The sequence below is a fragment of the Microcebus murinus genome, chromosome 15 (assembly GCF_040939455.1).
Source record: "Microcebus murinus isolate Inina chromosome 15, M.murinus_Inina_mat1.0, whole genome shotgun sequence".
NCBI classification, from domain to species: domain Eukaryota; kingdom Metazoa; phylum Chordata; class Mammalia; order Primates; family Cheirogaleidae; genus Microcebus; species Microcebus murinus.
In genome coordinates this window covers 22494281-22757939 of record NC_134118.1, presented here as the reverse complement: position 1 = coordinate 22757939, position 263659 = coordinate 22494281, and the positions used below count along the sequence as shown (strand labels likewise).

Sequence of the window (263659 nt, the reverse complement as noted above, 5' to 3'; positions counted from 1 at the left end):
TGGTTTCTTGTTCCAGATTGTTGCAAAAGTTATTGATTCATCTTTTTTTTATGGCTGAGTAGTACTCCATGGTATACATATATCACATTTTATTAAACCCCACTCATGAATTGATGGACACTTGAGTTGATTTCACATCTTTGCAATTGTGAATTGTGCTGCTATAAACATTCACGTGTAGGTGTCTTTTTGATGAAAAGTTTTCTTTTCTTTCTTTTTTTTTTTTTTTTGAGACAGACTCTCGCTTTGTTGTCCAGGCTAGATTGAGTGCCGTGGCATTAGCCTAGCTCACAGCAACCTCAAACTCCTGGGCTCAAGCAATCCTGCTGCCTCAGCCTCCCGAGTAGCAGGGACTACAGGCACACGTCACCATGCCCGGCTGACTTTTTCTATATATATTAGTTGGCCAATTAATTTCTTTGTATTTATAGTAGAGACAGGGTCTCGCTCTTGCTCAGGCTGGTTTTGAACTCCTGTCCTCGAGCAATCCACCCGCCTCTGCCTCCCAGAATGCTAGGATTACAGGCATGAGCCACCGTACCTGGTCAAGTTTTCTTTTCTTTTGGGTAAATATCCAATAGTGGGATTGCTGGGTTGAATAGTAGGTCTACTTTTAGTTTTTTGAGGAATCTCCATATTTTTGTTATTGTTTGGTTTTGGTTTTTTCTGAGACAGAGACTTACTCTGTCACCCTGGCTAGCATGCAGTGGCATCATCATAGTTTACTGCACCTCAAACTTTTGGGCTCAAGTGATCCTCCTGCCTCAGCCTCCCAAGTACCTGGGACTATAGGTGCACCTCACCATACTTGGCTAATTTTTTAAAATTTTTAGCAGAGATGGGGTCTTGCTCTTGTTTAGGCTGGTCTTGAATTCCACAACTTTTAGTTACTGTAGTATAGTTTGAAGTCTGATAATGTGATGACTCTAGATTTGTTCTTTTTGCTTTAAGTTTCTTTGGCTATTTGGGCTCTTTTCTGGTTCCAAACGAAGTGTAGAGTTTATTTTTTCTAAATTTGTGAAGTATGACTTTGGTATTAATAGTTTGACGGGGTTTGCATTGAATTTGTGAATCACTTTGGGTAGTGTGATCATTTTAACAATGTTGAGTCTACTTATCCATGAGCATGATATGTTTTTTCCTTTGTATCTTCTGCAATTTCTTTCCTCAGAGCTTCATAGTTCTCCTTGTACAAATCTTTCACCTCCGTGGTTAAGCATATTCCTAGGTATTTTATTTTCTTTGTAGCTATTATGAATGGTATTTAGTCTTTGATTTGACTCTCAGCTTGACTGTTATTAGTATATAGAAATGCTACTGATTTATGTTCGTTGATTTTGTATGCTGAGTCTTTGCTGAATTTATTTATCAATTCTAGGAGACTTTTGGTGGAATCATTGGGGTTTTCCAGATACAAGATCATATGGTCAAGGAAGAGTAATAGTTTGACCTCCTCTTTCCCAATTTTTTCTTTTTTTTTTTTTTTTTTGAGGACTATTCATTGCAATCTTTCCCAATTTTAATATTTTTAATATTCTTCTCTTGCCTGATTTCTCTGGCTAGGATTTCCAGCACTACATTCAAGAGAAATGGTGACAGTGGGCAGCCTTGTCTTGTTCCAATATTTTAGGGGGAACACGTTCAACTTTTCCCTATTTGGTATGATGTTGGCTGTGGGTTTGTCATATATGGCTTTTATAATTCTGAGATAGCTTCCTTCTATGCCTAGTTTGTTGAGGGTTTTTATCATAAAAGGGTGCTGTATTTTGTTGAAAGCTTTTTCTGTGTCCATTGAGATGATCAGATGGTCTTTGTTTTTGCTTGTGTTTATGTGATGAATCACATTTATTGATTTATGTATATCGAATCATCTTTACATCCTTGGGATGAAGTCCACTTGGTCATAGTGGATTCTTTTTTTGATGTGCTGTTGAATTCAGTTTGCTACTATTTTATCCAGTATTTTTGCTCTATATTCATAAGAGATATTGGTCTATAGTTTGTGTCTGTGTGTGTGTTATGTCTTTTCCTGGCTTCGGTATCAAGGTGATAATGGCTTTATAGAATGAATTGGGGAGTATTTCCTCACTCTCAATAATTATGGAATGATTTCTGTATTATGGGTCCCAGGTTTTCTTTGTAGGTCTGATAGAATTCAGCTGTGAATCCATCTGGTCCAAGGCTTTTTTTAGGGGTTGGGGAGTGGAGTTTTACTACTGTTTTGATCCCATTGTTCATTCTTGGACTGCTTAGCAATTCTATTTCTTCTTGTTTGAGTCTTAGAAGGTTGTGTGTTTCCAGGAACTTGTTCATTTTCTCTCTGTTCTCTAATTTATGTGCGTAGAGATTTACATAGTATTCATGGATGATATTTTGTATTTCTGTAGTATTGGTTGTAATGTCACCTTTTTCATTTTTTTTTTCTGTTTCTTTCTCTTTTTTTTTTTTTTTTTGTCTTAGAAAACTGATGCATATCTTTCTTTTTTTTGAGACAAGATCTCACTTGGTTGCCTGGGGTAGAGTGCAGTGTCGTCATCATAGCTCACCACAACTTCACACTCTTGGGCTCAAGTGAACCTGCTGGCTCAGTCTCCCATGTAGCTGGGATTACAGGCATGCATCATCACACCCAGCTAATTTCTCTATTTTTTTGTAGAGATGGGGTCTTGCTCATGCTCAGGATGACCTTTTTCATTTCTGATTTAGTTTATTTGAGTCCTTTCTCTTCTATTTTTGGTTAATCTAGCAAGAGGTCTATCGATTTTGTTTATCTTTTCAAAGAATCAACTTTTTTTGTTGTTAATCTTTTGTATTTTTTTTCCACGTCATTTAGTTCCACCCTGACCTTCGTGATTTCTTTTTTTCTGCTGGCTTTGGTTTTGGTTTGTTCTTCCTTTTCTAGTTCCCTGAGGTGTGACATTAGGTTGTTAATTTATGATCTTTCTGCTCTTTTGATGTAGGCAATGATTAACTTTTAATACGTGCTTGTCAGAGAGTTAAATGATACAAAAATTCCTATCTAAAAATCAGAAAGACAACTAGATTATACATCAATAATCTGACTATATCATCATTTTTATAATCTAAGCTCATGCTACCTGCCACTGCATTTCTTTCTCTTTTTTTTTCTTTTTTCTTTTCTTTTCTTTTTTTTATTTGGTCACCCTACAAGAACTTTGACTAATGCATTTCTTTTTTCTTTTCTCTGTTATAATTTTGGAAATCAGTAGTGTAAGCACCTGGAGATGAAAGATTGCTGCATCACAGAGCTGTTTTAAAGAATTTCTCAGAATAAACATGTTAAAACTAACATCTTCTACTGTGAAGAAAACACATGATGTATGGTGACAGATGATAATTGGTGCAGCCTCTATATTTATATAGTATAGACAGGTATATTGAGACGATGTTAAATATAGGGCAGCATTTTTTAAAATAAGGATTTAACATCTGTCAAAATGTTTTGACATTTTGGCTTGGGAAGATAGCAGACTTTAACAAGTGTACATCTGTATGCTTTAAAAAATAAATGTAGCTGGGTATCGTGGTACATGCCTATAATCCCAGAACTTTGGGAGGCCAAGACAAAAGGATTGCTTGAGCCCAGGGCAACATAGCAAGACCCTGTCTTTACAAAAAGTTTAAAATTAGCTGGGTGTGGTGGCACATACCTGTAGTCCTAGCTACTCAGGAAGCTGATGCAGAAGGATGGCTTGAGCCCAGGAGTTACAGATTGCAGTGAGCTATAATCATGCACTGCAGTCTTTTTTTTAATAAAAAATTTGACTAAATAATATACCTTATTTATCATTTTTTTTTAACCCAAGACTTCTGTTTCGACTAGATATACTGCAGTCTTACCTGGGCAACAGAGGAAACTTGTCTCAAAAATAAATAAGTAAGTAAATAAATAAAAATTTAGATGCACTTCATACTGTAATATGCTTGAACTGGCTATAGATAACAGCCAAGAATGATACACCAAAGTCGATGACAAATGACCTTAAAGTAATTTAGATTGAAGAGATAGAGTTAAGTACAGAAAAACTTTGTATGTTACGGTGTACCATTTGTTAAATTGCACCATTTATTCATTTAGAAACTCAGTTCATCATAGGATCCACTGGTGTACTTTCTATTCCCTCTGCCTATACAGTGTGAAGTCAAGTTCTGATATGTCTTACCTAAGATTATGTGAGAAGAATTTAATTTTACTTTTCTAGAAAGGTTGGAAATGGTTCTGGACTTACCTAGTTTACCAGAAATGGCAGTGAAGTTTTTAAACTGATAGAGATGTATCTGTACATGTAATATAACTCTAATGCCTATGAAAAAGTATCATAGTGTCCAAATATCAATATTGGATGGGAGAACTTAAGCTAACCAGAAAATGCAAGAAATGTGTCTCAGATTTAGCTGATGGACAGTTAGCCCGATCCCATGTTTGCTGCTACCTTTTTTATTGGGAATGTTTCTAAACTGTATTATTCTTTTCTGCAACAGTAAACAGTTTATTTTTGCCATCTGAGCTGTTTCTAAATGTAATTTCTTATTGGTTAATACCTAGAACTAGTTCTTATACCAGGTATACTTACTTTTAGTTTCCATATCTTATATTTTCCTGGTTAGAGCTGGAACCCATACTACTAAGTGAAGTATCCCAAGAATGGAAAAACAAGCACCACATATACTCATCAGCAAACTGGTATTAACTGAGCAGCACCTAAGTGGACACATAGGTGCTACAGTAATAGGGTATTGGGCAGGTGGGAGGGGGAGGGAGGTGGGTATATACATACATAATGAGTGAGATGTGCACCATCTAGGGGATGGTCATGCTGGAAACTCAGATTTGTGGGGGAGGGGGGAAAGGGCATTTATTGAAACCTTAAAATCTGTACCCCCATAATATGCCGAAATAAAAAAAAATCTAAAAAAAAAAATTGACTGATATGAGGCCAGTCCCCAACTTACAATGGTTCAACTTAACAATTTCTCCACTTTACAATGGTGTGAAAGCCATATGTATCCAGTGGAAACCATACCATACTTCAAGTACCCATACAACCATTCTGTTTTTTACTTTCAGTACAGTATTCAATAAGTTATATGAGATATTCAACATTTTATTATAGAATAAGATGTGTGTTAGATGATTTTGCCCAACTGTAGGCTAGTGCAAGTATTCTGAGCATGTTTAAGGTAGGCTAGGCTAAACTCTGATGTTTGGTAGGTTAGATATATTCAATGCATTTTCAACTTATGACATTTTCAATTTGCGATGGGTTATTGGGACGTAACCTTATCATATGTTGAAAAGCATCTGTAAAGGAAGATGAGTGGATCCTGAGAAGGCAGCCGGCAGCTTTGCTTCCTCCTCTACTGGGAAATTTAGTCATTTCAGAAGTTAGGAAATGACGATGGCAACTAGGGCATAGGCTAATCAGGGAAGACCTAATGGTGGCAGACTCCACTCGTACACATACAACTGTAGGAGAGATTCGTGAGTACTTACTCTGCAGACTGGAATGACACTACTACTTACAATCTAACATGCCTGTGATTACAAGATGTGCCATTACTTTATGTGTCCCCAACAAAGTAAAAAAATTTCCAATTAAATGATGACATAATGCTTTCTTATCACATGGATTTTCAATAATTTTCTGCTTACTGAAATCTTTCCTTCCTTTCTCTCTTTCTCTCTCTCTCCCTCTCTCTCTCTTTTCTTTCTTTTCTTTCTTTCTTTCTTTCTTTCTTTCTTTCTTTCTTTCTTTCTTTCTTTCTTTCTTTCTTTCTTTCTTTCTTTCTCTCTCTCTCTTTCTCTCTCTCTTTCTTTCTTTCTTTCTTTCTTTCTTTCTTTCTTTCTTTCTTTCTTTCTTTCTTTCTTTCTTTCTTTCTTTCTTTCTTTCTTTCTTTCTTTCTTTCTTTCTTTCTTTCAACAGGGTCTTGCTCTGCCACCTCAGCTAGAGTGCAGTGGTGTCATCATAGCTCATCATAGCTCACCTCAAACTCCTGGGCTCAAGCATCTTCCTGCCTCAGCCTCCTGAGTAGCTGGGACTACAGGCACACACCTGTAGTGTATGCCCTGCTAATGTTTCCATTTTTTTGTAGAGATTGTGTCTCTCTATGTTGCTCAGGCTTGTCTTGAACTCCCTGGCCTCAAGCAAGGCCTTCCTGCCTTGGCTTCCCAAAGTGCTGGGATTGCAGTCATGGGCCACTATGCCCAGCCTGAAAGCATTCTTTTAGACTTGCTCAGATATAGATTTTTTAAAATCATATAACATTCTTATACATTACTGAGAAAATGTAAGCAAAATATTGGTTAAGGTATTCCTAAAACTTCTTGTTTCAATACTAATCATGGTGTAAGCTTAAAGAAATTCATTTTAAAGTCAATTACACATAACATATGAGGTACTAACCATGCACATATCTCAGCAAAAGTGGTGACAATGTGAACAATGTGACCAAGTTCTCACATGCTCATGTGATACAACTGTTCCATGACTATCACTTGGCCAAGACAATTAATTGTAAGACTTCATTGCCTGTAAGGCACATTCTGGTTTCAGAGGTTTACAGATGTGAAAAAAATGTGCATCTTGGAATAAATGAAATGTGGTGACTTGTTTCTTCCTTCCTCTTCTCCTCCTTATGGTTTGAATAAATTCCTAACATTAATTTACTTTGCCATTTTTCTCTCTCAGATTAAAATTGAGTTAATCATGGTTAAAAATCAGTTAGGTGGGGTTCAGGGTGTCCTGAGTTTTTATTAGGTAAGATTTGGCTGCATTTTTTTTTTTTTGAGACAGAGTCTCGCTTTCTTGCCTAGGCTAGAGTGAGTGCCATGGCGTCAGCCTAGCTCACTGCAACCTCAAACTCCTGGGCTCAAGCGATCCTCCTGCCTCAGCCTCCCGAGTAGCTGGGACTACAGGCATGAGCCACCATGCCCGGCTGATTTTTATATTATATATATTAGTTGGCCAATTAATTTCTTTCTATTTTTATGGTAGAGACGGGGTCTCGCTCAGGCTGGTTTTGAACTCCTGACCTTGAGCAATCCGCCCACCTGGGCCTCCCAGAGTGCTAGGATTACAGGCGTGAGCCACCGCGCCTGGCCTGATTTGGCTGCATTTTAACTTAAGTGTTCTTAAAACCTTTTTATTTATTCACATAGATGCTTTAAAATGTGCTTTTCTTTCTTTCTTTCTTTTTTTTATTAAATGCATCTTGGTATGCTATAAAATGTGCTTTTCAAGTCTGCAACCAGTACGGTCTTACTGCATTCTCTGAAAATGTCATTGAGAAATGATCAAAAAGGTTATAAAAGTGAAGAGTTGAAAATGGTATATTGTACAATCACTAAAACTTCTGTAGTTAGTTTATAATTAAGGTAGAGCTCAATCTATGAGAGTAGAAAATATTAGGGTGCCTCCTCTGCTGGTCATGATCTTATTGACTGACATAAATCTCTTAAATTAGAATTTTCGAACCTGAATGATACCAGAATATCATAGTTCATTAAAGCAACCCTTTCCATTAATTCCAGAAACTGGACTCCAGTTAACTAATAACTTCTGTATCAGTGACATAATTTCCTGCTAAATTGTTATTTTGTAATGGTTAACTTTTGCTCTTAGTTGTTCACAGCAGGGGATAGTTTTCTTTCATCAGTCTGCTATTCATTATAATTCACTGTGACTTCAGACATTTTACCCTATAATAAAATAAAAAACCTTCCGGATACTAAGAGATAGTACTGTTTCACCTCAGTAATTGTCAGTGAACTAAGAAAAATCCTTGAAAGTTACTAACTAAAAAAGGGATAGTCCAAACTGGACTGTCCCAGTAGCAGTCTTTTGATAATGATAGAGTCAGACTCACGGCCATCTAAGCACAATTGTTGGTGTTAAAGGACAGAGAGAGTCTTTTGAAATTAAACAACGAAAAGAACATTATGATCTGAGGTTGAGTAGAATTAAGGTCAGTGGAAAAAGTTAGACTGTTGGTAGGGTGAAAATATGAAAGAAGCCCTTGGAATATTTGAGGTGGGGCTAATCCAGTTTCATTTCATTATGCTATTGTTCAAAACCTGAATTATTAGCATAGTTTATCACAGTTAACAACAATAATAAAAAAATCAGCAAACTCAGGTATGATTACTATAATTTTCACTTTTAAAAAATTTATTTATTTTTTAAAAACCCTATCTAGAACACAATTTTACTTTAAACAAATACAATAATTTGGATAGGCAGCAAGCCAAATCATAGACCTACAGTATCTTGAATTCTTTAGAGGAATAAAAGACATTGACTGCTTGATATACTTTGGCTTTATGTTTTTAAACACCACTTCTGACTAACATAAGTGAGATATCTATACCTGTTTACATAATGATTATGCATATATATAATTGAGAGCTAAGAGATAGAAAAACTTAGTTGGATGCAGCAACTAGTACCTAATATCACTCCTGATATATTTACTGGAGTTTGTAGGGTCAAGCAGAATAAGAAGAGTAACAATCTTATTCATTCCTAATCTAAGAGAGCCTTGCTCCTGTTAAGAGTGACAATGATAATTTAATTGTAAGTGAAGGGAATGGAGAATTGCCTGAAGTGTTGAAAGGATTTTGGACTTAGATTGCCTAGTTTCCTGAAAGTTTTTTCTCCCTGTGGCTGGACTGCTAAAATCATCATGGGGCCTGGAGTGGTGGCTCACGCCTGTAATCCTAGCACTCTGGGAGGCCAAGGCAGGCGGATCACTCAAGGTCAGGAGTTCAAAACCAGCCTGAGCGAGACCCCGTCTCTACCATAAAAATAGAAAGAAATTAATTGGCCAACTAATATATATAATATAAAAATCAGCCGGGCATGGTGGCTCATGCCTGTAGTCCCAGCTACTCGGGAGGCTGAGGCAGGAGGATCGCTTGAGCCCAGGAGTTTGAGATTGCAGTGAGCTAGGCTGACGCCATGGCACTCTAGCCCATGCAACATAGTGAGACTCTGTCTCAAAAAAAAAAAAAAAAAAAAAAAAAAAAAAATTACCATGGAAGAGAAATCACTTTGTTTAAATAGCATCTCTGAATATCAAAGTACCACAACAAACTCCTGGTGAGATTAGAGTATATTATGCCACAAGTAGAATTGCTCAAAGAAAAGTTTTAATATTGCATCTACTTCTGCAGGCATAAAAAGTCAGCAGAGCAGTGTCTTCTACCTCCTATTGAGGCAGACATCATTTAAAAAGCCAATCTCTTTTTTAGATTTCACATATAAGTGAGTTCATACAGTATTTGTCTGTGTCTGGCTTTTGCAGTGATCAGATGAATAAGTTCTGGGGATCTAACGCATTGCAGGGTGACTATAGTTAATACTGCATGTTAGACTTGACATTTGCTAAGAGAATAGATTTTTTTTTTTTTTTTTTTTTTTTTTTTGAGACAGAGTCTCACTTTGTTGCCTAGGCTAGAGTGAGTGCCGTGGCGTCAGCCTAGCTCACAGCAACCTCAGACTCCTGGGCTCAAGCGATCCTTCTGTCTCAGCCTCCCAAGTAGCTGGGACTACAGGCATGCGCCACCATGCCCGGCTAATTTTTTCTATATATATTAGTTGGCCAATTAGTTTCTTTCTATTTATAGTAGAGACGGGGTCTCGCTCTTGCTCAGGCTGGTTTTGAACTCCCGACCTCGAGCAATCCGCCTGCCTCGGCCTCCCAGAGAGCTAGGATTACAGGCGTGAGCCACCACGCCCGGCCAGAGAATAGATTTTAAGGGTTCTCGCCACACAAAGGATGGTAACTATGTGAGGTGCTGGATGTGTTAATTAATTTGATTGTGCAAATTATTTCACAATGAATGTGTGTATCAGATCATCCCATTGTATACCTTAAATGTATACATTTTTTATTTGTCAGTTCTACCTCAGTAAAGCTGAGGCTGTGGGGGACGAACAAGCCAAAGCCAAATTCTTTGCTCTGGTCCTCGCCATAATGGCTCAGCTTTCATGGGGTTCTGGTTTTCTGCAACTATAGTGTACACTTTATTCTTCAGTTTCCAGAAACTGGGGTGTATGGGAACAAATTTGTGATACACATTGTGTACACTGCTAACACATACACTGAAACATATCAGAGTGAATGGACTGATGACCACTCTAGTCCCGCCTCCTGCCACATCCCGCTCTGGTAGGTAGCTCAAGTGACTGACTCTCCCCCAGAGGCTCCTTGAGACATCTGATGTTAGACATTTCTTCCTTCACCACAGGCTCGAAACGCATCTTTAGTCCATTTAAAACCTGTAGGTCTCCCCACTTCCACAGAAAAGAAGTAAATGAGAATAACGAATAATGCTCTCTAGAACAAAATGTGTGAAATAAAGAGGGGGGGGTGATTGGCTAGAATTGGCACTTCCAGAATTACAAATAATGAATGTTATAGGTCATTAGAGTATGTGTGGAATCTAAAAGAAAGATTGGGTTTTTAAATGATTTCTGCCTCAGTGGGAGGTATTAGAAGCTGAGATATTTAATATTTAATTTTTGGTCGCATTCACATGCTATATGTTGCAGGAGAAGGAGCAATCCTACCAAGAGTAAAGTTCTGTTCCTGACTGGCCTGTGGCAGCTACATGGTCCATCTGACATGTTTATTGACTCCAGTGAATTTGATTGTGGTTGAAAACCTCAGGCAATTTTTTCTTTCTTGCTGTGAAATAATTGTCTAGAGACAGGAAAATCCTCCAGGTGGCTAGTTAAATGACTCCAGAAGGCCTGGGGCACTGATGAATCCCTCGGAGAATTTCTGTAGTTTACGCAGTGGCCTTATTGGTCAATGAATCTCATTAATCAGATCCCTCAGAATGGCTTCTCCAAAGTGGCGTGTTTGTGAAGGGAATTGTAAAGTAGATGTATTGCTCCCCCTCAGCTTTTCTGGGTGAAACTCTCTAGTGCAGAGAGTTTCTCATCTTTAAAAAAATCATATTAATATTTAAAATAGTTTCTAACTTGCATTATTAGGATTTATTAATTTTTTTGTATGTACCTCCCTCCCTCTCTCTCACATCTCAAACTCCTATATTTTCAGGCTGGGGTAAAATGGGTCAGAATCAGTAAGCACAGCTTGCTTCCACATGAAAGGTACACATGTATCCCATACTCTCCCCCAAAGCTCCTCCAGCTATTTCTAGAAGTTCCCAGGGAACCGGCTCTTAAGACTGCATAGCTTCTACATGTTCCTTATTCTCTGCTCTAGCTCCTTTTGGTGCTATTTCCGACTGAGGCCTCTGCTGCTTGTGCAGCCAGGTGCCGGCTCCCGAACACCTTTACTGCTGTGGGGTGAGGCTGTCTCCTGCTGGAGAAACCACCGCCATGATTCCATGCTAGAGTCCTCAGGGCCCTGGGCCCTGCCAAGGCCACTCTGCTCCCCACATCAGAATGCCTCTCACCTTCTCCCTCCCGCTTCCACGTTATATTTTACACACAGGACAAAAGAAGGGCTGTTTGTGCTCAGTGCTTTACAGAATTTATTTTGAATGCTTATTTTGGGTTTTCCTCATAGCCACATCCAATCCTCCATGAGTTAAAGGAGATCGGAAGCTGATAAAAATGATGCTTCATTTAAGATGGCCCTTGCATGGTCTAGGCTCTGTACCTGAGACCAGTTTTATTCTCTTACTTCTTTTTACTTCAGGATGAGTGTTTTTTCAGGAGATGCCTTACTTTCTCATAAAAATATTCCTGTTAGGTCCATGTAACAGTCTGTCAGACATGCTCAGACACGAGTCTCATACAGCTGAGACTCACGCGAGGACCCACCCTCCCTCCCTTTCTTCTTTTCTTCCCTCTTTCTCCCTCACTTCCTCTCTCCTACTCCCCTTCATCTCTCTCCTTTTACACACACACACACACACACACACACACACACACACACACACACACACACGGTATTCATTCACTTACTGAGCACCACCCACCCGCCAAGCACTGCTCTGAGCACTTCAGACAGAGCAGTGACACGATAGAAACTTCCCACTTTGCTGGACATTGCCAGCAGGAGTCCTCAAACTTTTTAAACAGGGGGCCAGTTCACTGTCCCTCAGACTGTTGGAGGGCCAGACTATAGTTAAAAAAAAAAAACTATGAACAAATTCCCATGCACACTGCACGTATCTTATTTTGAAGTAAAAAAACAAACGGGCAAAAACACCTGCATGTGGCCCTCGGGCCGTAGTTTGAGGACGCCTGTGTAGAGAGGGATAAATGCTGGGACCAGGACATACAGCAGGGTGCTGTGACAGACGGTGACCAGGGGCTGATTTATGTGGGTGATGAGGGAAGGCCTTTCTGATGAGGAAACATTCAGCTGAGAGATGATTGACAAGAAAGATTCCATTGCATAAAAACCTGGCATTTGGGTCTCCCATGCAGAGCAAATAGAAGTATTTATATCTTTATTTATATTATATGTCATAATCTACCTCTGAGAGCTTCCTTTGCCCTAAAGATGTAGGCAGTGGGGTTTTACACAGAACCCACTCCTGACTGGCTTGTTCTCCCCACCCAGAGGTGGCACTGGAGCCCATGTGAGCAGGACCCCATCTGAGGGACCCTGTCGCACAGGCTCTCAGCTGCAGGGATCCCCTGCAGACCCCTCTCGGGGCACAGCCACATCCCCAAGTCACCTCATACTCTAATGGGGCCTCTGGGCATATGGTTTTCAGGGTTTCTCGCTTCACTCCACAGGGAGGGGAGCTTCAGGGAAATCCCAGGCCAGGTGCAGAGTCACGGCTGAGAAGAGGGTGGTGGGAAGCTCACATTCCCTTCACTCCCAGGGAATTCCAGACCCCACATAACTACGCTCCAGAAGACGAAGAGTAGGGACTTCTCTGGTCACCACAGGACCTCTCTGCTGGAGCAGGCGTGTGAAACCTGTCCCTCACCATGGGGGCCACAGTCACAGCCACAGGCCTCCTCGCTGTCTCCTGGGTCAGAGATCACTCTTTGCCTCTGGGATCCTCCCAGGACTGTCCCTCCATATTGTCTTTGCCCATCTTCTGTCTCTCACTAAGACTCCTTTGATTTCCTCTCCATCTCTTCTCTCTCTGACACTCAGTCAATACTTAAGGCCCTTCTCAAGACCCGCCTCCTTGGGATGGCCCTCCCTGGTTGCTATCACTGCCATTAATCTCTTCTTTGCCAAATGCCAATGAGCATCCAGAATCCCACTTATTCACTCCCTTTCTCTTATTCACTCCCTTCTCTTATTCACTCCCTCTTCTTCTCCCCCTTTCTTCCTCCTTCTCCTTTTCTTCCTTCTAAATTAGAACTAGCTTGTTCATCCTAACCCTTTTTGGAAAAAAAAGGAATTGTTACTAAATTTTGAATATAACAGTAATACAAAGACTTGTACCACCTCCCAGCTCAAGAGCAAGATATCACCATTTCCCCACAATATCCCAGTGTGCTCTTGCCAGACCCCTTGCCTGTATTCCCCCAACACTGTCCCAATGGGTCACCGCTATCCTGAACGTGTGTGTCTATCACTCTCCCTTACTTACCACTTTGGATCCTTAAACCTCTTTTTTTTAGTTCTGCATGCATTTGAATTTATACTAGTGCTGATATACTATGTGAACTTTTCTGTGTCTTGCTTTCTTGACTCAACATTTTGTTCGTAAGACTCTTCCATGCTGATGCGTGCTGCTGAGTTGATTTTCACTGCTGTATGGTGTCCCATTGCATGAGTGCATCCGTTATTTATTTATCCATTGTACAGAGGTGTTACATTAGGATTATTTTCCCCATTATGAGAAATACTTCTACAAGTATTCTTGTAGATGTCTCCTGAGGCACGTGCACTAGGATACGTTACAAAGTGGAATAAATGCTTTGGACTGAGGGTGCACACATATTCAGCTTCATGGGAAAGGCTAGATAATTTCCAATGTGGTTGTGCTAGTTTATAGTCCCACCAGTGGTGGATGAGACTTCCTCTTTCTCTACATTCTAGATAAGCTTGGCTTGTCATTTCTTAATTTTTGCATTTCTGTGGCAAAATCTTAGAGGTTTTAGTTTGAATTTCTCTGATTTCTAATGAAGTGAAACATCTTTTCATATGTTTATTAGTGAATCAGATTTCTTGTTTTGTTAAGAACCTGTTTACATCTTTTGCCCATTTAAAAAACTGACTTGTTAGGTCCCTCTTGTTATGACAGGGGTCCATTTGTCCTCTGTAGCAAACGTTATCTTGCTCTTACTCTGTAAACCTATATTTTGCTTCTGCTTTGTAAAATTATCTTGCCCTTACTCAATAAACTTAGTTTCATGCTTGCCTTGCTTTTAGTGTGTCTGGTCATTCTTCAGCTAAGAGCACACCAAGAATAGAGAACAAAGCCAAAAAAGAAATAAAATAAAATAAATTAAAAAAAAATTCGAGTTGTTGGTTTTTTTTTTCCTTTCTATTTTTGGATGTAGAATAGTTCTTTATTATTCTCAGTAGTCATGCTTGATTGGTTATATATTTTGCTAATATCACCTCCTAATTTTTGAGGATTTTTCCTCTTATATGTATGGCTTCTTTCTTGGAACAGAAGTTCTTAATTTTAATTAAATCAGAAGTACAAACCTTTCACTTTCTGTTTTCTGCTTTTTCATCTATTATTTAAGAAAGCCTACCTTAAAGTCTTAAATCATTGTACAAAAGCTTTAAAGTTTTGCTTTCTGTATTTAGGTTTAATTTACCATGAATTGATTTTTGTGTATGTTGTGAAAGATAAAATTTCATTTTGTCCATACTAACAACCAATTATCTTGGCATCATTTACTATATTGTTATCTGGCTATGTATCAAGCATCCAAATGTAGGTAGATCTGTTTCTCTGCTTTCTATTTGGTTCCATTGGTCCGATAGTCTAGGCCTCCAACAAATCTATGCTATTTTAAGTATTTTGGTCTTATAATAAGTTCTTATATGTTGTGAGACATGGCCTACAACATTTTTCTTCTTTTTAAAGGATATCTGGACTATTTTGGTTTTTGGTTTTCCCATCATAAAAAAGAGAGTTGGACTTAAATCAGAAATGTAAAAAAGGAAATAACTGAAGATGCTTCAGATATTAAAAAGAAAATAACATTTTGAAAGGTTATTACAGAAAATTAAAAAAAAGAAAAAGAAAATAGAGGATGTTATGTATATTATACCAATATATTTAAAAATCAATAAAATAAGAACTTCTCTAAATATATAACTCAATTTGATTCAGGAAGTGATGTCTCTTCGGAAGTCAATTTTCTGTTTATTGTTAATAATGTATACAGATGTGCTAGCTCTTTGTATTCATTTTATGTACAGAAATATTATAAACTCTCTTATTAATTCTAATAATTCATCTGTATATTTTTTTGGATTTTCTATATATACGTTCAGACTATTAGGGAACAGGAAAATTTTGTTTCTTTTTTACAACCATATACATTTTATTTCTTTTTTTTTTGAGACAGAGTCTCACTCCCTTGCCCTGGCTAGAGTGCCATAGCGTCAGCCTAGCTCACAGCAACCTCAAACTCCTGGGCTCAAGCAATCCTTCTGCCTCAGCCTCCCAAGTAGCTGGGACTACAGGCACGTGCCACTGTGCCCAGCTAATTTTTTCTATTTGTTTTTTTAGTTATTTGGCTAATTTCTTTCCTTCCTTCCTTCCTTCCTTCCTTCCTTCCTTCCTTCCTTCCTTCCTTCCTTCCTTCCTTCCTTCCTTCCTTCCTTCCTTCCTTCCTTTCTTTTTTTGAGACAGAGTCTCACTTTGTTGCCCAGGCTAGAGTGAGTGCCGTGGCATCAGCCTAGCTCACAGCAACCTCAATCCCCTGGGCTCAAGCGATCCTACTGCCTCAGCCTCCTGAGTAGCTGGGACTACAGGCATGCGCCACCATGCTCGGCTAATTTTTTGTATATATATTTTTAGTTGGTCAATTAATTTCTTTCTATTTTTAGTAGAGATAGGGTCTTGCTCAGGCTGGTTTTGAACTCCTGACCTTGAGCAATCCGCCCATCTCGGCATCCCAGAGTGCTAGGATTACAGGCGTGAGCCACCACACCCGGCCTCCATTTTATTCTTGTTCTTTGCCTTGCTGCACTGGCTAGGAGCCCCAGCACAATTTTGAAGAGAAGTGGCAGGAAACTTCATCTTGTTCTCCATCTCAAAAAGAATGCCTTTAATGTTTCATCATTAGGTAATATTTGTGGTAGCTTCTTTTTTTGCTAGATACCCTTTCTTTGTCAAGATAATTCTATTCTATTGCTAGTTTGCTAAGACATTTTATCCTAAATGGATAGTGAATTTGATTTTCAACTTTTTTTTTTTGAAACAGAGTCTCACTATGTTGCCCGGGCTAAAGTGCTGTGGCGTCAGCCTAGCTCACAGCAACCTCAAACTCCTAGGGTTAAGCAATCCTTCTGCCTCAGCCTCCCAAGTAGCTAGGACTACAGGCATGCACCACCATGCTTGGCTAATTTTTTCTATATATTTTTAGTTGGCCAATTAATTTCTTCTATTTTTAGTAGAGACGGGGTCTTGCTCTTGCTCAGGCTGGTTTCAAACTCCTGACCTTGTGCCATCCTCCCACGTTGGTATTTATAACTTTTGAAATGATCATTTGATTTTTCTCCTATAACATGGAAAATTAAATTAATTGATTTTTCTAACATCAAACCAACTTTGAATTCCTGGCATAAATCCAACTAAGTTATACTATGTCATCTTGGATTTTGTTTGTTAATATTTAGTTTAGAATTTCTCCATTTATGTAACTTTCTTTTCTTTTGTTGTTCTTTCAGGATTGTGGTATAAAAGCTATACTAGCTTCTGGTTAATTTATTGCCTTCCATTCCTCAAAACAGGTATTCTGTCTTACTTACCTGGTAGCACATTTTTATAGATATTTTGTCCACCCATCCCTCAATCTGTATATTCTCCACAACCAGCTTACAACATTTCCTTCCTCTATTAGGTCATTAAATATGAAATGTCTGATTTTGAATCAAAAGTTTAATTTATTGTATCTCAAACAAAAAGCAGTACAATTAATCCAAGTATGTGTCGAAACTATCTCCACAGTTTTGACATCTTAACGGTAGCTTGTTTATGCCAGCAGCAAAGAAACCTGGAGAGCAAGTGACAATGAAATTGCAAAAAGGTGTTTTTCACAGCTTGTTGAGAATTGAATGTTTTTTTCTTATAAGAAGTGGTCCAAAGGCTGGAAGAAGTGATAGTCAGTTGGTGTAAGGTCTGGTGAATATGGTGGGTGACAGAGAATTTCCAAGTCCAGTCTCTGTAGTTTGAGCAGCATTGTTTGTGCAACATGTGGTAGAGCATTGTCTTGCAAGAATTGGTCTGTCTCTATTGACCAATCTTGGCTGCTTAATCACAAGTATCCTCATCATTTTGTCCAACTGTTGCAGAAGGCATCCGCTGTAATAGATTGACCAGGTTTCATGAACCTGTAGTGGATAATACCAGCGCAGGACCACCAAACAAACACTATTAGCTTTTTCTTTTTTTGATATATATTTGATTTGGGACTGTGTTTCAGCACTTTATCCAGTTATTGTGCTGAATGCTTGTGATTGTCAAAAAGAATTTATTTCTTTATCACACGTAACAATATGGTGTAGAAATGGGTTTGCCTTTATGTCCTGACAGCAAAGAAAGGCAAACTTCGAGAGATTTCTCTTTAGATGTTTGTTTAATTTATGTAGTACCCATCTATCCAGCTTCTTTACATTGTCGATTTGTTTTAAATGGTCTAATATTGTTGGAATAGTAATGTCAAACCTTGTTGTCAATTTATGCGTAGGTTGAGATGAATTTGCTTCCCCTACGGTTTTCAGTTTATCATTACCCACCTTGGTCTCGGGTTGTCCAGGTGGCTCATTATCAAGATTAAAATGACCAGAACAGAACTTTTAAAATGATCGGTGTACTGTGTGTTCATTAGCCACATCCTTTCCAAACACTTTGTTGATATTTTGATCTGTCTGTGTTGTACTGGGTTTATGATGGAACTCATATTTAAAAATAATACAAATTTTTGACCTATCTATGGTTGTACAAAAACTGTTCTAAAAAATTTGAAAGATAATCACAAGTCAAAACGTGTGTTTGAAAGAATGAGGATGTGCCTTTACAATAAAAATAAAACAAGAGGCCGGGGGCGATGGGTCATGCCTGTAATCCTAGCACTCTGGGAGGCCGAGGCGGGCGGATTGCTCCAGGTCAGGAGTTCGAAACCAGCCTGAGCAAGAGGAGATCCCGTCTCTACTACAAATAGAAAGAAATCAATTGGCTAACTCATATATATATATATATATATATATATATATATATATATATATAAAATTTGCCGGGCATGGGGGTACATGCCTGTAGTCCCAGCTACTCTGCAGGCTGAGGCAGGAGGATCGCTTGAGCCCAGGAGTTTGAGATTGCTGTGAGCTAGGCTGACGCCAAGGCACTCACTCTAGCCTGGGCAACAAAGCGAGACTCTGTCTTAAAAAAATAAATAAATAAAATAAATAAAATAAAATAAAACAAGAAATGTCAAAGTGAAATGTCACAGTTTTTTTTATGCTAAGTATTTTATTGTATGCAGCCACCAGTGTATATAAAACAATTACCCTTGTGAAGCAGAAGTTCATGAAAATTCAGAGAGGTAGATGTTAAGTACTGACAAAAGTAGAAGTTTGCATATTATGGCACACATATTGTTATAACTCTAAGCTTTTGTACAGGCTTCACATTTAGTTGTTTCTTGAATATTCACCAGTTCATAAGAAGTGGTTTGGGAAACCTTTGAAAGATTCATTTTTCCTACAAAAAGGAACAGACTTTCTGGGGTCTGAAGGGATTTGTAATTGAAGATACTCCAGTCAGCAGAGGATGATGTTGAGCATTCTGCAGACAGAATAGTTTCCAGTCTGCAGCTGCCGGGGAAACTTTAACACGGTTGAGCCCGGCTTTCACCCGGAGCTGTTGAACCACTTTCTTCATAGTGTTGACGCTGGAGGAACCAGACATGGCGCACGCCGAAGCCAGGCCAATTCGGGAGTTGGGGGTGGCAGCTCGGGGCCAGAAGACCGAAATGTCACAGATATTAACCGCCAAACTTAGTACTTAAGGAAATCAGACAAGTACTTAATAACCCAATATTTTTTTCTCCTTGCATTGTTCTCTTCTCCTTGGTCTTCTTTGGAAAACTGTTAACTTTCAAGGCAGTAATGTATCATGTGACTTCGGTCAAAATGTTTCTGCCTAGACTGCAATGCCCCACACCTTACCTTTCATGTTGTTTATGACATAGTGGTTAAGGTGGTTCTGGAATAAGACAGCACTGGGTTTAAACTCTTGTGTGTGATCTGAAGAACTTTCTTTGGTTTCTCTACACTTCAGTTTCCTCACCTGAGCAAAGAATGTTTACCTCTGAAGGTTATTGTGAGCATTAAGTCTGGTAATCTACATAAAGTGCCTAACACAATGCCTGGTACACGCTTATACGTGTTTAATTAGTGGTAGCTATTATTTTTATTCGTACATGGTAAAGTATGAATTCCTAGGCACCCAGGGATGAAATTTGGACATGACACATAGTTGGAAGGTCTTTGGAGGAATAAAGGGCACACTGGCAGAGATAAACTGCAAGATTTCAACTTTTTAGAGAATTCTCCCAGTCCCCACAATATGTATGTTCAACACTGGGTTGGACAAAGCAACCTCTTTACTGAGGTTCTTAATATTCTCCTCTCCCCTATCTTGCCTCATAGACTGGGCTAATAATCTACACAAATGGCCTGGATGTGGGCTCTTGGACGCAGCCAGCCAGTTAGCCATTCACCCCGCGCAAAGCTAGGTTATCTTCTTCGCTGCCGTAGCCTCAACTCCTAGCATAGCGCCTGGCACACAGTAGGCGTCCATTTATTGAACGACCGCGTGATAATACCACCCGGGCTTCCCCTTCAGCCCGCAAGCCCCTCACTCCTTCCGCGCCTCTGCGCGAGTAGGCCGGCAAGGCCCCGGGGAGCCCGGCGCGCGCCCGGCCTAGTTCGAGGACTCGGCTGGCTGCGCGAGGCTGCGGTTGCTACGGAAACGGTGGGAAATAACAACTCGGTCCCCCACGGGGGAGGGAGGCCCGCGGAGGTAACGGCAGCGGGAGGAACGGCGCTAGCGCCGCGCTGCCGCCGCCCCGCCCCGCGCCTGCCCCGCCCGCCGGCGCCCGAGCCGCCACTGCCCCCGCCGGCCCGCGGGTGTCGGTAGGTACGACAGCGGCGGGCGCCTCCCCGGGGACCCCGCGACTGCCGGGATCCCCCGGGACTGTGTTGCGCGCCGCTGCCGGGTGTGGTCAGATGGTGCCCACCCGAGCTTCGCCACCTGGCGGCGCCGGCCATCGGGGAGGGGGCGAGGGGTCCTGGACACCCAACTCCAGCCGGGAACTTCATTGCTTTTAATTTGGGAGCAAGCAGGAGATTGAGGGGTAAGGGTGCAAGAAGACAGAAAATAAAATAAAGCTGTTTGGAAAGAGTAGCGCAGGTGGGATGTTAGAAATTGGGTTTCACCATATTTAGAGTGTGAGTGTGTGAGTGTGTGAGTGTGAGTGTGTTCTCCCGTCTCTCTCCCTTCTCCCTCACTCAGTTTGCCTCGCGCGGTGGTGCACTTGGATTTTGCGGGTGGCGGGTGAAGCAGGTGTCGCGCGCGCACTGCGAGCGCTGATTGGTTGCGCGGACCGCGGTGAAGTACTTGAACCTCTGCCGTGAGTCCTGCCCCCTGTAGTGTCTCCGCGGGGTGGACGCCGAGCGCACGGCCGGCCGTTCCTTCTCTTCTACCAGTGGGTCTGTTAGCTTCTCATTCGTTTCAGGAGGCGACCCGGCGCGGTGCGTGCGGTGAGGCCGCTGGGGTAGCGGAGGTGCCTCCCCCAGAGAAGCCAGCTGGGGCAGCGTCCCGCGGGGAAGATGAGCGGCACCAGCGCCAGGTCCAACCACCTGTCGCAGCCGGTCGTCAAGAGCGTGCTGGTGTACCGCAACGGGGACCCCTTCTTCGCTGGGCGCCGCGTCGTCTTCCAGGAGAAGAAGGTGTCCAGCTTCGACGTCTTCCTGAAGGAGGTGACAGGCGGCGTTCAGGCGCCCTTTGGGGCGGTCAGGAACATCTACACTCCCAGGACTGGCCACCGCATCCGGAAGCTAGACCAGATCCAGAGCGGGGGCAACTACGTGGCGGGAGGCCAGGAAGCCTTCAAGAAACTCAAGTGAGTGGGTCTGCCCCCTGCGCCCGTCACGCCAGGGCGCACTGCGGCGCGTGGTTGCTGTGAGGAAATTCAGGACCCCTGGCCTACCCACGTCTCGGTGGGCCGAGGGGCTGTGACTTGGAGGTGTGATGCCTCTCAAACTCCGGTTGCACTTGGGAACAGAGGTTGACACTGTGACTGGAGAAGGAATTTCACCTGGGTAACAGTAGGAACAAACTCAAAATTTGCGTGTAAACAACAGAAATCTTTTTAAAAGTATCCTTGCAAGGTTAGTGGCCAAACCGATACTTTTGCATTTTCTGTTTGGCTTTTTTTTTTCTTTCCTCTCCGCTCCCCCTCCTGCCCACCCTTTACTTTTTTCTTGGAAACTCATCCTTTTAGTTTAAATGAGGATTTCTTAAAAATCACTTCCAAGTTTTGAACACCATATTGTCACCAGAGGGGAAATTGGCCCTGCGTTCCCCTGTCCCGCCACTGTTAAATTTCTTTCAATCTTTCATTCCAAGTGAATTGACAGCACCCATTTTTGCAACCCTCCTTCCACCCCCTGCATGTTTATGCTATTAGCATAATGCTTGGAGAAGTTTATTGGCTGCCTGTATTTGTCTACATGACTGTCGCCAGCAACATGATGGTTAGACCTTCAAGGACAGGGGTCCTTAACCCCAGCTCCTGGAGCCCAGCCTACTCACAGTAGATGTTCCATGACCTAGCAAACTGGGCTTAGGTCTGTGAAGAGAACAAAGATGAACAAGACATGATCCTTGTCTTTAGGATCTTCCAATCTAACAGGAGAAAGACTATGTGAACATCAATAATCTTAAGACAAAGTACAAAGGGATATGTGCAATTAGAGACATAATCAAAGTTATGTGGGAGGTGAGTGTTTGTGGGGGTGGACATTATATGACAGGTAGAACTTTATATTCCATAGTTGTTTTTTTTTTACAACTTTATTGAGATACATTTCACATAACATCAATTCTACCCATTTTTAATGATTTTCAATATATTCACAGAATTGTGCAGGCATCACCACAAACTGATTTCAGAACATTTCCGTCACCCCCCCCCCAAATCCTGTACCTCCCAGTTTCCCCTTCCCTTATCATCTGGTAACCACTAATCTATTGTCTCTATGAATTTGTTTATTCTGGACATTTCATATAAATGGAATCATACAATTTGTGGCTTTTTGTCTTAGGGTTATTTCACTTACTGTTGTGTTTTCAAGGTTCATCCAAGTAGCATGCGTCAGTGCTTCATTCTTTTTATTATCGAATAATATTCCATGATATACCACATTTTGCTTATCCATTAACAGTTGATGAATATTTGGGTTGTTTACCTTTTTGGCTATTATGAATAATGCTTCTATGAATATTTGTGTTCAAGTTTTCATTTCTCTTGGGTATATACTTAGGAGTGAAATTGCTGCATTATATATTCCATAGTTTAATAGAACATTTTAATTGAAATTCTTCTTGGTCTCCACGATAGCAAAAAAAAAAAATCTTTACCATAATCTAAGCTTGTGAATTCACAAGCATAATTGAATTATTAATAATTTAAATTCAAACCAGCTTTTAACTGTGCAGAAGTAATTTTCAAAGTTATCATTAAAGTTCTTTAACATCATCCTTCTTCTCCTAAGTGTGTTTAAATTGAGTTTTGGGTGTTCTGCTTTTTGTTATGTCCCTTCTATGGAAGGTGAGGGATACATTTGGATTTGTTTTTCCCTTCCCTGAAACCTTCCTTATGTATGTTTTGTTTAACTTCATAGAAAAGAGCTAAATGAAACTCTGTTCAAAAGAAATTTAGAACTTAAAACCAGCAGATGATTTGAGCCGTTTATAAGTTCTGTGTCTTTGGGCAATTTACTTGACTCACCTAGTCAGTTTCCTAATATAGAACCATTCCTACCTCGCAGGGTTTTTGTAAAATGTAAATGCTTATAGATGTGAATGTGTAAACACCAAAGTGTTACATAAATATAAGGCATTTCTACAACCAGTTTCTTTTATTATATAATTTGTTTATTTTTTGTTAAGTAATTTCTACATATTATAAAAGAATTTCATAGGAATGAAAATCTGGTTCAGAATCTGTGTGGAGCTGAAAACTATAGACTCACTTTAGTAATGCATGTTCTCTTTTGTTTATTTGGCCCTACCAACTCACAAGATAAAAAAAGATACAGTTGCAAACCAAATAGAAAGTGCACTTCAAGTCACTCTTTATAAATAAGGGATTTGCATGGTTATTTTTGCTTTTAATTCATACACGAAAAAACCCCTGAGTTTGTTATTACAGTGTCCATGGTTAGTTTTTCATGTTGACAAATGACTAAATTATTTTATTTGTGTCAAAGTAGTAGTACCTATGGTTATAATGATAGAAACCAAGAATATTTAAATGCTGAATATATTTGCAGCTAAGGGCTTGTAAGTTTCTATAACAAATGAAGCAACTCACAGAACAAAAGAAAGCACAAAAGGTATTGAAGATAATTCATGGGCTTTCACTTAGAACCTAAATGATGTTGGGAAAGATAGCAAAATATTTTTCAAATGGAACTGATAAGATTCCTGCTTGAATTGCTTTCACTTAGATTTTTCTAATATGTTTGAATTGATAACTAAACTGCAGGTAACTATTAAACCTTAATTTTATAGCAGAGAATTCTGGAGATTATTTTACCCCCAAACTTTCCCTGTGCATTTTTGGATGTTGACTCTACTACATTAATATTGTAAATCTGAAATCACTTTCTTGCACATGACAGTTACAATATTTTGGTATTAAGTAAAAAATCAGATTCCTGCAGATTCACAGAAAACCCTTTCTTACTAAGACAGAGGGAGTGTTTGCATTATCTTATGTAACTACGGTTTATATAGGGGAAATACATGATAATTTCCAAAAGTATCAATTAACTAAAGTATTCTATAAAAAAACAACAATAAAAACATTTCAATAGCCAAAATTAACTGTAATGTCAACTTTTTTTTTTTTTTTTGCAACTTAGCAATTATAGTAGTTGAGGTAAAGGATCTATCTATTATCATAAATTAAATGCTAAGTTTTTACTTTTTTATACTAAAATGTTTATCTAGCACCTTCTATGTATGAAGCACAGTTTAGGGATCACTTAAAACTGTAACCAAATCACAGTGATGGACTTATAACCTGAAGTTGACAAAGGTATAAAGTTTTCAGGTTATGCTTATGCAACAGCTAAAGAATGATCATTGCTAGTTAATATCTATAGCAAATACTAATGGAATGATAGGCATCTCCAGAGGTTAACTAATCCACCCATCTGTCTATTAGCTGAACCAATACCTAAACCATCCCACATGGCTGAGCATTTCTGTATCATTCAAGTGCTCTCTTAGAGAAAATGATTTCCTAGCTTTTCCCACTTGTTATTCTACTGCCAATACTTCCTTTACTCTAAAGTCTGTGATGCATGGAACTCTTAAGAAGTAACCACTCTTTTAATCAAATTCATATAAGAATTAGAAATACAACATAGAAAGTAAGTAGCTAACTATTAAGAAGAGAAATTAATTTCCTAATAAAAATACCTATTTCTAAGACTTCTGTTCCCTTAAAGTTTAGGGTAGATAGGTGTCAGCTCTGGTTGACACCACTGCAAACAGTTCTTGCTACTATCATTGCTTTTAATTGGTAGCTATTGATTTTTTGCTTTCAAATTAAGTATTTCCTTTGACTTGCTTTACTTTTTAATAATCTTTAAAAAGGAATTTGCTAACTTAAAACCTGTAAAAGCAATCCTTATTGGTTTTTTTTTTTTTTTTCTTCAGTTACTTGGACATAGGAGAAATCAAGAAAAGACCAATGGACGTTGTTAATACAGAGGTAATGCAAATACTAGTTTGAAGGTTCAAATAAATAACAGTGCGCTTTTTTTTGTTTGTTTGTTTCTTATGATGTGTCTTAGAGATTTGGGCAGCATTTTACTTATAACGGATGAATTCTCTAATGTATATAAATAGGACATTATATGTTTTAAGGCAAAGATAATCCTTTCTTTGGATCATTGTCAGAAATGAAGAGACTGAGTCCTCCCCACTCCCACCACCTGTGGAAAAATTGTCTTCCATGAAAGTTAGGAATGGGGTGGTAGGCGAGTGAGCAAAGCTTCATCTGTGTTTGTAGCCGCTCCCCTCACTCGCATAACCACCTGAGTTCCATCCGCTGGGAAAAATTGTCTTCCATGAAACCGGTCCCTGGTGCCAAAAAGGTTGGAAACTGCTGTCTAAGATATGTAGGATTAGACACAACATGTTCTTATTTTCTCATTTTCTAGCTACACGTTCTTTGGTTGAAATCCATGAGAATGTTCCCTGTCGGCTTAGAAGAATCTGATCATTGTTATATAAATCTTTACCAAAACTATACCCTCCATCCTCATTTGCCTCTGACAGCTCAGTGTTTGAAATTGCCAGGATCATCCTGACTGCCCCTGAGGCTTTCAAAGGAGATGAATAAATGCCATGTTGGACTTTCTATGACATCAGGAAAAACCTCCATTTTAACTTGTATCAAAATTTACTTGAGCATAAACCAAAAGCTTGCATGAAGACTGAAGATGAGTCTTGTGAAAATAGATATTCAGACCACCACATTCCACATAGCTTCTGAAACCCAAGTGGAATTTTCAAGTATTCTGTAGGATATCTTCCTTAGTTTGTAGATGAAAAGATAGATTAAAAACAAAGTTGAGGCAACAGCCTTAAATGTCCAGTGAATCAGGGGAAATTGTAGTTAGACCTAGACTGGGACTCTGTTCACCACCCCAGGCTTCCCTTCTTTCCCTTTGGACTGCACCTAAACAAGTGCTTCCAATGGGTGAGCTGTATCAGTGAAAACATGGCTCACAGAAAAAGTAGCTTTTCTCACTTATAGTCCAGAACCCCAGAGAGACCTTCCTGAACTCTCATCATTTTCTCTCACTTTGTGTTTGCCCAACAGAAGCAAATAGGTCTTTCTAGGAAAAAAAACTCTCAAAAGAAAAATTCTATTATGTGGTGAATTACACTTAAAGAAAAACAAAGAAAAAATTCTAATTGTTCAGTATTTAAAGAATATGAGGTTAAATTCATTATTCAAATAATCTGTTGAAAGGGGTGCTCTTCCAACACCTTTTTTAAAATTTTTTGAGACAGAGTCTCACTGTGTTGCCTGGGCTAGAGTGCCGTGGCATCAGCCTAGCTCACAGCAACCTCAAACTCCTGGGCTCAAGCAATCTTTCTGCCTCAGCCTCCCAAGTAGCTGGAACTACAGGCATGCACCACCATGCCTGGCTAAGTTTTTCTATATATTTTTAGTTGGAAAATTAATTTCTTTCTATTTTTAGTAGAGACAGGGTCTCACTCTTGCTCAGGCTGGTCTCGAACTAAACTCCTGAGCTCAAAGGATCCGCCTGCCTCCGCCTCCCAGAGTGCTAGGATTATAGACATGAGCCACCGCGCCCGGCCCCAAGACATTATTTAAAATAATTAGTATTTTTGTTTGTATTTTGGATTTTCAATGTATGCCAAATTGATTATTTATGAAAGTGATAGGCTTTATAGCTTAAAGTAGACAAAGATATACATTTTTCAGGTTGTGTTTATGTGACAGCTAAACAATGCCCACCAGTTGATATCTGTCATAAAGGATTAGTTCTGGTTATGATTCTGTTTGAAGGATACACACCTGTTTGAAGTATGCTACCTTGCATGAAATTGATGACAGAACCTGGATTTCTGCAATAGAATTTGATATGTGTGAATTCCTAAAAACTATGTGCATAGTATATTTACTCTGGATTCCAGTGTCTTTGATGAAGACATTGTCCTTGGTACACTGCAACAGGTGTGCAATAAATTTATTAAATATGCTTTTTTTTTTTCTTAAGAGATTGTCTTTAACAACAGAAGCATTCACAAGGGTTCTAGTTCATTTAATTTGCTAATTGTGTTTCCACTTTGGGGACAGTAACCATCGTTTTCTCTTTGGGCCTATGCACAAGTCACATGCACAGGTTCTGATTTGTGAATGTGCATCTCACATGTGAGAAACCTACCCCTTACCTCCGAATAGAAGACTGCATCTCTTCTAGCCTGTGTCTGACTGGTGACCGTCTCCCCCTTACTCCTTTCCTCTTACTGTTTGCAGTAGACTCATTTATTCTCAGTCCTTCTCCACAAAGCTTTCCAAAGGGGACGAAAAGAAAGTAGAAGAATGTTTAGAATGCAAAGGAGATGGGAAGAGGCAATGAGATACTGCCTGCCATGCTCTTCCATGTGTCCCCCACCCCCCTCGCCCGACTTTCCCACTTGCTCCCTGGAGTCCTTTCTCCCACTCTGTCCTCCCAGCCTTTCCTCCCAGGCTGACCAAGCAGTGTGTTCACGTCCCTCACTTTACATGCTCAGTTTGGAAAGACCCTTCTCCCCAAAATGCACACCATGGCCTTCACCCTGAAGCCTGCTTTATGCAAGTGAAGCCCCTACTTTCATTGCCAGAAGGGAGTTTTTTGGGTTCCTGGCATTCCCAAAGGGAACTCTAAAAGGATTGTCTCATGGAAATGTCACCTTGACTGTGAGTTCTACGGTATTATTATTGCTGGTTTAGGTAGAGCACAGTGGAAAAGGCTTTTTGTAGGCTGCACTGAGAACCTGACTATTGTGAGTATAATTCTTACTATGGGGAACTACCTCTCTCTTTTCCACAACTGGTTTACAATCAAACCTTTGGAATTCAACAAGTTTATAAGTTGGAGGACTATCTATGCTCAAAATTTGAGAACAGACTTGGTAGACACCAGCTTTTGACAAATATTATAGATTCTAATTTCTTGGTCGAAGGTGGTGACTTCCTTTCAGCACTAGTGTTTACTGAGAAAAGATTGCTTACCTCGTTAAGTGCTCTTGGTGACTGGCATTCTTTGGAATATAATTGTATATAAGGGAGGACATCAGAGAATAGAGAATTATTTTTGAAGTGGATTTAGAACATGAATATATCATATTGGAAATTTAGAGTTATTTCAAGGGGAAGTTTCAGTACTATAGTAGCACACAAAAAAATGTCAGAGATGTGTCATGAAAGGCGAGTAAAATTACTTATTCACCAAAATTTGGGGCATTTCCCTCAAATTGGAGGTGATTTCATACATTTTGAGTTTTCAATGATGCATAATAAAAGCCACGACACCAGTATACACAATTCAAACTCCTGCCTCAGCCTCCGGGTAGCTGGGACTACAGGCTTACACTGTGACAATGCCCAGCTGAGTTTTTTTTTTTTTTTTTTTCCGTTCCTTTTTGGTAGAGACGGGGTCTCACTCTTGCTCTGGCTAGTCTGGAACTGCTGAGCTCAAGTGATCTTCCTGCCTCAGCCTCCCAGATTATAGGTGTGAGCCACCACACCTGGCCTAAATTTCTTAAATGGTTATTTAGAATGCCGTAAATAAGTAGAAGCTGTTTTACTGTGTAAGAGGCCTTGGTACACATTATGCACAGAGGAGAAGGATAGGCAGCTTGACTTCAGAGCACTTCTGATTTGCTGGGAGCTGTGCTAGGTACTGGGCATAAAATGAACACTTCCCTGCTCTTGCTCCTTAGGAGTTCAGAGTCTAGGCAAGGAGACAGGGGAGTAACCAACTATGATTACCCAGTGGCATTTGAGCTGGGCTAGAGGTGCTCACAGACTGAGAAAATGCAGGTGGGATTAAGGTTGTGGATCAGCCAGTTTGAAATGTTTTAAAATATAATAGAATCTTTTATTTTTGGCTCATTTCTCTTAGATTAAGGTTTTGAGAATGTCCCTTTCTACAGTTTGATTAAGAGGGTATTATTTAATACTTCTATCTGTGAAACTGTCAAATCTTGTTTCTGGCAGAAACAGTGAACATCAGCTTGGATGAAAAAGAGAAAAAGGCCGCCTTGCTATTAAATAGACACATATAAAGCCAGCAGCAAAGTTAACAGGAAACACTGTTTCTCCCATAATCACACAGCCCCTGTAAAATGCCATAAGGGCCTCCTCTTTGAGTGATTATTGCTTTCTTATGTCTAATGCTCTCAGACTTGCTTTGCTATTCTTATCTTTAGCTGGGATCTTTTTTCTTTTATTAATTTTTTATTTTTTCATATTATGGGGGTACAAATATTGTTAGGGTTACACATATTGCCCCTGCCATTCTTCTCCATGCCCCCCCGCCCCCGCACCTTACCAAAACATCAAGCATGTCCTACTCTCAGTCTTTTTTTCTTTTTTCTTTTTATTTTTTTTTCAGACAGGGTCTGTCTGTTGCCTGGCTTGGAGTGCAATGGCATCATCATAGCTCACTGCAAGGCCTCAAACTCCTGGCCTCAAGTGATCCTCCTGCCTAGGCCTCCCTAAGTGCTAGGATTACAGGTGTGAGCCACTGTGCCTGGCTGTACTGGGATCTTTAATTTTTTATTTACTTTTTTAATATAGAGTCTTGCTCTGTTACTCTTGATGTAATGCAGTGGTATCGTCATAGCTCACTGCAAACTCAAACTCCTAGGCTCAAATGATCTTCCTGCTTCAGCCTCCCAAATAACTGGGACTGCAGGCATGTAACACAATGCCTGGCTAACTTTTCTATTTTTGGTAGAGACAGGTTCTCACTCTTGCTTAGACTGGTCTTGAACTCCTGAGCTCAAAGCAATTCTCCTACCTTGGCCTCCCAGAGTGCTAGAATTACAGGTGTGAGCCATCTCACCCGGCCTGGGATCTTTAATTGTGAAACTGGCTTCACCTCATAACAACTCCTGGTTAACATATGCATCAGAATTATCTATTAGATTTTAATCTCTAGGAGGTCTGCTGATTCCATATAGTACCTACCATAATATCATAAGCTGGTAATTGTTTAAATTCCCTAGGGTTTTGATGTTTCTTATTGGCCAATTAAAGTAGATGTCCATTTAACATGCCTTGTTATTCTGCATTTCACATAAAGGTGGGATGTCTCAAATAACTTGCAAGCCTTTATGGCCACCACCTATTTAGATTTTGTTTCAGGGATAAAATTAGTTGTAGTTGGATGTTTGCGTAACACATTTATTGTCCCTTTAGTATATTTGGAGCTATATTGAATGAATGCTATTCACTCAACAAATATAGTCACCCCTTGGTATCTGTAGGGGATTGAATCAGGACTCCCCGAGGATACCAAAGTCCTCTAATGCTCAAGTCCCTTAGCTAAAATGACATCAGATTTGCATATAACTTACATACATGCTCTTGTATACTTTAAATCATCTCTGGATTACTTTTTAAAATACCTAATACAATGTAAATGCTATGTAAATAGTTGTTACGCTGTATTGTTTTTTATTTTATTGCTTTTAATTGTAGTATTGTTATGTTTTACTTTTTTTCCCCCAAATTTTTGATCTGCAGTTGTTTGAATCCATGGATGCAGAACATGTGAATACGGAGGGGCCAATTGTGTTTATTGTGTGTCTGTTATGTGTCAGGCATTGTCATTGTCACCTGGGAACAAAACAAATGAGGTCTCTGTCCATGGAGCTTCCTAATCTTTAGCCTTCCTCACCTGGTATGCCTGATTTTAACTCTACCAATGTTGGTCTTTGTTGTAGAACTTGGGGTAAGGCAGATTTGATTCAAGAGCTGTATTTTGTCGGGGGGGGGGGCTATATAAACATTTTTTGGACTTTATTATTGATAATGAGTCAGGTAAGAATGGGACAAAATTTTTGAGGAGTAATAAACACTAAATTCCTGGAAAATAAGTACCATTTTCCTAGAGATATAAACATCTAAGCTATTAATTGTAACCTGAATAATAGCTGGAGTTGTCTATGTCCTTATGATCAGGATAAGTAGGCTTGAACCTCCATTACTTAGCCTTTGGAATGTCCAGATTTTCTCCCAAGATTTCTGTGAATTACTGCAGGGATTATTATCTCATGCTCACTTCTGAGCTCTGCTTCCAAAGTATCGGTTGAGTTATGGATTCTCTTGTTTTCTTACGGTTTGTGTCTGTGTACAACCCCTTCAACCCAGAGATGAAATCCTTGCATTGATGTCCGTACGACATCACGTAAGTTTGTGTGTGGTGAAATTTACCAGTTGTTTGTAGAAGTGGAGTGGGTTTTGTAGGTCATACATAAGTCCCAACATCCAAAACTTAATGCTAGACTTCTCCATTCTTAAAAATATCTTGGTCATATATGCCAATTCAGGCTCCAGCCTCTGACTGGCTCCTTGGTGACTTCTCTCTTTTCTCCCTCCTCCCATCTCTTTTCTACTCTACCCTCACTTCTTCCTTTTGATTTCTAATACAGAACAATGTAGAGCTTCATTTTTGTTTCCTTGAATCTTGCGAATCTAATTTCTCAGGGTCAGGAGTAAAGATAATTTTTACCCCCTCACCTACATTTATATTTAAAAAAAAATGAAGGATATGTTTTGGGATTTTCCTTCTTTTATCTGCTCTTTCTGGTCTGCTGGCAGAGATGCCAGTCACAAGTGGAATGATAGGCAAGAAGAGAGAGCAGAAGAAGGTCAGGCTTACATTATTCAGAGTGATCCATCTGTGAATAAGTGTGCTGTCTCCTTGGAAGAAGTGTTGCCTCAAAAAGGAATCTGTAAATTAAAACCTGAAGACAGACCTCAGTGAAAATCTTCCCGGAGAGTGGCAGCCTCCTTGCTGGATAAGCTATCCCACAGGCTCCTCTTGGGGTAGGTGTATTCTTGTGTAGAGAATTTGAATAAGTTTTGTTTCTCCTTTGTTGGAGTGGAGAACTTTAGGAATATTATGGAGAGAGTATCTTTAGGAGAGTGATTGAATCCACGAAACTTTGCCTTGTCTGAAAAGTTTGTGGGACCCTAGTTGTTCTTCAGGTTGGTTACTCAGATGAATGTCCTTCAGGTTTTGAATAGCATTATTAAAAAGTCCACGTTTCAGTTTAATCATTAGGCATAATCTCTAATGAAATGTACCATACGATTTGCTACTTAAAGGCTTTTGGTTGAGAAAGGGATTCTAGGCATTAAATTGAGTGTAATTATTAACCTTACTGCAGGAAGGCATGGGGACTCTGTGGTTTAACTCACTAATCTTTAGCTTGGGAATTGTGGTCCCAAGGGGCCTCAGAAGGGGAGCTACTAAAGAGTTAAACTCCTAAATATTCCTTTAATTTGAGGAAGCCTTTTCAGATCATGTTAATAAGGTTTACTAATTTATTGAAGAATCAAAGAAAATAAAGCCTACTTTTGTCAATTCTTTCAATAGCAATTGAAGCCCCTGCCCAATCTTTTATTTTATACCTTTCCACTACCTCTCTAATATAACTGCTGAGTAAGAAGCATTCTTTTAAGGAAGCCAGTTCACATCAGTGACCATGGTGATTCCAAGGTGTCTATGACCTTGCCAAGGTTCTATGAAGAGTTTTCTGCTAAGGAACAACTGGCTGTATTTCATTTTTCCTTCACACTTTCTTATTTTACCTTTTATCAGTATTGAGCTGTGTGTATGTGTGTATAGGTGCATGTCTATGTGTATTATGTGTGTTTGAACAAGAGTGAGAAAGAAGTGTTTATGTCAACCTATAAAATATTAGTCTGATGAAAAATATCTATTAATAATCTTAATCAGCTCTAATTAAAAGCTGAAAGATTGGAAATTTTAATTTGGTGTTTAACATGTATCATGGCATTTGTTGCATCCCCTCTTTGGTTTTTAAACATGATTTTAAGAAATTTAATATCTATGAAATTGGCAGATAAGGGTATTAGAGCATGTATAATTTCTTATTCTAGTAATAAGCTGTTCTAAACAAAGGGATAAATTTAATAAACATTTAGAAAAGAATTACCAATCTTTTAAGGAAAAATAGCAAAATTATCTAATAAAATAGTCAAATTACTAATTAATGTGTATGTTTAAAAATACCACATATTTGCCTTTCTGTGGCCGACTTATTTCACTTAGTATAATATCCTCCAGGTTCATCTATGTTGTTGCAAATGACAGAATTTCCCTTATTTTTATGGTTGAATAGCATGTGCTCACTTATAGGTGGAATCTAAAAAAGCCAAACTCATGAAATAGAGAGTAGAATGTTGGTTACCAGGGACTAGGTGTGGGGATTGGGTGGGGAATGGGGAGATGTTTGTGAAAGAGTACAAAGTTAGACAGGAGGGATGAGTTCTGGAGATCTGTCGTACAGCATGTTGACTATAGATATGTGGTCCCCAACACCCCGGCGGTAACAGTACCTGTCTGTGGCCTGTTAGGAACTGGGCCGCACAGTAGGAGGTGAGCGGCACCGCCTAGCAAGTGAAGCTTCATCTGCATCTACAGCCCTACCCCATCTCTTGCATTCCACTGCATAAGCTCCGCCTCCTGTCAGAGCAGGAGTGGCATTAGATTCTCATAGGAGCACAAACCCTACTATAAACTGTGCATGCAAGGGATGTAGGTTGTGCTCTCCTTATGAGAATCGAATGCCTGATGGTCTGAGGTGGAGCTGAGGCGGTGATGCTAGTGCTGGGGAGCGGCTGCAAATACAGATTATCATTAGCAGAGAGGTTTGACTGCACAGTAAATATGATGCGCTTGAATCATCCTAAACCATCCCCCACCACTTGTGGAAAAATTGTCTTCCATGAAACCAGTCTCTGGTGCCAAAAAAGGTTGGGAGGCCACTGCTGTAGATAATAATAACATATTGTCTATTTGAAAATTGCTAAAAGAGTAGATTTTAATTGTTCTTATCACAAAAAGTGATAAATATATGAGGTGATGAATATGTTAATAGCTTGATTTAATCATTTCACAGTGTATACATATAACATAATATTGTACCCCATAAATATATTCCATTTTTATTTGCCAATTAAAAATAAAAATACCACTTAATTGAAGTGTCAAACTATTCGCAACAAAAAATTTCATATAAGTTCCTGCTAAAATAGAGTCCTTTTGGCAACTCCAACAGCAAAACTTATTGAACAGAAAAGAGATTGTTATTCTTAGATTGAATATAGAAAGATGAAATTTTAGGAATAAGTATTGCTATTGAATTATTTGGAGTTCTGCCAAGGTATATCAAGGTTTTGGTTGATGGTAGTTTAAATATCTGTGTACATGCTAGAAAATCAATATTTTTAGGTTAACATTTTAGGGTGATTGTTTATATATATGTTTTTCTTTTTGTTCTCTATCATTCTGAACCAGAATATTTGTTGGAATGAGCTTGTTGAGTTTTCTGGTGAAGTCAGAGGAACTATGCTTGATGGAATAGTATGGTTATTTTCATATGACAGGAATAATAGGAAAACATGACCAAATAAATAGCAGTGTCTAGCAATGGAAGACAGATAAACTATGCTCAATTTTTTATTGAATGCTGCTCATGTATGATTTCACATATTCTCAAGAATGTTTACCAAGAGCCTGCTGAATGCCAGCCAGTGGTGAGATTTTCTCCATGCAGATATAGAAATACACTTAACATGTGGCAGTCAGAAATTACAACAAGGTAATTGTTGTAGGAGGACTCTGGAAAGAATTTTAAAAGGTGAACATATATGGAAAAGAGGCTGAATGCAGTGGCTCATGCCTGTAATCCTAGCATGTTGGGAAGCTGAGGCAGGAGGATCACTTGAGGCCAGGAATTTGAGACATGGAAAATAATAAAAAGATTGAAAAGCCATATCTGATATTGCTAACTCAAGGGAAGAAAATTATTTAGACCAGATTAATAACTGGCTTCAATGCTTATAAAAATATGGTGATTAGCTCTTCTCTATCACTGCTGGATAACAAGATGGCAGAATCAAAATTAAGGTATAAGATTGGAGAATTTAGGTCAGATTGAAAGAAAACTTATTTTTTTTTTTAAATTGGAGAAGACTACTAAAAACGTATTGAAAGGAAATGTGATATCTCTTTTTAAATAGAAATACGTTCTTCTGACTCACACGCTTCAGTTGTATGCCAAGATGGTGGAAATGAATTGAGATTGATTTAAATTTCAAAATGTCTTCTAATCTAAGGTGTTGTGGGTCAGAGCCTTCCTGTAGAATCCTGGAAGTAGCGCTGCCCAGCTGTCGCACTCCTTCATGGAGCAGGCAGCGCGTAGGGAAAAACTGCTGGACTGACTGGCAGCAATCTTTGTTGGTAGCTCCTGTCATTTCTCAAGTTTCAGAGCAGTCTTCCATGAAGATAGGCATGTGGTGCTGTGATTTGCTGGCACTTCCAGTCAGATTTTTTTCTTAAAGTAATATAACTTGTAGCCACACCATGAAGGGAAAGGGTTTGGTGAATGGTCCTGTTTTGGAGGGTGGCTTCTGTATTTAGAACTGAAGATAGCATAGCACTCTGGACAGACATTTCAATCCAAAGAGATGCTTCCATTTTTTCTCCCCACGATTTTATGTCCAGAAAAGAAAACCCCAGAGATGATGTGTTAAAGGAATAAGGGAAGTGAAACCCAGGGTAATCAGTTATAAGAAACCATCATGTGAAGTCATCTGCAATAACACTTTCATATTTGATTAGGACATAGAAACTTGGGTTAGACACTTTAAATTTTATCTCTCTATACTTTAGAACAAATTGTGTGTGTGTATGTGTGTGTGTGTGTGTGTGTGTGTGTGTGTATGTGCGCCCCTACACGTGTGATCTTAAATATTTAACTTGTTGGGGAGGTATTTTTGGATTGTGGGAAACTTTGTTTCAAGATTCAGAGTAGTGCATAGCAGCAATAAATCTTTGAACTTTTACTGGTGGGGTAGTATGGTGAGAACACTGTGCTAATGAGGCCAAGGACTTGAGTTAAATCCCACGGGTCTCTTAGATCTACTAGGTGCCTGGCTCCATACTGTTCCCCAAAGAGCCAGCTCTCCTCTCAAGTGTGGTGCTGGTTAAAGATTGTGAAAAAGTGTATGCATAGCTCAGCTCTCATCTAGCATTACCTTGGAAAAGCAACTGAAGAGGCCCATGCTTCAAAAGTAGGAGGCTAATAGTCTTATATTTATGTACAAAATAAAACAAGTGCCAGTGTATATGAGAACAGATGGATGGAGGCATTTTTTTAAAGGTAGGGCTCTTTATTTGCACTTGGTTGATTTCAGCATGAAGTATGCAGGTGGTGTGCCTCAGTGTCTAGCTTGGTCAACAGTGAAAATTCCCGTCTATCATTGTGAAAGGCTCCTTTATAAGCAGCCAGCCAGATCATGCTCAGATGTCATCCCATGATTACATAGTTTGGATGTTTGGTTTGTTGAAATAAGGTTGATTTCAGCCCACCTGTTAGCTGGGGGGCGGAACTAAGTGGTGACTGATTGTGGGAGAGAGACAACCAAATTGACTTGGTATATTTGCAGTGTCTAATGTTTAACCTGGAACATTTCTCTCTAGGAAATTTCTAATGGCAGTCTATGTTGCTTTGTACTTTTTTCCCCTTTTATAGCAGTTCAGTATTTCTGAATTTCAAAGATCTATGAACCTCCATGTCATCTTTGCTATTTCAAATTATATCGCCTTATGTAACTTCTCTGCCAACTTTTAGAAATTTTTATAAAATAAGTCATCTAATTTCACTCAAGTTGCATTTTATAAATTATATTCTAAATGATAAAACTCCATTTTATGGAGTGGCCTGTTTTTCTAGAAGTGAGCAGATAACTCAATTTTCAGGACTACAAATTTTGCATTAGCTAGTATAAGATCCTCCACAACTGCTTTTTAAAACTGGATTTTAAAAAAATTAAAAATGTCAACTAAAACATATTTTTTACTATAGCAAAGAAATTCTTTTAGTATGGCTTTTGCAAATGCATAGCTTATTTCTCATGCATGGTCAATAGGCTAATATAATTTAGTCAAATATTGTCTGCAAATTGGATTAAATTGCCTTTCCCCTAGCCTGTATCAGATTACTATTCCCTTGTGTTATTTCTATTTCAATTATTTTATCAATAATATTGATTAACTTGGATTCTCCTTACCTATTCGTCTATAGCACAGATACTCAGGCATGTATATAATGTAGGCAATGTAATTTGTGTCTGAGAATTTTTGGCATTTTAACTTAGTGACTTTTTAAATTTATTCCTAAACTCTATTTCCCTTTTTTTCTTCCCCAATTCACTTCCTTATGTATAATCACATTCATATTATAATTTCTCTATTTAGGAATTCCCTTTGCTCTCTCTGTCTTATGATATCAAGTTAGTAGAGTTATGTGCATCAAACTTTATGTCAAAAGGACATAACACTCACAATTAATGTATTCATTCATAGAAAGACAATCTTGGTTAGATGTCTGCATTTTAGTATGTAGCAATGTTAGCTTGGCTTGTGTGTCCCAGATATCACTAATTACTCAGAGTACACAGACAGAATTATAAAATCATAATGACACCCTCCTAATATTCTATCTAAATGATCTTAAAGGATTATAAAGATGGCTTTGGCTGGCAGTGTCTGGAGAAGAGGAGTCTGCAGATGAAGTGCTGTATGTCTTTGTGATTATTTTAAACCTGCTTTCATGGAGAAAGGTTTGGAGCCTAAGGGACTGACACTAATCACAAATTTATGGCTCTTCTATTTTGGTAGTAAAAAATTTAACACCACAAATTTTTTCATCACAAAAATGTTTCAAGAACCTTTTTTACATGCCAGGCATGATGCCAGTTAGATTTACAATGATGAGGAAGCCAGACAAGGCCCCAGACTTCCTGAAGTTGGCTGTCTAGTGGAGAAGACGGAGTGTACACAAGCCGTCCGAGGAAGTGTGCCGTGTAGGGGGACACAGAGGCACAGGCTGCGGGAGGGGCAGTTACCGTAGGCCAGGGGAATGCTCAGAAGCTCCCTGGAAGGAATGATACGCAAGTTGAACCTACAGGGAGTGTAGCCAGGCAAACAGAGGGAAGAAGAGTGTTCCAGGTAAGGGAGGCAGCATGTGCAAACATGTTCTGTTAGGCTGAAGCATGGGAAGACATTGGGGTAGAAGGGTGGGGTGGAGATAGGTCAGAGATGAGGCTTGTGAAGTAGAAAGGTACCAACCTCAAGGGTTTTGTTGACTGTTTGGAAGATGTGGAAGGGGTTTCAGTGGGGAATTGACTAGAGTCATTCTTTGTTGCCAAAGCAAGATTGAGAGACCACGTGATGGAGATGAATGGGGTACTCTTGACGGGAGAGGCTGTGGGGTGGTAAAAGGATCGCATTTGAGAGACAGACTTAGTGATTGTTTTGATGTGGGGGTAAGGAAGAGAGATTAGTTGGATGATTCATAGGTTTCTGGCCTGGGCCACTGCATAAATGGCATTCCCCTTCATGAAAGCAGGGGACACCATGTGTTTGTGTTTTTGATAACAGAGGCAATCAGAAATATGTGAAGTTTGAACTGTTTGAACATTGAGGCAGCCCAAATGTTGGAAGATAAACAAAACTGAAACCCACTGTGAATGCTTGTGTGTGTGTGTGTGTGTGTGTGTATTTCTTTAATATGTGTTTAGTATTGTTCTAAGCACTTTACAAAGATTATCTATTTTTTTCTTTATTTATTATATTATATTCTTTTTAAAATTATTTTTCTTTTTTTCTTACACAAAGTGGAAGTCCAGTTAGGTTGAGAAGGATTATCTATTTTAATCTTTACAACAACCTTCTGAAGGTAGGGATTGTTGTTATTCACATTTTACAGGGGAGGAAATTGATGACTATGACATGGTCCTGCAGAGCTCACAGGAGGGACTGCCTATTAATATATTATGTGTTAGTACATTTCCTACTAAATTAACAGAATTTAATTAAAGATGATCATTCAGTGTCTTTTTGCTCTTGAAAGGGTGAAGGGTTTTTTAAAAATTTTCATACCTTGATTTGATGATGATAGGAAGAAGAATATATATATATATATATATATATATATATATATATGACAAAAATTAGGAAGTGAATCCAGAAAAGGGGCACAATTTTCTTTTAACTTCCTTAATATATTCTTCTTTTATAAGTCATCATTAGTTAAAAAATTTTGCCCAGAATTATTTTAGTTGTATTCTCAGTTGACTTTTTTTTTTTGCCTTTGCTAATATTCCCTATAGGACAGGCAGGATATTTATGTTGAATGTTTCCAATACAGTACGTGAAATGGCTTTGGCAGGCCTGCTTGTAAAAAAGTCTCCCATAGGAAACTCAAAATACTTTTACATGGAAATTTACTAAAGAGTGTGAAGAGATTGGAGACAGAGATATTGAGCCAAGAACCAATGGTTGACTTTTTAAATGTTCACCATGCTACTGTCAAAGGACCAATTGGTTTCTTTCTTTTTCTTTCTTTTTTTTTTTTTTTTTTAATAACGTATTAGTTTCTAGTAGCCAATTGGTTTCTTTAGCTATTCTGACCAGATGTTTTTAATGACACCTACCAAGTTACCAGGTAAACAAAGCAATTTGAAGGATTGGAGGAAGATAGGGGAAGAGCATCATGTGTTGGAGACAAACTATTTTTCACCCAAGATCTCTTTTTTCATCTGAAATATGAAAATAATAATACCTCCCTTAAAGAATTACCGTGAGGATTAGGAACATATAGATACATGTTAAGCTCCTAGCACTGTGCCTGATACACATTTAGAACTCAATGAATGGAAATTATGCCTGTTGCTGCTGGGGTTAGTAAAAGCCATGTGAATCGAGTGGCTTCTGAGTGGAATATGTCAGTGGCTGCTGACAGCATACTGACTGCTTTACCAAAAGGAGAAAATGTGAATGTAAGTGTTTGATCAGCTACAACACCCTCTGTGAAGATTAGGTGGTACTTATTATTTGTGACTGGCGTGATCATAAAGCGAGTGCTTGATAAATGGTTGAGATCATTATTATATGAATACATGAAAAGAGAAATACTTCAGCAAATAAAGTAGAACAAGTTTATTGACTTCAATGTGTGACTAAATCTTGGAGTTGTTCTTCAAATATTGAGGGTTTACATAATTTCACAAAGACTAAGATATAGAGAGAGTGAAAAATACACATGTGAATTAGCCAGGACTTTAGCAGTAAGCAAAAGAAAATGTCGATGGCTTATTTCAGCAGAAAAGGAATTTTTGAAAATATCTGATGTAGCTGGAGAACTAAGCCCAGAGAATAAGCAGTTACGAGGGAGTCAAGGCAGCCAGAACCAGATCACATTCTGTCACAGGGCCAGGCCATGAAAGACAGCCCTGTCACCACCATTGAGCAGTGGAGACATTCAGCTTGTTGGACCACACTGCTGCAGACATTTGGCAGTGGATGCCGCAGACGCTTCCTCCAGAAAGTGGACTTTGTTGCTGTTGATAGCACCATTCTTACCTTCTTTGCTTTGTTGGACCATCAGTCCTGGTATAAAAGCCCTGGGTGGGACTACTGGGCCAAGAAGAGGTCTTGCTCTGATGGGTTAGGCTACAAATGGCCTGATAAAGTGAATGTTAGGCATTTTTACCTTCTGTGAGTGGTGGTGGGATCCGTTTCCCTTCAAGATTCATGTGGTGGAAATTCTATTCAAATGGAAAATTCTTCCTCTTGTACTATGCATTGTTCTTCCTGTCCTACCTTTAATTAGTACTTCATCTGCTTGGGATTCTTAACTAGTGGAGTGGCCCAAAGTTTTGTTCTAAAGGGATCTGAGCTCTTGATAGTGTTGCCTGTATAGCATTGCTGGAATCTTACATTAATTTTATTATTTAAAGAAAATCTATGAATAATGTTTACCTACACGATAGAAAATATACTTAAAGTTTATAGAGTAAAATTAACATCTGTATACTCCATCCAGCTTAAGAGATAGAACAGAACAAATACAGTTACAGTTCCATGTGTCTTTCCTCAGTTCCGTTTCTTGCTTCCTCCTAATATGTAAACATTATCTTGAACTTTATATTTATCATCCCTTTATCTTTCTTTATAGTTTTGTTACATATATATGTAATCCAAAACAATATATGGTTGATTTTGGAACTTCATGTAAATGGAATCATACACTAAGCATTCTTTTGCAGTTTGCTTTTTTGCTTAACATAATGTGTTGTTGTAGTCATCCGTGGTGTTGTGAGGAGCTGTGGTTCATTCATTCTCCTTGCAGCACTCTATTCCATTTTATGAACATCATACTGTTTATTCATTCTCTAATTGATGGACAGTTGAATTATTTCTAATCATACCTCCTTCTTTCTTTTTAGTATTAACAATACTATGTGATTCTAAGAGATACGCGCGCGAGCGCACACACACACACACACACACACACCGGTGGATGGAAGCAATTTATCCATCTAGCTGAGAACTGGTGTCTTCTAAGGGCCAGTGTCTGTTCATTCCTCAATGGGCTGGGGATTTCATTCCCTGGTGAATGGCTGCAGGTCTCTTTGAAAAGATTTTGAGGAAGACTCAAAATATTTATCTGTGCAATTATTGTAGCATCCTTCTACAAAGTTACCAGGCCCCCCCTTCAGTTTTGGGGGCTGTCAGGTCTGGTAATTGAGTGCGGGGTTGAGACAACTGGTAGTTTAAATCAGGCCTCTATTTACAAAACTGGAGATTTTTTTTGTTATGCAAATCAAGTGGTAAGTTGTACAACTTTTTAATCCCAGAAATTCCATAATTTAGTCGTCGTCACATCAGTTCATTGTGGTTACCACGCTGGCTCTGCTGCTTCTTGTGGTCACGCTTCTGCCTTGTCCCTGGAGAATAAGTGCTGCCTTTTCTCTTCTGCCACCCAGGATGCTGACACCTCGTTGAAACCAGAAAGCCCATTTCAAATGCAGCATCTTCCACCAGCATGTCTGGTCTTAGGACAACAACTACTAGAGCACTTTCAGTGCTGGAGCAACGTTCCTCACCAGTGCGTTTCTGAAGGCCTTGTTGTGGAGGGAGTGGGTTTGGGATCCCCACTTGAATCATGTAGATAGGAGATTAGTGTGTGGAGTGCCCATGACAAGTCTGCTCCAAGGTTTCTATCTCCTTCAGTCTTTTGATCCCTTCCTCTAAATCAGTTTTTTTTTTTTTTTTTTTTGAGACAGAGTCTCACTTTGTTGTCCAGGCTAGAGTGAGTGCCGTGGCGTCAGCCTAGCTCACAGCAACCTCAAACTCCTGGGCTCAAGCGATCCTCCTGCCTCAGCCTCCCGAGTAGCTGGGACTACAGGCATGCGCCACCATGCCCGGCTAATTTTTTATATATATATCAGTTGGCCAATTAATTTCTTTCTATTTATAGTAGAGACAGGGTCTCGCTCTTGCTCAGGCTGGTATTGAACTCCTGACCTTGAGCAATCCGCCCGCCTCGGCCTCCCAAGAGCTAGGATTACAGGCGTGAGCCACAGCGCCCGGCCTAAATCAGTTTTTCAGTTACTGTATACAGACAATAAATATCTTAGGCTTTGCAGGCTGTTTGGTCACTGTTGTAACTACTCAACTTTGCTGTTGTAGCAAGGAGCAGCTATTTCAGCTATGAATGAAAGCAGCTATTCACAATTTGTGAGTTGAATGGGTGTGGCTATGTTCTATTAAAACTTTATTGAAAAACAGAAGGCAGGCAGAATTTCGCTAATGGGCCATAGTTTGCCAACCTCTGGTTTGAATTACAGTGAACAAAATTTGGCATCTTAACCTCATTTAATCAGGCCACCATTAAGTCCTAGTTTTTTTTTTTTTTTTTGAGACAGAGTCTCACTTTGTTGTCCAGGCTAGAGTGAGTGCCGTGGCGTCAGCCTAGCTCACAGCAACCTCAAACTCCTGGGCTCGAGTGATCCTTCTGCCTCAGCCTCCCGGGTAGCTGGGACTACAGGCATGCGCCACCATGCCCGGCTAATTTTTTTTTATATATATATCAGTTGGCCAATTAATTTCTTTCTATTTATAGTAGAGACGGGGTCTCGCTCTTGCTCAGGCTGGTTTTGAACTCCTGACCTTGAGCAATCCGCCCGCCTCGGCCTCCCAAGAGCTAGGATTACAGGCGTGAGCCACAGCGCCCGGCCTAAGTCCTAGTTTTAATCAACTAGCAAAAAGCAAAGTCCTAGTTTTAATCAACTAGCTAAGCAAAAATTTGGGACTATTCTTAGCTATCCAAGATAGCATATTGTGTCCAAAATTTTCAGTATGTATATCCATAGTGATAAGAGAATGATACTTTATCTAGTGTTAGTTCCAACTAAAGTCTTCAGTGAAGGTATTACCAAGAACTATGGAATTATTTTTAAAAAATTCCACTAACCATGCTTCAAAATTTTGGTTTTGTTTGCAAGGGCTGTCTTCCCTGCCCTGTCCTCGGCTTTCCTTCCATGTTCCTTCTCAGAGAATGTTACCACTATCCATTCAGTTTTGAAACTCATAATCCTCCCTCATCCTCACTGTTTAATTACTTCCATCAGTTATAACTCCTAAGTATTTCTGAAATTCACCCCTTTCTTTCTACCCCTACCACCACTGCCATCATGATTCAAGCTATTGTAATACCTTGTCTGATTTATCACAGTAGTTTCCTACTCTTGTCTCCTTGCATCCATTCTGCTTCTGCATTCTGTTTTATTTCAGCCAGGATATGGAAACACAAATCCGATCCTCTTACCATTTAGTTCGATCCTGTTACCATTGAATTTCAAACTCTTTAGTGACTTTCTGTTACTCTTAGCATAAAAATAAATGCCTTAGCCTACAAGGCCTTACATTGATGTATTTAAAATTTCAAATCATGACTCTTTAATACATTGAAAATCAGTTTAATTAGTTGTGACAAACGTATGCAAAAATACAATAGAAGATATCAGACTGCACAGTAGGTAACGAAGAAAAGTACTGTTTTGTGAAACTGATTTTGATTAAAATTGTGTGAGAGAGAGAGAGAGATTGAGAGAGAGAGAGAATTGTTTTTCAATGTAAGATATATTCCTTATTTTGAGTTTTGGTCAGCAGAAGTCTGAACGATACTGTTCTATGTTCTGGTGTTTTCATACCTTTCAGGATCTACTCTTCCTATACTTCCTTTCGTTTTCTTTTCTCTGAACTTGCCACTGTCCATCAAGAAGCAGAGTTTATTTCCCCTCTCTGAGAACCTGCATGGGACTTTGGACTGCTTGGAAGATCAGAATGCAGTGGAAGTGACGCTTCATGACTTCTGGTCTTCCTTCTGTCCATGGTGTACCTCGTGCTACCTCTCATCTGAGGGCCTTTGCACATGGCTGATCTCTGAGTTTGAAACATTCTCCCCCATTCTTCCCTTTGCCTTTTTTGCTCATAGTTACCCCAGCTCAAGTGTCATTTCCTCAGGGAAGCCTTCTCTGGCCTTCCTGACTAGGTCAGTCCCCCCACTATTGGTAGACATCAGGCCTGTCTCTTTTGCAGTAGCTGCTATTGCTGAATTCTTACCTTTGTAGAGTTGTGTAGTTGAATGAAGTCTGTCTCTCCCCCTAGATTGTAAACTCTATGAGGTCAGGTACCCTGCCTGTTAATATTCATCTTTGTGCCACCCCAGCATCAAGCACAGTGTCTGGCACACAGAAATACATATTTTGAATGAAGAGTAATCATGCCACTTTCCAGCCATATACAAAAATGGCTGTAGACAATTTTTGCTTTAAATACTACTGTTCTTTTATGTATTATATTGTTTCGATTTTTTGACAATAAGGTGTTTCAGTTATTAAAGCTGCATAATAAATAATCCCAAAACGTAGTAGCATAAAACAATGATTTATTTTGCTCATGGATCCTGTGTGTCAGGAATCCAGGGAGAGCACAGCAGAGATGGCTTTTCTCTGCTTCGCGATGTCTGGAGACTTGAAGGCTGCGTGCTGGAGTCATCTGAGGGTTGCTACACACGCAGGAGTGGTGACTAATGTTGGCTGTCAGCTGCGCAGCCTTCACCTGCCTTTTCCATGTGGTCTTTCCTTGTAGGCTGGATATTTCTTCCTCACGGAGTGGTGGTGGAGTTCCAAGGAATGGGGGGCAGTGGAGGGAGAGAGGGAGAAGGGTGGGGGGATGGATACTTGGACAACGTGCAGCATCACTCCCATTGCATTCTGTTCTTCCAGGCAGTACAAAGTCCCATCCAGGTTTTTAGAGAGGGAAAATAGACTCCATATCTTGATGGAGAATGACAAGATTCTAAAAAAGGATGTGAGCCAGAAATATTGCTTTGGCCATTTTTGGAAAATGCAGTCTACCACGCAGGGAATATGTTTCAATTACAGCAGTTAGATATTTAGCGGTTGCATGCTTCAGATGTCAGTGCATTTGACGGTTACTTTGTGAATTAGCATATTAGCGCACAGGGTCTCTTCCTTTCCATATTCTTATTTTTTAGCCTCCTAAAATGAAGAACTGATTTTTCACCTAATTGTTCAGAATTAAATACATTTTTAAAAAAATAGTTGTGCAACTTGTTTATTCCCATCTATAAATGATTTCTCATTCTTGGTTTTCTGGTTGCTGAGGAAGCACCACTTTCTTTTGGGAAATTTTTCCTGTAGAGTATTGCCAATACAAAAAAAAAAAAAAAAAAAGAACATGAAGGAGCTATTTAATTTCATCTCCTGAAATATAATTTGTCAACAGAACTGACTAGAAATATATTATTATCTATAGAATTTACCCCGATAAATTTGAACATTCGCAGGCAGATAATCTAAAAGAAATGACTTTATATAATTATAAGAAATATTTAAAATCATTTAGACATTTCTAAATATATCTAAATATTTCTGATGAGATCCAAATATATATATTTAGATATAAAAATAGAGGTTAATTATAATTATTTGATAACTTGTGCTTTGTGATTGTTGTCAAAAAAGGATTAGATTTAAAATATTACCATTTAAAAAATAAAATGAAAAAAATTACCATTTTATATATAATAAAAAGAAATAGGATTCTAATAAAAGGGTTTTCCGTAGCCAATTTTTAAAAGCCTGTTTTGCTAAAAATACTTGGGGTTCATGTGGAAGAATAAAATCCATCCTAAGTGGAAGACATGAGATAGATAATTCACTAATCATCTGGCAAAAGTAATCCCTGTCTCCTTCAAATAGGATAGGTGATGTGCAAGATTTAAAAGTTAATAAATAGAGCTGGAACCCTTCTACTAAGTGAAGTATCCCAAGAATGGAAAAATAAACACCACATGTACTCACCAGCAAATTGGTATTAACTGATCAACACCTAAGTGGACATATAGGAATAACATTTATTGAGTGTCAGGCAGGTGGGAGAGGGGAGGAGAGGATGGGTATATACATACATAATGAGTGTGATGTGCATCATCAGAGGGATGGACATGTTTGAGGCTCTGACTGGGGGGTGGGGAAGGGCAATATACATAACATAAACATTTATACCCCCATAATATGTTGAAATAAAAAAAATGAAAGTTAATAAAATTTAAAATCTTCATATATTTAGTAAAAGTACAACTATAAGCAAGAATTTCTCAGTTTCATTTGTTATTTAACCATATAAAGATTTTTCCTAATTGATCTGAAGTACATTTTCTTTTTCAAAAGCAGATACCTGTCAACAGTTATTTAAAGAAATTCATAGACTTCACATGGAATTGCAAAATAAAGCTGTTCATATCAAATCATTTGCATAACATGAGGGCAAATCTGCATCTTTCTTTTGATCTTTCAAAGTCATCATGTTGCTGTGCTAGGCTGCTTTACCAGGAAAAGAAGGTGGCAGTCATTTGTAATGCAAGACAGGTGATATAACGTAAGGCAGATAGTACTGATGATAAAGGTATGTAGACAACTTAAAAAGCATTAAACTAAGACTTAACTTAGATTGATTTATTAACATTGTGCATAAGCAATGGCTTGATGGATATTAAAGGGCTGAGTGAAGGGAGAGCTATGGGAATTACACATTACCAGAGGGAATTCTCTTCTCATCTCCAGTTAGAGAGGAAAGATTTTATAGAATGGGTCAGATGTCAGTAGCTGTTTGGTTAAAGATGGAAAATATATATGGAAAAGCTAGGAACAAAGGAAAGCAAGTATGTATTTTTATTATACTGAAAGAAGCAGGGAAAGGGCATCTAATTTTGTCCTTTTTTTTTCTTTTTAAGAGACAGGGTCTTGCTCTGTCTGGAGTGCAGTGGCATGATCATAGCTCACTGCAGCCTTGAAATCCTGGGCTCAAGTGATGCTCTTGCCTCAGCCTAAGAGTAGGTGAGACTACAGGCCTGAGCCACCATGCCTGGCTAATTTTTCCTATTTTTTGTAGAGATGGGGTCTTGCTGTGTTGCTGAGGCTAGTCTTGAACTCCTGGCCTTAAGTGATCCACCCACCTTGGTGGCTCATGCCTGTCATCCCAGACTTCCTTTTATTCCAATATTCCTTTTCTCCCCAAATATTGTTGTTTTAGAAAAAATGTCTGAGTTACTTTCCATTGTAATTCATTTAAATGGTGAAAATATCTGGTTTCTAAATTGCAACTTAAGCCTTTTTGGAACACAACCGGGCACCCCTGTAATGGGTAAGAATTCATCACAGGGTTGAAAACTGTGATTATACCACGGCCTACCCTTCTCTTATTCAGATTGAATAGTGTCAGTTTAAAGTATCATTCTTGGTGAATCCTGTTCCCTGCCTCTCAGTTGCTGTGACTCTCTACTTTTTCCTCTCTAAATTCTCTCTGTCCTTCTTGAGTTGTGGGATCCTATGTGCACACAGTAATCTCGAAAGAAATAGAGCAGTGTTGAATGGAGAAGATAGTCTGTCTTACACACTAGCAAAGCAAATTCACAAGAGAAAAAATTCTCAAAGTGTTCTTCGTGGTGGTCCATTTTTTAAAGGCCGAGTTTTCAGAGAGTTTTGGAGGCCAAATTCCTCCTCCTTTTGAAGCTAGACAGAATGACTTTTTAGCGCAAGGCTGCCCAACCAATACTGTTTGTACAAGGTGACCCTTTACTTTGATTTATTCTTCTACTCCCGCTGGGTGTGAAGATTGCAATTCATCTTTTGATGCATATGGCAGGTTTTAGAGCCTTTAGAACAGTATGTCTAGAAGTTACATTCAGCCTTGGGTTGTTTGGTAGTTGGTAACCTGGAAACCTAATTGCAACAACCAAGACATCCAAACACAGTTATTCTTCTGAGTGCTCATAATGAAAGTAATACCAGGAGGGATCAGCCAGGAATTGGCTAGACAGCCTGTGCAAACAAGGCTGGCTCCTAGTTTATGATCATTGCTAATTGGAGTACAGTAACTCTGAAGCATGTTTAGTGGAATTTAAAAATAAAATAATAATACCACAATCCCTGATAATGAGCTGACTGAAGATGTTAGTTTAAACTAACACTGGAGGAAATATTCTTTTTCATTTGAAGGATGGAGTAGCTGTTTTTTCTCTGTATTCAGGAATGTGTAAGAGACTTGCTTTCCTAAATAAATGCGTTTCCCCCCCCACCCCCACGTATTTCATATTATGTAAGTACTACAATTAAATGGAAAGGAACTCTTCCATTCTCCAGAGTGGAAATGCCTCTCCCCTTTTTAAAATTCATTCATGTCTTCATTTTGGTATTATAAAAATAAATGAGGATAGAATAGAAGGCAGTGCAGGAAAGACTGAATGTTTCATGCAGAACTGATTTTGTGTCATCTCATGATTCCTTGAATTATTTGTATTGAATGTAATTAATAGTAAATAAGCTAGGCCTCTTGTTGCAAAACTTAGATTAATCATGGAAATAGGTAGGTTGGTTCCAATTTTAGGGTGGTGGAAGGACTCCTTATCCAATTCCCCATTCTGTTTGAGACATTGAATGGCTAATATTAAGTTGTTGCCCAAGTTGTCTATCTGCCTTGTATCCTTAGTTCCAAGTTATCACTATTCTTTTTTACCTTACCTTTATAATTTTGGGATTGCAAGGTGAAAATGAGGAGTTGAATGAAGTAGAAATGTAGTGGCATTTTGTTTCAACTAATTTTTCAATAAATTTAAGTTGATAAAAGAGATGAAGCTTGTTTTTCTTCTTAATATTGATACTTTATGCTCATGAAAACAAGTAAACAAAATAAGCAAATGATAAAGACTTTCCAGGAAGTCTGTCTTCATGCTAAGTGAATGAGGGTAAATATTCCTCTTCAATTGTGTTATTTATTGTTTTGTACATGTCTCCCTGCTTACTACACCTCTACTAACATTTTGGGGACTAAGCTTATTCAGCTCAAATTCTCTCTCCAAACCTTAATTTATGTGCTTCCATCAGTAGGGAATGTCCATCTATTTTTACTTGGATGCTTCAGTTTAGCATTGTCTATCATTGAGAGATGGCATGACATAGTGGAAAGGGCATGGATTTTGGAACTAAATAGACATGAGTTTAAATTCTGATTCTGGAACTTAAAGTATAATTTCCTTGTTAGAAACTGGAAAAAAAGTAGTATCTGCCTTAGAACTGTAGTTATCAAGACGTATTAAGTGAATATCACGTATCAGATACCGAACCATGTGCTTTGGAAAAAAATTAGAAATATGTGGCCCTTGCTTTCCAGGAAGAGCTTGTTGTCCAGCCAGAACTACAGATGTGCATACAACTAACAAGTAGTCAAATGGGGCAATTGCACCACAGTATCTAAGTCCACTGTTGGTAAGGTTACCAAGGTGAATGCAATTAATATTATATGATAAGGGAATCAGGGAAAGGACACATCAGAGAGGAGCTGGATTTGGAAAAATCAGTACTTCAGTAGACGTTGGGGGTGGGTTAGGAAGGCCAGAAGCAGGGACATATAAGCATAAAATTTCATAGCTGCATTGGCTACTAGTTTGGTCAATGCACCTCTGGGGTATGATTGGCCATGCTCCTGGGTTTGGTCCTCAAACTTGACAGAAACGGACTTTGGCTGTAACCAGTTCCAAAAGCAGTGATTTTCAATTCTTGGGAAATTCAAGCTATACAAACTCCCCCTCTGTCCAAAGATATTCAGACATAAGTTATGGCCTCAATTAGTTGAATTCATAAGCATTGCATTTTCAGATGCCCAAAGTCTAGCCAATTTGATGTCCATTACTTTACAGAAATCTAAACTCTTTATTACCTGGAGATTTAATAACTGTAAAAGTAAATCTACACTAGGGAATCCACTTTAAAATCCTCAGTTGTCAACAACTCAATGCCTGTAGGCAAGGGATTTAGAATTACCTGTGACCTGCTCAAGATAGCTTGCCAAGTTTCTGTATATATGGAGGAGGTGTATGCTCTTGGAGAAAGTATTCCTCTTTGGTTCTTGGCAAATAAGATTTATGAGACATCTTTTAATGCAGGAACTATTGCTGTTAATTGTCAGGGAATTTATACATCACTCTGAAAGTAGTCTGTATTTTCTTCCTTGGAAATGGAAGAACATTAATCTAGACCTCATTTCCTTGTCTTTGCCATCTGTTGGAGAGTAACACATGTTGGGCGCCAAAGTGTACATCAAGCTAAATATCTATTAAGCAGAGACTAATAAGCAAAGGGAAAGAAAACTAGGCACATTCAGGAGGCTTTTAGAAAATTCTTTTATTTAAAGAATATTCCTTTTGTTTACTAGTAACACCCTGTATCTTCATGATAAGCTTATAACGTTAAGAGATTGACTAGACGTGGCTTGCTGATGTGAGAGCTACTTACAAATGTTAAATTCAGACTCGTGTGCTGTCAGTTGCCAAAGACCCTGAAGATATTAGAAGAAATTAGTTTCAAATAAGTAGAGTTAACAAAGTGTCAGTAGGAATTAAGGCAAAACGCTTATGACGTAAAGGAGAAAGATCTCAGGGTTTATAGCTAAAAGTCCTGGGCTGGGTTGTCGTATGGCCTCGGTTTCCTCAACTGTGAATAGGTACAACACCTGGCCTAACCTCGGTTTCCTTGTAATTCATTTCAACTCATGGAACACAAACTGTCCAGTCGGTTGTAAGCTGTGATAGTCCAGGAACCCCAGCTAACTTGTTCATGGCCGTATGGAGGGATCCAGAGATGTTGCTGTTGTTGCCTGCAGTGTGCCAGGTTCTGAGCTGTGCTGGAGGAGTGAGGATATGACACGACACAGTCCCTGGACATGCAGAGTGAGCTGTCTGTCTAGGGAGACAGTAGTCAACAAATACTGTAACCAGAATATAGTATGGTGTGGGTTAGATGAAAATTCTTCATGCATTCTTGGTTTTTTATTGATACAAATGGTGGTGTTTTTTCCCCCTGCTAATCTTTGGCTTCCTTTCTATATCCATTCTTTTTATAGCTAGGATGTATGGCAGTCAGCTCTTGGCATGCTTTGTGTGGTTTTTGACTTTATAGATCACCTAGAGTAAACTTTAAAATTTGGACTGATTTTCTACTATCCTGGGAGCTACAAGGGGGTGTCCTTTGGTTGATTGGTGTGTTCTGAAAAGGAAGACTCATTTTAACATTGCATTGAGTCAAAAAGGGAGGTGAATTGGTACAACAACAATACCTGGCCTGACCTAGGTTTCCTTGTAATCCTGGAACAGGGATGATTTAATGAATTTTAATTTTAAATGACTTTTGGGTTAGTCAATGCTTTGATTGTTCATAGACTTTCTCTCCTTCATCAACGGAGAGAATTGAATGTTTTATGTAGGTGTGCCTACTTACAAAATTGCAAATTATACTTAGAGTAGGTATGCTTCATCTACTACCTTAGTTGACCAGAATGGAAATTTTCTTTCATTTTCCTTTCCTTTCTTTTCTTTTCCCTCCCTTCCTGCCTTTTGTTTTGGTTTTGGAACTTTATATGAAACTTGGTCAAAAATTTTAATTCTATATTCCCACATATGATGGTAACAAAGAAAAATTACACTAGTTTGTGGTCTGGGATTCTCCATGGGTGTGGGAGCCTGGCATGGTGGCTCATACCTGTAATACTAGCACTCTGGAAGGCCGAGGTGGGAGGATTGCTTGAGATCAGGAGTTTGAGACCAGCCTGAGCAAGAGTGAGACCCCATCTCTACTAAAAATGGAAAAAATTAGCTGGGTGTGGTGGTGTGCCCCTGTAGTCCCAGCTACTCGGGAGGCTGAGGCAGGAGGATTGCTTGAACCCTGGACTTTGAGGTTGCAGAGAGCTAAGATGATGCCACTGCACTCTACCCTGATGACAGAGCCAGACTCTGTCTCAAAAAACAAAAACAAAAACAACAACAACATGGGTGTGGGGAAGGGAAGCCTGAAATAATAGGAAGTAACTATTACAGTAGTAAGAATAGGGAGGTTGTAAGACTGATAAAACAGTTTTTAGTCCTTTTAATTTTATTTAAACTTAAATAAAATTAAACATGGTAAAAGACATGGTAAAAGAAATGTGACTCATTTCCCGTTTACATGTATAATATTTGTTTTTCTAAAAAAAAAATTGGCCTGGATATCGTATTAAGAAATGACTGTATCATATATGTTGAGATGCGAGTGTGATGATAAAGAAGAGAGAATGAGAAAAATGTTCTGGATTTTCTCTAGTATTTTATTTTAAAAAATAATAAAAATCCACTATACCTGCCTTGAAATTACAGATAATTTTGTACCTTGGAATTACATAAAATTCTGTGGAACACATTTGTTGAAAACTTCTGGACTAAGAACATGGTGCTAATATAACTGAAATCTTTGATTCTTCTTTGAGGAACCACCCACACAAATGGGGCTACTGTATCTCCCTTGTAATATCTTCAGGATGAAGTGATGTGTAGTCTCTTAGAGTAGAGAACAAACCCCCCACTGTCTTTGCTGGTGGGAGTCAAGACCTAAGTTAGTCTTCTAAGGTGGATAGTTGGTTGAGACTTCAGGCCTCTCAGATTTCTTTTATAGGGCATAATATACTACGTTCCATGCTGATTTTTCTATCACTGGAAGCACTTCATAATTTACTTATTTACTGATGTAAAAACTGTTCATGGAGTAATGAAAGATAGTGCCCTGCAAGTGAGTACCTTTATTTGAGAAGAACCAAAGCAAAATGTGAGGAAGTGAACACCTTGCGCCCTCGCTCCTAGATGGAATGTTTGAGTTTGGCCCCCATGGCTCTGGAGATTCTGATTTTGGATTATCCCAAGAGGCAAGGTCCCCTTCAGGGGCCGGCTGATTCCAAGGCTTTCCCTATGGTAGGCAGTTTGGGAGTAAGACAAACATGGCCTTACTTACTTGCATTGATGTGAAGTCCCTTCTACCAGCTATTGTGCTATCTTTGATGTAGCTGAAATATTTTAGGTGCCAAAGTGCCATTGCTTTTTAAGGAGTACCCTCACCCAAATCCAGATAGAGAAGGAAGCAAAATATGAAAAAGGTGGGATAAAACAGAAAGACCTTGTTTTTCTTGCTAACAAATATTGGCAAATGAGAGACACACAATATCATAAACTTTTTCTGGAGTAGGGAGGGCAGGCCTTAATGGACCAAATACAGATTTTATTTCTTTGTGTGTTTTCCTTAAAACAATTGTACTCTCATTCATTTTCTGTTCTTGGGTACATGTGTTTAATTCAGGTAGGCTGGCGATAAGCTCACAGTGGACTAATTAGACAAGGAGGTAGTCACTGGGCCATTGACAGTCTTGAACCATTGCTTTTTGAGAGTTTCTTCTACTTCTAATTGAGAAAAAAACTCACTGAACCTTAAACATCAATATCAGGTGCTTAGACTCCCTGGATGGTGCAGTTTTGATGTGGAGGTAAGGTTCTTTTGACCTCGTTCTACCCTTAGGGAATGCAAATATTTTTCCAATTAAGCTAGGTTCACTGGTTAACAACAAGTCGTTGTTTCTTATTGTTCTGAGCTAATAAACATGGTATGTGAAAAAAGGCCCCCCCCTTTGCCTATTAGTGACAAAACCCATGACCAACCTTCAGGAGATAACTGTGCTTGCTTTCTTCTCTGTTGTAGTGGTGCAAGAAATAATTACTTTAGTGTTAAACTGAGCTTGAGTATTTTTCTGTTCTTTTCAACTTGCCTCTTGGATTAACAAATAGAGTGTCAAGTTTCTTTGAAACTAAACCAAAACCCCAAACCCACATGACATATGTGCTTACATTTTGTCTAGTTACAAATGAAGACTATTGTTGATTTACTTTTTATTACATTCTAAATGCAGAGTTGTGCTTGATTATTGGGAAAAGACGGGCAAGGGAGAAGAAGGCCTCTTATGTAGCAGATCTTTATGTACATTAAGATGTATTAAACACTACATTTGTTTAACTTTTTATTTGGAAATGACTTTAGAAAAAAGTTACCAAACTGTACAGAGAATTTCTTGTGTACCTTATTCACCCAGCTTTCTCTGTGAATGTTAGGTCCGGAGCTGAGAAGTTGATACACGAAGCCTCATGTGTAGCAAAATGCTGTTTATTTGAGCATCTGGGTGCAGATGGCTGGAAGCCAAAAAGAGTGTCCATGAGAGGAAAGGGGAGAGCCTTGGGTTTTATAGAGGGTTTTACCAGGGGGAGTGAGCAACTGGGCCAGAACAGCTGTTGTAATAAATTCTTTTCAAACAACTGGGAAGGATAAGCATTGTCCTTATCAGGAGGGATAATGAAAGTAATTTCCCTATTGCATTCCATTCCTTTATCATCCTATAGGTCTGGCAAAGGCTACATGCCTAATACACCCCTAGGAAGGGGAGAGGGGTGGGTTTTATAGGAGATTTGATGGAAGTTTGGGGAGGGTGAATTCTTTAAACCTAACAGTTAATATTTTACATAATCATAGCACAGCTACTGAAACTAGGAAATTAAAATTGATACAATTACCTAATCAACAGGCTTTATTAGAATTTTGCTAGTTTTCCCACTAATGTCTTCCTTCTGGCCCAGCATCCTGTCCAGGATCCCACATTTGTTTTACTTATTGCGTCTTCTTAGTTTCTAACAACCTGTGACTGTTCCTGGTCTTTCATGACCTTGACAATTTTGAAGGTCAGTTATGTTGTAGAATGTCCTTCAGTTTGGGTTTGCCTGATATTTTCTTGTGATTGGGTTGAGAGTATTCATTTTTGAGGGGCAAGAATAAGGAAATGATGTTGTTCCCTGTTCATTGCATCGTATTAGAAGATATTGCTGGGGAAACATAATTAAAACAAAATCCCAGTGTAGAAATCCCTTCACAAAAGATAATAGAGGAAGAAAACACTTTATTATTGAATAAGTATTAAACCAGAATATGATGCCCATTATAGGCAATCTGCTACAAGATTGCAAAGATAGAAAGAAATCTCATCCTTGTAGATAAACAAGTGGATGCAATCCATTACATTCATGTTTTCAAGATAAACAATAACTATTCCTAAGAAGACTTGACAGCACCATTTGTCAAACATAATTCATTCTAACTTTACTTGGTAATTGGGGTGACCATCTATATTAGCTAATTGGCTTTATCCTGAGTCTTCTCATATCATATGACAGGAGGTAGTTTTACAACTTGGAGGAAAATGCCCACTGAGGTTAGTTAGGTTCCTGCCTACCAAAGTTAGAAACTAGCAAATGCAGATGCTATCTCCCTGATTGTTTACATTTCAAAGAGATAACTCCTAGATACTTGAGTAAGGTATCTCCATCCCTGGGTCATAAAGTTGACAAAAAGCCTATCTAGTGTTTAAAAGGATTACACATATTTCAAAGAGAGGAGAAAGTATTTACAATTTCTAGTTTTCTAAAGTAAATACTCTGAGAAAAAGGAGGAGAGGAAAAGCTCTTACTTTCACCAGGGCGAATTAAGCCTCTAATTTTAATTTATAATTGTCGTTACAGTAAATGGTGCTGATCCGTCATGATTATTGGTGATATTAACTTTGATCTCTTGGTTAGCAAAGTCATATTTTTAATAGTTTAATTTTAGGCTGGGTGAGGTGGCTCACGCCTGTAATCCTAGCACTCTGGGAGGCCGAGGCGGGAGGGTGGCTTGAGAACAGGAGTTTGAGGTTGCTGTGAGCTATGCTGATGCCACTGCACTCTAGCCTGGGCAATAGAGGGAGACTTTGTCTCAAAAAAAACCCCCAAAAGTTTAATTTTAAAAGCTTTTATTTTTGTTCAAGACAACTTGCATTTTAATAACACTTTAGTATGTTTGGATAATGTGAGGACTTGAAGAGATTATTGAAATGCAGTGTGTCCTCCTCTCTCAGCTGAGCAGACAGATTCACCTGGATAGGTGAAGTGACACTCCTCAGGTAACATGGAGAGGAGTTGAGCTTCTTGGGTTAGAAGTTGACTCCTAGTCCGGTGCTCCTGAATAAGCTGTGCTGCCTTATTCATTCCTTTGCCCCTTTTCTGTCTTTCATCCCTGCACCCCCCCCCCCCAAATTCAGCTCAGTGAGAGTAGGGGCCCAATCTGCCCCCTTTTGTTCTGAATCCTCAGCATGGAGCATAAAGCCAGCACATTGTGGGTGAAAAACCAGTATTTGCTAAAAATGTTAGCTTCCCTTCTCTTGCATCTGTTGGTGGGTTAATAGCTTTCTTAGTATTTATGAAAGATTGACTATAGATCATGTTCAGTTGGCACATTCTTCAGTGGGAATCTTGGGGGCTAAAATGACTTATTTCCATGCAAGTGGAAGCTGCACTTTCCCACATGGGCTGCCCCCTGCATACTCAGCGTTGCTCACTTTCATCTTGCATTGTTATGTGCACACTGTCAGCTGCCCTGCATGCTTAATGGAAAATTTACATTCCACTGCCTGGATTGGTTTGTTAACCAAAAGCCCATTGAGGAAAATAAAACAAAACAAAAAATAACAGCGGTGAAAATAGTAAGTATGGTGTTGTAAGTTAGGAAGGGATACAAAAGAAAAAACAAACAATTAAAAAATACTCCCTCCCCACCCCCCAATGCTTGGTTAGTAGCAGTTCCCGTAACTTCTCCTGATAGTTCTCTTGGGTTAATCAGTTATTTTTTAACTTTATGGGGGTCATATTATTCTCTGCAGCATAGCATTAGGGAAACCTATGTACACTTACTGATGAATGCCTTAACAAGTATTCAAGTACTGTTTAGTTTTCCTATAAGATAAAGTGCTCGATGCAAATAATTATTTTTAGAATGAAGTTAATAAACTTGAGGTTTAACATTATATATTCAGTATATTCAGAATGCTTTGGATTATCTGATCTTTTAAAATATCCCACAGAATGCAGTAAAGAGAAAATTAAACCAGAATGTCAGTAGCTTAAAAATTTGTGATATGTTGGGAAATTAATTTGATGGATCAAATTTTGCTGAAAAGACTAAGCAACATGAACATTTATAAAAGTTTGCAATTAAGAGTTTTCCAAGGAAGGAATTACTTATGATTGGTGTCTTATCTTTTGGGTCACTTTTAGGCAAAAAAGAAATCTTTTGCCTTGCTATATTTTAAATAACCATATGTATTATTTGTTTGTTTGCTAATTTGTTTTGAATTGTATTCCTGCATCAATGAATGCAGGCTTTCATCTAGAAAATGGTTCAAAAAGCAAACATGCAAACTGATGCTATGGTGTTCATTATTGGCAGGAAAATAACCCTTTGAATAAGAAATGATAATCCATACTTGACAGATGAACCCTAACCTTCCTCTGGGAATCAGCCCCTGGACTGGGTACAAAAACATGGGGACCAGTAGAGGACCTGGGTAGAGATTCGTGGTTTCATCAGCTCAGAGAAACTAATTGGACCCTTCTGGGAATGTCCTAAACAGCTTGTTCATTATAATTAGAGACATCTTCTATAACTAGGTTCTCACTGTTTAGAATGGTTTGAAATTTTAAAAGTTATTATTTAATAATGCTGATGAAAATATTCTTTCTAAAATATTTCATTGGCTGGCCTGATTTTGCCACCATGCCTGGAGACTGGAATTTATAGAAGTTTTGGGGGTTAACACATTTCAATTTTCATTCCACTGGGGTTGTACACAAATTACACTGCTAGAGCCGTGTAGTTTTAAGAGTACTCAGAAAATATACATATATATTATATATATATTCATATATATATATATATATGAATCATGTAAAGAATATTTGACAGGTAGTAGCCAAGGGGAGAGAAACTTGAGTGTATTTGAGAAGATATTGGGACCATTGAATAAAAGTGATCTAGATGTGCCAGTGTATATAAATAGTTGCATATATTCAGTTACATGTAATTCAAAAAAGATCTTGTTTAAATGGGAACAAATATGTGTCTGCTAGTGGCCAGTTTCTGTCTTGAGTAGCATCAGCAGGCTGCAAGGCACAGCAGGAGCAGACCTGGGTTGGAAACCAGAAGTGGATTCATGTGACTGCTTCTTTCTTATTGTGTGACCTTGAGAAGTGGAGAGGCTCATCTTTTCTCTTCTATACGATTAGAATAGTCCGGACTCATAAGGTTATTTCGAGGAACAAATGTGAATACAAATGAAAGCATTTTGTAAATTCTGATGGGCTTTACAGTTGTAAATTTGTTTGAAAGTAACTGACTTAGAAAGATACTGTGAAAAGTCCAAGTACCACATGGAAAGTGTTTGACACAGTTCTAGACATGATATATGCTCAATCATCTCAACCACAATCGTTTCTGGGTTTGACTTTGTTTATTTCCCTTGATAATGGGTCCTATTTTTCCCTTTATTTACATGTTTTATAGCTTTTGTTTTTATACTGGTCATTTTGTATGAAATTTTGTGTAAAATTTGTGGAAATAGAAAGTAGATAATATTTGCTCCCCCCTTCCAAAGTACCCCCCTCCTCTGTCAGGCTGTTAGGGAACAGGGCTGTCTCATAGTGTGATTCATAGTTGAGCTGGATATAGGCTGGGTTTGTAGCTTTAGTTAGTTTCAGCTTACCACTGGTTTCAGACTCTTAGAGGATGAAATTGTCGGGTATGGCAGTCTAGTTCTGTATTCTGTGCTCTTGGCCGACGAATGACCCAACACACCAAGGGAAGCAAGAGGTGAAATTTATTGAGGGGGAGCACAAGCAAGAGCAAGAGCAAGATACAGGCTTACACAGCAAGATACACACACCACAGATCACGACTGGACCCCCTGTCATAGCAAAAGAGACCTTGGTTATAGTCTGGGTCTTGTTTTATAGTGTCAGGATTGGACCCTCCTTGTGGCTCAGCCATCACCATGGAACCACTTTGATGGGACAGTTGGGAGGTATATGACCTGAGTCTTACTGCGCATGCGGATCTCCCATGAGCCTCTCAGAAAGCTCATTGTTCCAGTCACTTTCCAGACTCCATTGTACCTACGCTGATTGGCCTGTGGGCCAGAGTTCGCTTTTGCGGTTTGCACGCTAAGTTCTGATTCACAGATTCATGGGGTGTTCCCTCCTCCCCCAGTATGGTAGTCACCTACCTTGTCCCCAAGAAGCAAAGGTCCCTAGCTGTCTAGCTAACAAAATCGGGGCTTGCTCTCTCTCCAACAGGACTTGGGGTTAATATTGGTGAGATTTAGAAATCTGTCTCCACAGTTCAGTCCAGCCGTTAGCTGTTTACACCACTGAAGAGTCTTTCTGTTATCTGGCCCCACTCGAAGCTTCCCACACCGGGGGATTTCTTTCTCTGTTCTTTTGCCCTGCTCTTAGCTTTTGTTACACTTCTGTGCACTTGAAGAAGACCCCACGGGGAAGACTTTGTGGGTGGTAAGGACTTTCTGTACATCTGGGTCTTCTTTGTCTTGCTGACCAACACAGGCTGACTATTTACGAAGGTTTGTTCCTCTGCCTTCTATGCCCCTCGGGAGGAAAGCAGCTGCAGATTTCTTCTCACTTGCAAAGGGTTCATTCCTCCCTGGAATTTAGTTCACCTACACTTCTTTGCATCTTAAGCTCTTTAATGGGTTTCTGAAAACTATGATATTTAGCGTATCCCTTAGTTTTATTGTTAGGGTGAAAGCAACGGTATCAACAATCTACTTCCTAACCAGAAGTTAGTTATCTTTTAGTGAGTCCACTATTCTTTTGAAAACATTGATTGTTGTCCTCAACTCTTGTTATACAGCCTTTCTTTTTCAAATGTCCCTTTTAGTCCATGCATCTGAAGCATTTCCATGATAAATGACTTCATTGCTTAAAGTTTAGGAAATATTCCCACCATGAAATATCTTCTGATAGAGGCACTCTCCACTGTCAGTTATGAGAGGTACCGTGGACAACAGTCACGCTCAATCTGGTAGATTGCACCATTGCTACTCATCAGCATCTTAGCCAATCTTTCTTCAATTTAAAAAATTGTGATATTGGAAAAAAAATGAATGATTAGCCAAAAAAAATCTCTTTAGAACAATCTATAGTTTGAATGTGTCTGGTTTATTGACTCTTATTTAAATCATTTTTTACTCTAGTGCCTTTTAAAAATGTTTGGCCCTTCTCATTTATCAAAAAGTGATGAAAATTGATTAAATATTTTGTAAAGGACTTTGCTCTTTGATGCTGTGTGCTGTGTTTTTTATGTGGCAACAAAGATAATCATTTTGAGAACTTTTTTTTTTCTTAAATTCATACAATAATGAAATAGAATGGAAGGCTCTTCGTTTAGGTTGGCCTATGCAAGTAAGTAACTTCAGTACATCTTTTTCCTCAACGGATAAATCTATCTCATGAACAGTCACAAAAATCTGATATATTTTTTAAACGTTGTTGAAAATTGAGCTTTTAAATTGTGTAATCAGTTATTATAAGAGGTCAGTGGTCATTAGACTCTTGTGATGTATAACAGCCTTGTTTCCCTACATCCTTAGATTCAGTTTGGTTTTCTTGGCCCAGGGTTTCAAGAAGTGAGTGCTGAGATTTGAGGCAGATGGTTTCTCCAAAGCTGAGGGCCCCAACCCCCAGGCTGTGGACCAGTACCCGTCCTGTTAGGAAACCAGGCCACACAGCAGGAGGTGAGCGGTGGGGGAGCCATCGAAGTTTCATCAGTATTTACAGCTCCTCCCCATCGCTGGCATCACAGCACAAGCTCCGCCTCCTGTCAGATCAGCTGCAGCATTAGATTCTCATAGGAGCATGAACCCCACTGTAAACTGCGCATGCGAGGGATCTAGTTGCTCACTCCTTGTGAGAATCCAGTGCCTGATGATCTGAGGTGGAGCTGAGGTGGTGATGCTAGTTCTGGGGAGCGGCTGCAAATACAGATTATCATCAGCAGAGAGGTTTGATTGCTCAGTAAATGTAATGCGTTTGAATCATCCAGAAACCACATCCTTCCACCCCCAATCCATGGAAAAATTGTCTTCCATGAAACTGGTCCCTGGAGCCAAAAAGGTTGGGGACTGCTGCTCTAAAGCATTCAGTGTAACAACCCTAGGGAATAATATTGCCACTTCATTAATTAGTTCATGGAGCATCCCTTTGGGCTAGTTTAGCAGGATTATAGCATTTTTACAGGTCAAGAAATTTAGATACAATGTATTGAATTGATTAATGTACAGAGTTTAAGGCAATCAGTGTCGGAATTCAGAATTTCAAACGTTGGGTCAAGGTACTCAGTTTTTCAACCTTGATCTTGTTATTCTAAATATGTATTTTTAAAACACCAATTTTCATTTCAGTGAGTTTATATTTCATAGCAGACAGATTAATGCAGGTTTTAACTTGGATATTGACCTAGCTGTGATATTGACTTACTGAGCGTCATGTGGATTTGTGAGCTTAAACTACTTTCTTAGACTTACAGGTTCACATGAAGCATTTTATTTTTATCTAAGCATCTGTGACATAAACACAGTCTAAATAAGATATCAGAGACAGAGAGATATAGTGGAAAGAGCACGTGATTTGTATCCAAAGACTGCACTAGAGTCATGGCTTACCCCAGTCTAACAGGGTGAGCATGGTTAAGTCACTTTTGCCACCTTTGACTTTGGAAATACAAGAATAATTTAGTTTATCTGTCTGTCTGTCTATCTGTTTAATCTCCACTCAGAGGGTAGAAATGAGAGTTCTGCCAGCGTCTTCAGCCTGTCTTCAGAATGACCCCTCTCTAATACGTGAGGCTAACCTACTTCTCAAAATCCTAATAAACTGGATTTTCCAAGACCGTGTTGAACCCAGCACAGAATCAAGGCAAGAGGTCAGGCATCCGCATGTCTTACCGTTACTCGGTAGTGATTCCCTCACCAAATGACAAAGCCAACCAGGAGCATTAACTCTGCTGGGTCCAAAATGACAGCTTGAGTTTTGCATTAAAACCTTTTCATTTGATTCGGTTTCATTAACAGATTGCACAATTAACGCCGGTCAGCCTGCTCCCTCGTGAGACCCATCCCTGGGCACACGGAGTCTGAGTGAGAGTGCCTCACGCTCCGTCCCTAGGGGTCCACCCCTTCATGACTAGGTGTACTTATACTTAACATTAGTCTCGTACTCGAGATACTGCTTATTTTCAAAGGGCAAGGGCAAGTGTATGGATTAATAAGAAAATTGATAAAATTAAAATAAATTGTAATTTATTATCGTATTTTCCATTATCAAAAGCCATATTGTCTTTAGATTACCACCAATTGACCAACGCTTCATCCCTGATTAGGGCTCTGGTAAAGCTCTCCTTATATGTGGTGGATTTGGTTTAATTTGTGTGTGTGTGTGATTTAATATTTAAAATGCCAATTAGAAAAATGGATTTTAAATGAAACCAGATATATATATTTTTAAAAGTGCTAATCATTTTATATAATGGTCTTACTTTTTTTTTTTTTTTACAATTCAGGTATATTTTAATACTTCAAGTAGTTTTTCAGATTATTTTACTAGTATATCTGAAAATAATAATTTAGTTTTTTTAATTACAGTAACTTAAAGAAATATATATTTAAGATTAGTCTTCAATTCATGATTAACCATGAACATTGGGGGAATATTTTTGCTTTGCTGAATGAAGAAAACAACTATCATTCAAACAGATGGTTTGATTTAATTCAAGCAACAACTTATATATATGCAAAATAAAATTATGTAATTATTTTAACAATCATGTTTTATGAATTTCTGCATATTGTTTATAGCTATCTATGATCTAAAGCAAAATAGCTTAATTTAGACAACTCAAAAAGATTGTAAAAGTTATTTTGTTTATATAACTTATTTACTTTCACCTTTAATTCAACAATTCAACAAGGTTTTTGAACCACTGAGGTGGGTATGGTAAGGCAGATACACATTGTAACAATAGCATCGGAGTGTGAAGCATGTACTTAGTGCATTGCTAGGTGATATAGAAGTTAACTAAAAAGTAACAGCAGGAACAGGCAATTAAAAACCAAATAAATAAAATATATAATATGTCAGATGGCGATAAATGCTAGGAGAAAAAACAAAATGAGGCAGGGACGGGCAACAGAGAACCAGAGATGTGGGCAGCAGCTTTTAGGCCAGTGGTCAGGGAGGCAGTGTAGTTGTGTTTTAGAGGTGGGGAGGATTTTGATAGGAAGAAACTATTATTAGAGGTGCAGAATCAAAAAAAGGCCTGTCTTTCACCTGGGCAAAAACTCATTTGCAGTCAAATCATTCCAAGACTTAAGAGTAAGCAAAGCATGCTGCAAGAGGGATTTGCAGTCATCCAAGGACATTGTGAAGCACAGCCCTGGCCTCAAAACTGCATTCCTTGTATATCAAATCTATTTTCTTATGCTATACTATGAACTAAATAAATCCAGAGACTCTTGGGATTGATCAAGAATAAGCTCACAATAAATTCTGTTAAACTAAAAAAATTGCTTACCCTTTGTTTCAGCAAATTCCCAATTCTAATAATTTATTCTGCAGGTATATTTACATATTTATGCAAATATGTATTTGCAAGGAGATCCATCATGACATTATTTGCAATAGCAAACGTCGGCAAACAATCAAAAGGGCCATTTAGGGACAGGTTAAATAAATTATGGCACTTTTCCTGGAATGGAATATAGACAGCTGGTATAAAAAATGAAGCAACCCTCACTCTAAGTACCAATTTGAAGCAATCTCCAGGATACATTATTAAATTTTAAAAAAGCAAGGTGCTGAAGCAGACTTTCAGTTGTGTTTAAAAATTATATGCATATGATATCTATATAAGATAATATGCATATGTAGAGAGACTAACTTTGAAGAATATTGCTAACTCTGGTTGCAGCTTGGTTGTTACGGAATAGGAGTGGAATGACACTTCCTTTTTACTACATGCCCCTTTTAATCAGTTAAATTTTGTCCAGGTATACACATCACCTGTTAAACATTTTTTAAAATGTCCACATTACTGTAAATGTCAGTTTAAGATCAAGAACCTGTGGGTTTAAAATGGTAAAAGTTATTTTGATTAAATTTTTAAAATTTTACTCTAGGCCAGTGCGGTGGCTCATGCCTGTAATCCTAGCACTCTGGCAGGCCAAGGTGAGAGGATTGCTTGAACTAAGGAGTTTGAGACCAGCCTGAGCAAGAGCAAGACCCCATCTCTACAAAAAATAGAAAAATTATCCAGGTGTCATGGCACACGCCTGCAGTCCCAGCTACTTGGGAGGCTGAGGCCAGAGGATCGCTTGCTATGAGCTACCATGACACCACTGCACTCTAGCCAGGGTGACAGAGTGAGACTCTGTCTCAAAAAAAAAAATTAATTAATTACAAATAAATAAATAAATTTTACTCTAAATTGGAGTATCTTTTAAGTTTCAATAAGCGTTTATTGTGCAACTAGCAGGCATTGCCAAGCACTGTTTTAGGTACTGGAGATCCACAGAAAAATTCTGTCTTCTTGTTTCTCTCAAAGATGGTATAATTCTACAGAGGAGAGAGTTCCATACATGATTTAGGACTAATATTTGATTTCTAAAATTACCAGCAGAGTGCATAGCAAATAGTTAGAGGTTAATTGATGTAGGTTCACTAAAAACTCTGCCCCTTATTATTTATGATTTTAGGCAAATTAATTAATTAAGCTCCAGTTTCGTCATGTAGAACGGGGCTATAGTAATGATACTTTAGGGCATTGTTTTGATGATTAAAAGATACACAAAGCATGTAAATTACTTAGTACAGTGCCTGACATGAAATATAGTTCAATAAATGTTAGCTTTTTTTTTTTTTTTAAATCAGTTCCTTTTACTTACACATTTTCCTTTCAAATCACGGAAGGGAAAACTCTAAAAACCAAAGTGCTGTCATCAGTATTATAGTGGCAGTAGCAGTTTGAGACAGAAAGCTCAAGAAAGAATGAGCAGGGAAGGATTGCTGATAACTGGGCCTTGAAGAGCAGGTGGGATTCTGGCAGGTAGAGAAGTAGGGAGGGCCTTTTAGGCAGAGGGGCATGGTGAGCAAAGGCAAGGAGTGGGTGCAGGAGGGTGTTTGGGAATGGCGAGAGTAGCAGGTCTCACAGCAGACAGTGCACTGCCGGGGTCTGGGCGGGCGGAAGGAGTGTTGGAAGATGAGGGCACCAAGACAGCAGTGCTTGGCTCTTGGGGTTCTTGCCAGCCTGTCTAAAGAGTTGGGCTTTATCTTCCAGTGCTGGAAGGTGGAAACCAGGTGGCAGGAGACTGAAGAGAGAATAGAGCTGGAGGAAGTGGGAATATGAATAATAAAGAGAGGGATGGGGGAAGATGTACTCGAGAGGGCCACGGGTCAAGGGAGAAATTGAAGACAGCAGATGGAGGGTGGAGGGTCTTAGAATGAATGGAACAAGTAGAGATGGCAGGGGACAAGGTCACTATGGGGGATTAGCTTTGTAAAGGGATACAGACCTGAGACAGGAGAAGTGGTGAAGATGCAGATGAGGTAGGTTGTGGATGGGAGGAAGGTTGAGGGGCTTCGTGCCTGTTGGCTTTTATTTTCTTGAGGTCTGGACACCGAAGAAATGATCTGCTGAGAGTGTGTGTGTGTGACCGGAGTGGGACTTTAGTGCTCAGCATGAGAGGCAAGGACTTGGACCATCCATTGTAGGAAATGGAAAAAAGAATTGATTTGCAGGGAGTGGGGGGCTGGCTGAGCAGTACTGAGGGCCACTCGATGCTGAAATCCAGTCTTAGGCGAAGGCTCCCCAAGGGGCTGTGTGTGGTTCTCACAACAGCCTGGACCCTGGAAAGGGAAGGAGAGAGAAGGGGATCAGACCTACCAGATACAAGGGCTGCAGAAATCGAGGGTGCTGGCGTGAGTGTGCCTGACGGACAGGGAGAAAGTGAGGCCCCGAAAAAGTGGACAAGGTCAGTCTTAAGAGGATAGGGTGGGGTCAGGCACCTGGCGGGGGTCATGGGATCAGAAAGCAGGTGCAATGAGAATGGAAAAGGAGAGATGACAAGCACAGTGCGCTGAGCCTCGGGCTAGGGCACTTTAGACCTCAGGATTTTATAGGATTATTTTATTGCTGTTTTTCAGAAGCACTTGTTTAAAAATTGCCTTAACATTTTTACAAAGGTCCACATTTTCTGTTTTGGATACAGATCATGAGCAGTATGCCTAGGGCTTAAGGAGAATTTTTCTTTTCTTGGGAGCTTTGTTACGGGCATGTAATATTGATAGAAGGTGAACTCAGAGTGTTTATACAAGTGGGAAAAAAGCAAGGGTTTTTACAAAGGCACAGCCAGTCTCAGCTTGTTCCCTAGAAACCTGTAGATTTTCCTCATAGGGAAAGAAAAGCTAATATAAGCTTAGTGGTTTATATATATATTTTTTCTTTGCTTTTAAAGGTGAAACCAGTAATCCACAGCAAGATCAATGTGTCAGCTCGCTTTAGAAAACCGCTTCAGGAACCCTGCACTATCTTGTAAGTTGGACCCTTTTACATTTCAAGTTAAAATTGGCTTGATGGTTTCCTCTGCGTGTGGCATTTGTAGTGTAGTTTTAAAGGCATAACAGTTTCAAATGGTTTGGCTCCTTCTTTTCCAGCTTGATTGCAAATGGAGACCTCATAAACCCAGCTTCTCGCCTCCTCATCCCTAGAAAAGCCTTGACTCAGTGGGATCATGTACTGCAGATGGTCACGGAAAAAATAACTCTGAGGAGCGGGGCTGTCCACAGGTATGGCAAGGCGAGCTTCCTGCAAGAGAGTGGGTTCTGGAATTGTTGGAGACATTCCTTGGTGGCTCCGGAGTCACTGGTCTCTACATTTGAATTTTGGCTCACTACTTAGGCTTTAAGGGTGTGCCTCCGTTTCTTTATCTGTAGAATGGCTGTGTAATATTACTTACCTCATAGGATTGTTTTAAGGAACGGGGTAATCGACATAAAGAGCTTAAAACAGTCATTGGCACACAGTAACACATCAGCAAATATTAACTATTTTTATTATTCTGGTTTAAATAGGCAAGCATCAACAGGGCTTTAGTTGAGAAGGACTTTTTTTGAGTGAGTCAGCCTATTAATGAATTGTCTTTCCCCCCCAGGAGATATTTATGATTATTTGATTGTCCAAACTATTTGCCTAGGGTAAAAAAATCAGATACCAGGAAGTGTTTAGTGGGTTTAAGGATGAGGCTGGTTAGAGAGGAAAATTTAGTAGCGTTGTCTAAATGTAAGAAATCAAAAGCGTATTTTTAGTTCTAACTCAAGTGAAGATTGAAATAATGGCATTAAAATGTGATGCCTATGAAATTTATCCCTTGATAGAAGCTGACTTATTTATTTTACTTTAGGTGGGAAAGTTATAAATATACATGTGTATGACATATTAAGAGTGTGTATGTGTGTGTGTATACATATATATATACATATATACACACATGTATACACACACACACACACACACATGAATATTTCAAATCCAATCAAGAGTTTTCTGCTAGAGACCTACCTTTACCCCAGTCTCTCTGATACACTGCACTGGTAGAATACACTCTTCCTTTCAAGTTCTTATGTTTCATATATGTATAAACACACATGATAAAATAAGTTATCAAATGATTGACTATTATGTCTTTCAGTTTAATGTATGTACAGATTAATGTATATATATTTACATATATTAATATAGTTTCATGGCCATTGAGATTTTAAATACAATTAGGTATATTAATTGAAAGTAATACTTTACATGTGGCAAAAAAATCCAAATATGGTATAAATAAAAAGTATTTCTCCCACCTTAGGCAACCCCATCCCTTTCCTGCATCATTCCAGAAATATTCTGTGCATATGCAAGCACATATCATATATCTTTTATTTTTTAAAAAACATAAATGGGAACACATACACATGTATAAATAAATAAATATGCACACATACCCCTTGCTTTTTTCCTGTAACAAATATTAGAGATTATTCTTGCCAGCACAAATAAGTCTATTTTATTATTTTTAATGACTATAAAGCATTCCATTTTATGAGTATACCCCAATTTATTTTAATAGTCTCCTTTTGATGGACATTTAGATCATTTCCCATCTTTTGCAATCACATGCATATGTCTTTGTGTATAAGCAGAGTTTATCAGGGGACTAAAGTCTAGAAGTTGAATTGCTGTGTTAAGTGGCAAATACATTTAAAATTTTGATAGATATTGCCACTTCTCTTCCAAAGAATTTATACTAATTTAAATTCTTACCAAAAGTTCACGAGAGGGTCTGTTTTCCACACTTTTATCTATATTGTAAAGCTAACAGGACCTTTTGTCTTTTCATTCATGTTAAATAAAAATAGTATTTCATCGTTTCTTGATTTTTTATTTATTTGATATACAACATCTGTTGATTATGTCTTATGTGCCAGTCATTATTCTGAGTGCTTTATAGTTTTAACTTAATTCACTCAGGGCCCCTATGAGGTAAGTAGTGTTATTATTCTCTTTTAATAGACATGATGTGTGACACACAGAGGGGAAAGTTACTTGCCCAGAGGTTATGCAGATTCTGAGTGGCAGGGCTGGGACTCAAGCCTAGGAGACAGTCTGGCTCCACAGTTTATGCTCTTAACTACTTAGCTACTCCCTAAATAAATGCCAGAGATTTATATTTCATTATATATGAGCTATCTGTCATGGTTTTTGTACATTTGTCTTATTGATTTATAGGCACTTTTTACATATTGGGGAAATTACCTTTTCTGATGTTTTAAGTATGTTTCCAGTTTGCATTTTCTTTACATACAAAACTCTTGAATTTTGATGCACATTTTCAATCTTTCTTTATGATCATTTTTATGGGTAGCTTAGATCTTCCTCAATCCAAGATTATAAAAATATTCTCCCATGTTTTTACTTCGTACTTTTTTATTTTGTTTAACCCTTTGATTTTTCTGGATTTTAATTTGGTGTCAGAAGTGAAGTCAGATTTGAATTATTATATAATTTTTTTTAGATGTATAGCTTTGACTTTTGACCTATGCATAAATGTAAAGTCACCAAATAAATAATATAAAGCACACAAAGATATATACACAGATAATTTTATGCCCAGATATACCTATTTATACATATATTAATGTGAATAAATTCACACATGGAAATAAATATATGCAAATACAAATATAATGAAGTTTGGAAAAAATGAAAATGAAATGAAAATTTGGTTATGTCACCCAAACACTTGAATACTTACAGAAACTTGATTCTCAAGGTAATGCCAGATATGAGTGAGTTTTGGTTGCTGCTCACATGGGACATGCCCACTTAGCAGAACATTATTAGTAAGTCTTATGTTTGGACCCTTCCTATGCATCAGGATATTTACATATAAAAAAAATCCCATAAAAATGTAGTTGACTCTCTGTCTGTGTTTCCTGTATTTGTAGCAAAAGAAGAAAGTAGATCAACAAGAGTTGTATTAAAAGAGGCTACAATCATGGGTTAGAATTTATTCAGTAGCCTTTATCTACCTGCAGAGGAAACTAGTCAAATCCTGGCTGTTTCTAGAGTCCAGCTGTGCTGCCTTTTAATTCCTAGCTATAAAAGTTAACTCCTGATTCAGATCTAACTATTTTGAAAGAAAATGAAAGAATAATGTTTGAGTCTAGGCCAGTGGTTCTCAACCAGGTGTGATTTTGCCCCTTGGGGACATTTGGCAGTCTGGAGCCATTTTTGGTAGTCACAACTGGGGATGGGGGTGGTGGCCATTACTACCATGTAGTGGGTAGAGGCCAAGGGTGCTGCTAAACATCTTACAGTGTGCAGGGCAGCCTCCCCACCTCTCCAACAAGGAATTACCTGGTCTAAAATATCAATCGTGCCACTGTTCAGAAACCCTGGTATAGATCAAGGCAGAAAAAACCAGAAATCTGGAGTAAGTGTTGATATTTAGACTTGTAGAGGTACAATGTTATAAAGAAAGAGACTTTAGTAACTGTATTCTAACTAAAAACAAATACATTTCAGGAATTGTGGTGGCTATTTTCATTGTACTTCATGGCTCAATATGATATGGCCATTTACATAATCAGTAAACAAGCCCACAGGTCAACGGATATTTTATTTTTCTTTGCCTTTGCAAATGTAACTAACCTTTATATAATAAGAAGACTAAGAAAAAAAATTTTTTTTTGATGATCTTGAAATCCTTCTAGTTACTGACTCTTGTTTCTAACCTTCAAAAATATGCACTTTCTGGTTTGATTTTCTAATAGTCTTGTTTTTTCCTTGTTCTTTAAAAAAAATTTCTGTGGACACTTTAAATCATCTAGCAAAATCATCACTGTTCTTTAATGAGTAACATATTAATTGTAGTTTGTGGCAGCAGTTTTACAGTAAAGGAAGGTTCTTGTGAAACCCCTCGATTCTGGGAAGATATAATGTTCACTCTCTTGCTTAGGAGAGACGGCAAAAAAAAAAAAAAAAAAAAAAAAAAAGACAGAAGCATGAATGCTATGCAGTTCTGCATCATTAACGCTGGCAATGGGTTCTTTTACCTCCTGCCCTCTCACCCCATTTTTTCCTGACCCAGTTCTGTGTGTGTTGGGGTGTACTACTTTGGCTGAGGGTTGTTCTTACACAGAGTGTGGTCAGAAGCTCGTCAGCCTGACAAATACACTGAGAAAATAAATTTAAAAAGTACTCACATCCAGACTTCACCACTGTACAATGTATACATGTAATGGAATTCCACTTGTATACCCTAATTCTATTGAAGTAAAACAAACAAAAAGTACTAGCAAAATATAAATAGTAGAATCAATCTTTAGTGGAAGCTGAGGTTCATTTAAAGAGCCATATTCTGCGTAGTTACTTTTTCCCCTCTAAAATCTTAACGTGGCAGCAACAGGGGATCTTTATGCTATATATCATCAGGCCCATTGAGAGGAAACCCTGTACAGCTAGATAGTCAGAGTATCTCCCATATGACAGTGGCATTTAGTGGAATCTAATAACTTTGAGGCATTTATAATTCAACAAATGAGAATAGTAGCAAATGAGCCAAATTAAGAACAGACTGTTTGTATTTACTTTGTAGTTTTAAGCCGTTCTTTAAATGCTTGTTAAACTTCTAATTGTTAAAATACGTTGGCATTCATATTTTCACAGGCTTTATACTTTAGAAGGAAAACTTGTTGAGAGTGCAGCAGAGTTGGAGAACGGGCAGTTTTACGTGGCTGTCGGCAGAGATAGGTTTAAGAAATTGCCATATAGTGAATTACTTTTTGACAAGTCAACAATGAGAAGGCCTTTTGGGTAAGTCTTCATCCTTATTTACTCACTTCTCATGCTTCAGTTATCACTTAAAATCCCGTTGGGTCTTTCACTGACCACCATGATATTTTATGTGATTGATTATCTTGTTTATTACTGAGAATGGAAAGCACATATGATGTGTATTGATCTTTGTTTTTATTGCCATTTTAGGAGATTGGGAGCTATTGAACAAAAATATAATTTTGGGGAATTTATGAAAGACTACATAGTATTTTTTTTTTTTTTTTTTTTTACCATGCGCCAAACTTAATGGTAAATACAAAGATGTATTCTTGTGAAGAAGATACAGGACAATGAGCTTTTGTGTAGCAAATATTATTAGAAGTTTTAGTGTCTTAACAATTGCTAGAGCAAATAATTTTTCAGTTGGTTTGGAGAGAAATATCCAAGGGTGTTAAAAAAAAACTGTAATATTTAATAGTCCTTTTAATAATAACTGTAAAATAGAAAAACAATATAATTGCACTTATGCAAATAAGTAGAGAGGCTGGGTGTACAGTTATTACATGCAAGATTTTAAGGATTATACTGTTAATTACACAGAGTGCACCGTGAGCAGTTTTTCCCTATGAAGCGCCATGTATTTGCTCACGATGCTTTATTTCAGTGAAGAGGAGGCACTGCAGATACAGTCACGAAGAGCTCTGGCCCAGAAGCAGGACCTCTCGCCTTGCTCATGGTGCCTGTGGAGCCATCTCTGTTGCTTTTCACAGAGATTCTGCAACCACTTTGCTGTTGGAAACTGACTTTTTGTGGTTGTCCTCTGCAGAGTTAAAGCAGAATGCCACCAATGTGTTGTTCATTAATTCATAATTCGTGTAGCTCAGATGGAGAGGCTGGCGGAGAGTTTCTAAATGAGTAATAGATGAAATGGAATTTCAGGGGTGGTGTTTGAACTCTGCAAGAGCACGTGGCTTTCTAGCACTTTAGAATTATTTGCCAGCTGACTTACTGCTAAACATCCTTACCCATCCATGAAATCAAATCCTTTAGCAATCTCTGCTAAGCAATACTGCATTAACCTGCTGTGAGCTACAGTGTGTACTTTATAGTAATAAGAAAACTGTAATTCATGTTGGCTTTTCTCGTATATATTAGCAAAATTTACCTTTATATGTATTATGTGTCCTCCTATTTTTGGAGAGGTACTGTTGAGTTTCAAAACAAATCTTTCCCTAAAAATGCAGACATCTGTGAAACAATTTATTCTGATGGTCTAAAAGAATTTTTTATTCTTTGGTGATAATGACTGGTTTAAAAACTTCCTGAATGTGAATGTCACTGTTTTACCATTCTGCTTTCCTATCAGAGGTAGACATAATGAAAACCATGGAAATGTATTGTTTTTAACTCAATCTGGCAAAATCATTACTCAGATTGGGAAACGATTATTTTTGAAATGCAAATAGGAAACTTTGGGATTTGAATAAAAATGTTATAAAAATTAGAGTGGTACTACAAGTAAGTATTGATCAAAATAGTGGGAAACATTAAAAATCTTTTGGAATGGAATTTGGAAATTTTGTGGGGTAGTCTTTGTGAAACTGAAAAAGTATATGGTACCTTTTGTGAAACACAGATGTCAGTAAATAGGTGACTTCTAGGCTGAGATGACAAGTTTGGATGATAATTATTTTGCATTATATGTTATTTGTAAGTCTTGTTCAAATTTCTAAATGACAATTTATTTCCACAGTCAGAAGGCTTCTTCACTACCTCCTATTGTAGGATCCAGAAAGTCTAAAGGGAGTGTAAGTATCAGATACTTTCCTCATTAATGTTCTATATTTTTATCTGATACAGAGAGACTGTCCTTTGGGTTTCAATTAAGTTCAAAGACACAAACCTTAGCTGCCTTGTGGTATATAAGCAATTATGTGAAACAACATTAGAACTTTAATATTAAGGTACTAAAAGACAGCTAACATTTTTAGAAACTAGACTTCAAAATATTTTTCCTTGTATGGACACCTGATATAATTTGTATCACCTTTAAAACTGGGGCTACAAAACTATAGTTTTATGTATTATATAGTTCTTATAAGAACCACTATATCAGGTCATATCAATGGTCCGTCCGGTCTTGTTTTCTATCTCTGACAAAAACTAAAAAGGAAGTTTTGGTAAGAAAATGGTAATCCTCAGTTATATTCCTCTAAAAGATTGAGAATCATTCCAAATATTTATCTATTTTTATTTTTTTTTTTACTGGTTTCTCCAGCTGAGGCTCCCGCTATTGCTCCCATTCCAAATATTTAGTTCCCATCAGAATATTTCCATCTATTATTCATTCATTATTTGTTAATTCAGTAAGCGTTTACTAAATGCCTATTCTGTGGGAACTGTGGCAAGCATTTAATAATAGGCTATTTCTTTCTTTCTTTCTTTTTTCTGAGACTGAGTCTTGCTCTGTCTCCCCAGCTAGAGTGCAGTGGTGTCATCATAGCTCACTGTAGCCTCAAACTCCTGGGCTCAAGCGAATCCTCCTGCCTCAGCCTCCTGGGTAGCTGAGACTATAGATATGCACCATCACACCTGGCTAAGTTTTCTATTTTTAGTAGGAGTCTTGCTCTTGCTCAGGCTGTTCTGGAACCCCTGAGCTCAAGCGATCCTCCTGCCTTGGCTTCCCAGAGTGCTAGGATTACAGACGTGAGCCACTGTGGCTGGCCATGGTAATTTCTTAACCTACTTGTGTATTTAGTTTGTACTTCATTATGGGGATGAGTTTCATGTCATGCTGGAGTATTGCTTGGCAAGTCTTTCTGGCTGAGACTTCTCTTTCTTTCAATTGGATTGCCTGTCAAGTTATGATCAGAACGTCCCCCACTCACACCCTGAACTAACTAAATGACATTCTTATTTTGTTGTTTTGTAAAATAAGTGATTGCTGGGCAAGGATACTGTCTCATAATGATTTTGATCTCCCTCCTCTCACTTTTTTTTTTGTTATATCATGTGAAATTCTTGGACAAAAGAAAAGTAATTTTGTGTGAATGAGTAGTATTGAATTCAGCATAACAAACAGACATTTATTAACCACTGATTTGCTTAGACTCTAGTACCGTGTTTCCTTGAAAATAAGACCTACCCATGAAATAAGTCCTAGCGGGATTTCTAAGCATTTGCGCAATATAAGGCCTACCCCGAAAATAAGACCTAGTGATGGGCATTGCTTCGCAGTGTTTCTGCACAACCCATGCATTTTGTCTCGGAGTGGTAAAGAAGACGAGCAGCCCTTCTCACCTGCCCCATGAGAGCTCTATTGCTCGACATGAGAGATTGGGGCCTATGGTTCTAAAGGAAATAGAATCGCAAGAAATTCTGGATGGAATTCGGGGTTTGGAGAGTTACGATGATGTTCCAGAAGAAGATGACTTAACTATATTTGAATAAATGTAGATTGTTGTACTGTACTTAAAAAAAATAACACATCCCCTGAAAATAAGCCCTAAGGTGTCTTGAGGAAAAATAAATATAAGACCCTGTCTTATTTTCAGCGAAACATGGTACTATTTTTGACAGAGCTGTTGCCCTCAAGCAACTTACAGTCTAACTGAAATCAAGAAGATAGCTTGAACAGGTAACAAACAAGCTAAAGCTAAACCCAAACCTGTGGTAGGATTAGTAAACGTCAGAGAGAGTGCTAAGGAATCAATGTGCAGTGGCAGGAGTTCACAGGGAAGTTGAATTTGAGCCATGCCTTTGGAAACTCTCTAGGATTCTAGTAAAGGTGGATAAAGGGAAAGGGATTTCAGATCAAAGGGACGGTGAGGAAGGGAGCAGACATGGGCATGTGGAGAAATAATTGCGCTGGTTGATACTTAGTGAACACTGGAGGCTCAATGCCGTGCCAAGCTCTTTATGGGAAAGGTCTATTTAATCCTTACCCCTCAAGGCAGGTAGCTTTGTGATCTGCGTTTAAAAAGGAAATGAGGAACACGAAGTACAAAGAGTAGAAGAAACATGTCCAAAGGCTCCATCGAGCAATTGGCAGGGGAGGGACCAAGCCTCCTTGGCCTGTGTGGCCTGTGTGGAGCTCCTGCACCTGACCCCCAGGGACAGTGAATCCCTCGGGCTTCCTGGAACAGACAGTCCATTCATTAGAAATGGTCCATCGTAGTGTGGAGGGTGATGTGCCTGAAATGGTAGGTGGCAGCAGTTTTTATATGACCTTAAGCACCAGAATGAAAAGTCTAGTCTTTATCCTTGAGCAGAGGGCAGCCGGTGGTGGCTGCTGAAAAGTGAGAATGTCCATCCCAGTCCACTTCAGGAGTGGCAGATCTTTTATGTGGAGAAAGACTTAACACAGTGATAGGCCACGGATACGTTGTCGGTTAGGAAGCAGTTGCTAACGGCTTCGTCTAAAGTGGTAAGAGCCTGCACTACGGAGGTGGCAGGCAGTGATTGTTGTTCACGAAGAAACAAATAACTTGCTTGGTGATTGGGTACATGGGGTTAACGGAGATGTTGGAGCCAAAGATAAGTGCAAGTATGCCTGAGAAAATAGTAGTCCTATGGCCAAGAAGAGGGCAGTCAGAGGAAATAATGAACTGCTTGATTTCGCACATGTTACGTTGGAGGTGTTATTAGGAAATCTAGTTGAAACTGTGCATCAAGCAGTTGTAAATGGCAACACTGAGGCCTGACGAAGACATCAGGGCCGAAGTTGTAGATGTGACCATCCATGTAACCGTCTTAGTCAAGGAGTAGAGGTAGCGCCACTGTGGTGTTCCTAGCCCCGAGCACAGCCTGCATGGAGCAGGCCTCATGGTGCCATCGAGTGAGAGAACAGGTGAGAGGTAGCCGTGGGGGAGACGGTGCAGTGAGAACCACGGGGGCCCCAGGCTTGAGACAACCCACCTTCACAGGTGTAGGGAGGGGGAGGGCAGAATATTTCAGCAGATGAAAAATACATTTTAGCCACTGTAAAGCTAAAGAAAAGCCATGAATTTAGGGCTTGGAAATTGTATGTTGTTCTCTTGTTTTTCCTAAGGACTTTGTAGCAAATTCTCCTGTGTACCATGAACATATTAGCCTGTTAATTCTCACACTACAGCTGGAGGGATGTTGGTTAAACAGAGACCCAGTATAATTGAACAACTGACCTCAGGTCACAGGGAAGGTCAGTGTCAGAACCAAGATCATGATTCAACTGTTTGCACTCACAGTTACTGAACTTTGGAATTCTGTGTTTACTATTCTGAAATTTGAAAAAAAATCTAAATTTTTCATTAGAAATGTGCCATGAGTTTCCTGCTTTAAAATGCATGTGCTAGTACACACATGCAATTTTCTTTCTTGCCCGCTTGTTTGGAAGATTTTTAGAATCTGTGCTGTGAATACTGATTCATCAAGATGATTGGATTTTCCTCGTGTCTGGCATGGTACTGAGTCCCAGGGAGACAGCGATAAGCAAAAAGACATGGTACTCTCTGATGCTCATGGTTTACTTGAGGAAACGAAGGTTAGACAAATCAATATATAAGTAGAAAGTATGATAAAAATTAGCGAAAAGTACAGAGTAATACAAGAAACAATAAAAGGAGAACAATTTAGGTAGGTGTGTCAGGAGTGGCCTCACAGAAAAGTCACCTTTAAGCAGAGACTCAAAATTCTCAAACATATTTTCAAGTTAAGACCTAGAAAAATAAAATAGCAGAGTTTGTCCCTCTTTCCCCAGTGTTCCCACAATGCTCTATATTCATCCACTCAATCAGTCATCCATTCGATGTGTCTTTTTTGAGCACTTACCAAGTGCCAGGAACTGGTGTGGTGAATAGACAGAGAAGGGCCCGGATCTCATGGAGCTTTTGTTCTCATGCATGTGTGCAGGTGGTGGTGGGAAGAATGGAAGTAGACCGTCAAATTGTAGACAAATATACAAATAATGTCAGATGGTGGTGAGTGCTGTGAGGAAAATAAAATGTGGCAGGGCACAAATTTGTATAAAATTCTCTGAAACTGAGACTGTAATGTTGTAAAGGAGCCAGTCATGCAGGGATGAGGCTTGGCGGGGTGAGGGGAAAGAGCATCCGAGGCAGAGGAAAGGAAGTCACGCAAGCCCTTGGTAAAGAGCCTGGCCTGTGAGGAGGGCAGGAAGAAGCCCGGGTGGTCGGAGCTGAAACTGGAGAGGCAGGCAGGGCCCAATTGTGCAGGTCATACAGGGAGTTTGGATTTTATTTCTCAATGGGGCACCACTGGGGGGTAATAAGGAGGAAATGATGTGGTTTGATTTACATTTTTAAAAGATCACGCTGGCTGCAGTATAGAGGAGTTGGGTTAGGGCAAGAATAAAAGCAGGAGACAGTGGGATGGCTGGAGTCCAGGTATGTGATGCAGGTGATTTGGATAGGTGGCCACAGGGAGGATAGTGTCTGTTATAATCTTCTTCTAGTGTATTGTTGTTGATTGGTTCATTCATCTAACACCTATTTATTGAGTGCATATTATGTCCTGGGCACTGTTTTGGTTCTTCCAGGTCCACGTATTCCAAAATACTAAATGCACGGAAGTTATATTCTAGAGGAAAAGACAGACACATACACAGTACATTTGATAGCAATCAGGGATAAGCTTGAAGAAAAATATATCAAATATGGAAGAGAAGGTGAGAAGAAGTGCTATTTCAGCTGGGTAGTTGGGGAGGCCTCTGTTAGGAGGTTACTTTTGAGCAGAGGAGAATAAGCCCTGGCACAGTGGCTGGTGCCTAACAGGTTCTCACTACACCTGCTTAGGGGGTGTGTGATGCCTGGCAGTGAGCCGCGCAGAGATTACATCCTATGCCGGTAAATCCAAATCACAAGATTGATTTTTAACAAAAGGGTGAATTTACTCCTTTCCTTTAATTAATTGGTTCCCTGGAGAATGCATGAATTTTATAGATCATTAGCTGCCCGGCACAGAGAGAAAGGGTGAAAGAGTGAAGGGGGCTGTATAGGGAGGGCTTAGTTTCTAACTTCCGAAACTATTGCCTGATCAACTGAGAAAGGGCCCTGAACCCGTGATGCAAATCAAAGGGGACACAGAACTAGAGTTTTAGAAATTTGTTTTTCCCCACACAGCTTTCTAGGAATTGTTCTATTGTACAAAGAAGGGAGCGTGGGTGGGGGCCTGGTAAAACTTAAAAAAACAAAACAAAACAAAACACAGGCGAGAGAAAGCTGCCGCAGTCTGCACAAGGCCCGGGCTGCAGCATAAGTGAGGCAGCAGAGCCTCATCCTGTTGGGGGAGGGTGGGTAGCCTGGGTCTCCGGGGGACAAGCAGACCCTTTCTGGACAGCCAGGGGAATGGCTTGTGCAAAGCAGGACAGTGCCAGAAACCACCACTTATAAAGGCTTACTGTGGGCAGAATCACAGACACTAGCAAGTTGAGAATAATTTTAAGTTGTGATTCTAGCCTTAAAAACAAAAGCAAGGTACAAGTGAGTTATCTTAAGTTCTACTGAGCTCAAAAAATAAACCTATCAGTGGAAGGCTGTTTTCTAGCTTCCAGGTGACACTACTTAGAATCAAAGCGCCCTCTAGTGGAAAAGATATAAAATTAGAGAAGTATTTGAAAGTTAAAGACTAAATGATCTTTTGTGTTCTTGTAACTATTCAGCCAATGCATATGATGATTAGTAGTTTACAGGATCAAATATTATGAATTCTAAGGTCTTGATAGAAAAAAACTGTGTGATTGTCCAATTATTACAGAGTCACTGTGAAGCAAGTTGTAAACATATTAAGATAGATTCTTTATACTCCCAGAACTCCATTTTGCCATGGTGGAAACTGAGTCCAGTATGGGTAAAAGGGCTTCTCCCTCTTGCCATCACCAGATATGCAGATGGGAGAAATGTCAGCGGAGTCTCCATCTGGCCCGTGCTCAAAGCGACTCATGGGTACTTGGCTGAAATACACACATTGTGATGGCCGCTCAGTTAGGCAGGGCTCTCACAAAATTATTTTAAACTTAATATTTCTGTGGTCTGTATGTTTCCGGCACATTTTCATGGGGGTTGGAAATGGGCTTATTGGGGTAATGAAAGAAACCTGAATTGGTTAGCTCTTGTTGGAAAAAGCTTAGGGAACTGTTTAAAAAAAAAAGTCCTGACCTTGGTGTAGAGTGAGGGGTGATTAAAGGGATTTCTTTGAGCCAGAGGTTTGCTATTCTTATTAGAGAGGCTGAAATGCATGTGAGGCAGGAGGCAGGACAGTGGTTGAAGCAAGGCATGGGGCTAGTTTCTTTGCAGAAACTGTAACATTATTAGGCTGCTTCTTGATTCCTTCCACTTTGAGATAAAGCCATAATTTGCTACTTCTGGGATGTCTGTTTCAGGGAACCAAACTAAATAATAGATGTTTCTAGTGCTTTGGGCATTAGAAAGCTTTAGTGTAGTGGGGAAAATCAGACCTTGAGAAAGTTAATTCTTTATGTATAAAATGGTGAAAATAATACTTACCTATAACTGTGGTAAATATTTGTGTCAATGTGTATATAGCACATAAAAGGTACTCAATACTATTGTTCTGTCTACTGACATAGCTGTATGAGATGGCAGAACTCCCCTGTCTCCTATGCCCTGCCAATAGCAATGCCTATCTGTCCACTTATTCAAGCTACAAGTCACATGTGGAAGCCTTGGGAAAAAAAAAAAAAAAAGATGATCCCTCTATCCCTTCATCTTTCCCTCTTTGTCACTAACCATATATAATCTATATAATTATGTAAAACAAGTATATAAATTAATTTAAGTATATGATCTATTTTATGCAATTTATATCATGTAATTTATTTTCATTTTTTAAGAGACAGGGTCTTGCTATGTTGTCCAGGCAAGTCTCAAACTCTTGGGCTCAAGCAATCCTCCTGCCACAGCTTCCTGAGTAGCCAAGATTACAGATACATGCCACCATGCCTTGATATTTCCATATTATTAACATTTTAAATGAATCAACCTTTCTTTTTTAAAAAGAAAAACATGTAAATTAATTTCTTTTTTTTTTTTTTTTTTTTTTTTGAGACAGGGTCTTGCTCCATTGCCCAGGCTGGGGTGCATAGCTCACTGCAACCTCAAACTCCTGGGCTCAAGCAATCCTCCTGCCTCAGCCTCCCGAATAGCTGGGACTATAAGTGCACACCACTATGCCTGGCTAATTTTTCTTTTCTTTTCTTTTTTGGAGAGATAGGGGCCTCACTGTATTACTCAGGCTGGTCTTGAACTCTTGGCTTCAAGCAATCCTCCCACATTGGCCTCCCACAATGCTGAGGTTACAGGTGTAAGCCACCACACCCACCTATTTTCAATTATCTAATTACAAAGCAATTATTTTTTCCCCTCTCAGTTTAGTTTTTATCCACAAACTGCCTGAAGATTAGTTATTACTTGGTAATTGAATGCATGAGTGAGTGTCAGTACCCTTGTTAGAAATGTGATACATCAAAACTTTCCTGTATATTCAACAAGAAAGGTGATTTTTAAAATTACATTAATCCACAGGCACTCTAGAGCGGGACTTATGCTTCCCTCTTGTTATACCCCTTTTGTGAGTAATACTTTTCCCAGAGAGCTGGAAAAAATGATCTTGCTGAACTCTAGAGTTTCTCATTCATTTGGTTTCATTCTAGTCCTTGCAAGTTCAGCAGCATCTCTGAACATTCTAGTAGGCTTGCTAACTGCTTGTGAAGGGTTGTTCCTTTCATCCAAAGCTTTTACAATTTTAAAATTGTGGGGTGAAAAAACTCCATTGAAAATAAACTGGAACATGAGACTTGGCTGATGTTTTTGGAATCTCCACTATAATCATATCAATTTCCTTTGCCAGACAGTGTATGGCAGAACTTAAGATTCTTAAGAAAGAATCAGTGGAGAAAAGAAAAGAAAAAGACCTCTGGTTGCAGTTACTGCAATAATTAAATGGGTACTGTATGTTTAAATTGCAGTTGGAATAGGAAATTAAATTACACAAAAAGTGTTATAGATTTGGACAAGTTTTCATACTGTTAATAAATCTATGCATAATTCATTTTCTTGTAGGCTATGACAAAATAGCATAAATAACTTCATTTGTAAGGCTGTGAATCTTTTTATTCCTAATTGGGTGATGGCTAAAACCATTTAGATGCTTCCGGATGACTGAATATGTAAATGTTTAAAATGAACAGTTATAATAGTTTTCTAGGCAGATTTGTTTGTTTAATATTACTACTGTTATTTTCAGACACTAGCATAGTACAGATGTTGCATAAAGATTACATCCAGTATGGTGTAAGTTTGATACAGTTTTTAAGAAAAAGATATTAACTCACTCCTGGAGAAAGCAGTCTGATACTTATTAAGCAAACACTCTATGTCAGGCACTGTATTAGTCATGTTACACACTTTCCCATTTCATCCTCATGGTAGACCTAAAGGCAGGTGCATTGATCCCATTCAAATGATGAGGAAACTGAGGCTTAAAGAAATTAGGAGTTAGCCTATGTTCCCATGGATGGTTAGTGGCAGAGCAGTAATGAGCCAGGGATTTTGGGTCTCTAAAATGTGCATTCTTTGTGCTACCTGCAGCCTCACACTTTATACTCTCAGGTAAGCTTAGCACCTGAGCACCTGAGAGCTAAGACTGCCTCAGTGAGAGGGGGTTTCTTGCTGTGGCAGTGGCCAAGCAGCAGCTGAGAATCAGCACAGCTGTTCCTTGCAGCAGCACCCTGTAGTGGCTATTACGTGGCTACTCAAGAGCTGTACTGGGGCAGTGACACCAAAACTCAACCTCACTCTCATACTTAGGATCCCGATTTTGGCAGCCGCAAGGTGTTCATTGTGAGAGGCATGTGGGGACAGAGGCAGCCACCAAAGGCGATATTGCCCGTGGCTGCCTTGCATGAACAGGGAGCAAGATGCTGTGCAACATCCTCGGAAATGAAGGGGACATGTCATGGTCCTGAGCTGCTGTGGCTGCGTGTGCCTCTGGATGTGTGATTCTTAGAGACCATGGTGGTCACCCGCAGATAAGTTAATATTGGAGGATTTCTGCAAGCACAGGGTATGTCTGCTTGTATGATGATATGTATTCATTCACAAGGACAACCATTAATAGTTAAGAAAGCATTCCTAGATTAATTGATCAAACTGGCGGTGCTCACCATTCCTCATCCAATAGACACCTGCAGATCCTTCAGAAAGGTGCAGGAGTGAGAGGCTGGTGAAGGCAGTGAGTGGATTTACAGTGGTTCTGGAGGCTGTTGTCTGCTCCTGACTGGCTGTGGGACTTACCCTCTAAGCCTCACTTGCTCCTCTATACAGCGCAGTGATAATGGTACCTGTCTCACAGGGCTAGCCTGTGAGGATTGAGTGAAATACAATTTTATAGGGTACCTGGTACAAATTAAATATCCAACAAATGTTAGCTGTTGCTGTTATTCTGCTTCCTCTGCTAGATCCTTCTTCTTGCCTCTAGAAAAATAAATTTGGAGTTAATGTAGGTGTTAAAATAGATAGTCGCAGAATCAGTGTGATACATATCCTGGTCCTGCCTGTTTGCCTCTAGTTACTGACTTGTATTTACTGGGAATCCCTTGGGAGTTCATTAGCCAATAAAAGGGTCTTTTGCCATTTAGGGAAATGATCGCCAATCTAAATCAACCATTGGATCCAGCGACAACTCATCTCCTCAGCCCCCCAAGAGGAAAGGGAAAAAAGAAGAAGTGAATTCAGAAAAACAGACAAAAGTGAAACAAAATGTAAAGTTAAAGAATTCACAACAAGCAATTCCAAGTAGTGGTAAGTTTGTTATTACTATTATGTTGTGATTGCTAATTATCATTATCTTAAGGCTGTGATACAATTTTAATTCTTAAATAGATCCAATTTTTACCCTGGGCCTACAGAAGATACTCCTTTTTGTCATATATGAGAGTTTTCAAAGAAGACTTTTTGTGTATGAAAGATGCCACTGTTTTTCATGCTCAGTTTCTTTTCGTGATTAGTTGTTGTGTTATGAGGACACTTGTTTTTTGTTTTTTTTTTTTGAGACAGAGTCTCGCTTTGTCTCGCCATGGCTAGAGAACCATGGTGTCAGCCTAGCTCACAGTAACCTCAAATTCCTGGGCTTAAGCGATCCTCCTGCCTCAGCCTCTCGAGTAGCTGGGACTACAGGCATGTGCCACCATACCCAGCTAATTTTTTCTATATATATTTTTAGTTGTGCAGCTAATTTCTTTCTATTTGTAGTAGAGACGGGGTTTCGCTCTTGCTCAGGATGGTCTCGAATTCCTGACCTTGAGAGATCCACCCGCCTCGGCCTCCCAGAGTGCTAGGATTACAGGCGTGAGCCACCGCGCCTGGCCAGGACACTTGCTTTGAGATCAAATATTTCTTGTGGTGGTCTTATAAAAAAGGTAAAATTTGCCACCTTCCGTTCCTACTGAGCGTGTTCGATTAACATTTTTACCAACTACTCTTTATATTGGTCTGTCTCATTCGCATGTCTGTAACACTTGCCGTCATTCATTATGATTTACAGATCACCTTCCCTGAAAAGACATTTTGTTAATTTTACTGCTGTCCAAGAGAACACTAAACACACACAAAACTTCACCAGTAAACAAATAACATATGCACCCAAATTAGTTATGTAGTTTTATCTTGCACTACCAGGTGAGAGATGGTATCAAATAAAAAATTTAAATTTACATTAGTTCAATTTCATTAGTATGAGATACAAGTGTGGTGAACTAAGGAATATGCAATGAAAATTGTGAACTTCCACATGAGGTTTTTATAGAGAGGCTTGGTTTTTGGTTTCATTCCAAGCATGTTCTCAGAATAGAGGGATGCTGGGCGCAGGGAAGGTTGGCTGGGAAGCAGACCGGTGGAGTGACTCTTCCTCTTCCTACCCTGGTATCCACCCACACACCCTACCAGTGGGGCAGGAAGGAGTCCATGGAGAGGATGGATGGGATCAGGTTTCAGATTTATGAGCAGAGTTCCTTCTTCTACCTGGGAGCTCCAGCTTATTTCAGAGTGGCTATGAAGAGTCACATTAGAATTACAACTAACGTAGGCTTCACAGCTAAGGAGACAGCATCAACTCCTGTGAGGGTTTACAGGAAGCTACACAAGTGCTTAGAGAGTCAGAAGAAAGGTGGGTGAGAATAGGTTAAAAGATCAGTCTAAATGGGAGAATCAATTGCACAGAGAGGGAGTGGAAGGGGTCTAAATCATCAAAGATTTCAATGATGGAAATCAGCTGAAAATCCTAGGTGTCCTAGGTTCTTATCCCAGATCTGCTATTGACCTTGGGCAACTTACTTGACTTTCTTTGGTCTCCTTATCTCTTTGTCAAATATGGGTTCACATTAAGATTTATTTTTGAAGTCTTGCTTATCTTTAAATTCATACAATCCTTTTCAGTGACCAGGAAACAAGGGGGCCACAGTGAAATAGTCAGCAAATGTTCATTAAGTTCTCATTAGGTGGTAGGCATGAAACAAAAGAAATTGGCCTGGAAGACCATGCCATACCTCCAACATTGAAAAGAAAACTTTATTTTAATTAATACATACTAGATTGTGAAGTCCCAAAAGCCTTGGGCCATGTATTACAAATTTTTTTTTAATCTCAAATAACTTGTGTGGGTTAGAGAGATGTGAGGCACTTAATAGATGCTGAATGAATGAATGATGGAAGGTAAAAAATAGTTAAGTCTGTAATGCTTTAAAACCCACTAAGCTAAAGGACCCATTTTAAACTTTTCATCAACTATTTTTGATTAAAGGGCTTTATAAGAGGTTATTTGCATCGTTTCTGTGAGGCTCTTATCAGTTTACAGAAATCCAGATTTCTACTTCCAGTACATTTTTTAAAAGTCTTTGGATTTAATAGACAATCGTTGGAAGAAAGGGAATGACCATCTTTTCAGATTATCTCATTTGTAGAAACTTGGGAACATAAGAGGCTACATCAACATATGCCTCGTTCAAGGGAAAGTAACCTTTATTCAAATGTTGCATAGTCAGTATTTTTGCTTTTGTAGAAATTCACAAATAGTTTTCAACAATAGTTGGGTCTGTGAGCATAAAAATAATAGAAATATTAAATATTAATTATTAATTAAATATTAATATTAGATATTAAATTCAATATTTAACATTGAAACAAGTCATTTTAAAAATGCTAGAAGGTAAAAGGCCCTCAGCTGTTCTTTCTTTGTCTTCAGAGAATCCTGCAGTTGTTTTAGATAATTGCCCATTTTATGTGTATATTTTCCAATGTGGTTTTATAATGTGTAGATTATATGTTTTTAAACTGCTGGATCTCATTTGTTACATGAAACAGCTTCTGGTTGCATTTTAAATGAAAGTTTTAGCAACTGATTTTTTTTTTCCCCAGTAAGAGGCTTGTGCCACTGATCCAGAAGTGTATTTAAGAATTTAGATGAAGCATTTTTATCTATTTATCATGATAGAAAGAATATATAACCTGGAATATGAATCATGGCTTCCAAAAACATTTTTTTTTCCAGGAAAACTGGAAAAAGATTTTGTGCAGTTCACTAGATTAAATTATTCCTTGGTAAATTTAAGCATATTAGCTTAAATCCATATTATTGAAAATTGAGCTACTTCTTCTTAATGGATCTCCCTGCAGATGTCTTTGGCTATCGAAATTTTCCATATTATAATATCAAAAGTCTCTTTCTGTCTTACTCCTTAATTCAGACTTCATATTCATTTATTGTTGAAATAGCTTTTTTACTTTAATGTCAACTGTTTTAGTAATCAGAGCCAAGTGTGTGTTTTTGGATACTCATGTCTCAAGAGGGCTCTTATTCTTTAGAAAGGTAAAAATAACAAGGATTTGAAGCAAAATCAAAGTGAAGGATGTGGTGACTCAAGATAATTAAAAAATGCAAAAATTTGGTTTTAGAGACAAAATCTATGTAGATTTTTCTACTTACAATATATTTTAAATCTAATGTTATATAAGCTATCTGGTTTTATTTTAAAGTTAAATTTTAGAGTTAGGGTGAATATTTGTAATATAATTATTTTTCAGCATATGTTAAATTGTGCAAATGTTTGACCTAGTGTTCTTTATCTATATACTGTTCTCATCTTACTTAGGGAAAAGAGACTTCAAGGGCTATCTTGACTTTTTATAATCAAGATTGTATTTAATAGCTACACATTTTGTCCTTTTTTATTGCTGATATTTACTAATGTTCGAGTATCACTTGCTGTATGAATGAGCAGTGCTGATATCAGTCTGTAGATGGCAACCTGGGTCTAATTTTATTTCTTTTTCCTTTTTTTTTTTTTTTTTTTTTTTTCTTTTTGACTCTGTTTCTCTCTGTAATAGTAAAGCTTAATAATTCAAGCAGAGCAGTGACATATTTCTTCAGGGAAACAAATCCCATTTTCTTTTGGTAGCCAAGATGCAAAATAAGATTGGTTGGAGATTGATGAAGTTGGGTGTGAAATGCATTTTTAGTGCTGCATTTAAATACCAGCTTAACTGGCCAGCACATGTTTTTGCTGTACTTTCCCACTTGAGTTGCAGTGCCTTGAGATATGTGTTAGATGCTAGTAACCAGCTAAATTCTCCACTATGATCAAAACAGTAGCGATCAAACAGTAGTGCTGTTTTGAAATAGCATTTTGGACGATTGGTTATATTCACTGGTATTATTAATATTTGGTACATGAAAATATTTAGTGCATTTAGAACCCTTGGAACACAGGCAGTATAGTGAATTTAGGGCTCCTTAGAAACATTGGAAAGGCTGCAGAGAATATATTAACGGCTTGGTCTATATTACAGTGGCTTATGTTGTATTGGTAAATATAAGTACTATTAAAAGGCAAAGTATTGAAATCTAAGCAGAAATGAGGGTTGTCTTTTGAAGGATGTGGTTTTCTTTCCATTTGCATGAGCGGACATGCATGTGCTCACACACACACACACGGGCCAGTTTCCTTCTTGATGCAGTTCCGGGCTTATTCCCAATGCCATTTTGTGATAGTTCCCAAGGAACTTGTGATATTTAGACTCCTGATGACTGATTGGGAGCAGGTGCAGTGCCGGCGAAGGATGTCTGAGAGTTATGACCTTGTTGGGTGACTGCCCTCGAGCAGTCGTGCTCTTGAATTTCCTAATAGCTACAACCTGCATGTGGTTCGCCTTCGTTGCCCCAAACATGGAGCATTACTGCAATCCATCCTGAGAGTCACAGGGCACTGAAATTTGAGATTCTTTGGATCAGCCATGAACCAGCTCAGGCACTTGCATGGTTCCCAGTCACGGGAGACTCTGAAGATAAAATTGGAAGCACATTAGGAAAATGTGCTCTCTCAAGTCTCACCCTCTAAGGGGTAAGCTCATACAGGCAGAAAGTATGCGAGAAGGCACCGAGATGAATTCACAAAGAGGCGCACTGGTTCTGTTCATAAACTGAAGTAAGATTTATGATTCATTGGTGATTCTTGTCACCACGCTCACCTTGTGACAGGGAAATACAGGTTTCCTATTTCATCGTCAATCACAACTTCTCTTCTCAATGACGATGTCTACTAGGGGATATGGGTCAGATTTTGTAATATTACATCAAGCACTACTATGATAAAAATTTGTAAGATCAGCATTTTTTCATGCCTTGATGATCCACTTATTGGAATGACATACTGTGCAACAAAACTCTAGTACAGCAAGAGGTTTTATTAATTTCTTGAAGGTTTATTGTGGAAATCAAATTCTATTTATTCATAAAAGTTAGTTTCAGAATGTATACTTTGCTATCTACTTCAGTACTGAGAGATTGAAAAATTAATGGCTGGCTGAATACCAGTAAGATGTGTATCTCAGTTTGAGTGCAGTATAATACTGGCCCTTTTTAGAAAAGGATTCTTTTCATATCCTGCCCTCTTATGGACTTTGTTCACTGCATAGAGAAGCATGGTGAGAGAAGCATTCTTTTCACAGCTGAAGAAGGGTTGAGGCCTTTGTAGTAAATTCTTTTGGGGTTATTTTTTTATGTAACCCATGGTTGGGGTGTGAAGATGCTTTTTGTTTTCAAAAGGAGAAGTTTGTGTGATATTGAATTATATAGATATTTCCAAAACTCTGGAAGATTTTATTCTAGAAATTCATTTTAAATAGGTTCTCTTGGTACTCAGATTACATTTTCCATATAGCATCCCATAAAATTCTACATAACCCATAATTCATCTTAATTTATTGCACTGTACTGATGATGCCATGTAAGGACCTACCATGTGTGATTAACATTTATACTAGGAAAATGAACGAAGAGTTCCATTTTGGATCGCCAAGATCTCAGGTTACCCTGCCGCTGAGGGATGCAGAACTGCCCTAGGTCAAATTACCGGTGTAGGCCGAGCCTTGAGGTCAGGGGTACTACTGGGTTTGGGTCTGAGGAGGAATGTAGAGGTGGAGAAGCCAGGCCTGGAGCTCCAGGGTGGGGACACTGAGGAGTGGGCCGAGGTCCTTTAGTTGATGTGATGCTCTGCAGGAGGATTGTGTTGGCGCAGTCTCATCTTCATCCCCCCCCCCCCCCCGCCCCCCAGCTCCTCCAGGGTTTGGCCTGCCAGCCCTCCTTTTCAGAGGCGCTGTTACTACCCATTACTCTAAGCAGAGTCTCTTTGCTCCTTGTCCCATCAAGGGCCCCAATTGTTTCATAGTCTTTCCTTAATTCTGCTGCCTCCAACGTCAGGTTGGTACCTTTCTGTAGCTTACTAGAGACGAAATATGGATCCACACCACTGGTGAGTCTCTGGCACAGCAGAGACTGAACCATCATTTATCTAGTTTTCTGAAAGAAACTGAAATTGGGCATTTCATGGTGGTGGGATCTGGGGGGGGGCGCAGACTGAGGTTTGGTTGGGCAGGGGTCTGATGCCATGGGGTTTGTGAGGTGCTTATCACAGGTGGTGAGAGGGGAGAGAGAGGATTAAGACATTGCCATGTGGTTTATTATCCTTCCTCTTTCCCCGGAGCTTGCCGTTTCCTTTGTCAGGCCTGGGGCAACATAAAACCTGGATGGGTTCTGGTCCTTTAGAGTATCGGCTGCTTCTCAGCCATCATGCACATGTAGAGGACACTGATGAGCATTCAGCAGCATATCCTGCACAGAGTGGCTAGGACACTGTTAGTGTTTGTTGAGAGACTGTGTGTGTTTGTGTTGGTCAATTGTACTTATATTGTGGTGACGGCTGAAGTTAAGGGCTACAAATTGCAAGCATTGAGCAATGGCACAATGCTGATACCCATACAGGGGTCCTCAAACTACGGCCCGAGGGCCACATGTGGCCCGCCTCGGACATTTATCCAGCCCTCTGGGTGTTTTTGCTGCTGCTGCCTGTCCTGCTTAGCAGCCGACTCGTCCTGGGCCCACAGTGCTCATGTGTGGTATGTGCGCCGCACTCTCCAACGGCCCTCCAACGGTCTGAGGGACAGGGACAGTGAACTGGCCCCCTGTTTAAAAAATTTGAGGACCCCTTTAGAACATCTCAGTGCTGGATTTTTTTTTGTCTTAATTCAGGCATCTGTTCTTTGAGATTCATTTCTTTTTTCAGCATATTTATGGGGGTACAAATGTTAAGGTTATCTATATTGCCCTTGCCCCCCTCCCCCCAAGAGTCACAGCTTTAAGTGTGTCCTTCCCCTAGATGGTGCACATCGCACTCATTATGTACATACCCATCCCCTCCTCCCCCCTCCCACCTGCCTGACACTCAATAAATGTTATTCCTATATGTCCACTTAGGTGTTGATCTGTTAATACTAATTTGCTGGTGAGTACAGGTGGTGCTTATTTTTCCATTCTTGGGATACTTCACTTAGTAGAATGGGTTCCAGCTCTATCCAGGAATATACAAGAGGTGCTATATCACCATTGTTTCTTATAGCTGAATAGCACTCCATGGTATACATATACCACATTTTATGTATTGATGGGCACTTGGGTTGTTTCCACATCTTTGCAATTGTGAATTGTGCTGCTATAAACATTCGAGCGCAGGTGTCTTTTGTTTTTTTGGGTAGATGCCCAGTAATGGGATTGCTGGATCAAATGGTAGATCTACTTGTATCGCTTTAAGGTATCTCCATATTGCTTTCCACAGAGGTTGAACTAGTTTGCAGTCCCACTAGGAGTGTAGGAGTGTTCCTATCTCCCCGCATCCATGCCAGCATTTATTGTTTTGGGACTTGTTAATAAAGGACATTCTCACTGGAGATAAGTGATATCTCATTGTGGTTTTGATTTGCATTTCCCTGGTGATTAGAGATGTTGAGCATTTTTTCAAATGTTTGTTGGCCATTATTCTATCTTCTTTTGGAAAGTTTCTGTTCATGTCCTTTGCCCACTTTTTGATAGGGTTGTTTGATTTTTCCTTGCTGATTTTCCTGAGTTCTAAATAGATTCTAGTTATCAGCCTTTTATCGAATGTGTAACATGCAAAAATTTTCTCCCATTCTGTAGGTTGTCTGTTTGCTCTCATAACATCAATGCTGGATTTTAATCTGATATTTCATAAGCTTTATTTACAAATCCTTAGAATAAATAGCATTTCCCTAGCTTTGCAAATGTGGGGGAAAGAGGAGAAACCAGTTTACCTGGAGTCAAAGCACCACTTGCATTTTTCAATAAATATTTATTGTTTACTGTTTAAATATTTATTGTTTACTACACACGCTGCCAATCACCAGGATAACTCTGTTTTCTCTGCTTTGTTCTATTAATAATTGCTCAGCACTTACACATTTTCTAAGAATATTCATAATTATATCTTTAGCAAGAATTTTTTCTTGGTAAAGTAGGAGTCATTTACTGTCTCCATTTCAGTGACCAGACTCCACTCACCATTCCTAGATACCAAAACGTCTTTTATGTTGTAAGCATGGACATTTCTTAGTCCTCTGTATCAATTTTGTCCATGTGGTAAGTAGCAGCACACTACGCAAGAACAAAGGCATTTATGCTTAGATGTGTGTCTGGGACAATTACTACACACTACTTGGTCCCACAAGACAGGGAAAGGGTATTTCCCCACTCACCTAATATCCTGAAACTCCTTTGAAGGCTGTGGCCTATTTTATATATGAGCTCTATTTTCATTCTTCTCTGTTGCCCTAGTTGTTTTCAAAATAAGATATAACCTTTATTGAAAATCACCATGCTGTGTACTATCACAATGGAGATAAAGATAAAATATCTGTAAAGTACTTTTGGGCATCATAGGTTTAAAGCTACCCATGTATTCTTATTCTATACAATTGGATGATAATACCAAATTGCTTTTGTGAAATTGGGAAAGATTTCGTTACATTTAACATGACATAATAAAATCCTCTTTTCATTAGGAGACAGGCCCCCTCTACCCTCTTTACAAAATACCAAGATGTGTGTGTCACATTGGACTGATTGTAGCTGGCTTTCTCCTAGGCCTTGTGTTGCTTAATGGTAAGGGGGCCAACAAAAAGGAGAAGTCATTTTATGAAAGGTACTTGTATCTGTGAGAAACAAGAAGCCTCTGCCCAGATCACTGAGCATAATTCCTGAGGCCTTGGCTAGGCAGGCTGGTGACCTACACTGCTTCACAGCCCTTTTGGGTGGTCTTAAGGTGAAGACTTTGACCCTTGGAACTACTGTCATTTCCTAAAGTGGGTCCCATGAGACAGTAGTTTCATGCACTTTTTTTTTTTTTTGAGACAGAGTCTCGCTTTGTTGCCCAGGTTAGAGTGAGTGCCGTGGAGTCAGCCTAGCTCATAGCAACCTCAAACTCCTGGGCTCAAGCAATCCTGCTGCCTCAGGATTTTCTATATATATTAGTTGGCCAATTAATTTCTATTTATAGTAGTGACGGGGTCTCGCTCTTGTTCAGGCTGGTTTCAAACTCCTGACCTTGAGCAATCCGCCCGCCTCGGCCTCCCAGAGTGCTAGGATTACAGGCGTGAGCCACCGCACCCGGCCCATGCACTTTTAACAGATGCTTCTAGTAATTAGAGTTCCCTGTCCAAATACAAATGTGGGAATTGTTAGATTATAAAAACTTAAGCCATTTTCTTTGCTGCGGGATGTCTCAAAACCTTTAATATGGATCCCTGATACTGAGGAATGTCTGGTGTGATTATGGTTCTCTAGAGCTGTGGTCCCCAACCCCCACACCTCAGATGAGTACTGGTCCATGGCCAGTTAGGAACCAGGCTACACAGCAGGAAGTGAAGGCAGGCGAGCAAGTGCAGCTTCATCTGTATTTACAGCTGCTCCGCATCACTTGCATTTCACTGCATAACCTCCCCCTCCTGTCAGATCAGTGGCAGCGTGAGATTCTCATAGGAGTGTGAACCCTACTGTAAACTGCATGTGCGCGGTCTCTGGGTTGCACGCTCCTTAAGAGAATCTAATGCCTGATGGTCTGAGGTGGAGCTGAGGCGGTGATGCTAGCGCTGGGGAGCGGCTGCAAATACAGATTATCATCAGCAGAGAGGTTTGACTGCACAGTAAATGTGATGTGCTTGAATCATCCTAAACCATCCCTCCCACCTCCGGGCCATGGAAAAATCGTCTTCCGCGAAACTGGTTCCTGTTGACAAAAAGGTTGGAGACTGCTGTTCTAGAGCACAACTTGAGAAGCATCAGGGTACTCAGAAAGGCAAAGTGTTTCCACATGTTACCGGACGATTGTGGGGCATGGGGAATTTCTGACGAAAATTAAGTGAGATGCCTTCTTTTTGTGTGGTTCTAATCAGATCAGTAGCTAACGTGAACAGCTAACATTTTCTAGGTGCTTGCTGTGTGCCAGGAACTAGACTTTGAATAAATAATCTCATTTAATCTTCACAGTATCCCTATGAAGTAGGTGTCATTACTATCGTTATTCCCATTTTACTGTTAAAGAAACTACAGCACTGAAGAGTTAAGTTTGCCTGTGACCAAACAAGCAGCAAATAGTGGAAACCTGTGTAGACCTACGTGAACTCAAACCCAGGCAGTGTAATCCTGGATCCTGTGTTTTTCAGGACTATGGTCTACTGTCCCATTGATCCACAAACAGTATGTTAATTTACGATGGTGTGTGCACATAGGGACCAATAATCATGTTTATTAGGGATGGAGAAAATAAAAGAAAATTAACAGCATGCATTTGAAAGCCCCTATATGTTCATGTACATTGAAGAATTATGGCAAGAGGCCAGGCCATTGTTTATTTCCTACTCTGCCTCATTAAATTTGTGTTCCCTTAATGGTTGTAAAAAATTTTAATAAGATTTCGTGGCAGTGGGAGAGAAGGTACAGTAAGATAGTAGGTCCAGGGTCAAGGTGAGGAAAACCTCCTGGGTCTTGCCTTGGGTCTGGTACCTCTTCTACTGAGTAGTCTTTCTTTACACTTTTTAATCATACCATACCACACACACACACACACACACACACACACACACACACGTGCATGCACACACGTATGCACATACCACATAAACACACACACACACCACACCACACACATACACACTCACCACACACACCACACAAAATACAAACATATGCACACACCTCCCACACCCGCCAACCATTGACACTCTTAAAACCATCTTATTTAGCCCTGTGTCTTCCTCTGGGTTGCATTTGTACATAGAGACCACACAGCCATTGGCAGATAGACATAGATGTACAATTTTAATTGTTAGGTTTTAAATTCTCAGAGCAAGATTATACAGCATTCTCTCTTGCTTGGTTAATGGCTGAATCAAGTCCTTTCTAAAAAGAACCACAAAAATGGCCGCACACAATGGCTTATATCTGGAATCCCAGCACTTTGGGAGACCAAGGTGGGAGGATTGCTTGAGGCCAGGAGTTTGAGACTAACCTGGGCAACATAGTGAGACAAATAATTTTAAGAAATCAGCTACTTGGGGAGGCTGAGGCAGGAGGACTGCTTGAGCTCAGGATTTAGAGGTTGTAGTGAGCTGTGATTGTGCCACTGAACTCCAGCCTGGGTGACCTAGTGTGACCTCCGTCTCTACAAAAAATAAAGAAAATTAACCAGGCATGGTGGTGCATTTCTGTAGACCCAGATACGTGGGGGGTTGAGGTGAGAGGAAAATCTGACCCCAGGATTGTAAGGCTGCAGTGAACTATGATCACACTACTACCCTCCAGCCTGGGCGACAGAATGAGACTCTGTCTCAAAAAAGCAAGCAACCACAGCAATGGATCTCTTTTCTATAAGCCATCTTAAGAGGCGGGATCTGGAGCAAGGAGCTATTGATGCTGCCACATTACAAAATACATAGGGCAGAACTCACTGGCTATTAATTAATGAAGCTTATTGATGTCATTAATTGTTTTCTTGAAACCCTCCCTTGTGTAGGAGCCCTCAGCTCATTGGTTCCAGTCTGCAAAGGTTGTTTTCTAGGCTTGTGGCACGTATATTGTCTTAGATTATCTTTCACCATCATTCTGGGAATTCCTTTTGTTTCTCTTCAGTGTAGATGCTGTTTCCAGGGTCTTTTGTCCACCTATTTCTTGGGTGAATCCATTTTGGCAGAACATATTCTCCAGCAGTTTCTGGAGAATGGCTAGAGAGATGACCATTATTTTTTGAGACCCATAAAGTTAAAAAATGTCTTCATCATACTCTCAAAATGAAGGACTATTCCTCTACAACTGTAATACTACACAAAAGATCTGATGAAAAGAATAGACAGTTCCTATGTCAGACTAGACTAAGAATGTATTAGGAGCAAAAGGGAACAATGGCTGTTTTTATTAAATAAAAGAATTCTATCACTTACCATTCATTGGTATCAGAGTTCTCAATAATTCAGTCCAATTTTGGAATAAGTGGTGTGGGCTATCATTGTTCTGGGAGACAAGAAGAGTAGCCTCCCAGGACAGAAACTTAAAAAGAGCCGGTGAGCACCATTGCTGACAAATGGTCTCCTTATTTTCTCCGGCCCTTTTTGCCCTGGCACATTTGAGATTTTTTTCCATTTTCCATTTGGTAAGGTTTGCTAACTAAAGCAGAGTTCCAGATCTGATTAGAACAGCACTCTGTAACTTTTAGGTGGATGAATTCACTTCTTAGGAGTTTTTATTTTCTGAGCAAGCCACAGACAGAAGGGACAGAGGGATAACATTTCTTTTTTTTTTTTTTTTTTTTCAGTGATACTAACAGTGGTAAAGGGATAACATTTCTTTAGTAGCTAGATGGATATAAGGCAGCTGTTCAACTGTGCGGCAAGTTGCCTGTTTAATTTTTAGAAATTAGTTGGGAGAATAATCAAATTCTCCTTAGACTTTATTCCCAGGCTCACCCTGAGGTTATAATTTAGAAGCACGATTATGGTTACTTAGCATTTTTATAATAAGGGAACATTGATGAAAATGAATGGGAAAACACTTTTGTAAAGTAGAAAGTGCCAGAAGAGGCTACTGGTGAATAACAGTTATCTATGAAAGGAGATGTGAATTAGTTTGGTCTCCAAGTCAGAGATGAGAAACCTTAATACCAGAAATGAGAGAGCCAGAGATGAGAGGTGGGATTGCCTATTGTTGATTCAAGGTTCTCAGGTAGCTGCCTCTTAGCTTTTCTCCCTCTCCCTTCCAAGATTTGGTTGCCAGGCTAAACGCTGGAGAAGGCTCTTGGAAGAAAGCGAAGGGAGTTAGAGAAGGTCGGTAGGAATAGAAAGAAGTAGAAAGAGAGAGAGAAGAAATAGGTCAGCTAGGCAGACAGAATCATTTCTTGTTCTAATAAAAACTTTTAAAACTAAAAATAACCTTAAGCATTCATTCTCTTTCATACTGGTTAGCTTCTAGGTTAATCTCTACTCCCAAGCTCCTCCGCATTTTATTGTCAGGGTGGCGAGTACTCTCCTCAGAGGAGAGGCATAGAAATGGGGAAAAACTGTGGTTTGTTTTCTTCTCATGAAGCTTAAAATTGAGTTGGAGACTCAGAAGTACTTCTGTGTCAACGTAGGATATGGCAAGTAGCAGAATTGAGCATCTGAAAAAGGCTTTGAGGACGCAGGGGAGAGGTTTAATCTTAAGGATAAGGCTGGGAATTAATATTTATTTGAGAGAGGAAGTTCTGGGCATAGGATTTGGAAAACAAAGAAAGAAAGAAAAGAAAATCGGGACTGATTTCAGCATTTAAATCTCTGATGTATTTTAAACCAAGGGTAGTTAAATGCTAATTAACCCTTCAAATTAGAAAAGTAATTTAATTTAATGTGAGCAGGAAAGGGGATTGTTCAGAAATTTGTTTATTGGACAATGTAGAATTGCTGGCTTTTGAAAAAATTTTTGGTGTTGGGGGCGCTTTTCCTCAATGGCCTAACTTCATAATGTTATTTTCATATCCTTTCTCAAATTAGCTCAAAAGTGGTTGTGTACTCTTCTAAAAATCATAATAATGACAGTGAACATCACTATTTAAAGGCCACTGTTTATAAAACAATAAAAATGTTACTTTTCATTAAAGTGACCAATAGAATTTTTTAAAAATTTTTATATTATTTTAAAATTTATTTCTTATTTCTACTGCTATGACGGGTAACAGTAGCCAAATACCAATAGACTTTTATTTTTCATTATTATGTATCCTTCATTAAAATACTCTTGACACCTTCTCAACAACCTCTTTATAGATCTGACTTGGAAATTGGTTTCTAGGCTTAACCACTTTTCTTAGATAAAGGCTCACATTTCAGACTACTTGAAATTTCTACCTTGATTTCTCACATGCACCCTGTGTGAACATTTAAAAAAAATATTCTCTGATCCCTGGATTCCCCCATATACTCATTTTTCCCCCCAAGTATGCCCTATTTCAGTTTTGTCACCCAGCTAGAAATCCGAGTGTGTCCCGTGTGGCTTCTGTGTTGTGATGATCACTTGGGACACTAGTGGTCCCTGTTCCCTTCCCAATTCTCTCCATGTCACCCCTTATATCATTTTAATCCTGTTAACTTTAGAGTAGTCCAGACGTTTCCATGCCCATCACTCTCCACGCTCAATCAGAGCTAATTTCCCTTGATTTTATCTTGGCAGAGTCTCTTGAATCCAGCCTTTCCTGGCCATTCCTGGTTTAAGCTCCTTCTTTTTCGTGCAGACTACGGCAGCCTTTTCTCTAGATGGTCTCCTGAGCCTCCTCCCCATCTGTCCTTCACAACTCTGCCAGAGCGGTGCTCTAAAAACACAACTCTAAAAAACTCTAAAACTCCAAAGTTCCTTCCGAAGCTTCTCACTTTCGTCGAGGTCTTTCTTTCCCAACTTCATCTTCCACGGGCCTCCCCACAGGACATCGGGCATACTGAGCGTTTCAGAGTTTCTCGATGGCAGGTCTTTTCAGTGTCTCTCTGCAACTGCTAGAACACCCTCCCAGTTCCTGTACTTTATTCTCCGGAAGGCTCATGGTGGCATCATCTCTTCTGTATGATTTGTCCTGAGTCTCCCGCAGTTGAGCCTCCAGTAGTGGGACGTGACTTTACAGTAGTGTGTGTCACATTGTAACAACCATTTTTGTCGTGTCCTTCCTCTCCCCTGGCTTGTGAACTCTCTGAGAGCCAGGGCTACTTCTTGAGACTGTCTCATTCATCTTTGAGAGCCCATCACCTGGCTCAGTTTCTAGTGCAGAATTAGCTCTCTGTAGATTTTGATGAGAGAATGACTGAATTTTTCTGAACATTGTATAATTTTTGCCATGTTTTATTAATAATTTGAAGTTAGACATTGCAATTATTTATGATATTTATTAATCAAGGTTGGGTTGATTAAATCAGATTTGCTAATCAAACATCTCCCAGTGGCACAGAGATTAACGGAGTCTCTGCCACAATGTTGAGGCAGCGTAGATATATATCAATGTAAGTAGAGGCATTTTATTCAAATTTAAGGAGAAGTAATAGGTTAGAGAAAAGATTGCTTATTTGACTTAAATCAATATTAGAGCTTAGGTGCAATATATGGCTCTGTGTAGGGAAAACTGGAAAATTAATCTTGTTATAATTTTATAAAAAAGTCAGTGTGGGCAGATGGCCCCAGAATTGGGGCACTGTGCTGTCAAGATAACAGCCTTAGGAAGAAATCAGTAAAACACGGAGGCTATTAAAGCCAAACTGAATTGTGAATTTTCCTCAATTTATAATGTAAAATTATTCTTTGTGTAGTGCTGTCTACATGATATCAGATTTTCCATTATTAGAGGACTTAAAAGCCACTTTGGACTAAAGGTTATTTACATTTCCAATTTCTCACATTAAATGATGGGGGCATAACTTTAAATAGTAGTCTTCCAAACAGAATTTTGTAAAGGCACAATCAATAGCCTCCTGATGAATCTCTCTCCTATTAACACACAGACTCAGGACGCTCACTCTCTCCTGTTTATTTTGTTTATTTTTGGTGTGCTCTGTTCTTGACTTCGACTGGCAGAAATACCCAGCTTTTGAGAGAATCTTCAGGTTACCTGAGAATCTGACTGTCTGAAGGACAAACATCCAGCTGTGCACACAGATACACATACAACAGGGGCACAGTTGGAAAAAATAAGCTTTCACTGACATATAACATACTTAATAAGGAGTGCTTAAATTATAATAGATATTTTGATGAATCTTTACAAATGTAACAGACCTATGGAACCAGCAGTCAGAGAAATAGAACACGTCCAGCAATTCAGAAGCACCTACCCCTCCACTCTTCCAGACATTACCCCAGGAAGAAAACCCTCATTCTGACTTCTGTCAGCATAGATTAGTTGTTTTTGCTTTTAAACTTTCAAAAATAAAATCATACGCTGTGGTTGGCTTCATACACTCAAAATTATGTTGGTAAGATTTATCCATTCTGTTGCACGTTTAACAATCATTTGCTATTCTCCTAGCAGCATGGTATTCCATTGTGTGACAGTATCCTTTTTTATGCATTCCACAGTTGATGGACTTCTGTGTTGTTTTCAGTCTGGGGCTTGAATGAGTAGTGTTACTATAAACATTTTTCGATTTTCTTTTGGTGAACATATCATATGTATTTCTATTGAATTGCTGGGCCACACAATAGGCATATGTCATCTTTAGCAGATATTGCCAATGTTCCAAAGTGTACCAGTTCACACTCCCATCAGCTGTGCATGAAAATTCAAGTTGATACACAGCCTCACCAACATTCATTATTGTCAGTTAAAAAACTTTTATCCATTCTAGTAGATGAGTGGTGCTATCTCATTGCTGGCTTTTTTTTTTTTTTTTTTTTTTTTTTGAGACAGAGTCTCACTTTGTTGCCCAGGCTAGAGTGAGTGCCGTGGCATCAGCCTAGCTCACAGCAACCTCAATCTCCTGGGCTCAAGTGATCCTACTGCCTCAGCTTCCCGAGTAGTTGGGACTACAGGCATGTGCCACTATACCCGGCTAATTTTTTGTATATATATTTTTAATTGGTCAATTAATTTCTTTCTATTTTTAGTAGAGACGGGGTCTTGCTCAGGCTGGTTTTGAACTCTTGACCTTGAGCAATCCGCCTGCCTCAGCCTCCTAGAGTGCTAGGCTAGGATTACAGGTGTGAGCCACCATGCCCGGCCTCTCATTGCTGTTTTAATTTGCATTTTCCTGATGACTAATGAAGTTGAATACCTTTTCATATGTCTCTTGGCCATTTTGAAAAGCTGTTTCGTAAAGTTCCTCTTCAAGTCTTGCATCCATTTTTCTGGTGTATTGTCTGCCTTTTTTTTCATGTTGATTTGTAGGTGTTCTTTATATGTGATTCCTTTGTTAAAAAAGGAATGTATCAAAAATACAAAATTACATGTATCATTTTGTAATACAAAACTACATGTATCAAAAATATCTTTTCCCATTCTGTGGCTTGTCTTGTTGCTTTCTTAATGATTTCTTTTGTAGAACAGAAGTCTTGAATCTTAAAGTCAAATTTATTAATTTTTTTCTTTAGGATTGGTACTTTCTGTATCTTGTTTTTTAAAAAAATCTTTGCCTATCTCAAGGGCTCTCTGTTTTCTTCTGGAAGATTGATTATCTTACCTTCTTTTAAAGTGGCAATCTGTCTGAAGTTGATTTTTATATGTGGTGTGGGGTTGAGATTAGTCTTTCTCCATGTGGATATCTAGTTGACGCTGTACCATTTCTTGAAAATCCCACATCACTTCCTCTGCATTGTGGTGTCACCTTTGTCTTAAATTAGGTGTTTATCCATAAATGAATCTGTTTCTGTTATCTCTATTCTGTTCCATTAGTCAGTCTTCGGCCCACACTGCCTTAATTATTTTGGCTTTATCAGTTTTCTCATACGTTTTGATACCAGGTGCTATAAATCCTTCAACACATTTAGTTCTTTTTAAAGATTGTCTTCTCCATTCTAGGTCCTTTTTATTTCATATGCATTTTAGAATCAACTTCCTAATATGCATAAAAACACCTACTGGGATTTGGATTGGGGCTGAGTTGACTGGATTGGGGCTGATCAATCTTTAAAATATTGACTCAAATAGTATGTAAGTATGGTATGTCTCTCCATTTATTTCTTAATTTTTCTCAGTTATATTTTATATAAATTCTGTTTTCCTTATCTTTTATTTTATGCCTTCTGGTCCTCTTATAAATGGCACTGTTTTGAAATTTAGTTTTCTGATTATTTTTCTGGTATGTTGAAATATAATCGATTTTTAAATATTTGACCTTGTTTCCAATAATATTACTAAACTCATGTATCATTTGTAATAGTATCTATAGTATCTTTTGGATTTTCTAAGTACAGTATCATTTCACTTACATATAATGAAAGTTTTACTTTATTCCAATCTTATAGCATTTTTCCTTATTTATTTGTACTCATGGTACAAAATTAATAGAATTAGTGGTGGCAGATATTCTTTTCTTATTCTTGATCCTAGAGGGGAAAAACCTTTAGTATTTTACCATTAAGAATGATGTGTATTCTAAGTTTTTGTACACACTTTTAAATCAGATTAAGAAGGGTCTATTTCTTAGGGATGTTTACTTTTTTATTTGCTGAGATTTTTTTTTAAATTGGCAAGGATATTGAATCATATTAAATGGACTTTTTGTATCTGTTGAAATGATTTTTTATTATTTAATTCTTATGATATGGTGAATTACATTGTTTTTTGGATATCAAACTAACCTTACATTTCTGGAATAAATCCAAATTGGCTATGATGTTTTATCTTTTTGATTGCTGACTGCTGTAGCCATTTAGACCTGGAGTTTTCTTTTTGTGAAAGTTTTAATTTCAGGTCCAAATTACCAATTTAGCCCTTTGTAAGTCAAAGAACATGCTGGATGGGTATTGTTTTCATACCATGGAAAGTTAAAAAGTCCTAAGTCAAACCACTGCAAGTTGAGGGACTGTGTGTACAGTCTTCACTGTATAACAACCTTTTGGTCAACAATGGGCAGCATAGATAGTGGTGGTATCATAAGGTTATAATGGAGATGAACAATTTTTATCACGTAGTGATGTAATAGGTGATCATAACGTCATAACACAATGCATTATTCACGTGTTTGTGGCGATGTTGGTATAAACAAGCCTCCTGTGCTGCCAGTTATATAAGAGTATAGCACATACAATTATGCACAGTACACAATACTCGATACAATAATAAATGACTATATTACTGGTTTATGTATTTACTATACTATTTTTTTTGTTGTTATTTTAGACTATACTCCTTTTACTTATACAAAAAAAAACCCCACTAACAATAACAAGACATTACAGCATAATTAAAAGAATGAGATAGATTAAAACATACCGATATATCCAGAATGATTGGTAAAATTCATTGCTAATTAAAAAAAATAAAAATGCAGAAAAAAAAGAAGCAGCTAGCAGTAAAACAGCCTCAGGCAGGTCTTTCTTCCAGAAGAAGGCATCCTTATCACAGGAGATAATAGCTGGATGCCCATTATTGCCCCTGAAGACCTTCTAGTGGGACACTATGTGGAGGTGGAAGACAGTGATCCTGGTCAACCTGACACTGTGTAGGCCTAGGTTAATGTGTGCATGTGTTTGTTTTAGTTTTAACAAAAAGGCTTAAAAAGCAAAAAAAAAACAAAAACAAAAAAAAAACAAAAAATAAAAAACAACAACAAAAAAAACCAAACAAAACCAAAACAAAAAAGGCTTGTAGAATAAGAGTATAAAGGAAAAAATATTTTTGTATAGCTGTATGCTGTGTTTATACTTTAAGCTGAGTACTATTGCAAAACAGGCAACAGTTAAAACAATTAAAAATTTATAAAGTAAAAAAGTTATATTATTGAAGAAAGAAATTTTTATAATAAATTTAGTATAGTCTGTTTACAGTGATTTTATAGTCTAAAATAGTGTGCAGCAATGTTCTGGGTCTTCACATTCCCTCCCCACTCATTGATTCACCTAAAGCGACTTCCAGTCCTGCAGGGTCCCTCCATGGTAAGTGCCCTACTCGAGTTTACCTTTTATTATCCTTTAAACTGTGTTTTTTACTTTACCTTTTCTATGTTTACATATGTTTAGAAACACAAATAGTTACAAATGTGTTACAGTTGCCTACAGTATTCAGCACAGTAACATGCTGTAGAGGTTTGTAGCCTGGGTGCAATAGGCTATACCCACATATACCGTATATTCACTCAGTGATGACATCGCCTAATGACAGATTTCTCAGAACAGATCCCTGTTGTTAAGTGATGCATAACCGTATATTTCTGCCGTTGTCAGTTTTGATAAGTTTTTTTAAAGCTCATTTTACTTAAATTTTAAAATTTATTGGTGTAAAGGTGTTCCTTATATCCTCTTTTAAAAAAATGTTTGTAGGATCTACAGCGGGGGTCCTCAAACTTTTTAAACAGGGGTCCAGTTCACTGTCCCTCAGACCGTTGGAGGGCTGGACTATAGTTTAAAAAAAACTATGAACCAATTCCTATGCACACTGCACATATCTTATTTTGAAGTAAAAAAACAAACAGGCAAAAACACCCGCGGGCTGTAGTTTGAGGACGCCTGATCTATAGTAAGGTACTATTAATTCCCCATGTTAGTATTTTATGCTTTCTTTCTTTTTTGATAATCAGTCTAACTTTTTTTTTTTTTTTTTGAGATAGAGTCTTGCTCTGTCACCTAGGCTAGAGTGCAGTGGTGACATTATAGCTCATTGCAATCTCAAAGTCCTGGGCTCAAGCCATCCTCCTACCTCAGCCTCCGGAGTAGCTGGGACTGTAGGCGCCTGCCACCATGCCAGGCTAATTTTTTCTATTTTTAGCAGAGATGAGGCCTCACTCTTGCTCAGGCTGGTCTCAAACTTCTAAGTTCAAGCGATCCTCCTGCCTTGGCCTCCCAAAGTGCTGGGATTACAGGCATGAGCAACCGTGTCCAGCCTCAGTTTAACTTTTGATTTTGCTTTTTCTCTATTGTGTGTTTGTTTCATTTTTCATTTAATTTCTGTCATTATATTTATTTCCTTTCCTCAACTTTTTTTAACTTGTTATTTTTTTTCTAACTTCTTGAAATGGATAGACTATCAGTTTTTAGCCTTTTTTTTGGGTAATATATATATTTAAACCTGTAAATTTCCCTCTAATTACAGCTTTAGCTGTATTCAATAAGTTTTGATTTGTCTTATTTTCATTATTTATATAAGATATTTTAAAATTTCCATTGCCATTTTGTCTTTGACCTACGGTCATTTAGAATGGTATTACTTCAAAACAGTTTGAGATTTCCTAGGGTTTTTTTGTTGTTGTTATTGTGGATTTCTAGCTTTATTATACTGTGTCGGAGAACCTATATTAGTCTCTTTACATGGTTAAGACTTGTGACCCTCAGCATAGGGTCAAATTTGGTAACAATTCCAGATGTTCTTGAAAAATGTTTGTGTGTTACCACTCCCATGTGTTGTGTCAGTTAGCTCGGGTTTCTTTAATTTTGCACTTTGGCTTTGTAATGGCTCCAGGCTTGTCCTCTCCTTACTGTCTTCTTTCCACGTTCTTTCCCATTAAATCCACTTGCTCTCTCATTTGTTTTTACCATAGTTGCTTCTTTTGGTTTAGCTTCCTTTGGATTCATATGTTTTCATGTGGTTTCATTTGGCTCTGACCTATCCTTCGCTTAAAATTCTGGTTTTGGTCTTTGCCCCTTATCCCATTGGTTCTGTGGCTTTGCACAGCAGGTCAGAATGGCCTTCTCCCTTTTCCTTCGACCTCATTTGTCGAAGAGGCAATCAGATGGCTCTGTCTGTAGACATTCACTGGGTACAGGATGTGGGATTCTAGAAATATTTGACATAGTCCATGTTCTCAAAGGGCTTTTGATCTGGCCCCTTCATACAGAGATTTAATAGTACAAGGAAGTATATAATATAAACTATATGAGTATAGTAGGGAAGAAGAAGGGACAGTCATTATGGGCTGGAATGGCTTTGTAGAGAACCTAGAATTTGATCTGAAGTCAAAAGATGGAAAAACAGGGATGTGAATCACAGGGGATTTACCTGAATGAAAATCCAGTGGTGGGAAAGCTTTACCATCTTGTGTTTTCATTTCATAGATTGTACTGGCTAGACAGGACAATATGAGTTAGCAAAGTAGTGTTGCTTGGTCCATAGAGGTAGGCTGGGGCTTGATCATAAAGAGCCTTAACTGCTAAGTCAATGCATTTAGCCATTATCCTGTAGCTACAGAGGCAAGGCATTGGAGATGATGAATATGTGCGTGGGGTTTTGATGTCATGAAAGTAGTATTTTAGGGAGAATGGTCTGACAGTTGTGTATAGAATAGAGTTGGAAAGAGTCCAGTAAGGTCCTGGAAAAATTATGTGATTTGAGATGGTAATATGCATTAGAAAGGTGGTAACAGATTAATATGAAGTCTTAGGAGAAGGGAAAAGATAGATTCACTTATAATTCTTAAGAAATCCAGCTTAGATTTTCAAGGCATCAGTAGTACTGTTGATAGAAATAGGGACATGAAGATGCAGAACAGAATTTAGACACAAGGTACCCAAGCCCAGAAAGTTGGAAGCTGTGCTGCAGAGGTGAGGTTTAGGCTTAGGTAGGCTGTGTGAATGAAAAGAGCATGGGTATTGACCAGGTGTTGGGAGGTGTCCAAGGGAGCTAATGTAACCTAACATTGCTATCCAAATTTATAGTCTCTGAAGTAACAGAGCAAAATCGATTAACAGTAATAGTTGCACTAATAAAGAAATATGTAACACTCCCAAACCACAAGTGAAATTCATTTGTGACCAATTGGGGTTCAGTTTTAAAGGCATAATCTATTCTGCATGTATCCTCCTGTCCAGTTTTGCCTTAACAAAGGCGATTTGCTAAGAAAATAGGACAGAATTCTAAACTCCAATTAGCTGGTGCTATCAGAGATTAATAACACTTTAGACCTGCTGGAAGCGACTTCACATCTGAGCTTCTTTTTACTGTGTCATGGCAACAATTTACAAATTTTAATAATAGATGTCCTTTTTGAGAAATTGCCTTTCCTTATGCTATGGGAGGTTTTATGATTAGACCATACCTCTTTCCTTGCAGTTGTTTTCAAGGCATTTATGTTACCATTTTTGCTTATCAGTAATGGCTCAAAAATTTTCTAACACAGAGCAATTAATATCTGTCAGTAGAAATAAATTACATTTTTCATCGCTTGTGACATGCTCTCAAATGCTGTTTGAAAGTGCCATAATTATGCATCATCATGCTATGTAATTTTGGTGCCTGATGTAGTAGTGCTTTAGGGGTATGATTTATATTTTCTGTTTTTTCTTTTTTTTTAAGAACTGAATTAATAGGATGGGTGTAAGGATTGGGATATAAGTTGGGAAATGACATTTTGCAGAATAATTTGTATTATCTCTGTCCTAAGGCACTGTCCTTAGAATTGTTCACATATTTTATATATATTTCTATATGCAAATGGTGTATATTATGATTTTACCATCAATAAATTTTGCCTTATAGCACTAGAAGGCACAACATGCTTTTAGAAATTGAATGAATAGAATGTATATATGTTCAGAACATATTTTTCATTGCCGTAAGGAAGAAGTGTATATTTGCAAAATTGTTACCTTTGGAGGGGCCTTGCCTTTTCAGCACAACAGGGCCACCCTGGTGCTGTATGCTGGCCATAATTACTGGTCACCGGTGAGGGTCTATGACGGGCAAAGGACCCAGGGCACCTTCTGTTTGTCCTTGGCCCCATTTTCTTCTCCTTTGGCCCTGCAACCTGGACTTGACAATTTGATTTCAGCCTGTTGCTTTGGGGTGGGTTACCTATTTGCACTCCCTTCTGGCTTAGTAGATTCCGGCTTGCCCGGAGGCTCTGGTCTTCCACCACTCACCCCCACCTCTTTCTCAGTCGGGTGAGAGATTATCACATGGGTCAAGAGGGTGGGGAGAGAGGCTGCAAGGAACTAGGGTAAAAACCTGGCAAGTCGCAAAGGACTTGCGCCTACTAATTAAGCCTCTCAATTGCAGTTGTGCTTAAAGCACTTACTGCTCTCATCAGTTGCTAATTAATGAGCCCACTACTGGGTTCAGGCATTGCTCCACAGCAGCCATTCTTAAAGTGAGCAATTTGTTTCATCCTGCTAGACTACAATCAGTGATCCCATTCTGAAACAAGAAGAGCTTTAACTCATAAATTTATAATTCAAGAAATATTGCAACTTACATGTGGTTATCATAAAGAGAAATGGGGTCGGGGAGGGACCACTATCACTCACTGGACAAGTCTTTGTAGAATATCTACTATCTCCAAGGGCTGAGCTAAGGGGGGATATTCCTCAGGAATGCAGTTTGGGGATGTGGTTTTCAAAACAATCAAGGGTCATTACAGTGAAATCTGTCCTCACTTCCCGTCTCTTAACATTTTTATTTTTTACTGTAACATTTTTGGTTGGGTTTATCTAGGTCTGGATAAAAGACACACAGGAGGATAAGGAGATAGAAACCTAACATATAGGAATTTTGCAACAAATGCATCCCCACTTTTTCTTGAAACTTCTGAAATTATTCCTTCAGGAAAGGCTACGCGCTACTGTATATCATATCATATCATCACAGCTGTGAGCAAAGTTGGGGCTTTACTATTTTAAAATTTTAGAAGAGAAGCTGTATTGAATTTCTCAATTGAATTTCAAAAAAGATATCTTAGTGAATAGAGAATTGTCTTCCTATGTGGGCCTCAAACTATTAGATCCCCAAATAGAATTTTAGCAATTTATACTATAATAGTTAAATTGGTTTCAGTAAGTCAAACCCTTCTCCACAAAGCTGTGATTGTAGTATATTTTTAATTATGGGAGCATTGAAAGCCATCAGCTCACAATGATTTCTTTTAAATAGAATCATAAAGCAGAGCCTTTCACTCTTCTAATTCCTTTGTTTAGGGAGTCACCAAGTATTCTTAAGTGAGTCACTTTAGAATGAACAGCTTATTGTGGGATTGAGTTTTAATATATTGAATAAGAATAACAAATCAAAGTAGAAGGAACCTTAGAGATTATGGTCATCTCATTTTACACCCTTCTATTTAATTTCTAAGACAAATACCTAAAATGATTGAATGCAAAAAAAGGAACTAAAGCTGCTCACTGGATGGCACGTTGGTAATTGGTAGTTACGGTTTTAAAGGAGTAAGGGCGTTAGGTTAATTGGCATAATGTGAAAACAGGTGCTTTATATTTTCAAACATTTTATTAATGATTCCCTATTGAGCTCCCATTTTAATTTAACATTTATGCAGAAGTTCATATTTGGAAAATGTTTGTAGTCATTTTTATTTGTTGTGTCTTTTATATGAGATGGGTCAGCACATCTTTTTATATAGGTAAGTCATCAATTAATATGTGGAGTACCTGGCATGTAGTAAACAGATGTTTCTGCCTTCCAGGGAATTACAAAATTTAAAATTCACTGCTTTTTATCTTAATATTCCAAAGATCTTACAGTGACCTTTGTTTAATTGTTTTATCTTCTGTTAGTTAAACTGGTTTTTAACAAATTGTTCCTAAAAATAATAATAATACTGGCCACTGATTAAGGGCTTCCTATGTGCCTGGCAGAATACTAAGCTCTTTGCATATACTGTGTAATTTAATTTTCATAATAGGTCCATGAGGCAGATACTATCTCAGTTTTATAGATAAGGAATCTGAGACTTGAAGAGGTTTAGACCATGTAACTTGAGTGTGAAGTTCTAGATCTGGTAAGTGAAGGGGTTGGTGTTTGAACCCAAAGCCCTGCCCCAACCCCCCTGCAGTGTGTTGCAGTAACAATGATGACTAAATCTGTTGAACAGCAATTTGGTGGTGGTGTTCTAAGTGAGCACTTAACAGCATATTTTCATTGAATGCCTGCAGCAATTGTAGGTATTTTATTTCCAACCTACAGATGCAGAAACTGAGATGGAGAAAGGTTAAAGAACATACTTAAAATTACATAGCTATTAAGGGACATAGCTGAGTTTCAAAACAGATGGCTCTGGCACCAAAGTCTGTTGCTGTCCCTATATTCCAAATTGTCCTTTTTAAAACATTTCTTTTTGTGCGTGATAAGAACATAAAAGCAATCCTTATTTGAAGCGAGCCCAGCATGTATCTGTGAGTGGCTGAATGAGATTTTCTCTGGAAAGTTTGTTTAGAACATTATCCTTATTTTCTTTCAGTACATGTTTCCCAGCTTCAGCTGACAAGGGAGCCCGAACCATCTCTTGTTCTTTATTCTTCCAGTAAAATTACATGTCGAGAAGACCACAGTAAGCTCAGTTGCACTGAGTTACAGATAATAATGTTTTTTTGTTTGGCTCTTCCCAGAGTTATAAGCATTTCCTGGGATAATTTTAGTGGAGTTCCAGGTGATAGGCACTGGCTGGAGATGATTTTTCATATGGCCTTTTGGGATTCTGCAAAACATAGTAGTAGTTGGCTCTCTTTATTATGTGTTAAGAGCAGCACGAGCCTCAGTGAGCTGCTTTACAAGATGCTGTTATCTTTTTAGGGGTTATCTTTTTCTTTCTGATTTTAACAATGAAAATTAGTGAGAAAAATCAAGACTCATTTCATAACAATTCTTTTTTATTTCATTATACATGCTCTATGAAGCAAAACAAGAGGAAGCATATATGAGGATATGACAAAGATAAGAGTTAATTAAAACAGCAACAACAACCCAATCTCTCTCCCATTTACAAAGGTATAAGACTTGCCGATGTAAGACATCTTACAGTGAAGTTCATTAAGTGAATACCTCTAAAATGGCATCTACATTACATGGATTAGAGAATTTATTTTCTCTAAAATTTCACCACTATCAGTTTAGTCATTTGGAATAATAAGCTTTTTTAAAAGTAGAAATAGGCCGGGCGCGGTGGCTCACGCCTGTAATCCTAGCACTCTGGGAGGCCGAGGCGGGAGGATTGCTTGAGGTCGGGAGTTTGAAACCAGCCTGAGCGAGACCCCGTCTCTACTAAAAATAGAAAGAAATTAATTGACCAACTAAAAGTATATATACAAAAATTTAGCCGGGCATGGTGGTGCATGCCTGTAGTCCCAGCTACTCGGGAGGCTGAGGCAGGAGGATCACTTGAGCCCAGGAGTTTGAGGTTGCTGTGAGCTAGGCTGACGCCACGGCACTCACTCTAGCCTGGGCAACAAAAGTGAGACTCTGTCTCAAAAAAAAAAAAAAAAAAAAAAAAAAGTAGAAATAACCATTGGAGAGTAAACATGTTACATCATTTCATGATTTATACCTATCTTATAGAAAAATAGCTTGCCTTGTTAGAATTTGGCTAGATGGGATTTGATCTCTCATGATTTTTACCTCTTTTGTCTGGTGTGTTCTGGTCATTTCCTTAAATCTGTCCCCCAGATCACTAGTAAATATTCTCTTCAGCTGGGATTATCTATTTAATCTGTCCATGTGGTATTTATATGTCCACTGAATATGCCATTTTAGGGACAATATTTTTCATTTCTAGCAGTGCCGAATGATCCCTTTCCACATTTGCCAGTTTATGCTTTTCTTTCAGCATCATTTCTATTGTCTTATCGCTCTAATGATTTTAATGTATTTTTTAATAATCTCTTTTAAAATTGTTCTATTCTTTATTGGCCTCTAAATGCCAATTCTCTTGTTGGTCATGTCTACTGACTCTTCCTTGTGGTGATTAGTTCCTATACATCATTTGTAGATCTTGGTGGTGAGCTAATCTTCAACTGGAAGTGTTTGTGTTGCTAAAGACACTTCTATGTGTCTAGGATTGAGGAAGTATCCCTTTAGGGTGTTTTGCATTTGCTTTGGGAATTTTCCTGGTTTGGGGCCAGTTTTATGGTTAATGTCTTGGCTGGAGTGTTTTGTTTTGTTTTTGACTACTTGAGTCATATACATTTAGATCTTTACAGCCTTTCTCATGGTTGGAATTCTTACATGGTTGGAATTCTTATTTCTCAACCACCCAAGAGAGATGCCAAACCAATTCTTGCTGCTTTCTAGTCTTTGAAGTCCACTTTTCAGGAATTGGGAACCCCTGGAAGGGTCCCAGCTTTACGCTGGGGTCTCAGTTCCAGCACTCCACCTTGTGGACATTAGAATCCTAGCTCCCGCCCCTAGAGCCTCAACTCTGTGTGCTTCCCCTTGAAGCACTGAGACTGCCCTTTCTTTTGAGCTCAGCTAGAAATAAAACTTTTGGAGTTCACATTTTGTCTGCATTTCTATGTGTTAGTAGCAAGAGAGGGTCTGTGTCACCTCGGCCTATCATGTTACTTGAAATTTTAGCTATCGTAGATTTGCATTGAGGGATTTTGCCAGTGTTGGCAGGTGGAGGAAGGAATGATGTGGAACACAGAGCACTGCCAAGGCAAGTCAGACTTTGGGCACCCCAAGGGGGCTAACAGGAGCTTGGAAAGGGGGACAAGAGGCATTGGCCTTTAGGGTGCGAGAGGAGAGGAAAAGTAGGAGAGGGCAGAGAGGGGAGGCTGGGAGCAAGGAGACCAATGTCACATTCTTGCCTAAGGGTGATTTTGCCCTCACCCTGCAGAAACAGAATTTGTTTTCCTCATTGAACGCTGTGACATTTACCCAGCCAGATCACACGAAGGAGAGTCTTAAGGCCTCAGAGGCAGGTGCATGATCTTCTTTTACAGTTGAAAGGTCAGGGTGATTTCTACCCATCTCTGGTAATTTTACAGTGGGTATATTTTCTGTCCTTTTCCTACCATCTCCAGTTTATTTTTAAACTAATCTTGCATACTTCTTTAAAGAAAAATCTTTTGATTAAGCTTTTTGGTTCTGAATCATTTAATACTCACTTATATTTTCATCTGGACTGTTAGAAGCAAACTCAGAAGGTCACTATTTCTTAATTTTCCTTTAGAGATGTTCGGAGCAGAAATAGATTTTTAATTGTTATTATCGGCAACATGTTCTGTTCGTTTTGAAGTCTTCTGGATTTTACCTTCCAGATTGAAAATTTTCTGTTTTTGGCAACTATTTGCTTCTATCAGGCACAGAAATTGGTTGTTTAGAGATCTCTTGGATGATGCTGTATGTGTTGCTTGGAAGGTGAGTTCTCTTTAGCAGGAATCTGCACAGTAAACCTTATTAATGAGCACTTTAGATGTAAGTTCTGAAATGAAAAATAGGCATTGAGACTGGAAGGAAATATCAACCCAAATCACGAAGCAGGTGACATACTGCATTTCAGCTCTAGACCCTCATGTCTGTTCATCTCTGTCCCTCTTCTGATCTCTCTTTCCTGTCTGCCCAACCCCCACCCCTATTCCTATAGTTTTGGGGTTGCCTTTGTCTGCTTATCTGATCCTGTGGTCAAAACCACACTTACCTCAGAAGTGTGGGCTGCCTGCCCCAGAGCGTTTCCAGGGCTCGGCACAGCCAGCCTTGTGGCCAGTGACAACTTGGTTCAGTTTACGGCCACAGGTCCTGTCCGGGCCTTCCTTCCAAACCAGCCCCTCAGCTCCACGTCAGCTGCCATCCCTGGAGCAGTGGGAAAGAGAGGGGGTTTGTTTCTCTACTAACAATGATAATGATAATAATAAAAATAATAGCAATGATAATAATAGCCAACATACATATTATGCCAGGTATTGTTCTGAGCACTAAGTACATTGACCTAATGGCTGCAGGAGGTGGCACTCTTATTAGTCTCATCTTATAGATGAGGGAACTGAGGCACGATCCAGTAGTCACACAGCCAGCAGTGGGCAGAGCCTGGAGTAAATGAGCTCTGGCTGGCTGTCCAGAGCCGCGCAGCCTCACGCTCGGCCTGGCTGTGGTCCCCATGCCCTGTGGGGTAGGACCTGTGACCCGCTGGGGTGGATTTCCTGTGTCACTGCCTTTTTCTAGATGAGGCACTTGTACGCCCAGGGGTTCAGCTCTGATCACCACTTTGTTTCTCTGCTCCGCTTTTGATTCCTGGCAGGTTTAGCTTGTTTCTGAGTCTGACTGTCTGTTTAATCTTTCTCTTCTATTTCCTCTCTCGTTGCAATGTGCTTGGACAGAGGAGATACCTCAAGAGTGTGGACTCCCGGGCTGTCTTGACTGGAAGTCTCCAGTGCCTTCTTGGTGGAATATATTCATCCATTCACTCATTCCTTCACTCCTTCAGCATCGATTGTTGACTGCCTGTCTACGTCAGGCTCCATGTCAGTCGGACAAAGTGCAGGGTCTGTCCTCAGGGAGCTCACGGTCCCCTGTGAGGAATTACATATGGCCTTTTATGCTGTGGGAAATGCTGGCTCTGAGGCTTCACTCTGCCTGGGGGTGGGTGGGGTGGGAGGACAGGGAGAGGTCAGGGGAAACTTCACAGAGAAGGTGACACTGGAGCTAAGGCTGCGATACACCTTCTCCCAGTACTCCAGGCGGGGAACCAGCGTGCGCCCAGGCTCTGAGACGCAGGCGATCAAAGTGTGACGGGGACTGACCAGGCAAGTGCACGGGATGGGGTGAGATGACCTGAGGTGGGAAAGGCGGCCAAGTGTGGAGCCCAAAGGGCCCTGAGGACCTGGCTAAGGTGTCTGGATTTTACTTACTTTTCACACGATGAGGGTGCCATTGAATGACAACAAACTATTAATCTGCTATTTGGATGATTTCTTTTTGAGAAAATTGTATTTCCTATTTGAAAAGCCAGTAAAATATGAAGTACGCTCATTTACTCTACTATCCTTCAGGCATAAATCATTAAAATATAGAAATACACAAAGCGAACAATCACAGGTTTGAAGAACTTTGGGGAGGGTGGCCTATTGAAATAAGTTCTTTGGAGATTACTCTCTGAGTGCTTTGTGAATCTTTAAAAACACAGCCAAAAGACTGTGTTTCTCTCTAGTGAACTTTTCATGAATATGGAAAAGTAGTGGTTTTTTTTTTCGGATCTAGAGTTTGGTGTAGTTAGGGAATATTTTCGAAATGATATTAAAATTCCAGAGGGTATATGTATTTTAAAAAAATGATTCACTGCTTAGTTTTTCTCCAAGCATTTTAATTTTTAGTTCTTCATTGAAACCCTCTCACAAAAGTACCAAGAAAGCTAGTGGGTTGGAGCTTTTATTGTAATATGTAAATGAGGCCTGGTCTTGAGACACAGTCAAGTTTTGGCCGTGTGTGTTTATGTGAGATATATTTATGTAACACGTCCTGTGCTGCTGGAGGCTCCGTGTAGAAAATGCAGCATTGTAAGAGTTTAAGACTCACAGTTCTTTCTGTCTTTTTTGGTCATGGTTTTGGAAAGGCCTTTAGAGAACGACAGAGTAAAACACAAAGGCCATTTTTTTCCTGTTACGTGTTTATCTTGGTTAATAGTACACTAGGCGTAGCTGCAATGAATCATCAGAGGCTCTATGTCTGACCCCAGGGGGCTGACAGGCACGGGTTTGATAAACCAATGGTAAAACTTCAGCCTGCACTCTATTGCAGGGAGTGACAAGTTCTTGAATCCTACGACCAGCGAAAAATGAGTTCGCCCGAGGAAGCATGTACAAATTACTTTCATTGTTGCTGGTTGTCTTGATATCAATATCGAGCACGTTGTGAACAGACATTCTGGCTTTACGCAAGTAGTTGTGCACAAGCAGGAGCCCATTATCTTGTTATCATATTCAATTTTCTTCCCATTCTGTTAATTGAATTGAAGCTACCCTCGCTGCTTTTTTGGGGCAGTGGAAGCGTTACGGATATCCTGAACTCTCAGCTGTATAAAGGATTGATTCTTTGTCTTAGCCAGCTTTATCTGTGACTTCCCTGTGTGTGCTACCTCTTGTTTCTGTCCACAGCATGATGCTGTTAAATGTGTGTTCTATCCATCCAGCCTGTGATGATGGAGCACTGATTAGCCTTTTTGGGTTACTTTGATTTTGAAATTGACTAGCCTCCTACTCTGTAAATCATTTATTCCAAAATTCCTAGTAATCAAAATAATATTAATGATTTTTCTACTACCTAGGCCCGCAGGGTAAATTAACTGGTGGAAATAGCGTTGAAAAGCAATGTGGTTGAATAGATCTGTTCTTACCTTGTTGACCGAATAATTTTGTAAATGTCCACCAATTTCAAATTTAGCCCAAAACCACCGTGGAAAGAACTCTGCAGTTCAATTAGCAGGAGATAAATTGCATGATGCTTGTAATCAGAAAAACTGGCATAAACTCAATGTTCAATTACTACCTCTAACCTCTTCCTACTTTCTGATGTATCCCTTCAAAGCCACTGAGGATTCGAGGATGATAATTAACTTTTAGGGTGAATTTAAAGAAGTAATTTGACATTTAATCAGGGCTGTATTTTGGCTCATACCTTTTGGTATGGCTAATAGCTACAGTAGATTTTTATGATTTTCTAACTGGTCAGTCCCAGTGTTCTTTGGACTGATTTTTTACCCTGAAAATAATGCCAGATATGATTTTGAGGTGTATTTTAACTGTATTACATTGCCTGCCACATTGTTAGTTCTTAGTTGAGCAAATGGAAACACATAATGTTTTTCTTTTTATCTTTTGTACATTGCACACCAGCTTGGATTGGTGTGTTATTTTCTAAGTTTTGTTTTATAGAATGATCTCGTTATATGTATATTTTCATTCAAAATGACTTTGAATATTGAAAATGTAATTTACAGAATTGAAAAAAGAATGTTAAGGACCAAGGCAAAGCCAGAGACGTCAGAAGCTGGAACCAGGGACATGAACACCCACAAAATTCTCTTTGCATCGTACAGTTCTAATTATTCCAGCCCCTTGGCTTTATTCTCCTTTAGTGTACACAAACTTTCCTCACAGGAGGGGAAAATAGCTGTGAGCAGCTCCTTTTAGCCTAGGAACATGACAGTAAAGAGAATCTTTCTCTTTTAGCTTTAGATTGAAGAAAAGCCACAGGGGGCCAGGTGCCTGGCTCTCACCTGTAATCCTAGCTCTCTGGGAGGTCGAGGCGGGTGGATCGTTTGAGCTCAGAAGTTCCAGACCAGCCTGAGCAAGAGCGAGACTCTGTCTCTACAGAAAATAGAAGGAAGTTAATTGGACAGCTAAAAATATATAGAAAAAATTATCCGGGCATGGTGGTGCATGCCTGTAGTCCCAGCTACTCTGGAGGCTGAAGCAGAAGGATCGCTTGAGCCCAGGAGTTTGAGGTTGCTGTGAGCTAGGCTGACGCCATGGCACTCAAGCCTGGGCAACAAAGTGAGACTCTGTCTCAAAAAAAAAAAAAAAAGCCACAGGGAAGGATTCTGATTGGCCCAGCTTAATATCCTTGGCCCTAACATGGCAGGGAAATATTATAATGATTTATGATTAGCTGGGTCGCATGCCCACCAGTGCAGTGTTTGCTACCAAAAGAAAGAGGATGGTCTGTGAGCCAGGCAGTCATCCCAATTCGTGCCTATCATAGTCTTATCAGATTTATAAACCAGACTTATTAAGTATGAGAAAAGACTGTGATCTAGGTGGTCCACTTCTGATTGAAAATAAGACAATAGTGCCTGGAAGAAGTACGTCTCTGTTTCCTAGACCTTGGGTCTAGCAGGAGGAGGATAGTATCCTATCCTTCTTCCTTTTGGCCCAACGGGAATGCCATTCCTGGTATCCTCCTCCAGGTTGGTGCTGAAGTTTGTCTTTACCTCCATTGTATTTATCACACATACTCTAATAATTGTGTACAAATCTGCTTGCCTGACTGCCCTGTGAGCTCCTTGAGGCCCAGGGCTGTGCCTTACTCATGTTTAGAAAATACTCATGTTATTAAATGAATGCTTGATGCTTGTTGAATGAATACATTTTGGGAAGTATAGCAGCCTGCTATAGAGTTAAAGTGCTGAATGACAATACAGTTGGATTATGCGTGTCTTTTACTCTAGATTTGTACTACAAAGCTTTTAAAGGCAATAAACTTTTCTACAGCTGGCAGAGTTGCCTACACACCTTCGGGGAGCTCATGTCCTTGCATTTCTGTTGCTCTGAAAGTGCATCAGTCCCTTCCTGTGTTGTCTCATAATCTACTTCCTTGTAATGGTCACCCTGTGCTCCTGATAGAGCTGTCAGCAGAACTGCAGTGAACACATCTCTTCCACTTGATGGCACTTTAGATATCTGGAGATAGGTATTGATGCTCATCTTGGTTTTTCTCCTGCAAAACCATCCCCAGTTCTTCCAGACATTTCTTAGTGAGAAGGATTTCTGGATCCAGCCCTCTTGGTTATAGCCCACCTGTAAACCTTTGGGTGTTCAGTGGCCATCTTAACTGAGTTGCCCAGAGCCAAACACAAACATCTACCTGACTTGTGCAGAATTTACCATGGGATACTTATTTCACAATCACAATCCTTGTTTCACAAACCAAGATCACAATCAGTAGTTTTAGGAGTGGAACCCTTTCCTTGAAGAAATTTTATGCAAAATCTACTTTGTATAATAAATGAAAGAGGGTATTTTCTGGTCAAAGGGAGTTTGTTGTACAAGGGGGAAGGCCCACCAGCCTATGTTTTATCTCCCCGTTCACCATGATGGCCACTGAAACCTTCTGATGGAACTCAGGGATCTGTGGCCCACCTCAGTCTGAAAAATGTATTGTTAAAATATGTGTTATGGGGGGGAAATGGGCATTTATTGAAACCTTAAAATCTGTACCCCCATAATATGCTGAAATAAAAAACAAAAAAAACAAAAACAAAAACAAAATATGTGTTATGAATGAAGTTCAGGTTTTCAAACCGAATATAGTTAAATGTTAAGCTTAAGTGCTATTAAAATTCTTATTCATTTCCACATGAACAGCTGTTAAATCATATCTTCCCCTCCCATATTGCAGAATTTTTCATGTTTTCCTATTAAATTTAATTTTGTTGATTCATATTTCAGCCTGTCAGGGTGATTTTGGGTCTTGATTTTATTACTATTTGTTATCCTTTCTGTCTTACCATAATCTGGATGTTTGGCAAGTTGTGCTCTCTATGTGGTATGCATCTAGTTATTTTTATAAGTTTATCGAAACAAATAAAGGTCAGTGAGAGAGACCCTTCTTCAAATTAATACTTGGACATACTGAGGCACATTTTTTTTTTGGGTCCAAAGACCTTGTACCCAACATTTCTAAAATTAAACTAACCATCTTTCACCCCAAAACTTTCTAATATCTTGATTGGTAGCACTATTTGCCTATGTCTGAAATCTAGTCACAATCTTGACTTCTTCCTTCCTCTTACCGCATATTCCCAATTGTTCACCAAGTCCTGTGGATTTTAATTAGTAAATGTTAGGAAAGTTCCCTGATTCCCATCTCTCTAGCACAGCCCTTGTTTAAGTTCTCCTTTTCTCTCTACAGGCGACAGTAACTTCCTCACAGGTGCCCTTTCTTCTGGTCTTCCCCCGCCCCCTGGCCTGTCATCTCCAATGTTATCTGTCTAAACAAAACTTGACTGCGTGGCTCATGTGCTTCAAACCCTCCAGCGGCTCCCACACAGGCCCAAGTTTATGATGTGACTCTTCCGCATCATCTTCCCACACTCCCTAAACTGGGCTCGACGCTCTGACAGCATTAAATGGCTTGTAACTTCCTCCATGCCCCATGCGATTTCCTGGTCTATTTTTTTATAGTCTCCTTTGAAGTTCTCCCTGCTCATACGTCACCCCAACTTCCTTATGTCAAAACTTACTTGCTTTTAAGATCCAGCATAGATGTGACCCTTCCCTAGGATTTTCCCTGAACCTTTTTCTGTAGCCTGCCTCCTTGCTTCCTTCTGAGTCTGGTTTATCAGTGTTTCTTTATCTTCATGCTTTTGTGTGTAACTCTATCCACACTTTATGTTTATCCCTCACAAGATGTTGAGCTAGTTAAGGTAGCTAGGACTACAGGTGTGTGCCATCATGCCCAGCTACTTTTTCTATTGATTGTAGAGACAGGGTCTGCTTTGTTGCTCAGGCTGGTCTTGAATTCTTAGCCTCAAGAAATCCTCCTGTCTCAGCCTTCCAAAGTGCTGGGATTACAGGTGTGAGCTACTTTGCCTGGCCCATAATTTCCTTTTAATCTGATACTTAGTAGATACTCAGTAAATGATTGTTGAGTAAAATAATGAATGAATGAACCTACTTATATCTACATAGTCATCTTATTTCCCAAACCAAATTTTACCCTTATATGTACAAAGATGTGTAGACTAGTGAACCCACTATCTATTATGATGAAGTGCAAATATTCTATATGTTTGATGTTTTCTTCATCTAGCAAACTAGTGATCCTGTAAAAAAAAAAAAAAGAAAGAAAGAAAGGAATTTTCTCATTTTCTCCTTAAGATATCCTAAGTGAACTTATTTTGGGCTCTTTTCCCTTACTGGATTCTTTCTTAAATGCACCTAAACAATTCAAAAAGGAGTGGAATTCTAATTTGACTGCCTTCATGGAGAACACTTTCACATGGCACTTTCCTTCCAATGGCTTCAAACAATTAAACCTGAGATAAAATAACATGGATTTATCGACTACTCACTGTGATGTTTTAAGATGTGGTACCTGACACTGAGCAGTTTATAATCTCATTGGGGATGAAGACTGATACATAAAGGTAACATTAAAATACAGCCAGGGGTAAAGTATCAAAAAGGATGGTACAGATGGTAAGTGTTTGGCATTTTATGAAACAAAAAATAAATAACCACATCACATAATGAATGGGCAGCGGCTATAGGTAAAAAGTATAAATTATTTATGTATAATTAGGCAAAGGTCCAAGAAACAGAGCCTCCTTTGATTTTGTGTTGAACTATTTGTGAAGCCAATAGAACTATTCTAGAAATGAACATAACAGTACAGCTAAATTTAAAAAATAGATAACATTTGGAATAGAGGTAGTCTATTTTGTTAGAACTTTCTGATGAAGTCTGATAGCCATTGTAATCAGATAAGACACCACACCTACAGAGTTGTTGTCCCCTTGGAAACATATTAACATGGGAAACAAAGAATTCAACTTTGGGAAAACCATTGAGTGTTGCCTTCCTTAGTCATTGCCTATTGTGCATCAGATGGGGGAAGCTGTTTTTTGTTCCAGGTTGCTCATAGGCAGATAAGGAAAGTTGGGTAGGTTTTCCCAAGGCCAGCAGGAAGTACAGTTCGAAGCAAATATTTTTTTTCAAGAACTTCATTCATTCCTTCATTCATTCACTCAGTCACATTTTTTTCCCATTATTTATTGAACACTGATCTTCTGAAAAGCACTGTGTCAAGCTATAGAGATAGCTCCATGGTCGCTATAGCAATATGAATTTGATTTCCCTTGTTCAACCCTTCAAAATAACATTTTGTCTATGAACCAGATAGAGCCTATAGTAAATTAAAGAGCATCGCCTGTGTAAGTGAGAAGCACGGGTCTAGTCATGCCTTGGGCAAATTATTCAACAATTCTGTTCTCAATTGTAAAATGAAAGGGTAGAACCATTTACTTTCTAGAGTCCTTTGAGGCTTTAAAATATAATGATCTAATTAATTTTGATGGCCTTCTGGCTTACACTTTAGTATTTGTAGTTTGTTTAGTGCCTGAACGTGCTGATTGAGTTGACTTTGTGAACTTGCAAGTAAGACAAAGTTCTGAAACATAATGACAACAGCGTGCTCATTTAAACGAGAAAATGTCCTTCTGTTTGTAGGGGATGTACAAACTTTCATTCCTTAGGTGTTTGAAAACTTAGTGCACTAATATTTATTACGCTGTAGTTGAAATATATCTGTACCTGGTTAATTGAGATGTGATGCTTTGATTTTACGACATTTTATATGAATAAATCTTCAAACACACTGCTCGAATGCATGGATATTATTGATGTTTCAGACATGGCATAACCGTAGATCTTTTTATATCTGTTACAGAGGATTAAATTGCTGTATAAAGTTTAAACTGTTCCATCAACAAAATTGAGCATTTTAGTTATACACACACACACACAAACACACACACACACACATGCACACACAAAATTACCAAATATTATCTTGAAGTCATTTTTGAAAGGGAGTATTTTAATGTGCTCAGTGAATAATTTCTCTCTGCCTGAGAGCTACCGTTGTTTCCTGGGAAATATTCAGAGGAGAAGATAAAATTATTTAGATTTGCAGCTTCTTGTCATGGGAGGTGAAGGCCTTGTTATTATTATTATTAATGTGATGGGAATAGTTCCATCACACTGTGTCTCTGCACAGCATCCGGAGAACCATCTTTTCATCACATAATAATTATAGTTCTGTTTTTTTAATGCCTCCTGCCATTACTTTCCTCCCCCTCTGCACTCTCCATTTGAGTGAGGAGGAGAGCATTCCTTTTCTAGAAAGGTTTCCCCAAGTACTGGCAAAAGGCAGGCACTTGGTGTGTGTGTGTGTGTGTGTGTGTGTGTGTGTGTGTTTCTTTATCCCAACAAGACCCAGGTCTGACCTGGCTGGAAGGACTGTGTAAGGAAAACAGGTGCATGCTCTTTTAAAAGTAAACTTCTTACCTATGGAAATTGCAGTTTTTTGTTTTTTTTTCCAGAGAGAGAATCAGCTTCCGGCCTGATATCTTGTCCTTCTTCATGCGTGTGCTTCTGCACACAGAGCTCCTGGCCTGGCTCTGGGAGGGAGCATCCTGCGTGTAATTGTATGCAGGGCCCAGACTGAGCCAGAGTCCTCTTGGTGATTTGGGGGGTGAGCAAGTCAGGTAAAATCCCTACTCTCAGGGAGCAAACATTCTCCTGAGCAAGACAGACAACAAACCAGAAAACAGATATAGAAGTAAGACAAGGTCAGATAGCGGTGACGCTGAGAAGGAAACATGGAAGGAAAGAGCTGCTCCCTGAGCACACCTCTTCTCATTGCCCCCATTTCTGCCTGAATGGAAGGCAAGTCATGGGTCACAAAGTGTGTCTTACAGAAGCTCCCCTTGCCTGTGCATTTTTGCCCCTGAGTGATGACTTCTTCCAATGTCTTTTAGGATTCTGGTGCTGGCCCCTGCCATTAGTGAATAGAGCATGGCTTGTGCAGACTATTTAGTGATGAAAAGAATGGACTGGACAAAGCTTTAACATAAAAAATGAAGATGGTGGTTTAGGAGAATTTTTAAAAAAATATCAGAATCTAGTCTCTTTGCATTGAAATGAATTGTAGGGCTCATTTTTATAGTGAAAAATCTGTAAAAAATTTTACCTAATACCTAGCAACTTTTTCTGTGTTTGCTCCTACCTCAGGGCCTTTGCACTGGCCATTCTCTCTGTCTGGGACAATATCCCCTCAGATATCCATTCCTCATGCTTTTCAGGCCTTTACATCAAGGTTATTTTTTCACTGAGGCTTACCCTTTACTACTCTAGTTAAAATTATACTCTCTAGCACTTCATGCCATTTAAATGATTTAACATTCGTATTTCCCCTCTCTCTCCATTGGCCCTCCTCCTCCCCAAAAGTCAACTCCATGGCGCCAGTGGTTTTTGCTTGTTTTTTTCACTTCTGCAGTCCCAGTGCTTAAGCACATAGTAGGTGCTCTGTAAATATTGTGGAATTAATGAAAGATTTTTAAAATCTCTGAAGTATTCCTAATTCAAAATCCCTTAGAAAACTCTCGCAAGGGCTGTTTGCTTTTGGGACTTAGAGGTTGGGAGAGAGGTTCTAAAACTGTTGCAGTCCAGGGACAGAGAGGCAGCTTGGTCCGGGCAGCAGGCTGAGCTGGTAGAAAGGGAAGCCCGTGTCCAAACCACAGGCCTCTCAAAAAGAAAACGGTGTGCTCATATAAGAATTTGAGCATTCTGAAGGGACAGCTCCCACAGACTAAACTAGCTTTTCTATTTGACTAGCCAGTTTACTTTAAAAATGTTTGCCATGAAAATCTTTTGCAATTTTTTCCTGAAAGATTTAATGGGAGTGTGGCAGGCAGAATACTGGCCCCCAAAGATACATGCCCAAACCAGGATCTGAGTTCGAATGTTACAGGGCAAGGGGAAATGAAGGCTGCTAATAAGCTGATCTTAAAATAGAGGGATGACCCTGAATTGCCTCGGTGGGTACAACGGAATCATGAGAGTCCTTTAAATGTGAGAGAGGGAGGCGGCAGAGTCCGAACCAGAAATGATGTTTTTAAGAAAGACTCGACAATGGGCTGGGGCTGGCTTTGAAGATGGAGGGGCCGTGAGCCAAGGAGTTCACGTGGCCTCTAGAAGCCGAGAAGGCAAGAAGAGATAGATTCCACTGTTTAGAGCCGACATCTTGATTTTAGCCCAGTGAGATGCATAAAGTAATAAATGTGTGTTGTTTTAAGCCACGAAGTTTGTGGGAATTTGTTATAGCAGCTGTAGAAAACCAACGCAGAAAGAGCAAAGGAAAACCTGTCCGTGTGTTGTCGCTACACGTCTGCCTCGAGATGCTATGACTTTCAGTATTCTTTGAGGGAAAATTAAAAGCAAAAAACAGAACCACAAAGCATTTTGAAAGTCTGTGATTGCCACACCTGCCAGTGGACATGACAGAACTATCAGAGAACCAGCCTCCCTCAAGAGATTGTGGTCCAAGACCACCTGCTCCTTCACTGCCACTCTCTCCCCTCCAAGGCGCACCCTCCCCTCTGGACAGGGGATCAGAAGCTCACAAAGAGAGACCATGCTGGCAAGGCCTTAAGATGGGATTACTCCACCAGCACCTGAGTTCGGGAAGGAGGCAGAGATGGGAAAGTTAAAAGTTAGTGCGTGGTGCTGCTCTTGGAATTCTTCATTAGCAGATGTTTAAAAGTCAGTGCTCTAAAAATTACTTGCAGAAGCTTATAAATATGAATTTCCTGTAATTCACATTTTATAAGAACGCCTATCAGCTGTATCACAGCTTGAAAAATACCAAAAACGCATTAGAAAAATCTGTTTAAAACTAGATTGATCCCACATTTACATGGCAAAGGAAGGCCATTACTCGGCAGGCAGTAAAAGCTTCATTTCAGAGGGCTTGAGAAAAAACTCAAAATAATTCACTTCTACCCAGGCCATTTGACAACTGCTAGACTTTGCCTTACAAAATAAAATGAAATCCTACCACCTGCTGCTTAAAATCTCCAGTTAATTCTATAAAAAGTTCCTTCATTAAAAAAGCCAATGAGTAAATTTCTCCAAGCTGAGTGCAGATATTTCTTCAAATTTACTGTAACCTTTTGCTCCTGTCTGCAGTAGGAAGAGCCTCCCAGAAAAGAAGCCAGAACTGATTTTCTCCTGATTAAGAGCTATGTTCTTTTCGTTCATTAGGTTGTTATATAAGGTACTGATAATTCACATCTACTCTGCTGCTATGTGTGTTTAGTAGAAATTGTGAAAGATCATCGAAGCTTGCCAACATTCCACCTGTGAATTAAAACAAGGGTAGTTTTGCACGAACTATGGAAGGGAAGGAAGGAGTTGGCAGGATCTTTTAAGCTAGAATTGGCAGGTATGAGAGTCCCCACCCTGGGGCAATTTGAAAGCCGTGGGAAAGTCCAGGTCTTTAATCTCTTCCTTCCTGTCCTGATAGTCAGGTTAATCAGAATTTCTGAGAGGTAAGCCCCTGGGCACCATTGACAAGCCCCTTTCTGTTTACCAGATTAATTGGGGGACAGTCAGTTGTGAAGCTGGGCAGGCAGGGTCAGCTGAAACAGGGGAAGGTGGTTGTCATTTGCAGCGTGTGCTGATAGCAAGACCAGCAGGCAGCTTCTGTCATTCTGTCATCCTGCCCAGCCAGCTCTCAGGTCAGACGCTAGTGTGGAGAGAGTTGCCAAGGAGAACTTGGGGCTGTTGTGGTCAGATATTGCTATGGAGTGGGGAACTCTGGGCAGACAGGATGTATGGGCGTAGCCATGGCCAGTCTAGAACCCTCTTGACGTCTCTGTTTAAGTCTTGACGTGCTCCACTATATAGCTCTTCATCTCCCACTTCTCAACTTTCATCCCAGAAGACTGGTGTCTTTAGTTAGATTCCTCAATGATCTCTGTTCCTTCAGTGCTTTTGTTCCTGTTTCCATTCCTACCTGGAATGCCCTTTTCCTCTGTTCCTCTTTTCCATAGTCTATAGAGAAAAGCCCACAAGGAATACAACTTCCCCTGGGAAGACTTTATAATCGTCTGTCTCTCTCTGATCTTAAACTTTCACAGTCACTTAATGGGTGATGAAAACTGTCATCCCATATGGGGGTCTGTTCTCAAAAAGGTATCTGTGTTATTTCACGCCTGATTAAATCAGGACACGAGGCTGATATTTCTTGGGTACCCTGCCATCTCCAATGCTCTTCCCTCAGTTCCCATGATAGTCCTGTCTGCTCTTTTCCTTCTATCTTTCTGTTCCTTTTCAGTCTGGGAAGAAAGAGCAACCCTTTCTCTACGTATCACTGAGAGTAGTGTTCTTGTTGCTGGAGTTACACCATAGGCTCTCTCTCTTCTTCTGCCTGTCTAGCCTCTGTATCTCCCCAAGCACTAGTCTGACATCCCAATTGCGTGTGTGACTTGATGACACAGGATTTTCAAATTTAAGAGAATATAAATCAAACTCATTCTCTGTGAATCCTTTCCAATTACGTCTTCCTTGTATATTTCACTTAGATGCCTGGGTGAGAAACCGTAGGGTCATTTTGTGTTTCTTCCTTGCCTCATCCCACAGTATGGTGTTTGGTCTGTTTCCAACATACGTCTGGAGTAAGTTTCCACCTCTTTACTCCACTGCCACTGCCCTAGATCAGGGATCCCCTGACCTATGGTGAGTTGTATAATTACTTAATTATGTATTACAATGTAATAACAATAGAAAAAGTGCACAATAAATGTAATGCACTTGAATCATCTTGAAATCACAAATTACTGCTCTGAAACAGATACGATCATGACCTTATCTTTCTTAGAACCTTAGGTGGCTTCTTGTTCGCAAGAGTGGGGCTGTCTCTTTTGCATGCATGTCTTGCCTTCATCCTCATGCCCATACTGGGGATGGGCTGGCCACAGCAGTAACCACCCTGAGCTTGTGAATGCCTTGCAAGAGCCCGGTCAGGTTTCAGTTTCTCTGTGAAGTCTTCACTGAGCCTTCAATCAGAAATAATCTCTGTTTCCTTGGGTACCATTAGCCCTTTGTACATACTTCATTATGGTATCTATTACCTAAAATGTTATTATGAACATGATCTACTTGAGGTCAGGGACTATGTCTTTGGATAACCTTTGTATCCTGAATGTCAGCACAATACTTGGATTACGGGAGTGGAGGGCAGATATCTGTGGAAGTTTGTGAATCAATGGGCGTTCACTCCCAATTAGAATACAAATTCTAATTTATGGACAAGTATTATGTTTTTTTTTTTTTTTTCTGAGACAGAGTCTCGCTTGTTGACCAGGCTAGAGTGAGTGCCATGGCGTCAGCCTAGCTCACAGCAACCTCAAACTCCTGGGCTCAAGCAATCCTTCTGCCTCAGCCTCCCGAGTAGCTGGGACTACAGGCATGTGCCACCATGCCCGGCTAATTTTTTTTTTTTTATATATATATTAGTTGGCCAATTAATTTCTTTCTCTTTATAGTAGAGACTGGGTCTTGCTCTTGCTCACGCTGGTTTCGAACTCCTGACCTCGCGCCCGCCTCAGCCTCCCAGAGTGCTAGGATTACAGGCGTGAGCCACCTCGCCCGGCTGACAAGTATTATGTTTTAAATTTCTTTTATCCTTATACAGTGCTGAACACACATATAACAAAGAATAAATACTTGTTAACTTATTTGTTATTAAGGATGTAAGCAAGAGAAAGTAGAACGATAGGAGATAGGCTAGAAGGCTATTAAGTATAAATGTTTTACAATGATGTGCAATAGCATATAATTGCTGCATTGTGACTTGATGTCACATAGATATACTGACTGTTTTTACTGCTCTGGTACTAATGACATCACATGATTTTAAAACAAGAAATTGATTGCCAGGATTTTTTGGGAATATTTATTTAGGCTAAATTAGGTAGTCAAATTAAAAAAAAAGTAGATTCAGACCTACCAAAGAGCTGTAGTCTCAGGATATCATAGTCAGGTGTGTGTGTGTGTGTGTGTGTGTGTGTGTGTGTGTATGTGTGTCAAAACTTCTCAGGCTCTTTTTATGTAGCATATAGGATATGAGTAAATCACAGACTTGCCAGCATTAGAAATTTCACACCACTTAACATGAAGAGTTAAAACAATCTGCCTGCCTGGTTGTGAAGGGGGGGCTGGTTAGTGTATTCACTATGGTTGACTAACTTAGTATTTAGAGGTTAATGTTCAGTTTTTAGTGCCCGTTAAAAAAAAAACACTCAATTTTTTCTTTGTTCCCATACCACAATAATCAACACAAAAGAAGACTTATCTGGACAAATGTGAAGGTTTTTCCCCTCATACACTATGCAGTGGACATCAGCTGGGTGTCCTCTAATGCAATTCTGATGCCATCTACCTGGAGATGGTGTCAGATCCTACAAGGTGAGGGCTCAGTCCCCAAAACTGTCACCCCGTCCCCTTCAAACACCAATTGCAAGTCCGGGCCTCCAGAACTCCTGACCAACAGGCTTCAACTTGGGGTTCTAACAACCTCCTTTGGGTTTGATTAGTTTGCTGGAGCGGCTCCCAGAGCTCGGGAAGACACATTTATCAATTTATTGTAACGGGTATTACTAAGGTTACAGATGGAGAGATGCATAGCTCGAGGTATGGGGAAAGGGGTGCGGAACTCCATGTTCTCCGAGGGGCGCTGCCCTCCACGCACCTCTGCTGTCCGGCTCTGCAGAAGCCCTCCAAACCCAGTGCCTTTTTCTTGGTGTTTATGGAGGCTTCATCCCACAGGCATGATTGACAGCTGTGTAGAAATGTGACTGGACAAAAAGCGCATGACCTAAACCCAGCAAGACCTACCTGTCTGTTCATATTCTTTCTGGCCGTTCCGTGCCCTGTTTCTTTCTCTAGGGTATGGGGCAGGACCCTCTCCGGAATAAGGGTCTTTTGACCCACAGTCAGATTAGCGTCCTGCCTTGGGCAGGTGGAAGAGGACAGGAGAAGGTCAGAGAGATTCTGTTTCCTGAGGCCTAACACATCCAAAATTACAGCAGAAGACTAACAAGGGCTTGGGGAGTTATGAGCCAGGAACTGTGGGTGAAAACCAGTATGTATATCATAACACCACAGTGCTCCTTTGTGAACTTTCTATCCATCTTTATGTCTATGTATGGTATGTTATGTGGATGCAGATAGGTAGATATGCACACGTGTGGGTGTGTGTGTCTGTGTGTGTGTATCTAGTTTGCACTTTTTTTTTTAGTCAGGGACAAACTTATTTATTTGTGTCTACTGCTGCTGATTCTAGGTTGATCACAACCAATAAATTGTTCAACATATTGCAGATGCTGAGGAGTGACTTGCTGACAACTTAATTATCTTTGTATATCCAAGTGAAATGGTAGAAACATTTAGTTCCATTTTTAAAATTTAAAAAGCACCCAGAGTCCCACAGCAGCTATGCATTTCCAAATGCCCGCTAGGGCAGACTCAGCAACCGCTTATAAAAATCTGGGTTTGGGAAGCGCCCCCAGATTGGAGGAGGAGACCGTTGTGTATGACTTAATGTCTTCATTGTCGTTGGTTTAATGCCATCTTTCGTGTGGCTCCAAGACTAGTATTTCTAAAGCACAAATCTGATGGAAACACTCACCCACACATTTAATATTTTCTTAATTGATTTCATAAACCCTGTTAGATGCTAAGGTTACAAAGATGAGTAAGATGTGGTCCCTTTCCTTGTGGTCTTATTTAAGGCTCTTTTTAATGTAATTTATAGGAGACACGTGAACCAGGGAATTCACAGATGAGTTAGTCTCTGTATTCTGGGTGGTATGTGCTACCTATAGAGAGACAGATGAGGGCGCTGTGGGACCACGGGAGAGGAGATAGTTGAAACCAGACTGAGAGGCCAGGGTAGGTGTCCTGGAGGAAGGAATGCTTGAGGGCCATTGTGAGCTCATCTTCACCAGTGGTTCCTTGGGACAACACTCCCCAGAGGGGCTTGAAAAACCTTCCATCTTCTGGTTTCTGCCACCCCGGTTTCAAGCCCCGATATGTGCATGTGCTATAGCGTTGTTATTATTATTATCACAGCCCTAGGAGTGTTAGTTGATATATGTCAAGTGCTTGGTACAAAGCAAGCACCATAAAGTGTTATTGTTATTTAACTCTTCTGATCACTCTTTTTAAAAAAGTTATTTCTATATTGGGACTTCGACAGACCTCTTTGGTTTTCTTCCTACCTTTCTCACTATGTCTTCTCAGCCTCCTTCCTTAACCTGGTTCCTCTAGTTTGTTCTGCCTCCCCTTAATGTTCAGCTCTCAGGATTTGCTCCCTGACTTCTTAGACAAACACACTGATCCTCCTTCATGGTTCTACTGCCTCCCACATTTTTCCAGTACACCTCAAATCCAAGCCGCTTCTAGGGTGGTCTTTCGATAGCTCAAATCTCAGCATGTTTCTCCTCTGCTTAAAACCCTGCCAGACCCTCCCCTTTTCAGGATTTAACTCCATTACTTGGTTTACAAAGCTTCTTCCCCCAGTTGGATTGCTTATTTAACACAGGAATTTCTTTTTTGGGATTGTCTGTCATGTATGCATTTATTCAAGTTATCCATTTGCTAGTGTGTACCATCTCTGACAATTCCAAGGCATTTCCAAAGTTAAGGTAAAATTATTACAACCTGTATGAGTCTCATACAATAGATAAATTGAGAAAGTGACAGTGGAGGACTTATACACGAAATACGGGTTTTTGGATGCTATTTCAAGCAGGAGCTAGGCAGCGCTCCCTGTGATAACACAGAGTTGGCCCCGCTCACACGGGTTCAGAAATGCCAACCTCTCCTAGGGCTCCTTTGTGACCACCCGACACCATTGCATGTGGTTTCATCATCTAGTTTTAAAGTGTGCAGCTTAAGGTGTATTCAAGAATAACATGTGGTACATTTAAAAGTAAAATTGGACTGTGTGAATATTCTTAGAATTGTATTCATAATGAAGTCAACTCAGTTAGACACAGTTTCAATGATGTGAGCTCCTTCTTTGCTTAATAGCTTTTTCCACAAGTTTTCTGCTAGAGGTTTGTCAGATTCCATTTAAACCCAGCTGTGGAATTCATTAACGTGTGCTAAATTCATTTGGCCACTGACTTTTTAAAAAGGAGAAAATTGATTTTTTTATACAGACATACCCATATAAAAATATATACTTTAATCAGTCTTTCGTTTTCCATAAAAGTTCAGCTTGTGCTCAAAAAAAAGGAAAAATATATCCAAATAAGCAAATGTGATTAGAAATAAAAATGGCTTTAATTATGATAGAACTTTGTAACTTCACTGTTTAAACAGTTATTCAATTTTTTTATTGCTTTTATTTCGTATTTTAGTATATTCTAGTGCCTTATGGATATAACTGTTATTATTATATCTGTAGCTCAACTTGTTATTCCTTCCTTATTTTTAACTCTTCTTTCAAAGGAAAAGATTATACATAAGCTTTGGGAACATCTAAAGAAAACAGATGGTTTTTTAGAATTTCTTTACCCTGAAATTAAACCTCTTGCTTTTTCACATTTGAGCTAAGAATACAAATGTTATGGATGTTCTCACACTGCGCATTACTGCATGTTACACTCATATCCCACATTAACATTTTTATTTCCACTGAGATTTCTGATATAATCAGGTATTAAACCTGTGGTTATTTTGGCAATTACTCCTTGTACAGAAGGATTCCAACAGCTAAACCTTAAGTTAGGAAAAAAATATATATAGTTTTACTTCATCTGGGAGAGAAATTATCCTAGAAGATGGTTAGAAGATTCAATGGTAGGTTAACATTTCTAAAGAAAAGCTCACAGGTAGAGTTCTCAGCTTTCCATTCATTAAGGAAAAAAACAAATGAAACTTTTTCTTTCCCCAAACTCCTTCAAGGCCCATGCTAGACTTACACTCATACCTTGCGTTCTGTGCCAGAGTTGTTCACAGTTTCGAAGTTGACAGCTCTCTTTGTTCTCCCCTCTGAAGTTTAATTTCTTACACTGACCTACAAGTTTGATGTTTTAAAGAATAGTCTCTTGTTCTCATCTCTTTTCCCAAAATGAGCCCCAAAGTACTCACCCCCATCCAACCCCACATGCCCCTCCCCTCCCCACCCAGGCCTGCTATTTCTGCTTTTAATTTTTGAATTCGCTTCTTCTCACCCATAACTTAGGAGGAGGCAGCCTAAAAATTCAAAAGTTAAAATAGCTTTCCCCTGTGACTCTTTAAACCTTCGTTCAAGTTTGGTCTAATTGGCATGCTTTGCAGTTGATTGCCTTGATAGCGATGATGCTTCTCCGAGGTTCTGTGGATAATGATGAGTGTAATAAAAGGTATCGTGGTGGGAGAAGCCTGGGCCTGGGTTCTGGCTCTGCTAATTCCTACCAGTGCAACCTCGGGCAAGTTATTTAGACTTCAGATTTCTTATCCGTAAAGTAAGATAAAAATGCCTACTTCACAGGGTAATTGTGACGACAGTGCTTACTTAGCACATGGTAGATGTGCCAAAAAAAACCTAGGGCCCTTTCCCTCTCCTAGCTCCATATGGAGAGCTATATGTAGCCTGACCATGTTGTATGTTACAGGCTATGGGGGAAGCGAGTATGAAACAGTCTCATCTCCTCTCTGTAGCAGTATCTAAATTGCATGTCATGTGGAACCGTTAGGGTATAGAGAGTAGGATACAAATTTCAGAGAAGCGAAAGACTTCTGGGGGGGTGGCCCTCCAGTTGTGTCTTGAGGGGAAGAATATGGCTGCGAGGAGGTTGCATGCGTAGAGCTGCAGAGGTGAGGAGTTGGGAGTAGAGGAGGGGAGGACAGGCAAGTGAGGAGACATTGTGGTTCCTTGGGGTTGAGGGGTCTTGTTGCAGAGGTGTGGGACGTGTTGTTAGAAGGTGGAAGTTAGGCCGAGTCATGATTGCCTTAGAAGTTGGGCAGAGGAGTTTAGACTCAACATAGAACTTAACAGGAAGCTGATATTAGGTAACCACGGTGCCTTTCAAATGGATTGTCTTGCAGGGTGATAAGGAGAGAGGGTTTGTATGCCTTTTATTTTCTCCAGCTTAGAGAAGTAGTTTTAAAACTTTCTAACCATGATCTATCTGTAGCATGATAAACATCATGATCCAGTACACCCACATATGCTTGGGGGTATTTGTTTCATGAAATAAAAATTTCATGAAACAATAGTTACCCTTACTACGTGTACTGCACAGGCCTGACTGCATAATTTGCAGGGTCCAGTGCAAAATAAAGATGTGAGGCCTCATGTTCAAAAACTTCTGCTAAAAGTACTTAAATATATCTTTTTCCCCTTCTTCCATGGGTTTCTCCTTGACCTGGCATGATTTTTTTTTTTTTGCTACTATTGTTATTCTAAGTAAAGAAGAATTAAAATTTTTAATTATTCATAGGAATTTAATGATTTATCTTTGTATCATGTAATGTCAGTTTTAAATGCAAAATATAAGAGAATTTAACTCATATGAAATTAACAAAATTGCCCAATTGGTATTTCTTACTTTGTACCAGTATATGCATTTTATTCTTATTAGAAGAGTGGAAATACTGTTTAAAACAAACTTAATTGTTTTCATCTAACTTTTTGATATGTGTGCATTCTACTAATCCTCTCTGCCTTAGGCTTTCTGGTAAGTAAGGACAAAAGAAAAGGAACCTTGGGTTGCCTTAAATTTCCCCTTCCTTCTATCTTTCAGCGTAAATGGTTGGCTCATACAGGGAAATAACACAAGTAGGAAAGAATAGGACAGGGCAACTTTGGTCATTCTTATTTCTTAGAATGTCATTGCTTTCTTTCTTCCTTGGAAGCAAGTTCTGGTTTTAGTGGTAAGTGTGGCCTCTGGGGCTGTCAGCCCCCCAGCAGTCTCCAGATGATGACATAACATGCTTAGCTTGGGAACCACAAACATGCATATCGTGCGTGTGTCCTCTTTTCATGAGCATGCTGTACGGTGTCATAAGACTTTACTTACAAAACACAAGTTCAAGGATAAAATTGAGAATTTCAAGATGGTGTCAGCAGAGCATTAAACCAGTTGGTGGGGCCCTTCGTAGCGTGGGTCCTGAGTGACTGCAAAGTCTCGTGCCCAGGAAGCCACCCCTGGCACTGAGTTCGATTTTCTGTTTTCTTTTCTTTTATTAATAACAACTGCAAAAATTGCCACTTATTTAATTGATGTTACCATCACTAAGGGCTCATGATTGGCAGATTAGAAAAAAACTGGTAAAGGCATCAAAAGCATGTAACTCCTATGTCAGCTTGTTACACCCAAATCCTGCTTCCACTACTTGCTTTCTGTGTACTTGAGAGTATCTCTATTTCTCATATGTAAAATATGGATAATAATAATAACTACTTCTAAAGTTGTTATGAGAATTAAACAAATTAATATATGTAACATGCTTAGAGCATTGTTTAGCATATAATCAACATACAATACATAATAATCATCATAATTATTAATGTTATTATTATTGTTAATTTACATCCTGCTCTAAGTAAATGCTGAAGAAAAAGTGTTTCTTGACTATATCAGCATTTCCACTTATCCTAAAATAGGTATTTTCTTAGCATTATCAATATTTGTGTTTTGTTGTGTTTAGAAGTATATGAAATATCATAACTAAATGAAAGTTAATTTATAACACCCTTAATACAATGGAAATCTTTTAAAAATTATAGTTCAAAAATTATTTATCATATATATTTTAAGTAAAAATAATAATTTAAAAATTTAATGACAAAATCCATCCAATAAAAGATTACTTTTTTCTGCTTCCCCCCTAAATTAGAACAAGCAGATAATTAGCATTTCTCAATCACCTGGTAGGAAAGAGCAACAATATCTGAAAGATACCATTCCTTGAACTTAAGGAGTCAGAATTATTTGTTTTGGAATGAAATTTTTAGGTGATGAAATTATAGGTAAAAATGCTAGAGGAGAAGGCTTTCTATCTTTTTTCTTTTCTTTTCTTTTTTTTTTTTTTGAGACAGAGTCTCGCTTTGCTGCCCAGGCAAGAGTGAATGCCGTGGTGTCAGCCTAGCTCACAGCAACCTCAACCTCCTGGGCTCAAGTGATCCTCCTGCCTTAGCCTCCTGAGTTGGGACTACAGGCATGAGCCACCATGCCCGGCTAATTTTTTCTATATATATTAGTTGGCCAATTAATTTCTTTCTATTTATAGTAGAGATGGGGTCTCGCTCTTGCTCAGGCTGGTTTTGAACTCCTGACCTCGAGCAATCGGCCTGCCTCGGCGTGAGCCACCACACCCAGCCCTTTTTTCTTTTTTGAAGTTTTTATATTTATTTATTTTTTAAATTGACAGATGGAATTATATATATTCTGTCTTTTCTTTTCTTTTCTTTTCTTTTCTTTTCTTTTCTTTTCTTTTCTTTTCTTTTCTTTTCTTTTCTTTTCTTTTCTTTTCTTTTCTTTTTCTCTTTGTATTATGCTTGGAAATGACCTCCATACTGTCTTTTCTAAAATGCATTATGTGCATACATTTTTGTTATAGATACATACCAAAGGCATAAGTCATAACACTAAATGAAAAGAGCACAGAATCTAGTGGACACTCAATCAGTATCTTTTGGAGCAACATTAAATCAAAGTGGAAAAAATGCTGAGTGACTCGTTTTGTTCTGTTTTGAATTTCCTTCCTTGATAGTTTCACAATAAATAGTACTATTTTATGGCTCATTTGCATATTTCCCAGCATTAATTGAGGCTATTGAGATCTCTTTTCACATTGATGGTTTGGCATTTCATGTTGAATTGATTCTTTCAAATTTGGTACTAAATTAATATAGTGTTATTTTATATCTGAATGTTTATGTTATGTGGGATATTTGCAGATAGGTAATCATCTTAAAATGGAGTTCAATAGAATTATTTAAATGGATGTAGGCTATTTTAAATAAAATTTGGAATGTGATAGATATTGCAGAGAAAAATATCTTATGGAAAATTTGTTTTAATTAGCCATTTATTGACAGCCGTTCCTTGAATTGTAGACTTTATGCATAGTCAAAGCAGATATGCTAAACTGAGTATGTAGTAACTTCCATTTTACACTAAAATGGAAGATTAACCACCAATTAAAGTGAAGTTATATCTTTAGCAAAGCATCAACTCTGATAAAAATCTGTCATCCTCTTCAAAAATTACTGTGGAGCAGATATAAACATCTGAAATGCTAAGATTCAAAAGATTTCACTTTGATTGTTAAAACAAGTAGAAACATACTAATCTGTAAATTGCTGAAAGAATTAAATTGAAAAGACTCAGATTTAATGAGCAATTCAGGTATATTACCTGTGCTAATTATATTAGATAAAAATAATCCAATCCGTTTGTTCAGGATGACTAATTTGCACATTTACCCGTAAATCACTTTGTCTTGAGTGAGGACCACAGTTCACAGAATTAGATTAGCTCTGAAAGTGGTTGATACTTGCTTTATGTTTATAACAGTATTGACATTAAACACATTTTAAAACATATTATTGTTAGTAGTTGAAAGTGAATGTTGGAACCTTAGATTATTAAAATTTTTATTCAGTAATAATTGGGATTAATAACTTTTGAAAGCACATATTTAGTCCATTTTTATTTTCATATTTGATTATGTATTTAATCCCTTAAAAGTGTATACTGTGTATATAATTTGGAAACAAATATTTAGAGAAATATTTAATTCTTCTACCTTGGGTTTATCCACTGCAGATAGATTTTGAAAATATACAATCTTGGTTTCTCTTTAGCCTCTATTTTTTTTTTTAGATTCCTTGTATGAATTCTTAGTAGTCTTCTGAAGCTAAGAAATTTTTTATTTCTCTGTGGGAAATGATTGTTAATGACTGTAGCCCAGGTGTGCGAGTAGAAGGTACTTTGTTGCCTGGATCGGTGCTGCCCTGTAGGTTTCTCTTCTTCTTGTCCTACCTCCTCCCCTACCAACCTGCAGTGGATCACTGTGTTATAATTCATTTAGCTATTTTAGCTAACGTTCAAACTCCAATAAATATCCATATAGCAAGAATGACCAGTAGATTCAGGAAATATAATTCTAGTTACATGTATATCGTCGAATGAATATGATCTGTTTTGGTTTAACTTGGCCACGAGTGAATGGGAATTGTTTGAGTTTCCGCTCAAATATTTGGATTTCATGAGACATGCTTGTGCATTAGGGACATAGGTTTAGCAAGAGCTTTATGGTGTGGACATCTGTGATAAATCCATTGGAAGGCAGGAGTCAAAAGAGAGATGGGATTTAATCCCCTTTCATCCCTGCTGCCTTCCTGGCCTCAGGCCTCCGAGTTAGGTTTGGCAGGGCTGTGGTCTCTCTTTACTTCACAGCCAGTTGTAGTGAAAGAGTGGTCTGTTTATCTGGTCTTCACTTCTTCACTCCTTTTTTTATCCCAGAGCCCAGTGTAAACTGGTTTTCACACTCTCCTCTCACCCAAGCGACCATGCCATCCATGGGGATGCCCAAGCTGCAGGATACTTCCATACTGATCACTCCCCATCATTGTTGACTTCTGAGTTTCCCAAGCTTCCTTGACAATCTACTCTTTTTTTCCCCTGTTACTTTTTTGGCTATTTCTTTTCAATCTTTGTAAGTTTCCCTTCTGCCATCCTTTGTATGTTGTTTTCTAGAATTCTGTACCCAACCATCTTCTTTTTTCACCCAGACCCATGACTTTATCTGTCATCTATTCTGACTGTTCCCAAGTCTGTGTGCCTCTCTTAGAACTTTATCCTAATTAACAGACTTATATTCCCAGCCACTTACTGCACATTTCTATCAGGATGCTTAAAAGCAGACTCAAATCAATATTTCAGAATCAGAGCCCATCACCTCCCTTCTAACCATGCCCATCCCCTTACTTTCATTGTCTGCACAGTGTTGATGAATAGTTCTACCAAACCAAGACGCCACCCAAGCCATAAACCCGAGAATCCTCCTTCAACTATTCTTTCTCTCTCATCTCCCACGTCCTGGTGGTCAGGGAGTGCTGTCATCACATCCTTCAGTGTCTCTTGTATCTCCTCCTGTCAGTCTTTCTGCTGTTGCATTTATCCAGGACCTGCAGTGTGCAGTGCAGTGCCCAGCCCGTGGCCAGGATGGTGCTGCATGCACACTCCTGACCCAGCATAGCGAGCTTTATTTCCCTTCCGCTTTCTTTGAACTCTCCTGGCTACCAGCCTCACCGCTCTCCTACTTCCATACATTTTGCCTTTTGTGGCTTCAGTCTTACTCACCTTCCAGGCATTCATTCCAACAGTCTCAGTCTCAGCTAGTCTCACTCTGACTTGGTATCTCCACTTCAGCAGTGTCATTCTAGGTAGCCCTGAGTAATAATACTTTCCACGTCACCCCCTCCACACACAGCCTGCCATGAATCCTCACCCACTTCTATCTAGGCAACCCTACTTCCAGGACGCTCCCCTAGCTCTGTGTGCCCCACTCCCCACTCAGAGTCCTTCAGTTGTTCTTTGTCGTCTTCACAATCAAGTTCCCAAGCTTGGCCATTTCAGACGGCCTCATATCCTGCCACCCCCCAGCCCTGCTGCCTGGCTGCTAATCTGCCTAAATTCCCGGAACCCAACATGCAGTGTCTCCAAGCCTTTGCACATGCCAATCTTTCTGTCCAGAATGCCTTCCTCAGCTCTTCAAGAGTGGCTAATTCTTCTTGTCTTTCCATGAGCACCTTCTGTCTCTCACAAGGCTTCTTTGACTCTCCCCCCACACCCCATCTCCTTTTCTTACTTCTGTGCACTCTCTTAACAGCCTGTGTAGGCTTGCTATGCTGTGCTTATTATTCTGTGTTGTTGCCTTTTCCATTTAACTCCCCCAGTAGATAATAAACATCTTGAAGTCAGTGCCTAGTTCATCTTTTTTTTTGAGATAGGGTCACACTCTGTTGCCTGGGCTGGAGTGCCGTGGCATCAGCCTAGCTCACAGCAATCTCAAACTCCTGGGCTCAAGTGATCCTCCTGCCTTAGCCTCCCAAGTAGCTGGGACTACAGGCTTGTGCCACCATGCCTGGCTCATTTTTTCTATATATTTTTAGTTGGTCAGTTAATGTCTTTTTATTTTTAGTAGAAATGGGGTCTCGCTCTTGCTCAGGCCAGTCTTGAACTCTTGAACTCAGGCTATCCTCCTGCCTCGGCCTCCTAGAGTGTTGGGATTACAGGTGTTAGCCACCATGCCTGGCCTAGTTCATCTTTCTATGACTGGCATCCGACATGTGCCTGAGCATGAGGAGGCTCAATAAATGTTTGCATAATAAAGAATGAGTGAACAAAAAATTTTAAAGGAATATAAAAGAGCACTAGTGTTTCTGTTACATGTAAATACTCCATTTGTTACCAGGATACATTTTCTAGAGTACAGAAGTGTGGCTCTTTTATAGATTGACATATGCAAGGTCATTTGGAAGTAGTTGGACCAGCCAGAATTAAGAACAGGAATTGTGAATTTTAGGCCAAGGAAGTAACTCCAAGTCACTGGGGTGGAAAGAGGAACACTTCAATTATTCTGATGAACTAAAACTAATTTGCAATATAATTTTTAAAAGAGTACAAAATTAGAAATGAACAAGTAAAGCTATATATACTTGTTGGTTTAGGTAAACCTGCTCAGAGGCACTTTGTTATTCTGAAACCTATGTATCTGATATAGGCTTTAGAAATCATGTCAAAATTATATAAGTTATAAAATAATTGGGTCATGAATTATGCATATTGTAAATATGTGGTTTAATCTTTGTACTCTGAATATTTTTGATTTTGATGAAAATCTAAAACATCTGTGTCTAAAAAGAATAACATGGAAATGTAGGGATAACAACAAAATTACCTGTGATCTGGGGAAATCAATGATAATAATTCTACTTTTGTTTTCTGTCTACACTTTTGTTATACATTTAAAGTTTAGCTAAAATAACTTTGGTGGTTAAAATCAATTCTATGCAAATAGTTAATAGTTAGATTTATTTATCAATTGTATAACAGGTGATATTTAATACAGTTATTTAAAAAACAGAGTTGAGGAATAGAAAAAACCAGCTACTTCAAACTCTAGTTAAGAAAACTCAGCCTGTTTAAATATGTGGGTAAAATTATCTTTTATGTAATATTATAAGTTGCCAAAGAAAAAATGACTCATGTTCTTATTTCTGTAAAGAGTTTCCATTTGACTTGATGGGACATAATGAAACATGTGGAGATTAGTGATTAGAAAACCTATGGGTTATATCACTACTAAATTAGATGCACTCAGAACATTAACCATCATTTGATTAGTTTTTCAATCATTCTTATGATGATATATTTTAACTCAGAGGGTTGGTGTGAGGAGGGATATTATATAAGTTGTAACAAGGATCTGAGGAGAATTGGCTAATATCCTTTCATAAGGAAATGTTATTGCATGTGAATCTGCTCTTCGTGTCTCCCTCACTGCTTGTTAGACTTCATAAAGACTGTTCTACTGAGTCACCTTTCTGGAAATGGTTTCTTTAATTTTCAGTAAGATGTCGTGAGAACAACAATCTATATCTGTGAAGAATTATATGAAAACTCAATATATTTCACATATGAATGTAGTTCACAATAACATTAAGCTAATGAAAATTATTTTTTTATCACCTTCTTAGCAATTCTAACTTTGTTTCTGCCTCTGGTGACCGATGTGACACATAAAGAGTATTTCCTTATAAATAGACTTTTTTTCCTTCTTGGCATATTATTTTACATATTCATTGCCATAAACTCTTTGTTCCCCACATTTTCCAGTAATCTACTGGTTTTAATGAGCTACTTTTTAAAATTAACATTTTTCTTTTAAATTTGATTTAAAATTTTTATCAGGCAGTCTCAGTAGTAAATGTTTATAGTCACATTACACTTCCTTGCTTACATATACAGCGTCCAGTTAATAGATACCTAAGATTTCCATAGAGTATTCAGAACTGGGCATTATGATGTTATTTTTTTTTCTTATTTTTCCTGAAAAATCTCGATCAGTTTTAAACACTGAACATGATAAGTAAGATAAGCTTTATAATACTATTTGAGAATAACTTTTAATAATTTTGGTGAGAAACAAGGATGTTGGCTTAAATACTGATTATCATCAATTACTTGAATGTATCATTCACTTATTATTTGGTAAGTTTGAGAACATTAAAGAATTGTAACACTGTTAAACTGAATACTGATGCGTTGAAACAAGGAAATGCTTTCATTTTAGCTTTTCTAGTTGCAGAAAAGCTAAAACCACACGAGGATTTATTTCATGTTTCAGTAGGGGAAACAGATTCATATTTATTATGAACAGCACAGTGATGATATGACTTCCCTACCTCAGCAGCTCTGCTTTCATTTTTTAGGCAGTAAAATTCATAAGGGATAAGTGAAAAATAATTGAGGAGCATTTTTATTTTTACTACAGTGTTTGTTATTGCTTCACTGTGTAATATACACTAAAATGTCTATTCACGATTCAAAGAGAAAAGATTAGAGCTGAATTTGGATGTAGTGTGCATCCAAGCATTGAATTTGATCCTTCGTGTAGTAATTGAATGAGAGCAGTACTGTGTATCAAATTTATCCTTGCTGTTTACTTTGTTAGCAAATGGCTTTTATAACAAAGGTTTTAGGGCAGGGTAAGACTTAAAAAATTGAATCCCTTTTCTTCTGGCAGATGTGTGGGTATCTGGGGATGGTGGTGGTGTTTTGTTCATTTTAGAGGAGTGAGAAAGAGAAGTAATAACAGTTATGGAAGGAAAACAAAAGGAAGAGGGCTCGAAGAAAGTTTTTCTGACCGTAGCCTTATTAGCAGGAGGAGCAGAGGGTGTCTGAACTGCTTGCCTTCACCCAGCAGGTTTCGGCAGGAGTCAGAAAGGGGGTTTGTGGTGGCTACTGCCCCAATATTCTCTCTAGACCATCATTTTTGGATACATGTTGTAATAGTTTCCTATTGCTATTGTAACAAGTTACCACAAACTTGGTGGCTTAAAACAACACACAGTTATTATCTTATAGGTCTGGAGCTCCAAATTCCAAAATGGGCCTCATTGCAGCTAAAATCAAGGTGTTGGCAGGGCTATGTTCCTTCTGGAAGCTCTAGGGAAGAATTTGTCTTTGCCTTTTCCAGTTTCTAGAGCTGCCTGCATTCTTTGGCGTATGGCCATTCCATTTTCAAAGCCAGCAATGGCGGCTCAAGTCTTTTTTATACTGCATCACTCCAACTCTGATGTTCCTACCTCTCTCTTTCACTTACAAGGACCCTTGTGATTACACTGGGTCCACGCAAATAATCCAGGATTATTCCCTATCTCCGGGCCAGCTGATTAGCAAGCTTAACTCCATCTGCAACCTTAACTCCCATTCTCCATGTAACATGATGTACTCACAGCTTCTGAGGATTAGGACGTGGATGTCTTTAGGGGGCCATATTCTGCCTAGTACACAACAGAGTTTGTTGATCCCTGTGTAGGTTGTACTCCAGTCTTTTTCTCTTCAAATCTCTTTGCGCCCCTACCCTCTCCCCATTCAAATGCTATACTGCCAAGTGTGGCCAGATTGGGACAAAAACTCTGTAAGAACATGAAAAATTGATGCACAGGGCTAGTAACTTTTAAGTTGTTGGCTTCTTACATTCCAGTTTAATGTAGCAAATATTTTTGAGTGCACACCCTTCATTTTTCCAACAAATGCCTTCTGAACACCCTCTATGTGCTAAGCACTGTTAAGTCCTGGGGATGGAACAGTGAACAATATGAGCAAGCTACCTGCTTTCTTGGAGCTTATACTTTGGTGGAAACTCGATCAACATTAAATTGACAAAAACCCCCAAAATATCATCTAGCAATTAGTGCTAGGCACAGAATCAAAACAGGGCAATATGAATGAGTGAGTGGCTATTGGAGTTGGAATTAGGAGGGTTTCCTGAGATCTGATGGACAAGGAGTAGCCAACATGTGAAAAAGGGGGAAAGAACATTCCAGGCAGAGTCCAAGAAGGACAAAGCCATAAGGCAGGAATGAGTTTCCTTCTGGGGAATAGAATGAGGGTCCATGGAGCTAGAGTTTAATGTGCAAGGGGAAAGGGATATGAAATGTGGTCCAAGGAGGAGTTAAGTGCCAGATCACATCTCTGCAAGCCGTGGTAAGAAACTTGGATTCTTTATGGGATGGAATGATATTGGAGAGTTTCTAAGCTGTGGAATGAGTTAAATATTTTTAAAATAATCTGTATAATCTGTTAATAACATTTGGCTGTTGTGTGGAGGATGATTATAGGATAGCAAGAGTGGAAGAAGAGGGAAACTAATATGTAAACTATTGCTATAGCCCATCCAGCAGATAATAGTGATTAGACCACATTGGTAGTGGACACGGAAATAAATGAATAAATTTGGGATATATTTAAAAAGGAGATTGAATTGACAAGATTTAACAATGGAACTGATACAGGGAGTGAGGAAAGGAAGGAAATAAGAGTAATTCTCACATTTTGAGATTGAGTAGAAGTGCCATTTCCTGGCATGGGAAAAGTGGGATGACCAGTTTAGGGGAGCCAGAGTTCCATTTTGACCATGTTAAGGTTGAGATGCCTGTTAGACATCCAAGGTGAGATGTCAAGTTAGGCAATTAAGTAGGTATACATGTTTTGCAATCTATGACAAGGTTGGGGCTGAAGACATTAGGAGTCATTGACACATTGGTGATATTCAAACTGTGGTCTTGATGAGATTGCCTAGCAGGAAGAATGTGTAGATGGAAAAGTAGATCACAGTGTAGGTTTGGTGTGGTACAACACTTAGAAGTTGAACAGAGGAGGATGGGGTTGGCCAAACAGACTTAGAAGAAGCTGCTGGTGAAATGAGGAGAGTGAATGGAGAGTGGGAGAGGGAGAGAGAGAAGGGAGATGAAAGCAGAAGAGAAATATCCTACCTATATTAAATGTTGCTACAAAATCAAATAAATGAGAACATAAAGATGATCATTACAGTCATTGATAATTTTGATAAGAGCAGTCCCTGTGGGGTGCTGCTGTGGAAGATGGATTAGCAAGAGTGGGGCAAAGTGTGGGGGTGAGGATGAGACATGGACTCCAGACAGCTAAGCACCGGGTGCTCTGCTAGGGCAGGGCATTCCAAGATGACACACTATCCCATTATTACTTTATCCAAGAACCTACTTTTCCTACCTATATAAGATAAATTTGCTTCTATATGGTAATGGGCATTTTATTATTATACTTACTGTGTACAATTAATTTTAGAGGAAGCAAAATTGCCAAAACTCAAACAAGAAATTCCATGAGCAGTTGAAAATTATGCTAATGCTCACTAAAAGGGGACTTAAAAGAGCTCTTGAATATGTACACACCAAAAGTTCACAGATGGTAAATCGATGGCAAAAGGGGTCACTTACCTGTTGACACTGGTATGGAGTAAGACTAAATTGCTGTTTCTATGAAGATCTTGAGTGACACTAATACTGATTCTGTGTCTCATTGAAGGCTAAAGTACCACTACTGTAGGTGGTATGTAACTTTCATGAGTTGTGGTTAGATTGTCTGACGTTGCTATAGCAATAACTGTATAACCATTGCACATAATAATAGCTATTATTACCTAAATCCACCAATTTACTATCCAAGTTTAAATTAGTAGTAATAATAAGGGAAAGTGGTAAGGTTTTGAAGTGCTTGAATAATATTGCCCTTGATAAAAAATGAAATACTTTTTGCAATTTTCTTATGGACTCTATTCTTGTAAGCAGTTGTTTTAAATTTTCAATGTTTTGTTTTTGGCTTCTTCCATGGAATGTGTCTTCAGTTGCTTTTTACCATGACATTGTCAGAAGAAGAACATATTCTTATTATATCATTCAAATTCTTTTCTCTTGTAGTTTGGCCTCGTTGGCAATTCTTTGGTGTCAAATGATTTCAATTTTCTGATTTAAGGCCTGATTTACTTTTGAACATTCACATTGGCCCACTGATCTTGGCTCTGGATGAAGTATATACACAAACAATTTCTTACAAATAATACTTCTAGACAATGCCAAAAGTTTCGTGTTTATATAATGCTTTGTATTGTTAGTTCAGTTTGACAAACATCTCAAAACCTGTTATGAGGCTGACATTGTGCTAGTAAGATGACTTACAAAGACAAAAATTGTGGTCTATGTCTGAAGGAGCTTATGGTCTAGCAGGAAAAGGGACAGGATTGGTAAAAGAAATTGATAAAGTTAAGCATAACTCATGAATAGATGAAGTATGTGAGATGGAGGAGTAGTGCATAGGAGGAAGTTGTGGGTTCTGTTTGGTTGGGGGGTTAGGGGATAAGACTGGAGGCACTTTTTATAGAGACATTGACAGCTGAATAGCACTTGAACCATGAGCACAACCCCCAGTGGGTGGCCAGCCAGGACAGAGCAGAAGTGGTGGAATGGGACATGAGATAGCACAGCAGTACCATGACCTACAAGGTCTTTGGTCCTGACTGCACACGGGATGCTATTGAAATCACTCCGTGTGAGGAAAAGGATGCATGGTAAGGCGGAGCTGAGGGGCACCAATGGAGTGAAGAGTCATCGCATTCCAGCCAGGGGGGTGGAATGGCCCGTCAGTTGGGTTTTGAAGCTACTCTGATGGTGAGATGCAGGATGAGGAGACACATGGGTTGATGAGGTTTCCTTTCAAATGAGATAGAAGAAGCATTCAAAGAAGAGGCTGAGACTATATTTGAGTTAATTGTATCGAAACCAGGATGCCAGTGTGACCAGGGGACTGATTTGGAAGGGAGGGTTAACCACTGGGCAGAGTGGGAAAGGGACAGGGCTGTGGGGGGCATAGAGCAGGAGGGCGTCAGCATAGGAGGAATGGGTGACCTAGGGCACTTGTCTTTTGTCTTATATTTCAGTTGACATTAACTGAAGACTTGTGTGTAGTGCACCATGCTTGCTCTTGGAAAATGAAGACTCATAAGACAGGAAAGGAGCTCCAGGGTGTGAATGTGGAACGTTAACAGCCTGTGGTTCTCTCATCTCTCCCCATGAGATGCTGCCTATTTCCCAGAGTGTCCATTACACTGTGGGTCATAATACTTATTTATCAGCCAATCAAATGAATACAATCTACCCTATGCATTAAAAAAATTCTCATTTTTCATTATTCAGTATTGTTCATTAATTAAAGTATGGGGCCACTACATAAAGCAGTTTATTACATTTTCAAGTAATATTTAATGGCATAGGAAATGTTCATGATATGGTTTTAAAGTAAAAAATTACTTTAAAAATTATATGTATGTATAATAAGGTCCCAGTTACATGAATGTGTGTGTGTATGTGTATCTTTGGGAGATAGAGACAGAGACAGAGAAAGAAAGGAAAAGAGTTGTCAAAATATTAGTGTTGGCTGTCTCTGGGCCATGAGTTAGAAGGATATTTATTTTCTTCATCTTCCAAGTTTTCTAAAATACGTATGTATTATACAGACTATTTATAATAAAAATGCTATTTAAAATATTTTTTTCTCTAATATATTATTATTCTACCTTTAATTTTATGTAACATTCATAGTAAAAATTAAAATCCCAGTAGGGTTTCTCCTGTCACAAAATCACTTTCTAGATGTTCTCCCTCTTTTTCTTTGTTCACTGTTTATTCCTGTCAATTGCTTTCTGATCTTCATTTCTTGCTCTGTGCTGCTAATGGAGATGGCTTAAACATCTTGGTTCACTGATGAAAAAAATCGTCCCCCTACACCAAGGCAAACATTTTTATCTTTGTATTTTCTCTCTGTGTCACTGTACACAGTGTTGAGAATTGCTGATTTGTTTCTTTGCCATTTATATCCTCATGGTTGCCATTTTCTATTCCAGTGCCCTTTCCATTTTATTTTATTCGTTATTATTGATTGTATTCTTCTTCTCTGGTGGAATGCCTATTCTAAAACACATCTGCAAACAATTCATAGCTCTGTTTAGATACAGTTAAACATTTCATTGAATGAGAGTATTAAGACTCTATTCCTTTTCTATCTATAGATTTCTGTTTGTAGTCTTTTTGTAAGCAAGTGCAACATTTGGATGCAAAAATGTCACCCAAAAAGTCATGTACTGGCTGGGCGTGGTGGCTCACACCTGTGCAATCCTAGCATTCTGGGAGGCCAAGGCAGGCAGATCATTTGAGCTCAGGAGTTAGAGCAAGAGGGAGACCCTGTCTTTATCAAAAATAGAAAAAATTAGCCGAGCATGGTGGTGCATGCCTATAGTCCCAGTTACTAGGGAGGCTGAGGCAAAAGGATCGCTTAAGCCCAGGAGTTTTAGGTTGTTGTGAGCTAGGTTGATGCCACGGCACTCACTCTAGCCTGGGCAACAGAGTGAGACTCTGTCTCTAAAAAAAAAAAAAAAAAAGTCATGTATGTAAGTTATAACTGTAGTCTACTGAGTCCAGCATCCGAGTATGATTGTTGTCTTCTAAGGTAATTTCAGAAGGTAGAAATGAATGTTAATTATACCTCCACCCTTTCTTTCCTTCCTTCCTTGGTTTCTCACCTGGCTGTATCTTCTCAGCTTTCATGACACTCTGCTATGGCCCTAACTCACTACAGCACTGGTCTCAGTGCACCTTAATGGTAGTGTATTTATTTCTGTCTCCTTGTTGGACTGCAGGCAACTTGAGGGAACAGCCCACATCACATTCATATCTTAGGCTGTCCCATTGTCTCATATTGTGCCTTACGTAATTGGTCCTCAACAAATGTAAAAATATATTTTACATTTAATTACCAGTGACTTCATAACTTTAGCAATATAAAATATTATTATGTGAAATGGTGTTAAATAACTGTGCTCTGGGAAATAAGCTTCCATTAGAGAAGTAGAGAGGGTTTTAAGACAAAAGATAAAAACATAATTTTTAGACTTTAGGGGTAATCAAATACTGTAATAGATTACCAGGGAAAGAGGTAAAATCTCCATCCCTGGAGAGCCTTAGAAATTGGACAGGGAAAACATCTGGGAGGGTGGCTGAAGCGCTGAACCTACCTTGAGGCAAGTAGATAGACAGAATGACAAATGGTCCTGTGATTCTTTGATTACTTGGCCTGGAGAAGGGAAAGCTGAGGGGAGACATTAAAATGACTTCAAATATGGAAAACAGCTATTATTGCTTTCCAGAGGAAAGCAAGTTGAACGAGCTTAACCTAAAGTCTTAGAGATTTAGGTTACATTTTATAGTTAGGGATTTAAAGTCATAGGTTGTGAAAATCTCATGGAAATCTGCATAATAAATGGTATTGATCTTTTTGTAAGATGTGAAAAGGCAGGTTTATGATTCTGTTACATTAAAAAACATTTTTTAAAATAATACTCTAAATAGAATTATTACAACACATTATGTTGAATGTATAGCATTCTCTTGGGGCAGGTAAATTTCTGCAAATAGGATTTTAAAGCACCAAGAATCATCATAGTTTCGTGGATAGGAGGGGAGAACTGAGATAATAGTTGTGAAGTTCTTCCTACCTCAATAGCTATACAGGCTGTTATTAAATCAGTAGCCAAAGGGTGAACAGGAATTTCTCCAGAGCTTTTTATTCTGCGGTATCAGCCTTGTTCTGACCACTGAATCGTTTCTGAATCAAAATGTAGAAGAGCTAGGGGGCGGGGAATGGGACTACAAAAATCCTATAATTAAAAAGGAAACCCGAAAACCTATTAAAAAATGATCAATAGCTATGTGATTGTAATTTCAGCATTCAGCCACAAGATGTCACAATTGGATCTTGATTTTCACTGTGCATTCTTCTCAACAGATGAAGGCGTTTTCAAAGCTGGTGCAGAGAGGTCTGAAATGCGAGGGGCAGCAGAAGTCCATGAAGATGAAGACACTCAGGTTGAGGTTCCAGTTGATCAGGTACTCTCCATGCCTTTAAAATATGCATAAACCAATTATTCTCGTTTTTATTTCAAGTTTGTGTTATCAGCTACATACTGTTCCTGTACCTATATTGGTTAAACCCCCTCTGGTGCTATGTGGCTGATAGAACTTAAAAATATAACAAAAAGCACCCTTCAGTTCTTCCTAGTATTCCTAAAAAGAATAGCCATCTGAACTGAGTCTGTTTTCAAATACAGAAAATGGCAGATCTTTGAAAACTGGTATGGAACAGTAAGATGGGGTGGAGTTAGGTATAAGATAAGATGAAGAAAGTTTGATAAAAAAAAAAAAAAGACTATCGGCTTGGGGTTTTTGTCTAGGAAAAAAGTCCTTCTCCATGGAAAAAACATTTTCTTTTAAATGGCCTGATATTCTCTCCTTTAGGGTTCTTGAAATTGTTGTGGTTGGAATTTGTTTTTCATAAAGAAACTGCTTATATAAATGCAACTCAAATATTTGCTGTGTGTGTATTGATTTTCTTTCTTAGGCCAGTGTCCCACTGTACTTTTAGGAGTGTTTGTGAGTGTGTACACACACACACACACACACACACACACACACACACACACACACACACACTTATGTGTGCTTATAGAAGGGACTCCGTAATGTTAATTCTGGCTAAATGATGCAAGAAAGAAAAGTCAGTTGTGCTTTTTAAAATATAATTCAACAAGCTTTCTTTTTTTTTTTTTTCTAGTACCTAGTATGCAGCTAAAAATATAATTCAACAAGCTTTCTTACAGATCTAAGTGGAGGGTTGGAATTTAGAGAGGAGGGGGAAATGATAATTCGAGACTCAGGGGAATGGGAGAAGTCACTAGGAATCGCCACTTGTCCTCTGACCATTATGTGATATTTCCTTTTCTAAAAGCAAATTTCACAATCTGGCAAATTCCATAGATGATCTTCTCAATTGTATTTGTCTTAACAGTGCAGCAGTGAAATTGCTGCTTGATTATTCCACAGGCATTTTCTGCAAGTATTGCCTTCCTGATGAAAAGCCTAACGTGCTAAAAATCACGCAGATTTCAAAAATCCAATTTACTATCCAGGATTAGCTATAACTAATAATTTTTCATAAACTACAGTTACAGGTATTTTTCCTGAAGGAAAATAGAATTTTAAGTCTTCTGTGAAGCTATAATTAAATATTATACTTTAAGACAAAGAAGAGTAATCATCATGTATATATAAAACCGAATAGCTGCAGAAACCAAGACTAATTTATATTCTAAAGTCAAAATGCCATATTAAGAGAAAATCATAGCATTATTAGCAAAAGAGAAATCTCTCTGTTAATCACTTATTAAATGACAAATCCATAAGAGATATTTATTTACTTGTAAGTTTGATGATCATAAGGCAGGGAGAGTTGGGAGGGAGAATTGATCTCTGATAATACTTGAGCAACCTTAGGTACGTGTTTGCAGAGCTTGATTTCTTATTGGACTTGTGAGTGCTAGCTTATGAAAATGCAAGGATGCAAAGAGATACTGACAAACAGTTGCTAAAGCCTGGGTAATATCAACAAATTGATGTCAACCTGAAAGGAATCAAGCCAGATAATGAAAGGTCAGAATTACTTTCTTCTTTTGACTCTTTTAGTTGTAGCATTGAGATTGTCTAGTAATTCATTTGATCAATATGAGGTGCTTACAAAGTCAGGTCTTAGACCCATTCTCTCTGTGGTCTGGTGATTTTTGCTGTACATTCTAAGCAACTATGTTATCAATACCATAAAAAACTGAGTGTGGAGAAATTAGTTTAAGGCCATTAGCTGTATTATAGTAAGAACCATTTGAGGACATGCCCCAGTGGTGATGTGAGTTAAACAGTAGCTACTGAGTGCCAGGCACTGGACTAGGCATTTTTATCTCATATAATTGTGAAGACAACCCTGTAAGATGGGTCTTAACCATCCCCATTTTATATTTATGAAATATATAACTTGCTGGAGGTTGAACCCTTAAGTGGAGGAAGTAGGACTTAAGTGCAATCTGTCTCTCTAACTTCAAAGCAGAGGAGTGATGGGGGGGGGCAGAATATTAAATGAAAAAAAAAAGCCAATTATTAACTCAGGGGAGAAAAAAATTCCTTAATAAGAAAGGAAATGTAGTAGTCATCGTATACTACTTGACTCAGCTATGAAAAATATTTACCTCCACTGTCTTGCATGCCCTTAGCTAACTTCTTTGGACTGGTTTCCTATCATGTAAGTGGTCTATGTTGTAATGTTAGTCAAAGGGCCTCCAGAAGGGTGTGTGGGGTGTGTTTCTATGTAAACATCATGTACAAATTGGGAAGTAATCTATTCCTGAAAAGCGGATCAAGGTTTAGAAGTCAACATCATGGCCTCTCTTGGAAGGTAGGTCTTCATGGATCTCTTGTCTTTCTGCACAACTTGTGAGCAGAGGCACGCCTTTGTTCTGGATTACCTTTCCAAGGATGTTTGTGTAGTGAATGGCCTTGAAAGACAGAGCGTGACTTTGTCTTGAGCCATCAGTCTCAAATGGAGGAGGTTTTGCCTCCAAGGGGATATCTGGCAATTTCTGGGACACTTAAGGTTGTCGTAACTAGGGGAGTGGGTAGCATCCCACTCCCTGGCATCTAGTGGGTGGTGGCCAGGGACCTGCTAAATAACTTGTAACACACATGACAATCCTCACAACAAAAAATTGTAGATAAAAAGATAAAAAATTATCCAGCCCAAAATGTCAGTGCTGACATTGATAAAACCTGCTCTGGGGCAAAGGCCGGGTTTGTTTATTGTCCAGTTTAATGAAGACAATGTCTCCCTATGATACAAAGGCTCAGCAGGTTTACTACTTACGCATTGTAAAAGATTTGATGCCACTGAATTATACACGTAAGAGTGGTTAAAATGGTAAATTTTATGTAATGTATACTTTACCACAATAAAAATATTTGAAAAAAATTTGGGTTCCCTGAGCTTAAGGCTCTTTCCCTGAATCACAGACCACTGTGTATATCACCTAGCCTTCCCTTGTCATTGTGGGAATGGGGCCTTGGGTGCAAATGCTGATATTCTGGCTGCTGCTATTGCAGTGAGCAGTAAAGTCCTTTGTCTCTAACCGAGTCTCATGTCTTCCGCCAGTATGCACCAAACTGTGGCAGGCTAACATTCTCCTGCTAGTAGGGTACAACTTGAGACCGTTCACAGTCTTTCATAGCCTCTACTGGTACCATCTAGCATGTGTGTTTCTGTGTGTGCATGTAGGTGTATTTGCAAGTGTGTGTGTTGTGGAGCATTGTGAACTAATTCCAGCTGAAACTCTGAACTCATTCCAATGTCCAGACTCTTTTCATTAGTTAGAGACAAATTAATGATGATGGACCTAGTACTACTTCCAAACCCACGAGGAAACTGAAGAATGTTCACATTTTTAAATGTATCTGGGGAGGCCATAACAAATATCTTTTCCTAGGGGAGAAGAACTGAGATCTAATAAGAATAAAGTACTCTTTTAAAAATTACTTGTTGTTTGTATGCACATTCCGAATCCATCTGAGGTTGGCGATGAGCAGTGGAGCAAGTGCCTGATTAGCTAATACCTGTGATTACCCCCTGACACTGATGACCCACATGTCGATATGCTTCACTTATAAAATGATGCTTTTTTTTAAGCAAAGGAGCCCAGAAATGAGCCTGCTCCATTTTAGTTAAATAAAACAGCCCCTAGTAATTAAGAATCAGGCAAGAGAATCCAACATCTCAGAAACACAGGCAAATAACTATTTAAAGAATCAAATAAGCAATTGCATTTTGGATTTTGTTTCATTTGACAGAAGAGAGGAGAAGATGAGGATAGTAACTTTAGAGTGGTTTTGGATTGTTTCATTGCTTTTCTCATCAGTTTGTAGGTGATTTTGGGTAGTAAAATAATGAGAATTGCAAAATGTTTTTATGCTAAGTAGTTTCATTAAATGGTATTTCAGGGATTCGGGGGTGGGGGGAGACCCACATCTTAGGGATATGGCGAGCACTGTGGAGGGGGAGGGCTTACCTCTAACCCTTCTAGGTGAGAAGCAAAGATATAAAATGCAACCAAAATGTCAAAAAAACAAAAAACATAACAAGACAGCAACAACAACAACAAAACATTTATCGGGTGGCAGGCGGGGGGAGGGGGAGGAGGGGATGGGTGTATACTTACACAATGAGTGTGATGTGCACCACCTGGAGAATGGACACCCTTGAAGCTCTGACACAGCGGGTGTGGGGAGGCGAGGGATGGCAGGGGCAATATATGTAACCTTAATGATATTTGTACCCCCATAATATGATAAAATAAAAAGGAAAAAAAAGAATAAAAAATGATATTTCAGCCAGCATCATGGACATTGGAGCAGTGAAATATTTTTTAATTTGATCTTGTGATACATACTATTTTCTTATTTATTTTAAATTTACTTTTTAATCAAAGTTATAAGCATAATATTTTTAAAAGTTAACCAGTTCAACAAGGATTAAAACAAAAATTGTAACCCCCTGTTCTATTCCTCTCTACCTCAATTCCTGCTCCCCAGAAGTAACTGATTTGAACTAATTTATGTTATTTCCCATGGAATGCACTGCTACCTTTCTAAGACTACCCCCCACCCCATTTTAATACCTTTGAGGTACTTGGTTCTTACAAGCGATGGCATGTCATGGTTTAATTGGCACTTAAAAAACTTTTATTTTTAAAGGTACATAAAATAATAGTGATCCCTTTAATTGACATCTCAAAATTAATAAAATAAATATCTTGATTTTATTTTTCAAGTTTAGATATTATTTATTAGTTTTCTATGTAATGACTGTGGAAGATGATAATTTAGATGTCTTACCAAACCCAACCCTTCGCCAAAACCAAGGCCACATGCACACAAACTGACATGCCTTTCTCCTTCTTTTTTATTTTCACTGTAATTTTATAATATTTTTGGCTAAGTTAATAGTTAATCTGTACATTATTCTCACTATGTAAGTATTATTCTTAAGTTCTCTAGTTACATTTCCTTTCTTGTGTAATACTTTTTTTCCTCCTCCCTAGGTTAGTACTTGCCTATTCTTTTTCATTTGCTTTGTTTTCTTTGTATCTGCTGTATCTGTGTACCAAGCCATTTCCAAACGCTGCCAGAACTGTTATTCTCCTCTTGGTACATACAGACACATCCAGGATGATGGAATCTTAATGTTATTTTTTTCTCAACCACCGCCCCCCACCCTCAGCCACCTGCCTCAAGCTGATGAGCTGTTCTTTAGATTTGCTTTTTAGCGTTATTCTAGTATTTTCCCTCACCATTATTTTGAGAATTGCCTTTGCTTTTCCATTGGATGGGTCCCCTATTTCTTGGAGTCCATGTCTTCCTCTTTCTCAGTTGCACCTTCATTTTTAGTGGTACTCAACTCCAGTTGCCTCCAGAGAAAAGCTTCATGGGAGGCACATTTGTTTGAGTCTTTGCATGTCTGAAAATGTCTTTTTTTCTTCACTCAAATCTGACTATAAGTATGGATAGGTATAAACTTCTGGTTCGAGATATATATATATATATATATATATATATATATATATATATATTAGAATTTTGAGCATTGCTCAGTTTTCCTTCCCATCCAGAATGGCAATTGAGAAGTTGGTTGGATGCAATTCTGTTTCTTCATGTATAACTCTTTTGCCCCCTCTGGAAGCTCGTAGACTCTTTTCTTTGTTCCTGAAGTTCTGAAAATTTCCTATTATGTGCCTTGGTGTAGATCATTTTGCTTATTGGACTGGGTATTCAGTGGGCTTTTTTATTCTTAAAATGTTTGTTTTCAATTTGGAAAACAATTATGAATTATTTCTTTTATAATTTCCTTCTCTCCATTTCTCTACTCTCTTTTTTGGAACTCCAGGTATTTGTATATAGGACCTCCTAGACTGATCCTCTAATTCCCTCTCCTAAAAATCCATCTCTGGATTTTTTTTTCTATTTTTTTCCCCCCACATTCGTAACTTTTTTTTTTTTTTAAATAAAAGGCCTTAACTTTTTCTTCTATCTATTGATTTTTTTCCTACTCATCATATTTTTAACTTATAAGAGCTCTTTTATATTCTCTGAATGTTCCTTTTTATAGCATTCTATTATTGTTTTATGAATGTGATATCTTCCCTTATCTCGCCAAGGATTGATGCAGTATTATTTTAAACTTTCTTTTCCTGCCCTATCTTTATTTCTTCTGAGTTTCTTTTTTTGGTTTCTTTGTTTCTTTCTATATTTTTATTTCTGTCTCCACGTTAGAGGCTTTTCTTGGCTGTGCGTTAGATTTTAGAGTGAGATGTTAAGGAAACACTGTACACATAGGCAGAGCTCATCAGGCAGGAAGGGTTCCACTGTAGGGTAATTGGTTTTGGCCATTTCATTCGCAGACCCTCTCCAATTTTTAGTTATCTGTAAGTATTGCTATTTGGTCTGGTCTATTTCCTTTGAGAGGAATCTTTCATTCTCTTGCCTTGGTGGTATAAGCCTGGCTGTCAGCATTTTGAGATCTGACTATGGGAAGGTGACTTGGAGACTTGCCCTTTAATCAGGAGATTTATTCTCCTTGGTTCAGTACAGTGTCCTGTTCTCAGCTGTGCCTGAGTTCAGTGTCCCTATAGTTCAACATCTCCAGAGAATAAATCTCCTATATTTCTCAAGGAGAGGATTTTGGAGGGCTCTATTTGCTTTTTTTTTTTTTTTAAAAGACTTTAAGCCACACACCTGTTTCAGACACACCTGTCTATGCCCCTTATTTCAGAGACAGATGGTGCCTCCAATCCCGGGCCTTCTGTAGGCTTTTAAGCATGCAAAGGCTGCTTCTTGACTTCCCCTTTCTGCAGGCTCAGATTTTAGCTTCCTCAGGTCTGCTGTCATTGGCCCCACATCCATTTGCTTTACTGTTTCCCAAGTTTTTCAGTTGTTATTTCCTTTTCAGTCTTCTGTGTCCTTACGTGTTTATCCCCTTTTTTAAATTGCCTTTTACTGAAACTTTAGAGGGGCATCAGAAGGGAGCTAAGAAAAGGAAACCAACATATTTGCCCAATCTGCTGTATTTAACTGGAATTCACTTTCATACTAATCCATCAGGGGGAAACTAAGCTGTCTTCATAGACTCTATACCAGGGATGGCAAATTGCAGCCTGTGACCAGGGTCCCTGTGAGGGAATCTTCCTCGGCTGGCGCAGGGCTTGCAGTGTCTGAGTCTCTCGAGTAGGCCACGTGTTCTTCAGTTCACCACAGGCTGCAGCGTACATTTCTGCTTATCTTCTGGGATCATTTGAGTGATCAGCCTACGCTTCTAGAATATAATGCCATTTTAAAGAATCTGCAGCCTAGAGGCTATAACCAGAAACAGGAGATTTGAAATCCAAATACTGCCACTGTCATGGTTTTGCTCTCCATGCCTGACTTGGTCTCATCGCTGACTCCACCTGCCACTTACGGTGCATTGGCCGTCACTTGCAGCTTCTCTTGGGAAAGGCAAGCGAGATGAAGAGCTTATTTATATTACTTTAAAAAATATATATATATATATAATAAACTACCCAGAAGGACAAAGGAGGCTGCTTCCTTTGACCAGACCCCCAAATCTACTTCAGTGAAATGTATTTACTAAATAGAATTAGAAAATGTTTAGAACTAGAATGGAGCCTGGTCTAAACTCCTTATTTTGCCATTGAAGAAACAAAGCCCCACAGTGGAGAAAGTCATGTTCCCCACGGCCTGTTTTGGGGGGGCAGGGGGAAGCCAGCATAGGACTCCAGGGGGCCTGGCTTCCAATTTGGTGCTCTTAATGAATCACATTCATAGCCAAACAATGGATCTAAGCATTGCACACAGCTGGAAGAGTTAGGAGGAGAATCATCGAGGTTCTTAATCTCTCTGTGTATCATCAATAAGGTTTTTTGTCCCATCATATTTATAGATTTGTGTTCAATTGATAGAAATAGTATTAAACATTAAAATATAGCCCTCAGAGATTTTTTTATATAAATCAAAGAAAATCAACATTTACTTCTAAAGTGAGGAAATTTAATGGGAATTTTTTTTTTCTAATGACGACTGAATATCTCATGCCATCTAAATAGAAATTTTCAATTTATTATATATTCTCATCTGGTGTCACGGGAATTTGTGGGGCTTGATTGGGCCTAGTGAGCCAGCTTCCAGCAGGTATCTGGCCAAAGCATCACTCTACTTCTGTACTTACAGGGTCATGTCTCTGAATATAACGGCCCTTTTTGTGTGTCTTTGTGCCTTAAAACCACATCTAAACCTTTTTTTTTCCTCTGTGAAAGTAAGCCTCTGAAAGCTGAAAACAAGAAGTGGTACTTTGCTATCATGAAAAATTGAAACTGATTATTTCAAAACACCTCATTCAACTTGGGTAGGAGATGATTTTAGTTTCCATGGGAACAGAAATAAAAACTAGTGTGATAACTTCTATACATTCAACATCTATGCCTGAACTCTGCCATAAAATCCACAGACATTCTTTCTACCCCCAAAGTTAAACAAATCCACACACTTTCCCAAATTTGAAATGTAGCAGACGTTACATGGAAAAAATGGAAATCTAAGGTAGTCTTCATTTTTGTTGGTTTTGATCTCCAATTTCTAAGTCTCATTTATTTCTGGCAGAGAGAACTGAGAGGTGAGAATGGGTAGGAGGGTTGGATGCCTAGATAAAATATCTTGACTAGAAAATTCTAACTTGTGCTGTTATGTCAGATAGCAAAGGTATTAAATATTCAAATATTTAAGAAATATCAATATTCACTTCTAATGGGGGCTGGGCACTAGCTGTGGTCTCTGTTTAGACACCTCTCCCCATTTCTGATTTTTGGTTCTGCTGTTACTGTCAGAGGTGTGATGAGAGTTGAAAGTGTAAGTCATTTGGGCAGCCCCATCTGTCTGTGGAAATATCTTCCAAGTAATTGATGCTTTCAATATTTTGTGCTTATTTCCATCTGATTTCCATATCCCATCATCTTTCCCCTTACCACTCAGGAATCCTGAGTTAACCTTAGTAACTGCATGCATATTCTCTAGAAAACTTGAGTACTTAGGTTTCTCCTGAGCTGTCCCTGCTAGGATGTAGCCAGCGATAATAACTACCAGACCTTTTCTGTCTTGCCGTACAAATCAACCATTTTCTCAGAATGTCAGTTACAGAATAAATAGCAGGATATGCATGGAGGCAAACTAGGCAAAATGCACTCAAAATGCCAGCACCAGTGTCATGTTGAGGGGAAAATCTGGTATAGCTTCTCTAATAACAAATATTAAGAGCAATTACTTATAATAAATAGTGTGCTTTTTAAAAGGTAAAAGCCCAGACTTTCTTATAAAAACCTCTGTGTTTAAGGGGACAGATTATCTGTAATTGTACATATATGTGTACTATGTCCATTAATCTAGCTGCATTCTGGATGTCTGCCAGAGAGGCTGTGAGGCTGGAATCATCTAAGTTTAAATAATTTCTGTAATCATTGTTATACCATTATGTACATCAGTTTAATGGTTATTTTAGAGTATAATGAATATCCTTTTTCAACTCCAATGAAACATAAGAATTGTGCTTTATATGGAGTATAGTATTACATAATTACTCATAGGCATGAGCTATTCCTGAAATTTCAGAGTGTATGTACTCCTTAGAGAAATAATTTCTACTTGAAAACTGGTTCTCTTAAAATTTTAGTCACAAATTGACTGAAATTTGATGTAAATATAAGGGGAGAAGACTTTGAGACTAGGTAAAAATATCTTCCTGATTTATTGCTTTTGCAAAGATGGGTTTCTTTTTAGAACATGACTCTTAATAAATGGTGGCATGGTGATGTAATTAGAATAAATCTTGTAGAAGTGTCATTATGGCCCCAAATCATTCTTTCATCAGTCAGTCCTGACCTTCCATTTTCTCCCAGCTTTCAGTAAATTGGTAGTTTTTGTTTTTGTTTTAATTTCAGGAAATTAAGAGAGTACAAACATTTTGGTTACATTTTATGACTGGTAGTTTTTAAGATAAAAATGCAATCTTCATTTAAGGAGGCATTATTTCATGGCATTATTACAGTTAGTACTTTTAAACAAAAATGCTTTCTTTGAAGTGGCATATTTATGACCATGTTCTGTTACATGTAGTTTAGAGCCTCACTGTGCACAGTGCCATCCAGGGACCTGCAGCGTCAGTCTCCCCGGGAGATGTTAGAAACTTGGGGGCTCAGAACTCCCGACTCAGAACCTGCATTCAGCAGGCTCCCAGGTGATGGGGAAGCACTAGCTTAGAAGACACAAGGCTGCCAGTAACTATTTAACATTAAATTGAATGCTTGCGCTCTCTACGCCCACTGTCTTGGGAAAATAATTATTGCAACCCAGTGGTCAAAAAAGAATTCACATCCCTCTGGCACTACTTGTAGGATTTGGGCAAGTTTACCTATGCTTCGGGTTTGGTTTCTTTTTAATCAGCAAATTGAGATGATGATAATATTTTCTTCAAATAATTGTTGTGAGGTCAGATTAAATGTGAGTATGCCTAGGAGGTGTGCAGAGCCTAGTACCAGGTACCTGCAGAGAGCAAGAGACACCTGAACGTCCTCCTCGTCACTAGTACTGGCCTGAAGGTACATGTTATGCTGACTTTCACCTGTGGCAGGCACATTTTATTTAAGACAGTGAAGAACACCAATGTGTGATGATGGGAACAAAGATGAGTAAGAAAGAGCCCTGACTTCAAAAAACTCTCAGAAGGCCTCCATAGAGCCAAGGCTGCTATTTCCCATTACTGCACGATCTTTCCACATATTATGGGGGGCATCTACTTGATAGCAATTTATGTTCACTATTTTTCATGTCCCACATAAGTACAGAACAACTGCACCCTGTGATTAGAGTATACTAAAAGAATCTTAATAAGTTAGTGTTATGAGGGCCCAGGTAAGTTGTGACAGCTCCCTACCTGGAGCCAGGACGGCTTCTGGGAGGTGACTCTAATGACGTGGGAGGAAGAGCACTGTGGCCAACAGTCTGGCGGGCTGCATGTGTAATAGTGTGGCATGGGTGGGTGGACCAGGATCTTCTCAGTTCCTCCCACGGGGGACTCCCCCCACTCCAGACTTCTGTCTGGGAAGGGCTGGGTTTGGCTTTCCTTCCCTGCTACCGCCAGCCAGCCCTCTCGCTTCTGTTGAGGAACCTGACTTCCCTATTCCTTTAAGGAAATAGAGGAGATGGGAGAGCGAGAGAGAGAGCAGGGGCGGGGGGAGAGAGAGAGAAGAATATGAATGTGAATGTCTGTGGGTTGGGGAGAGAAGGTAGGACTTGGTTAGTGTAGCTTATTAGGGCTGCCATAGCAAACTGTCACAGACTAGGTGGCTTAAAACAGCAAAAACTTATTTTCTCACAGTTCTGGAGGCTGAAAGTCTGAGATCAAGGAGTCTGCAGGGTTGGTTTCCTCTGAGGCCTGTCTCCTCGGCTTGCAGACGGCCGTCTTCTCCCTGTGTCCTCACGTGGTCTTCCCTCTGAGTGTGTCTGTGTCCTCATCTCCTCTTCCTTACAAGGACACCAGTCATGGGGGTTAGAGCCCACCCTAATGACTTCATTTTAACTTTACTACCTCTTTAAAGACCCTCTCTCCAAATACATTCACATTCAGAGGTACCCGGGGTTAGGACTTCAACATATGCGTAGGGGCAGTGCCATTCAGCCCACAAAGTGAGAAAATGGGGTTTATCTCTGATGTCATGCTACTTAATAGATCAAAAGGATAATATTCAGGGAGTGGACTCAGTTTTTAAAGTCTATGCCTGTAAGAAATATGATCAGCGATGACTAGAGAGAGAAACAGAGAGCTGGAACCCAGCTCAGCCCAGCCAGTCCTCCTGCCTCACTGGTCCATTAGTCACATAAAAGGGGTGGGCCTTGGCTAGGTGCCTGATCACCATGGCAACCAGTTTTTAAACCACTGATGGCCACTGTCCTTTAATACAAACATACATACACACACACATAAATATAATTTTTTCTTTTTAATGATGCTGTTGAAAGGCATTGCCACCCACTGACCATATAATCCTTGGCAAGTTGCTTGACTTTTCCTCTGGCTCAGTCTCCCGTTGTATACGATGGGGATAATCATGTCTGCCTACATGTTGGGAAGATGAAATGAGAAACTGTATGTGAAAGTGTTTTGAGAAGCATAATATGCTACCTAAATGCTCTGCATTGTCATATCCATACTTGGCTACTGCCAACCTGTCATTCCAGCCGAAGACAAAGTCATATGTTACTTAAGTGCACACACTACTTTATGGAAGGCATCTTTGTTGAATATCTCTTGTGAGCACCTTTGTATGATTTTTGAAAGTGGATAGCAGTTCAGAAACTATAAAAGCTATTGGATGGTAAATTTGTTGTGTAAAATGCATGCTGGGGAACTTGGAAGCAAAAAATAAACATAACTAAGAGTGAGGAAGGTTAGTCTATGTAAGTTAGATCTAACGCTCTCGTGGGCCAGAAATTGCCAGGGTTATAGTTAGTTCTGAGTTGTGTGAGGGGTACCAGATTCTTCTTATAGTTTTTCTACAGTGAGAGAGCACTGAAGGAGAGTGAGGGAGTGTGCACTTTGCTCCTCCTTTGTCCCTTGTATTTTTCTTTTTATCCTAAGAATATCTGCTTCCCAGCCTGGACACCTACCCTCGTGTAGAAGGAGTGCTGTCTTCCTTCTTTGCAGACCCTCGCCATGGTATGGATTTTATGTGTGTGTGTGTGTGTGTGTGCGTGCGCGCGTGCATGGGTGTAAAACCCAGTGTTCCTTCTGGGGATGATTTGATTGATGTGTACATTGGAAATGTATTTAATAATTTAATGCTTGCTTCAAAGGAGATTACACCAAAAAGCACATTGCTTTTCATTTATTCATTATAGATCTGTCATAGCAGCAATTTTTGGGGGGGCCCTGAATTGTAGTGTCATTATAATAATAAATTTTGTTCCAGACTCAGGATATTTTAACAGATTATAAACCTTTTAACTAATGTTATCGTCTTATTTAAATTGATCAAATTGGTATTCAGCACCAATAATCTTGCATTTCTTAAAGTTGAGCTAACCAGATGTGACTTCATTTGATGACTACTAAAATAGCTGTGCTGGGAAAGTCTAATAGAAATAATGGGATGAAAGCATAATACTGCTTGTTAGCAGTGGTGGTGATAATGGCTAAGAGAACAAGGCCCGCATTTAGGGCTGGATGTCTTCTTTCTTAAAAAGAGATTAGGGCATATACCAGCCCTTTGCATTAAAAGAAGAAAAAAATGTATATGTGTTTGGGAATTGGGGGTAAAGAAAGAGATAAGACTGAGAAATACAAAATTAAAAACTAAAAAAAAAAGTTATCATTTTGCAATTTTTAGATGTAAATCTAGATGTCAAGAAAAAAAATAGACTTTTCTCACGTAGAAGTAGTCACCTTAATAGATTTTAGCAAGCACTTACGATGTAGTCTCAGAGAGGCAAAGACCACGTCTAGACGCCTAAACAATTACAGTAAATTATGAGAGATTTTTGTTATTCTTCTTATTTTTTTATTCTTATTTTTCCTTTTTTTTAATTTCAGCATATTATGGGATATTCTTATTTTTTATTAAGAAATGCTATATAACTTCTCTTTAAAACCCCAAAGTTGCTCTGAATAGGCACAGTAAGGATGAAAACAATTTCTATGAGAGTGCTTTATAATTATCTAATTTCCAGAGATAATTTCAAAAGAAATATGCTCTTATTGGCTGTTAGCGTGGTTATATTTCTGGGGTGTTATTACATATTATGTACTGGTTTAGGTACGCGCTGCCTGGCAATCTGTATGTTCCCTCCCTAGCTCACACGCAAAGTCTTGATGGAAATCCAGAAATGTTTTGTTTTCAGGTGAGTTATTCTTTAAACAGTGAAAGTCCTGCTGCGTACTGCAGAGGGCGTATTTTCTGGCCATTGGAAGTGTCGCTGCAATAGCGAATCAGTGAGCAGCAACTTCTTGTGTTATTTGTTCAAGGAAGGATACTAGGACCTTGGGATAAGACCACTTGTCACCTGCCACGTGATAGTGGAGGTGTTGAGTGATTTCTCATTTTCCTTATTCCGGTAACAGGCATAAAAAGGAGCCCAGAGGGCTGCTGTGAGGGTCGGTGAAATGAGGAGTGTGTGAGCGTGAGTGCGAGTGTGTGTTTGGCACAGAAAGAGGCTCTTGGCATTTGCACTTCTGCTTGCCCTCCCCTTTCTCACCTGTTGCATTTCACCCACAAACACTGTTGACACGGCCTTGTAGAAGTCTCTGTTTACAGCCAGAACACGCGAGGTTGGGCAGCAGGCTGCCACACCGCACTCTGAAGTGCCCCTTTCCTGACACTTGCCTTACTGCTTCTCTCCTCACGCCACATCATAATATGACAGCGTTTACGAGTCTTTCCTGCCCACTGTGCCCTGCACTCCTTGGTGCCAGCACTTGTCCCTGAAAGCCTGGCACTCAGAGTACTGCTTAACACAGACAGGTGCCCTAGGCCCAACTGCTGAAGTCATGGTAGCTGACAGTCCCTCAGTGACCATCTCCCCCAGGTCCTGCAGAGTCCCCAGGAGCGGAACTTGTCTTTGGGCAGGAGACCTCAGGCCCTTCCCTCACCTCTTCTGATGTGTTAGTGGGGAGCTATCCATAGTGTTTTCTCTGAGCTGCCCCCTCACAAGTCCCCTCTCTGTCTGCCCCTCTTCCTCCTGGCACGGGCCCCTTCCTGCACTCCTAGAAGCCCTTGCTCTTCAACGATGCAGAAATGTAATCTTTGGCTCAGTTCATTTCCTCTGCTCTGTTTTATTTTGCTTTGTTTTATTTCTTTTTGTGGTGAAATACACATAATGTAAAATTTACCGTCTTAACCATTTCTAAGTTACGCTTCAGAGGTATTAAATACATTCATCACACTGTGTAGCCACAACCACCATCCATCTCCATAACTGTTTTCATCTTGTGAAACTGAACCTCTATATCCATCAAACAGTAACTCCTCATTCTCCCTCCCCCAGCTAGCGACCACCATTCTGCTTTCCGTCTCTATAATTTTGACTACTTTATATACCTCATATGAGTGGAAGCATACGGTATCTGTCTTTTTTGCGACTGGCTTGTTTCACTTAGCATAATGGCTTCAAGGTTTATCCATTTTGTAGCATGTTTAAGAATGTCCTTCTTTTGTAAGGCTGAATAATATTCCACTGTGTGTATATACCACATTTTATGTGAGTTGCTTCCACATTTTAGCTATTGTGAATAATGCTGCCATGAACTTGAGTGTAGGAATATCTTTTCAAGACCCTGCTTTCACTTCTTTTTGGTATGTACTCAGAAGTGGAATTGCTGGATCATATGGTAATTCTGTTTTAAATTTTTTGAGGAACTGCCATACTGTTTTCTAGATGGATGTATCATTTTACATTCCCACCAACAGTGCCTAAGGGTTCCATTTTCTCCACATTCTTATGAACACTTGTTATTTTATGTTTTTTTTTTTAATATTAGTAGTAGTCATCTTAATGGGTATAAGGTAGTATCTCATTATAGTTTTGATTTGCATTTCCCTAATAATTAGTGATGTTAAGCATCCTTTCATGTGCTTATTGGCCATTTGTGTATCTTCTGTGCAGAAATGTCTATTCAAGTCCATTGCCTACTTTTGAATCAGGTTGTTTTGTTGTTGTTGAGTTTTAGGAGTTCTCTGTATATTCTAGATATTAATCCATTATCAGATAAATGATTTGCAAATATTTTCTCCTATTCTGTGGGTTGCCTTTTTACTCTGTTGATAATAATTTTTGATGCACAAAATTAAAAATTTTTTTTCTTTCATTGCCTGTGTTTTTAGTGTTGTATCCAAGAAACAGATGCCAAATGCAATGTCATAAAGCTTTTGTCCTATGTTTCTAAGAGTTTTATAGTTTTAGGTCTTACATTTAGGTCTCCGATTCATTTTCAGCCAGTTTTTGGCTGTGGTGCTAGGTAAGGGTCCAACTTCATTCTTTTGCATGTGGATATTTAGTTTCTCTGCACCATTTGTTGAAAAGACTGTCCTTTCTCTATTAAATGGTCTTGGTATACTTGTCACAAATCATTTGACCATATGAGTGAGGGTTTATTTCTGGAAACTGTTTGATTTCATTGGTCTATTTGTCTGTCTTCATGCCAGTACTGTACTTGCTTTGATTAGTGTTGCTTTGTAGTAAGCTTTGAAATCAAGAAGTGTGAGTCCTGTAGCTTTGTTCTTCTTTTTTCAAAATTGTTTTAGCTATTCAGGGCCTCTTGAGACTCCATATGAATTTTGGGATGGGTTTTTCTATTTCTGCAAAAAACATCATTGGGAATTTGATGGGGATTGTATTGAATCTGTAGATCATTTTGGGAAGTACAACATCTTGACAGTATTAAGTATTCTAATCCATGGACGTGGGATGTGTTTCCATTTATTTATGTCTTCTTTAATTTCTCTCAGCAGTGTTGTGTAGTTTTCATTGTACCTGTCTTTCACCTCCTTGGTTTAGTCAGTACCCAAGTATTTTATTATTTTTGATGCTATTGTAAATGGAATTATTTTTGTAATTCTCTTTTCAGATTTGTTCATTGTTAGCTTATAGAAATGCAGCTGATTTTCATGTATGATGTATCCTTCTCTTCCTCTGCTCTGTTTTTATGATGCAAATGCCTTCCCCTCCCTTGCCAGACTCTCCTCCCCTTATTACTTCTAGTGTGTGCCTCAGTGCCCCGCTGTGCTTGTTCTCTTTGGAGAGGGTGAGACAAGGGTCTGGTGGGGAGATGGGAAAATACTACTCTCTCCGTGAGAGATTGGAGTCTTTTCTTACCCTCAGTCATTTGGTTCTCATACATTAAAGACCAGAAATCCTTGCCAAGCATTGTGGGTTACATTTTATAAATCTTTTGCCTTTTCTTAAAGCACCATCTGGGAGGTCCATCCCTCTCCCACTCTGAATTTCTGTCCAGCATTCCACCTTCCTAAGGGCCTCACCCTGTGTGACATGCTTAGACATAGCTAAGATTCTCCACTACTTGACAATAGCATCTGAATGAAAATTTGAACAACTCAATCTCACTGTGTTACTTAATCTACATGATGACAAGCACTATGGTTTTTGCAATACCTTAAGAGGAACTAGTTTTTTCCTTCATTTTTTTTTTTTTTTTTTTTTTTTGAGACAGAGTCTCGCTTTGTTGCCCAGGCTAGAGTGAGTGCCGTGGCGTCAGCCTAGCTCACAGCAACCTCAAACTCCTGGGCTCGAGTGATCCTTCTGCCTCAGCCTCCCGGGTAGCTGGGACTACAGGCATGCGCCACCATGCCCGGCTAATTTTTTTATATATATATCAGTTGGCCAATTAATTTTTTCTATTTATAGTAGAGACGGGGTCTCGCTCTTGCTCAGGCTGGTTTTGAACTCCTGACCTTGAGCAATCCGCCCGCCTCGGCCTCCCAAGAGCTAGGATTACAGGCGTGAGCCACAGCGCCCGGCCTTTTCCTTCATTTTTAAAGTATATCTTTGATGTCATATAATTAAATTTGGGACTTTATTTTTGACAGAATATCAGAATTAGTAGTTCCAACTCTTTACTCTTCAAAATAATGTTGTGTGGAACTTTATTTTAGAATTTTAGTCTACTTCCTTTCATTTTCTTCCTTCTTTACTCCCCAGGGTGAAAGCATTATGTTAACTTTTATAAGAAGACTATTAACCATCCCACAGCAAAATTGTTTGGTCAGTTAGAAGAGAATGCACTTCCAGAGCTGGAAGGGAGGTCAGGGCTAATTGAGTCTTAAACCCTCATTTTACAGAGGTTGGAGGATTGAGTGACCTGTCCAATGTCAGGGAGCTAGAAAGTGACAGGTCTGGGACCCTAACATAGAACAAATCTTGTATTCTTTTTATCCTAACATTTTAAAAACTTATTTTATTGATAATAGCTCCAGGAGAGAATGTATCATAGCCGGGCCCGGTGGCTCACGTCTATAGTCCCAGCTACTCAGGAGGCTGAAGTGGGAAGATTGCTGAACCCAGGAGTTCAAATCCCAGTTGCTGAAGTTATGGTTCTCCATTAAAAAATTTAAAGAAAAATGTATCATAACAAATGGGAAAGTATTTCCATGTTTTTTAGGATCTGTAATGTGCCAGGTGCTTTACTCATTTAATTCCCTTGGAAGTTTTATTGTATTCTTATTTTATAAATGGGGAATCTGTAACTCACCGATTTTAGGTAGCAGCCAGTAAGAACCTGGCCAGGACCTGAACCTAGGTCTTTCTCCAAAATCTTGGCTCTGTAACTAAGAACTCAGAACTCAGGTTCCTGTTCTCTTTTAAAGAAGACTTATGTGTGTCTAAATAACAGTAAAATGCTTAATTAGAGTTTATAAAATATTTTAGCAATTATTATTTTTATGGAGAAGACATATAGTTTCTTGGCCTTGAGTCTGCATGACAATTGATTTTTAGAGATAAGCTGACAACTCCTTTCGACATTGTGTGGAAGCTGTCTACATTCCGTGTCAGAAAACCTGAGTTCAAATCCAGGTGCTGTTACTATCACATGTAGCTCTGTGAATGGTAATCTGTCCACAAAGAACTTTTCTTACCTCCTCCTCTGGTCCAGACGCTTCACAAGACAGTAGCCAAGGACCCTGCTATTTAGTTTCCCAGATTCTAGAGTCACATGTTTAGTTCAAATTCTGGCTCTTCCAGTGGGACCTTGGGCTAGATACTTGGCTCTCTGTGACTTAGTTTTCTCATCTGTAAAAGGGGAATGATGCCAACCTCACAGGAGTTGTGAGGATTAAGTGAGAAAATACTTGCGAAGTGTGGCATATGGTAGGTACTCAGTAAACATCAGCACATTATATACCGTAAAATACTATGCAAATATAGGACATTTTACTTGACTGTAATATAATAATTATTACATTACTTTGATGTGCAGTGGAAAATCTCTGTTATACTTCTTACTTTTATTCATTATTCCCTTTGGTCCATCAGAGGCCAGCAGAAATAGTAGATGAGGAAGAAGACGGAGAGAAAGCAAACAAGGATGCAGAACAGAAAGAAGACTTTTCAGGAATGAACGGTGACATTGAAGATGAAGGAGGTAGGGAGGCTGCAGACGCCCCCGAGCAAGTCGAGGAGATCCTGGACCACAGTGAGGAGCAGGCAGCTCCCCTGCGTGTCAACGTAGGCACCGATGAAGAAAATGGGGAGGAACTGGACCAGGCCCATAATGAGCTTCAACCAGCCATGGAGGAGGAAAGAAAGTCTCAAGGAGCTGGTAACGAACAAGATGAGGTACTTCTGTTGCTTTTGTGTGCGTGCATGAATGTGTGTGCATGCATGAATGTATGTGTGCACATGTGCATGCACTTAGGGAATTTAAGTACTTAGAAGTTGCATTTAAATTACTTAGGGTTGAGTAGGAGAGATCCAATACTATTTAATTCATTTCATTCACGACCAATACTCACTTTAATCAGTTAACAAGTACTGCCATCTACCTGGTAGTCCGTATGTCTGTCCTGCCATCTGTACATTTATCCGTTCATCCATCCATCTTTCTCCTACCTCATTCTACAAAAAATTTACAGAGCCTTCTAAGAACATACATAATAAAAGAAAACAAATAAAAAGTAAAAATAAGTTAAGACTGGAGGAGATACAAACCAGAAAAGAATATCGAGACCAGTGAGATCTAGACATGAGCTGAGGACCACCATTCTATTATGGGTGACTTCTTTGTTTTCTAGGAGTATTAAAGTCTAGTTTGTTTAGTCTACCTTAAATGGATTAATTGAATTAAGTGCTCAATGTGCCAACAACTTGTTAATATATAGTTCTATTTATTATACATAAAGGATAAAGAAATATTTGGCAGAGGAAAAAAAGAGCAAAGAAAGAAATATGTAGTGCAGCCTCTCTTTTCCTAGCCTGTTCTCACACCTCTGGATCTGGAGTGGGATACTCTCAAGTCCTGGTGTTCTTCCATGGGACAGATGTCCCATAGGATATGTTAATTTCCATGCTGATGAATATGACCTGGTTGTTACTAGGCTCAAGTGTGCTGCACACATGCTCACCATCTGCTATCCCCTCCCTTCTTGTCCACCCAGCAGATCAAGGGCCACCTCCCTCAAGCCTGTACCCTCTTCAGTGGGCCTTGGTCTACTCATATTCCTGATACTCACTTTGATGAATGGGGTCTTCTTGATTATTTATTATTGACTCATCTGTTTTATCTCGCTTAGGGAGAGCAAGTTTAGCGATGGCAAAATGCAAAATGTTCTTGTGGCCAGGTTTCAATAACAGTACAAAGTTATCTGTAATCCACTGTGTGGCTTACACAAAGCATTCTTAACATCTAAATGAAAGCACTCAGCATGTCTCTCATTTCATCTTTTCTCAAGGTGAGATAATCACAGTCCTCTTCTATAAGAAATTCTCCATATGTAGTTCTACATAGTCCTCAGTGTCATTTATATGGCAACGGCAATAGTAGGTTTCATAAAACTGTTTGTTGTAGCAGCCTTTGATGGAAGCTTACAGCATGAAATCAAAGTGTAATTGTATGTGGGACTAGATAGTAAGATCTAAGTACAAATTTTTCCAATGGTCTACCTTAATTCAATGTATGACCTAAATAGGTTTTGCAGAAATGAATGGATTACCTGTCCTTCCATCTTTCATCAGTATATCTTTTAAAAATAATCCTGTTATTTGTAACAACATAGATGAACCTGGAGGACATTATGTTCTGTGAAATAAGCCAGGCATAGAAAGACAAATACCTCATGATCTCACTTATATCTGGAATCTAAAAAAGTTGAACTCACAGAAGCAGAAAGTAGAAGGGTGTGGTTAGCAAGGGCTAGGGGTAAGGGTTGGAAAGATGTTGGTCAAAGGATACAAACTTTCATTTATTAACAGACAGGAAGAATAAATTCAAGAGATCTATTTAACAACACGGTGACTATAGTTAATGACAATGTATTGTAATCTTGAAAATTGCTAAGAGAGTAGATTTTAAGTGTTTTCACCACAAAGAAAATAAGTATATGAGATAACACATATGTTAGATTTGGCCATTCCACAATGTATACATATTTCAAAATATCACGTTTTATACCACAAATACATATAATTTTTATTTGTCAAATAAATAAATAAATATTTTTTTTAAAAAAGGAAAAATATGGGTTTTTGATAGGAATTGGGCGTCTGTCAATATCAAGGTTATATGATTTGACAAGAGCCTGAAGTACAGGTGTTTGTGGTATATAATGAGGGTGAATCCAAATTCTTGGGAACTTAGATGGCAAGTATCTGATGTGTGACTAGTTAGGGATTTTAAGGATAATCCAAATGCCTAAGACAGAGTAGTTACTCACAAGGAGATTTAATCTTACTTGATTCATTTCTTTCTTATAATAATGATATATTTTATCTCCATTCTCCTTAATGTATCAGTATACGTATTCTTTAAGCATACCAAATACGTGAAAAAGCAAAGTTATATGAATTATAAGTTAGAAATTAATAATTAAAAAAAAGAAATTAATAATTAACTTTTACAGAAAGATTTTTTTTTACTGATAAAATGACTAAAAATTCAGTTTACCATGTAGCATTTCGTTTTATGTAACAGTTCTTGTGCAAAGTGAGATAGGATTGTAGGAAACCAGTGGGGAATATGGACAAATGCACAGTAAACAACTGACATTTATTGAGATTGAGCTTGTATTATATATTAATACAGGATACTGTTTGAGACATTTCACAAGGTAACCACGTAAAATAAGACATAGCCTCAGTAATTTTTTTTTAGAGTATAAATTATGGTGTGTGGGGTTTGGGGGATCTGGAGCTGCTCTTGTCTCCCGGACTGGTGGCCCTTGTGGGGGCTGTGGAGCCTCCAAGATTTCATGGAGCAGAGTTTGCAAACCAGCTAGCTCTAACCAGTTTCCAGTGCAGCGGGGGGAAAGACAAGTTGTACATGAGACAATGTCATTAATAACATAGGAGAAATCCAAGTGGGAGGAGTGATGGTTGCTGTTGGAGAAATGCTGCCTCCGCGTTTGACTTTCTGTCATGCTGCTCTCTATTTGACACCTGATGGTGCTCGGTACCGTGTTCACAATGGATTTGTGAGTTCTAGGAGAAAACGAAAATTAGGACAGCATGGATTAATGTTGCATGAGGGCATAACTGCTGCATTTTTCTCTTCCCTTGTCTCTGAAAATGCTAAACTGAAAAGTATAAATATGTTACTGAAAAGAAAAGCTCAAAGGAAAATAAAGAAAAAAATGAGAAAAATAAAGCTTGCAGCATATGAAATGAGTCTGTGCTTTTAAAGCACAGAGTAGATTATGCTCCCCAAAAGGGCTTTCGTAAGGAAGGTGTTCAGAACGGTATATCCACTGGGTAATGATAAATGAAAAAACAAACAGAACCCCCAGAACTGTTTTTAGTTGAATATTTAGATGGTGAAATAGAATATTGAGTAATTCGTTTCTTTGTAAATGTTATTACCTTTGTAAACCAAAGAACTAAGTATTTTTGTTTTGATCTATTTCCTCCAGGCTGAATTAGATCCTCAAAGACCACCAAGGCCAGAAGTAAAAATTACTAGTCCACAAGAAAATGAAAACAACGAACAAAACAAGGACTATGCTGTCGTGGCATAGATGAGTTTTAAAAAGAGAATATATGGATTGTAAGAAAAATTAAGGGTGGTAATACTTGAATAATAAGCACATAGTTATTGTTAAACATAATGTGATGCTATGGTTGAATACTACCTACTGAATTTTAATATTAGAAGCCCAATGGAAAGACTCTATTAACTTTTAATAGCTACTAAAGGAGAATAACTTATTTTTATGGCGTATGTTTTTGAAAGTCATATACAGAAATTAAATTAGAGGGACAGAGGAGAATTTCCACTGGAAGACAGTTGGCCACTTGTCTTTGTAAGGGATCAAAAAAAATAGGATTACTCCTATTGTATACTTTATTATAAATTTAGAAGTGAGATTATTAGATAGCAGCTTATTCTAAAGCACTTATCTAAGAAGGCATAGAATTTTAAAGAATTGGTAATAGGAAGACACGCACTATTTTCTTAAAGCAATAAATTCTTGAATGTACAAGTTGCAATTTAATTTCAGAGACAATTTGGTGATGGCAATAGATTGAAATGTTTCCATGACTTGTTGACATGCCTTTCTTTCTTCCTCCGTAGCCAAAATACACCTTAGCTGACCTAAAAAGACAATGAATGCAAGAGTGTTCACTTTGGTAGGAGGAAGCATTCTTTCAGGGTATTAGTGACTAGTATTTCATAGCTTCCCTGAAGTGCATTTAGGTTACAGTGCTTGTGGCTGTAGTGGCTCACATTCAGGAGGGGATCATAAAGGAATACCCAGTTATGTTGCTGAGCCTGCCTGGATGATTTGCAAATACTGGAAATCCTATGGATTTTCAGTGATCCAGTTGACCTTTACCAATACTATCCCTCCCTTCTCCCTCATGTTTTTATATTAGAAAACTCCATATTGGTTATTCCAAAGATTGAATTCTCCTCAAATAGTTTTTTTTTTTTTTTTTTGCTTTTTACATAAAATAAGACAGTATAATAGGAAAAAAAGGGAAGGCTATATGAAGAGGTGGTGACTGCTCAATTTCACTTGCTTTTAGCCTTATTTCTGTTAAAACTTCCTTGTGGTATTTTTACCGCTAGGGTTGTCAGCAAATACTTATTTTTCCTACTTGGATATATTTAGACTTTCAAGCAAATTCCTTTCTGTATAATTAGAAGCCATCAGATAGAAAGAAATTGTTGAAACAAACTTTAAAAATTGTCATAATGAAACCAGTTCCTGATTCCAACTTTGTGGACTGATTAAATTATAGTTGCCTTGTGAGGAGTGTACGGGGAAAAATGTAATTGCATTAGTTTTTTTGATTCTTAAGAGATGATGCTATTCTTCCTTAAACATAGAAGTAATATGTTTTTCTCATATTAAAGAATATATTTCTAATTATGTAGAGTTGTAAATTTGAAAATTTAACTTCTAGTGCTTTTGTAGAATTCATCATAAATCATAAATTTAAGATTTTTCCCTTCCAGGTTTCAAAACCAAGCATTTAGAATCAAAATAATTGGTAGTTATGTAAAGCACTTAATAATACTGCAGAAAATGGATGTATTTTTTTCCCCTAAGAGCTATTTTATTATTTTCCACAAATAGGAAGTATAAGCAGAGAATATAATGTAACAGTATTTGAAAGAGATAATGAATGACACAAGTATATAGTAATCTGGGAGAATGAATTATAAAATGGGTACTATATTTCTGGTGTAAAATCTAGATTGTGCTTTCTACTAGTAGGCTTACTCTTTCAAATGGTCTACACTGTGGACTACAAGCAACAGTCTTGTGTTGTTAGGGAAATAGACCCACTGGACTTTTAATATCAAATTCACACACTATTCCAGGGTCTGGAGTCAATGATTTTAGATAGTTTTTAAAAATAAGGGATTAAATGTAAGAAATTCTAACTAATTATCAAGGTGATTCTTTCTCTTTTCCTTCTTTAATGAAGAGTTTCTCTTTCTCTTGTTCTTCATTAATAAAGATATTTCTCCTGTTTTTCCTTCTGTCCTTTTCTTCACGATACTATAAAGCTTTAGTTAGGTTTTAGGGAACTCCTTAGAGTCATTTTAATGAAGCACAACACTGATATTTTACATGAAAATGACATGTGGTGTTTTAAGGATACTTCAAAGGTAATAGGCCATAATAACTGTAAGAAAAAAAATTTTAAAATGGGGACATAGTCTTGTGTGTACCTATTTTACCATCTGTTGACAACACATAATTGTGACCTACCTTGAGGAGATGAGTAATAACTTATCACTTTAAAACTTTGCACATATATATTACTAAAAAGAAAAAAAGAAAGAAACATGTCACCTAACCAAGGAAGAAATCATTTTAAGAGAATTACAATTGTGGATAACACTTTGGGGATGACTTTAACATAACTGCTGAAAGTTCATTGACCTCACAATTATGTCGGTTTTCTCTGTGGGGAATGGTAGTCTCCTTGGCAGACTAGCTCCTCAAATTATGCGAGACTTACTGACAGATCTGGGACCTTTAATGTGAGTGGATGGAAGAGATCTGGGACAGGCTTCGTGTATTGTTTTCTAGAGAGAGGGTGCTATGAAAAACTTACGTTGCTTTTATGAGATAACCAGTATAATGCTTTGAGACGTTCATTCTTTGTGATGCTGAATACATAGATTTCATAGTTTTAATTTTATGAAACTTTTATTAAACTTAACTGGATTTTAAGACACTTGTAAACAACTGGTTTGTTAGTGAAATTGGAACATTAGGAGCAATTGCAGGGCATTGCGAAGATTTTTGACTGAAGTCATTTTCAGGATAAGGATATTTTATCTGACTAAGCTTCTGTTAAAATAGCTATTGAGGGCCCATTGACATCTTGTTATAAAATAAGGTAATATGACCGTAAGATATCTTTTTACTCATTATTTTTCTCTGTGGCCATAGGATGACTTTTTATTTATTAAGATTTTTTTTCTTAGGTCTTCTGGGGAATATTAGAATGCCGGACTGCTAAGAAGAGTATGATACTATCATACCTCCTGTTTTACTCTGAAAGTGTTAATTCTTGCCATGGTGGGTAAAGACAGAACCATCCCATGCATATGTGGCTGAGAATTAGTCAGATATCTCGGCAGGCTCACAATTGTGAAGTCATACTAATATGAAATTATGCTAACTCTTCCAGTTTATATCTCATAAACTACCATCCTCAAAATTTTCACTAAATGACCTACCTTATACCCAAAGGGTGAAGTTCATTCACCTAGAAAAAAATCTGTGTATTTAAAATTGTGAGCGGCGTTCATTTTTTTGCTCAAGTAGCAAAAGCAAAGTTTAAAAAGTAGATTAATTGCTAATAGCATCACATCTGAACTGTTGCCAATCTGAACAGAAATATAATATATAGATATACAGATATAGATATCAAATACTTATACCGATGCACTCACACACTTTAAGACATTGAAAAGGCCTCCTCAGACACAGCGTTATTAATAAAATCAGGCTCTTTTGGGTGAAGTTGAGAGAAGCAATGTGTAAAAACGTGAGAGGAAATGCTAAGAAATGGTATATCATGGTGCTTTAAATTTTGGTTCCCTAAGAATTTAAGAGATTTAAAATTCTTCTCCAAGTAAGAAAGCTACTGACACATTTGCTCTTAAAAATGTGATGTATCACATTGAAAAACAAAACAAAACAAAAAACCAAGACACATATATCTTATTTTCCTGAAGTAACTACAGAGTATAGTTCTTTGTCATCAGCCTTAAGTACAGTCTACTTCAGGTGCAGAATATTTCATACCAGTGCAGCCTCTGTCAAAAGGTTATTACTGTTTGTGAATGTGTGTGTGTGTGATTTACATGAATGCATCAAGTACTCTTTTTGGTACCAGTTAGCTAGGTGCATTACAAATAGAATGAAAAACTGGCTTATTGGTCCACTAGTTTATATAATGTTTAGGTTCAGTGTAGAAACATTTTGGCATTCTTGCATGAATGTAATATCCTCCTGGAATGAAATCGTTTTCTTAAGGTTACTCTGTTTTTCTAAGACAATGAACACATACAGTTCTTTGTTATTAAATATCATTTTTATAAATGCCATAAGATTTTTGATTTTTGAGAAATGTTATGGGATGTAGATAGGTCTGACTTTTATTCTCCCCACATGAAATTTGTATGTTTTTTCCAGTGATGTTTGGGTGACATGGATGGAGAATAAAAGAATATTCCCTTATGTTGATAAGGAAAAAATATGTTTTGGATGAGGCATAACATCCTGTTGGAGACAGGGAATTAGGAAAGAATTTATAAAGACTGAATAACCATAAAGCATTTATAAAATCAGGAGGTAACTATTGGAGCTCCATTGACTTAAGCCAACAATGACTTAGCTTTCATCTATGAATGGGACCAAATGAATTCTCTGTAGTTTCATCAGCTCAATCCATATAGTTTAATTGAGTGTTTGAGTTATTGTCACAAAAGCAATGACATGTGGAAATAGAGAATGATTATAGTCGATCTTAGCCTATATTTTTCTTCAAAATATTTGTCTTAAATCTTTAATATATACAGTGCTAATGGGTGATTATTGGTGTTGTAAGTAAAGATTAAATTGAGCTCATTGTTTTTATATGATTTTCTATGTATAGAATGTCTCTGTTAGGAAAATTATTTTCATTTTGATCTAATTATTAGAATTTAGGTTTTTACTTCTGTATTAGTGTACACTCTAAAATGCAAAAGTTTCTCTTTTGAGTAAATAGATCTACATTTTATATAATTAAAATGTGTTTGGATGGTTTATCGCTTATTTGTTGTGTTGCTAATATTTCATATACTAATTCTTTTCATGTCATTTTCCCACAAACACAATAGAAACATTTTGATCTAAATCATGTAAAAATTCAACACATTAAAAGGTACTTCTGTTTCTATTTGGTATGGATATTACACTTTATTATGTAAAGAAATTTTTTTCACAGTTTTATATGCATGTTGCTTATTTGATAAAAACTTTAGGTATAGCTTAAAAAAATCATGTTTTTTTTCTTTTATGAAAGGGTTTTATAGAAACACAGGTCCAGAATTTTTATGATAAACAAAGGTATCTTTAAGAACAGGATAGGTTACACACATTACACACATTTTGTGTACCTATATCCAAAGGAATAAATTTACAATTTTACAAAGAGTTTGACTAAAATTCTGCTTCACTGCTTTCATTCCATTGAATTAAATAGTTTTGTTTTTCCATCCATGTTTTAGAAGTGAAAACAATTAAGCACAAGCATTTTGTCTTCTTGGTATATAACAAAATATGTGTGATTTAGATCCCATGACAGAGTGCAGATTAATGTATTTTTTGTGCATATGACTAGTTTATCTCTGTTATTCTATAAGGGCAAGAAAAGCAAACCTCAGCAACAAAGGAGGCATCTAAATTGCCAGAGTCAAATCTCTTTGGACTACATGGTTAATTGACATTAGAAATTTTCCACAACCAGCAATGACTGTAATTTCTACAAGGTATTGTAAAATCGCTAGCATTCATTTGTCATAAAATACTTATTTATGAAAATAAACATACAGCTTTCCTGCAGGTTTCCAAGTGTTTTTTCTCCCCCGGATGGGATTTTAGTCTATTAACTCATTGTACAGGTCTCTCAAATGCCTTTGTAGTCAAACTCAATTCTTCTATTAAAAAGACAAATGAAGAAATAGAAAACTATTTAACAAAACACATCCCTTATGATGTTGCAACAAAAAAAGGACAAATGATTCAGGGATGTCCTGCACTTCACTTTCCATTCATTTAACAAGTGCATTGGTTTTGTAGTAATAAAAATAATTTAAAATACAAAAACAAATACACATTAAGTTCAAAACAAGGTGAGGCAAACTTCTTGTTGGTTCCACTGTATTTGTTCTTTTTTGGTTACAGGTAAGTGTTAGAATTGTCCTGGTTCTCCCTTGATTCTTTGGCTGCTGATTTAGTGGCTTTCTCTTCCTTTTCTCTGAATCCTTGAAGTCTCCCTGAGCAATCTCATTCTAGGTCGTGATCTTAATAACTACCTATGTGTCTGTGGTCTGTGGTGCAATTTGTGCGCCAGAGCTCCCTGTGGGATCAGGCTGAAGCTACCTTTCAGCTGGGCCACAGCTTGCTTTCCTTTTCCCTTTTCCCTATCCTCGATGAAAGGGGGATTGGAAAATGTAGACCTTAGCTGGGCAGACACTTCCCAAATCTATTTAATGTAAGGGGAACTCACCGCTTTGGAAGATAGTGAAGTATCTGTCTCTATAAGTTCATATCCGTTGGATATTAGCATTTTCCTGTTTGATGGTGGGTGACCAATCTTTGTTGAAATGAGTAACATGGATTTAGATAACTATTCTTTAAGATAGTGCCAAGAGGCATTGGTGAAATAAAGATGAAAATATTCAGAGAAAGGAGAGGGATCATTTCTATGTGAGAAGTCAGCAAAGACTGTGGAAGAGGGAGCATTTGAACCGAGACTAGATGAGCCTCAGTTTTCTCTTTTATTCATAATAATAATGATGATAATAATAATATGCTTCTTTGTCCACCTGTGAGGATCTAAAGAGAATGTATGCACAGCGCTCAGCACAGAGCTGGCAGTCAGCAGCTGTGAGATATTATGATTATTCACTTTCTTATTTGGTTTTTGGCACCTTCTTTCCAGACTCCTGGCAACTTTCCCTGGTTTCCTTGTGTTTTTCTACTACCTGCCTTTGAGCCAGAATTGATTCTTTTTTGGTGCTTTTCCATTATTGACAAAAATACTCCTCAAAGCCCTATTTTCAGGCTTGCTATCTATATGTTACCTTGGACCTGATCAAGTTCATGGCTGTTTTTTGTTGTTGCTGTTCCTAAAGCTGCTGATTAATTTTTAGGCTGCTCCATGTGAAGAGAGGGAGATGGTGCTGGCCATGATGGCGGTGTGAGTGTGTACGTGTGAGGGTGGGACAGAGCAAGCCGGTTTTCCTTGATGTTCGATCATGTTGGAATTAGCTTTGGTGAGCTTCACAACACTGAGAATGCACATTACAGTTTGTGTTCTTGGCTTCCTTGGAACCTTAATCGTGTTCGATTCCAACCCATGCAACCCACGTGGAATAGCCACAGATGATATGAATGGTATATTGGACAGCTTCTGTTATGTAAATATGGTTATCCGTGAACTGGTCAAAGCGTGAGGTTTCTAGTCAACCACTAGTGGGCAGCCAGACATCTGTTGGGACATCACATTAGTGTGAAGTTTTAAAAATTGTCATCGTCATCATCAATACAGTGTTTCCTGGGCTCTCTGCACTGTGCCTCCAGCTGCCAGAGAGTAAACCAGGCTGAGTGCCTGGCTCCGTGCCCTGGCCTCGCTGTTCCTGTACACAAGTGACCCTGACACGGTGAGGAGGTCACCAGAGAGCCACCCACCCTCCAACTGCAGCGTCTCATCCTTCTGCATTTCTGACGGGCAGTCTTCAGCTACAAAATACAATTGTGATAATCATTTGGGTTATTCAGATGAGGAAGTGCAACTCTGCCCTTCAGTTCTAGGAGCGAAATGACTTTGAAGTCCACTGAGAGTATCGCAAGATCCACGCTCGTTGTATCTAGTTTCTGAAGATTTCCTAGGGAGAGTGTCTGGTTACTTGCCACGGAAATTGCTTTCCTCTCTTTGTCTGGAGACCATCATCCTCAAACTAATTTCCTGTTTAGTGTTCAATATTCGAAAGCAGGAAACAGTCTTAATAAATAGGAAGCTTGAGATGATGGTGGAAATACATTTACAAATTTGGTTGCTAGGGAAATCATTTTTGCTTACCTTAATTTAAAAAACCTAGATCTTATTTGGCATTTCCCTCCTTATTCTTAGTCTCATTATTAGGCATTATCAAAAGAACTTCATTAAATATCAATCTCTGCTTGGCAGTATGAATGAGTGATTGGGCCCCTGCCCACTAGGAGTTTGTAACAACAACTAGCTGCAAGAAGGACAAATATTAATAATTGCAAGAACAAAAAGGACAGTATTAATGTAGTTCTTTACTTGCTAGACACTCTTCTAAACCCCTTACATGGGTTTAAAAAAATTTTTTTTTACTAGAGTCCTATGAGGAAGGTACTAATTTATTGCTTCCATTTTATTGATTAAATGTGTGAGCATGGAGTAAATAATTCGCTTAAAGTCGCACAACTCGTATTAATATGTTGAAGGAGTCGGATTCACTCCTTCTCAGCTCATATTATTAGTCACTATGTTCTACCTCTTCTAATTTAACCAGAAAAGACTAGCTTGAAAGAATAGGGTATGCACATATAGACAAAAATTATAAGTGTGGATTTATTATTGCACACTAGGGTTAGGTATATTTTGCAGGATGGGAATGAGAAGGGAATATTGGGAATTTCTGCTGTCTTCCATCAAAGCGAGCCTCCTCAGAGGAGAGTATACATTTGCAAGTGGAATGAAAGGCGAGGGTGAGGCAGGTGAGGATGTGACTGAGGTTATGTTTCAGAAATGGAAACAGTGTGATGGGCCAGCTGCAAAGGGGCGGGGCGGATGGGCGGGAGGTGAATGGGCACGAGCAGTCGGTCTGCAGGAAGCAAGGACAGTCAGGGTGTCACAGACACTGGGCTCCTTGGACCCAGCATGCCCGGCCCCCTCGGCCAGCTCCACTCCATAGTAGGAAGCAGGATATGGTGCCAGCTGGGCATGGCCTCAACCATGGCACATCAACAGCCTCTTTTATGTCACCACAGGCCGGCGGGTCTAGATCAATCCTCACACCCGTTGAAGCTTTTGATCCTAATGTTGAAGCAACCTGAGCTGGTGACAGAGCTGTGGTCTAGGATGTCCATAGAGTCAGATTCTATTCTGAGTCTTTTCTGGGATAAGTAGCTGGCTGGATGTCGCAGTCATTCCAAGTAGCTGAAAATAACTAACATGACATTTTAATGAGTTAATAAATCTTTCTTACTGAACTTCGTGGAAAGACATGAAACCTCACACTTTAGCTACTCACTAGCCTTAATTAAACTTGATGTTGAAAAGGTCAGTGCCCTGTCTAGCAGGTTCCAAATCACTTCAGACTCAACAGGAGGGGTGACTGTAGGGGTGCAGCAAATGCATGCACAGGCAAATGGGCCCTCATGGCTCTGTTGGTGCCTTAAACAGGTGTGTTTTCAGTGGGCCTTGCCCCAGCTATAGCAATTAGCATTTATTAAGTGTTAGTAAGTCATTGCTTCAAGTGCTTCAGATGTGTTAACTCATTTAATCCTCAACAACAACCCCAGTAGGTACATGCTGTTGCAATCTTTGATAAATGAGGAAACTGAGGCACAGGGAAAGTTAATGATTTGGCCAAAGTTCTACCATCTGCAAAGCAATAGAGCCAAGACTTGAATGCATGGAGTCTGGCTCGAGAGCCTCATGTTTAACCACTATGCTACCCGCTCAGTCAGGGGTGGAGCTGTGCTCACATAGTTAAAAATGCACACACCTCCATGGGCTTCAGGGCACTAATACCTTCCAAGAATTCCAGCAAATGTATTTTATATAGGTCAAAGCATGCAAGGCACTCAGGTACTGCATGGGAAACACGATTCTCACCAATATCTTACCAAATTTAATTGTCAGAGGTCACCAGGAAATCTGGTTGGCAAGAGCAATTATTAAAGTTTCTTGAACTCAAATGCCTCAATTTAGCAAACATTTATTGAGCTTCTACTAGGAATTAAATATTGTACTAGGTGTTGGGGAGAAATCTGGGTACAATATGGTACCAACCTTCAAGAAGCTCACAGATTAGCAGATCTGTCTCATAAAATTTCTGGGGAAACAGAAATGTCAGTCTGGAGCAATCTTTTGTTAGTTCAGCACTCAAGTTCAGTGGAATCTTACTTTTATTAGTTGCCATGATTTTTACTGAATTCCCATGTAGTAGATGGACACACACACACACAGACACACACACACACACACACACACACACACACACACATTTCTTGCCCATTTTTGGTACCATGTAAAAATGCAGAGCTGTATGATAAAGGATGTGTTTAATCTGGGATGTTTTAAACATAAATGCTGCTATTTTCTCATCCTTTCTAGCAGAATCTGTTCACAGTGAGAGAATTCTTTAAGTCAAGCTACCTGAGTTTAAATGTCAGTTTGATAACCTTCTGACTGCATGACCTTGGGAAAGTTACTTCGTTTTTCTGAGACTAGATTTTCCTTGTCTGTAAAATGGAGAAAATAATAGTATTCACTCTTATAATTATTTCAAGGATAAATTATATTAAATGCAAACATGCATAAAGATATTTAACATATTACTTGGCACAGAGAAAGCTCTCAACACATCTTAGCCATTTCAATTATTTTCTCTGCACTGTTCCATTTCTGAGTTCCATCTCATTATGCAGTATTCTGGAAGAGACTGTCTAGCAAAACATGGATTGTAGACTCTCCTCCCCATGCACTTCCTCCCATCCCCCTAGAGCAGATAGAAAATTGGCTTAGGGGCAAGATATAGGAGTGACATTTGTTAGAGGTCACCTTCTGACAAAAGCCCAGCATTTCTTGCTGACATTTTCTAGTTCTCAGAAGGCAAGAGAAATGATTCCTCTGACTCTGAAGTAGGTGATGTTGCAGGGACAGGAACCTGTTAAATATCATTAGGTACCAAATGAGGACATAACTAGAAGGCACCATGTAAAAAGCAGAGAGCAGCCCTCATCAGACACCAAGTCTGCTGGTGCCATCATCTTGGACTTCCCAGCCTCCAGAACTGTGAGAACAAAATCTCTGTTGTTTATAAGCTACTCAATCTACGATACTCTGTTATAGCAGCCCAAACAGACTAAGACAGCTACTTTTGACTCTTCACTAACTTAGATAAGGATGTTAGTATCCCTACACTTCTCTTTTCCCTCTTGCTTTCCAAATTTGCTGGCCCTTTATTTTTACATCATCTAATTTATCACATATACAGTCCATTTCACAATCATAATTTAGACCTTTATTTTGGCTATAGTTTAATTCCGAAAGTTGAAACCAAGGAAGTAGAGTTTGCATTATTTTGGATTTGAAATGTTTGCCATTGCAGAGCTACTGGAGCAAGTGTGTCCAGTTTTTTTCTCAGTGGGTTCAATGGTCCCAGCTCCTGTTCTACTAGAAATAGAATGTTCCTATTTGGAAGGTCAAATTTCCAGTGGTTTCTCTTTTCTTACACTCTCTCAATTCTTCCCCATCATGTTACAAGCATTATCATGATTTCTTTGCACAGGTTATTTTTAAATTTTCTTCCTGGAGTTTCTATTGCCTTTCTTTTTTCTTCTCAATAACAGTAACACATATTTTCTGTAGGCTCAAACTTACCTTGCTATCTATTGTATGAAATCACACCCCTCTTTCTCCAGTCTTATTTTTATCATTTTGTAAGTGGCCTGTTGTTCTCTTTGCAAGCCTCTTAGATACTTTTATTTTTTGTGTCCAAAAAATTCACAAACATTCGTTTGACTCTTTTTTTAAAAAACATTCACATTGCTAAATATTTAGCAGGTACTTCCAGTTTGAATATTTCTATATTCTATAGCCTTAAGAAATGTTCTTCTATTATTTTATCAATAATTTCTTCTCTATTATTTTTTGTTATCTTTTCCTCCTTGATTCTGTATGTTTTTACCTTTTGGCTCTATTTTTCATTTTTTTAAATAGAAGGGAGTAATTTACTTTCTATGAAATGCTTTCAGCTTATTCTTTCAGTAATTTGTTTTAAGACATTTGATGTTCTTTTTTGTAGTATTCTATTTTTATCCTATTGATGTAATTTCTTCCTGAAGACTAATTACATTTGTTTTTAGAGTTCTCCCGTGATTTCCAAAATACTTAGGTTTCTCACTGAGTCACTTATTCCTTATGTATATCCCCTTTCAAAAGTGCTGGTTTTCTTTAGATGTCGGATGGTTCTGGTTGTGGTTTCATATTCAAGGATGAAAGAGCAGGTTGTTTATTCACGACTGCAGGAGACAATTTACTGTTCTTTGACTAGGTGTTTAGCTCTTCCATTAGTCTCTTGCTGGCAAGTACGGCTGGTAGCTCTGCGTCAGTGGACAAGACTCCTTGGCTGGAGAATTTTGCTTTCAGATATGTAGTAACTGTGAGCTAGCCATCAGACTGGGCTTCCCCCAGCTGAATGTTACATTGAGGAGCGCTTTGCTCTGAGGAACTTGTATGCCTACTCCAAGTCTTAGTCTTCCCCAGAAAACCCATTATTTTTTGCCTGTACATGCACACATGCACATACACATTAGGTATGCGAAAACTTTAGTGGCTATATTCATCATCCCTTTGTTTTCAGTCGTGCTAGCCGGGCTCCAAGTAAGAATGCAATAATTGTTTTAAATGACCATATAATAGTAACACGTAGCTTTTACGTATTTGCTTCTGAGGGTTCACCACTCATTAAGACATGCCCTCTGTACCCAAGCAGCTAATAGTCTAGCTTCTAATGGAAGAAACAGATGTGTAAACAAATCACTACAATAAAGAGAGATAAGTGGCATAGAATGTGTTTGCACAAAGTGCTGGATATATTGAGAAAGAGACATTAAGTCTGAACCAGTGTGTGTGTGTGTGTGTGTGTGTGTGAGAGAGAGAGAGAGAGAGAGAGAGAGAGAGAGAGAGGGAGAGAGAGAGAGAGAGAGAGATGTCAAGGAGATGCTGCAGAGAGAAGGTGGCATTTCTTGAGGTCGAAGAACATCTTGGCTAAAAGTGCAGCCTCTGGAACCAGGCTGCTTGGATTGGGATCTTGCCTCCGTCACTTACTGGTTATCCCTCTACAAGTTATCCTGTCTTTGCTGGTTCCTTCTCCTGTAGAATGGGCATATGATAACAGTCCCGGCAGCATGGGGTTTTTGTGAGAATCAAATGAATTAATGTGTGTAAAATGCTTCAATGATGCCTTCCACTCAATACACGTTAGCTGCTATTATTCTTGCTATTATTTCTTGATGTGGCCTCGGATGATAAGGTCACAGCCAGAGAACAGGCAGCTGGTTACTGCTGGGGAAATAAGCGTTGTGAGAGAAGGCGTGGTGGCGTGGAAGTGCAGGCGCAGTTAGAGAGGGGCAGTGGTTGAACGTGCCCATGTGACTAGAATGCGGGGTTCCAGGGCTTGCGCCAGGATAAAACCAAAAGGAGCCGGGCAGACCCCAGGAGGCCTTGGGAGCACATCGAGGAGCTCCTCACGCAGCCTCTTGTCATCGTGTTCTCGCACTACGTGTGCATACTAAGTAGTGCTATTAGTGAGGTTAGGGATTTTTTAACACATACAATTTTGAAAACTTCTGGAGGCCCCCCATTGAATAGGTGGTGTGAACAAACTGGGGACAGTAGGAACACATAGAAATGCCTCTCTGAGGAAGTGACGGGATTAAAAATAACTGAATGAAAAGAGCCCAGGGTGAGGGGAGGAGTTAACTAATGAAGAGGGCTAGACTTCTAGGAAACTTTGAACTATGGAGTCTTGTCCAGTGTGCGGAAGGTTTAGGAAGGCAGGTTTTGGAAAGACTTGAGGATGAGATTTCCAAGCCCAGAGAGCCACCAGAACATGCAGCGGCTTGCCCTGGGGGACAGCAGGCGGCCAGTCCCTGAAGTGCCCGCGCCGTGGAGGCTGCTGGGTGAGTGTTGACGAGGGGTCGGGATTCTGCACGGGGTGGGCCCGTGTGATCTAAGGCTTCTTTCGATTCCGGGTGTGCGCGACCTCCAGGCCAGAGCCCATGTCTAAGTTTCTCCAGCTGCAGTGTCAGCACCTTCTCCAGTTCCAGGTATGTGGTTTCACTTTGTTTTAGAAGCTTCAAGACTCAAGGGAAGGATTGGTTGGGCGAGCAGTTGGGCTGGGATAAGGCTCCAAGACCACTCTTGCTTGCCATATGCTTGGGATGTCTCCCCAATCCAGGCCCCAAAATAGCTTTAACGAATCTTTAGTCAACTACTTCCCACCCTTTAATTACACATGACCTGCACCGATCTTTCCCACGATCGGATTGTATTTCCTAATACCGCTCAGCTCAGCTTCCTTCCTCTGCTTTGCAATAATTCCCAATCCCTGCCTTGTGGGCTGGGGGTGGGTCCTTACAAGCACCTACCTCCACGAAGCCTGGGCTGACCGGGAAAGCGGGGCATGCTGAGTCCTCTGCAGACCCAGCTCCTCCTTTATCCGCCTTGGCTTCTTTCAGGCCTTCACTAAGGAATAGGGCTGCTCCTATCATGCCTTAACCTAAAAGTTCCCAAGCCCCAGAAGCCATTATTTTTAATTCAGGAGGCTTTTTCCAAGTCAAGTCTCATCCTTAAAGATTCATCCATACCACAAGCCAGAAGCAAGCATGGAAAGCCTCAAACAATGTTGCCTTGGACACATGCTGTAGGGCCTGTAGGAGTCTTCATAGAATAAAATTAAAACGATATTTCTACAGGAAGGCAGAGAACCTGAGGAAACTGATACAATTTCTCTAAAATCTGGCCAATGATCCTTGCTGAGGACATCGATTTGCCCTGTGTTTTATGCAATACTGTGCAAAATAAACACTGTGCACAAAGAGCACTAATTGCTTCATTTATTCTTCCATTTAGCCAGGGAAATATCAGAGCTCATTCAGCCCCAGAATGGAAAATTACATGTTGAAGAGAAAATAACCACACTGAAGGAATGACAATGCAATTCAGGTTCCGCTCGTTCACATATTTTATTTATCCAGTGAAGGAAGAAAAAAAAAAAAAAAGACAGAACTCCAAGGTGGCACGACTCTGAAAGAATACCAAGGTCACGTTTTCCATTTTCCTCAGTCTAATTTAAATCCACAGATTAAAGAAAAGTGCAAGGGATGAGATGAACATCTTGCTGGGAAATAAAACATCTTGTTTGACAATGAAAACCTTTTTTAAGGTTAATATCTGCTCAGGGGTTTCTTATTTGAGGATGGCTTACTTTTTGTCTTTATAAAAATATGACAGCATTATATAAACTGCTGGGGTTGAACATTCAAGGGAAGGGAGTAAAGAAGGCTGCTGACTTGGTGACTTCCCAGGAGTCTAGTTCTGAAATTAGAGCCACAAAATATCATTAAACACCCATAGGGGAAAGTCTAGATGACATGTGGTCAAAAAGGAATCTCAGACGTTTGAACAAGGAAGGCCCTCAGCTATCGCAGTCTAGGACTCCCATTATACAGATGGGGAAAGTGAGGCCTGAGAGGTTAAATGATTGCCCCAAGATCACATAGCTAGTTGGTAGAAGGAACTCAAATTTCCTGGTTTCTAATTCAGTGCTTTTGGACACTGTGTAAACAGATACTCCTAATATTAATTTCTTTGCCAAGATTCTAAAGTTGGCAATTTTAGCTTTAAAAAAAAAATCTGGGGAAAACAAAAAGTTTTGTGGCGAATGCTGATAACTTTGTATCCAAGCTCACAGGAACCTCATATCAAGATTCAGTTCAAAGACTGATGTTTGGGCTAAAATCAGAGAATTCCAGGTTTCTATGAACACACATGACAATATCTTACACCTCGTGAGACAGGCATGGAAGACAGCACCACGCAGGAAAGATTAGAAAAAACAATATTAGAAAATAAAACGGTCCACGTTAGCCATTGGTGGGCTGGCCTGAACTGTCCAGCACTTTCAAATAACACGGGAAATAACACGAAGTCACGATACATGAAAGAGGTGCTGCAGAGGGCTCCTGGTGGGCACACGGAAACACCCTTCGTAAGCAGCTAGATGCATGTGCACAGGTGGGCACGTGGCATCGACCTTCGCCAGAGCCACCTGAACTGAGCGAGCGCGAGTTCGCCCATCGTGCCACCCCCAGCCGAACACGGCCTCCCTGGGGCAGTCGACACCAAATCCTTGTCACCTCAAACACTGGCTTGCTCCTTTTAACCATGTGCGTAAATCAGACAGGAAGGACTGGGGTGGGGAGCGTTTCAGGTTGCCGATAGAGGCTGGACGTTCTGAACCCTGGACAAAGTGACTGGAATCTTCGTTTCCCCTGGGCCCGGAGCTTTCGTGACTGGCTGGGTGTGGGCCTTGATGTCTGCAATTCGCTCTTTAAACTTTTGCTGAAGGAACTTTTCTTCTTTGGAGTAGCTTTTTGCAAACACGGACATCAGCAGGCACCCTGCCATGGACGTGCCCCCAATGCAGAAGAGAACGGCTCCCGCCAGCTTGTACATGTCGAGGGCGCCGTTGAACTGGATGGCACGCGTGTCGACCACCACGAAGTCAGCTTCGCCGAACGCTTCGATCTTGGGGGGCACAAGAAAGCCCACCGCCAGAACAGTCAATCCGAGAATCACGAAGACTGTGCCTGAGATGAGTCCGACCTAGAGGAAGAGAGCAACAGAAGCCAGCTAGAATAAGTAAGGTGCGGCTTTTTCTGAGAGAAGTGAATATTTCCAGTTCCCCCAGATGGACATGAAAACCAAGAAGGTGAAAGGAAGACCTTTCTGACTTTAACGCCAGCCAGAAACTGCAGCACTGGGTCTTGATTTTTGTCTGTATGCACAATGCGTTTCAGTTGACAAAACCTACTTTTGCTTACGTTGTCCCATTTGGTCTTGAGGAAGAATCAGCTGGCCTGACTGACTCCGTCCCCCAGGCTCTCGAGCTGTTAGAAGGTGGCTGGGGAACTCACGCTGTTCTCCTGCCAGGCACGTTCCATCTCACAGAACATTAACACCAGACAAGCTTATTCCGTGGCCACGATGGAGTAAGACAAAACAACACCCCTTTATAATTTTTGTCTAAGCAAAAACAAAAGCAAAGCTATTGTGCAAACCATAAAATACCAAACGACCCCTTCTCCTAATATGAATGACTGCCACTTTTTTACTCATTATGGCTTTAGTCTCACTCTAGTCTGCCCTCCCTGTATGTAAGATGTATTAAGATATTCAATCATAGCATTGGCCCTGGCAATTCACAGTGAACTCCTGCTTCATTAGACCCTCCCCCAAATCACCCAACCAAAGCTCACATCCTATAATACTTCCTTTTTCACACTCTTACTGAAATGCTCCATAGTCCCCTATGGTGTCATTCTCTGTCACTGCAGCGAATAATAAACCCAACTTGTTCGACATCATAGGTGTGTTCCCGATGGTTTTGGCTGGAGGACATTGACGGTCTTTGTAACTCCCCACATCTTTTTCTAGTAAGCAGAGAAGAAACAATAATTGCCGGTTTACAGGTTAGGAAATGTAGCTTCAGAGAAGGAAAGCACTGGACAGAGATGGACAGCTTGCAAGTTGCAGAGGGAGAGGGTAGAAGATCTGTCCTCTTTCTTCTCTCACATGTAGCTGTTTGGGCTGTACTTGTGCCGATACTGACAAGTGTTAAGAGTAGCAGATGGAGGTTAAGCTGCATTAGCTCAAGTTCTAATGAACTGTAACACACTGAAGATGGAAAAGGATGTCCCATTTGATGGTTGAAGCACACAGATTTGGAAGGAACAAAATTAAGCCTGGATTCTAGCACTGCCACCTAGCACTTGAATTGTAGAAGGAAAGTTTTGTAAATGTTCTCATTAATTTCCCCAAAATAACAGGTGATAATAGTACCTACCTCACAGAATTGTTATGAGGACTAAATGAGACCATCCATGAAAGCACTTAGTCTTGTACCTGGCTAAGTAATAAATTGGAATAAGTAGCTATTATTATTATTTGGAAATACACCTCTCGCAATATTGTAATGCTGCATTGGCAATGGTATTGCAACAATTGCTCGGCATTTGGAATAAGGAATAGCAAATTCTGTTATTTATTTTTTAAACACATTTTCACTTCCTCCTGCTCCTCATTGCTTTTAGTTAGAATAACAAGGCTGGGAGAATAACTAAATATAAAACACCATTTAATCTTCAATGTTTAAAGTGTATTTGTTTAATTAACTTATTTATTAAATTTTAGGGGTAATGCACTAATAAAGGAGGCTTAGCTAACAGAAGGAAAATGTATGCATGAACCATCACCCTAGCAAAAGGGGGGGAAAGGAGAACTGGCATTACTGAGAATCTATTATGACCTAGCATAGCGCTAGATGTGTTTTTCATTAAATCCTCGTAAACAGCTATGTAAAATAGGTATTTTTATTCCCATTTCACCTATAAGAAACTGAGGTTTATAGGGACGAAGAGCATAGTTCAAGGTCCCATAGTCAGTAGGTGGCATGACTGGGTTCTAAATCAGATCTGTGTGATCACTCTTCCAACCTTTCTTCTACCCATAATACTTCATCAGTTACTATTTTGCATATTTCCTTCCATTATTTTTTATTTGGACTTCAAATGAGTTTAAGCCACCATATATGGACAACTTTCCTTGATGTTATACTGTAAAGACACTGAAAACAAAAAACAAAAAGAGTTAATCGGATGTCTTCTGGAAAAAATAGAAGCTATTTTACATAACATAAAAGTACTACAGAAAAAATTGGGCTGCAAAATATAACATTTTAGATTGCTTTTTACATTTTTCTAAAAATAGTGGCAAGTACATTCACCTTCCAAGACTAACCATTATTTATAACTTAAGAAATGACTCACAGCACAAAATTCTGAATGCACAGGCTAAATTAATTTAAATATCCATGGTGACATGCTTCCTATGTGGCTAAATTACCTCCCTCCTCAAGCACTGGCACTAATTCTCAAAAATTGAGGGCAGCAAAAAAAAAAAATATATATATATATCCATCTTGGTTTCCGAGATTCTGCAGAGCCGGTGGGGGCCAAGCTCTCTGCCTTGTGTTTCTGTCTTCCCTTCTCACCACTCTTGTTGTAACCTGACACTCAATAAATATTCTGACTGACTAAGTGAAACCACCAGACTGCTGAACGTGGGGCCAGGTGACTGATGCTCAGAGCAGTCTGCTCCTCAGCTGAGCCGCGCTTTCGATGAAAATCCACTCTTGGACTATCCCTCAGAAGCTAAAAGGCAAACCGTGGCTTGCAGATGGCAGAACTCCTGCTCACTTTAAGAACTGGAAAGTGGCCGGCCTCGCCCGAGCCTTCTCCCTTTTCCTGTTTACATCAGCGTGTCACAGAAAGGCCTGCTATGTGCGGCAGGGGCGGACAGCGTAGTGAACAGCTGACCCCGGGGGACTCTGAAGGTGCCATCGATGCAAGTCTAAAGAGGATCTCCCAGAGCTGTGCTGGCCGAGGGATTCCAAACCTGTTAACGCGTGGGAGGGAGAGCTTGGGACAACAGATGTGAAAGAGCAACGGCGGAATCAAGAGCAGGCTGCTGCTTAACTTCTCTGAGGGTGGGATGGAGGCGAGGAGGCCGGGTGGGATAGACACATCAGCATAATCCTGGTACCATGCTGGGGTACTGGAAGGAAGAAAAATTGGGGGATTGATTCCACACCGTATCATAAAAATTGTCTCTGGACACAGTTCTGAGTTGAAGGGGTCCTAGGTCTAAGTAAAAGAGGGCTCTATTAATTGAGAGTAAAAACACAAATCGCAATGGAAGCAAAGCAGCGGCGGTGAGGGCCCCGCAGAAGAGCTGGAGTGGTGCCGGGAGGCTCCTTGTCCAGCCGCAGCGGAGCAGCCTGGGATCCTGGGGCGGCCAGGTCGACCCCAGCAGTGAGCGTGTTGAAGGATCTCTCTAGGCCATGACAACCCCCCAAAGCAGCAGCAGGGACAGCTTTTGCGCTGTGCCTTTTGATGTCTCTCTCGGCCGTGGTGAGGATGTGCGGAAACTCGGTCTCTGCTGATGGAAAGCAGAACTGGACGGGGCGGGGGAGCTCGGGCTCCAGAAATTCTGCCAGTGGGGGCTGCAGGCCAGAGAGACAGCTGTTATTCTGACCAACATCCCCTTCCTTGTAGCTCGGCGAGCTGATGAGGTCTAAAAATGCAGTTTACGCCGACAGAGCTGGCAGCAGCGCGACGCAGCTGTTCGGGCAGAGAGGAGGCAGTAATGACTGTTGGAAGCAAGCGCCAGCGTGGCAGGGAGGGACGGCGTGGGGCGTGGGCATTGCTGCATGGAGCGACATGTGAAAGGCGCCATCTGGGTTGGAGGAAATTCAGGGGAAGCACGTCAAGAGTGAAGACTGGATTTTTCTTCTTCATCAGCCCCGAGGGCTGCGATAACTGACCTCTCCTTAGCAGGCCCCGAGCTCCGAGTGGTGACATTTGCCAGCAGCGGGGCAGACTCCAGCTGGTCTGGCTCTGCTTGCCTCAGATGCACACTGAGCTTTACAAACCAAGAACCGATGCCCGGAGATGATCTAGGTCCTTCCACATGCCTGACCTCACAGTCCTCCCACCCCCCTTCACCTGGGTAGTGAAGTCACAGCAGCTCTTCGACGTTGCAGAGACTCCTTCTCTCCAGCACGTAAACACCCAACTGCCTCCATCTCCAAAGGCTATTCTAGAGCCCTGTGCCCATCTCTAACTACTGCTAGAGACTTTTCCCAACCTTGACAGCCAAACTCAGTTCTCCACAGTTTCCTTGAAACCGCCTTCTCTGAGGTCACCATGGACCTCCTACTACAAATGCAATGTGATTTTTCTTTCTTTATCTCACTTAAATAGTCTACAGTCATTGATATTAATATGAAACATTGCTTCATATTCTTGAAACCCTCCCCTATGGTTATTTCTGACACACTCTCCTTTTTGTGTCTCTACCTCTAAACAATTTGCCCTCAACCTGCTTTGCCAGATATTCTTCGTACATTGTTGTTCTTCCCCAGGATTCCACTCTCACCCCCCACCTCTTCTTATTCAATACGTTTTCTCCAGGGTTTAATGTGCAGCTGCAGTCTTGACTCACACCTGTGACTTCCAAATCTTCAGCGCCAGCCTGGACCACTCTCCTGAGCATCAGACCACATTTCTGACACCCGATAGGAGGATCTGTACAAAAATGTCCTGATACATCCTCAAACCCAAAATATTCAAAATGGTGCTCTGTAACTTCCTTTCTGATGGCTCTATTTTTGTTCCTTCCATCCACCCATTCACAGAGTCCCTCCTCACAGTCACAGGAGCAAAGAAAGTGTGTAGCGCTCTGTGTGTGTGTGTGTGTGTGTGTGTGTGTGTGTGTGTTTACATGTGACCGTGAGGCATCCCTTCCAGAAAAACTTAGGTTTACTATCTTGCCCCCTCACTGTACTCAAGCTGAAAGGATGGAGAGATTTCTATTACGCACCCTTTCAAACTCTTCTGTGATTTGGCTCTTATCTGCATTCCCAGGTTCAACTCCTAACCCCTCTTCTCCAACTTCTAAACATTTGCCCCAGGCATACTGGACTATCTGTAGTCTCCCGAACATGCCACACTCTCCCACAACTCTCAGCTTTTGCAGTGCTTTTCTTTTTACTGGGATGCTTGTTCGCAGGATCTCCTCTGTGGAGCCACTTCTTCCTCAAGCTGCATCAGATACCCACTCCCTCCTGTCCCCCAAGCCCCATGCTCCCAGTAAGCACTGTGACTATTATTACAAGAGGGTTTACAACACTGAATTGTAACAGTCTGCGTGCATGTCTCTCTCTCCTGCTTGACTCTGAACTCCTTCAGGTCAAGGACTGTAGCTCATTCAGAGATGAAGACTGGTATCTTAGTCACATCTGAGTCTCAGAGCCTACCACGTAGCCTAGTGCATGGTAGACAAAGATTGGTATAAAGAAAGCATAGCACTGGGAGACAGATGTTATGTAGATGCATGTGATAGAGCAAAGACCTCAGACCCATTTGATTCCAATCTCTGTTCTCATTACGCCCTGCCAAGCTGCCTGCCACTGAGGAGCCTGCTCAAGGGCAGAGTCCTAGCAAAGCACTGTGAGCACAGCCCCCAGGGAGAGACCAACATGGCCCTAGCAACACTATAGCGGAAGAGGGAAGAAGGAAAGCCAGCAATTTGAACCACCTACAGATGCAATTTGAATGAAAGAAAAAACATAAAAAAGAATCACAATAGAAACATAAGCATAACTGGCACCTTTTTCTGTATTGGTACGAAACACTTCTTAAACCCACTGGAATGAATTCACTCATATTCCCTAGGAGGAAACCCAAGAACAGTTGGCTTTTCCCTTGGTAGAGATGAAGTCTCTAAGATGGTGAATTCTTTGACTATTCAAGGTTGACACAAGGCTTCTTGTGTTCTATGGTTAGGATGTGAATCGAGGACTTGGATTTTGCTGTATTATAATTGCTATGAGACCATGGACTTTTGCCTGTTTTTTCTCTGAAGTAGGCCCAGCATAACAAGGAATAAATAATTTTTGGATCTTGTTCATGTAAAATAGAAAGGAGAAAATAATGAAATCTGAATTGTGGGGTTGGTAATTTACTGTGAGTACTTTGTTTTAAATCCGTAACTATGTTTTATTTGATGGGTTTACAGCTTCACAAATCACATAACAACCAGTGCTTTGGATATATTTGAATGCTTACAATATTCTGTAGTCACTGGCATTTTAGGTTCTTGGCACAATAGATTTGTCAGGCAAATTTCTTTTTTGACAAATAGGAAAATAACCACCCACTTATCTGGGTAAATACAAGATGTGCCAAGCTTGGCTATGCATTTCATTGGCCCAGGCCAGTCAGGATTCATCAGAGGTGAGATTTCTACAGGGTAAGGATACTGACTTGACTAATTCTGATACAGAGTATGTGACAATAGTATGATTTTGAATTAACGCAGGTCTTGGGCAATCCATGTTAACAACTGTGTTACCCAGTACTTCATTTATCAACTAGATTTCCAATTTTATTTCCATTTTAGAATTCAGTGCTCCATACAGCATTCAGTAATAGTAGCTAATATAGCCAATGCTTATTGAGTACATATCCAACATTATTTTAAGCTCTTTGTAAATGTTATCTTATTTAATCCTCACAACTTTTATGTGGCAGATACTATAAATATTACTTTTAGAAGGCCCATTGATGTCAATTAATTTGCCCAAGGTTACAGAGCTATTAATAAAAGAGTTGGGATTTGAACTCACGTAGTCTGAGGTCAGAATCCATCCTCATAATTATTATGCTACACTGCCTCTGGTTACACCATGTTGCCAATAAATTGCAAGATTATGTCAGCGTCAATGTCAAACATTCTGGAAACTTTTGGGAGAAGCACGGAATGTTAGGGCTGGAGGAGAACTCAGGCACTATCTAAGGCTGCATCTTCTCAGTATCCCTCCCTGAAGCTTCCTCCTTTTCTTGTTTTCTAAATGTTGGAACATCCCAATGACCTCTTCTCTTCTATGCCTACTATATTCTCTTCCTGGATGATCTCAGAAATCTGGTGCCTTCTATGGATTCTATGTGTCAATAACTCCCAATCTGTGAGCTTCAGATTGGTGTATTTAAATTGCCACCAGAGATCTCTACCTGGATATCTAACATGCATCTCCAATGTAACATGGCCAAAGTCAAACACTGGGTTCCCCACCCATCATTTTCTCCATCCTAGTAAATTATTTCTCCATCCTAGTAAATTAACACCATTAACTAAATAGCTTAGGCTGGAAGCCTTAGGGTCATGCTCGACTTCTCTTTATCCCCTATCCCATATCTAATTCATCAGCGTGTCCTGAGAGCTTGGCATTCAAACTTTATGCTAAATCTGACTACTTTTCACCATCTCCACTAACACCAGCCTAATCTTAAGCCACAAGCATCTCTTGCCTGGGTACTTTAACAGCCTCTAAATTAATCTATCTGCTTTTGCCCTGTCCTTCTATAATCTATTTTCTGTACAGTAGCCAGAATGATCCTGTTAAAATACTGGTTGGATTATGTTACTATGCTGCTGAATATCTCCTGGTGGCTTCCCATGTCTCTCGAGATAAAAGCCCAAGTCCTCACTATTATCTACAAGGTGCTACATAAATTATCTGTACCCTGTTATTTTTCTGAATTCATTGCCTGACCCTTTTCTCACTCTATTCCAACCAGATTTGATTTTCTCTTTTTCAAGCACACCGGACTTGTTCCCATTTCAGAGCTTTTGGACTTGCTATTTTCCCAGCCTAGGTAATTTTATAGTCCATTCCCTTAGCTCATTCTGGTATTTGCTCAAATGGCATCTCCTCTGAAAGGCTTTTACCACCAGCACGTCTGAAGGGAGTCTCCATCACTCCAGTCCTCTTATCCTGATTCATTTCTCTTCATAGCACTTATCACTGCCTGACACTCATGTGGTTTCTTTGTTTACAGTCTGTTTCCCATGGTAGATTGTAAGCTCCACGAGGAAAGAGACTTTTTCTTCTCCTTTTTACTGCTTCTAATCCAGCACTTTGGACCTCCTTGGCACAGAGTAGGAGCTCACTACTTGCCTGTTGAATGACTAAATACATAACCTAATGAGGTGCCTTCATCTGAGGAAGCTGAGGCTCAGAGGGCCTCGTGAGCACACACCAGTGGAGGCAGACCTGAGACACTGACCACTGTACCGTATCTCAGCATTAACTGTCTCTGAATACCTAATTCTTTCTTTTTAATAATTGTTGCAACTTGTCACATGATACTTACCAAGCCCATGAAGGAGGCTGAAAGAATGTAATGTTTTGCCTATGGATAGCTTCATAGTTGGTGAACTTATTGGCACATTATTAACAGTAGCAACAATAATAATTAATATGGCAAATGTATCTATTTATGTTTAACCTGCTCATCGAAGATTATGCTGTGTTTAGAGGTTTTCTTTGGCCCGAGGCTTAGATTCTCCTTTCCTCAGGGAAGAAAAATGCATTTAGTATCACCGGGAGTGATGCACACACAGAGTACCAAACCTCTCAGTTCTCTATAGCTACAGTATTTACCAAGTCCAGTAATTTTTCTATTCCCTGAGTTAGACATATGCTCTTTCCTTACCTTCCAGAATACTGAGCTCCACCTGTTAGGTGATCTCTGGATCTGGAAATCATCCTCATACTCCCAGATCGAGGCGGTACAGTCCTCATAAAACTGGTGTAGGTAGGACCGGACTCCGTAGCGCTGGTACCCGCCCTCGGCTGCAGCCTGTGCCTGCTTGGACCCACAGACGTTACTGCAAGAACTCATCCTTCCCGGCTGGAATGACAACATCCACACGGATCAGCCTCGTGTATGGGCTTTGGCCTCAGGATCAACAGACGCGAAAGACGAGAACCAGGCTGGGTAGGGTCAGCCTACTGGAACAATGCTCTTTTCTTAAAAGACATTTTTAAAGACCTGTCTGTCTTGTAAGCTGCTCTTCTTTTCTGTTTAATGCAAAATGACCTTAAATACTTGATGACTAGAACCAGTTCTCCATAAATGAAACGAGATAAAACAGCACAGCTCACTTAAATTATGCAAAAATGTAAGCATGAGAAATGGCAACAAAGAAGCTGAGATTTTCATTGACTTGTCGAGATAATCTTTAATCTCTTAGAATCCAGTAGTCTTTGCATTTACATATTAAAGAATTAGGCAGGCACTCTCATTTGCTAGAGACAGAATTTGTCTTGGATTATCCTCTCAGATTGTCAACCGTCTTCCTTTGTGGAATCTATATGGTGTTATTGTTAGCAGTTACTCTTGCTTTCAGATCTCATGTATCTTCCTCTAACATTTTAACTAACTGTCAAGTTGTACAGAAGCTCTATCAAAAAGCTGCCAAGCAGTTTATGCCTCGTGCTTTATTAATCACAAATGGCTTGGCCAATAATTTACACCTCCCTAAGTCTAACACCATATACTTCCATCATTACTTGTGGATACATCTGTCCATGTGTGTAGCGAGAGTGTAACGCGAAGAGTAGACCCAGCCTTTTATTACTTTTCACGAAGTGTCTAGTGTGAATAAGAATTCAAAGAATTATTGATGAAGCTATGCCCTGGTGGGCTGTTTGGGGCTCTGCTTTTTAAGATGGAAATTTCAACTTCATTTGACCTAAGCAATACCCTCAGAGAGAGGCATTTATATAGATTTGGTTATCAATTCGTGTTTTTTTAAAGAAGGGAATTACTGAGGGACAGTAATTTCAGTGAATAAGGGAAAGGAATTCTCAGTTATCCTCTGTTGGTTCTTTGGTTCTCTGGATCCATATAAGCAAGTAAGTGTGTGGCTGGATATGTGGAATACTTGTTTAGATTTTTCAACGATCCTCTAGATGGTTTTCCTTGTATGGACATAGTCTATATGTGACAAAGTTAGGAACAATGTGGATGGTTATTTTCCCATTGAATCAGGTTTTCTCAGGGCTTGGGCTATAATCCAGGTCAACAGAAGCATATTAACTATTTCCAATTACTCACCAATAACCAGCTAGTAATGTTTACCTATAAGAGGCAAACATTAATCTACACTTCCATGGGGTGCCTTTATGTGGCCACTTAGTTTGGTTGGACAGAATCATGGGGCTAAAACCAAAGTTGAAGCCCAAGGGCATAAAGTGAACCCATGGACCCATAAGAACATCTTGTAAATGTGTGCCCATGGCCACAAGTGAGTTTTGATTAGAAAATGTATTCAAATTGAGGAAAATATTCCTCTAGTCTTAGAAAAATGATGGAAGCAGGTGCTATTGATGGTGATCAATAACCTCATCTTTTTAACTGTTGGCCAATATTACAATTAGTGCCTGTGCCTTTTTCTTGTTTCAGGTATAGCTACCATCTAAAGAAATCACCCACAAGGAGAGTGCAGAGAGAAAAAGTTTGATTTTGATTTTTCACTTTTAAACATTCATTATTTCATGTAAAGTCAAGCATTTAGAATGTACTTTGCTTGATTAGAGCAGCAAAGTCTGACAGATCAAAAGAATATTAACCTAGCTTTCATATTTTAAGTGCCGAGATGATCTCTTCAGTACCTTCTATTTAATGCTTATACAATGAAGATGATTAATAAGAGCCTATTGCCATTCATACATATGTAGAATAATTTTAAAATCACTTTCTTTTAAGACATCCTAATAAAAATTTCGGTCAAGGGGAGATGTGATTAGTGTTACTAACTCTGCTTTGTCATAGAGGAAACTGAGGCATAGAAGAGTCACCTACTAAAGGTTATACCATGAGTCAGGGAGATGAAAGATGACAATTAACACAATAAGCAGGATTATGGGCTGAATCATGTACTTGCATAGTCAGAACCACCTCACCTAAATATATATTTTCAGGTTTCTATAAGGCATCAGAGACTTTAATATGAAAAAAGGACAAACATAGATATAATATAAATTTTAAATATCCTTCATGGCAACAATAAGAATTATTTTCCTTAGCTGTTGAAGTCATTCTTTCTCAGGGTTGAGTTTTTTTGCAGAGAAGGACATGTGATATATTGTAGTCATTCCCTGTATAGCTTGTTTCTAGCACCCTAGGTTAAATGTTTCTGCTTTATAAGATGAAACTCAGTTGTCCAACTTCCTTAAAAAACAATATGGGTAAAATCATAAAAGAGACAGAAAGTATCATAAGATAAATGTTTTTGAACCTGACTGATTGAATGCTCTACTTTAAGTCATGGATTTTTAGTGATATTAGATACATTCTAAAAAAGGCAACCCAAGGAGTCTTACTTTCTCCTCCAGAAGCACATAGCATGAACAAGAACATGCCCTGGTTTATGCCAACCACACAGAGGAAAGAATGTGCTCTAATGCTAGTTTTTTATCTGCAATTTACTGGTCATGAGATTTTAGACAAGCACATTAACCTCTCCTGGCTATGGTTTCATCACTGTTAGAATAAGATGGTTGGACCGGATCAGCCTCTAATTCCTTCCAGATGCATCTTTTCAGGATTTTTTGGCTATGACTCTACAGAATGAGTCTATTACTGTTTGTTGGACAAACAACTGGGTTTACTGATATCCTACCACCTCCCATACCAGCACTGACTGTCAGCCTCAAGTTCTTACTTTATACTAGTATGTATGTATATATAAAGCTTCAGTTTAAAGGGCTAGTTTAAAGCTAATAGTTGGGTTAGGCATTTGCTACTAAGTAGACTGAATGTTTGTATATTGTTTGTTTAACAAGTTACTTCAGTGTTGTGTATGTTGCCTAAAATAGTAGACCTTGAGGGCCTAAGAGGTTTCATATATTTTCCCAAACATACAACTAGTTGGAATTCACTCCTAGAGGAGAATGATCACTTGGAAGAACATATGAATTCTAAAATATAACATTTTAGAGGGAGGGTTTTGGACCTACAAAATCTCAGGAGAGATATATGCCTCATAGGGAAGCTGGTAACATTTTGTCCCAATACAGAGTATATTACAGTTATTTGGAACCTACTCAGGTGAGTGACACCTCTGATATTATAAAAAGGACATGTGAGGTCACTTCCTAAAGCCACTTTGAAAGCTGGGAAATTATTAAGCTACATACAATCAACTAGAATTGGAACAGAAATGGAAGGTATGTGCAAAGCCTTTTTAGCTTGGCTCAGTGTTTTCTTAAGGAGGAAGATTTCATGAGAATTCTGATGTTTGCGTTTCAATAGCTATAGTAGCAGCAGCAAAAACAGTAACGTTAGATCTATGGCTGCTGGTAAGTAACAGATCTTAGAGAGCTTCTTTAGAGAAAGGCTTGACATCACAGGAGGTACATGAAAAGAGAGGGTGAGTAAAAACGTCCAGTATTGTATTTAAATTAGTCTACACTAATATTCATTTCATAAACATTCTAGTGGATCCTATTGTCTCCTCCCTGCCAGCATGGTCATTACGATGGATGCACAAGCAACCTTCGTGTGCGGTGATTTGGACATCTATGAGGAAGAAGTTGTTTTCATTCTCTCTGAAGGACACTCTACATGCAGATAAGTGAGGATCCATCTGTAGTTTTCTTCTTTTTATAATCCGTCCATAGCAACTGTCTAAATTGCATATACAGTTACGCAATAAGTGAATATTCATTTCTTACCAACACACCTATTATATCCCGGAGACCAAGGGAAGGAGAACATTATGCTGTAGTTCCCTCCCAAATTCTTCTGAGAGGCTTTCTACAGTCAGTATATGTACATATCAGCCCTCTGCCATTTTTTATCTCCTTGTCCAGATTTGTTTCTCTTCAAAGCACTTGTTACTACCTGACTGTCTATGTGTGGTTTATTTGCTTATGATCTGATAGACTATATACATGATAGACTGTAAGCTCCATGTGGGCAGGCACTTTTTCTGTTCTGTTTACCACTTTAATCTCCAGTACTTTGTAACTTCCTGGCACAGAACTACATGGATTGGTGTGGGTGATGGCCTGAGTTTGTCATTCCTCCCTTCTTTCAATGTTTTTAAAGCACTAACTATGTGCCAGGTACCTGTGGGATAAATAATGTTTACAAAGATGAGTGGGGCAGAGTCTGCCTTCACTGGACTATTGGATGAGAAAGATACACACTCAGGAAGCAATTAATGCAACTAAATGGGCATTGTAAAGACAATGGGAGGGAGTACAAATGCTGAGAATCCCTTGATAATTCCTTTATTAGGCAAACAAAGCCATGTAGGTGCTATTGTGATCGCTATGTGTGCCAAAACACTGTAGTATTGATTTTTTTGAAACTTGATTTTCAGTCTAATACATGCAATCATATTTTACTTTACTTTACAAATGTTCACAGCCATGAAAACATAAATAAGTCTTTATGCCTCATGAAACCTTAAGAACATGACAGACATTATTTGTCTTCATGGTCTTCCTGAGAAAAGGGAGGCAGAAAATTGAGGCACAAAAAGCATGAGTGTTTTCCCATGGCTATATGTGTGAGTCAGTTGTGAGGCCAGGCACAGGCTCTGTTCTATTTATTCTCTTCAAAATATTATTCAATTTTTCATACTGCTTTTCTCTCCCATAAAATAATTCTGAGATAATGAAAGTGAAGTTCCCATTAGAGCCACTTTTTCACAAGGCCAGTGCTACAAGAGACAAAGTATAGGCACAGAGACAATTTAGACTACTTATCCAACACCAAACCAAAAGGTCAATTCACTTAAAAGACTCAGCCAGACTCATAGTGGATGCAGGAAGGCATGAAAGCCTGCTAACAGCTTTTTCACTTTTAAATCAGGCATTCTGGAATTATATAAGCATGACCTTAAAACCTGGAAATGTGTTTCTACCAATGGATCATTTCAGATACATTTTATCTGGGGGTGGGAGGACAGTGGTAGTGATTGTGGCTCTATTTTTATAACCTTTAAGTCAGTGAATATGTAGCCACTTTTATAATTTTTGAAAGAGAAGTAATGATGTGCAATTATCTTATTCATTATCAATTGCTTTGATCCTTCAAGATATATTTTTTCAGTAGGGCACACAGAGTCTAAAACCACAAGAAGAGAACAAGAACCCATATTCTTTTTCAATCTCCCTTATCTACATACAGAACATGAGGTGCTTATGAATCTACACATGATGAAGTTTGAGTCTTACCTTTGAAGTCCTCTTCTTGTTGCTGTTTATTCTTTGACCTTTCTTTTTAACAGCGCATTCTTCAATCCTATTTAAGAAAAAAATCTCTGCAAAATGTAATACAAATAAAAATCTAAATTTCATAAGCCATTCATATAGCTTATAAAGAGTAATTTTAATATTGACAAAAATATTGACAAAGAACTTCTTGTTCTAGATAGCTTTTTTTAAAAAAACAAAAGTATAATATATTTTATAAATTAATGGGCTCTTATGATAATTTGTAGAGTAAATGAGATGACATAAATCAAAAGAGCTTTGTAAACTATAACACATTATACAAATGTTATTCTTATTTTGATGTAACTATATTCCATGTGGTTAATAATACCAACTACAAATGATCCATTTGTATTGTACAAATTCTAAATAAAAAGGTTACTTGCTTCATAGATATTCCAGAATTAATATTTTCTGGTGCTTGTTCTATTATGCTATAAACTATAAGAGTCTTAAAATTATTGCATTTTCTAAACTGGTATTAACTGAGTAGCACCTAAGTGGACACATAGGTGCTACAGTAATAGGGTATTGGGCAGGTGGGAGGGGGGAGGGGGCGGGTATATACATACATAGTGAGTGAGATGTGCACCATCTGGGGGATGGTCATGATGGAGACTCAGACTTTTGGGGGGAGGGGGGGAAATGGGCATTTATTGAAACCTTAAAATCTGTACCCCCATAATATGCCAAAATAAAAAAAATAATTAAAAAAAAATTATTGCATTTTCTGATATGTTTACATGCATTTTACACTTAGTAAGGGTCTTTGGATGATTTACTTATTAGGCTGAATTTTACTCCTATATCCATTATCTCTCTATCATAATCATTTTACTTTCCATCTGCCTAAGAAAAGCAGGTGCCCATGCAAAATTTAATTAAAAAGCCACTGCCAGCTATAAGGCTATTGGTTTCCTACATTACTCTAGTTATGTGAAATAAAATAATAACTGGGGCCATATTTTTCAAGAAGCAATTAAGAGTTCTTTCTGATGAGCAGATCCCTACTTACTTGCAGGAGAACCTATAGACTTGAGGTGAGTAAGCCCAGCTGAGGCCTGACTAACTGTTTTCAACATTTCTAGTGTCAGTCTATATAGACTATAAGCAAACCTTCAAAACACTTCCTTTTCTCCAAATTTTCTGAGTGGTATGTGAGCAGATTTGGTGAATGAAGCAAATTATATCCTGAATCTGGATAAGCAAAAGAAAACAAGCTAACCATAGGTCACTGCATTCTCCTATCTTTCCTCCTTCTGTCCTTCTAAATTAAATTTCCCTTCTTTTCATCTGGAGCCTTCCCCATTTTCTCTTAAGAAATTGATTCCACACATGCCCTTCACCAAAGGTTGGCCTGGTCTGGAGCCCAAGGAGCTCTCCAAGGTTCTGAAAACATTTCTGCTACAGAGCCAGAAACCAATTAAGCCAATACTAGCTGTTTTTATTTGGAATAATAAATTCCAGCTCTGTTTTCTTTGAGGTTACCAGACCCGGTCTGACCCTCACTCCAATGTCCCTTTCTAAAAACACAAAAACGTAGGTCCTGACATCATGTCAAAACACTCAAACACCTTTAGACATGGCAAAAGAGTGGGGAGGGTCAGTTAAGCCTGGAAAATAAATCAAACCAGCTTTCCTTGCTCCACATACACGTATTTTACTTTCACCTAATATGCAACTTTTTTTTTGTCTCAAAGGAAGGAAACTCTCAAGTTTTTAGCTGTACACCACCCAAATTCTTACATAACATAGACCACAAACCACCAAAGCATGGAGTTGGCTACCTCCAATTTGTATGTTTTCACGGATTTTAATACATATGGTTTTTGCAGAGATTTGAATGGGTAGTGAGAGAGAGAGAGAGAGAGAGGGAGGGAGAGAGAATATTTGTGTAAGGAGGGAGGAAGGAAAGAGAGAAAGGGAGCAGAGGAAGAACTGGAGAAAGACATCTGGAGTATAGAGAGCCGCCACCCCTGGACTCCGCATAGCTTTACCTGCCCCCTCCGATCCCCTGACCCGTGGAGCAAGTGCAGCTAGCCTAGCCGCAGATCTCTCGCCGGGGTCCCATCGCCGCCGCCGCCGCCGCCGCCGCCGCCGCCGCCGCCGTCACCGCCGCTCCGCCTCGCGGAGCTCAGCCTGCGCGTGATTGACAGCCGGGGCCCCGCGTGCCCGCGCAGCCCAGGCCCGCGCAGCCGCCGCCGCCGCCAGAGTGGGCGGGGCGAGTGGGCGGGGCGAGCGGCTGGCGCGCCAACCGCCTTCCTGCCTGCACCCTGGGGCTGCTGCCTCCCCATGGGAAGGTGGCAGGCCCCTGGAAGGCTGGTCACTGGGCCCTGCTGAAGCTCCTCGGGCAGGCACCTTCTCTGCCTTTCTGCCTCGTCTGTCCACCGCTGTATTCTACTGCCCAGGCCATGGTCCGGCCACAGTGGACTCAGTATGCAGTCCCGGTTGCTTAGCGGCCAGGACGAAGATCAGTTTTGAGAAGGGTGTCGTCCTTAGCCCTTAGGCGACTTAGTAGTGCCAACATCTTAGCGTGTGCTTACACAAACCTGGATGGTATATGGTGCCATCTAGGTATATGGTAGGCTATATGGTAGAGCCTCGTGCTCCTAGTCTACAAATCTGTGCAGCATGCTACTGTACAGATTGAATACTGTACAGGATTCTATTGTATAGAATGCAGTATACAGTATGCTAGTGTAGAGTATGCTGTTGAATACTGTAGACAATTGTAACACAATATAAGCATTTGCGTATCTAAACATCAAAAAGGTATAGTAAAAATACCATATTATAATCTTACGGGACCACTGTGGTGTAGTGTTTGCAGTCCATCGTAGACCTAAATATCGTTTTGCCGTACATAACTACATATTCTCTTTACATACATAATTTTTTTAATTATTTAAATTTTTTTGAGACAGAATCTCACTCCATTTCCCTGCGTAGAGTGCCATGGCGTCATCCTAAGCTCATAGCAACCTCAAACTCCTGGGCTCAAGCGATCCTCCTGTCTTAGCCTCCCTGGTAGCTGGGATTACAGGCATGCGCCACCATGCCCGGCTAATTTTTTCCATTTTTAGTAGAGACAAGGGTCTCACTCTTGCTCAGGCTGGTCTCAAACTCCTGAGCTCAAGCAATCCATCTGCCTCTGGCTCCCAGAGTGCTAGGATTACAGGTGTCAGCAAGGGAGCTTGGCCTAATTTAAAAAAAAAAATGAATGAAGAGGCAGCTGGACTTGATGTGTGTTTCTTCCACTGTCACTTCATTTGAGGTATGTTTTCTGTCTTTGATGAGACAGGAAGTGAGGAGCTTCGCTTGGCTGGCAGAGCACTGCCCAACTGAGGGAATTTTCTCTTCTCTTTCAGCTTTGGATAATTTCAGTTCCTCACTTGTTCCTGACCCCAATTATCAGGAAGTCTAAATGGATGAGATGAAAGAAAGATGAAGAAAATGAATTAAATTATGATATTTAAGGAAAAACCAAATAAATTCATAAAGGTAAAAACATACCAGAAAATTACTTCTGAATGCCTTAGAAAATTTGCATAGGCATGAACAAGTTCGTATATAAATCCAATAACTCCTGCTTTAGGAGACTTTCTGGAAACCACTGGTAGGTGACATTTAATGAGAATGATTACTAAAATAGTTAATATTTCATGGCCACAATACACATAATAGTAATAATACATAACATTTATATGGTGCTGACTATATGGCAGGCATTGCTTAAGTACTTTACATATATATTAATTACATATATGTAAATATATGAAATCATTTAATCCTCATAGCAACCCTGTGTGGTGGGCACTCTCTATGATCCCAGTTTTACAAATGAAGAGACTGAGGCACAGAGAAGTGACTTGTACCATGGTGATACAGACTCACAATCATTTGTTGCAGGTCACACACTACTAAATGGGGTAGGTGCACTGCAGTCTAAGAGGTGATCTCTTAGAGAGGATTTAGAGTAAAAAGATAACACTATGTCTATTATTTCCTCACATCCACATAGGTTTCTGGAAAAAGCCTAAAAAAATTAAGAAACACCTTTATTCTGATCAAACAGTAGAGAGATCAAAGCAACTTGTTGAACAAATGCTTAGAGGGGCACCAAGGACAGGGATGGCTCTGTCTTCTTTGTTCCTCGGGTCCACAACTCTGCCCCAGCACTCTTCAACACCACTTAAACATGCAGATGCCACTTTTTTCTTTCTCCCTTCCCAGGTTGCATAAAAAGTGCACCTTTCGTGAGTTTTGAAATGTTGCTTGTTAGCTTGCTTTTCTCATATTCAGTGTGTGGATCTGGTGAACATTTATTTATTCTCAGGTTGTAACATGGCCATGTGTGTTTTCTCATCCTTGTAAATGCATAAGAATCAGCTCATATGCAAAATTCCAGGGGTTCTTAGTTCCTCTTTTATCAGAGATTAGGCTTTGGGAAGGGCATGGCTCGCTGGTGTCTGGTGAGTGTTCTGGTGTCTCTTGATAACACATCCATTCATTCAGAGAGGTAATCAAATTAGGACTTAGAATGGACAGTAGTGGTTTCTAATCCTGATTTCTCCACATCCTAGATATTTAGCCCTGTTCACATTGCTTCACCACTGTTACGCCATTTTCCTCATCTGTAAATATTTATAATAATATCTACTTCATAGAGTAGTTATAAGAATTAAATGAAATTCTATTTATAAAGCATTTATTGCAATATCTGGCACATAGTATATACCCAATAAATTATAGCTATTATTATTATTTTACTGTTATTTAGCTAAACCTTTTAAAAGCCAGTGAGTATTTTTAGCTTGAAGTCTCAAGTTTCCCAGGCACTTTTCATTTGGTTTATCTCCTCGTTTGCCAGATCCATTGCCAACTTGTGCCATCGCTGGCCCCTCTGCTGAAGTTTCCAATAACGTGGCACAGGGGTCACCTCCTATTCAGTAAACTGGGGGCAACACGAGTCTTCCAATTCCTCCAGCACGTCTGCTTTTGCTTCTCTCTCAAGGGAAGTCACTTGAATTAGTGAGATAAAGACAGACATAGTTTATATACCTCAAGGTGCCCTTAACGTATGAGTTATCACCATTATCTTGATTTTCACAAGCCATAGTTTCTATTTGTTAGTTTTGCAGACATGAGGGAACAAAGATGATTACTTTGAAGCAACCAAATTTTGACTTAGAACATAACACACCATTTCCCTGGGTCATGTTATTCAGAAACATTAACAGTGAATAGCTTATTAATTTATTATTCAACACACATTGGTTGAACGTCTGCCATTTAAAGCACAAAGGGTGAGGTATAAACAGAAGCATTATGGAGAGTCACAGAGAAGAGGGGTTGTTGTTTCCTGGGTTGTTTTCCAGAAGGGATGTTGTGATTAGGCCTCAAACTCCTTTTCTAACTTCACATCTCATGACTCTCCTTCTAGATCCATTTTTGATCACACTGAACGTATTTGGTGTTCTTTGTACACACTTTGTACTTTTTTCCTGCCTTTATTTACTCTAGTGGTAGTTTTTGCTTCTTCACCCATACCTGTGGCTCTACGAACTGCCTGGTCTTCAAGTCTTAGTACAACGGCCACCTTTTCAATAAAGCCTTTGATACGCTTGAGTACAACTCATTGTTCTTTGTTTTGAACCCCTATAGCATCTAGTCTTACCTGTCATAGGATACTAACAGGTGTTTTGTCTAGTACTGGAATTATTTTTGTATCTATTTACTGTCCCTTGTTAGGCTTATAAGCATCAAAAAGAAAGGGTTTGTTCACAATTTACTTCGTATTTCCACACAATGACTAGCACATTTCTTTGTACAACTTAAGTACTGACTTTTGGTAAATGAATACATTAGCAAGTGAATCATGTGGATCTAGAGATGGGCCTTCACAGGTGGATAAGATCTGGCTGGAAGGAGGAGGCAAGAGAGCATTACCGCAGGCTCAGGGAATGAAAAGCACAAGATTCAGGTCACTATGTCAGCTCCCAGGTGTGTTGCTGGAATCCAGGGTCTGTAAGAGTGGAATCCAGGGTCTGTAAGAGACAGAACAGTGGTGAAGAAGGGGCTCCATTCAGTTCCTCCACTTGGCGGATGAGAGGCAGAGCCTGTAGCCAATGGTGACCTCCATTGCTCCTCATGACAGCAGCCTAGTCAGCCTTTGCCCGCCCGGCTGTGCAGCCTGTCCAAGCCGGGGCCACGGTGTTCTGCACCAGGCAGAACGTGTCATTAGTATGCGCTCTGTGTTCCCGGACAGAACAGATGTCTGTCTGCATTTTTCTGCTTAATGATGATGACAGGTTCCCAGTGATCAAGATCCAATTTCACATTTTTTTTTGAAATGCTGTGGCTGAGAAATTCTGTTTGGCCAGTTCTGAGGCCCAGCCTCCCATGTTGCAGGGAATCTTTGCTCTGCAGATTGGCATGTACAGAGGGTGCAGGAGGCTGGAGTGGTGGCAGCGCTTAGCCTTGCTATGGTGGAGCAGCTAACCGGAGGGAGTACTGGGCATGGTCTCCACCCAAATATGTGTGCTTCTCTGTATTCCCTTCATGGCATCAGTAGAATCTTTGCTGGTCTTGCAAATACACTGCTACACGAGAATATTTGGCATTTGAAATAGTTTCTCTTTACAACCCTCTATTTGGAAGGTAGAACATACTGGCAGCTACTTTAGTTATAAATGAAAAAGTCAATTAGAGTCTTCCTTGCAATAGAGTGATTTTGAGGACAGGAGAGAGAACAGGAGTTGGCTAGAGAGAAAAGTCAGGTCCAGAGACTGAAAAGCTGCCCCAGAATCCTAGAACAGTTCATCTCTGTAGTGTTTATGAGAGGCAAGTTGAGGGGAGAATCCTGAAAAGGTAGATTAACTTCACTGATGGCTTATTTTTGTTTGGAGTCCCCAAATAACTGAGACTCGAGACTTAGAAATTGCTCTGCATGGCATGGCTTGTGGCTATTGACACAGATTCCATCTCTCCTCTCCCGCCTCCTCTTACTCCTTCCTCCCCAACATCAACCCTCACTTTGATCTGTGTTTCTTGTTGCCTTCTGGACACATCCAGTGCCAGCTTCATCGGCGTGCGATCAGTGCAGTAGCACAGGGTCCTGTGCGGACAAGCTGGCCCACACTTGGCGCTTAATGCTTTGTGGATGCCATCTTGAAATTCTCAATAATTTTCTGTTTGAATCCGTAAGCAAAATGTGATGGTAAAATGGATCGTGGACTGGGGATTTGGAGCCTTGGTTTGCATGTGGTCCCATCTCCTGCTGCCTCCCCACCTCTGGGGCAGATTCTCAGCCGCTTGCTGCTCTGCCTTTGTCCTGGGCCTGGCGTGAACACTTGGAAGGATGAGCCTTGTGTGCTGAGTCACAAAGCGGGGCCAGGATGCCTTGAGGGTCTGCACTCACCCTCTGAGTGTCCTGTGTCGTCAGGAGCACCACGTTACCATGAAAAACACCATGCCAGGTGGGGAAAGAGGTCACAGAGGAAAGGAAAAAAGACTCTTTCCTGTTATTTGGGCAAGTGGCTCTACACATTTCTTTTGCACTAGGCTCTGCAAATTATGCAGCCAATCCCTAATGTATCAAAGGAGGATCTGCTTCTAAGCCTTTATGTGACTCCATTTTTGTACTCAGAACATCCTCCCCATAACTCTGCTTATTCATCTCCTCCTTTCTCTTCAACACTGAGTCCTGGTTCCATTTCTTTCAAGAAGTCTGATCGCTGAACACTCATTACTGCGAATTCTTTTCTAAAGAACTCAGTGTATCATATGCTAATTTAGCATCAGTGTGTTGGGAAGAGTAGTGAGGCATTTGTTTCCTGTCAGAACCCTGCAAGTAGCTGTTGTATGCCAGGGGTGATATTCAAAACACTGAAGAGCTGGTTCAGCAGGAGCACGGTACAATCAGAATGAATGTCAGCTGCAATGTCTTGGAAGCCTCCTGCTGTGCTGGTTATCACTTTTGTAGTTGCTGGATGAGGGGACTCAGGGTGTTCCATGGGAGGGCCCAACACAGCTGAGACAGCAGGGGGCCACTTGGGACCAGCAGCTACTTACCCGCTGATGCTGATGTATTTCAGTATTCTGGCATCCTGGAAGGTCACAGTGGAGCTTCCCAATTGAACCCCAGCCCCACTGGTGCCTCTAGCTCTTATTTCCTTCAACTGTCACGTGAGTAGTTATAATACACGATCAAATCCTCAAATACTGATGACCTCTTATGCTCAAAGCTCCTTGTTAGGTTAAGAGTCACAGACATATGGATTCTGTCCCCACAAAAGTTCCTTATTGAGTCTAGCCCTGGAAATAAGACATACATCTATATGAATAATTATGATATGAAGTAGAAAGTATCCTAGGAGAGAAGGCGATATACTGCCAATGAGCTGAGAAAGTACTTCTGATTTGGCAGAAACAACATGGATCTGGGAAAGCTTTGAGAAAAGTGTGGCCAATCACCTAGATCTGGAAGTGTAAGTGATATTTTTAAACTCATGAGTATGGAAAGGAAATTCAGAGATAGGACCAAAGGAATGCCCACTGTGGACCCTGATCACTCTACAATTCTTTGAGTCTTTACTTCCAGGCTTTTTTTCCTTTCTGTTTATGTCCTGTGTCCTCCAGTTAGGATTAAAGCTTCATGAGTGTTTCTGATTCTTGTTCCTAGCACATGCTCAACAAATACTTGATGATTTCATGATGACAGCTGCCTTGTAAAGCTTTAATTTCTCTAAGAAAATGGAGACATGAGGTATCATGATTGTAATCGTAAGTCATGGCTAAAGTCTGAAGGTGAATTTTTTTATAATAGTTGGTATCATGTGAGAACAGATTGGAGTGTGTGTATGTGTGTGTTGCACATATTGAGCACTAGGATTGCCATTTTTAAACACAGGACATGGTTGCAGGTATGCTTTGTGGGCACTAGTCATCATAATTGTACTTACCTATCAAGGATAATATTGTTTGAGATAGAAATTAGTAAATATATACATATGTTGGTTAAGCATAGCAGTGTATGGATATAAGTCAATAAAAGTGGGACCAGGATGTCTTTTAAATACAGTCAAGAGTTTTTGGTAATTTCTCAAAAACCTAACAGCCATTCATTTGCCTTCTGGGGTAGGTCTTAGCTAGACTGTGGCCCTGAAGTCTTGATGGTAGAGTAAGAAGCACAAGGTTGAAGAGTGTAACTGTGGTGAGGTAAGGAATTCCTCTTATGGGGGTAAGGGCTTGAGTGCTGACCTGACTTGCCCACCCTTGCCAAGCTTCACGTGGTATACATGGGAGCATGCCTACAGTTCTCAGCCTCTCTGGGATGGTAAATTCCTCACTGCACACTGGCTGCCTAAGCCAACAAACTCTGGGTAGACCTTGAGCAACAAGGGATGCACTGAAAATCAACACATACGTCACCACCTTGAATGTTTGATCTCATGCATATCTGCTGCATGGCACATTTACTGACTGAAGTTAAATGAACAGACAGCAACTGAGCTGATTCTGAGTTGCCATTCTTTGCCTATACTTGAACTTGAACTAGCCTTTGAACACTGGCCTAACTCACTTCCACCGTTACTGAAGTCAGAGCTCTGGCGTTATATCGGGGTAAGTAGGGGAAGTGGAGACATACAACTAAAGATTTAGAGTCCGCTAGATTATCTCCAGCTCCACTCTTGGAAGAGACATTCTAATAATTTCATTCAACCACCATCGTTTGGGAGATGGTGGGGGAGATGCTGATTCCCTTTGTTCTAATCCATTTCTCACCAGAAAACTTTCTGATTTATCATGGAGGATAACCTGAATAAGACACACATTTCTTAGGCTCACTCTTACAGCCTTAGGCAGCTTTTAAAACCATTTCAGATTTAGGTGGTCGATTTTAAACTATAAGAAAGGTTAGTGTGGCCTGAGTTTACTTATACATGATTGGTTCATGTTAAAATTTGCTGGTGAGACATCACATGATACCTGGTTGGCATTAAGCCCACTAAATGAGCTTCTGTGGGATGGGACACGGTATTGCCTGACTTGTTAGAATACTGTGATTTCAACTGTTCCAGGGAAGCCCATTGCTCAAAAAAGTCCTTCTCCAATTTCTGTCTAATTTCTGAAATATTCCAAAGTATCCTGCTTTTGGTGTATGTTTTTATTCCTGTTAAATTCTTCATGAGGAATCAATAATTCTTTATGTATCTATTGGTCAATGAAGGGCCTGAAAGCATTGAAGAGAAAGACCACAAAGGCAATGGGACTGGAAAGAACTTCTGTGTCAAAAGTGGCCAACTTCTCTCTCTTATTTTGTGATTTAAAAACATATCATCAGCATTAATATTAGTATATTTATACTACTTTACAAGATTAATGGGTAGCTCAAAAAGCTTGATGATGTCCCTATCTCTTGAGGAGCAAATGACTAAGGATTTCTTCATTCTGAGTTCTGCTTTATAGTATAACCTAGTATGGTTTAGTGAATGAATTCTTTGATTCCTTCGAGGGGAAATGGAAGTATGTTTTTACAACTTAAAATGACTAAGTGTGTGCTATCGCTCCTTTTTCTTAGCTTGTCTTGGCTCCAGCTCTGCCAATCGTATACACACACCCTAAAAATGTCCTCTAAGTAAATGGCAGACTTTGTATAAAGTAGCTCCTCTAAAACTTAGAGGAGCTAATATCAAGTCTTCCTCTATTCTAAATTGCTGTCATGGAGACAAATTGTATGCATAGGTTTTTTTTTGTATGTTTTTTAGTAGGTATCCAAATACCAGGATAGAGTAACTTGTTCTCCAAAATATTCAGACAATGAAAATATAAAATCTAGTTCATGATAAATAGTAATGTGATTAGATTTTGGGGGGAACAGTCAAGAGTTGGAGAATGTTAAAGTTTAATGGGGACATATTTTAAAGAGGAGGTAATCGTTGATGTCTAGAGAGACTTTTGCAAGATGCTATCATCAGTTAGAGACAAAACTTAACTAAGGCCCACATCTCCTGATTCATAGTCTAGTTCTATTTTCACTGCTTCCTCTTGTGGTGTCTGATTCATTTGTGCCACTTTGAAGGAGAAGAAGATGTCGTTAGTCATCTTTTGCCCAAGGTCCACTCAAGCCTGATGAAATAAAAACAGTGCAACAGAGGTATGTGTCACTGTTATGATGCCCATATGGCTACCGAGAACATATGGAGACATGGAACTTTGGAGGAATGTTTCTTTTAACAGAAACCAGCAAATTTGAAGAGCAGTTTGCTTTACTCAAGTTAGAAGCAGTGCTGTTGATTTGGCTTGTCAGGAATACTGAATGTGGATAGATAGTGCAAGCTAGGCAGGGGCATCTGATTTCGTAGGCTTAGGACTTGGACACTGTATTATTTGGGAAACAGAGAAGAAAGAATATTATAATTTTTTATGCTTTGGACTTTATCAACCTAATTCACCAAAAATTAATAAAATATCCACATTGCCACTACTGTACAGTTGGTTCAGCTACTAAAACTACCATCATATCTTTTGCTAGGTGGCTCAGAACACGGGCATAAGAGCCACATCTTTGGGAGTATTTAGATAGTTCTACAGTTGCCTTGTCAACTATGAATCAAAGTAATATTGCTGTATGCTGCCTGGAGCCTCAGCGTTGGAGGAAATGTTAAAGTCCTGTCCATCCTTCTTCCTAATTCACGTGTCCCTAGGTGGTGGCCTCTAGTGACCCACCTAAACCTAAGATGCATCCCTTCTACATCTAAGAGTCTATGTTCTTTAACTCCCTCGAATTAGTCTTCCTTTCTTCTTAGTTCTAATTATTTCCTTTCTTGAACTGGCATTTTTCTTTCTGGGTTTCTTTCTTTTAATTTTATCCTTTCCCCTATCAGCCTTCCATTTTCCTTCTATTATTCTCTCACTTTAGGTTAGCTTAACTCAATTCTAAAAGCATTTACTAAATCGCAGTGTCTAGAAAACCTTCATACAGATTTGGTGGGAACACATTAAGGAATTAAAGATGCAATCTCAAGCTTGCCCTGTAAGATTAGAGCTAAGACAAATAGCATGGAACATCTAGATAAAGTTTCCAAAGCAACGGATGGCCCACTGGAGGGGTGTGACTGAGGCAGCCACTGAATCTGCCTCAAATTCTGCAGATGCTCAATATATGTTCGCTGAATGAGAGAAAGACTGATTGAATTTAAAGCGAAGGACAACCCAAAATAAAATTGTTATGATAATATAACAATTTTTTTTTTACCTCTTCACTATTGGCAAAGAGGTAAAAACTTTTTGCAAGTTTCCATCAGGTTCTCTCCCCATTGTAGGCTCCAGCCACACCAAGTTAACTATAGTTTTCTAGAACCTTGTTTGCACACCATCTCATGCTGGTCCCTCTATGATTCCTCCTTTTCCATTTGGTGAAATTATAGTCATCATCTAAGGCCCAATTCAAAAGTCCTCTCATATGGGAGACATTCCCTAAACTGCTCCAACTATCACAGCACACAGGATATTCCCATAACTTTCAGACTATTCCCGCAACCTTTTCCACACATTCCTCTATCCTGTACCACTCTTGGGCTGAAGAGGTCCAGACTTAGCTCTCAACAATCTATTTTTTTTTAAAGCATTGACTATACTGAGCATAGACACAAACTAGGAAGATACAAAAATAAATAAATCGTGACCCTAAACTTAAGAGCTCATAGTCTAGTATGGAAATCCATGCACGTACATAAACAGCTCAGAGTGACAAGGGCTATAATAGAAACAGGGTGTATTCTTGATAACTAATTTAAGTATTCCCAATGTGAGAAGAATTAGCTTGAGATTAAAGCAGATAATAGGGTACTTGTGAAAAATTAAAATAACTGCAGATTATATTTAAGAATCCCTACATATCAGAAGAGTCTAGTTGGAAGTTACTTAGTAGGCACCTTACGCTTTACAGCCCAGTGGCTGCCAATGGAGGCAAGAGTTGTGGGCAGAGATCAAAGGGAAGCCAACGTAGCCATGATTCTCATGCCTCTGGATTCTCACATCACAGGGTTGGGGTTTTGAGGGTGGAGGGCTGGAGTGAGCTGGACCCCTTTTCAATGCCAAGGAGGATCAGCCAAGAACTTGACAACAGTAATAACCCAACCAGGGAATGTATGCAATGTTCCTTGTTCCTAAGCTCTTGTGATTATATTAATTCTATACTCTTGAAATAGGAAATGTGTTCTAAACCTTGGAAATATTTAATAATTTCAGTGAAATAATTTTGCATTGAATCTATTCTATGCCAAGGAGAAAGCTCAGGTGAGAGGCCAGGCCAACCCCTGAAAGGGAAGGAAGGGGCAATGGAGGGGCTCAGATTTAACCCTCAGAGCACTGGGCTCCCACTCTGAGAAGAGCAAAGGGATTCAAGGGGGATGGCCAAGAGGTGATCCTGGAGCACCAGAGCCCTGGGCTGGAGTACTGCATAATTCTCAGCCACAAGAATGATCTTCCCTGGAAGTGTGAACAGATAATTAACACAAGAAGAAATTAAGAGGGCTGGTAAACATGGTGAAATGAACTAACCCAATTCTTACCAAAAAAGAGTTTTATGTCCTCCTTTTTTCATTTACTGGTATTTGGTGAGGATATTACCATGTTTCCCCCAAAATAAGACCTACCCATAAAATAAGGCTTAGCAGGATTTCTAAGCATTTGCTCAATATAAGCCTTATCCTGAAAATAAGACCTAATGATGGGTGTGGCTACGCAGTGTATCTGCACAACCCATGCATTTCCTCGCACAGCGCTAAAGAAGATGAGCAGCCCTTCTCATCTGCCCCATCGTGACAGCTACTCTCCCAGAGGTGACCGGAAAGCTGCGGGCAGCCCCACCAACAAGGTCAGCTCCCCCTGTCAGGTCCCAGCCATCCTGTGCGTGCTACAAGCTGAGGCTTTGAGGGGAAAATAACACATCCCCTGAAAATAAGCCCTAGGGTGTCTTCTTGAGGAAAAATAAATGTAAGACCCTGTCTTATTTTCGGGGAAACATGGTAGTTTCCCAGGGCTGCCACAAAGTACCACAAACTGGATAGCTTAAGACAACAGAAATGTATTCTCTCACAGTTCTGGAGGCTAGAAATCCAAAATCAAGGTTTTGGGAGGGCCATGCCTCCCCTGCGGCCCTGGGTGCAATCCTTCTTTGCCTCTTCCTAGCTCCTGGAGGTGGCTGGCAGTCCCTGGCATTCCTTGGCTTGCAGGTTTATCAACCTCTGCCTCTGTTGTCACAGGGCCTTCTCCTTCTGCATCTCTGTCTTTACGTGGCATCCTTCTCTACAGATATGGACATCAATCATGTTGGACTAGGGCCACCCTAATTGACCTCATCTTACCTTGATTACACCTGCCATGACCCTATTTCCCAATAAGGTCACATTCACAGGTATTGGGGAGAGGAGTTAGGACTTCAACATAGCATTTTGGGGGGGCATAATTCAAGTCACAAAAGTGAACATCATATTTTGTCATTGTTTTTTGAAAATCTGATTTTTAATGACCATATGCTATTCCATTTTATAGATGGAACAAGATTAAAATGTCCATCAAAGTGGAAAAATTAAATGATTATGTTCAGTTTGGGTGGTGGTTTGTAGAAAGGTGCACATTTTTGTTTTTATACTGCTGGTGTGCAAGTTACTTGAGTCAATTCTCCTTGGCTGAGTAATTTTGTTTCCAGTAAGAGATGCATCTTAAGAACTGGGCCAGGAGCCGATGATGTCCCTTCCACAGGGGAGAGTGAAAGTTCATTTTGCAAACCAGTCATACTCTTGGCCTCTGACATCTATTTAAGAGTTTTAGACAGAAAAGAGAGTTAAAGTCATCCAAGTGGCACACACGGTAAGCTGCCTGTCTGTCCATTCTGACTGCCACCTCAGAGCCCCCTGGTCTGAGAACGTGATTCCTCCCGCAGGCACTGCCAGGCTTGGGCTGTTAAAGTGTCCCGATGTGTTCTCTGCTCTCTCCATTCCATGTGCCTGGGAGTCCATAGAGCAACTGCTTTGTCACACAGCGTGGCTTCTAGAACCCAGCCTGCATCAGGTGAGCGACAGTTATACAGGTGGCCCGTCACAGATTTTAAACTTTGGGAATGATGAACAAAGAACTACAGAGTTATCTGTCCTAACAGCCCTGTCTGCCAGGATGGGTTAAGACCCTCTCTGAGTCTCATAACACTTGAGCCTCTACTGATCTCGACCGTCCTACAGCAATGTTAAAAAGATACATATATATACATTTTACTTCTAAAATTAGCTCCTCAAGGATCAGAACTCTGCTGTATTCCCTTTTATATTATTTTCACATACTCAGCATTTAGGACCATGATCTGTATATATTGTTGAGACTAAATAAAAACTTTTGTGTTGGCCCTTTGGGAATATTCCTGAGATACTCTTAGTTAGCCGATGGTTCATCTAGTGACCTCTGGAAGGGGCTATCCGAGTTTTCTTTTACCCAGGTAATGCTCAAAGCCAACCCTCCCTCCTGTGTCATTTCCCCCATGCCCACCATCCCATGGCTTTCTGTATTACTGCTGTGTGTTCTGACTCCGAGGGTCTCCGGTGCCCTTAAAATCAGCAAATGGGCGCCCGACCCCATATCCAAGTTGTACTATTGATGTGAAGGGATCAGTGCAGGCCACCCCCAGGCCAGCCCACCAGAATTCTGGCAGGTGGGTGGGGAGCATACTGCTCCACTCTGCTCTGTCTTCTGGAAAGAAACGAAGCACAGCAATATTACTGAAAAGACACTTCATTTCCCCATTTTTTGGGTGGAGGCTGGTGTGTAGTTGGGCCTTCTCCTTTGTCCCCTGTGCTCCCCAGTGACATTTCTTAAAATCTTGTGTCGGATGGTTCCAGTGAGAAAGACGGCCCAGCCCAGGCTCTGACCCCTGGCGTAGCCTGTTTAGAGGATCTCGGCAGCAGGAAAAGCGCAGCTGAGTTCTTGTGATTGGTGCTGCTCTATTAGCAACAGGGATGTGAACAATCTCAGGTGGGAGATCAGAGATAACAGAAAAGCTATTTCTTTTCATTTCGCCGGTGTTTATAGACTCGGAGCAAAATTGCTAAAGGAGGCATCTCCAATTTGAAGGAGTAATACCGTGGCACCATGTTGGAATAGAGACTCTTGATTAATAAATGTGATTGGGACACAGAAGCACAGCAAATGGCATCACTTTAGTTTTTTACAATAATCAAGTAACAAAACATCACTACTTGGGGGGCTGAATGAGGAAACAGCACGCTTCCAATTCAAATGCCTTCTTCTACCGGGATCCTCAATCATACCCACGTGTGTGATAAGATGTTAGAAAGACTGCTTAGATAGGGGAGACATAGCTGGGGAGACTGCACCCTTTGGTCTGGGCCTGGGAATTAATCGTCTAAATGGTTTTCCAAGTGGACAGTTACACAGTTTGAGAATCCCACTCTTCAGAGAGCTTCTTGAGACAGCCTCTTCTCTGTCATCGAAGTGTTAAGTCACATCTTCTCGGACCCAGACCCCTGTTCTCCTCAAACACACATGCAGACACGCACACACCCATACGCATGCATTTACACACAGACAACTCTGCTTAACCTGTTCTCTGCAGATTTTCCATGGCCATCGGTTTTATGATGAGCCTACCATGTCGTCATTAGAGCTGAATGGCGAGCTAGTGGGTGCTTACCAGGTATCAAATGCTTTGCTAAGTCCTTAGCCTACGTTATCTGATATAATCTTTTGTATCCCTGCTAGGTAGCAATTATCGTCATCTCTACTTTCCAGGTGAGGAAATGGAGGCTCAGAGAGGTTGTGTGGTTTACCCTGGCCCACAAAAATGTTAATAGTAAGGGGCAGAGACATGAAGTCAGGTCTCTGTACTGCTCTACCACATTCTCATGTAAGAGACAACCCAGGAGTGTGTGTGTGTGTGTGTGTGTGTGTGTGTGTGTGTGCATGGTGGAGTGGGGGTGGGTGGTGCCAGAACTTCTAGAAATTGCAGCTCCCAGAGTCTCACCTGGGCGGCACTACTGGCATCTGCTGGCACTAGAGGCCGCCACTGGAGCCGTGTGCCATTGCTTCTGCCCCAGAGTTCGGTTTTTACCACTCTAGGAGGTGGGACTGAGGCTGCAGCACATATTTGTTTCTGTTCTTGACATCTTGTCCCACACTGTTCCCTCCTGTCTGCCTGTCTCCTGGCAGGGGTGGCGCTGAGTGGGAAGAAGCTCCCTCTAGAACCGTAAGAGTTGGCACTCATTCACTCACTTGCCAAATACGCTGTGGGCGCTTTTCTTGTTTCTTTTGTTTTGTTTTGTTGTTATTCAGTGAGGTAGGAGCCTGGAATACTTGATCTCTGCCCTTTTAGCGTTGGCAGAGCTTATTCATTTCACTTATCTGAAGATTTTCTGGTCACAATATGAGGCTAACAATGCTAATCTTAAGAAATTGTTGAGTATTGAATTAAATGAGAGAATATATGTGAAAGTACTTTATAAACTCTGAAGTGCTAAAGAAATAAAAACTATTGCTGTTGTTTATATCTTATTGAGTTAGTAGGGTAGGGCCTTGCCTCAGTTTCCAGGGTTCCTGCTAAGAATCTATCCAACCTGCTGGTTGCTAACATTAGCACTCCTGATAATAACATCCAAAAAAGCATTTGAGTTCCTAGTGTGCTCAAGTACACAATCTTATTCAATCCCTGAAAGTCTAGTGAATCAGGCATCATTGCCCAGAGCGCAGTTTTGCTTTAAAATAAAAATGGCAACATTTTATATATATTCTTTGTATGTTGCTTTTTCCACTTAATCATTAATCATGGACAACTTTCCACATATATCCATTTCTTTGCCACTTTAAGACCAACCGTTCTTTTTAAAAGTTGCAAAGTATTTCATTATATGATATAGCATCGATATTTAATCAGTCCCCTGTTGTAGGCATTTATAATACTTTTAATTGTTCACCGTTGTAAACAATGTTCTAGTTTGTAAACAATGTTCTAGAAAATTCTTGTGTAAATATCTATGTTGATTTGGGTTAATGTTTCCATGGTAAAAAAGTGGGATTGTAGGTTGAAGGGAGTTTATGTTTTACATTTTGATAGATACTGTCAAATTATCTTCTAAGAAGTCATACAAATTCATACCACTTTACAGTGTGAGTGCCCCTCATTCTTGCCAAAACAGGATATAATTAATCTTTAAAAACATTTGACAAACTTACAGACAAAATTCAAAATTTTCTTAATTAGTTTGTATTCCTTTAATTGTTAGTAAGACTGAGTGTGCTTTTTCTGCTTTTTTATTTCTTCTGTAAATTGCTATTTTATACCTTTCAACTATTTATCTATGGATTATTAATATTTTTCCTTACTGAACTGTAGGGCATCTTGAAATATTTTGGATATTAAGATTTGTTTGTTCAATGCATTGCAAGGTTTTGCCCTCATTTGCAGTTTGCTTTTCTTTACTCCCTTACTCTCTGCAATGGGTGTTACTCCTTCCATGAGAAACTGTCGGTCATTAAATTCCCTTCTTCTTTTGGCACACTAGATACAGAGTCTTGGCACTGTAGTTTTGAGAGGTTTCTACTGTATGTGATGGTGCCATGTAGGTATTGAAAAGAGCATAATTTAGAGACAGTCTGATATTGAATGTTGATGCTATCATTTACCAGCTGGGTGACATCAGGAGAGTTGCTTAACCTCTCTGAGCTTCTGTTTCCTCATTGTAAAATGGGATTATAATATCTGCCTTCCCTGCGCTCTATGTCTATCCCCAAGGCCTAGAGATGTTTAGAAGCCCCTCTTCTGGCAGGTCTGGGAACACATTAAAGAAATTAAGAAGGGAGGATGTCTTGGTAGTAAAGTTACACAGATCAGGAAAGTCTGAGAACTATGTACAGATGAATTTGGCAAGTTGGGCTTTTTAAAAAACACTGAGAAATCATTAACATAAAATAAAACTTATGGATTTAAGAATTCAATGTGATGAATTTTGACAACAATATACACTTGTGTAGCTAACACCCAAAATAAGATAAGTAAAACCTCCATCTCTCTCAGAAAGTTCTCGGCACCCTTTAGGCAATTTGCACCCTCACCATCTTTCATGTTTCTAGCACAATATATTAGTTTTTCCTGTATTTGGATTTCATATAAATGGAACCATACAGTATATACTCATTTGTCTGAGTATTTACTGCCTGGCTTTTTTCCTTCAATATTTTTGAGATTTATTCATGCTATTTCATGTACCAGTAAGTTGTTTTTTTCTAAATCACAGAGTAGCAATTCATTGTATAGCTACACTACAATTTGTGTATCCATTGTCCTTTTGATAGACATTTGGATTATTTCCAGTTTGCTATAAACATTCTCATACAAGTCTTTTTTGGACATATATTTTTATTTCTTTTGGGTATCAGAGTGGACTTGGGTCCGGATGTAGTGTATGTTTAGTTTTATCAGAAGCTGCCAAATAGTTCTCCAAAGTGGCTGTGCCGTTTCCCAATTCCACCAGCAGTGCTAGACAGTTCCAGTTGGTGTTCTGAGCTTTTTTGATGTTAGCCCTTGTTTGTGGGTACGAAGTGGCATCTCATTGCAGTTTGGCAAGTTGAAATTTAACGTCTTTGTTTTCAACTGTAAACCCTCGATCCCTATCCATGCACCTTTCTCTTTTTCCATGTGTGTTGCATCAGAGATACTGCCTGATATGCTCCCCTGAAATATCAGACTACGCCAGACACTGGGCCAGGAGCTCAGTGGATGCTTCATTCCTTGTTGGTTGATTTCTTGCTACTAAGAAACATTTCTAGACTGTACTGTGAGGCGTATAGATGAGAAACGGCTGTGACCACTAAATACTTTCAAAGCCTTACAGTGGTGTTGGTTTCCTTGGAGGCAATTTTCAAATATCTTAGGAAAGGGTCTCTTTCTTTCTCTCTCTCAATTAGGTAACTAGATTTGATCAGTAGTCAGAGCTTTCTTAGCAGCTGCCGGGTGTGGGTGGCACTTTTCCCTGTCAAGGACTGTTCAGCAATAACAAGTTCAAGAGGGCAGAGCAACAGATGGGTAGGGCTCCCCTGCAGGTCAGCTTCCCTCCTCTACCCCAGTTGCCGCCCCCCCACCCCCTCGCATCTTTCCCTTGATTAGTGCTATATAGTGCCATGGAATTTTTTTTTTTTAATTTGAGAATTTTTTCTCCTCTAACCTCAGTATATTCTTATTATTAAAAAAGTGAAATGGACAAATGAAATTGTCCACAATGCAATGTTTTTTTTCTTCCAAGAACTTAAAGAAAGTGGAAATTTATTGACCTAAAATTCCCTGAAGATAATCACAGATTGCCCAATGACTTCTTTTGCTTTCTAAATGATGTGTAAAGAAAAAAAAGATCCTTTGCAGCTCTCTTCTTTGTTAGAAATCAGATGTTTTCTTTCCTTTTTGCTACATGAGGCAGTGGGTGGCCTGGTACAGTGGAGATCATCTTGGGCAGGACTTTCTAGTCAGGCTCGAGCAAGACCTTGCGTGGGGATCTCCCAACTTTCATGGCTTGCTTTTAAAATCCTTAATCCAAAAGAAGTTGAAGGGGCTCAGAAATACTCAAAAACTCAATAAAAAATCAGAGACTGAAAAAAGTATTAAGGATTTATGTAAGTGTTATTGTCTTTATTATGCTTGGGATAATGCCCTATGAGCCATATTATAATTACTCAATGCCTCTTGTTATGTTTTATACATTCAGTAGCTACTAACTGCACACCTACTGTGTGCAAACTCTATAAGAGCTGCTGGAGATAAATATCTGCAAACCAGACAAGCACAGTGCCTCACTTCACAGAACTCATAGAACACTATGGCCGTGGCCGACAGATGCACCAGCAGCATGTGACACATGAGTGTGTCATAACGGTTGTGGCAGATGCTGGTTAGAGCTGTGAGTCCTTCGCTCCGGCCTTGGAGTCAGGATAAGTTTCCCAGAATAAACTGCATCCAACCTGGAGGAGTGAGTCACACTTAATTAGGCAAAGGTGCAAGAGGCTAAGGGGATTGTTGTCTCAGCCATAGGGCACAGAAGATATGAAGGTCCAGAGAAGGGAGAGAGGAGGATACCCCAGAACCTGGAGTTCAGTGTGGCTGGAGCTTGGGGCTGCAGGTGGTTGTGGTGGGGACAATGGGGAGGAATGAAGCCAGCGATGAAGAGAGAGGCCAAACCACGCTGGGCCTTATAAATCATATTAAGGGGTTTGTCCTTAAGAGCAATAGGAACCAATAGTATGGTTTTATATGGAGCAATAGCATGATCAGATTTGTTCTCTAGAAGGCTCACTCTGGGCTGCTATGTGAAAGCTGGCAAGGGGTGAGGCTGGGTGTAGGAAGAACTCCTGCAGAGGACGAGGGGCACGAATTAGGGGCCACCAGAAGGATGGAGGCAAGACAGTGGGTGGTGGCTTTGAGAGATGGCGAGGTACTTTAGATTCTTACCTAACGTCCCAGAGCACTCAGAAGGATGCAAAATTGTTGGAAATCTAAATGATCTCTTTCAGCCCCCTGTGGTGCCATTTCTGAGCTCTGAATCAGTAATGTCGACCTGAGTGAGACCTAATAAAATCACCAAGATGAATTTCAGGGTGCATCTGACTGTGTGAGATTTTCTCAGTGTGCAGGCAGCATGCTAATTGCCACACTCCTTCTTTTCCAAGCTGTGTAACCTAAAGACCAAAAGAATTTATTTGTATAAAAGAAAGTGCAAGTGTTTCAAAAGAATCAGTTCTCTTAAAAAGTCTATTGTGCGTTAGTTCATTCTTCTCTGTGCAAAGGGGACAAAAGGAATCCATATAGCCAGAAGTGATATTGCTGGCTATTCCTGGTCTATAATACACGTCTACTGTTATTGGGCTTCTTGGATATTTGGTGTTCATTAATGCTGCCTGTTTTTTATTTTGCTGATAATCAAATTGTTCATTAAAATAGGCCTCTCCCCTGACCAAAGCTGTTGCATTGTGTTTTCCTTCGTGGTTTCCAAAGCTGAAAGATAGTTGCACAGTTAGAGTGAGTTAGGCTTATTACACAGGGATGAATTAAACTGATTCACGTGGCAGGAGCTTCCCTTTGAGAACTGACTTCCCACAGAAAGGAATAAAAATGACAAAACACGGTGACGTGTTGTCTACCTGCAGTTTAATCAAGAAAGCTGGTGGCTACAGTGTTGACACAAACCTGGGAGCAGAGCTGAGGCCATTAAAATCACCAGAGGAGCTTGTCAGCTGCAGCCACGGCTGGGTCTCCTCTTCTTAGCAGCCAGCAGCCGCAGGCCGGCTTTGCTCCCCCATGTGAGGCGGGGGCTGAGCACATGTTGTTTCTGTCACGCCAGGGCTGAGCACATGTTGTTTCTGTCTTTATGAAAGGCAATCAATGTCTCCAAGTGCCACCTGGAGAACGCTGGGCTCTTGAGCCCTCTCTTGGTATCATTGCTTCTCTCTCTCTGCTTCTACTGAATCCTTGGTTATGGAAGTGGGGCTTATCTATTTTTGGCTCACTAAATTTTTGCCCAACTTGACTGTATTGACTTTCTGGACACAGAACCTCACTCGCCCATTTGGAAAATGCTTCTCTGCCGTTCATCCCTCACTTGCACTTGCCTCCCAGACTTTGGTTTAGGTCTGTTGTGCTTGCAGGTGTTGATCTGTTGGCCACATGCTTTGCTCACATCAAGATTTATTCTTTGCTAGGTTTATGTCTGGCTGACACTGGAATTTATGAGTCTTCCAGTTTGCCTCACTGATTTTTTTGGTTTTTTTTATTTGTTTGTTTTGGTGTCTAAGACATGGCACAATAACAGCACAACATGGAAAAAAGCAATACATTTTGACTCTGTAATGCACATGTCTGCTGGGGCCACCCTTTATTTGGGGACAGTGGGATGCCCCCAATTTCTCTGGGGGACTTTTATGTAAATGTGGAGAGATGGGCTGTTTTCCTTCATCAGATCGGTTTCTCTGTTTCTACTGAATTAGTTCAGTTTATTGGTATTGTCTTAGCGTCAGCACCATGTGTACACTGTTCTTTCTCTTTGTACATTATCCCATGCTGAAGACCTCCTGGTATGTTCCTACTCCCAAGAATACTATCTGAACAGGGTAGAGCAAGAGCCTGACTTTCACTGAGGGTCCCAAGTTATAGAGGCAACTTATATTACAATATTGCAAATCACTTAGATCAAATGAAAGTATCCTAATTTTAAAAGTCCTTATAGGAGAGTGTTACAGGAATTTCTCATTGTCCTCTCTTTTGCAAATCCCTCTACTTACTGCTTTGGTTGCTTTGGTTACTTGAACTCATGGCCAGTTTCAGCAAACAGATAGATAGTTCAGTTGCTGCTTGTTTTTCTGTCTTTGGGGATCACCTTCCATATGCAAAGACTCTAATCACCTTCCATATGTATGCTGGAGTCTGTTAGTGTTGCCTCCACGGAACTGATTGTTAAATATTCAGAAATTTGGGGCCCATTGAAAGGTTGAAATGGGCCATAGTGGGAATATTTAAACCACAGAAATTGACAAATGCTATCAATTAGTTGGTTTTGTTGTTAAGGGTTTTTTTTTGAGAGCCAGTTCAACAGTAGACCACTGCTTCAGAAAGCTGACGATGTGGAGAAACATCCTTTCATTCCTGTTGGAGTCAGAAATCGCTGTTAAGTTGGGACATTGTTCTTTTCATCACATAGGCAGAAGTAAAGCATGCTTATGATGGAATCAACTGCTAAGTTTAAGTTAAAATCTTATATAGAGAATGTGCTGGGATTTTAGATCCGGGCATTCTCCGGGCTGTTGTTGGTGTGAAGACAAACCAGGCCTCATCTTCCTGGTACGTCTCCCTCTGCCCAGAGATAAAGGGATGGGCCGTCCAGTGGGGATGAGCTTTTTAAGAAGACATTTGTGAAGGTCAAGGCCTGTGCCTGTGGGAGAATAAAGGTAAAAACTGGAAAGGGAGGAAGCTGTGAAAATGATGGTTGAATGTCAGACTAAGGGACTCTATCCTTACTAGCTGGGTTAGTGAAAAACAGGGAGAAGATGGATCACAATGGAATTTTACAATTGTTTACCTTGTGACTTGGTGTATGACAGATTGGGATGGGAGGTGGAGTAGAACGAGGCAGACTACGTGGACAGATGTTGTGATATGTAACTCTCCACACCCCTACCGCCTATATTCTTATTATTCTATTTCTTTGGGCTTTTCTTCCTGCACCTCAGATGAGGCTAATAGAGGTCATGTTTTCTTTTTGCTTGGCCCATGCTAAATAATTCATTAGTGTTTCCAAATGAGACTTAATTGTGTCATTTCTTTATGATAAATCATTGAGGGGAAAATTGCTTTAATAGAAAACCCAATTAAAACCCACTGCCAGTAGCTGTAGGGCCCCTACAATGGAAGATTAACACTGCTTGACTTTTGGCTCTCACTTAATGACTGTTAAACATCGCCCGAAGGTAGTCCCCTTATCTGGAATACTGGAGGGGGGTGGGTGAGACAGGGGAACTGGGACACTGGGACTAGTCTTGGCTTTTCTAGGTTCTAGGCCAGAGTCCGCTCCTCTGGACACTGTGTTAGGCTAGTGTCAACTGGCATGGCAGTTCTGACGGGGTTAATATGACTGAATTATTGAAGCTGAATCTATGCATACCTTAGGACCCCAAAATTCAAATTCCTGATATATGCTCCACAGAAAGACTCGTATGTAGTCAAGGAGACATGCCCTCTCTAAGCACCCTTCACACTAACTCCCAGAGAAGGCAGCAACCTGTAGATAGCAGAGCCAGGCAGACCCCTAACTTACTATCTTTTAGGCTCACCTTTCTCATTTTTAAAAATGGTAATAATAATACATGGAGACTTGTTTTGAGTTTCAGATGAAATAATGCCCATAATGCACTTTGCACAGTGTCTGATGCATAAATTTTCATTAAATAGCAAGTAACAGTTTGGTTTTACATTAAATTTTATTTATACAAAAATATGTTCTTGCTGTAAAAAAATGGAAATATTACAGATAAGGCCAAAGTGCCCTTCAGCTATTTATCTTCCCCAATTTTGTTCTTAGTGACCTACTACTCTATTGAGAGATAATTGCTCTTGCCATTTTTTTGGTGTATCTTTCCTGATCTTTTGCTATGCATTAAGATAATATTTTTTATCTCCCTGGAGAAAATATATAGTATTCTACAGATTTTTTTTTCACTTCATATGTTTTTGAGATCAATCCGAGTTAATAGATGTATTACAGATAACTTATTGTCTTTAACTACTGCAGGGTCCCATAGGATGTGTGCATTATATTTTTTAAAACCATTTCCCTATTGATGGATATTTAGGTTAATTCTAGCTTTGTATTTGCATGATCTATGCTGCAACAAACATCTTTACAGCTCATTCGTGCAAGAATTTCTCTAGGGGAGCTATCAAGAAATAGATACGTATGATCACAAGGTATACATGCTTTTAGATTCAGCTAGTTCTGCCCCATGACCACCAACGTGAAAATACTGGTTGACATTTCAACCAACAGCATATGATAGTAATCCTTTCCTTACACTCTTGTCAAACTTATCAACACTTTTTAAATGTTTGATAATCTTGTGGGTGAAAAAAGAAAGGGCATACCATTTGTGGTTTTAAAATGCTAATTATCAGTGGGGTTAAATATACTTTTATATGTTTATTGCCCATTTATGTTTCCTTTATTATGAATTACCTAGCAATATATGTTTGCCCATTTTTCTACTGGCTTATTTGACTTTTTCTTCTTGATATGGGATACTAATCCTTTGTTCTATATGATGCAAATATTTTCTCCCAGTTTTTGCTTATGTTTTAACTATTTATGGTATCTTTTAACAAATAGAAATTTTAAATTCGGGTGTAACTAATTTATCATTCTTTTCATGAGTTTTGCTGTTTTGTATCTTGTTTAAGGAGAACTTTTCCTAACCTGAAAGTTATAGACATATTCTCCAATATTTTCTTTTAGTACTTTTTAGAAGTGTTTTTTATATTTGTCTTTAATCCACATAGACTCTCCATATGAGCAAATTTTCTATTGTTTCAAAAGGAAGTCTATTATTCCCAGCATTGCTTATTGACTAATCTCTTCTTTCTTCACAAATCTAAAGTATCGCCTTTGTCAAATATTAAGTTCCTACATAAACATGGTCCACTTTAGTTTTTTATGATTTTCAAATAACCTATTTATTCCTACACTGATGCCATATTGTTGCTGTAACTTTTCATGTGTCTTGACACCAGCGAGGGCTGGTCCTAGTTCTGTCCTTCTATAAAGTTGGCTTGGTTGATCTTGCCCGTTTGCTCTTCCAAATGAATTCTAGGTTCAGTGTGAACATTAAGTGAAGAAACTTATTGAACTGTGAAATAGTAGTGATTGCATAGATTTATTATGGGAGAAGTGGTGATGATAAAGATACCGTTGATGAGGGTGGCCAGGATTAATTTCTGATTTCTGCTGGAGTATTTTCTGGAATTCCAAACAGGATCGATCCATTGGGAAAAGAGAGGATGAAAGTGGTGGTCATGAGCCATTTTCTCTGTTTGCTCTCTTTAGATAAGACATTTTTCTTGGATTAAGTCTCCTTAGAACACAGCACTGATGGGCTCAAAGAGACCTTTGATTAAGGAGGTCAAACATCACTTAAGAACAGGACGATGCTTATGGTAGCTACTCCGCTCAGTATGACACTTGGCCAGCTCACACACATCCTGAGGATTGCCCGAGGGTTGGGAACCCAAGTTCCATTCCCAGCTCTTACATGGCTCCCAGGCAGTGAGACCCACCTGCCTTAGCATATGTGGACCCCTTTCCAATACGATGGCTCTCTTGGGAAAGCAGTTACTCTTCCAGCACTCATTGTTTGAGAACACATATAATAAAAGAAGGCTACTGTGAGTGAAGTAATGCTTAAACGAGAATTAATCATTAACAAAAGCATGAACATATATATATATATGAGATTTATTATTTATTCAGCCATAGACAGTGCTTGGTGTTTACAATGTCTACAAGTGTTGGAGAACTTGTGCTGACAGTTAAGGAGCCTTTCATCCGGGGTATTTTGGAAGCTTCTCTATTGGATTTACTTGAAGACCAAGGCCTATCTCATGTAGTCTCAATTTTGGTTGGTCACATCTTTTTATGCTCCTGGGAGGTTTTCTAAACTAAAACCTACAATTAAAAGTCTTCAAGCTTTTAACTTGTATATAGTTTACTTTTCACTAAATTGTGCATATTTTCCTCTCCTATCTATGTGTTATAAGTACCCAGGATATTGAAAATGCCCATGTTGGCCTTTGAACAGAATGAACTAATCATCCACAGCTAGAGCAGCCTTCATATATGCACTGGATTCTGATTATGTAAAATGAGGATAATAATAGTTCCCACCTTGCAGAGTTATATTGAAGAAAAAATGAGCTAATAATGCCCACGAAGCAATCTGTAAACGAAAGCATTATACAAACCTTATTTTGCTACACAGCACTGTAGAAAGTTATAAATGAAATAGCATTCTTGGTTCCTTCCCTTGAGCCACTTAAAACCAGCTGGAGGCTCAGATCCAGGTGGAACAATTAAGGAGAAATTGCAAGGTAACTTGGAAGCTAACTCCTGCAAATAAAATGAAAATTGTAGCCCTAAGTGTTAGTAGATTAGAGAAAGTTGCTGTATCCAGAACCAGCCCTAGCACCCTGTGCAGGTCCAGAAACAATTATTGTTGAGGCCTAGTCCCCAGCAAAGGTAGGAGAGCTTCTCAGTGGCAGCAGGTCCGACTGTTTTGCTGTCCTCTCTTCCTCTCCTGCTTTTAAGAAGCTCTCTAGGAGTATGTCTCAGGCTGAGCCTCCCGGTTACTGGGGCCTCTGTCTAATAACTCCTTTGTCCCTGTGGCTTTTTCCTCATCTCACACGGCTGTATTAAATCCATTCTGCTGGCAGTCCTGGGAATTGTGCTCTGTGGTACCTGGTGCTGATGAAAACAATGTTGAAAAGAACTTACAGCAGGCTCTCTGTCCCTGGCTCCAGGTCAGAGCCCTGTGTTTTGATCACTTCATTTATTATGCTCACATTTTGAAATGGGGAGCGCATGTACCCACTGTTCTTTCATCTGAGAAAGTCTGGGGCTGCTGGGTGGTATTCACAGGTAATTAATTTGTCAGAGCAGGAGAAGCAGTCTTGCCAAATACCAGCAAAAAAAAAAAAAAATTTAAAAACCCCACCAAATTCACACCTCATCTAATGGTTGATTAGTTTTACAAATGACCATGAATAACATAAAAGGGGAGGGCAGATAGAACTGCAAATGGATGAGGCTTGACTCTAAGCTTGGTGTAGTCATACTTTTTGCTTCTTTGAGGGCTGCAGTTTCCCCTTGTAAATGAATCCCTTGTAGCTACTGCATTGATCTCCTGGATAAATGAGTGTACTGCTGCCTCATGTGGTCTATGTGTGAGTGAAGACAAAGGGCTTCTCTCTCTCTCTTTCTCTCTCTATCTCTCTCTTCTCCCCCCTACTTCTTTCCTTCCTTCCTTTCGAGAAATCCATGCTTTAGATTGGCTCTAAATTAAAGAGATCATGAGTATGTTTCCAACCTCAAAAATGAGAGACATAGTCTGATGACAAGAGAGAATATTTAAAATCAACTGGGAAGCCCAAGCTATATGGCCACTATAATTATAGTTGAGAGAAATCTTTGCAGATAGATTGATTGCTCCTCTAGGAGTTTGGATGACTAACAAGATGTTGCTAATTCCATTCCAGGGGCTGGAATTATCAAGAGTATAGTGTTTGTGAACCTCTTAAGTGAACCTGCTGGTGGAATTTATGTGACAAAACTAGCACATTATAGGTACAGAGTGCATTTTAGTTTCCTTCACCATTTGTAAGTTACCATTGACTTACATAGTAAATAATAGAGTGATTAAATTTTATGTAGTTTCTAGTGATTTGTTTTGGAAGCAGATTTTAAACTCTGGAAATGCAGGAGGGATTGTTTTATTTTATTTTATTACCAGATTTCAGGTATACCTTGCTTAATGAAATAAATGCCTTTGAGTCTGTCGAAAATTAATGTTTGTAAATCAAATGATATTTTACACCGATTAGGAATGTTTTTCTGTTAATGGTATTCTAGAGAAATAATTTTCTTTGAAAGTGTAGATGGAAACATAAGTTTGGTAATTTCTGATTTTGGCATATTATTCTCTATCCTTAAAGTGAAATATACTTGGTTATTTAAGTTCAACTGCTTTAAATGAGAATCTGTTATGTGCTAGACATTGGTTTTGGCACTTTTACAACATGTAATCTTATATAATTCTCTCCACAACCTTAAAGTTGGACATAAGGGCCCTGTGTTTAGGAACTCGTTCAAGGCTCACAGAATTAGCAAGTGGCACAATCAAGTTTTGAATTCAGGTGTCTTGCATGTGATTTTGTCCAGCCACTTATTACAAATTCTTAGTGTTACTAGAATTAATCTAGCTTTGAGTCCCTGCTCTGCTCCTTCTTAGCCATGTCATTTTGGGAAAGTTTTTAAACTTTTCTGAATCTCAGTCAAAATGGGGAAAATACCCACCTTGGAGAATATGTACAAGGATTAGAGAAAATAAAGATAAAGCACTGGGCACATAAAAGACAGTTCTTAATTGTTCACTATTATTATTAGTAGTAGTAGCAGTAATGCTTATTTACATCTTTTCCTATCAATCTCGACTGTGGAACCTATAGGAGAGGAACCATATCCTGCTCATCCAGTGAGATTTCGCTGGAGCAAGTGAAGCGTGCTACATGTGCTTTAATTATGCTGTATCACAGAATAAAAAATATAATAGGTTTTCAAATTCATTTAAAACATCTTAGATTTTCCAGTCACTTTCGTTCTGACCACAGAACCAATGAGAAACTTCTCCTTATGTGTACCAGGCTCAAAAGAGAGGGCTAATTGACATTTGGCTTATTGAACTGAACTGGATTCAAGTTCTGACTCTGCTGCCCTGTGTGCGACGTGAGCTCACCTCTTCGTGTTGCTAGCTCGGAAGTCTCTCAAAATAAATGCCCCCCATGCTCTTTCCCAGCTCACTTTTAGACCAAATTTCCTATTCATAGGCTAGACTAAACTAGGGGTCCTAATTCTTTTTCAAATTTGTTATTCTAGGCCACTAATACATTTTTGCTTCTTCTGAAAATAAAATTATAGTTTGTAACCTGTATTCTGCGATCTCAGATAGTCTTGGAGTAACAGGAATTGTCTTAGTTTGGGCCACTATAACAAATTGCCATAGACTGGGTGGCTTAAACAACTATTTTTTTCTTGCAGATCTGGAGGTTGGAAGTCTGAGATCAGGGTGGCAGCATGGTTGGGTTCTGGTGTAGACCCTCTTCCAGGGTGTAGACTTCTTGTTTATTCACATAGTGGAAAGAGAGAGGGAAAGGAAGCATGCCCTCTGTGTGTTTTATAAGAGCACTAATCCTATTCATAAAGACTCCACCTTCATGATCTAACTACTTCCCCAAAGCCCCACCTTCTAATACGTCATGTAGGGTGTTAGGATTTCAATACATGCAGCTTGGAGCCACACAAACATTCAGTGCATAGCAATGTTCTATTCAGAAACATTTTATAGCTGCTTTTCGTGCCAGGGTGAAAGAAGGACTACATACAGATTGCAAAAACTGGGGTCTAAGAGAGGAGCTAATCTAGTTAGCTATTTAATTGAGGAAGATCCCTAGGAGTGGGATGTATTTTGGAATCTTCTTTGTATCCATGTCTGTGCCTAATATAGTCATAGTCATGGTCTTTTCTTTTTTTAAAGAGATGGGTCTTTTCCTGTTGCTGGACTGCAGTGGTGCAGACATAATTCACTGTAGCCTCAAACTCAAGGCTCAAGCAATCCTCCTGTCTTAGCGTTCTGAGTAGCTGGGACTACAGGCAGGTGCCACCACACTTGGCTAATTTTTTTCAGGTTTTTAGAAATGGGGTCTTACTATGTTTCCTAGATGGGTCTCAAGCTCCTGGCCTCAAGCAATCCTCCCCTCCCCACCCATGCCCCTGCAGCCTCCTGAGTAGCACAAGCCGCCACACCCAGCCCTAATATGGACTTATACAGAGTAGTTGCTCAATAGATACTGATTGAATGAACAGATCAATTGTCCCAAACAAGGAGAGGGAGGCTATTGGGTTTAAATAGCTATTAAAGTGTATTTGACACTATAGCAAAACAAGGCATTGCTCCATAGGCTGAAATACCCTCTTTCCTCCCTACCTTCTCTTGTTTTTGCAGTCTTCTCTGCTTAAGTGTCATCTCCTCTCTGAAGCTTTCACTGGTTTTCTCAGGGAGAATTAGTACCATCTAGCTCTTATGTTTCCTTTCCCAAACCATCGAATCAGAGGTCTACTATATCTGTGGCAACCGTGCATCCTACATTCTGAGCTTCAGCTCTGATTTATGTTTGGACAGCCCCGGTTTGAAGTCCTAATTCCACAAATTATCAGCTGTGTATTTGCGAGTCACTTCTCTGAATCTCAAATTCTTCATGAGTGTAATGGGAATAATGACACTTAACTCATAAGGTTAATAGAAGGATTTGAGCACCACCACCTGTTTTCATGTGTTCTCATCACACTAAAATCCTCAAAATTAGGAATCATATTTGATTTCTCTTTATTTCCATAGCACCTACTTCAGTGCTTGGCATTTAAGAGATTCTCAATGATTTTTTGTGGGGGAAAAAATAAATGGATGGCCATAATGGTAGTAATTGCTAACATTTACATAGTACTTAGCAGGTGTCTGGCTCACTTCTAAGTGCTTTGAATATATTAACTCATTAAGCACGTAGCAATAGGTATAATGGTCTTCATGAAGTGGAATATTGCTTCTTTCCTGAATGTGGAGCTAAAATTATAGGAACAAAATGTGTGTGTGTGTGTGTGTGTGTGTGTGTGTGTGTGTGTGTGTGTGTACAGAAGAGCCAGAGAGATGAGGATTTACTATTTCAGAGGTTTAGAGGTCAGGTCTCCACCTAAATTGCTAAGTAAGGAAAAATTCTTCCTGGAGCCCTTCGAGTACCATTTTTCTTTTTGCTTATAGTGTTTTCCTGACACTGCTCCCTGAGCTTGCTTGGCGGTGCTTGCCTTTTCTGAGCACGCCCATGATGTAGACCTTTCATTATCAAAGTTTGCCTCTTCTGTGACCCTCCCTTGGTGCCCTGTTAGGTAACTGGCTGCTCAACTTAATGAACAAATTAAAGCTACAGCAGTAATAGCTGGTAATGGCATGATTTGTAAATTTCCCTTTCCCTATTACATTTGCATTAACACATAGATCATCAGTGCTTATGTCTAAAGCAAGGAATAATTTAGGAATACTTTCTAGAGAGACTCTCAGTACCTATTATGGTAAAGGGAACTGGAAAGCTTAAAGTGGGAATGGAATTGGGAAAGGATGTGTTTAATTGGTATTCTTCCTGAAAGATTAATGAAATAAGTTCAAGAAATAAGAGCAGAAACAAGAATGGGAGAAAGAGGCATGCCTCAGGTATGAAAACCTGAGGTAGAAGACTGTGTGAAATTTCTCTGGCTAAGCACTGGATTGCTGTTGGCTGTTTAAAACAGCAAAGATCTGTGAGTATTGCTTCTAGTACAGTTATATCTGGAGTTCTTCCATTTAATTTTTGGGTTTATCATATATTGAACGTGCCTAATATGCAATGCCTCTGAGGTGAGTGTTCTGACAATCAGAACTTTTTTGGCAATGATAACATAGTTTATATTGCACAAAACTAAGATCCAATTAGATTAGAAGTCTGGATTTTATTTGAAAGGTTCACTGTAGCTTTCAAGTATTACCAAATAAGGCAATCACAGCCTTTAAAAGATTATGATAAAACAATGTAACAGCTTTTTGGCTTAGGTAGTAAATTTACATGTGTCTTTCCAAAGGACTCACTAAAATCTAGGAAGAGAGCATGGCATGATAGAAAAAGCTACGTGTTATGTGGAATACTCTATATACTTCTGACTGCAACTTTGTACAGGTCACCTAATTTCTGTTTTTAAATTTTACAAACTTAAAAAATCAAGAATTTAACATTTAAAGCCTCTTTTATTTTTCAAAGTTAATTTTCTAAGTCACTTCTTTACATGTTGCAAAACTGTAAACAATTTTTAAAAAGTGCTTATCACAAAAAAATTGTGTAATGGTTGACAATAGAATGCATTTTCTAGGGTATAAAAGATATTTTCTACATGGAGCAGGGTGACTAGGGCATCCCTTACTATCCCCTAAGCCCAGGGAACTCTAGAATGTGAAAACAGAGATTCATCTTCCACAAAAGTACTTGTCTCAATCCTATAGAGCCACCCCAAACTGTCTCCTTCATTTCTTGCTACTCATAGCAAGAATTTCATCAATTCCAATGTGCTCCGATGTTGTTTTCTTGAACTTTCCAGAAGTTGTCATTTTCATTAAACTATGGCACAACATCTACCTCGTGATCATAAGACCTTATGGTACATCCCAATTTTAGAGAAAACTCTATAAAAGTATGTATGTTAGCACACATTTTCTTCTGTGTGTTTTCTTATTCCCCTCTTTTTCTTCCTTTCTCCTTGTTATTTTTCTTATTAGTACACTAACTTTTACTCTCTTTTCAGGATGCTAATATGAACTGAGAACTTTTATAATGGAGAGCTAAATTCCCTGCCCTTATATTAAAAGCCCAAAAGTTGAATGTTCTTTCTTTTTCTAAAACACCTACAAACTAAATTATTTTAGATGTGTATGTTATACATTGTCAGTGAATTCATCTTCAAATTTCCTGAAGTAATTCTATAGCAAAAATATTTAACTCAGTTTGACAAGATAAAAATCTATGTGTTTTTTTGGAAGATGCATATGCAGTGTTTGGCCGGTCTAGCCGGTAGGGTATATGGACTTTGAAGTCTACTTTAATAGATCCAGCAGAGTTACCCAGGTACTCAAATATCTTAGCCAAGGAATCGTCAGTGAGAACAACGCTAGTATTAGTTTTCTAGGGTTGCCATAACCAGGAATCATAAACTGGTTGGCATATAACAGAAATTTATTCTTTCATAGTTCTGGAGACCAGAAGTCTGAAATCAAGATGTAGGCAGGATGGGTTTTTTTCTGGAGGCTCTGAAGGAGAAACCATCCTATACTTCCTTCCTAACTTCTGGTGGTTGTCTGCAATTTTTGACGTTCTTTGGCTTGTAGGTGCGTTACTGCAATCTCTGCCTCCATTTTTATACTACCTTCTTCCCATATTCATTTCCTGAATCTCCGCCTTTCTTTTATAAGACACCAGTCATTGCATTTAGGGCCCACCCTAATCCAGTATGACCTCATCTTAACTAATTGCATCTGTAAAGATCCTGTTCCCAAATAAAGTTGATCACATTCTGAGGTTCTGGGTGGACAGGAATTTTGGAGAGTGACACTGTTCAACCCAGTCCAATGCAAAATTAGAAGAGGTACATAAGGAGGAAGGGATACCACCTACAGCTCAACCGGCACTGTTGAATCTGGAGCATAAAACCAGATTCAATGTGCTTTAATGTGTTCTCATACGAATATACCTAAACAATGAATATTTTTATAGTTCTTTGCATATTACAAATGTATTTTACATATCTAATTACTCAACCATTGTAGGTGATCAAAAGGAATAATGGTGAGGGAGTGAACGGGAGAGGCATGCAAGCCTTTAATCAGTATGACATCTTAGGCACGATGCTTGGGTGTGATTGAACAATCAGTTGTCTATAGCAGTGACTGACACGTATTTGTGTTGACGCTCCCTCTTCCCTACTTTACTCTCCTGCTCCTGGAATTCCACTCTATACAGTTTGCATGTTTATTTATTTATTTGGTACAAATGTCTTTGTGCTGGGCTCTGCTTTCTGGGGGACTGAGGCTAAGTCAGGGCTATTTGAAGCAGTTGGTTTCTGATTTTGCTTGAGGACAGTGTGTGTGTGTGCTTGGTAAATTAGTTTGATTTTTAAATTCTTGGTCTGGGGCTGGTTGACTGAAATGGTTCAAATGAGGTCAAGCTAATGAATGCAGATCTAAGGTAATCCAGTTAGCTTCATTTTATTCCATGACTTGATTTCCGTGCGGAAGTCCTGAGCATACACACCATCTCCAAAAAGGGGATAGGGAGAGAGGTTTCCGGAGCTGGAGAAAGGTTTCTATTTCCCTACTCCACACTTTCACCAACTCTTAATTGCAAATGCATTCTTAATTCTACTCTCTTCCTCATCCCCAAACATCACTTATTTCTTTTGCTTCCAACTTAGAAATGTCTTTTAAAATTGGAGTGCTTTCCCTCTCCACTGCCTTTATCCTAGTTCACAATCCCGACCTGTTCTTCCCGCACTGGTCAGGACAATATCCTTTCTAGTCTTGTCATTGCTGCTCTCTTTCCTTCTACTACATTTCTCTACACCTTTCACTTTTTAAATAATCTTTCAAAAATCAAAGTCATATAGCTAAAAATCATATAGCTAATGGTCTTAAAGATTCTTAGTTTTCTTTATCACTTTCATATATAATATCATCCTTGTGAAACCTAAGGCTAGTTTATGAGATATTTTCCAAATCCTGTATTCTGGTGGAACAGCTGACCCACCCAGACTAGTGGCCTGTACCAAGGAACTGACTTAATTGGTCTTGTGATCCCCATTGCAGAAACTGAGTCAGTACAAGGAGACAGTGTCTACACCCTTATGATTCCACCTTGAACCCAGCCAATCAGCAGACTCAATTGCCTAGCTCTTGGCACATCAAACTATCTTTAAAATCCCTTACTCCCAAAGTCTTGAGAAAATGGATTTGAGAACTTCCTCTCATCCCCTTGCATGTCACCTGTGACATTGAACTCTTTCTCTGTTGTAACCGCTGCTGTCTTGGTGCATTGGCTTCCTCTTGAGCAGCAGCAGTGAACTTTGTTGAGCTGTAACACCAACAATTGTAACATTTAGATACTGAGAAAATGTTTTCTGGAAGACTGGAAAGATCAGGAAATTTATCATCTGCTAAAAAACCAAAGGTACTAGTAGTGAATTGCTAGCATTGCTTTGTACCTGTATGAAGGAAAATCTAGGTTTGGAACCTCAGATTGTATTTTAGAGTCCATGACTGCTGGTATTTGAGAGAATGTATAAAGAAATATTGGATGAAGTCATCCACATCTTGTTTGGCTAAAAGTCATTGAACTGTAGGCCAGATCTAGAAAAAAAAATGACACTTTACTCCTTAACTAGAGTAATATTCTTTCTACATGCTTCTAGATTGCAGTACCTGTTAAATGATTGAGTCAGTAGCTTAGTGGCATCAAACATTTCCTGGGTAGCCTGAGGTTGCAGTTCACAATTATCTAGTCTGGACTCCTCTGAGAAGTGATAATTAGGGGCTAAATGTTAACTGGATTACAGCAGGGATGGCTCCTACTAGTCATTTAACACCTCATCAGGGGTTGGACCTGGAACATTGTTTTCAACTTACTCTTCCTGTGCAGCTGCCTCTTCCTGACCTTTCTTTAACAGTCTATATTTTATCTTTCTGTCCAATTTTGGGATGGCACATCTGTTCATCTACTGGATAGAACTGGCATCTGTAGCACACAAGTAGAAATTTGTGGGTAGAAGCATATCAGAGGCTGAAGGTGTCTCTAAATTTTTCCCAGAAGAGAGAGAATTCACTATCATCATAATAGCAACCATATATTGCTAACTCTGTCTGGGCTAGATAATCTGTAAATGGTGTACAAAGATTATTTGGTTTATGATGTGTTATATATTATTACTGTCCTTAGTCTACTGATGTAGAAACGAGAGCTGTGGGTTGCTCCTAGATTGCTGTTGAGATTGCGCTTAGGCTGGATGGATTCAGAGCCCATGTTCTTGACTCACTTTACCCCAGGTACTTCCTCATACTCATCTGGCATTGAGGATGAAATGTTATCGTCATTCCACCATTCCCATTCAGAGCTTCAGGAGTGAGGACAGTATGTTGTCACCTGCAGGAGTATAAGTTTGGAGTGTTTGGGAAAGAAATGTTTCCATGAAGCCAACTGGGGAAATTTATCAGGCAAAAGGCCATTTCTGGGAGTTTCTAAGGATGTAAGACTATTGTGCCCTTTCTGTTCCCTTTGAAAATATAAAAACACAAGCTGTGCAAAGATCTGTAGATAAATGGGATAGAGTTCCAGGAAATGTGAGCTGATTTACAGAAGACTGGAAGGCCACAGACAGGGAGGTTTGAAGTTGTTAATTCAAACATCATATTTATTCATCAGTGTCTCAGATCACTTTAAATGTCATCATCAAAAGGCTATGTGCCTTTATTTCTATCTCATTATACAAGAAAATTTCAAGACATTACTCATATAGTGATTACAGATTTCTTTCTAATGGTATTTTCTTTTTTATTTTACTTGTTGCAACAAATGTAACTATTTGCCTAAACCATTGTTTAGTACATAATAAGTTTCTATTCATTTCAGCTTTCAATTGTGGCTTTTTGGAGGAGAAAATCCCTACATGATTCAAAGCATTTTTATTCTTTTTCAGTCATAAAAGATTAGCAGTTCTTATGGTAATTTTTGGTTTCAAACTTATATTTTATTCCAAAATTTGTCCATCAACATTTATTGTATCAATGAAATGGACATTATAATTGCACCTTCCTTTTGAAACAAACCCACTGTGTATATATATGATAGTTGTTTGTTTGGCTGTATATTTTTTCCTAAATATTGCCCAGCAATTATACTTTCAAAAATGTAATGCAGTCCCTGCTGACTTACTTGTGATTCAAGACAATTTCTCTGATACTATTTGTTATTCTGGGGTTTTCTCTAGGTGGTTGTTTTACACTTCTTCTTCAGCATGTATTTTCTTAGTGTTAACTATATATCTGGCTTGATCTTGGTACAAACTCACTTAGCATTTTAATCTGAATCTCACTTAATCCTTGTCACTCAGCTGATATAGACTGCACATTTACAATGCCAGTTTAATCATTCTGGAAACATTTGGTCATGAATAAAAGAACACCGCAGCTGTTCCAACTTGCAGGCGGGATGAGACCCTTCTTTCCAGAGCTGTTCGAGGGGCTACTGTAAATTCACATTGACCTTGATTTCTTGCTTGTGAGAGAGACAAATATCAAATAGGTTAGATTTTTATTTTAAGCTGCTACATTTACCAAGCTTACCAAACATTTTATTAGAATATTGTATATCTACTGAACTTTGCCAGTCAACCACAGAAAAAGTGACAATAATTTTGGGGATCTTTTAAGGTCATTTTAACTTTCTTCCTTTTCCTCATCTAAAAAATATTAACACCTGCTGAGTATTTGAGAAACAAATGGCAAGGATAAAAGGACATACAAATTTGCTCAAAAAATTTTTCCTTGATATAAATTTATTTGCTCTTGAGATCATTACAAATGAATCCTGCTAGTGCTATATTTTATGTGGTTCAGGGTGAATAACTGGACTAAATAAGTTCAACAATAGCCAGTAAGCTTCTTTCTTCTAACAGCTGATCACCCCCTCCAATATCTTTGTGTAGAAGTTGTCTTCTCTATTCTCAAAAACATTATTGCTAGGCAATCTGCCTCTTCTTGCCAGCTTCCTGCACAAGACTTGTATTGTCCAAGGATGCTCTGGAAATCTGAGTTTATGACCTGTTGTGTCCGTTAGGTTAGGCTAAGTTATAGGAAAAAATAGCCCTACAATCTCAGAGACTTAAAATCACCAAGGTTTGTTCCTTGCTCACAGAACATTTTTACTGCAAGTTGTCTGGGGGCATTGTCTCTTGACCATTGAAGCCAGAGAAAGGGAAGGCAAGTAGAGGACAGGCCTTTAAACCTTTTGATCAGAGTTGACATAATCACTTCCTACTAGTTTCATAGACTAAAGCAAGCTTTAGTTCAATCTTATCTGGAAGGAGGACTCAAAAAATATTGGGTCAACAGCACTAATGACTACCATGCTATTGGGGTATACAAATTCTGTAGAGATTACAGGGTACAGGCTGCTTGGTACATACAATATTTCCTCATTGACATTCCAAGTTGAGCTTCATAAATCTATATGGGGGCTAGTTAAATGATTTGTGGGGTCCAGTGTAAAATAAAAACAAAAAAATTTTTGTTCAAAAATTATTAAGAATTTCAAGGAGTGATATCAGAACATTAAACTAAGCACAGGGCCCTTCTAAGTGTGGGACTCTGTGCAACTATACAGGTCACTGGACCACGAAGCTGGCCCTGCATACATCCTAGGGAGGGAGACAGAAGACAGGTCCTCTAGGAGAAGCATCTGAGGATGCTGAATTAAATGCGTGTGCTTTCCCAGAGAGGCCACGTAGAGCAGAGCAAAGCAGATTGTCTGCCTGTCACACAGGAGGTGCTGTCAGGATGAGCAAGACAATGTGAGGGTGAAATTTTTCCTTTGCAAATCCCTACAGGGAGGTGACCTCTAACTTTAAGGCATAATCATTCTCCTAACAGTGATATAATGACATTAATTACATTCCTGTAACTGAACTGCCCCACTCTTGTAGTTTTCTTAGAGGGTGAAGGTTGGGGACACCGTCCATGCTCTGACTTTCTCTTGGGGAGGAAACATGGTAGTCTGCCAATGAGCATGAAGAATGAATTCCATTTGTCTGTATCCATTTTGGCAAAGTTAAGTCAGAAGAAAAGGCTTATTCAGGAGGTGGGCAAAAGAACGGTTAACTGGAACTTTTTATCAAGATGAACCCCAGTCCATTGTGTCTTTTAAAAAAAATACAAAGAACCCTCAAGATTCTCCCTGGCTTATGTAGATTCTTTAGGATTTGGAAATATTATTTTGATTGTTTTAAAATGTAAGAAGGCAAATTGGCCATTTAGTCTCTTGGATTCAACTCTTTAAAGGAGTCATATGCTTAAAGAAAGGTCATGATCAACAACAAATTTTATTGTTCTACTGCCTGATAGGACTGTAGTAACACCTCCCTTTCTTGTAGTCCTTGATTTTTAGGGTCTTGGAATAACATAAAGATGGACACAGGTCAGTCTGGCTAGAAGTGACTTGGATATTTTTATTGTTTTCAGGCAGTATGAAGAGCCACACAAGGAAATAGGCAATGTAACCTCCCAATGTTATAACTGAGTTGACAGTTGGAGTTGGACATTGGAAAAACATCACTAGATCATTTGCATTGGTGGTATTTTGGATCTCACAAGTGAGTCATCCATATCTTTCACCGAGTGAGTCAGCTGTGCCCCTGACTAGCACAAAGCATCTATATTTTGGTTAAGCATGGAGACCTTATGACATCTATCCTAGCAGATTGCAAACTTGCCATTTATACCACTTACAGTGACAATTTATTGAATTTCAAGTGAATGGCTTCTCTAATTAGGCTTCTTGTAACTGGCCATGAAAGTCACAGAGAAGTTGAAGGAGAAATCTACTTTCTGGGAAGTGGTTAATTATGAAGTGGCACTGACTAATCCATGAAAACAAAGAAATATACCTTGTTGGCTTAATTGTTCATGGATGGAAATTAATTCAAGTGAGAAAAAGGCTGGGAAGTGGGCTAATTCCAAGGTGTTAACCCTGTCTTAAGTTTACATTCCCTTCTTGAACATGGACATCATGCAGCAGCTGAGTGTGAGAGTGGGATTTGAAGGTTGTGGGGATGCTGCTGGAATAGAAGGGGTAAAGTCATGTGTGGTACCTTATGGGGTTTTAATCTTAGCTATGAATTAATCAAAATATAGGTAAATATTAATAAAAATCTTAGGATAAAGTATTGAAATCCCACATTGGCCAGTTTAACACCTTTTTATTTTATTGTCACAACCAGAAGATGTAATTTTTGATTACAGGACAGGGGAAAGAGTGGGTGGCTCAATTGAAAATGATCACAGGAATTGTGGAAAAACACAGGTATCTCTACAGTTTGCTGATGACACTTGTATTCATCTTAATTTTTCACTCTAGGAGAGAAGATTGTTAGATGGAAAGATTAGAAAAAGATCAAGTATGGATTGGGCCAGTGAACATTCGGAAATTTTGTTGGGTCATCAGGTTTTATTTTTTATTCATTTCTCTTATAATTGCATATGTCTGAGAAAATGATGATAAATTTGCTTTGACTATTTGGGAATATTTATTTGTTAGTAGTTTAAAAGAATTAGTTATTAAGGCACCCAACACAAGGGACAAGTGATAGAACACATATTTTTCCATTCTATGCAAGTAGGAACAGCATTGGAGGAGTATTATTGAGTAGGTGTTGGAAGCATGAGTTTTGTAATCAAACTGGTTAAAGTGTAGTTGGAATTCATCTTCCGATCTGTGACCTTGGAAGTGTTGCTCAATCGCTTCAAGTTTCAGTTTCTTAATCTGTAAAATGGGGATTATACATTAAGGATTTATGAAGGGATTAACATAGACAACGTATGAAAGCCCCCATCCGATGTGTGTTTACAACATAGGTTCACTTGCTTTTACTTTCTGGGTGTGATGACAACCATGGTGATAGTGAGAACTCTTGTCTCTATTCATCAGTGACTCCGTATAAGGCATGTTTTCCTCTTTTCTCTCTCTGAGTAGAAGAGTTTGGTAAAGATAGGCTCTAGTTTCTGTCACTTTTTAAAAAGAACCTAGATCCCCCTGCACCATGACGCTTGAGCCTTCCCTGCTCTGAGTGAGGAATCCACAATGCATGATGAACTGCCTGCTTATGTTGGGATCTTTACTTTCCAAAAGGCACCATTATTTAGAATATAGAAATGAGAACTACTAGTATAGTGGTTTTCAGATTTATAGTAATCATCATGACTAATATTTACTGATCTCTCACTATGTGTCAGACACTATGATAAGCTTTGAATAACCCTTTTCTCAGTTGAAACTGTGCTCATAACCTCTATATGAAACAGACAGAAGCAGAACTTCTCCGGTTGGAACAAGTAGGTGTGTTTGGCAGGGGCAGGGAGGGCCCTTTCTGGCCAGCCTCTCTGTCCTTCCCTTGTGACATCCTCAGGGCCCCTCCACGGAACTCTTGGACTTGTTAGAGCCCTGCCAGGTGTCATGGTGGTCAATCAGGACAGTGAGTCAAAGTGAAAGTAACAATCAAGTCTTTACTCACATACTTCAATAGCATAAGCATGAGGCCAGAAAGAGAAAGGGGGTGCCACCTCCCTTGATGTCCCATTCTTCCCCTGGAGTGGCACTGGGCAAGGGGCAGATGGTCAGCACAGATGGAGGATGGGGTTTGACTCACTGCTGAAAAAGCCCCAAACGAAAGCCTCCTGCCTTCTTGTGGACCTGGGAGCTGAGGGGAGGGAGAGATGCCTACACAGTGTCTCAGCCAAGGCCCCTCCCTGTCATCTGCCCCCCCACCCCCCTGCATGCACACCCATAAAGGGGCTTCTGAATGGAGGTGCCTCGGCTAGGGATGCAAACGTATGCATGAGCAGGGCCAGTGGGGTGGGCGGGTGGAGTCCTGGAGTCCCAACTCCCTCCAGGGACTGCAACGCGTTGGCTGTACGTCAAGTCTGATGCTGGGACAGCAGCTTTCTCAACATGAGGTCTGCCGGGCAGTCTTTGAGATCGCCTGTGCTTGGGCCTGGAAGATCACACATAGTATCCTGGCCTGGCGTATGGCTCCTCCTGACCTTTTGAGAATAGTTTGAAAACTATTATAATACTTGACAGAATGTACGATTGCTTTTTGAGGGAAAGATGTGGTCATTTAGCTGTTTAGGAGAATGGAGTTTAATATATTCTGTGATAATAAATAGTTTATACTTAATTGGCTTAGTTAAACTCACTTTAATAGACCAGTTTGTTATGCTTTTAAAAGCATGCTACTTATCATGCTGATGGAAACCAAGTTGGATTTTTAGTTCCTATATTTTTGCCATTCAATGTACATGTTTAAACTTTTGTGGCTCTTCCATGAGGTGAACTAAATAAGAGCTGTCAATGCTAGCATAAAATGTTACAGCTGAAATATGCGAAGTCTTTTGTAAATGAGGTGTCAGTTATTGTTTATAGTCAATTTCATGGTTGCTCAATGATTAGGAGCAGATAAACAAGTCTTGCCAAATATAGATGCTTTGCCTCTCAAATCAGATTTGAAATAATGACATAATTATTCTGCATTTACATGGTCTTTTTATATGAATAAAATGCATCCCAATCATTTTTATTAGTGATAATCAATGTACCTTTTGGGATTTCAATAAATTTGTGTTGATTGATGAGTGATTTGCTCTTTCCATATTAAAAATAACCCAGATACAACCATAGGATATAATATCCCATTTTCCAATTTTTAGATGAAAGCTTAGATTGAACTTGAAGATCCTGGCTTTAGAATTTACTTGCATATTGCCGTCAATGGACTGAAATAAAGCTTTGCTGATTTGTTTGCATTTTATTCAGAAATAACATTGGCATTTTGGTTAAAACTGGCTTTTGTGAATTTTTTCAGGTCAATTAAAGTCAAAATTGCATACACAAATAGCTCAGACAAGGTTTTTAGATTTCATGTAAACAAATCTAAGTAGTTGTGGATATAATTTTTTTTGGTAGTGTGCCCTTTAGTCCCTACCCTTTTGTGTTTTTTGGTATGGATATTGTGAAGGATAATACATATTAATGGTACCTCCCAAAGCTCTCTTTCTAAAAAGGAGAATCCATATTAGAATTGAGGGCTCCTGTGGAATACTGAGAAGCCACTGACAAAGATTTGATTTCTCCTAGATAATTGTATCATGGGGTAGAGCCATGGGCATGCTGGGTCATACCTAGAAAATGGTAATTGATAAAGCACTTCCAGCTTGGGAGGAGATAACAACTACTCTGCCACTTCAGAAGCAGTTACAACATTAGAAAAAAGTAGTTTGATATTGCAGTACTCAAATATCTCATTGTTTGATTTCCATGTCGCTTTTCCCAAGAGGAGGGTTCAGAGTTCTCCCTAGGGTCCTGTCTTGTTTATTTAGTTGGTTAGAGAACATGAGATGGGGAAGAGAAAGTACACTATAAGTTGGCTGAGGACACCACTCTCTGGAGGGTAGGATTAGCATTTAATTAGAGGTTAGAAACAAACAGAACTAAGTTCAATTCCTGCCAAGTTTATCTTATTCATATGAAGAGGATCAGCAAGCTTCATGAAATGAAGTTTAAAAATATTTAAGAAAGATGGGTAAGTTAAACAGTTCACCATTTTAGAAAAGTAAGCATTAGTTTGTGTCAGTGGGTACTTCAGCAGAAAAATAGAATATAGGTTGTCATTTTCTAGTTCTGCTTATAATTGGTCAAGCCCAGATTCAGGGCTGGCTTCTATATTAGACTCTGCAATTGTGGAAGTCATGAAGAATTTCGTGTGTTCACCTAAGGTCAAGAGAGCTTTAATGTCAGATGATAACACTATCAGTAAGGGCAAAAGAAGCTATGCATTTTAGGGGAAAGTCTGAAAAAGAGGAGGCTAAGCAATAAATTAAAAAATCTTCCAGTATCGTTGAATAGAACCTTGACCTATTCTCCTCCTGCTAATGGCAGTAGAATTACAGAATCATATTCGAATGGACCCTTGGGCATCTTATCCAATCTGCTACTTTATGCAGGAATCTCCCCCAAAATATCCCAATAGATAATCAATCACTCCAGGTCATGAACCCCTCAGATGCCAAACGATCTAACACCACTGAGGCAATGTAATTGAAATTTGAGGCTTTTAATTTATGGAACCCAAATCTGCTTCTTTGTAACTTATCCTTAAATCCAGGTCCTGATTCTTTTGAACCAAAGGGAATAAGACTATCTCTTCTATCTTCCACAAGACAAGCTTCTGCATACTTTGAGGGCAGCTGCCATTCCATGTAAAGGCTTTTTCAGAATAAGGACCAAACACCTCTGCTTAGTTTCTTCAACTCTTTGTCATCTGCATGATTTTTCTCTCTCCTCTTGCCTTTTTTTTTTCTTTAAATAAGCTTCAATATGTCAATGTCTTATAAAGCTGTAGCACCAAGAGCTGGGCATAAAATTGTTGTTTGAACACTGTAAAAGAAAACAGGACACTGGCTTCCTTATTCTGTACTGTAATCTTCTCTTAAGAAAGTCTTAGGTGACATTACATTTGTTACAGCCATGTCACTCCGAATTTCAGTCACTTGAAGATCTGGGTTATTTAAGCGCCTGTCGCCATTCCATCACAGCTCCTGATTTTACTTTTAGAATTGTAGAATATTATATTAGTTTCCTATAGCTGCTGTTCCAAATTAACACAAACTTGGTGGCTGAAAAGAATAGAAATTTATTTGACGATAGTTCTGGAGGCCAGAAATCTCAGAGAGGCACTCTTTCTGGAAGCTCTACGGAAATATCTGTTCCTTGTCTCTTCCAGCTGCTGGTGGCTGTTGGCATATTTTGGCTTGTGGCTGGATCTCTCTCTGCTTTATCTTTATACAGCCTTCTTTTCTCTGTGTGTGGGACTGTCCCCAAACTACCTCTGCCTCTCTCTTATAAGGATACGTGCAATTGCAGTTAGGGGTCACCTGGATAATCTGGGGTAAATTCCTCATCTCAAGATCCTGGGGAAAATTACCTCTCCACCTGTGCAGATCGTGAAACTAGAAGTTGTCTGCTTTCAAATATGAAGATGGAACAGGTGTAGGATAACAGTTACAGATATTTCCATTCCAAAAGGGAGAAAATGGAAGGAATGAAGGGATCATCCATCTCAAGGTAATTCAAAATAAGGCATGCCTAGTAAGGCATGAGAGTAAGCCTCTGTGTCTTAAGGATTTGCTCTCTAGGACCATGGCTCCATCCTGTGACTCTGTCTGAACTCACAGTGATAGCTCTGTCCTTGGGGTAATTCTTTATTTTTACTGAATGGCAATGTACACTTATAGTTGAGTAGATTTATCAGCCCATTTCCTACCTTTAGAATTTTGGGCATCTGACAACCTTCTTTCATTTCATCTTTTCTCTGTTCCCTTCAGTTCCTACTGGCCATCCTCCTGTTGGTATAATATTTTTAAACAGCTCTCCTATGTATGTCATGAGGATTCTCATCATTAGACAAGAGGTTCCCCTATAGAACTTTCCTGAATAATTCTATCTCAGTTCTTGCCTTCTGATGAGGTGGCTGAGTAGATCCATGAAGTGTATGCCGAATCTCTTCAGCACTACCCACAGGTTGTCCATTCACACCTTTGGCCTTATCTCCAGAGTATGTTTTCTTAACAGTGAATCTCCTAACTTTTGTATCCTTTGCAATCTGGGATAGACTAAGAATATCTTAAATTATTAATTAATCTGATTCCTTTTTGCTTAACAGGTCCACAATTTATCTCTTTCTTCTTGAATTTTGCTATAAGCAGTAAGAATAAAATCAGGCAACACCTTCAACACTTTGTTTAGAATTCTCCTTTGCTAAATAGACAAGTTCATCACTTGTAAGTTCTGCTTTCCACACAAGTGGAGTACACAATACAGCCAAATTTATGCCCCTATATGACAAGGATCACCCTTCTTCCAATTGATAACATGTTCCTCATTCATTATTAGTCCTCATCAGAATCACCTTTAACACTCATATTCTACAAATATTCTGTTCATGATATATCCTATAAAAGCTTTCTCTACTGTGCTTCTTAATTCTTTCTGATAATCTAGGATAACTTCTCTTTTTGAGGACTTTAATATAATCACATGGATTGTCATATAAGGTAATATTTGCTTGTCCTGGAATTAGAAAGTAAATATATCTTTGGAGGCCCATTTTATTCAGCCTACCACATGCCTGAGAATTCTTCTAGTCTCTAAGCAGTATTCAATTACAAAGCTGCTTCCTTGTTTTTAGGTATTTGTTATAGCAACATCCCACTTCTGGCACCAAAACCTGTATTAGTTTTCTATGGCTGCCATAACAAATTACCGCAGACTTGGAGGTCTAAACAGTAGAAATTTGTTTAATTCTATGAATTTTTAATATAAATTTTAATTTCTATTGTTTAATTCTATTAAACATATTCCTTCACAGTTCTGGAGGTCAGAAGTCTGAAATTACCATTATTGGGCTGAAATCAGAGCATTGATGTAGCTGTGCTCCCTCCAGAGGTTCTAGGTGAATCTATTCCTTTCTTCCTTTAGTTTCTGTTGGCTGTTAGCATTACTTGACTTGTGACAACAAGACATTCCAATCTCTGCCTCTTTTATCACATTGCCTTCTCTTCTCTCTGTGTGTAATTACTCTTTTTCTCTCCCTTATTAGGATACTTGTGATGGCATTTAGCACTCATATAATCTAGAATAATCTCCACACCAATATTTTTAACAATCACATCTGCAAAGACTCTTTTGACAAATAAGGTTCCAGGGATTAGGATGTGAATATCTTTTGGGGAGCAATTTTCAACCTTCCATAAATAACATCATGTTCAACCTCCTTTTTATGCAAAGAAACAGAAGCTCAAAGAAGGTAAGTCAGTCTCTGGGAATGAGTGTGTGTTCTTAGACTGAATAGATAGAGCACGAAGATTCTTTCTAGTATATACTGTAGTGGAAGGAAGTGATCAGAAGTGAGGCTCTCTAATTCCTTGCCCATAATTATACAGTTGATAGTTGGAAGGAAGCAAATATAAAATGTTATAATGATCTTTATTAAGTTATGCTATATTTGACCTTTTATTATAATCTATTCACTTATACTCCTATAATACGTTTTCTAAACAATGGCACTATTAACATTTGGATTCTGCAATTCTCTCTTGGTCATTGAGGGCATGGTAGGGGCTATCCTCTGCATTGTAGGATATTTATCAGGATATCTGGCCTTTACTCAGTAGTTTTCAGACCACTGCTTTTCTCTCCTCCTTCCCTAAACTCCTCTCCCAGTCATGACAACAAAAAATGTCTCCAGACATTAGCAAAACAGAAAGAACAATGTACTGCAGCTCACCATTCATTTCTTCCTTTTGAACCATAAATCTGCTTTTTGCAGTCAGCTGTCAATCCACCTAACAATGTCATCATATAGCTTACATTTTTCATAATCGTATTTTGAGACTGTCAAATGTCTTGCTGAAGTCTAAATCCTAAGTTTACCTCATTTTAATATATTTTTAAAGAATATGAATAGAATGAGTTTGACTAAACTTTTGCCTAGTAATTAATTATGGTTTCTTTTTGAAGAGCTCACAAATCATCCTATTACACATCTGTTCTACAGTGCTTTGGTGATTAACTTTGAATTCATCAGTATTTGCTTGTGGGATCAGCCTTTTTCCCTTCAAAATATTTGTCCATTCTTATTCTTTTAGCACTTAATCCTCTTATACATGATTTCTAAAAGATAAGAAACAATAGATACAAAGTTATATCTGCATTTTCTCTTAGCATCTGAGGATATCTATATCTATATATATGTATAGGACATCTATATATCTATATAGGACATCTATATAGCATCAGCAAAAAGCTTTCTTAGAATCTTCTCCCTGATTGAAATCTTGCTTTGGGATGCCAAAATTACATATCCATCTGGCAATTTGGTATCTCCACTTGGATGTCTCAAACATAATTCAGGCTATTCTTGAACTCATGGTTTCCAACCCCAACCACAGTTGGCTTTGCTGTTTCTTAGCTTGGTGAAGGGCACCACCATCTGGTCAGTTCTGCAAACTGGAACACTAGAAAATAGTCATAGGGATATCTTCTTTCCCCATATCCAGTTCATCAAAATGTTTAATAAATCATGCCTCCTAAAAATACTTTCATATTTTCCTCTTTTTGTTAGGTCCACACCTCCCACACCAGCTCAAAGCACAGAATATCTCACCTGGACTAAAATAAAACTTCCCACTTGTGTACCCCATGTCTACTCCTGGTAGGCATTGTGTTCTTTTTGTGATACAAACCTGATTATGTCAGTCTATCAATGAATCCCATTTGTTTCTGGAAAATGTTAAAGTCATGACCATGGCTTAGAAAGCGCTGTCTAGACTAACTCTGCCTATCTCTGCAGCTATGTCTCACTCTGCCTTCATTTCTCTGTCTCCTTTCAGAACGTGAGCACACTTTGATCGCACTGTCATGAGGCTCTTGCATGCACAGTTCTGTCATCCAGGCAGGCTCTTCTCTGCCATGCTGGGATCCTAATGTAACTGCCACTCATTTCAAGGTCTTAGCTCAATCCTCCCTCCCCAAGGAGGCCTTTCCCAACCACTTTCTCACACATTCCTTTGCTCCTCTAAATCAAATCTTCCTAATATATGCTGTCATGGCACCACAGACTTCTTCAGAACACTTTGGAAATGTAATTTTACACTTTTTGGGTGACAATTGAATTAATATTTCTCCTACATTAAATAAGTGAAATTCTTGAGGAAACAGACACCACTTGGTTTTGTTCACCTTTAGATCCTTGTTACATTTTTATCTTCCATGCCATATTTATATGTCGCATTCTTAACCCCTGAAAAACCCTCATGTATTATATGAGCCTAATATTTTTTGGATAAATGGATAGAGGAATGGATGCATATTAGGCCCTGTTTCCTTGTAACATGTTTGTCTATCCTTTTAAGACTACAGGTGAGGTTCTTCAATGGAGAATATGAAAATGAAGCCTGAGCTGATTTTGCTTCTTCTGGTCCAATTAATATAAAACCATCATTCTTTTTTCTCATAATTCAAACAGCCATTTTTTACTCATTATTTATGATAAAAATTGTTTGTTATTGCTGATTTTTTTTACAAGCTCTAGTTGGTTCTAGGTTTTATTCTTTCTGACATTATTCAACGTATAGGTCTATGCAATTCATTTGGCATTTAATATCGATGAAGTCTTTCTCACTACATCTTCTGCATGCAGTCTTTAAAAACTATTCCTTCAGAGATCTGTGTAACCACCCCAACCCAATATGGATCTTTACTTGCTTTCAACTAAATTGAACAGCTTTTCTTTTAGAGAACCTCTCTGGTGTCTTTTGCTAACTTTTCTAAAATCTTAAGTCTACTTCTAATGTGGATCAGAATTACCCTCTCTGAAAGGCAACCTCTTCTATACTGTTGATGGGAATGTAATTAGTACAGCCATTAGGGGAAACAGTATGGAGTTTCCACAAAAAACAGACCTACCATATATAATCCAGCAATTCTACTATTGAGTATACATCAAAGGAAATCAGTATAGTGAAGGGATACCTGCACCACCTGTTTACTGCAGTACTATTCACAATCGTCCAATAGTCAAGATATAGAAGCAAACTGTGCCTATCAACAGGTGAATGGATAAAGAAAATGTGGTATATATACACAACAGAATCTATTCAGTCATAAAAATAATGAAATTCTGTCATTCACAGCAACATAGATGAACCCAGAAGACATGTTAAGTAAAATAAGCCAAGCCCAGAAAGACAAATACCACATATTCTTACTCATGTGTGGAAGCTATACAAGTTGATCTTATAGAAGTAAAAAGTATAACAGAGGATACTATAGAGCTGAGAAATATAGGTAGGAGGAGATGGATAGGGATAGATTTGTTAAAAGATACAAAATTACAGCTAGATAGGAAGAATAAGTTCTAGTGTTCTACACCACTGTAGAATGGCTACAGTTAATAACAATATATTATACAGTTTCAAATAGCTAGAAGGAGGACATTGAATGTTTTCAACACAAAGAAATGATAAATGTTTGAGATAATTGATATGCTGACTTGATCATTGCACAATGTATGCATATATTGAAATATCACACTGTATCCCATAAACATATACAATTCTTCTGTGTCAATTAAAAATAATAAGAAATAAAAAAGAATTCCCCTCTCTGGAAACCAAAGACTCTAATATGACATAAGTGGTTTCTCCCAAAGTTAGAATCCTTTCATTTCACCAACCAGTTAGTCAGTCATAGCTAAGCTGCTCTCAGTTCCCCTGTCTAGCTGTGTGGCCTCAGGAGAGTCCTGTTACATTTCAAGATTCAAGTTCCTTTTCTGTTGGAAGAGGAGGTTGGATGAGATAAGGTCCCATCATAATGAAAACATTCAAAACAAAGAAGATATATCATAGTGGAAGAATCAATTTTCTTTTTCTTTTATGTCTATTGATTTTGGAATATGATGTAAAAAGTGTTATAAAATAAGGAATTTAAAATGAACAATAAGGAAAGACTTCTGAAATTTCTAAAAGAATGGATTCACAGGAGAAATGGGAAGACATTTTCTTGTTTTCAAAGATGGTTTAACTGTTCTGCTTAAAGATGGTGTTAGGTAGTATTCTTAAGGGTAGCAGTGACAATTAGAAGATGGATACTGTTGGGGGTAGTAGAAAAAGATGACTCTTCCCTAAGCACCTAAGTGTTTAGTGTCTCTTCACAGGGACAGTGGCCTGAAACAGAGAACCAGAAAGGGATTCTATCCCTTCTGACTTCCTCGCTGTTCTTCCACACCTCTGCCCCAGTACACTCTGCTGTCTCTTTTCTTAGCCTCTGCTCAGACTGGGTTCTCTTTGGCTCCATTTTACAGTGACATCTTTGTAGCATGTCCTGGTGGACAGAGATTGAGAATGTGGTTATGATGTTGAAAGTTCTTGATGTTCCATACTGCTTAAGACAGCTTGGCCAGCCCCCATCCTCCCCTTAAAGATGTTCTGGGAGGAGGTGAACAATTTTATCTGGGGAACTGGGAACCTCTAGCTCTATGCTTTTAAGCAGGGCTGTTTAGAGGGCATAGAACAGAAATCACTGGAAATGCTCAAAGAGCCCTGCATTCCATTATCTGCCTATTGAGTCACGGCAATTTGGCTAAGCTCATCTTTTTAGAAGAAACTGGAAAGTTTTGCTTCCTTATCTTACTATGCAAATGGAACTATATCTCCTTTATGCCCAAACAAATCCCACCATTGTTTATGAACTCACTTAGGAAAGTTCTGTCTTTGGGTATAATTCCAAATCACATTTATCTCTACTTCTATGAATTTCTATGGTAGATATTGTCTAGGTTATCAAGTGACAATGCTTTTTTTTTTAAAAAAAATAAACTTTCTATTTTTGAGATAACTGTAGATTTGTGTTCAGTTGTAAGAAATAATGTAGAAAGAGTCCTCCTCGTACCCTTCATTCAATTTTCCCTAATGTTAACATCTTACATGACTATACTACAATAGCACAACCACAGAGTTGACATTGATACAATCCATCCTTCTTATTTAAATATCATCAGTTTTACATGTACTCATGTGTGTGCATGTGTGTCTTTAATTCTTTGTGATCCTATCACATTTTTAGATTCATATGATCACCACCATAGTCAGGGTACAGAACAATTCTATTACTCTGTGATCTCTCCTTTTGCCTTCTTATAACCACACCTATTCCCCTGTTCTGAACCTCTGAAAACCACTAATTTGTTCTCTATCCCTATAATTTTGTCATTTCAAGAACAACATATAAATGGAATCATACTATGGATAACCTTTTGAATTTGGCTGTTTTCATTTAGCATAATTCCCTCAAGATTTATTCAAATATAGAATGAGCATCAGTAATTTATTCCTATTTATTGCACAGTAGTATTCCATGGTAGGGATAGCTCATAGTTTTTGACTATAGTCAAAACTACAATCCAGTTTTTGACTATAGTCAAAACTATACATCCGAGTTTTTGACTATAATAAATTAGGTTGTTGTCAACATTCATGTGCAGGTTTTTGTGTAAATGTAAGGTTTCATTTCTCTGGGATAGATGCTCAAGAGCGCAATCTCTGGGTCATATGGTAGTCACATGTGTGGTTTTAGAAAAAACTGCCAAATTGTGTTGCAGAATGACTGTATCAGTTTATATTTCCGCCAGCAACATATGAAAAACCAATTTTTATTGCATTCTTGCCAGAAACTGATGGTGTCACTATTTTTTATTTTAGCTGTTCTAATATGTATGCAGTGACATCTCACAGTGGCCTTACTTTTCATTTCTTTTTTTTTTTTTTTTTTTGAGACAAAGTCTCACTTTGTTGCCCAGGCTAGAGTGAGTGCTGTGGCATCTGCCTAGCTCACAGCAGCCTCAAACTCCTGGGCTCAAGCAATCCTGCTGCCTCAGCCTCCCGAGTAGCTGGGACTACAGGCATGTGCCACCATGCCCGGGTAATTTTTTTTCTATATATGTTAGTTGGCCAACTAATTTCTTTCTATTTATAGTAGAGATGGGGTCTCACTCTTGCTCAGCCTGGTTTCGAACTCCTGACCTCGAGCAATCCACCCACCTCAGCCTCCCAGAGCGCTAAGATTATAGGCGCGAGCCATCACGCCCGGCCAATTTTCATTTCTTTAATGGCTAATGATATTTCATGTGCTTACTTGCCCTCTGTATCTTATTTTTGATAAAGTGTTCCTTCATGTCTTTTTTCATTTTCTAATTGGATTGTTTTTATTTTTGCTGTGGCTGAGTTTTGAAAGTTCTTTATATATATACTGTATCTATATTTCTAAATACTAGTCCTTTGTCAGATATATGGTTTAAATATATTTTCTCCATATATGTTGCTTCTTTTCTCATTCTTTTAATAGGTTCTATCAAAGGGTAAATATTTTAAAATTTTGGTGAAGTTACTTAATTTTTCTTTTTATGAGTTTTGCTTGTGGTGTCAAGTCTAAGAACTCTTTGCCAAACCCTAATTGCTAAAGAATTTCTCAGATTTTTTTCTAAAAATTTTATTGTTTTTGATTCACATTTAAATCCATGATTGATTTTGAGTTAGTATAAGGTTTGAGATTTAGGTTGAGATTCATTTTTTGCCTATAGATATCTCATTACACCAGCACCATTTGTTGACATTGCTTATCTTTTCATATCGAATTGTTTTTGTGCTTTTGTTAAGAATCAGTTGGGCATATATGTGTGGGCTTATTTCTGGGTTCTCTAGTCCATTGATCCATGTTTTTATCCGTTAGCTGATATCACACTGTTTTGATTGTTGTACTATATAGTAAGCTTTAACATCAGGTAAAGTGATACCTCCCACTTTATTCTTCTTTTTAAAGATTGTTTTAGCTATTCTAGGACCTATGTCTTTCTGTATAAATTTCAAAATAAGCTTGTCTATATCTATAAAACATCTTATTGGGATTCGGATTTAAATTTCATTAAACTTACAGATCAATTTATGAAGAATTAACATCATTACTGTGTTGCATCTTCCAATCCATGAACAGTATTTCTTTTTATTTATGTAGGTGTTCTTTGACTTCTTTCATCAGCATTTTATATTTTTCATCATATGGAGCCTGTACTTGTTTTGTTAGATTTATACCTAAGTGTTTCATCTTTTGTGAAGAGATTTTAAGTGAAATTTTTATTTCTCTATAGTCATAGTAAGTATAGAAATGTCAGTGATTTTTGTTTGATAATCTTATCTTGCTAAATTCAATGATTAGTTCTAGGGTTTTTTATTTTGTAGATTTCTTGTAATTTTCTATGTAGACAATCAAGACAGTGCCTTTTTTTTGAATATATGTGTTTATTTCATCAATTGGATTCTGAGGTCTTTGGGCATTGTATATTTTTATATTATATTGTATAAATAGTAAGAGTTTAATATATATTTACAAATGAGAGATCCACTGCAATTAGTACTGTCATCTGTAAATTTCAGTGATGTTTATTAACACCTTATTTTCTTTTTCTATTTTTTCTTTCTTTCTTTTTTCCCAAAAGAGCTAATTCATGATGCATTTATCTACATGCCCAAACTCCTGCTTTTCCTTAGAGTGTAGTGCACTTAATCTATTTAGAATGATTCTCATTTATTTACAACTTCAAGAAAACAGTGTCTTAGTACAGATTGAAATTGGGTTTTAATTAATGTCATTACACAGTACTTGGATACTAACCTCTTTTAACTACCAGAGAAATGCCTATATATCTGATTTCATTTAGAATCTTTAGCAGGTACACAAAGTGCTGGAAACAGTTTTTTTCCTGACACTGGCAATAATTAAAGTTCTAAAAGCTGTGCATTGGCTCTTTTTTATAGTTCACTTGGCATTAAATGTCTTTCTATCCTTGTGGATGGGTTGAGGACTTTCATAGGTATTTTTTATTACCTGTGCCCTATGTTTGACATATATCATATTTTTCAAGCATGGGTCATCATTCTGTGCAAGAAAACACCCTCTTTTCCCAATCTTTACAAAAGATAATTGATACTTGGCAGAATGTACAAATGAGAAACAGAACACATGTAAATGATTTAAAGTTAATAAACAAAGGAAGAAATAACAGCCTCTTCAGAATACCTGGGGTACCAGCTTGGAAATAATTAATAAAACCTAATAATATTTATCTTCAACTTTATTAAAGCTTAGTATTCTGCAAACATTTGTGATCAAAAGTTAATATATAACTTTGTCAAAAGAAAAACTGATGGCACAAGATGATACAATCTGAAATGTTCTTGTGAAATGTTCTATTAATGTAATGATATATGTGAAAAAATAGGGAAATTAAGAAGTTATAACTCAGAGATGAAGCTTTCTGAAAATAAGCACCTCTCCCTCCAAATTAAGCCAAGCAACACTGACAATGATTTAAATATAAGACCTTCAAGATGAAGTATAGGTCAATTCTATTTGATAAATGTATATTGAGTCTTTAGTATATTCCAGGATCTATAGTATATATGGGTATATAAAGAGGCATAAGATGCAAGTATCACTCTAGCTGTATTAAAACAAATGGTTTTCCTTTTGAGTGCTTGGAAAAATATCTTGAAGACACGATACTCAAGTTATAAGCATTTGGAATCTAAAATTTTGAGAATTATCAAACTGAAAACAAAACAAGGATAAACAAAATCAGATATTCCCGAGATAAACTGACATGGGAAGTTAAAGAACAATGTTCACTGTAAACTTTATCATTCTGAGTGTGAATCAGATTCATTCATATACTTTTGTCATCAGCACCTGAACCAATCAGCACAATATTAACTTGATAATGCAAGTAGCAATTTTATGTGTTAATTTCTGGATCTGGAAGGGAATCAAGATGGCGGACAAGAAACACTGCCAGACAGAGTGTCTCTGCCGAAAAGACAGGTTATAGCAGAAATTAGAAGAAAGAAGCAAGAAGACGAGCCTACATCGGACGAGGGTTGGAAGGAGGAGTACTGAGACCACGGGAGACTCCACAGGAGGAGGTCGTGGAGGAGAACTGGAACCTGGGACCGCCGGAGCAGCCTGGAGACCAGCGGGAAGTATAGGTGAATCGGCCATTTTCCCTCCCCTGCATCTGGGACTGCTGGTGAGCTCCCCAGCGGGTGGAGAGACCTGCAGACACCAGGCCAGACGGCCGCTGCCAGTGAGCGGTAAGCCAGTAGCGGACGCGGCACCAGGCTCCCAACTTCCTCGGGGCACCTCCGTGTGCACAGACCCGAGCCCCGCCACAGACACCATATTGCCTCCTCCTCCCCTCCCCCAACCCTACCCACGGCTGCCCAGAGAGACAGAGACAATATAGCCACCAGTCGGAGGCACCTACAGGGACCGGGACCTTCCCTTTTGGGGCCCTACAGCTGACTAAGGGGAACTCAGACTGTGAGCTCCCTACCTGCCAGCACTCCCAGGTGCTGCTGGCATGGTGTTCCCAGGAGAACAGGGCAGACCCTGAGGCTGAGAGACAAAGACCCAGCTTGGGCTCTCTGTGGGTGAATTGGGACTGGCACTCCTCTCCTTGGTGGGGATGTAGTTTGAACTCTGGGACCCAGAGGTCAGACCTGCAGACCAGATCCCGTGCACCCAGGTCTTGCATTGCCTGGGGCACAGAAGGGATATATGTAAATAGCCTACTGAGGTGTGTGTGCCTTCAGGGGCAGATCAGCGTCCTAGATGGCAACCCTCCCCCCAAAGGGAGGCCATGTGCCCAGCCCAGGTGGCGTTCCTGCGCAGGGAACCTCCCAGCCGGCAACACAGGCAGGGGAGGCCTGGTGACGTGTGGTCTGGCCTGCTGGCAGAGGCCCAGGAGTAGCCGTGAAGTTGGGGACGGTAGAAAGAAGCAAGGCCCGCTCCAGACTGCGGGTCTCAGACAGCCCCACCCCCACAGGCAGACTTTCTGGCTGAGCAGGGCCATTCCAGCCCCACCCTGACAGCTTTTCCTGGAAGCAGAGAACAGAACTTTGACCCCTGCTAACGACATTGGTGGTGCCTGAGGGCAGGCTTACCCAACCCAGCTCCGCCCAGACTCTCCCCTAGACTAGCCCTCACTGAGGGGGAGAAATGGACACACCTGGAAGTCCCAGGGCCCCACTGACCACCTGAGGAACTAGAATGCCTCGCTTCAGGAACAAGAGCTGAAAACAGTACACAAAAACAACATCGTAGCCTGTTCCTCCAAGCAAGCGCCACCTACTGACAGGGAGGACATCCTGCATAGCCTTTTCATGGCACCTACTGACTCATTATACAGGGAGTGGTCGAATCTCACCCACAGACACCACCTACCGGCTCAGATCTAAACAAGGTGTGTGAATACCCAAACAAAAACCTAAAGGAAAGAAACAACAACTGATCGACATGGGAAGAAATCAGCAAAGGAACTCCGGAAATATGAAGAACCAAATGGAAAACACACCCCCAAAGAGGAGCACCAGCTCCCTAGAAACAGACACCAACCAAAATCAGGCAACCAAAATGACAGAAGAGGAATTTCGTCTGTGGATCATAAGAACACTCACCGAGCTGCAACAACAACTCAATAACCAACACCAAGAAACCACAAAAAGCCTCCAGGACCTGGAAAAAGAAATAGACACAATGAAGAAAAGTTTAACTGAACTCCTGGAAATGAAGAATCAATTCAGGGAACTACAAAATACAGTGGAAAGTCTCAAGAACAGGGTAGATCAAACAGAAGAAAGAATCTCAGAAATTGAAGATAACACCCTCCAACTAAATAAATCAGTCACAGAGATAGAGCAGAGAAACAAGAGAAAAGAACAAAGCCTAAAACAGATGGGGGATTATGTGAAGAAACCTAATGTGAGGGTCATAGGGTTACCACAAGAGGAAGAAGACAACACTCAAGGGTTGGACAAGCTATTTGAAGATATAATAGAGGAAAATTTCCCAGGCCTTGCTCAAAATCTCGATATACAAGTTCAAGTTGCTGAGAGGACCCCTGGGAGATTCAATGCAAACAGGAAGACATCACGACGTGCAGGCATCAGACTGACCAAAATATCAACTAAAGAGGCCCTTCTAAGAGCTATAAGATGAAAGAAGCAGGTAACATACAAGGGAAAGCCAATTCAAATAACACCAGACTTCTCTAATGAGACTTTATAAGCAAGGAGAGACTGGGGTCCCATTCTCACTCTTCTGAAACAAAACAATGCCCAGCCTAGAATCTTATTCCCTGCAAAACTAAGCTTCATATATGAAGGAGAAATAAAGGCATTCTCAGACAAGCAAAGTCTCAGAGAATTCACCAAGACAAGACCCACCCTACAAGAAGTACTCAAAACAGTGTTACACAGGGAACACCATAATAAAAACTCATGAATATAAAAACAACCAAACCCAAAGAATAATGGCCAGATATTACAATGGCTCAAGACAGAAATCAAAGCAACAACATCCAACCCAAGGGAATGAACAGTAATCTACCTTACCTATCAGTTTTCTCAATAAATGTAAATGGCTTAAACTCTCCACTCAAGAGACATAGGCTGGCTGAATGGATAAGGAAATACAAGCCAAGTATATGCTGTCTTCAGGAAACACATCTAACCTGCAAGGATACATATACTAAAAGTAAAGGGGTGGAGATCAGTATTCCAGGCAAGTGGAAGCCAAAAGAAGGCTGGCATGGCAGTTCTAATTTCAGACGATTTAGTTTTTAAACCAACAAAAGTAGTGAAAGACAAAGAGGGTCATTATATAATGGTGAAGGGCACAGTTCAACTAGAAGAGATAATAATTTTAAATATATATGCACCCAAATTAGGTGCACCTAGATTCATAAAGCAAACCTTACTGGAGCTAAGCAAATGGATTAATAGCAACACCATAATCACCGGAGATTTCAACACCCCACTGACAGCACGAGACAGATCCTCCAAACAGAAAATTAATAAAGAAATAATGGACTTAAATAAAACTCTAGAACAATTGGGTCTGACAGACATTTACAGAACAATCTACCCCAAATCCACTGAATATACGTTCTTCTCATCAGCTCACAGGACATTCTCTAAGATTGACTATATCCTAGGACACAAAGTAAACCTCAAGAAATTTAAAAAAATAGAAATCATACCATGTATCTTCTCAGATCACAGTGGAATAAAACTAGAAATCAACCCTAACAGAAACTCACATTTCTACACAAAAATGTGGAAATTAAACAACCTCCTAGTAAATGATTACTTCATTAATGAAGAAATCAAGATGGAAATTTAAAAATTCTATTAAGAAAATGACAATGCAGAGACAAGTTATCAACTCCTCTGGGACACAGTTAAAGCAGTTCTGAGAGGAAAGTTTATCTCCATAAATGCCTATAACCAAAAGTCAAAAAGATCACAAATAGACAATCTAACGAAACTACTCAATGAGTTGGAAAAAGAAGAACAGACCAGCCCCAAACCCAGCAGAAGAAGTGAAATCAACTAGATCAAATCAGAACTAAACGAAATTGAAAATAGGGAAGCTATTCAGGAGATTAGTAAAACACAAAGCTGGTTCTTTGAAAAAATAAACAAAATTGACACACCACTGGCTAAGCTAACGAAAACCAGAAAAGAGAAATCTATAATAAGCTCCATCAGGAACAAAAAACGAGATATCACAACTGATTCCAAAGAGATACAAGATATAATTTATGAGTACTACAAAAATCTTTATGCACACAAACTAGAAAATGTGGAGGAAATGGACAAATTTCTAGAAACACACAACCTCCCTAGGCTCAACCAGGAAGAAATAGATTCCCTGAACAGACCAAACTCAAGAGCTGAAATAGAAACAGCAATTAAAAATCTCCCTAAAAAGAAAAGTCCCAGTCCAGATGGTTTCACACCTGAATTTTACCACACGTACAAAGAAGAACTAGTATCTATCTTGCAGAAACTATTCCACAACATTGAGAAGAACAGAAACCTCCCCGACACCTTTTATGAAGCGAACATTATTCTGATATGAAAACCAGGAAAGGATACAACAAAAAAAGAAAACTATAGACCAATATCCCTAATGAATATAGATACAAAAATTTTCAACAAAATCTTAGCTAACCGAATCTAGACGCTTATCAAAAAAATAATCCATCACGGCCAAGTGGGCTTCATCCCAGGGATGCAGGGATGGTTCACCATACGTAAATCTATAAATGCAATTCACCACATAAACAGAAGCAAAAACACAGACCACACGATTCTTTCAATAGATGCAGAAAAAGCTTTTGACAAAATTCAACACCCTTTCATGATACGAACACTTAAGAAAATAGGCATAGAAGGGACACACCTAAAAATGATACAAGCTATATATGACAGACCCATAGCCAACATCATACTGAATGGGGAAAAATTGAAATCATTCCCACTTAGAACTGGAACCAGACAAGGTTGCCTACTATCTCCACTTCTATTCAACATAGTGCTGGAAGTCCTGGCTACAGCAATCAGACAGGAAAGTGGAATTAAAGGTATCCAAATAGGGGCAGAAGAGATCAAACTTTCACTATTTGCTGATGATATGATATTATATTTAGAAAACCCCAAAGATTCAACCAAGAAACTCCTGGAACTGATCAATGAATTTAGTAAAGTCTCAGGATACAAAATCAATACACAGAAATCAGAGGCATTCATATACGCCAACAACAATCTAATTGAGAACCGAATCAAAGACTCAATTCCCTTCACAATGGCAACAAAGAAATTAAAGTACCTAGGAATATACTTAACCAAGGAGGTAAAAGACCTCTACAGGGAGAACTATGATGTAAACAGATGGAAATCCATTCCATGTTCGTGGATCGGCAGACTCAACATCATTAAAATGTCTATACTACCCAAACTGATCTACAGATTCAATGCAATACTTATTAAAATCCCATCAGCATTCTTCACAAATATAGAAAAAATTTACACTTCGTATGGAACCAAAGAAGACGCCGAATATTGAAAGCAATTCTAGGCAACAAAAACAAAATGGGTGGTATTAATATGCCAGATATCAAACTATACTACAAAGCTGTATTAATTAAAACAATCTTGTTTTGGCACAAAAATAGGAATATTGACCAGTAGAACAGATGTGAAAATCCTGATATAAAACCATCCTCATATAGCCATCTCATCTTTGACAAAGCAGACAAAAACATACGCTGGGGAAAAGAATCCCTTTTCAATAAATGGTGCTGGGAAAACTGGATAGCCACTCGTAGAGGGATAAAGCAGGACCCACACCTTTCACCTCTCACAAAAATCAACTTACGCTGGATAACTTAAACTTAAGGTATGAAACTATTAGAATTCTAGAGGAAAATGTTGGAAACACTCTCCTAGACATCGGCCTAGGCAAAGAGTTTATGAAGAAGTCCCCGAAGGCAATCACAGCAGCAACAAAAATAAATAAATGGGACATGATCAAACTAAAAAGCTTCTGCACAGCCAAAGAAACAGTCATGAAAGTAAACAGACAACCTACAGAATGGGAGAAAATTTTTGCATCCTACGCATCCGATAAGGGGCTGATAACTAGAATATACTTAGAACTCATGAAAATCAGGAAGA

General features: G+C 39.2%; 2 protein-coding genes and 1 pseudogene across 6 annotated transcripts; 1 reads left to right on the top strand and 2 right to left on the bottom strand.

Annotated features, from left to right (window-relative positions):
* Window positions 1-18754: 18754 nt before the first annotated feature.
* On the bottom strand, window positions 18755-19069 carry LOC105865152 (guanine nucleotide-binding protein G(I)/G(S)/G(O) subunit gamma-5 pseudogene; annotated as a pseudogene).
* A 1097-nt stretch (window positions 19070-20166) lies between these two features.
* DCDC2 (doublecortin domain containing 2) lies at window positions 20167-176823 on the top strand. 4 transcript variants are annotated; one of them, XR_001151390.2, is made up of 12 exons: window positions 20167-20298; window positions 20901-21287; window positions 25118-25172; window positions 66964-67040; window positions 67163-67294; window positions 71724-71870; window positions 73588-73642; window positions 83488-83650; window positions 148343-148443; window positions 167569-167871; window positions 168825-168983; window positions 171156-171242. XR_001151390.2 is itself a non-coding variant. In XM_012753628.2 (12 exons), exons 2-11 carry the CDS (start codon window positions 20995-20997, stop codon window positions 171258-171260), a joined length of 1431 nt encoding a protein of 476 aa, XP_012609082.1. In that variant the 5' UTR covers window positions 20167-20298; window positions 20901-20994; the 3' UTR covers window positions 171261-171289; window positions 174194-176823. The 4 variants fall into 4 exon arrangements, 3 of the variants coding, with proteins under 3 accessions (XP_012609082.1, XP_012609079.1, XP_012609080.1); XM_012753628.2 differs by lacking the exon at window positions 168825-168983 and adding an exon at window positions 174194-176823 and having other exon boundaries at window positions 171156-171289; XM_012753625.2 differs by lacking the exon at window positions 168825-168983 and having other exon boundaries at window positions 171156-176823.
* Window positions 176824-185850: 9027 nt separating this feature from the next.
* Window positions 185851-203827, bottom strand: NRSN1 (neurensin 1). 2 transcript variants are annotated; one of them, XM_012753695.3, is made up of 4 exons: window positions 203722-203827; window positions 201686-201771; window positions 196146-196343; window positions 185851-187632 (listed from the first exon to the last, which is right to left on the bottom strand). In XM_012753695.3, exons 3-4 carry the CDS (start codon window positions 196332-196334, stop codon window positions 187234-187236), a joined length of 588 nt encoding a protein of 195 aa, XP_012609149.1. In that variant the 5' UTR covers window positions 196335-196343; window positions 201686-201771; window positions 203722-203827; the 3' UTR covers window positions 185851-187233. The 2 variants fall into 2 exon arrangements, with proteins under 2 accessions (XP_012609149.1, XP_012609148.1); XM_012753694.3 differs by having other exon boundaries at window positions 201686-201752.
* Window positions 203828-263659: the final 59832 nt, after the last annotated feature.

Bases quoted from the DNA above. Each gene is read 5' to 3' on its own strand.
- DCDC2 (XM_012753628.2), top strand. From the start codon at position 20,995: ATGAGCGGCACCAGCGCCAGGTCCAACCACCTGTCGCAGCCGGTCGTC. The intron at 21,288-25,117 runs GTGAGTGGGTCT...TTTTTTCTTCAG, and splicing joins GAAGCCTTCAAGAAACTCAA to TTACTTGGACATAGGAGAAA. The intron at 67,295-71,723 runs GTATGGCAAGGC...ATATTTTCACAG, and splicing joins AGGAGCGGGGCTGTCCACAG to GCTTTATACTTTAGAAGGAA.
- NRSN1 (XM_012753695.3), bottom strand. From the start codon at position 196,334: ATGAGTTCTTGCAGTAACGTCTGTGGGTCCAAGCAGGCACAGGCTGCA. The intron at 187,633-196,145 runs GTAAGGAAAGAG...CTCTTCCTCTAG, and splicing joins GGAGCTCAGTATTCTGGAAG to GTCGGACTCATCTCAGGCAC.